The sequence below is a fragment of the Zootermopsis nevadensis genome, unplaced genomic scaffold, assembly GCF_977971745.1.
Source record: "Zootermopsis nevadensis isolate Lab colony 2312 unplaced genomic scaffold, Znev_1.0 Znev_ptg000003l, whole genome shotgun sequence".
NCBI classification, from domain to species: domain Eukaryota; kingdom Metazoa; phylum Arthropoda; class Insecta; order Blattodea; family Termopsidae; genus Zootermopsis; species Zootermopsis nevadensis.
Genome location: NW_028259135.1, coordinates 8494299 through 8776336, shown reverse-complemented (window position 1 = coordinate 8776336; position 282038 = coordinate 8494299). Strand labels below are relative to the sequence as shown.

Sequence of the window (282038 nt, the reverse complement as noted above, 5' to 3'; positions counted from 1 at the left end):
GGTCGAGTGCCTATTCGATTATTAAGCATTTTATCACCGAGCTAATCGATTAATGTGCCCAGTCACACATCAACAGCAATGAACATTCAAATCGTAGTCGTAAGTAGAATTAAACAAATAAATTATTGATGGCCGACTTCTCGGATGTTGCATTAGTTTGGTAGAAATTGGTTGAAATTTCATAGGTGGTGGTTTCTGCTTCCTGCATCACTTGAATGATCCTGATGCCACAGACAGTAAGCACCTCTGAAACGTCGGTGTTCATTATACAACACCCAGAAGACAGTAGCACTCTTCATTCTGAATGAAACTGAATTCGTCCAGACTTCCGATGACAAATTTAATCAAAACACGAACCGATTCCACGTAAAGGTGTTACCATGGCAACCTAACAGAGGCGACGTGCACATGGCCTGTGCCCGCGGGGTCAACGCGCTGTCGGACGGCGGAGTGCCTGCACCCTCGGCAAACGAGGTCGTCATCTCCTGGAAGGGGGCGTAATCCCCCTGCGACGACATTGATTATTCGCCGCCCCAACGATCACGACAAACGAGGAGTAACCACGGGGTGGGGGGGCATGGAGGTAGGTCTCTACTAACATTCAATAAATTATATATTGCATTTACGTGTTTCCTATGATTTTCAGAATGAAAGCGACAATTTCCCTAACAGCATTAATCGATTGATCGTTGTCATGGAGACGCGTTGTGCTCTAAAGCCACGTAACCAGTCCCTTTCCCCGACAGCCGAGTTTCGACTGTCTCAGGGTCTGCAAGGCGTCGAACCGACGCTCCTGAGCGTCCTCCAGTGACGCTAGGGGACGACGGCAAGCGCCACCTACGATTATTCAACCCCAAACATCGTGGAGGCAGCCGTCCAGTTGCAGGGGGAAATGACGTAGAGATCCAAACGATCCAATCACCTTTTTGCTCTAATTGGAGATCGACATGCAGTGGATGTCAAGACACGACGACGGAACTCAAAAAGAATTTGGCAGTGTCGCCAACCAATCGGAAGGTAATACGAAATGACTCCACGGAACACAAACCTTCTTGAGAAAATAACAGTCGCTCAACCAGTCAAGATATTCCTCCGCCTCCGCTTTATGGAACCCGAAGGTTAATTTATTTGCTCGCGACAAGCCGCCACTGAATCCTATCTTGAGCTAGATGAAGCCAATCCACACCACATTTCTTTTAGATCCATTTTAATATTATCCACCAAAGTGATTTCTTAATTTCAGATTTTCGGATTAACCTGTTGCATGCACATCTTATCTCCCTTATGTGGGCTTTATGCCCCGACGACAACAACAACAATAATAAATCTCGAACCCAGGACCGGAGATTTTCCTTCGTCCGCAAGGCAATCTTCGGGACAGAACGCTGAAATTAGCATTAATAACTGTCCCCTTATTAACACAAGCAGTTGAGAAGACGTCAATAAACACACCGAAGTCGCAGTTATCGGTTAACTCTCCTACTACTTAATCGGGGGGTCCCCGAGCTCGGATCCCAGCCTTTCCTCAGTTCCTATGTTGACGTCACGCTTCTAACCCACAGCAACAAGGGCTCAAGTCGATATAAATTACGTTTGCCATCGGCTCTTCTTATTGAGCGCTAAAGATACATTAAATTACGCCTACAAATAAGCGGCTGGTAAATCACGCTTAGACATTTTCGTATTCCGTCATACGCAGGTTTTACTGCAACAACAACAACAACAAGAATATACCAAAATCAACTCGCCAAGTTGTTTAAAAGATTATGAATTAAATTATTTAAGGCCGATACGTTTTCATCACAGATGTTATTGATGGCATCAAATAATTACGGTTTAATTGTCCTGATTATAACGCCAACAAAACATGAAACCACTGAATAATGAGTTGGAAAGGAAATTAATTAACCAGTCGTGGTCTAATTTCCGGCACTACATGTGCATTTACCTGAAAGGACCGTGGAAAAAACACGAAAAAACTTCACAGAGGATAATCGGCGGGACTTCTGGACTATAAAGCACGAAAAGATAACCAGTTCACTGTCACAAATGTTAGCCAGATGTTGAGACTTAAGTAAGAAAAAAGAACACACAGACTCGGCGACATGCTGCGTACATCTGGGATGAAGCGTCCTGGGTTTCCGTTCGACGTTTGTAGCTCCATTAGCCCTTTAAAACCCTGGTGGTAACTATATGTACCACTTCCTTGAACGGTCTATAATTCTGCATTTTATATTTATGAGTCCCACGCGATTCTCAGAACAAACAGCGATTATTTCTTAATCAGCGTTAACCAGTAATGGTGAAGTGTGGAGTTTTCTTCGCGGTACGGACTGGTTTCTTAAATGGTCCGTAATTTGCATGCGCCTCGGCTTCAAGGCGTTACTCTCGTTTCACAACACACCACTGCACTTACCCGCGGTGCAGATCGTACATTTCGCAGACACCATACACACACTTTCGGAGCGCGCGGCTGGCGGAGCCCTACTGAGATCTGACTGGGGTGAGCGTCTGAGCGTCACACCACAGGGGGAACTGACCGCTGTTGCCACATCCTCCACGCAACTGTCACTAACAGCCAGCGTCTCCCACTCACTTCACTGACAGCCACTGTCATCTGGCCTTAATCGACCCGTCGGTACGTCAACAGAAGGTTACTCCACGGAGAAGGGCCATTCTTCAGTTGGTCTAGAAATTCGCCACTTTTATGGTTCGTTACCCTGCTTAAACGGACCCGCCATTAGATCCCAACCTGAGCCAGCTGAAGCTAATCAGACACCTCTTTATTTTTAAGGGTTTCCGACAGAACGTGCTTAGACGCTGAAACGTCTGAGCTCCTGAAAAAAGTCGTTAAATAAACTTTAAATTCATACAATAGAACTTGCTAATGCCCCCCATGCGTACTACAAGCCCACTCACGTCTTCCTATTCCTTCATTTGGCCCCCTAATGGGACTAAAATTATGAAGGTCCTGATTCATCGTCCTGCCAGTGCTAATTATTATTATTATTTATTATTGACTTCAAAAATTCAGTCTGTTTTTTCCCCTTACTGTGAGTTACCAAGTTTCACGACAGCACCAAAAACTATGGCAGACCGGAAACTCCTTCCACGTCTACGGATTATGCCTCACTGCCTGGTCCAACGCAGAAACACTTATGAAACTGGCGGGAATCCTTGAACAGCGATTAGCCCGTCCGTCGCAAGGCCTCTGCCTACACAGGAGAACACACGCCCATGCCTCGAGTGGGATACGAACCATGATCCCCGCGCAGACACTGTCATCGGCCTGCCTCCGAGCACAATAAAGAAGCGACCGCTACTTTGTGATGCTCGACGGGTTTGGGCAGGTCCAGGTGCAGCGTCCCGTTTGACAAGTCGTCAGGAACCACGGACTATGCAGCGATGACGCGCAGTTCTACCACACTTCCAAAGAATGGAAGGAGAAAAATACGTAATTAGTAGCTTTAAAAATTGTAGCTGCTCACCACCAGATATTGTTACGATAATCATATGAAGGCAGATGGGGTGGGTAGGACACGTAGAATGAATGAGGCAGATGAGAAATGCGTCTCTGACTTCTATCGGAAGGGTAATATTAAAATGGATCTTTGGGAAAGAGTGTTGAGGGCTGTGGGCTGCATTCAGCTGGCTGAGGATGGGGACCGGTGGCGGGCTCTTGCGGACAAGGCAATGAACTTTCGGGTTCCAAGAGGGAGGGGGGGATTTACTGAGTAGCTTAGCGACTAAGAGATTCTCTGCTACTCTGAGTTAAGAAATGGGAGGGGTGTGAAAGGAGACGGTCGTTATTTATGCTTATCCTTTGAAGCAGAAAAATTACACAAATTTTTAAAATTGTAGTTCGTACCACAAATAAAACACAAGTGTCTCTATGATGATACTTGGTTCAGGCTGTTAGGGAAACGAATGTTTCCTCCCAGAACCATACGAAAACCATAAATACACTTTGCAGAGTCACTGAATGCGGGCGGTACGAGTAGTTATTGGGGCAACGCCACGCGATCTGCAAACCACAAGACGGGATGTGCCATAATTACGTTTCCTTTCTGCGTTCTACCGCACATTTCCGACGTGCGCCTTATCAGGCCTAATGAAAACATCGAAATAACTGATTCAGTAAGAAGGCGCACACAGTTGTGACGTGTTTATGTTAATTTTATTCACACAACGCATTGGTCTGGAGCAGATATCCACTACAGTTTACACAAGAACTTGCGCTGTAGTCAGAACCGGGCAAAATCTTATCTTTCGTTATTAGAATTCGTTCATTATCGATAGCTTCATATGCCTGTGTTATTATAGGGCTAGGATCTTTGTTCGATACATATACTACATAACGGTTGACGTAACACGTGGGTCTGTGCAAGGAGATGAATAAAACAATGGCCGGATTCAGCACATCTGTCTTTCTGCCACCACTTCGCTTCGTCTCATTTGTTTGTCAGTTCTTCACAAGGGCACGCCTTTTTGTCTCCCACATGGCGTCAATAATTCCATACAAATTAAACCCCACGGCAGCGACATGCATCTCCCACTTCAGCAATCGACTCCGCATAATTTTCACAGCAAACAACGATTATTTTCTAAAATCAGCATCAACCAGCTGATTGTTATCTTGGAGATGGGACGTGTTCAATTTTAGGTAAAAACAAAATTTTTAAACAGTATTTATATTTACGAACTTCCGGCTTTAGTAGGTTAGAAAACTAGAAGTAAATCATGCCACACGGGTTCAACATCCTGGGAGCAACTGAATAAAACCACAACTGCGGCTGCAAACAATTTGGGGGCCATACCAAAGGGCGGTGGTCCGCAGAAAGGAATGCTGGGTCCATGGAAACGCAAGGTCGCGAAGCGAACCCACGTGCGCTTCGGAGCGTGGGCAACGCGCCCCCAGCCTCGCTGTCCTCACCACCTGACTTCGCCCACGTGTAGGAAAACATTTAAACCCGGTGAAGGCTGATGTAAGTGCGTTCCATTGCCAACTCTCTGATTTTGGAACCTCCGCTAACATTACGGTCCGCAAGTGGAATGCATCCTAAGCTGGTTCAATGCTGTTAATAATCGACTGGTCCCGTTTTAATATTATCCCACATCTACGTCCCGAAGATTCAAGAGAGGGCTTTCTAAAATATTTCCTTGTCAAAATATGTAAGCGTTTCTTGCTTCATCCTTCGAAGCAAGAAGATCGTCTTAAGTAATGTTTAAGAAATCGGTCCGTACCGCAAAGAAAACACCACACTTTACCATTACGAAGATCAACTGGTTAACAGCTGTTTAAGGAAATAATCGCCATTCGACAAGCGTCGTAAAATTACGAAACAGGCACAAAGGACAGGTCTAGACCTGCTCTAGGAGCCTCATTCGCACCTCTCGCCCGAGTCATAATAACCGTGAATGCCGCGGACGTTGTGACCGGTCAAGCCAACCCCATCCGCTGCTACATCACGCCCAGCGAGCAACCGTGATTACAACGCCACATTCCTCCCGCGAATAAAAGTTCTCAAACAGAAATTCTCAGTGGCTACACTCAGTCTGAAACCCTTTTAAGTACAGTGGTAACTATATGTACCACCTACTTTAAAATTCTATAACTCTGCATTTCTCCCATAGTGTCTTATACGATCCTCATAATGAACAGTGATTTCCCTAACGAGCATTAGCTAATTAGATCGTTGTCATGGAGGCAGGCAGACATTTTATACAACATCATGAACTTTCCTCCACAAAATCGAGAATGTCATCTTCTTTTCTAAGAATTCGTATATTAGAGGTTCATCGAGAGATTATTATTAACCCCCTTGCAAGAAGAAATAAAACCACTATCTGCCTGCAAGTGAACAACTAAATATTCTGTAGGTCAAAGAAATCGTTCGTCTTACAATTCATGATATTTTGACTTTGTTGTGGCCTTCGACAAAGATACATGCAGCCAATGTGTGCCACAGTAATGAAAAGATTGCAAATCCCTGATCTGGAGACTCGGTATATTGAAGGAATTCGAGGACACGTTTTGTCCCTTTGAGGATAAATCAAAGCATACGCACTGTACACTGCTAATGTCATGCCCTTACTAATTAGTGCTTTTTCTAAATTCACACACAAAAAGTGTCTTGGAAACCACAGCAAGAACATGAAGAAGGAACATCTTTGCAGCATTGTTACATCTTCAGTCTCTCTAGTTCACAACCAAATTATGTCATCTTCTACAAAACATGTGACAGATTTGTTCTGTGTTTCTCTGCTACAGTGGTGGGCTCATCTGATAAACCTAGATGTTCCATAAAAGACAACAACACTTTCATGCGAAACACAATGCATTCTTCTACACACCAAAGGACAAAATATGGGCAATTTGTCTACTAACACGAAATTCTGAACACATAATACTGAACTCATTCTGCTGTTTCCATATATCAAATCCAGTAGCAAATAAAACTGAAAGTGGTATATATATTAAATAAATAAAACAATGGTTCTCGTACCATGAATTCACAGGACTGAAAGACAATTAAATGGTGCAGAAACATATGACACCTTGATACTTTTAAATTAATCAATGTATCGAGGTCTGGGGCACTTGCAATTCTTCCTATTGACAAAATGTTCTGCATCAAACAAAGTGGCATAAAGGTCAGAACTGAGACTTCCTATTCAAAGAAAACTAAATTCATTAAGCCCATGGAAAGTCACTATAATATCTGACCTACCCTGATTCTAACAACTCGTCTACTAGAAACATCAACTGTTGACAAAACACACGTGATTCTGTGTAAATGAAATGCGAAAATAAAAACTAATGTGAAGAAATTCCTGAAATAAAACTCAATGAACTGTACACATTCTGCTATAATAATAAATTAAATTGTGCTAAGACGCTTTCTTCCACGTTGTTTCATAATTCATAACTATCGTACCATTAGATATTTTACCCAAAACAGTTAAAATGTCGTTAAAAAGCATGGACTGGTTATTGGCTACTTACCGAACGTCAGATTAAGTTTCAAGATACCGGTCTTATATAGGTGTTTTAATCCATAATTGGCATTGTCTGTCTTTTCGGAAGAAATCTGTTGTATTTGTAAAAATATTAAAAATCTCACATTACAATTATTACACAGCAGTACTCTCAATTCGTGTAATGACACGGTTACTTCGGCCACAGAATTCAAATCAAATGTCAACAGAAGCACGTGACATTAATGTCACAAACAAAATGCTGATTTCTCGGAATACATGAAATATAGTTAGGACTATTTCCCTTCTAAATTAAATAAATCCACTATTTCACTCTTTCGGCGACAATTTAAATAGCTCGCATTATAAACAAATTTCAAATTCACAAATTATAATTCTACATAACATTTAGAATACACTCAACGGCGTCCATTTCCCGATAATTTATACCGAGAAGAAACAATCAAACGACAAACTTTTAATCTGAAAACACAGTCTTATTTCCATTCGTAACTAGTCATATATTATAAAATAAATGTAATTATAAAAATACATAAACATGATTCTTTTTTATATTATTTTATAATATCCACTAAAGGCAATAGTAATAATATATTTTATATGAAACCAAATAGAAGCGTTGCCTAACATAGTAGTATTGATGATGGCGAATGAAGACGTCACGACTTGTTCACCAATCACATTTAAATACACCAGGTCCGATATGCAAGTTCAGTCTTGTGTATGTGTTGTCTTATGGGGAGGTAGGGAGTTTCTCTATTGCTTGCCCAGTTGTTGGTGAATAATGGCTCCAAGCATCGGTGTAAATCTGCGAGTTACGGGACACTGCAGTCAAGGAGGTAGAAAGTACATGGAAGACATGTTTTCTGTGGCGTATCAACAGACGGAAGACGAAAAAGATCTCGAATATGCTTTCTTCGGAATCTTCGACGGTCATGGCGGGCGAGAAGCTGCAACGTTTGCAAAAGAGCATCTTATGGATTACATCGTAAATCAGAAGGGTTTTTGGTCTGATAAAGATGAAGACATTCTAAGGGCTATACGAGATGGATTTCTACAAACCCATCTTTCCATGTGGGGACAACTAGGTGAGTAGCAGTATGAAGTAGATGGCAGTGTTTAGGTTATGTAAGACATTGATATGTTTGGAAATCCGTATTGACATAGCTAAATTGAAATGGTAATAATATTGTATGACAAACTTTTTAAATTTTCAGAGAGTTGGCCGAAGACAGTATCTGGTCTACCTAGTACATCTGGGACTACAGCAAGTGTAGCTTTTATTAGGAAAGGCAAAATATATATAGGTCATGTTGGCGATTCTTCCATTGTCTTAGGTTACCAGGATGAAGGTTGGTTGAAAACATGTATGAAATTACAATTTTTATTTCCAATCGTATGGACAGGTTGAATTAATACAATTGAATTAGCAGGTCTGGTAACGGTAGAAGTTTCCAAAGTGTGTTATACATTTGTTAGATTTTGATTTTGTATGTCATGGACCAGTAAAAGTTGGTAATTTCATTATGAATGCTTACATTTTTATCACCTGGTGAAGGAACATATGCTATGTTATTTATAGTACCAAAGTATGGTCACTGAAAATATAAAATAAAGTACAACTTAACAGAATTACTTGCCATGGTTGTAGATTGTGAAAAATGAAGAAGGAAATTCAGATTTTTATTTTCATTTCATACTAACTGTGGATGTCTAGAAAATTGTAATTATATTTTCTGTCACAACTCAGGTGAGACCATGTGGAAAGGACAGCCTTTAACTAGGGACCATAAGCCAGAAAGTGCAGATGAGGCAGCGAGAATTGTGCAGTCTGGTGGGAAGGTGGTGAGCAAGTCAGGGGTACCAAGAGTTGTCTGGAATCGACCCCGTCTTGGTCACAGAGGCCCTGTACGAAGGTCTACCCACATTGATGAGATTCCTTTTCTAGCTGTTGCCCGTTCACTTGGTAAGATGTGATATTCTGTCACCCAGTATTGCTAAAATCAGACCATTGAATGTGATAGGCTTCTGGAAAGGTTGAATAAATAATGATGTTCTTGCAGGTGACCTGTGGAGCTATAATTCAGAACTAGATCAGTTCATAGTATCTCCAGAACCAGACGTTGGCATAATTACAGTGGAAGTTGGTCGTCATCGCTGCCTCATCTTTGGTACTGACGGACTGTGGAACATGCTTAGCCCAAATGCCGCGGTGGCCACCGTGCAGGAAGCCGAGTGGCGCAATGAGAAGCATGTTCTGCAGCAGCACAATACAGCATACGTACGTCTCATTCGCCATAATGCAGCAAGTTGGTACACCTGTGTGAAGCTACTGTGCTGCTGTTTTAAATTAATTTGTTTTGCAAGATAATATGTCCTTTAAGATTCAGTGTTTCTAACTTACTTTTGACAAATTTTGGACCTCGTTAGTTTGAATTTCATTTGACAGCACAGTTTGTAACCATCAGTGGTTAAAAAATTCTGAATCAGATCAGACTTCAAAATGTCTTCCCTTGCAGTCCACAGCAGACACCAGTGGCTGTCATGACATTCTGTGTATAACTAACTTAGTAACAACTGGTTATGTATAAATGTAACTATAAAGTTCTTGCCTAATTTTAACAATTTTTTAGGGATCCAGCATGCATAGTTGTACACTGTGGAGTGTCATATCTACCATTAAATTCTGTGCTTTGGTTTGGCGGCAGCTTGTTATATCACCGTAACTGTGTTACAGCAGCCGCAAGTGTGGATCAATCCATCTAAAAGTTTGGTGGATCGTGCACTTGATCGTTGGTCTGCAACACGGCTGCGAGCAGACAACACCAGTGTGGTAACACTCATGCTTGACCCACCAGGTCCTCCTCGTGCTCAAGTAAGGGACCATTGTATAGGGTAATTAAGCTTGAGTTTACATGCTATTACTTGTCTATGAGAGACTTACATATACTTTCTGATATGTGCAGGTTTTGTTGAGTCAGAAGCAGCAGCATCAGCCACAAGTGCCTTATCCGCAGTGGACGCCGCACACTGTCACTGCTCCCTCTCAGGCCAGTAGTAAGAAGACTGAACCAGATGTCAGTCCACAACAGAGTGGATCATCTTGTTCTAAGTATATGCAGGACTATGATCCCACAGGAGGAGTGGCAATATTCACTCGTTATCCTGTTGCCACATTTGCAGGGGAGAGCCCAGACAGCAGCAGTGGGCAGATCTGCAAAGTGGGAGGCATGTTGCACCAGGAGGCCAAGACTCAGAACTCCCCTGCATCAGTACAGATCAATGAGGTTTCCTCAAGTAACCTGGATGATGTGCCATTGAAACCAGCTGCCTTGGTTAGACAATGTGCTTTCAACTTCGGGAGTGAGAACACTAGATGCAGTGTGGGCGGAAAACGCCGGCATAGCTCAGTAGCCAAACTGTTAAATCAAGGAACTGACGAAGATGTTGGTTCTGGCTATGAACCGTGTCCGAAACGTCGCACGAGGTCAGAAGACAAGCGGCTTTCTGCCCCTCCCACAGACTACGAGCCGAACACAAGTGACGTTGAAAATGAGAGGGTGGCATGGCCTGGACAGTGGCGTGAGGAACACGAGGTAAGGACCGACTCAGAGAAGAAGGTGCTGCAAAGGCCGTCAGCAGGCGGCGGGAATCACAGGCTGCCGACCTTCCTAACGTCACGGTCAAAGGGCACAACACGCATGTTACGCTCTGATACAGCTGCTGCGCTGCCAATTCGCACCTTAAGGTCCCGTAACATCAATATTGAACAGTCTAATGTGAAATCTGTGAAGAAAACATCACACACAAGCCCACTTCCAGCGAGGCTGAATATGGACCAAAGCTCCTCCAGCAGACAGCATAGACGGACTTGCTGGGGGAGCATCGTGACATCCAGGATGAATACTCGCAGTCGAAAGTGAACCGTGTCTCCACACCAAAATGAATAGTAGGAAAGGAACAACTGAAGTGAGATGTTGGTGATCAGTTATAATTAGTATAAGAATAATATAGAAGGTGGCTGGTTATTTGTTTGAAAGTGTATACACTGTAGTGTCATGTTCCCTGTCTTCCTTCAGTTGTACCTTGCCCCATCGCTTGTTTTAACCCTTCTATTTTAGTTGTATTTGAATGTTCTGACAGAACATACATGCATTGAAGATCATAAATTCACAGTCAGTTTGAGTTTAGATTTCCTTTAGCTAAATCTCTTTTAATTACAGTTCGTTTTATACGTGATCTATAACTTTTATGTCGTATGTGCATTTTATGAGCTGAGCCTTGATTTGTAGTATGTATGATATGAAGTTACCATAGTCTGAAGTATTTTTAAGGTGTGTGTGTGTGGGTGTGGTTTTCATACTAAAGTGCAGTGTAACTTTGACTCTGATGTAAATTATTGAGGTAGTCAGTCAGTCCCATAATGCTGATAATTTTAATTTTGTATCGTCTGCTGGGTGCCCATATCTGGGTTTGTAGAGCTCTGCTAAGTCATTATTGAGATTCCTGATAAACAGCGATCACATTTTGTTCACATTACATTCTTGTTGATACTAACTTTTGCACTTTATGACGTACATTTTACTGCATAGCAGTTAATGCTTTAGAAACCTGGTCTCACTTGCTGAAGGCATATCTCTGCATAATGTGTTTGAAGTTTTGTGGGTCTCAGGGCTGTTTTTAAATTTAGTTTTCTGGATTATTTAACATTATAGAGGACTTAATATATGGTTGTGTTGTTTTGCATTTTGTATGCAAGTTTTACAAATTAGGCTGTACAATGTGCAGATTGCTTTGAAATATTTATATTTTATAGTGTAATATTGTCTCCAGTCAGTTGTTAGTTGACATATTTTTGGGCACTTACATGAACCTCATAATGAAGCCGATGATCTAATGATTGCAACAGAAAGTTAAATAGTAACGAAAGAAATTCTGTGTTAAATTAACACAGCTATGAAATAAACTTATTGTCAATCAATAACTGTCCTAATGGTACTTTCACATCACCTTCCCTCATTTATTGATGGCACCTTGGTAGGGCGTAATGAATTTTAACAAAAGGTAACGCATAGTTAAAGTACTTCATACAGACAAACTTACACCTTTTGCTTACATGATTTTTGTACATGGTGCCGTCATGTGCGTGTGTGTATAGACACTTTTATTTTTTTAAAAGTCATATCTGCATTTCTTGACAGTGAAGGATGATGTATTTTGTTAGGCATTTGTAAAGGTAAAAGTTGATTTGCTTTAGCTTAACATAAGTGCCCACTAACATGGAGTGCCACTTTAGGTATTCGAACTTGCCAGTAAACCAGCAGACTACAAAATGAGACTTTTGTGCACATTATTCAACTCTGAGTCACATATTAAGATTGATACAAAAATAATCTGTGCTATATATAAGAACCATGGTACTGTACCCTGTGTCTAGCTGTGGAGATAGCAAGGCAGTTAATTGCTAAAATTCATATGTATGCTATAATATTCATGTTTTCTTTCTAAACTAGCTTTGTGTTTGGTGACGTTTTAGGTTCTTATGGTGACAACTTTGAAGATAACTTGTTTTCTGGGATTTTGCAACATGTAGCCTGGTAGAATCTGACTGACATTACAAGGTGCTTACTGCCTGCACCATACTGATTTTGGAGGCAGTAAGCACCTCCGAAATGTCAAGTCAGTTTCTAGTAAATTATCTGTTCATCTTTATCTTTGGTTAGCTTCAGAATTGTAATACTTTACAGTTTTACTGGCAGGAGGTTGTACTGCTGCAGTAGATGGATCAGTGGCTGCCGAGGGGGGCGTGTCAGCTGCTGTAAACAGCTTCTTTTAAAACTACACTACTTACAGAAAACTTTGAAAATGAAGTACCATATTTGTTTAAATGCTGTGTACAAACAAATAAAAGATGTATATCATTTTGAAATAATTAAGGTCAAATATGACTTTATTGGCTAGTTATAGCATGAAATATCCGTGATGTGAATGTAATATTATTTATTCATAGCCTTGTGTGTTGGTATTTGCCTTCTAGGAATAGAAAATATTTTGGAAACATGAAAATGGCATGTTTATTTCTTAGCACAGACTGATACTCAGAAGTATACGTGTTTGGATACAGACTGGAGTTATTCATGTAAAATTAAGGTTTGATGCCTTCATGTGGGCTTGAGCTTAGAGAAGAGATATTTAAATGTTTGCTGGTCCCAGAAAGAATTTTGGAGCACAAGTTTGTAAGAAATGCCAGATGGCAAAATGTTTGAGTGCTGCTGTCATTAAGCAGATTTTGAAAGTAGTAATATGAATAATGAAAAAAGAAAATACTGGAAAATGGGACGGTGATAAAGGAAGAAACGTGAGGGATGGACGATACAAACTTCATTACAGAAGTAAAACTTACAGTCAGTGTACCATCATGAGTTTTTAATACCTTCTGTGTAATTAAGGGCTTACGTTTGCGGTAGCGTGTGGTTATGGTGTAGAGCTGATTTTATTAACCAAGTTCTGGAATATTCTGAGAGCTGTATTTCCTGAATCAGTTGTGTTGCTAGAGTTTGTAGCTACAACTTTGTTGGTCTGCTGTGCCAGTGTCAATTGAGAAAACCGCAGAGTGCATTAAGCTGATGATAGTAATAATTATTACGCTTTACAAAGTCATTTGAGTGTGCCCCGCTTGTGATTGCTGAATTCTTTTGTACCAAAGGTTGGTGTTATTATTGTAATATACATATCAATAGTGTATTTTTAAAGTGTGTGACATATTTTTGTAAACTTGATGAAAATTAATGTGAGGCTATGGAGTCATGGGGCTCTGATGTGCATGTAGCAGTTTTTCATTGGGCAGCAGCATGATGCCCTTATGTGATAGTTGGAACTTAAAACAGATTGTTTATTCTCTGCAACAAGGGCACAAGTTGTGATTTTGTCTCTACCTGAACTGTGGGTGTAAAAATGATTGGTACTTATGCATGGAGGTCTGGAAGTTAATGCATTGTTTTGTTGCACCACATAGAGCTAGTGACTGCTTCGCATTTTAGAAGTGCTAATTTTGCTGGAGGGTAGGCTTGTTTTGCATTCACAATAGTTCACTAGCCTACTACAATTTTCAGTTTATAATACATTATTTAGAAGTACCATTAACTCCTGTAGTCATGCCATGTGGCCTGGAAAAATGTATTGAATAGCTTAAAGCAACAGGACTATGACCAATGTGGTCAGGCTTAGAGTTTCAACATAAGCAATGTAAGGTTGTGTTTTGGATATTGCTTATAAACATTTGATTGTAGAAAGAAAAACTGACAGTCCCTCAGCTAGTCAAAAATTATAAATGTTTTATGGAACCCAAAGATTCATTATATTCAGTAGAGCCTGTCATGGTCCCTTTCTGCACCGTATTTACGAAAGATCCATTTTAATATCAACTGCCTCTTTGTGCTACATGCCTTGTCCATCACATTCTCATTGATTTCATTATGGTGAAGAGAAATTAATGATAGGTGAGCCAAGAGGGAAAGAATGGAAAACAGGTGACAAAGTTTTGATTTGTGACTTTCACAAGAGATCAATTTGGATGACACAGGGAATTTGAAGACTGCTACATCATGTTCATCAGTATTGGTTGTACAGAGTACTGATATTCCTGTGCAGTAATGCTTAATGTTTCAATGCAATATGTATATAAAAACTAACTTTTTTACACAAATCTGAGCTGACCAAATTCTTTTAGCTTTCTATTCATGCCTTCAGTTTCCTCAAAAGACATTTACGAGTGTGGATCAGGTATGTCTTGCACTGCGAAGGATCTGAACTCCTACCCATATGATATTCAGAAATAATTTCCTCAAATCTATTATAAAATTTAAGTAAACTATTTTATTTCCATTAAGTGAGACTAATTCTGCAAGGAAACTTTTTACTCTCAGGTTACCGAGGTTCAGGTTTTTCTGAAATTCTCTAGTTTGGAAGGTACACGCTGAAGTAATGTCGAACTAGTTTGATCAGAACCCTCTTACATCTGGTAACCCTAAAACTAGCTAGTTTCTCGCAATAATGCATTAACTTCAAGACTGGTTTTGGAACAGTTGGATGTAATCCCTGTTTGGCTATAACAGATGCCACAATCCCAAAGCAGATATTGTGTGCAATGATTCTCAAGTAGCAAGGGTTGTTAACAATGCAACAAGTATGATGACTGACCAGGAAAATACAAAGCCAGTCCTTAATGTGTTACCACCATTTACAGTTTACAAACGTAATGGCTGTTATCAGAATAAAGTCAAATATTTGGTTATATTATTCCCCAATTTCTCCAGCAACACATTTTTGTGTGTCTGTACCTGCATTTGACTTGCCATAATAGATGGTAACTGAACTTCAGTGATACCTTCAACCAATGGAAAAGTGGTAACTACATTTCTAAAAGCATAATGATGAACATATTTTAAATGTGATCTCTATAGTTGAAGTTCTGGTTCCTAGCCTTTGGATCATTCTCTGTCTGTGTATGAATATTGTTAAAAGAAATGCGTTTTTAAGGAAACCTATGGTTCAGTTACGGTAAATGAGATGAACTGTGTAATGTTTAAAGTAAACATGAAATATTCCAGAAACTTGTTAACTGAAATGCCCAAGATGTATCATGTGAAGATGACTGTCTTCTTTGACGTTGTGTCGTGTAGTCTGGTAGAAGTTTACAGCTTTTCAGAGGTGCTTGCTGCTTCCATTATCGTGCCCTTACCAGACTACATTGTGAACATCACAGGAGACAAGTCATCTTCAATATTGCTGGTGTGACAACCAGAAATCAGACCCTGAATTTTAGATTTGTAACATGATATTTATGTGATGCTTTTGCGATAAAAGGAGGGACTGTTTGATTTCCGTGTCTTAATTTTTATCTGGAATATGAAGTGAGGTACTTGTATACAGATTGACATGAATATCATAAAACACATTTACGTGCTAACAAAGAAATGGATATGAACTAAATATAAATAATAAACAGCAGCACAGATTATCGACAGAAGTGCGCGTCAAGGAGCATGTTACACAACCAGAATTTTCAAGCAAGGCATACTTTAATTTTACCACTTTGCATGGTTGTAAAACAAAGTCTGTTACTTTAAGGGAAGACCATCTATTGCAAGTGTTTGTATAAGGAGTGTTTGGGAAAGAATCTGGAATCCAAAATGTATCATAATGGTTACAGCTAACCAATATTGTGGAGAAACATTTAGTAGGGAAATTATATGAAGGACTGGTGGAGTAGATGATATTAAGATAGATTTGTGAGATGTGTGATGTGAAATGGGTTAAGCTGGCTCACGATCATATCCTGTGAGCTTTAGTATTAGCATTGCTGATGCTTCTGTCAATAGTGATATCACTTCTGTGATGCTGAGCAAGCAGCAAACTTCTGACTTTTACTCAGAGGTCAGCCAGGACACCAGCTACCCTGATATGTTTTTCATGGTTTTTCTCAGTCCCTCTAGGTGAATGCTGTGATAGTACCACTGTGTAACAGTTGTATGGAAAATTTTAGAATAGAATTGTAGAATGAGATTTATTCTTTCTGGGATACTAAGTAATTTCAAAAATACTAAAATCAACACGTGCTAGGAGTGTGATCATGTCATCATGCCAGATTCAAATTTAAAAAAAAGCATGTTACTGTGTTGCATGTTTGTATGTTGACTGCAAGAGCAGGTGGCAGTGCATTGAGGTGGTTAGACTAGTTCCTACATGAACCCAGACTGTTGTGTGCTTGACAATCATATGGCAACATCATTCAGTTTTATCTTCTATTTACAGAAGCAAATTTCTTTCCTTTCTGAGGTGGGATATGCATAAAAGATCACTTTGTCACATACATATATATATATAATTTATGTACATCTTTGCATTGAACAACATTTTGATATTGCTATTTATTACTTATGAAATAAAGTGTACAGCTGGTTGAAGTTTCTTTAATTTTAATGTTCTGTTATTCAGGCCTGTGGGATCTTCGTGTCCTGCTCCCTGCGTGTTCCCAGCCCTGTAACTACATAAGTTCCAAGTCTTGATTGAACCTAACCTTCATATTCGGGATGCCCTATTTTGAAATCACAGCCCAGAGACCAGTTATCCAAACAGGTGTTTCATAGCTTTTCTTAGTCACATCTGTCAAAGTCTGGGGTAGTACCCTGAAATTGTGCCGTGAACGATTATTCCTGCATCTTTTCCAATTCATTAACCATCCTGTCATTCTATGCACATAGTTCGAGCTGACATAGCCATTAAATAATCCATAAGAGAAATAAAACATTTGGTGAAGCTAATACATTTTAGAAGTGAACAAAATTCAAATTCTGGTATTATATTAATGGATATAAATCTGTCTGGTTTTTACCTCTGGGAGATGAAGCATAAAGTGATCTATCACTACATGAAATAACACAAACCTAGTATAGTGCTTCATGAGTTACCGATGTCAAAACTAATAAAAAAGAAACATTTTGTAGTCAATTTTTTTACTTCATATTTTACAAAAATATTGCTTCACAAAATTATACCATGAAAATAGCTAATAAATCCTTCAGAAATGTCTGGTTCAGATATTATGGAACAATGATAAATAATAATTGCATTTACAAATAAGTTAAAAGAAGTTTTAAATTAAATTAATGCTTGCTACTGTGCAGTTCAGAATGTTGTGTCTTCCTGTCTCCTACCTAAAAACATTAAAACAAAAATATACAAAACTATAATTTACTGTTATTCTGTACGGGTGTGAAGCCCAGTCTGTCGCACTGAGGAAAGAATACAGACTGAAACTGAGTACAATATTTGGACCTAAGAGAGGTTAAGAGACAAAGAATTCAGAGAAAACTGCATAATGAGCTCCAGTTTGTACTCGCGGCCAAAAATGATTAGGGTGATTAAATCATGGAGGATGAGGTGGTGAGGCATGTAATATGTGTGGGTAGAAAATATTAAAAGTTGGGTTAATAGCGAAAAAAATAAACCGCTCAGAAAAAACATGTATATGGACGCATAATATTAAAATGAATCTCAGGGGAATAAGTTGGGAGAGTGCAGACTCGATTCATCTAGCTTAGAATGAAGACTGGTGGTAGGTTCTTGAGGACATGGTAATTAAACTTGTGTGTGCCATAAACTGTGAGGAATGTCTTCACTAGCTAAGCACAGCTTCTCAACAAGGACTTTGGTCTACAAAGTTAGTTAAAAATATAATTTTACAGACACAAAATAATTTTACATCTCAACACTAATTCACAGTCAAAATCACCATCAGTCAAAATGATCAAAAATCACCAGGCAGGACAGATACCAATAGGCACAGACATACACAAATTTCTTATTTATTACACAGATTAATAGCCATACTGCTGTGACACCGCACATTCTTATCTAAACATTTGCCTGAAATGGCTACAGTAAACGTCAAAATCACATAACTCTAAAGCGAAGACTTTCATAACCACATATAGAAATTAATGTTTATTATCTTGAAACTTTTATCATGACCAACAATACAAGAAGAAAATAGACATAATTCCAAATACAGTTTAGGCCTAAAGACAGATACATAAAGTATATACAATTACAATATAAAACAAGATAGTGTTTCATTACTGCCCTGGGCCAGACAGTGATTTGTCCATGAATTTCTTCTTGGCAAAGCACAGCCACCATTTTGATGGCTTACCATCATCTGTCCCAAACACCTTTTCACACACCCGCACGCCTGTCTCCTGCCTGATCTGTTGCAAGTACTGTCTCATCAGATCTGAAACACAGCAGCAACACATTATTATACCCTTGGAAGCTAGTTCTTACAACACACGAAGAAGTGGGATGAGGCACACTGCACGGACGGTGCAATTCATACATTTTCACAATTTATTCTTTGCAGTTCTGAATTGCTCATTAATCGTGAGAATACATAAAATTCTGAGACAGACAGACAGACCCTAACCCAACTCTTCAACATCAGAAGAGAAGATAAGGAAAGCACTCACCAGCTTCTGTGGAATTGATGGGTTTCGCGTAAACCGAGTTGAGCGGAAATCCAGGTTCACCAGGAATGTCAAACTTGGATATAGCCAATGTGTACATCTCATGCATGCCTTGGTTCTTGGTGCTGCATTTCTGCAATTTCTTCAGACACTCCGTGATGTACAGCGTAATATATATCAGTACCCTGTCTGCTTCACTCTGCCACAGAACAAGGCACCATGCCCATATTTCCTTTATACACACATGTGCACACACACAGGCTATATACATAGTGTACATATATATGCATATATATGTACACATGGTTGTTTTTTCTATGAAATGCATATAGTTTACAAAATGTCCAGTTTGTGAATACACGAATTTCCAAGGCTACAAATTACTAACCAATAGAGATATTAAAAAACATTAAAACACAGGAATTAAGCTTATCTCAGCAAGTTTTTATTTCAAAATTTCCACATAGGCTCCCTTAGTGATGCTGTACTTTCAGCGGTAACAGAAAGTGGACAGAATTATATCATTCTCTGTTCAACTGTGTTCACGGATACTGCTAGGCTGTCAGTTTCAGTTTCCAGATATTATTACTTTTATATATACAGTAGATTCCGGTTAATTGGGACACATCATTAAGCGACTGCCCCAACTGTGCGAAGTTCCATGCAAAGAGTTAAAATGGTTTGTTCTTTAAGATTTGTCCCAAATAAACAGCTGCCCAGAATAACCGATGGCCCAATTAACCAGAATCTACTGTAATTACCATGTCCATTAAATTCTTACCTTTATTTCATATGTTCTAAAGAATACATTAGCCTTAAAGAAATATAAAGCTTCATCAATTATATCAATATCCTTCGTAAATGTTGGAGCAGGGCCTCTGAATTGAGTTCTGAAGGGAAGAATGGCCATATTTCCGACCATCTGGTTATATTCCAGAAAGCATGAGTGGTACGCCTACAAAACAAAAAAGGTCTGATTGTCATCAACAGATATAGATGAATCTGGAACACCCTACAAAGGGTGCAAACAGACTATTATATATCACATTTAGAAAATACAAGTACATAATAGTTACAGAAAATTTCCCACAAATAAAATACACTAATGGACCAAATCATAAACACTATCATATCAGTAACAGTTGCTTATCAATTCTGAATTATATGTAAAGAGGCAGCTACAATTTATTACAAACAAAATAAGTTTGTTACTAAATCTATGTCAACAGGGAATTGCTGTATGTATAGAATAATAAATACTTATATACAACCTATATAATAAAATATACGATGACAGCCAAACATGTGCCGATACAGAAATATATACAGATTTACAGACACATGGATACTGTCAAATGAAGACATTTATCATACTGTGGAAAACTACAACTGTGGCAATCCTGCAGCTAAAGAAGTTGTCAATTTATGAAACGATGTAGAAAGTTTCCAGACTTAATTGGTTTCCACGTTTAATTCATAACTTATGGACACATAACCTAACCACACCCATAAATATGCGTTCGAATAAAATAATAAACAGTATGTATGACTTACAGGCATTACAATGTATATGCTGTAGACACTAATAATAAATTTTCTAAACAAAAGGCTTTTAAACCGAATAAAGTCCTAATTAACCACAAACGACACAAAATTATAAACCTAAACCACAACCCATAACACCACAGATAATGCAGTTCCCGCTCACTGGAATCTCATAATACGTGTCGATTATGCCCTTCATCACAGTTGATCAGAAATTTGGTTCACTTTATACATCTGTGATCAGTAGTTTGGACACGTATTTCGGTAAAAATATTAATTGTATGATATTTTATTTCCAATGGTAAAAGGTTACTTTTAAATGGAAGTATATTGTAAAAACTTATATGAAGATCAGAATCGATGGAATTGGTCAACTAGCGCTTGAGACTTTGGTTTTCTATGAACACTGTAGCTCATTGTAAGTTATTTTCGATTTTTACCAGAGGTCTTCTTTACTCTATTTCAAAATGGCAGCGTCAGCAGTGTTTGCGGAGGATGAGTTAGGAAGAAAATGGGACAGGTGTTTAACAGACGTCGTGTTAAAGACGGGTAAATGTGTTTATTTAATTGAACTGGATTAACTGTGAATGGTTAGTTGAAAAACAAGATGTCATCCGTTGTCGGTTAATACTCAGCGTTTCACAGCATTGGCATCAAGTATTCATAGAATAAAGTGTATAATTAATTTCAAGGCATATTTTGCCAGCCCTTACTGTTATTTGACTTCATTATGTACTTGTCATTAATGTCAATAACTTCAGAAATCGGAATAACAGTATTTTGTAATTTAATTCCCCACAGTTTTCCTGTTGGTTTCATGAAGATGGTGTGACCACAGAAATACTGTTATACCGATTTATACATGCATAATTATACAATAAACTGTTATGGCAAAACACGTGTTCTGTGATGTTACAGTTTACAATATTATTTACTGATGTTGCAGTTTACAATATTATTTACTGAATGAAGAATATTGCCATCTCTTTTAACATTTTATGTATTTTATTAGGAGGAGGAATTCTTATTGGTGCAGTTGTAACAACCATATTTTTTAAACGTAAGTATATGACACATTTCAGCTGGGTACCTGAGACCTTATATGTAGATTTGTATGTTCCTGGCTCACAGTAAATGAATTAGACAAGCTATATGCAAGGTTATGCTGTATACTGGAAATATTTTTTATCCTCAGAAGTCTACCTCCTAGAAATCTAGTTGCCGTTATGTGATTTGGAAGTGTCATTAATTTTGAAAATTCTATTTTTTGTAGGAAGAAGTTGGCCTATATTTCTTGGAGCAGGTTTTGGAATAGGAAAGGCATATAGAAATTGTGAACTTGATTTGAATAGTACGCTATCCGATTCTACTTCAAAACAGAGCAAGGTACAGTGATTGACATTTAAACAATGAACATAGTAAGGGAAAATGCTAATAAAGTGGATTGAAAGGAAGGAATAATTGTCAGAGTAAGGTGCATTGATAACATTAATTATTTTATTCATGTCATGGAATCATGAATTATATCTTCATTCACAAATGTTTGTTCCTTTCTCATCGGTTTCATTTGCTGAATTACAGAGTATTCTGATATTACAATGCCCATTGTTTGTGTCTGCAGTTTGTTTATATTGATTGCTTATATTTCTAGGCAAATAAATGATCATGGAAGTGACCTTCGCCATTATCATCCAAGAAGTCTCTGCAAAATAAATTTCTTGTCCAGATGACTTTGTTGGCGAAACATAGCCCTGTGTAGTGCTTCAGTTAATAAGTAGAAATGGAACTGTATAAAATTTGTATTTTTCATTTTGGTACTTTTTACTGTTTCCTGTTGCATATTTGAAATCACATTGTAAAGAGAGCCTTGGGCCTTTTGCTATTGTAAATACATGCTTTAAACCTTAAAGCCATCTCATGATGTACAGTTGAATGCAACGTAGAGACTCTTCCAGTTGCAGGTCGTTTCCTGCTTTCATAGTCCACTGGCTATGTAGCGAACATGTTCTGCCTGTGACTGTAGGCTTTTTTTAGCTGTTTTGACCAGGTCTCCAATAGTTTGTGGATGGAGTTGCATTAAGTGTGAGGTATCCATGACACTGATTATCTTTGTTTAGTTTGCCAGTGAATGATGATGTGAAATGCATGTTCAGTGAGAAAAACATCCATGGGTGTATTTATTTCTTACTTTCTTATTGATGAAGATTCTTTGCATATTTCCATACTTCATTGACCTTTATGTTCTTTATGGAAATTAGGTGATGCAAAGCAAATAACATCATTTATGTGTAGGAAATGATCTACCATTCTTTCAGACAATTATAAAACCATCTGTGCTACATAAATATATAGGTACTCCATCAGTAACAATTGACACAAGTTCCCAGAGTCCATTCGCAGAAGGTTACTGTATCAAGATTTAAGAAGCATCTTCTCTGCTCATAGAAAGCTTTCTGTCTGTTAAATTATCACAGAAAACATGTTGACATTCATCTTCTAAGCAGAAAGGCCATGTGGACCTGTAGGTTAGATATCATTTCAGAGCAATATACTGCCTCAACCTTTGAAGGTATTATCACAGTATTTGCCTCGGACTGAAGAAACTAAAAAACTCAGAATAACTGATTTCTCAGCTGCGAGATTTTGTATAACATCAGTTCCACAATGCTTTGCTGATGTGGGCCTTGGAGAATAATGTAGCATATGAAGATTTCCGTCTTCTGGGTTGTTGCGCTGTGTAGTCTGGTCGATGTTAACCAACGTTTCAGAGGTCATACTGCCTCCGTCATCGCCCTGACACAGCGCAACAACCCAGAAGACGGAAATCTTCATACTCACCGCTGTGAAAACCTCAAATCTTACAATGTAGCATATACTAGAATCAGAGGTAAAGGAAACAAAAATTACTATTTCAGTGTTGTTTTGTAAATGGTTTTCCTCGTGTATGCAGCAGGATGGCTTCTGGAGGCCCTCCTAGTGTTGACATCCTGCTGCCGTATTCCTGAGTGTTCATCCTTTTCCTCTTAAGGTACAGTTTGGCTGCACGCGACAGAATTGTGAGACCGAGACTGGTCGCTTCCTGTCTGCTCTCTGTACAATCGTATGAAGTACAATTACGAGCGCGAGACAAAGACAGGCGACAGAGACAAAGCACAGGAGACTGCTCTCGGACCAGTAGTGTCTCGCGACGGGCTCAGGCAGCACGTGTGTTGTTGAGTAAAATAATGGCAGAAATTAAATTTACTGGTGACCAAGATGAGCAATTGGTAGTGTTAGTAGCAGAAAACCGACCACTGACCACCGACAGAAAGATCCTTCTTCGCGTCTGGTTTTGAATATTGAACTCATATGTTTTCTTTGTTTCTTTCGCAACAAATAACACAGCAACACATCTTCTTCTTCGAGTAACCTTTTTAGAAGCATTTTTGTACTCATTTTTCACAATATGTGCACGTATGTCTCAACAAAACAAAGAAAACAAACACTTTGCCGCATGTCTCGGTCGTCACCTCAAAAGTGTGTGGCGACAAGCTGCGATGTGTCCGTCTCCCGTCTCTTGTCGCGTGCAGCCAAATTGTACCTTTAATACGTTTACAGGACAGTGTGGTATAACTTGTGAAGGAACATGCAGTGAGCACTGCTCATTCTTGCTGACATGAATTTTTCTTCCTCTGTTGTTACTTGACAGGTGAATTGTTAGGGAATGATGCAGACACCTGTAAACCTTCCTGTGGCACAGTTCCTGTTTGTGCCAATATGCTTGTCAATCGGCATATTGCCTGCAGTAGTGCAGCTGAAGTATGTTCAGAACCTTTAGGACCTACGAGTTCTTTCTTTGAAGTCAGCATGGTCATGATTGAGGATTTATGTAGCCACACCTTGCTCTCAAAATATGAGGGATTTATGTACATTAGGCTATTAAATCTTAGTTATAAATCTTGGTACTGGAACTTTGAATATGTTCACCTATTCATTTTAACTTCCACCCTGCTTCCCAAATTAAATTCAGGGTATGTTCCTGTGTGTATTCAATATTAATGGTTCTCTATGAAACAATAATACTTCTGCAATGACGACATGACTCTTGGCTGACAAAGAAGAGGGATGTCCTGGAGTGATATTGTGACGCACGTGTAACCCAGAAAGGTAGAGAATGAATGCACTAATGGAAAAGATTATAAATTGTTATTTATAAAGGGAAATTTTATTATATAGTTTATTAAAATTTCATTTGCACCTTGTAAACATGCAAAACAAATTTCTAGCAATGGTCTAAGATAACAACTAAACAGATTCCTGTACAACCATGTATAAACTGCATCATCTTCAGATATTTCTTGTATTCATACACATGTACAAAATCACTGACAAACTTCTGCTCAATTTAAAGAATGTGATGTGCGTAAGTTAACCCAGGTTGTTATTATTTTTAATGTCTATTTTAGACAGCCTGTCTGATAGGTCCAACTTTGCATACAGTATATCCCAAGACTTTCCTTGTACAACTGTGCAACCATCAATGAAGCAACTTCTAGCCTGATGGGTTGTAATGTCTGCAGCTGTAGTCAGCACAACCGCATGCACCCTGTATTTATAATGCTGTGTCACTGGCAGTTCTGTTTCGTTATTTGTTATGATACTGGATTTTTTTTTTGCAAAGATCAAGATGATAACATTCATATAAATGTTTAATTATGTATAAAGTGAAGGCATAGACTATAAAGGATTTTATATTAAGTAGTGGTCCTGAAGCAAAAATGTACTCTACTATCATCCAACTTTATAAAACTGTTTACCTATCAATCTACCTTGAACACACTTAAACATAAAATGATATAATTCGTGCTGTTGTCCAACATTACAATTTAAAGATATTTTACTTAAACAAACAGATTATGTTGTAATATTTCGTTTATACAGTTCACTAAGAAATGCTAAAAAGTGTTCATATTACCCATGAAAGACATTTTATTAATTTTAATGGTCTCCCCTGCACAGTTCATCAGCTTGGTCATATTAAAGAGACTGATCAATACAATATAGGTGCTATATTAAACACTATGATGTCCCTAGTGTATGGAATGAAATGGTGTAATGTCTAAAATTGTGACATCTCATTTTCAGGAAAATTGGAAATATCTTCTACAAAACTAAGTTGTTTAATGAAATATCAAACTCTATCTCCATATACTGACACCATCTATTAACTCACTTCAGTCTGGTAGTCAGCTTTGAGCTGAAATGTTCTTTTTCTTCAAGTCTTATAGTTTAGTTTTATGTTAAACATGGCCCGTGCTCACGTACATACCAGTCTCTACCTCACTAGTTTATATATATTCAAACCTTTTTAAATACTGTAAAATGTAATATTTTAATTGTCCTTTACTGTAAACTAATAATATAAACAGTGGAGTTTTGTACATCTGAAATATCAAGATTCTATTTGCAGTGGCTCAAATAAACAAATATCACTATTTACATAGAACTGATATAGATGATGCATTAACATTCTTTCTCACATTTACGAAGAAAGTGATTTTGTTATTGTGGTAAAAATTCTTTTAAATTGTAAAAGATTATTCTATTCACAGTTTAGACATTTATCTTCCATACACTTCAGTTTAGACATAGCATTCTCATGATCTACATATAATTACTTGTATTTCAGTATTATCAGGCATGTCCACAGCTCTTTGGAGTGCTTGTTAAAATCACTGTCCATCCATATATATATATATATATATATATATATATATATATATATATATATATATATATATATATATATATATATGAAAGAACCAACTTTGATACTGGAGAATTTTACAAAACTGTCATGCCATTAAATTTTAAATTATATTATCCTTCATTCTATCAGTTTTTCTATCATCTTCCATATTCTGTAACCTGTTGTTTCAGAATAGGATCAAAGGGGCACACAAAGTCCTATTCCTGTCCCCATGACACTAAATTTTACTGCTACTACTATCCTCACAATCCACCAATCACAACATTGGCATAACCTAACCTAACTTACAGTGCACTCACTGTACTTACAAATCACAGCTGATGTGGCAGTTACTCACCTTACAGATCACAAATTTCTTGGTAGTTTAGATTGTTCTAACTCCACTGCAAATTTAACCCACAAAGTTTGTATGAAGAGTGCTACACGCTACATAATATATTAGATCTTTCTCTTTGCAGTTCATGATAGCACTTTTAAAAATTTTCAAACTTTACAAATTCCAGAAAATGTAAATATTCCTAAAACCTACATAATAGTCTGCTTCATAACGCAGATTAGAAGGAGTATGAATTATTTTCAGTGCATGAATATTATAATGCACTATCATTACCTAAAAGCCTTGTTTACAAGTTTACACGTGAACCACATGAAATAAGGCGTTACTATGGACATTTCAACAGCTGAGGAAATGTTGACCGTGCAGAATAACACAAGGTTACATAAATAACAACAGACAAGTACTTCTAAACTAAAGCTACTGGACCATGTATGGTTGAATTTACAAGCTGCATATTTTCAAAATGAGTTAACCTTAATACAGAACCAATTTAAAATTAAAAGAAAAGAAAAAGTTTGTTTATTGACAGAAGTGTATATATTTGTTGGCCCAGGACAGGGTCCGGTGGAGGGCTTTGGTTAATTCAGTGACAAACCTTCTGGTTCAGTAAGCCATCTAGTTAGTGTACATATTTGAATACACTGAACAATGCTTTGAAATGTACACCTGAAAAATAGACACCATGCGTTGTGTGAGGTACGTATGTCGCTGCACACAGCATCTCAGGAACTGACCTCATTTCCAAATGATTGGTTTCCATTACACTGATAGATTATTTATTAGTTTTTAAGATTAGTGGTCTAATTGTTAGAAAACTAATCTAGTATTCAAAACATCCTGTGTTTGAACCATTTAAAAATTAATAAAATCTCTCAGTATAATGACAACCAGTCATCTAAACAATACAAAAGAGTCAAATCCCAGAATATCAAATGAACCTCAGACAATGGACAATGTCAACATAATATTTGTATACTGATAGAACTCTTCATTTGTTTTCTGAAAGGATAAGGAATGTGTCTAGGTATCGGCAACATATTCAATATGTTGCATGTTAAAAAGCTTGGTAGAATCTGACCAGTGTTTCAGAGGTACTGATTGCCATGATCATGATGGTGGCAGGCATAGGGTAGGGCCACCAAAGCCGCGGTGAGCATGGCAAAGCCAATAGTCTTGCGAAGGTCCAATGAGTCGATGTTGACAGCTGTGATACTAGTTGTAGTTGCATCTGTGTAGAGGAGCCTGGTGCACAAAGGTTGCTGAACTTGCCCACAGTAAAGCCATCAAAACCAGTAGATATCTCATTCCAGCAGGTGTGCGAAGACAGGTCAAGCCATGGTCTACGTTAATCATGTAGCGTAGCCTGTGCCAGTGAATTTCTACCAGACTACACAGTGCAACAACACACCAGACAACAGTCATCTTCATGTCACATGACCACCATACATGGTCTCAGTTTTATAACTAACACCTAAATACAACTACAAATATTACAATATATACAAAATGATCACTTAATAAATCTCAGATATACCTTCTGTTTTTAGCACTTTACAAGTGATACTTCACTGCACACTCAATAAATGGATTGTCTTTAAAATGTTTTCTGATAATCAGAACTGCATAATAAAAAAGAATAAAAATGTCTACAATTAAAAATGTACATTTCTGTACATATTTCTTTCTACTAACAGTGACTAGAATAAAGCTAAATATATATTTAAAAACACAAAAACAAATTTTTCCATAATCATTAAAATATGGGTAATGGTATGGAAAAAGCATTCCAAAAACCACAATTTGCATATGCATACATATTCACATTCTCAACCGGTTAAAAACAGAGGTACGAATGAACAAAATAATTAAATATGGGGAACGAACACACACGCATGGTATGTTATTTACGAGAAACTGCATTAAAGTCTTTGCAATAAAATTTTCTTTCTTGTAACTTGTGTTAATAAATTATTTGGTATATTAATCACTATACATACAAAGACTGTAAATTATGACACTTTCTTCTACCAAAAGTAGAAATTTCAAGTGCCAGGAATTTCTTTCCAAAGTGTTACAGTTCTCAGAATCGAAATACTAAACTATAGCAGAGGAGAAAACAAACTGGTATAACAACTGAGGGCCAAGTGACAGTCCATCTTGAACTGTACTCGACCGATGACACAGCATAAAGTTGAGCTTCTCGTGAGTTGATGCAAGGTAATATTACTAATATTATTACTACTGTTATTACTACCCGCATGCAGCAGAGATCAATTTACCACACCAATACATCTGATGAAGTAATTAATTTATATTCAAACTTTCTTAAATTTGAGAGTCTCACAGCAACGATATCAAATGCAGTCTTCGAGTTGTGATGGTATGTCATCTTGTACATCCAGGTATAAATTCTACCCCAAAGATGGAAAAGATAAATTCTCCAAAATGCTGGTAACAACCTATGACGCTGTGCAGCGTCACAACTCAGAAGACCATGATGAATATATTCAAACATTACTAAAATTCTGTCACGGTGAGGATTTAAATTTTAACGTAACATATTTCTGATACTCTGAGGCTGTTAATATTACCCTGCAGCTCAGAAACTGTAACTGTTCTCTGATAAGTGTGTTTACCAGAAGACTCCATGATTTTGTAACAGTATATATAAAATACATTTTGGCTGTGGTTAGCACACAATAACACTGTTACACTTTTCAAAAATTTACTTATCCTTATTCACACAGGAAGTCTGTACATTCAATAATGAAACACCACAAATAAATTAAACAAAGTGGGGCATTAATTTGGTTATGATACTGTTACATTATTTTGGGGTAAAATCTGGCCAATAACTGATGTAGTAATGGTGCGTTGTGCCTTCAAACAAGCGATCCAACCAGTTGGGAAGCCCATCAAGCAAGTTTCCTTGGAAAAGAACATTGCTGTACTTGTCAGTGGCAGACGCCTGCAAGAAGGTGCAACATCAAAGTATTCACCGAAGAAAAGAAGATTTCAGTATACAGGATTCACACTAGAGTTAATATTCTTAAGCATACACATTATCAGAAAAACTGAAATGTTGGAGACAGCATAATAACGTAACTAATACCTAATTATTTCTTTTTGGTCACTGACTTCTGCAGTGAATTTTACAAAGACTTTACAATCATAAATATTTGTCACAATTTATTTAGATTAATTTAATTCACAACTGGAAAGTGATTTGAATACATCCCACTTATCACCTTCCAGCATCATACTTACATTATCCAAAAGATGACTTCCTTGTTCGACATCCGACGTGTTACTATCATCTGATTCACTTGTGTCAAAACCCATGAAAGCGCCATTTGTTCCGTCAACTGTATTACTAAAACGCTTTGTCATCTTCACCATCCGCTTAAAAACAAAGCAATATTTTATATCTTAATTGCGTCATGTTTGTGTTTATTAATACAATAATTCTTTATTTACCGTCTTTACACAAACTTAAAAATGTTGTTAAAATTACTTAAAATTATAACATTTTTTCATTAGATACAGATCTTGTTACATTTTACATTTGATGACATGTTTCGATGTTATCTCATCATCATCAGGTCTATCAATTAAAATCTGTTGCACTTCTTGCTCTGCGTATATTGATTTGTTTTATTTGTTTGATTTTTTAAGTTCCTTCCATTAAATTTGAAGGCTGTGCCCGGATGCTTTAAATCTGTAAAATTTAATTTTAATTTTCAAATCGTGATTTTGGATAATGACATAGGAAATAGAATAATTTACTAATTTACGTAATAACTCTTTAAATTAGTAAATTATTCTATTTCCTATGTCATTATCCAAAATCACGATTTGAAAATTAAAATTAAATTTTACAGATTTAAAGCATCCGGGCACAGCCTTCAAATTTAATGGAAGGAACTTAAAAAATCAAACAAATAAAACAAATCAATATACGCAGAGCAAGAAGTGCAACAGATTTTAATTGATAGACCTGATGATGATGAAATAACATCGAAACATGTCGTCAAATGTAAAATGTAACAAGATCTGTATCTAATGAAAAAATGTTATAATTTTAAGTAATTTTAACAACATTTTTAAGTTTGTGTAAAGACGGTAAATAAAAAATTAAAGCAATATTTATAAAACAGCAAAAACTCAATACAACTAATTTCATTCCAGCACAAAATGACTTTGTCAATCACAGGAACTACAAAACCTTAACAAAATACAGGGCAAAATGTACATCAATTAATGACTAATCATTAAATTTGAAGACCCACTTTCTGCAAACAATCTTTGTCGATTAACTTGGTTTATGATCTGTCATTATTCACATCAGTCACAAAAAAGAAATGTAACAAAAAGAGGAAAAGAGAGATAAACAACCAAGAACAAGGTACAATCTGTCCCCAATAGACATCTGAAGAATACAGTCCTCCTCAGCAAAGCAAAGATTGTGTGCTCACGATCTACAGCACACGAAACATGGGAAGTGCATAATTACAATAATATTAATCAAAGAGTTTAACTCGCATTGAACCAGACATGTAAATGGACTCGGAACTCTCATTTTAACACAGCTTAGAATAAAGTTCAAAACTGACCTCTCATCACCCCTCGTTTAAAACAGAACGTACCTTGGATGCTTTACCCTTGATACATTCTGGATGCTTAGCATGATACATACAGAAATATCTGCGATGTCCATTCAATGACAGAACAGTGCCAATGCAATTACGAGGATTGATATTCAGATCTCTTGGTTCAGGCAAACTTAGTGTTAGTAGGCACTTGTACCAATCCAATCCACGTTCCAGAGCCATGTGGCCAAACATAAGCGTCTTATTCCTGCCAACATAAACATTTAGTAAGGAAACTGGCTATAAGTATTTCACAATTAACTCCTTCTAACATCGAGGCAGACTCAACAACACATTTTGTTCCACTTAGTGCATTGTCAATTTCAATTCAAAATAATTTCACTATGATTCTTTTCTGAAGACACCGCCACCTATCAGTGGCCATATGGACTATTTGAAGTTTGCTGTTAAAGAACTACAAATCACAGATAAAATCTAATGTTACAAGGCAAGCCAGAAACGAAGAGGTTTTTGCAAGAAATGATTTGTGGATTGCATATAGCATATTTTTGGGCTTGATTTCAAGAAGTAATGTTCAAACAGAGAGAAATTAATGCAACTGAGACATCAGTGCCCACCATTTTTGTGCTGAAGGATGTAAGACCCTGGAAGATACAAGTCTGTAGCGGAAATAAACTAAAAACACAAAGTTAAAATTCCAAGATACTATACAGATAGTTGTACTTGCATACTTTAATCATTCAATAAATTCATTTAAACTCTATATTTCTTTATATATAAAAATAATGAAATTATAATCTTTAATACGTACTTTCGGTAAGGCCACACAATTCTGTGGAATTCTGGTAACAGTTTACTCTTTGACTGAGCATCCACCAGTACAATAATCGATCGACAGCCCGGTTTCAACATTCGGACCATGCCATTGAATGTCTCCGCACGCAGTTCGTGTAAAAGACGTATTTGCGGTGCTGCTGCCTTTGTCTTTCTGTTGTTATTACATACAAATCCATCACTTTGTCCAATGTCATTGGATGTCATACTTTCATCTTTAACATTCTGTCCGTTAGCATACTGCTGCTTCTTTATGTTTTCTTCCTCCATTCGTCTGGGGAGAAACAAACACTGAATGTTTCAGAGCTTAATTTCAGTCTTCCTCATCATATAACCTACAACTCAAAACTTAGTGTGAAGAAGACAGACATACATCACTCTTCCCATAATTTCATACACTCTGTTTTAAAAAACTTTTTGAATTAAAAGTGTCGTCCACGTATCCTAAAGTGATACATCTCCCACCCACCTCAATATATTTGACTTGGTCACACTACTAATATGGTGATGAGTGCAAATGATGAGTCACAGAAGTAACTTACTGTCGAACGCGTATGTCTCCAAAGATAAACCTTTGCCACTTACACAATATAGGATAAAATGTAGCCAGCAGCAATAATGAATAAAACTGTAGCTACAACAGACAAAACAGGTAACAGCTGGTCCTTCGTAATGCTGTCTTTGAAGAAGTCGGCAGTCTGGAGAAGTTTTGTAAGAATTTTTGACACGATTCCCTGAGCATGTTCATCAATGAGATCCTGAAAGAAAAACAATAAAACTATATCCTCAAATTCTGGCACAAAAATCTGAAAGACAAAGTTCTGTAAGAAAAATAAGGTCTGATACTGTTTAAATCATAGTGACTGGCTACAGGCTGGATGAACTGGGTTTGCACCCTGACAGGGACAGAGGATTTTCCTCTGGCCGCTGCGTCAAGACCAGGTCTGGGGCCCGACCTGCATCCTGTCCAATGGGTACCAGGGGTCCTTTCCCTGGGAGTAAAGCGCGGCCAGGGTGTGCTGCTGACCACTCACCCCCTTCTAGCGCCGAGGCTGAGAATGAGCAGGAGCTATACTTCTTCTCCCCTATGGCTTTAGTTTACTGCTTAAATCAATGTAATGAACACTACCTTTATAACAGCTTCACATGATAGGGCCCCTGATGCATGTAGTAACCGCTGAATTGTGGACTCCAGACGGTCCCTGGTCTCATTCCACTCATGGCTCTTTGCACCATTCCAAGTATGTGGCAGCCACTCATATTTGATGTGATTACTGTCTCGTCTCCAGATTATCACAACGTGCAAAAGAGGTTCTGCTGGACTTCCCTCGCCTATTGCAACGCAACAGATCACAGATGACATTTGCATAAATCTTCATAAAGATGTGCTCTCCATTCAATTACAGTGAAATAAAATAACATTTACACAGCCATTTAAAAGACCAACAAAACATTAATATCAGCCAACTGCCAAGTTTTCTTCTGGCTAGCTGACATGTATATACAAACTTGTTGCCATTGTGAAAGTTTGCAGGTCTTCTAGACAGCACAATAATCACGTCTAACACCAGATCACAAGGGACGGGAAAACAAACACGACCTCGTTTGCAACAATAAGTCCGAGTGCTATTATGCTGTGTAAAAGTTGGAAATATATTAACATACCATTAGCCAGTGCACTGACGAATTCCATTTGTCTCTCTTGGAAAACATATGTGAAGCGAACTCTCTCAGCACTGTAGGGTGCTTCCTGCGCAAACTCACGTAGAGCCTGGCGTGGCTCATCGTGATATGGCGTGTTCTCTGAAACCAGCACCACACACAGACGTTTACGAGGGGGAGCCCATTCTGGTGGGCACAATGCATCAAACATACCCTGTAGACAAAACATAATAATTTAATGACACTATATATATATATATGAAGTCTGAAGTAATTTGAGTATGTGTATACGCATCCACAGAAAAAAAACAGCAATTTTTGTAGTGATGGTCCTCAAGTAAAATCCTGTGTGATGGTAAGAAGAAAAACCCTAAATGAGATACAAATGTACCACTCACCTGAGAAGACAGCCTTGGTAAGACAAGGTACTTGTTACTATCAATGACGTCCTGCATCGTTTTGACCGGAATATCAGCCATACTCAAGCTTGCTACAGATCGATTAACATTCTCATTAAAAAGGAGAAGGGTTTCAATATCCAGAGGAACTTTAAATTTCTTCCGAATATTCTCTATATTTGGAGAATTCAGGTGAACAAAACTGAAAACCAAAAAAATGATGTTTATCTGAATAACATGAAGTAATTTGATATTCAAACTGTTTATGAGCTTTAATGCAGGTCTGCATTGGTCTGACTTTTTAATGTCCATATTTCCCTCAAAAGACTGATATCATTCGGCAATATACAGAACAAATAATCAATAACATGTAACCTTATCCTCAAACTATTCTGAAAAACATTCCCTTCTAATTGAGCTGTTTCAAAATTAATACTAAATATTATATATAACATTTTTTTTCATCCTTCCATGAGCTTGCATTTGTGATTTCATTATTAAGAGACATTCAACATCAACAGATACGTAAATGAGGTGTCCCACTAAATGCCACAAAATACACCAAATCATTATATAATAACTTTAAAAAAGGTAACACTGCTAAGAGTACTGAAAACACCGAGGTCCTTGATATAACTGACAATGGTATTTTATGCAATATTTCACTGTTAAACTGATGAACCTCGGCACTTCCGAGGTTACAGAGGCCAGCCAGCGTTATTGAGCAAACTGCTAACAATAACGACTGAACTACATTCAAGATACTAACCCAAAGGCTACCCTGTCCTTGTAGTAGAAAGCCATGAGCAGGTATCGCAACCTGATGGTCTTGTGACGTTCAAATATGAGCGCTCGAACACGGTTATCTATCCAGCCATTCAAAAATGCATTCACATTGTCATCTGAAACTGGCTGGACCAACTTGTATGGAAATCTAGACCTCACAAAATCTAAGGAAAAGAAAATTTGTTAGCAACATGCTGTTTTCATACACTCTCCTCCTGCACAGTCCCAATCCTGAATATGGGTTTGTAAAAAGTAAAGTGGGCCAAGTCCAAAGAATAGACAATTTTAGTTACATGAACAGGAGGGCCGCAGCTTCAGTTTTCTTCACAGGTCTTCTCTAAACCAAACTAAGGCAAGAAAAAGACAACGACACCATCTGTTTAACTACATTTAAGGCACTGGATTTAACTTTATAAAGCAACTTGTATTGAAACAAGGTACGGTAGACATGACCCTCTTTAGTTCTGAGTGACCCATACGTACACTTTTAATTCTTTAAATTTCATTACTTCATGCCAATTCAAGTATAAAAATATTCAAAACAATGTCGCTTTGCATAATGCTGTTTCACTTTTATGTAACTGAAAAATTAATACTATATTTGGTACAAATGTGCTGATGCCTCAATTCACACTACTGAACAAGTAGAATATCATGTATTTGGAACTCTTTATAACAAATCAGTCAGTCTTGTAACAGTACATAAGCTGACTCTTTGATTTAACTTTTTTAGAATGTATCTGATATTAACCGAGTTATAACAGTACACTTAGATGGCTTGGAGAAAAATGAAAGAACAAGATTAGGAAACACAGTAAACGCTTTCCCATTAAAACTTACAGGATCTCATCAAAGGTACCGACATAAGAACTAAAACGTTTATACACATATTTATTCGTAAATAAAATGTAGACGTGTCTGTGCATTATGAAGCGATTAAATCATTAGAAGAATTACGCACAATAAAAATAACCTTACCTACAACTTTCTGTACACTGTACAATGTCTCTTTGTAAACATTTGCTTTTCCATCAATGAGTAAAATCAAACATGGGAGAGAATGCACACCAATTTTTCGAGCCAGTAATGGTTCTTTTTCTGCATGAACTGTTGCTATACCAACTCCAACTGGTTCCAACTCCTCTATGATGTGGCGCCAGATTGGTTCAACTTGCAAACACGCGAAGCACCAATCCGAATAAAACAAAATCAGATATGGAACTTCATAGCTCTTTGGGACAAGCTTGTTCTCATATGCTCTGCAATACAAGAACCAAACATCACAAGCATATAAAGTTATACAATCAGTAGCTACGAAGCCATGTCAGAGACCAATGTATAATTACACAGTAATGTACAGGACACCTAAAAAACATGATGTATTAATCATAACATGAGGTTTTACACGTTACCTTGTATTGTCAGGTTAGTGAATTGCAGGATGCTTTGATGGGCTGGATATGCAGCTAAAATATTGGGGTGCAAATTAATACATGCTGAATAGGAGAATGTCGGCTTGAAGTGACGAGAAGGAGATGTGACGATAACATTCAGATTAATCTTATGGAAAGAGGTAGTCATGAAGAAAGGTGGATGGAAGTGGCCTGTGGCTTGATGTTAATGATATTAAACCTTGAAATTCTATTATCAGAGAGTTAGTTATTTGTAATTTATAAAAAGGAATGAAATGGCACTGAATACAAGTTTACACCAAAGATTCTAAATCTCTGCAATGATGAACACTACAAATGCATATCGCTGTACATTTTAAAACAAACTATAATAAGTCAGATACATCTACATACGTATTAAAAGCAGAATATTTACCTCGTTGTAACTCTTAATTTATGGAAAAAGCTGATGTCACGGTCATGGAAACGAAATTTGTATCCACCCGCCTGCGTCCCAAATAATTCCTCCAATGGATCAAACCTTTGATACTGATTATAATCTCGTTTCTTGTGTAACTGTGAAACTTCTTCCACTGCGATACCAAAATTATCAAAATGTTTTCGACGCTCAGGATCTGTCAACAACTGGGAAGAAATGGAAAATTAAACAGGACTTCAGAACAAGTACAAGAAGGTCACTTTCATTTTGAGAACATATATTAATAAAACTATAAATCCTGCCGTCAAAAACAACCATATCAACCTGAAACCGAAAACCAGTGTTGGAACATTCACCTGTGCACTACATTTTTACCAACACGGCATATTTGTGTAACAAACACTGAAATATCACAGAAAGAATCAGACTTGTTCTACAGACAGTCTAGTTGTTTCAGTGGCACACCACATACATACAATACGCATTGTGTTGGGCCATACATAACTGGCATGTCACAGCATTTAAGGATGACTATGCTCCATGTAGTTAATTAAGCATTTACTTTAATCCCTATTATACAGCCAACAATGTATATATGCACCTACTATAGCACATTGCTGTACTGACTGTTGCAGCCGAGTGGTCAGCTCTCTTACTTTATGTATGGGAAATCATGGGCTCAAAACTCTGCCTGCAGACCAGCTATACTGACAGAGGTCTTTCATAGTTATCTACAGTACTTCCAGGTAAATACCAGAGCAATGCTTTAAATTAGGCCCTGACAATTTCCATCAACATCCTTTCTAATTCATTATACTTTGTCATACAGTCCAGTCATTAATACATCATAAATCAATATAAGTAAGGTAAATGTATCTTTACATTTGCTGCTTTTAATTTAATCTATCTCTTTGAAAGGAGCAGTGATAAACAAAATAAATGACACAAGAGGTCAGCTTACTCCTGCTACAACATAGTTCAGACCAGCTGTTCTGTTCGAATGTAACACAGACAACAGCGTAACAGCCAATTCTACAGCAAAACCTTTCATACTGTGTATTACTTGAAAGTATTATTTAATTAAACCCTCACACATAACAACCAAGTTCTTACCTCATAAGCTTGCTTAATTTCCACAAACCTATTTTCAGCTGCTGGATCATTGTTTTTATCAGGATGCCTAGAATGAGAGAAAACTACAAAAACCATTCAGCTTCTTTAAGTGCATTTATAACACAAGAACAATTTGAACTTTTATCATCCTGGAATGTGGATTTCAACCTCCTCCTACTACACTGCATAGAACGTTCCACAGGCGATGCACTACACAAAATAACTTGCGCTTACATTTCAACAAACTGTCAGTACATTTTATTCACAGATGATAACTGAATTATTCCAGTAGATTCTTGCAAGTAAATCCATGACAGGTTGGCCACCAATATACCCAAAGTATTAAGATATGAAAGCAATACAACTGTAAAGGTTAGGTTGATGAATATTACAGAAGAATCTAAATATATACTGTAAGCTATACTTTACAGACATAAACTTTCAGAACAGACAATTATAATGTATCATATGATAATTTCTGGGAGTTTCACAATGCCTGTGGGCTGTACACTGAAAATTACTGTCAAATAATCCATCTATGAAATAACTAAAAGTTTAATATTAACATCATACGTGACTTGTAGGACACAGATAAGAACAGAGGATAATATATTTACATCCCCCAAATCTTTCACAGCACCAAGCAAAGAACGTGAAACATGTGATAATACAAATACAAATAAAAATAATAATTAATACATAAATACGAACACATAACTCTAACATCCACCTGCAGATAAAAATTTCAATACATTAGCATTGTAAGTCAAAGAAATCTTTCTAAACAGCAGCAAATGCTGAATTAAACACTTTAAAATCATGATTTAATCTTCTGATGTTACATAAAAGAGTACTGAATTACATGATGCCAGCTTTTAGCACATGGAGGTTATCCTTATGTATTTGTCTGCACTATGTATGTCAGAATTTGAAACTTTTCCAAGTTGTACACAGTGAATGACAATAATGTGAGTAAACGTTCTCTAGCAAATGGTAAATTACTTCAATTTCTACATGTCATTATTCCAATGACTATCCTCTGGAATGCTAAATGCTTTTTGCTCCCTGTTGGAATTTCATCGCAGTATACTAACATATGACATAATGGAATGAGAATATGCAAAGTAAATTAATTTTGAATTGTCTACTGTCATATGTGATACCATGGCAAAGCAAACGAACATAGTAGGGGATAATACATTCAATGGAATCTAAATTAATAAATGCTCTTAAAATACAGGGTTACTAGAACATTCAAATTATATGAAACTGTGAGCACTTACCATTCCTTTGCCAACTGTTTATAAGCTTTTCGAATCTCCAGTACAGTAGCCGACTTTTGAACCCCTAGTATTTTATAAGGATCACCTAATCCTTGGGCACCGATACACACCAGAATAAGGCAAAGTATGTGTCTGTGCCATCTCATTTCTTAGCAATCCTTTACGAAATCCAGATTACGAAAATGTAGTATAAATACAGAAAAAATGTTGACAAACGAAGTAAAACAGATCTTAATATTGATCTACTCCTCCATGTTATATTTGGTCACGGCCATGCCACGATGATCCTAAATACCACAGAACATATTTCTCTCCTAATATCCAAAGAATCAAAGGAGTACTAATCATTATTGTAGAATTATTTTAATAATGCTTAGGATTTTAATATCCTTTTTTATATAACTGTTCCCTCTCACTTGATTCATATAAACTTATTGTCGCGGACGGAGAAAAAGAATTTATAATATACACATTAGTACATCGTTAATTAAGGGTTAAAGCAGGATGTCTAAGTAATGGATAATCATACTGGAAGACAACGAAGTCATGAATTTTACAATAACCCTGCTTAAAGTAAATTCTATAGTCCGTGAACTACATCTGTGGAATTGGTTTATTCTGTGCTGAGGACTGTCGTAGAGTTTAGGTACCAGCATGGTAGAAGAAATACAAAATAAACTTCAATTAGAAGTTGATAAGTATAAAGCTGTTCAGAAAGGTGAGAATACAGCAAGGATCGTATTTAGTGACATAACATTATAGGTTTCTTATATATAAGTACGGAGTTGAATGCATAGAGCTCATGTAATTACACACAGACCAAATTTATGTTCATTGCATTGTTGCTTCTAAAATTTGTATGGAGATACGGAAATCCATCTAGAATTATTGTAAGAATTTATAAAATGTGTGGGTATTGGATTGTTTCAGACTACCACAAAGCTCTTGCACAGCGCCAGCAACTGGACGGACAATTAAACGAGAATACTGCAGTCAAACAGGTATGTGGTAATCTCCATGTAAGAGTAATTTTTGAGAAACTAATGCTTGGTCAGTTCGGAAAATGCCTGCATGAAACATTGTGTTCATAAAGACGTGCAGAAGTGTGTGGTATCCCACTGAAAACGGGTAGACAATGACTGAATGACACTTCATTTTCATGACAGGAATTGGACTTGCTTCGTAAAGATGCAGAAGTGTTCAAGCTGATAGGGCCAGTGCTAGTGAAACAAGATCTGGAAGAAGCAAAGCAGAATGTTTCCAAACGAATGGACTACATCCGCAGTGAACTGTGAGTTCAACTGTAGTAATGTTTCAAATATGCAGAATGCATGTTCCTTGTACTAATTAGAGAGCAGAGTTAACTTCTTGCATTTGATGACCAAATACAAGTTATAGGGAAAATTAATTTCTATCCCTGTTCTAAAACCCTATCATGAAACTGTATCCTAAAACCAATATACATTTAGTGTTTTCAAGTCCTCAGAATTTGGATATCAGTGATTTGTGGGGATGTAATTATTATTTACCAATGAGGAAATGATGTAAATGTAATGGTGATAATTTCCTTGTGACAGAAAATTTGACAGTGGAACCGAGGTTCTGGAGAATATGACGTAAATATGTCACTGTAATGTAATAGTTCTTATATAAGATAAGTACTTTTGATATTCTAAAACGTTTTTACCAGCACAAAATTATCTAGTCTACGACGCACTTCATCTACAAGTGATTCACAGCTCAGCTCAGCTCTTTCCGCAAGAAGCAAAACGGATTGTTGTTAATGTAACACAACAGTGCCGAGTAAACAGTTTGTTTCATAGGTAACATAACAATGCACGAAGGAGTTCATATAAAAGCAGACCATTGTTGTCAGTCCATATTTACACATTGTTGATATGGATCTTTCACATTTTCGTTACACCTTTTTGCCGAATGACCCTTCCGTATAGACGTATTTACGTCAAAAAGATATACTCACTGATAACTCACAAAAATTCTAAGACAGGGTATAGGTTCCCCACATGATATATGTATGTTCAATAATCAAGAAAATTATGAAGATAGAGTTTTACTTTATTCATAACTATAATAATATGTAAAGTATCCACTGTCACGTGCTGGCTTCATCTGTTCCAGTTTGTCTGTGCTGTAACATTTTCCATTGTACTGTGATTGCTTACCAAAATTATCAAGGGTTTTAAAAATGAAAAAGTTTAATAAATGTGCAAGAATACATTGGAAGAAATGAGTCTCACCCCAAAGATATGATATACATTAAATATAACTCATAGTATGGATGCAGATTACAAGTTACTTATTTGCACTCTCTGTGTGCAGGAAACGAATAGATGACATGATTACAGGGCTGGACAAGAAGCAGGATGCACATCGCGAAGCCATCAATAAACTGCAGCAGCAGTTCCAGCTGATGCAAATGAAGAAGGCATAAAGCCCTTGTTTTGTTATTACTTCATCTCTTTCTGTCAGTCTGATTATTTTTAAACGAGTCTTGAACTGCTGTACTTCCGAATACAAGCTGTATCTATTTAATAAAATTTAAAGTTATAACAAAACTCGGCTCTCACAGCATTTGAGTCCTGCTAGAACCAGATATTGCTTCTGTCCAACAAATAAGCATTGCGACCGAAACAAACGTCATCACCTTCTGGTGACAAGACTTAAAATGTAGCCTCTGCAAAGCAAGTTGCATGTTGAATCCTTCGACAAAGGGAATGAGTTCCTGAAATGTTAACCCAATGTCACATTCGGGAGTCCTGTAAGAAGTGGTCTCTCATATGAAGGAAAGATTTGGAACTAGGAGGGATGGTGTCAGGAGACTGGAGTAAACTGCATAGTGAAGGGAGTATCGTAATTTTTACGCATCAAGTATTATTAGGAAGATAAAATCAAGGAGGATGAGATGGGTGGGGCATGCAGAGCACATGGGTAAATTAGAAATGCATACAAAAGTTTGGTCAGAGAACTGGAAGTGACAACTTTGAAGACCTGTGTACAGATGTAAGGATTATATTAAATTTATAATTATGTTAGGGGGTACACTGGCCAAGGATAGGGACTAGTGGTGGGCTTTTGTGAACACGTTTATGAAATTTCAGGTTCCGTAACAGGTTGGGAATCTCTTGGCTAGCTGAGTGACTGTTGTAGTGTCTAACAAGTCACTTATATACTTACAGACAAAAGGTACTTGCTGCAGTAGGTAGTATTATTTTTAAATTTGAAACTTTAAATTTTCAAAATATTGTTGCTGTTTCATATGTGCAAGATGGGGAATGTTCTACTTGATAATATTTCTAGTTCTGCGAGTACACAACATGTGTACTGTAATAACCTCTCTGAGATTAAAGCTGTATGAATTAGTCACAGAAATGAAAACAGATATAATGTGCTTGAATATTTATTCCATATACCCATAAATATTTATCCTGTAAGTTGCTTCATGTGATATATGATCAGTAAAATTCCTGTGACGAATGTGAAACCAGTATGGATTTGTGGACTGTCTATCTGTCATAATACATATGGGACATATAGAGAAAATAGTGTTGGCATTTACCAGTTTACCGACTTTGTGGAACTATGAACATCTTGAAAAAACTGTGGGCAGAAGTTGGGATCAAATACAGGTTTTCAGATTCAGTTGTAGTTATACCTTTATTATGAACATATATTTGAAGTACATGTGGAGGTATATAGATGCCACTTTCTTCTGTCAAAGGAATACAAAATATAAAAATGCAATACTTATGCAAAATATCTGGTCTGTTTACATAATTGTGAGAAACTTTATTTATATCAGGGCACAATGTATACACATTTTCTCCTATGATTATCCTCATTATATAAGATATTTTGAACCCATTTTTAAGTATTAACCCATGATAAATTACTTATGAAATACAGCTAGCAAATTTTTCCTTGATATCTTCATCTTGGGCCAATCCTCTACGCGCTCCACGATATTCTGCTCTTGACAAAGTTCCTCTGCCCCTCTGCTTTCCTCCTGCCTCTACCACAATGGTGATCAATCTTTTCTTAGCATCAGCAGCTCCAACAGAAAAGTGCTTTTGGCATCTATAGAATTATTTTGCCATTCTTTCCAACTGTTTGGACCTGGCACGAATTTATCAAGTAGCTCCTCCCACAAAACAGTGAAAGCATTGTGAACTATTTGGTTGACTGCCGATAATCTCCATCATTCACAATGTTGCCTGAGTCCAGAATGAAAGCCTGTTGTTAAAAACCTGGAGGAAAACAAAAAAATTAACACTGCAGTACAGTTTTATTTTTAATTTTATTGAGAAAAGTACCTTGTTATTAAATAAAATACTAGAATTTACGTTTCAAATGATCCCTAAATAATAACAGAAACAATGCAGGATATTCAAACCACTTCTTCATAATATATAAGTTTAAAACCATGATGCACTGTTAACAATGAGTAATTATAATCTTTTTTCAAACTAATAAAATAACACAAAAAGGAGACTGGCTGTTTTTTATCAACCTGTATAATTTTTCATAAAGCTGGGAATATGCCACCTGTTCAAAAGAGCAGAGGGTACACCCTATTCATCTGGGAGCAGAAGGTATATAGTTTTTACCACAATCAACTACAACACTAGTAAAAATCATACCTCGGAAGTCTCTTTTTCCAAGCACCATTACCAGAAATCTTCCTCATTCTGCTCCCTCTCTCTCACAGATGAGGGCAGTGAAGATACTTTCGATATCAATGCCAATACAACTGTTGACGTGGCACTGCTGTCAACTCTTTAACTGCTTCATCTCAATCACCAGAAGAGTGTTGTTTACCCCAACTAGAGTGTAGAGGCTGAAGATGATTTATTTTTTGAAATGGAAGGGAGTAAAAAGAAATGTGTGCCATACCTTTAATTATTGACACAATTTGAAAAAGAAATTACACAAATTCGAAGTATTGTCCAATAGGGAAATAACAAAAGTTTCGTATCACATGTGAAATTGCATAGGGTTACTGACGATAAAACCACATACACATAAAGCAATTTCCGACACAGCTTAGAGCATGGCAACTTCGAAACCAAACTACTTACGTACATTTTCGGAAGATCTTCCACGCCCATAAACATCTGCAAATTTCACGTTTCCTGGCGGAAAATCAGCAACAGCACCATTCTTCCTTGGCCTCAACTACAGCCATTTTAAGTGATGTAACACATTCATCACAATACGAACTTAAACCAATGGTATCTTGCTATGCGGATGTCGACCACTCACACCAACTTCTATTCCGGTTCCTATGAACCTACTGCGCTTGCAGGAACACCAACATTATACGTACTAGTACCAATTCCGGTTAGTATACGGTGCTGCTAAACGTAATAGCAATTTATCTGAGAATGTTTTTAATGCTGGTCATCTGTATTTGAGATTTGAATTGAATTTATGAAGACTGTTTAGTGCACAGAAATTGCAGTTGATGTCGAAATCGTAGTGAATTTATATATTTATTCCTGGTCACACACTAAGCCCAAAGCAACTTGAAACAGAAAAAACTTCCGAGAATATGTAACTTATCAAATTATTCAAAATCCCATGAATTAACCAGATTCTAATCATAATCTCGTTTTCAAATTTTACGAAACAATGCGATACGCACAATTGGTTATGGGTCCTGCCGGATGTGGAAAGGTATACTTAACCTCCATGCAATATACCTTGTGAATGGGTATCAGTAATGACAATAGTACATTCTAGTCAGAAAATACAAACTCAAATATTTGCTGTTATGCAACACAGGTCTGATATGTGCTTCACTGTAATTAATTGTTACCATTTACACAATTCTGCCCGATTTTATGTATCCTTCATGAGTTAATCTTCACAATAAATCTCAATAATTTTGTCAAGACATTCATTCTGTAACACATTTCCTTTACATAAACATGACACTATCATGTATACAGTGAAGCTTTCACAGCAACTGAAGTTGATGAAGGATTCTTGGGTTACTAGCTGCGTCAGGTTTCTGAATGGTGAATAAACCATATCTTCTGCCAACGTTCAGTGGACAATGTCTGCTCACATCCTCAGGGCTGCTTGGTAACCAGTCCGAACCTTTGTTATGCGCTCGTGGCTTGTAACCTGGTAGTCTTTCAGTATTTGTATTTAATGATTTAGTTTGAATACAAAATCCTGTAAAAGGCTTTGGACCATTTCTGGATTTTGATATGGAAGATGAAATGAAAATAGGAGACAATAAAACCATCAATGTTTTTCAGTCCACATACTGTTCTACAATAGTCAAGCAAGCTGCAGATGACAGGAAGACTATTGATGTTGTGAACCTTGATCCAGCAGCTGAATATTTTGATTATCAACCATTGGTTGATATAAGGGAACTGATTCACTTGGATGATGCAATGGACGATGCTGATCTCAAATTTGGACCCAATGGTGGCCTGGTGTTTTGTATGGAGTGAGTATATTTCTGTATAAACAGATAATACAGTGCAGAGTATTTTGGCCAGCAACTAAATACAGATTTCATTGGTTACCATGGGTTTTTCACATTATACAAAACAATTACTTTCGCAAATTTTACATATTTTTTAAGGAGCTACACTAATTGTAGTGCTAGTGTCACACCTAAACTGCATTTCCACATTGCTGTTTTGGTACTATTGATGGTTTAGGAAATACAGCTATGTTCATTCTTTCCTGAATCACTGCAGAAATTACTGTTACATGAGTCATGAGAGGGAGTTCGGTGTGAAGTTAGAAATGTGGAGCAAACAAATGCCGAATTGTCTTAAGACATGAGGTTCTCACAGTGGTGATATCAACTGTGTCCTTGTGAAGGATGTGGTAGATAACAAAGACAGGCTGAGATTATGGGAACAACAGAATTTGCTTGGCCTCATGTCTTCTCATGTGCTGTGGTTTGAATGATGCTGAACCTTCAGTCAGTTTTAATTCAGTTCAAAGCTTGACAGGTACCTGATGGAGAATTCTGGCTGGCTGGAGGAGCAACTTGGTGATGTGGACGATGACTACGTTCTGTTCGACTGCCCGGGTCAAATAGAGCTGTACACGCACATGACAGTCATGCGCCAGCTTGTGGAACTGCTCCAGCAGCGTTGGAACTTCCGTGTATGCGGGGTGTTTCTGGTGGACTCCCAGTTCATGGTGGATGGAGCAAAGTTCTTGTCAGGAACAATGGCAGCTCTCAGTGTCATGGTAAATCTGGAGCTTCCTCATATCAACATTCTCACGAAGATGGACTTGCTCAGTAAGAGTGCACGAAACCAGCTTGACAGGTTGGTTACATTGTAGTAAACAACTATTACATACATACATTGTGTATATCCTAATTGTGTTCAACATGGAATTGTACAAAAAAGCCAAGGAAGATATCGTAAATATATTTCAATCGTATCTCTATGGTGCAGAATAATTTTGTATAGTACTTTTACCTGCTTTTAAGGTACTTGGAGCCTGACCCACATACCCTACTGGGAGATGTGCAGACCAGATCCAAATGGAGTGAAAAGTATCGCCACCTAACAGAAGCTATTGGTCGTCTCATAGAAGACTACAGTCTTGTGAGGTTCTACCCTCTTAATATTAAGGACGAAGAGAACGTTGCTGACCTCATGCTTATGATTAACAACATGATCCAGTATGGAGAGGAAGCTGATGTCAAGATGTGCGACTTTGATTATGAAGATAGAGAAGATAAGAATGGATTAAATGGATTGCATGAATCTTAAGAGATTTGGTGACAAACAATGACTGCTGTCTACCATAAACACATTAAAACAATTCATGTGAAGGTCAAAACCACATTATTTAATCTTCAGTTCTCTCTTGCAGTGAAAAAGTATTATGTACACGTTCCAAGTGATTAAAGGGAACATAAACACAAGACACCACATGTATAAAGGAATTGATTGTATTAAATATATGTACAGATCACTGATGTTATGCTCTTCAATCAAAAGACATGTCGTGCAGTAGCATTGTCTGGCGGAGTAACCTCAGAGGAGCACCAGAATCCTGACAGATGAAACAAGTCATCAGTCCTATGAATTGTGTGCATCCCACACGCGCTCATAATATCCCCCTACTCTATGTGACAACTGCAACAATCCAAGAATTTTGCTTCTTATGAATAAACTAATTGGCATTCATAAATGCAACCGTCTGAGTTGTCTTTAGAAAGACTGTTTAGATACTTGGACTTACCTGCACTTGCTTTGCCCCATCACTTCTTATGCGTCTGCTCTGCAGCCGCTGAGACCCGTTTTTCTTGCACTTGTTTCTGTTGTGTCAGGAAATTATAGAACGACTCTCGTTCCTTCTCCTCTTCAATCTCTGCAGCAACACAAAGAAACGTTTAAATGTATATGTAATACTAGTTCAATAAACAGAAAGGAGTAAATAAATAATTGCATGTAAAATGTATACCAACACATTAATAACCATGCAGTGACCTACCTTTCTCCGTGAGATGCGGCACATTCTCCTCTCCCTCCTCATCATCGCTGCTCTCATTGGCAGGATGCTTTAGGTACACATCTGCCAGTTCCTGCCCTATTGGCACTGCTGTCACCAGCGAAACAGGCTTCCCCTCCTCCTCCAGTACTGGCTGCACCATCTCGTCGACTTGCTTCTCCTTCCTGAGTCGTTCCCACTCTACTCGGTAGTCTCTGTCACAACAAACCACATCAACACTCGCTGCCACAGCACAGTATACAGTGTTTTTTAACAATTTATTGTTATTCAGCTGGTAAACAGGATTTTACCTTGATCCACTATAACCCAAATTACACCTGCCCAAGATTCACTTTAACTCAGGGTGTCCACAAGCCAAACCATGTGTTTGAAATATGGCAATGCTGTATTGTGGACACACTGGGTTATCATCCCATGAAAACCTTTTTTCAACCATCATGATGCTCACCTCTCATACTCATCAGCTGCATCCTGAACCAGTGAGAAGAACTCGGGCACTCCGGTGCCAGTAAGAGCAGACACACCAACACACCGCAAGTTGCTGTAGAACTCGTCCAGGGCGAGTGACATGGACCGTGTCAGGTTTGAGATGTAAGAAGTTTCTGACTCCAGGGCTTCTTGGAATGCTTCAAAGTCACGCATCCACTCCACTGCATAGCTGTGCTCAACGACATCCACCTGCACGTTAAGTAACATGCAGAGTGCACAGTTAGTGAGGGAGAGGCACGGCTTTGATACTGTTCTGAAGGCCCTAGCATAATTCGTATGAAATCAAAAACATTAGAAAGTGGCCTCTCACCTTGTTCATGACTACGATGAATGGAAGCTTGGTCTTATACAGAATGGAGCAGGCATAAAGCATGTTAGACATGAAAGTGACAGGATTCACGCTGCGTATGGTGTCCATTACATACACCACAACAGTGGGGAATGTGGATGCTAAGGCTTCAGTGATAATGTTTCCAGAGGCAGACCAGGTGAACACCTCGATCTGGCCTGGAGTGTCGATCACAGTTAGCTCATGTGTAGAGGAGGCCTTTTCCAGGAGGGAGATTACTTTGTCAAACTTGGTGGAAAAAAGGTTCAAGGATGTGACAATGGCTCCGTTTGGACCAAGACCATATTGCTTCATCACCTCCTTATAGTTCACAGTGTCTCGTATATCTGAAACATGGAAGAATTCATGCGCGATGCATGTGGGCCAAAAATCGAATATGAAAGGGCTTGAAAAACCTGGGTGGGAACAAAATTAATGACAGCTGGTTTATTAACAGGATTATCATACTTCCTATTGTATAAGACATGCAATGGTTTTGGAAGGAGAAATTAAAAATTATTATTCTAAAATACTGATCCATAAGGCACACTGTGATTTTAGTGTAATTAAAAAAAAGTATGCCACAAAATACAGTAAATTAATTTCAACTCACCTATATTTGCTGGGTATGGGACCTCTAAACATGCTGGGTCCAGATTAATTGTATACGGCGGGTTTGCTTGTCCATGCAGATGTGATACCAGCCTCTGCACAAAAGTAGTCTTCCCAGAACCAGCCATACCCAACACAATGAGACAGATGGGGCGCCGTACATTTTTCGTAGCCTCAGCATCTGACGGACCCTCTTCAGTCATCTCTTGACAGGCAGACATGTTCTGCACAGAAAAGTATTATTAGAGAGCATGTGTGTTTAAAAAGATACAATATTTAGCTGCCAGTACAATGTTTTCATTAAGAATTTAATACATATTAAGTTGATCAATAGCATCCATGCTGTGAAGCCAAATCACCATTGCCACAAAACCCTGTTATTAGCCCCTACCCTGCAGTTCCTAATACTCAACTAATTAATTGCAAGATACACATTATATAGCACACCTCTAAGCTGTATAAAACAAATGGTAACCACCTTTCAAAGAAAAAGAAACTGCAAACACTTGGAACAACACACAAGTTGATTAATTCTGTTCAAATTACAATCACAAAATATTACATTAATTTAAAAGGAAACAAAATTAAAGGTAAGAAAAGGTGTTTCTGAATAATTTCACTAGGAATTATAACAGTCCTTTTTTGCTTAAATAGAATGGACTGTAATGTATAACTGGCTCAAAATATATTTCGTAATTTTGTAGTACAGTACACTACTGGGGATATGATCAATGGAAGAATGGGCAAAAAGGAAAATTACGGCATTGAGGCAATTAGGGACAGTCCACATTATATTTTGTGCATGTATTTTAGAAATGTGTAGGCTGATTTAACAGAACTTTAGAATTATGTAGGATTTTAAGATTTCACAGCAGAGTCTGGTAGAAGTTTACTTTTACCAGACTACACAACATATCAACCCAGAAGACAGCCACCTTCATCTACAGAATTATCTCTGCATGTGAAACTGGGTGTACTCTTTTAAGTTCCACAACCAAGTAAGGAAAATCATAACAATGGGGAATACAATGGGACAGCATTTCAACTATTTATAGCCTCCAAGAACACAGGATTCAATTTGCAGAGTACTGAATAACATTCTAATTGAATTTGACATACTTACAGAACTTCTGCTAGCATAATTTACATTTCATATGCGTCAATAAATGCAAGAAACTAGTATAGCTAATAAAATGAACGTATACAAAACCAGTAGTAAAGTCTGTGCAAGTTAACATCTGTCTGATGCATTTCATAATCAGAATGGTCTGAAAACAGATACTTTATGACCAATGTTTGGTCTTTGCTTGTGAATATTAAGTAATGTCACATCCTACAATTCGAATTTACGATTTATGGGCAATATACTCATTCCACATCAATATATCGATTTAGACATTCAAGCCAACTCCAACAATTTTTGCATAGTTGAATGAGAGAGAATATAAAATGTAACTTTTTATAGTATGGTTAATAGTAGTATAGTATATGAATTAGAAAGGCCAGGATTATACATGATACAAGCACATACAGCCGACACTTTGACGTTAGATTCTTCCAGGTCCAGTAACTGTAATAACACTTCATGTTCAGATGCAGATATACGTTCTCATAATATTCTATAATTCTTCGAGAATACGTTATTTTCATACCTTATTTTCTTCCTTTAATTTCACCAAATTCAACGAAATATATATTAGTCGTCACGCAACTGTACAACGTGCACCATATACCATTAAGCAGTAGGAAAGTTTGTTATTAGTACGTAAGCTGTCATTAGCGCCACACTCGTTATTCCCAGGTTAGACAACATCAGTAATATGTAACCAACCGATAAAATACGTTTTAAAGTAGCAAATAATGAAGAAACGTCAATATAGTTCTTGAAACGCTGATAGTCGCTATACTATCCAAGATATGCTTCGCCTTTTATTGTAATGTAACGTTTAAAACCTTGTAAACATGAGCCCCACGTTATAAAACAGAGCCACATAAAACCACACCTTCCTGCCCCAAATTTCCTATGATCTGTTTTAATAGTATCTTCCGATTTACATCAAAATCTTTCAACTGGTTACTTCCTTCAGGCTTTTTAACAAATATTTTGTACAGATTTCAGATCTCCCCTCTAAATGATACACAACACACCCACTCAAAATACTTGGTTAGATCATGTTATAAGTATCACAACTCATAAACCTCCTCATGATGTAATTCCTTCATCCGTCATAGGTCCAAATATTCTCCTTAGCACCCTGTTCCCAAACACCCATATTGTGCATTATTTTCTTTATGAAAAATTCAAGTTTCACATCTACTGGAAACACAAGGGTAGGATCAAACTTTTATCATTTTCACATAGCAAATGGGAAGACAAAAAATTCTGAATTGCATGGTAACAAATGCATAGTCACACACTCAAAATATATAGACAACTGTCTTTTGTAATGTTGTGCCAAGTCTCATAGAAACTTACAGATGTGTCACATCTCCATACTTAATCCATCACAAGGGGGACTTATTCCCTTGAATATAAAGGCAGTAACCACCTCTAAAACATTGGTCAATTTCTAGAAGACATGGTGCAACATCCCAAAAGACAATCATCTTCATACTCACTGCCTTAAGAACCTGAAATCTTACCAATCCTGCATTAGCCTCCTCAAAACCCCCAGAAACAGAGTCTTGCAACAATTTACAACACTAGAGCAGGGCGCTCCTTTCGGAGCTCCTAGGGGGGGTTGGTCAAGTTTGTAAAACGCAACCAATCTTGTGTAAGAATATAAACTAAACCCCCCAAATTGATGGTTTAAACAATTGACCAACACCTCTTCTAGGGGGTTGGTTACGTTTTGAAATCTTATGTAACACGTTAAAATAACTCCCCTTCGGGGGTCAAGTGTTTAAAACGCAACCAACCCCCCCCTTCGGAAGGGTTAGTTTAGTGTCTCATTCAAGTGTTTTAACCCTTGAGTAAGAAACTAAACAACCCCCCGAATGGTGGTTAAAATACTTAACCAACACTCTTTCGGGGGTTTGGTCAAGTGTTTAAAATCTTGAATAAGGCACTAAACTAATCCCCCCCTTCGGGGGGTTAGTTTATGTCTCATTCAAGTGTTTTAACTCTTGAGTAAGAAACTAAACTAAGCCCCCCGAATGGTGCATAAAACAACTGACCAACCCCCCTTCGAGGGGTTGGTCATTTGTTTAATACGCAACCAACCCTTCCCCCAGGGGATTGCGTTTTAAAATTTTGTGTAAGACTCTAAACTAAGTCCCCCGAATGGGGTGAGTTGCATTTTAAAATCTTGAGTAAGGCACTAAACTACCCCCTTTCGGGGGGTTAGTTTAGTTTCTTATTGGTTGAATATTATTATTAGTATCAGATTACCTTGTTGGTGTTGGCAACGTTTTCTTTCACTTTCCTTCATTTCTTAAATAGTTTTATGTCGCTGTTTGGAGGCGATGTGCTGCTTCTGGAGCAGTGATAATGCGACTGGCTTGATAGTTTTTGATTTCTTTGTTGTGAAGCGTTATTTGTTTACTCGGCATTGTTGTGTTCCACAACAATGCCGATTTTATTTATAGTAGACATTGTTGATGACGTCATTTTTTTTTTTGACGACGACTAATCACAAATTTTTATAGTAGAAAATGCAAAATGAAATTGTAAAGGAGAAAAATTCAGTATGAACCCTCCAGATGGAGTAATGACCCGGCACACTATATGAGAGAAGACCAAACAACGCAAAATGCTGGTCTCACACATTTATGAGTCTAAGAAACAAGTAAAAGATGGAACTGCCATCTACTGGTTAAACCATTCCAAATTATAAGATGGTTGTCTTCTGGATTGTTGCATGTTGCTTGATACAAGATTACCACTGATGTGATGAACTGAAAAATCACTTTATACCTAAATTCTTCTTACAGAATGAACAAAATTAAATAGACAAGTAAATTAAATTAATGGCATCATGTACCATAACCTTGTTTACTTCAATGTAATAAAAAAACCTCATACTGTTAAAAATTAATTTATTCAGGTCCAGGAGAATTATGCACCAAGAAAAATACAAATTAATACAATTAAATATACCAGCAACTTTTCATCAACAGCACGACAAAGAACTCTTTGCAAAATGAAAAAAATTATGTTCACACAATCACTTAACTAAAGATAATGAATGAGAAACAACATCCATAAACAGGCTGTTATTTTGACTGTGACTTGTTCAGCACACAACATTCCACTTCGACAGTGCAGAATTTGTGACAATGTTTAACAAAGATTTGTGCAACAAATAATTAATAATTTCAGTTCTACATAAATAAACTCCCGTGCTTGTGACTGTTAATGCTACCACACAACAAAACTACAGTGCTCCATCATATTACCCAACCCACACAGCAGATGCCAGAAGTTCTATCATATAAATGCACATATTGGGAATTTATTTGGGATTAAAATTAGTTCACAGGGCACATCAAACCTCCTGAGACAATATGACTCCCACAAACAATAAGGAGCTGATTCATTCCAAATTTCCAAGTTCACAGAGTCCATTCATTAGTTTGCACCTGCTGGTATTCTAAAACATTCTCCTCAGTATTCAAAATGCTGTGGTGAAAGTGATCGGCAGGTCTTTACCTTTGACCCAGGCAGAATAAATTCATGAGAAACATTGTATGTCTTCAATTCACAGTGCTACTTGAGACCTTTAGTCAGAAGGCCGTTTTTCACTATGCTTCTTTGTGAACTCCTCAGCATTTTTAACAAACTTCTTCCTGTCTTTAAGATATTCTTCTGCTAGATCAGCCCGCAATGGATGTTCTGGTTCAGGATCATTGACTAGTGCCACTAAGGCTTGTATGACTGGGGAATAAAAACCAGAAACAATTAGAATAATTCACATAACATACAACAGCAAGAAAATGGGATGATATTACAAACTTTTAAAAATACCTTGGTCTGTCTTGGTTGCTGGCTTCCAATTCTCTGCACTGATTATTGGTAAACAAACTTGTCCCTTTTCATCAATGTTGGGATGGTAAATTTTAGTTTTAAAGTTTATCTTTGGCGGTTTAAATGGGTACTCGGCAGGGAAGTTTATCTCAATCCGAAAGGCACCTTTATTATAAGGTGGGTTATCCTGAAAACACCAAAAAAGTAGTAGTATTACTCCATTCATCACACACCAAAAATAACAAACGAAAATAAACTGATCATTACTTACTGGAACAATAAGACCTTGCCATGTCAAAATGTTTGACTCGTCTACCTGAATATCTCGGAATGATTTCATCCCCGAGGTACGGATATCAGCAAGTTCCTGTAAGATAAAATGCCTCACTATGGATTAGAGGAACTTCAACTTAAACAATACATTATTCATATTTATCAAGATAGTTTACAGTACATCATACTTTAATGCTTAATTTACGAACATAAGAATCACGTGTGAGTGGTATGCATCACCATTTCTACCATTTTTCATCTATTTGGAATGTCATGGGTACCATGAAATCAGAAAAGGAAAACATGCATTTGCCCATTCTCACGCTATCATTACATATACATTATTTCTCATACGCATTTTTGCAACAGAACACAACTGACACATTAAAGGCAATATTAATATATGAAAATGCATTTCAAATATCTTCACATACCTTCTGCAACCTTCGGGTCGCTGCCATTATTACAACTCTGCGATTTTCGGAAACTCTATGTACAACTAAAATCAACATCAACTCCCATCCTACAACATTTATTAAATGATGCTGAAATAAGCAGATTACGATTACGTGAATATATTATATAGAATAAACTATAAAACTGGGATTTATATAGTTACAAAATAAACAATCAATTTGATTATATTTCAGGTTTAAAACAATGGCTGACATGAACCACTATAGGGGACATAGAACGGATAACCTAAAAGTTAATTAGTACATAGCTGCGTTCGTCACATATGTTAATAAAATATGTATTTACTAGTGTATTAAATTAAGACATTACGACAGCCTCTTATAAGTGAAGAATATTGTACCCAATACACTTGTTACATTATTAAAAAAATTTCATTCTTTCCTGCCATATAAATCACTCAATAATGACGTCACCATTTCACACCTATTTTAATATTATCGCTCAGTTCGCCCAACACATCAGGTTCTCCGACTAACATTTTTCATCTCTACGGTGTGTGCCACATGACTTGGGCAATGGAAAACTTTATTTCCATTAATGGAATAACATATGCAGGGAATACTACAAATTATGGGCATAAGTCTTGGTCTCTCAAACACTGGGGCCACAGTTTATAATCACACTCGTGGCTCGGAGTTTTTCCTTATTGTGTTGTACTATGTATTTTGAGGGTCCACAATGGGCTGACTCCTCAGTAGTCCTACCAAATGTTTATGGTTTCAAAAGCTGGCAGAAAACTAATGCGCTATACTGCTTATGTAACAATAGGCTGCAGGACAAATTATGAAGATCCTTTTTTGCATTTTTCTCCAGCTTCATGTTACTTCCTCCACAAACCAACTGATACTGACCATACAGAATGGGCTGGTAACAAAATTTTTACAAGAGTTATGTAATTATAAATTAAGCAAAACACTATAGGAATGATGGTTTGATAGATGAAGTATGTACATTGAACAGTATGGTAGAGAGTGGAATGGGGTCTGACAAAATTAAGTGGAATGTTATGTTCAACCAACATAATATGGTCAAAAGTTAGGTTGGCACATATCAGTGGGAAGTTTTACAAGGATAACAACACACCATTGCAATTTACTTTATTGTGATATGTTCCAGCAGGATCAATATAAAGCAAACTCTATGGACGGCTGCCTCCAGTTTATAAATTTGTTTCATAAAATAATGACAATAATTTACAGTATGTACAAGAGAACATGGAAACACAGTCCAGCTTATCTTAAAACATAGCACCAAAAGCATTCCCAAGAACCAGTATTAACAATAAAACCTTACTTGTTGGATTTTGGGCACATCATGAAGAATTCCCTCACTTTATACATACACCAATCTCATTTACAAGGAAGAGGCAGTATGCAGAAGAAATAGTTTATCTGAAGAAAAAATTCAATGGAAAGAATAAATTATAGGTCAAGATGAATGCCTCTTATTCATTACTGATAAAGAATGTGAGATTTTTTAATTATATAAAGTTTCTTTAGCTTAGGTAGGGACACAGCTAATGAGATTACTGACTGGATATTTATTACTCTATAATTACTACAAAGTTCTTGTGGATGAAGATGTCTGTGAGAAATGATCAAGCAGAAAAAATCTCAGGAGAGAGGCTTGAACAACATAAGCCATTATGAAACATTATGTATGTTACCTTATTTTAGAAATCACATGTATGAAACAGATGTCACTGTTAAACATCCTCTAGCACACAGCACAAGTGAAGGAATTCTCACAGACCCACGCCACTTTCAACACAACTATTACTTACATGCAGAAATCCAGACAATCCACAACCTAAAACCCATCATTCTGAGCATACTTCTTCTGCTAATCTTACTAGTGACAGAAAAACAGGTGTAGCGACAGGTATACACACAATCAACAACGTTCACCTCTTGGTAGGTAATTAAAACTCTCACAGCCGTATCATAATCGTGTTGTGCGAATACACAAGAGCAGCACCTCAGGCAGAACACTGAGCATCATGGCCCCTGGCTACTGTCTGTCACCAGGATTTATGGCAGTTTCACTGAGACAGTACTTCAGAACCAAACCATAAAGTAAAGTCTTTGTTAAACAAAATTGATGACCGCTAAAATGAGTACAATCAACTTTGAAATGCTCTGGAACATTCTAAATTTTCAGTGGCCAGTATCCGTCTCCAGTGACATATCATTGGCTGTCAAGTACTCTACAAGGAATACCCTTCATGAGCAACTGAGGTTTCAAGCCCAACAACGATATTAAATGGTTTTTCAAAGTTTCAATGTATTATTACATATATCACTTTGACCAAATTCATATAACATCAACAGAATTCAAGACTGTTAGTAAGCAATATAAATGATCACCAGAGTTTACAATGTCTACAGGAAAGAGTTTCTGTCTGTCTTTCATGGAAGCCAGAAGCTCATTATAGTTTCCCAAGAGACCACCAGTAGGCCCTATACCTCTATGCCTCAAGTGCATCTAAGGGCTTTCCTTTCCTGACATGTCAGAATGGTTTATAATGTGCATCTGCCTTGTTAAGTTCCTACCAATTTGGCACCACACACAGCTTAATTAGATTTACATACTTAAAACAATTTGTTTCACAGGGTACTCAGAAAGAATGATGCTCATGCTATAGAAAAACGACACACATACACCGAACGTGACACATCCCTGCATGCACAAATAGGAAAAGGTCACAAAACAGAACATAACAGAAATCTATAATTCTTTTGTTTTGTATCACACAACTTTTATCTAAAGATTGGTAACCATGCTGAGAGCATCATTGGACAATGTACTGGTAGGTTTCAAGTTCTTGGACACAAGGGGCAGGCATCATCACATTACCAGAGGTGAATCCCCATGAGCAACACAGCTGTATTACAGGCTATGCGGCTTTTGCTTATGCATAACATAAATCTCTCATTTCATCCTAAACATATAGTTTGGAAAATTTTCCTGTGTGGTATATATTTAAGATGATGTTTAATACAATCTTACAAACACAATTCTGCAAAAACTAAGGCTCAAATTAAATGACCAAACTACAAAAATGAAGCTGCAATTCTAGGTACAAAACTTTACAAATAAAATACTAAGAACAAAGAATATCAACAACTTCTCAACATCACAATTAAAGAATGAGTGTGCAACTGTTTTATAAACAACTCAAAAAGGTTACCATGTTTTGTTTCCATTACTTGCTGTATTATCACATTATGTTATACTTCTAATGGACAGGCAAAATCTCACTGCAAAGTGCTTTGCTCTGTATCTTAAAAAATTTCTAAATCATGTAAGATACAGAACATATGTCTGGCAAGAGAGTGCATAAGGGCACTCATATCTTGAAAAGTTAGTGTGACACAATGAAATGACCATAAAGTGGTGACTGCTGCCAGGAAGCTGTCCCGAAGTCTATCAAAAGAGAGGAAGAATTACAGTATACACATAATCAACCAACAACTGTAGAACACAACTTCAAGCCTTTAACATTAGTCGGAAGAAAATCATTACTGATTACATATTTTCTGGAAGCACGTGTATTTTTAATCCTGATCTTATGCAAATAGGATATTTAATCCAAAATACTACAGGCAGGCCAACTGGACATAATTATGGACCTGACCATTTTGTGATATGCTACTGTGGCACGCGGCCAGCTGGACAGCTCTATTGTGTACATGAAGACCGGCAATCTTACGCAATTACATCTACAGTGAAACCTCGATGCATCGTTTTCGGCGGGGGTGGGAAATAAAAACGATGAATGTGGGAAAACGATAGATGCGGGAAAGCATTACAAATTTTAAAAAAACAATGTTTCTCTTTCAAAGTTACTTCTTTTTACCAAAAAAATCTTTAGTGGACAACTGGTTTGTCGAAACTTTACGTTTTAGACCAAACAGAGCACTTTCCACGTTCAAAATGTTTTCCTCGTCACGTTCACTAATATTAAGCGCATAAAAGAACGACTTCACTTTCGCCAATGCAGCGTGTGCTTCGGCAAAACTCGGCAAAGCTTCGGGCTCGCATTCGTCGTCTTCCTCTTCCTCTTCCTCACCACTCCAACCCCCTTTGCGGACAATAACAGGAAGAATGGAAATACTATTACTGCCGAACTCAACGAAACGTAGCTGTAGAAGACCCTGAACCGCTGGAAACGAGATGAACCAGAAGAATGAAAAGTGCCGCCAGCCTTTCCTTTGTACTTGTAATAAAAGCATTTGTGAAGAAATTCACACTGCACATGCCATCTGGCATCGCTGGAACGAAATATGAGTGCACCCTAATTAAAATCGTAAAATTTCTGACAATGAGCACTGCCATTCACTCCAACTATCACCCCTGCACCGCTGACCCTCATTCCAAAAGAATGTGCTGGTTGGGCGATATAACAGGTTACCGCTACTGTGTATTCCAAAAACATTGTGCGTCTTTCGGTATTAATTTATCTCAAAACCCAGCATTTTAATTTCTCAGAAACGATCATTGTGGGAAAATTGTGGGCCGGGACTAAGATTTTTGAACGATCGATGCGATAAAACGATAGTTCGAGGAACGACAGAAGCGGGAAAATGTAACATTATTTTATATGGGATGTATTCGGGACCGAACAAAACGGACGATGCATCCGGGAACGATGGATAGAGGTTTCACTGTACTTCATCCACTGTAGGAAAATAAAATTCTGTTTTGCAGAGAGAAAAGAAATTAGGATTAATAAAGTATCAAATCTTGGACTCTTTGCATGCATTTTCAAACTTCCTTTGCAAAATAAATCTGCTGTCATAAATGTAATAACAACTGATTAAAAAAGACCAACTTTACCTAAATACGTCAGCATTCCAGGTCTGTGAACACACAGGTATGCTTTAACATGTCTCTGTGTAAAGTCAGTATGGGGCGAAAACACTGTAATAAAATGCTGCCAACAGAGCAAGCCATAACTACCAGATGCACACACTGGTTCAGAAATAAATTGTGTAAGAAACAATGTAACTGTCACAACAAAGTTCTGAGCTGGCAACCTTGAGACTGTGTTCTTTCATATTCGAGCAACAAGGCATTATCTTGAGCACGTTCACAGCTCTTCAAAGAAGGCGACACGAGCCTTCGTCGAGCCGGACTTAACCTGAGAACAAAACAAACACATGAACTTGTCAGTCTGTCCTTACGTATTCACTATGATGGAGAATCAGGAGTAGTCTGATGTGGCAGGGTTTAGTGGCAAACATTTATGAATACAGAATGTTTCATAAAAGACAGGAAATTTATTGACCAACTGAGCAACTACAAGCATCTAAGAAAGTGTGATGTTAATACATTCGGAACTCACCTTGCGCAGTGTCGAGTATTTGGTCTCACCAAGACGCACCTGCTCCTCATGCAGCTGATCCAGTTCACTCTGCTTCTCCCCCACTTTGAGCACCTCAATCTCGGAGCGCAGTTCGCGCAGCTGGTCTTGTAGATGCTTGCTCTTTTCAAGATACTCCACCCTAAAAAAAGTTTCTTTCCATCATCCGCCACTCATTTCCATCTTTTACTTTATGTCACTGAAAATATTACAGTAAATGTGAGGATAAAACCCAGAGCTTCCTGACCACTAATAGGGTTCAAAATTACAGATGCAGTAAATTAGCCTGTGTGTATGACAGTCAAAAGTCTAGAATAGCTCCCTGAAATCCAAATTTCCCTCTTCTTTGGTTCACTGTGTGCCCTTTGCAAAATTAAAGAACAGTATTAAACTTGTATATTTGTAAGTCTGCACCCTTGATACAATTCATTGTTATACTTAATATGGTCACATTTTATTGTTGCAGATGAAAATACTTGCATCCCCCAGTCAGAACCCCCACCTCATCCAACCAAATAAATGCCACTGGTCCCAAGCAACTCTGATGTCACTCGCACTGCCCACAAAGATCAAAGTTCTGATAGAAAGACAGCCGTCCATAACTATTAACACAGCTTATGAGACAGCATTCACAAAATTAAAATATAAAGGCAAAAAACTGAGGAAATTCAACGGAATTGCTAACGATATGTATATCTCCCGGCTTGTTCTGTGTTCTCTGTACAAAATGGATCCATAATGATGAGACAGCATTTGTCTAACTGTATGTCAATCCACCAGTATCATTTAACAGACTGTAGATTAGAAGTTTAACGAAACACAGTAACCTGATATTCTTGTCCAGTTTTAATCAAAATTTAAATGTGCCGACAAATTTTGGCAAAACAATACAATATCTCAAATTTCGGGCATTCACAAGCTATTCCGTGTGGACAGACAAGCAGGTAGCAAAGGAAAGAAGCAACTCTTTAAATTTTTTAGTTACAAACACGCTTACAAACGTGCAAGCACAAAATATGTGCACTCCACTGGAATACTGCTTACCGTTCTTTCTCAATCTCGAGTGACAATTGTTCCACATCCCCATCAATGATGAGGTCGTACGCTGTGAGGTCAGCTGGCAGAGGTTCGGAGTCCAGCTGCAGAGAGCGCAGATCAGCCTGCAGTTCAGATGGCAGTACTTGACCAGATTGGTACAGATTTGGCACAGGCTGAGAAACAGAACAATACAACATAACACAATGAAGGCTATTTCAAGGAGCAGATCAAATTAAAAAAATGCTTGGTATCATTCAGATTAATGTTTCTCATTTTTTTTACCTAAAAACTTAACTCAATGGAGCAGTCCTATTGAGAAGGTAACATGTTCAGCTGGTAAAGAAATTCCCTTCTTTTTATGGAAATCGAAGGCACATTAAAATATTTTGAGCCAGATGAATCCAGTCCACATCCCTTCAGGATTCATTCGCATACAAAAAATAGGCAAAGTTTTGTGCATTTTAATCTCAAAGGTTCTTCAAGAGTAGCAAGCATTCCCCAAATTCAGTATCTTCTTAACTTCCTTGTGAATGCAATTATAATTTGTTACTATAATTCCTAAGTATTTTAACTTTGCCACATTTTCAAGGGATTTGTTAGCTATCTTTATACAATGAATTTGTCCTTCCGTCTGGTAATGGAACATGTACACATATTTAGTTTTCTCTGCATCTATTTCCAAACCTCCTTAATTCCTAGTATCTAACACAGCTTCTGTGTTTACCTTTATGGTATTTAGTTTTCAACAATAAGGCTACTCACTGTGATATTATTGTACGCATTGCGAGACAGGAACTCAAGTAGCTTCTCCTTGGCCTGCTTCTCGGCCAGCCTTGCCTTCAGCAGTTCATTTTTGAGTCTGTCAGCCTCTGCTGCTCTCCTTTCTGACTCATCCACTAGGCGGGCAGTCAGCAATTCTGCTTCTCGCGTCTTGCGTTCAAGGTGCACCTTCTCCTCCTCTGTCTGTTGAAACAACAGATGATAACCATTTCACTGTCACAGAAGGAATAGTTACACAGATGCTGTACAGATATCTGACGCCTTCAGAACAACAGCAAGCAAATATTCCATAATGCACAACACACTGACATAATAGTTTTCACTGACAGTGACAAGATAAAGAGCAATGTAGATAACAGTCCAAAAGTAAAATAATTTATTTCCTACACTATTCCCTTTATAATCTGGGAACAGAATATGATGCCTAAAGACAGTGTGTGGCATAACTGTCACCTCTAGTGGGATATCAGTTTAAGAGTAAATAATGAGCTGTATTTTTTAGTAGTGATACTGGATAGCTAGGGTTTGACTCTATAAAAGGGTCGGAACATGTCTACGACACCTATGGGGCACATCAAGCCCCTCCAATTGGCACAAGAGACTTTTCATGGGAGAGAGTAAACACTCAATGGTTAAGAAAGCATAGAGCTTTATTTTACTCATTCACTACCTTCATGACTCCAAGTCTTAGCCGGGTTATTTCTTGCTCTGCTTCAGCAGCCTTCTGGCTCAAAAGCATGGCTTCCTCTTCTGCAACTCGGGATTTTTCCGCTAGCAGGTCAGCCGTTTCTTCAGACCGTTGCTGCAGAGCAACACACAGCAGGTTTATTATTTTGTTGCAAGGGAACAGATTGGAAATACTGTCTGAAGTCTTAACTTGTAATCCAAACTCTTCTGAAGCATATTTCATTAAGCACAATGCACCCTTCTGGAACATAGACTAAAGTATGCAACTTGCAAAAAAGTTGGTATATTATGCAAGATAGTGAAATTTTCAGACTAACACAACTGCAGGAGTATCACCAGCTGACACCATTGAAAGACTACAGTGAAATGTAAAACATGCAAGAAAGGAGAATAATAAACGAGACTGTTTCTCATGGTTTTGAAAATCACAGAAGAAATGTTCTAGTTTAGCTAACAGCCCATCCCTCACTGTTAACATCCACACAAGTGACAGTAAGTTAATGTTCCTTCTGTTTGCAAGTATAACTGATTTCTGTGCAAAAAGAACAAGATACACTACCAGAGCTTCGTTGGCCAATCTCATCTCCTCCTGATACTGCATCAGCCGCTGCTCCAAGGCTGCCTTCTCTCGTTCAGCAGCCTCTCGTAACTGCTTCTCTCTCGCCAGCTTATTCCGTTCTATCTGACGCCTTTCATGGGTAAACAAGTGAGAAAACATGGGTTAAAGAAAGTTTTAACTCTTAACATACAGTAATCCAAAAACATTCAAAAGTTTGGCTGCTGAAGTGGCAGAGAGTAATATGTAACATCACCTATAGCATAACTCCACAAAGAATTCAAACTCATTATCACATTATAGCATTGGAATGAGCAACTAAAAATATCCGTAAGACAGGGATATAAGTGAGAGAACCATGAAGTAAAGTTTCTCAGCATTAATGAACACATGCCATGATAAAAGAGTAATGAGACAGGATATCCTCACTGCCAGACAGCATTCTAGCAACCAAAAATCCTACTAATGGCTATAAAACAGGATGATCAGATAAGGTGCATTGTCATTTATCATTATTGTTACATTACAGAATCAAGCATAACGATGTCAAAAGAAGATGGATCAAGAAATTAATCAGGTATTAGCAACAGTCATAAAATCTGAAGGGAAGTGACCAAATAAGCATAAACAAGAGAATATTAAAATTAATTCTAAAGAAAAAGGGAATACAGATGTGAACTGGGCAAAAGTGTACGAGGTTAGGGTCCGGTAGCAAGCTTCTGTGAACTCGATGAAAAGCCTTCACATTGCTCAAAAGCTGGGTATTCTTTCACCAGCTGAGAGATTAACATCTTTTGAAAAAGTACTTTGCTCTTTACAGTTGATGTTCATGCAGAAGTGTTTTAATATAATACTGTAACAACTGTGGCAATTAAATTTTTTTTTTATAGAAAATGCTGTCTAAAATCTGGGTACAGTTTATATTCCAGTAAATACATTTTACTTCCAGCCCTTCTAGAACAGGAGCTGCAGAAGCAGGAACACATATCCTCACATACACAGCCTTTAGCATGAAGAACTTCCAACTATGTTAACAATGTCTGAATCAAACTGCACTTCACTTCTTTCACCTGGACTTTTCTTCCTTGGCCTGTGCTTTCATCTGCTGCACCTCCATGGAGTCTGTCTTGCGTCTCCTCATGAACAAGTCATGGTTCCCAATGCAGAGGTCCAGGATCTGTAATAGGTCAGTACAGATCTATGGAACATCTCTTACTGATAAGGGGGATCTGAAATCTACAAGTAGATGTGCATATAGTGATCATTACTGGAATTAACATTTCCAGTTTCTTTTGTCAACTCAATGAAGAAGCAAATCTCTTAAACGCAAATTAATTTTAATTTTCCCATTAAGTCTGCATTTAAATTTAAACTCAATTTCAAACTCGTGTTTTAAACCTGTTTCATTGCCAAGAAATGCAAGTTCAAATATCGTAAAACTGCATATTCTGAACAAAAGGAAGTACAACATTTTTAAGTCCAAATATCTAGGATTTCATAAAATACAAATGACTTACACTTCTGATTCATTTATAAGGTCTTCTGTCACCAGCGTGTCCAGGCCATTATACAGCTAGCTATTTTTTATTTTCGTATAATTATTTTACAAGACTTTTGGTATTTATAACACTATCACAATAAAAATATGGACAGGTACCCACCAGCTTGTTCATACGAACTTTCTGCGAGAAGAACACAAAGTTTGGTGATGACTTCTCCACTGGTTTGATGATGAACTTCTTATCATCAAAGCTGATGTGTCGGATCTCAGACCAGGTAAAGGTTGTTTTTGGCGTCAGTTTGTTTTCCTTCTCATAGATGTTGAGCCCAAGAGCTGTGACACCCAGCCACAGTTCTGTGTCCTTCTTATTCTGAAACACACATTAATGTGACCTCCACAATGAACAGCATTCCCTCCACATGTCTACAAACTGCAGGAGATGCTGATACACATATAACCCAAGAACACCACTCACAGTCTGACCCTAATGACAAATATCCTCATATATCGTATTCTGATTGTGACACTGCATAGTCTTGCAGGTGATTACCAATGCTACAGGGAACCTGCTGCTTCTGTCTTCTACTAGCCAAGGACTTTCATGGTTTTCCTCAGCCCAAAATCTATGATAGTACCTTCAACAGACCATAAGTGCCTGCTTTAAAATCCTTATTTACTCACCAGAATCAGAAAATCACTAGGCTGAAATGCTGTGGACTGGTACACAAGAAGTCCCCACATTGAATTTCAGCCAGGAAATTACTCTCCAAATAAATGCTGAGAAAATACTGTGGAACACGCATCACCTACCTCCTGTCACCATCACCATGACAATCTTTCCATCTCATATAATGATGTAAAACCTAATCCGCTGGAAGGTTTGTTAAACAACATATAAATCGATCAGAAAGACTTTAAGCTAATGCTCAGAAGGATTCAAAATCCTGGAAGAACTATTGGGACCTAAGTCCCATATTATATATTGTGATAGCTTCATGTCACAGACTTAAATTTACTCTGAAGAAAAATGGACGATGGCAGTTAAATGATAAGTTATTGTTTTCTCAAGGGTTCCATTACTTAATAAAAACACAGTTCTCTGGATGAGATGTTCAAACACTAGTAAATTGTGCTCAGTACTAACGGTGAGAGTGACTGGATAATCTACAAATTTCACAATCAATGTGAAATTTGATAACAGATTTGATCACAGATGAAGCTGAAAGTGTTAATGTTTGCAGCCTAAATTCAATCCAAATTAATTCCTGCCACTGAAAACAATTAACAAATAACACAATGTTTACTTATGCCAGCCCATTGACGATAACGGCAGACGAGTACGGATAACTGGTTTTATAATCTGCAAGGCACTGGCTGCTGTTGCATGCACTGCATTGTCTATATTCTTATACCTCTTCTGTGAGGAGACCAGAGTCAGTCACATAAGTTACATATCTGGTACGGAGTACTCACATTGATGGGGAAATAGTTGACACCGTACATGTCCAGATCTTGCGCAATCTTCAGGTACTCCATCTCGGCCTCATCCCGTGACATGCCCCGATGATCTGCATACCAGATCTTGATGCGGTCCTCCCACATCTCGGGCGTCATCTGATACTGGTCTATCACTCGCTGTGGCAGCAAGTCTTCACTTGCTAGCATTCCAGGCTTGTACATCGATTCATCATAGTCACCATACTACATGACAGAGGAATTAATATGCTGTTGTAGCTTCTTATTTCAATGACACGTTTCAGGCCACATTTAGTACGAGGCTCGTCCACAAAGTAAGTTTCCCTGGGGCCGTTTACAGAAACAAAACACAATTTCATGTAAACATTTATTGCAACAGATACAGCAAGTGTCCAGCTATTTTTCAACATATTCGCCACCGAAATTGAGACATTTGTCATACCGTGGGACCAACTTTTGAATACCTGTGTCGTAGAAGTCTGCCGCCTGGGATTGGAACCACTGTGTGACAACCATCTCCGCCTCTCTGTCATTCTCAAAACGCTGACGCTGACCGGACAGGAATTTCTTGAGGTGTAGGAAAAGATGGAAATCACTGGGAGTGAGGTCCGGGCTGTAGGGTGAATGATTAAACACCTCCCAGCTGAACTCCTGCAGGAGACTTCCTGTCCGTCGAGCCGTGTGCGGCCTAGCGTTATCACTGACCGCACTTCACAGTCGGTGGGAGCTGGAATAAGAATCTCCATCTTCAACAGCTGCAACGATGCTACTGTGAGAACGCGGGAAGTGCCGTTAGTGCATGCGCCATGCTACGTCATTGCTCTATCACGTACGCACAGTCGCTTCGCGCAATATAAGGTTTTCTAGCTGTGGGACGAGTGAGAAACTTACTTTGTGGACGCGCCTCGTATTATTACGAAGCAGCGTGTTCAATTGTGTGATGCTCATTTTGCATTTAGCAAGTTTCAGCATAATGTTAGCATTACTGTGTGAGTCAGCAAAATGAACTATGATTTCATAGCATGAATTACATGAATTGCTTTCAAAACCTTGAATTATTCGCATCCATCTACATTGTGCGAGTTTGGTTAAGCAAGTTCTATGTACATTTTGGAGATTAGAACAGAATGGCATGTAAAGAAGGAAATGCAAAATAATCTGTTTAGAAATATAAATGTTTTATATTTACCAAATTACTAGTATACTTAAACCCCTGTAATCTACTTTAAAATCTAAAACATGACATAATACCCTATTTAAATGGCTAAGGACCAAGAATATTTAAAATCCAGCAAGAAGAATAAAAATGGACAAATAAGTTTAACATCACAGAGAAATGCTTTTGTTAACAGGTCTAGTAAATTCATGCAAAACTAAAATTCAATGACACATTACAGCAAGATATAGAGCAGAATGGTTAAAATGACAAAAATTTCTTCCTTTTAGAAAATCTGTAATTCTACTAAAATGTGCTCATAGTGTGGTGTAAGACACTACCATCCCTGTAATTGGCAACAAATAATATTACTGATAAGAACCCAAACAACAAACCTAAAAGTTCGTGACGATGGTGAATTATTTGAATAAAAATTATGAAGAACCAGAAAATCAGGATTAGTTTTATTCATGATTGTAAAACATATACAAGAAAAATTTAAGGAACCCCATTAAAATAACTTTTATATAAACATCTGTAGCATTATGCAGAACAAATGTAATTCACAAACGTAAAATATCTTGTAGCTGGCCCATGTTATCTGTAATTTCATGCATTTGTCCATAACATCTTCTACCACAGTGAACAAAAACAACAGAAACAGCTCTGACCTTAGCTTGCACTGCATATGAGGCCAGTAAAACTGATGCTTCTGGAGGGCAGTATATGTCCATAGACAGAATAGCTTGCTTCACTTGCAGGAAAAACAAATGTTGTGTGACTTCCTGAACTAGCTCCTCAGCAACATCCTCTGGGTAGAATTTGCCAAGAAACATGAAAGAGGTTGTAGGCTGTTGTGAGATTCCCTGATCCTGGACTGGAATAACATAATTTTTAATTACAACTCTGCGCGTTAAGGTGATAATTTTATCCATATATTCCGCATTAAGTACCTTTTTTGTCCAGTTTTAGCCATGAAATAAATCCCTTGGAGTCTTCATACTGCAATCCAAAATACCAAGTCTCTCTGAGTCCTATTGTGCGGCATACCAAGTCAAACAGACCTCTTCCCGTCGCTCTCCACTGTAAAGGGATGTACGAGCCATGTATTCAACTACTATCGTTCATTCTATCAATTCAGCAAACTAAAATCATTTACGTTCAGCTAACCTCCAAATTAAACTCCAATTCAGCATCCAATGTATACACTTTGACGGGAAAGGATTTTCCCAATTTCTTACGCCTAAATGGAGGCATTTTATCCTTCATTTTCGTCTAAAATCATTACAAAACAAAACGAAAAACTCCGAAAACTGTATCCTCGTAGAATAAGTAGCAAACTGCATGACTAACACTATAAAACATGATTATTACAAACTCATCTTTCAACAACACCCCAGCAAAGCCAAAATCAACACAGATATGTTACAGCAATGGCGCACGAAACTTTAGTTGTAGTAATCTCATCTGTGGTGTATAAATGCTAAGTTGGTAATTCGTGTTTACAAACATGGCAACTTAGTGAGTGACAGGTACTGAATATTTTCGTGCCATCATTTAACTGCGTGTTTAAAGGTTGCAATGGCTGAAAGAGCGGCACACCTAACAGCTACTTCGCATACAAAACCTTCGATATTCGAAGTTGTTGCCCAGGATTCACTGACAGTAACATTTCATCCGGCCTTAAAGCGTGTTGCTATGGTAATATAAATCAGCTGATTCATACACCACGAAGATTATTTGAGTGATATAATGGCCAAAGAATTATATGGGTGTCTTTTTGTAAGGCCTCGCACTTGAGGAAATATAACTTGTCCTGCAAATGCATTAATTTTTTCAATAGTGTTGATAAAGTATACTCATCTTGTTAATTCATGTTGTACACGTAGTTTACTCCAGGTTTTCTATTTCAGTTCTTGGCATCATGTAACCCTGAGAAATATGGGTGGCTTATCGGTTGGTTTGAGGAAGTCTACTTTGCATTTAACACCATACTTCAGTACTGTTATTTAAAGTGTCATGGTAAGAAATGGAGTCTTAATTCGGATAGGTCATCTGAACTTACATTAATGGATGTCTGCCCATATTTTGCACTTACCAAAGACTGTTAAGTTTAAATTTATTTGAGTCGGAGAAGGATAACACAGGATAACTTATCCTTCTTGTGATTTTTTCAACAAAAATTAAAGGAGGCAAAGTCCTGCCTTCTCTGGAATTTCCTTCTGCCATTATGTCTTCAGGCATTTGCTTTGATAACATGGAATCAGATTTCAGATTGTAGTCATCCCACCACCGTGAAAGCCTGGGGTCTTCTGTACTTGGGACCGAGTAAGCTGTGTAGTATAAGAACCAAACAGTGGTCTTGTGGTATCTGAAGATAAAAAAGTCACACCTTTTGCCATGTCTGGTGTTATTATTGTGACTGATGTATGACCACTGAGCATGGACCACCCTCACAGATAGCTTATTCAATACCATGACTTTCTACAGGTTGGACAGCCAAGGTTTAATTCCAAGCAAGGGCAGGACATTTTTCTTTCTAACACTTCATTCTGATTAGCCATGAGACCTCCTATATGATAGGTGGCCAGGCCTCAGTTGCTGGGTATAAAGTGGCCAGAGCATAAAGTTGGTCACTCACCTCCATCCAATGCTGACGTTAATGTAAGGGGCTATACCCCCATACACGGTGCTTCATTAAGCAGTACAACTTTACCTCACCTTCCTGTATTCATTTAAGAACTCCATGGGAACAGAATAGGTTGGCAGTACTTGGGTTAGAACAATAATGGCTCAAGAAACAATGAAAATGGTCAGAGTTATCTCCAGAATACAAAGCAGATACAGTACTCTGTGTTATTTACTTCAGTTCTGGTATGTCATACTCTGAGATTAATATTTGTCTGGTGCTTCCCAATTAAGGTGCCTCATTTGCAGAGGCATTCTATGGCTTACAACGCGTGCCATTACGTGGCATCTCGCTGCACTGCCCTCGGCTGCCACCCCACGAGGAGGCCGTCTCTTTGCTGTGTCTGTGTGTAGTTCCATACCTTCGAACCAAGCTGGAGGACAAAGTGACACAGTACCAACTACAGGGGACATCTGAGGGCTGGGTGCGACTCCATTCAGTTCTGCATTCGGTGTGGGAGGGTTGTGTGCTGGGGAACTACCTCTGCTACATGAATGGGAGCACTGCAAGCCATTCACCACTCCTCCACCTGGCTGGTGTCACACTGCAGTACACACCTGAACAGACACATGAGTCCAAGTATGGTTTGTTCCTAGACTACACCATAGAAGTAAGGGCTTGTGTACTTCTGATGGTAACATTGCTTTATGTGTAGGTTCCCGCTTCTGTCGGCAAAATTCGTGGGCTACCTGCTGATGCACACATTGGAGTTTGGAGCGTTTTTCCTTCAGTTCCTGCAGTGGTGGCATTCAGAGGACAAGCTGCGCACCAGTCTCACTGCCCTACCTGTCCCTCCCCCTTGTAAGGTAAATCTGTTTTATTTTATGTGGTCTGTATGTTATCACCTTATGTTTATTTGACTGCTTTTATGATTTTGCTTTCACATTAAAATCACAAGATTAACCGGATTGGAGTGGCTCTGAATAGAGCTGAGTGATGATGATGCCGATCTCCAGTTTCAAAATAACGGGAAATTGTTTGAACAGTTCAGGGCTTCATAATCACTTGTGGAGTGCCTTATACACAGGAATTACATGAAGTCATATAATTTGGATCTGCATGAGCTGACATTCTTACCTCTCTGTGCAGGTGTCAGCCGAGGCAAGGCAATATGGCAGAGTGTGTCCAATATGTCTCCAAAACTGGAAGATTGAAACTGTACTGTCTGTATCTGGGTAAGTTGGTCCCTGAATTAATATTTTAATTAACCTTTTCACTATGTGCATTCATAAATAGACAAAGTATGTATTGTTATATATTATTTGCACAAAAATTGTATGATGTAAGTGTGCAGGTTATATGTGTCCTTCCATATTTCTTATCTCCTGAATTCATTTAGATGAAATTTGTTATGGTGGTTTCCACTAAAAGCTGTTGAGCAAATCTAATTTTGATCCAGTACAATCTGAGCTTTGCATAAAACTCAAGCCAAGTGTTTTATTTAAAAAAATGGTACATGACTTACAATATGGATCTCTTCAAGATCTACAAATTAAATTTTGTTTTAAACACTTTTCAATGTTATTAAAATTGAATTAAATACAGTGAAAGATGATTTAATTCTCTGCAGAATGCTGAGCTTTGTAACAGTAAATTTATATCTGCAATAAATGAATGTAAAGGACTGTAAGGTATGCAAAATCACAGGGAACACAGTGAAAAGTGGAATTCTGTTGTAGGTTATGATGCCATATAATCTTGCAGATGGTTACCAACATTTCAGAGGAGGATTCTGCCTCCACTTTCAAGATGTAGATACTTTGAAGACTACACGGAGTAATAAGCCAGAAGACCGCAATCTACAAAGAACCTCTAGTCCGAGTTCAAATACACCTTTCTGCTTTTATGTGTTTCTTCACAGGTTTGTGTTCTGCTACCGCTGCATTGTGCAGTACATCCGGGACAACCATTGCTGTCCAGTGACCAAATATCCTGCAGATGTAGGAGACCTAATCCGAATCTACTCCAGCCACTCCTGACACTTGGGGTGGACAGTAGTGTAATCTATCACAGTGTACTTTATAAAGCGCAAGGGAACTTATGGGACTGTTCTTACTTCTTGGATTGTCTTTCATTGATTCTGGAGAAGACTTATTTAAAATTATACAGTGAAGGAATGTAAATAATAAGAAAGTATTAACATCAATTGCTTGTTCTGACCCTTGGTCAAGAAGCATCAGAATGTAACAGTGTCAAAATCAGAGTAATATGAACCATATTTCAGTTTCTGGTGTCTTGCGTGATCTTAATTTAATTTCATATACACATCTATTCAGAGGTCCAGTTTGGAGTTATCACATCATTCTAAAGACAGAGTATTTAGTGATGGCAGTATCTGAACATGTAGTGACCTATCATGTGGGAGACATTTTGCAGGCTGTAGTTGTGGCGGGTGCCTCAGATTTTGGAAATTCCCGCCAAATGTCGTGGCTGAGTGATCAGAGCTTCCGCTGCATATTCAGATGATCTCAGGCTTGTATCTCAGTCCAGAGATCAGATATTATGACTGATAATTTCAATAAGTAATTTTTTTAATGCAAGAGGAATGGGTTATAAAGAAACCAAATCAAAGTAACCAACCCATTTTCTTCAGGTCGCATGAAGTAATGAATCCAGGAATGAAGAGTCTCTGCAACTACTGTCTTCTTTATTATGTGCAGGATATTACAAAGTCATACAGATACAGACAAGCCTCTATAATTAACAAATATTGGCAACAGACATTCTTCTCAATTGGAATGTCTACTCATATTTGCTACAAGTGAAAAGTCCAGTTTTAGTCTGTATTGCCTGTTGCAGTGGCAGATGGTGAGGATAACAAAGGGATAAATGGGAAGCAAGGCAAAATGTATGGAGAAGTGACCACAGGCACAAACTAACTGGTGTCAATTACAACACAAGGAAATTAAAAGATAAGGCCACCACATGCCTCCCTTTTCACATGATAAAGATTATGAATATAAAACAATCAAACATCCAAAACAGTTAAACATATTGTTTTAAATTATATTTAATAAAGTCTACATATTACACAAAGGAACTACTAAATTATGTTCAGATTCCACAATATGTACTCCAGTGGAGTAGCAAATAGAACATAACATGTTTTCTGACAACTTTTTAAGTAAGAATCAAACTTGTGTATTCTCTACAACATAGGCTGTGATTCTAAACACCGTGGTCCTGAAGCATTAACCTAAACAAAGCATTGGTCATTTCCGTTGTTGCAGATAGCAGTTGATGCTCATCAGTTGAGCCGGTTTGGCTCGTCGCCACCTTGCACCCCAACAGTCTGGTTTGTAAATCTGATGCTCACATCCCGAACGAACATATTGGGTGTAAGGAAATCTGCCAGAGTGTTGACACCGTCACGAGGCATGCGATCAAATGGGTAACCCATGGACCGCTTATCAGGGTACAGTTTGTCCCTGATACCGCAGAAAATAGCAGCATCAGCGCATGAACCTTCTGTAGACTGGTTTATCTGCAAACCAATGAGCAAGAGTTATGTGAAATGTCCTTGCACACAGTACAGTTATTTTTGCAACTATAGATGCTGCATTATTAAACAGATCTGATATTTTTCTCAACTTCTTCTTTGCCATCATCATCACTGCTTTCTATCTTATTTACTTCTTTAACCTTTATCTTACTGACGTTCCTTGTCTGGGACGTAAGTTGTGTACTCAGCCCTAGGAACGGTCCTTGTGCGGAACGCAAATCTTGCAACACTCTAAGTAGACTTGGCTATGTCTTTTGGCCTGTTTTAGAGGCTGCAAACATTGATTCACTTTCTCTAGGGTTTTCACAAGGTCAGCCTGAGCTATAACCATAAACAGCAATAAACATTGTTATTGTTAAGTGGGTTTCGGCTTCATTTTCAGACCCTCTATTCAAAACTTCTCACATTCCTCGGCATGATGGGTGAAAAGAATGTGTATCCTCTGAAGTAGGGGAAACAAATTTTTCTGTGTGGTCATTAGTTCACAACCATGGCTTCTACCATGTCAAATGAGCTTCCAAAGAAGAAAGTAAAGTTACTAAGGCCTATTTAGGCAATGAAGATATTAACTGCATTTTTAAAAAAAAACTATGTATTCTGTGTTCTATCCGAATAAATATGGCTTTTATTTCGTCAATTTATCATGTTTACTTTAGATAATATTAAAGTTTTCCGTAGAGCATGCACAAAAGTTTAAAAACCTGCAAAAAAACTCCGTAGGGCTGCTACCGCTTTGCCATTTAAATCCCGTCGTTTAAAGGTTAACCATATCTACCTTTCAACATTCTAGCCAGGTTGCTAGATGGCAAAATAAACTAACGTGGTTGTTGCTTGGGTACCAATGTGCATTTTGTTTTTGAGGTGATTTAAATTATGAAATCACAATAATTTCCACTGATGAATGTGAGTTCTTTGACAGGAAATGTAAAATAATTCATACGACCACTGACAGATGGCAGCAGAAGTCTTTGCACAAGAGCAAAAAAATCTTTATGAAATTGCATGTCAAGTTAAACATGACACTGTACCTAATGGAGTAAAATGCGTTATCAAGGGCACCTTGAGACTGAACTAGAAAGGGCTAAGAATACAGAATATTCCACAGAAATTGCTGGAACATGTACAATACAACTTCACAGCATGCAGAGTTCTCAAGGCTGTGGACTTACCTTATCATCATCAAAATTGGAGATCATCACAAAAATCTCACAGGGCATGCCTTCTGGGGTACCCTTGGGGAGAAGCATGTGCTGTGGCCAGCCGCATCCACAGAAATTGAACTGTTCCAGTGAAACACCCCCACCTGGTCTGTTTCTCTGCAGCTCTCGGAATGTTCTCTCAAATGGTATTGTCAGTGAAGAATCAGTTGACTTCCTTTCGATGGTGTTTGACTTGGGCTTCACTGCATAATATCAGTGTGGTATCACATTACAATAATATTCAGTAAGAAATTCATGCCTATTAGTCATGTATGCACCCAGTTTGAAATACAATATATACACATCACTCTATATGGAATTATGCTTTTGTCTTGGCCCATGGGTCTATGTTAGTGTTTGTTGGCACTTTATAAAAAATTAGTCTTTGTTTTTAAAAGTAAAACACAAAGCATGAAACTTCTGTGACAGCCCTGGATGGACCCAGTGTTTTATTTTGAACAGGGATATTGACAATTTTCTCATAATAGTAACATCCAGAATGGCTTTGGGGGTCTGCCCCAACACTCTGTCCAACAGCCCTACTGAGCCCAATAATTTTGAAATTCCTTGTCGTATAAAGTTCTGCATTCCCAAAGTGCGAGGATAGCTCAGTCAGTATAGCAAATACGCTACAGGCTGAACAACCCACGCTAAGTCCCAAACAATTTTTTCTCTGTCGCAATGTCCAGACCAGGTCTGGGGACCACCCAGCATCCTATCCAGTGGGCATGGGGCTCATCTGTGGGGTTAAAGTGGCCAAAGAATAAAGCTCAATCACTGTCCTCCATCTGGTGCTGAGATTAAGAATGCATGGAATTATACCTCCACTCTCGCACACGTCTTTATGGTATGGTGCTTCATCAGGCACCACAAATGATTGTACCTTGACCTTTACTCCAGTTCAGTTACTTTTTCTGTCTTAGGTACAAATATTTTCATGGGCAGTTTGTTTCTTAATACTTTCAAATTAAAAGTAAGAGACTTCACTAAACAACTCTTACAGTTACTGTCCACTCAAACACTTTCTAACTTACATGTGACAGTGAATTTGTCCTGTTCAATGAACAGAAGCCTCTGGTTCCGGAAAAGCATGTTGACACCTCGCTCGTCAAACTTGGGTGCCAAGAAAATCCTCACTGTGCCCACCTTCGGGCTGTTCGTGCTGTTCTCGACCTGCAACCAATGGCACAGCAGTCTCCCTTCCATGAGTCTGTTACATATTTCTAGGAATGGGTGGTCACATCCTCATATAATCACATACCTGGATCTTGTACGTGAAATCTGTATGCTGGAGGTGAGTGAACCGTGCAAACACATTGCCACGTGGAGTAAAGTCAATACCCCGGGAAAGATCCACATCATCTTTCTTCCAATACGTTCTGAGCTCATTTTTTGGCGCACCAGGTGTCTCTACATCCACAGAACGAATAGTGATTCCATTGTATACAAGCTGCAAGATGAGAGGTTCATTAAGGGTGATAATTAATAGTAGTATGTCTAGAAATGTGTTTGGTTCAACAGTAACAAATTGTGGAATACAGACCAAAGAGAAACAGTAGAAGCAGCACCACAACAAACACTAGTAAGCCAGGCATTATTAAAAAAGAGAAACAGAAAAACAATTCTGTAATCTCATCTTGTCTCACATTTTCCTAATATAAATGTTATGATTAGGGAACCTGTGAAATTGTAATTAGATGTTACTGGCAGCAGAGACCAAAAGTGACTGAAATGTGACACCCACTTTACGTTTCATCTGCTTTGGGTTTGTTGAGGTTACACGTTTCTCAAAAAAGTCAGATTACCATCTTCTGGCCGACATGCAACAAGTTATTTTGATGTAATGTTACTGATGTTGGTAATATAGCTGGATTTTAAAATTGATCCATTTTTTACATCAATGTCTTGCCCTCATGAAAATGAGTAAAAAAATGTATATACTGACACATGGATTGAATATTAACATACTAGATTATCAAAAACAGGCTACAGTGCTATACAGCTTCATGAAATAATTAAAAATGAACTGGGATGTGTATGAGAGGGAAGAATGCAGGCTGGTGGCGTACTGTACTGTGCTCTTGGAAGCTTCCACTCTCCTGAACAAGTGATCAAGTGCCACTACAGGGGTCATGAACTGTAGCAGGGCCTCCATAACTCACCTTGTTTGTCTCATAGCGAGGCAGCGTTGACTTATGTTCTTGGAACATGTCATCCACAAAAGAATGCAAGCGGTAGAAGATGGGATCCCTCATGGCTGTTGCAGGGTCACCAATCGCACTGAATGTTTCCTGCAAGACAACACCAGCCATTGTGTTTAAAAAAAAGATGTTCTCTTCTGCTCTGTACACTTGATCTGTTTTGAGAATTTAACAGTGACAAATTTAATGTATTCGTTCTTTGATTTCTGAGAATTGTGTTGCATATGACAATTTAATAAGCCCCATTAAAGCAACTTAATTCTGAAAGTTAGTAATGTAAAGAAAAATTACATGGTACAAGCAACGGCTCAGACTCTGTCGTCTTCTAGGCTCCAGGCTAAAGACTGAGAGCGTTCGTGAGAGGAAGGCGCTGAAGACAGAACCAACAGAAGGATGGAGGAACCTGAACAAGGTGCTTCATAATTTGTAATGTTCACAAAATACTGTTATGGTGATCAAATCAAGGAGAATGACATGGGCAGGGCATATAGCATGCATGAACGAGATGAAATTAGCTTACAAAACTTCAATTGAAAACCTGAAAGAGAAGGCACCACTAGAGATATCTGGGCCTAGAAATAGGCCATGAGGGTCTGGAATCAATTTGTCTCACTCGGCAAAGGTCTTGTGCTAAGCGCTTCTGAATGCAATAATAAACGTTTGACTTACATAAAAGGAAGGAAATTTCTTGATGAACTGAAAGAATATTGAGTTCTCAAGGACGAAGCTCCATGCACATATAAGTAATGAGCAGTCAGATTTTTTTAATTACGGGAATTGCAGGGAATGAACTCCATGAAACAAAAAACCTTCTTTAAAAGCTAACAGTTGCTCATCTGTTCAACTAATTACCTGCCAAAGGTTCAGTAATATGTTCACAAGAGCCTGCCCTTCGATCTTGTTCTGAAACAATCCAGTCCACACCCTAATATCCTATCTGTTCCTTAAAGATAAATTTTAATGTCATTCTGAATATTTAGTCTCCCTCATAATCATCAAAGTTTTGCCACAGACACAAACTGTTCAGATTTTTCTACCTGATACTCTTCTTTAACCTCAACGTTATTTAGCTTTTGAGATTAAACCTTTCCACATCAAAATTTGCGTTTGTTTTTCACTTACTAGTACTATCTACCTAACTTCTGCAACCACCTGATGTGTGTTTGTACCTCTCCAATTCTAGTCCACTAATATTCAGGAATTCCATGGTTTCTGACCGTCTCATACTGGCACACATCTAAGTACATGTTATGGACAGAAGATATTTACAAGATGGGTGCATAATCCAGGTCACAGAGGGCAATTTTACCAGATTTCTCCCATCAGGGTCATGGCAGAGCGATATTAGAAGATGTCCCATGTTGTGCAGATCTCCGTACACATTCATGTTTGGCGACAGGATACTTGCTTCCATCAGGTTGCCCAGAATGTCAATGCCTTTCTCCTCAGTTAGCAACTCGCGGTTTCCGTTCGGCTAAAACAGAGCCAATTGTCAGCTGAAATCACTGCATGTGAGATACTACAGGTTCGCTTGTATTTATGCTTATATAATGCAGAATATGTGTCAGTCATACTGTAACCAGTAAAAATGTGAGCACATAAAGCTTCAGTACATTGTGATTGCACCCAACTAATGTTTTTATAGTTCAGACTGTACACAAGACACAACTTCTTCAAGCTGCTTTCTCCCATTCAGGATGCAAAGCAGAAACAAAAACAGCAGTGTTCTCAGATTCATCACTAATTTGCTGGTTAACCAAAATGAATAGAAGAAAGTGGCTGTTGACAATTATTTAAGGACTGCTTGCCCCTACCATCAATATACTGCCTTGATGAATGGCATCATAGAAGCGATCCCTCCAGCGTTCACAGTCTGCTATGTCCACCTGGAGCTGATCAACTTCTCGGTTCACATCCTGTACAGCAGATTATACCTTTATACCACATTGTCTTGATGAAAACAAATACCTGATCTGGGGTATAACTTTTAGTATTCAAAGAGCAAAGAGCCCATTCAATCTCAACCAAAATTCAAGATCCAAGCTATGTATTTTCAAAATGCCGCTGGCTATTGTAGTAACAGCAAAATATATTATTTTATCAACTCCATCAACATCAACATTAACTTCAACATATATTAGTTAAACAACAAAATGATTCATTGCACTTTAACATGAATGATTCAGTATTCAAGACAACATATCACTCACGCTGATAGTAGCATTGGAATGGCGTGGAGGCCAGATTCTACTTGCTACGAGACTGTCCAGCTTAGAAAAGTAGCCCTCTGCTATGGGTTCTCGCCAGTTGAGGAAACGTTTAACACGGGCCAAACTGTTGCACAGCCGTTCAAAGTTGTACCTGATGAGGGAGAAGCATCATCTGACAAAATGCATGCACACAGCCAGCTCTGTGACTGGATGATACAATCATATCTACTACTTAGGAGGTCTAATGTGAAGACGGTCTGGTTCTTACATTTCAGTTTAGAACGTTATCCACTCAGAACGGCTCTTGACACATATAGGAAGAAAAGTACAGTTGTAAATGACTGAATAAAAGAAAGACGCACAAAGAAACAAAAGCTGGGCACAATCAATCAAGCCACAGGCCAGCCATAGTAAGGTTTTATTTTAATTCATATGATTCTGCAATCATCACCTTGCAATGATCTGCTGGTGCATGTAGTAGAAGAGCTCCCCACGCCGGTCCTTGTCCACGAGACTGCGAGGCCCACTGAAAGGGTAAACCAGATGCCAGTGCCAGTGGTGCAGGTTGATGCCCATGTCCTCACGGAAGTATGCCAGGCGGTGTTCTATGTCTAGGTCTGACGCTGTGTAGTCCACTGGGATCTCCAGTGGTTGCTGTTGAGATTATTAAATTCAATAACTTCTTATTTGGAGCAAATATAAGATGTGGGTAGGTGATGACAGTAAGTATGAAGTCAATTAGATATAAAAAACCCAAAGGTTCAACACTATTAATATTGAACCTTACCACTGCACAGGCACGCCATGTCCCATCTCCCTTGTCAAATATGGAAGGTACAGTAAAAATGAAAAACTTAGTTAAATCTATCTGCAGCTTATAAATACATACCCTGGAGCCAGAAGGGAAGATCTCAGACTCCTGCCTTGCCCGGTTGAAGATTGCCCCATCCATAAACTTGTCAGGAAATGACTCGAATAGTGGAGGTATCTGCAGGTTACGGGTGTCAGGGCGGTGCAGAATGGCCACTGACAGGGCATAATTAAATAGATATGGGTTCACACGCTCACGGCATGCTGCACTCATTGACACCAGATCATCAATGTTCCGCATTCCTGTAACATTTAGAAATGACTTACTGGCTTTGTGATATATTATTTTGTCTGGGGTGAATGAGGCTGCATCCCATTTGCCTTGTGTCTCCTAGCATAACACCTAAGAATTTAATAAATGAATTCTCACAGGACATGGATTCTGTAAGTTCCTCTTCACATCAAAATTATGTTTATATGTTTGACATTCAGACAATCTATGGTCATAACTAAAACATTTTATTTATTCTTCTTTGATGTTCTACATAATACTAAGAGAATTCAGTGTGACGAACAAGAGTGAAGCTAACTCCTGGGCAATGAGACTTCAACTGCATAATGAAGCAGAAATTCAGTTTTTATGCAATGTTCAAAAACTGTAGAACTATTTAGTAAATCTCTAACTAAAACTAACTAGATGGCTTATGGACCCGAAGGTTATCACCGAATTAACCAAAGACCTCTACCGGACCCTGTCCTAGGCCAACAAAATCCAGTCTCTTTCAACTCCTATCTCCGATAAATCCCACCTGAGATTCTCCTCCCATCTACGTCTAGGTTGCCCCAGCAGTCTCTTCCCCTCAGGCTTCCCGACCAATACCCAGTGAAAACCTCTTTCCCCATCCATGTGCGCTACATGCCCCGCCCATCTCAGTCTTCTTGACTTAATCACCCTGACAATATTGGGGAGGAGCACAAATTTTTAAGCTCATCATTACGCAGCTTTCTCAGTAAGTTAAAATGCTCCTACCCATCAGGATTTCGATGAGACGGCCTGCAGCTTTCCGGTGTAATGGGATGAACAGAGAGAAGTTCTGGTCGCGGGCCAGAGTCTGGGGAATGGATAGGTCAGGCAGAGCAATAGTTTTCACTTGAACATGCTGATCGGCCTCTCCTGCACCAAGCCTGTTCACCAGGCCTGCATCTGCGTTGATTCGGTTGTCCTGCAAACCAACAGTAGTAGATTCCATATATCATGAGAACTGTTTGACTCACTGCACTAGCTGCCTAGGATTATGAAGATGCAATACAAATTAAAACTTACTAATTATTAGTTAGGAAGAGTCCACTTTAATGATAAACTATGGTAGTATTTACCTTGGCGGACTAGTGGATAGTGTGATCGCCACTGGACCTAAAGTTCGCGGGTTCAAACCCGGCTGAGGTTGATGGATTCTTAAGGGTGATAAATATTCACAGCACGACTTACTTCGGAGGGGAAGTAAAGCCCATGGTCCCATGCCGTAGATTTACTGCATGTAAAAGAACCTCGCGAGCATGATATGAGATGTTTCATAAGCAAAATTCAGTAGCCATTTCTCACCCAAGTCTCTCCTGATTCACTACTAGATTGCTCTAGCAGACAAATCAGGATTGAGTGGAAATTGTGCAGAGGCAGTGGGCTTGTCACTCAGTACTCACAGATGCACCCTTCAAAGACAAAGAAACCTCCTACAAGGGAGGAGGCCAAGGCTGGATTTTGGCATCAGTTCTTGCTTGTAGCATGTATCACCAATACTAAAACATATGAACTCTACTCACCAAGAGAGCTGGAGGAACATCAAAAGCAACATTGTTGTTGTCTCCCTTGGGCATGAAGATTGGCTCAGTCGGCCGATCGAACATGAGCAGGAGATCCTGCGGTTGTGCTGGTCTCGACATCGTGGACGTTTTGTCACTACGATCAAAGCAGATTTATTACTCAAGATCAGCATATTATGCAATAACACACACAATAGATTTTTCACTCTATTAAAGGATATTTAATACAATACTAGAGCAGATGACAATGGTATTATGGTTTGACACCATTTGGACTAATACGTGGACACCAACACTTCAGAGAAACATACTGAATTTCTGAAGATGGAGGCAGTATGTTGCTCTGAAACATTGGTATCTTTGTACAAGTCTACATGGTGTCACAACCCAGAAGAAAAACACTGTCATTTACACTGCCATGATAACCTTGATACCATAATAGTGGAATAATCTCTCAGGAAAATGGCTGCCAACAGCAACAGCCCTTAAATGAATAATTAAGTAGCTTATTTGCAAAGTTAGTGCCGAGTAGGAGCTATACCTTCTCTCCCCCCAAACTCCTACATGGCGCATAGTGGGACAGGTTTACTTTTTACTTTACTTTATAACTACAACATTTCAGTTAGCTGATTGTAGTAATGTTCTACTGAAGGAATTCCATAAGTAGAATAGAGATTTTGATTCTCATGTTGATAAGTATGAAAATGGTTGTCTTTTGAGATGTACCATGTCGTCTGGCAGATACAGACCGTTGTTTCAGAGAACCTTACTGCCTCCATCGTCAAGGCCAGAGATGGTAAGCTCGTTTGAAACATCAGTCAATGTCTACCGGGCTACACAGTGCAACATGCCAGAAGACATTCCTATGAATATACATTTATATCATCTTCTGTGAGTTAATAATATCCTATTCACATACATATAATGAAAAGCAACTCTTATGATCCCAATGCCAACAAATCTTCCTACTCCAAAACGTCTGTTAAATTTTGGGAAACTGTTGAAACCAACTTCAGTTTGGACATCACCCAAATACGATCATCACTTTATTTCAAAGTTTTTATGATTTTTCTTGCTTTCTTAACCCTTTCAATGCCGATCTAGATAAATCACCTTTCAACTTACTGACCTCTACTGCCTTGAATACAGTTAAGATGTGACATCATCACTGAAATCTGTCAACTTCTTGACTTTCCATAAATTTAATTTATAACTCATATCTATGTAAAAAAAATCAGTATTAAAGAAGTTAAACATTATAATGTCATAGATCCTGATGTGATAAATAATGTGTAAAGAACAGCTGTTAGCAACAAGCACTCACCTGTGACAACTGCAAAGAACTGAAGCTGTTGACGTGCATGGGACAGTCTTTATGCTCTGTTCATGAAGTAGTTTTTAGGATGTGGTGCCACCACAGGAAAAAACAACACCTTCCTTGTTTGTTCAACAGTACTGTGGTCTGGGGTTCCCACAGCTTTTCTACAGACAGGAAGTTGATGTTGTAACAGTTTGTAGCTTCTATAATTTGACTGCTAAATCAGTTAATATGCCAGGTCATTGCTCCTGAGACATAACGCATAAGTTGGCATCTTAAAATTCAAGACATCATTCCTTCCCTAACACTTTGATTCATTGGTGATATCACTCAAGGAACAACATATACTGAGTTGTCACAAGTCCTTTGCAAGGCTCAAGTATATTCACAATGGAGCTCACCTGTTCATACAGATTATAGCAATGGGTGTTTTCTTAATGTTTTGACGTGTGTAGCTATTGCCTGGCATAGAATATTCAAATAAATGGTAGTGGAAACTAAAACTGCATGAAAACATAATTATTTGAGATAAGAGGTTCTAACAGGGGTGAAGATGTTCTTATGGATTGTAACACTATGTGAAATTATAGGTATAAATCAATGTTTTGGAATATGGAAGGTGAACTCCTCTGTCTAAAAATGCCCCAGAACATTTACTTTTCTTGTGTAAACACTCTTTAAATGTTGCTCAATCCATCATGGATATCAAGTACATCATGTAAAGAGGCCTACAATTAGGCGAAAGTAAGAAGTCATGGATATTTACACATATGAAGAAAAATATTATGCAAGACAGAAGTAGCATTTCTTCATGTATAAATACAATGAATGTCAAATAAACATGATTTCACCCTCAAGGTTAGCAGAAAGACAGAAGTCTCCAGAACAAATAAATTGCTGCAACTGGAACTCATCAAGGTGAGCTAACGGACGAAAGACATCAGAAAATTGTGAACCAGAAACACATAACTTCTGCATGGCAGACATAATTAATCTTATTTAATTCAGCTCAGATGAAATTGCTTCAAATTTTGATTCAAAAGTTACACATCATATAGGCTTGTTATTTTGTTAATATGATACTGTTACCACCTACCAACACATCATATACAAGATGTGCGTTTATGAAGTCAAATAAGTAGGGATGTCACATTTGCCTTTATGAATGAGAAAGACTTGTTCAGGAACACCATCATAATTCTGTATTCTTTTGTATCAACAATTACGTCTAGTAACTTAACTTAAGTTACCAAAGCAAGATGATTTTTTTAAAGTACTGAATGTGGTATGTCAATAGCAACCAGCAGGAAGTGGTTATGAGACCTGGCATCCTGTTTTATGTAATTTATATCTATTATTGGGTTATGTTAACACTCACCTTGAGCTGAAGTTTTGGTTGGGCACTTCCCATCACCACAAGCCACTTCCCTTTTACACAACTTTACTTTTTGTTGAAGAAAGAATGTTTAGACATGAAAGTAACATAAAGCACTGGCCCCCACAGCACTCCCAAATAGTTTATAGTACATCCACACAGGTGCACTCCAATGAATTATACTGTGATTGTGGGCCCAAGTAAACATGACAGACTTCAAACCTGAATCTGAACTTTCCTCTCAAAACCTCAACTTCAGTTGTACCAATGTGTTGCATTCAAAAAATTCCAATCTAACCTACTCATTTAGAGTTGGTAATTGACACTCGATTAAAAGTACACTCAACTGGGTATGGTGAAGTATCTCATGAGACAAACCATGTAAAACCATTCAGTCACTACAGGAATCTTCCCATATCTACACTTTGCATCAGTTAGAAAATGAAATAGGGTGGGGGGGAGTCAAATCCAGCATTATCTGCAAATCAGTGATGCATAATTTTAAATGTTTAGTTACTTAACAATATGGTTTTAGACAGGACCTATCCACTAGAAAACCACATAGAATTGGTATCACTGTGGGAACATAAAAACTACACCTTTATCTGTTCCACATTAGGCAGCCTTCTTGAGGTATCCCCCGCCCAAGTATACATATGACAATGATCCACTGTCGTTTACAAGAAACAACAATCCCAGGTAAAGAGTGACCTGCCTTCATACAAAGAAATTTACCTTGTAATCTCACCCACTATGAAACTATATCAATACAGGACCACAGCATCCGAGTTGGAGAAATAAGAGCATGGAATGGTTTCTGTAAAATATCAGCTGAAGAAGACAAATCTCAAGCTATGAAACATTACTGACACAGAGGAAGTGCAAAACTTGACTTCTTGCTCTGCACTGTTGGTTAGCATAATGCAATCCTCTTCACAAAGGTAGTTTTTGACTGGACCTGGAAGGGATTTTAAGAGCGCAATTAAATGAAAACACCAACTTCTTGACACAAGTCTTTATTATTGCTGATCTGGCCACAATTACTGCAACCAACAACTGTACGCATACAAACACTATTACCAAGTGATCAGCACAACTGCTTCATATTCTGGAGGTCCCAGGTTCAAATCTCAGCCCGCACACCAGCTATATTGAGTTTTTCATAGTTCTCCTCAGTTCACACAGGTCATGACCACTTCCTTCCACATCCACTCCAATTCATTGTGAATTATCATTCTACACTCAGCATTGTTAAATGAACTATAATTAAATATAAAACTACTGAACAAATCTTGAGATTCTAGAATAATGCCCATGCATCTACCAGAGGGTACACTTCTCAAAACCTGTTGCAGTCTCAGTTAAAGGTTCACGCACGGCTGACTTTTGTAACATATTCCATATTTAGATTACAGACTGAGGCGTTTCATAACTTGAACTCGAAGTGGATGATTCATACAAACAGCAATCACAAGAGAAAATATAAATGCATACAAAATGTTGCCAAAAATTATATTTCAAAGCATATCTAAACAGCCCAACCCACAGACACCTAATACCTCCATTATAAATGTACAATTCTTTTGGCACACTTGTGTGTGTTCGTCTACAAGCATAGCATTGCTCAACAGATTTCGCCTGTTTTTTAACCTAAAAACAGTACAGCTGTTTATGCTCCCTTGTCATAGAATGAATTGTATTCTGTTACAGGTAAAAGGTCACCTAAAAGAATAAAGTTCAGCTTGATTCCATCTCTTTTTTGCAGGTTTGCTGCAATTGTTCCAGAACCTCAGAAATCTATAATGGCAAAAATCTTTCAATTCCATAAAGATGGAAGAAATGGCCATTTGGAGAACAAGAATGAATTTCTGCAACAGATCACCTGCACACCTCATCATGCAACTCACAAAGACTTGTACAAGGAATTAATAATGAAATTTTTTTATACTTTCATCAGTCCATGGTTTGAGATATTTCACGCTTTACTAACATAAATCACAAATTCTTAATTTAGTAGGAATACTATTCAACTTCTTTCTCAATTATGTCAGAAATGTTCCTTTTCGGATACATTTCAGGAAGAACAGTACAAAACAAAAGAACACTTAAGCAAACTGTTATGATTAATTTCTGTTTATTAATGGCAATTTTACATTTGTTTCCATTCAAAATACTTTGAACTTCTGAAAATGAAAAAGTCAGGTTTGTTCTATGTAATAACATCCTGGAATTGGGTACTTATAAGATTACATCGCTGTGTTCTCAAAATGATTGTCAACATCCTTCTAAAACACAGTAGCTGAAATGTCCCTAAGTTCCTGCAAAATTAGTGTTATCTGACACTGCAATTACTCACAGTGCCATGTACTAACTAGAATATTCAGTAACATGCAAATGTTACGAAGAATAGCTGAAATTATCGATAGAATTCAGCAAGCAAGATGCAAAAAATGTGTATTTTTTTTTCAAACTAAATCTACATTAAACAAGCAGACCTAATGCATGGTACCGACTTATGTTCTGAGCAATTTAAGAGATGCTGCAATTCACACAATGTGGAATGCAAGTAGGAAGCAGCAGAGCAACACAGATCGCTGGAAATCATTCCTTCTCTTCTCGTATTTTTAATTACAATGAACATAATTGACGCATTTCAATTAGACCCTATGAAGCCCAAGTTTTGTTACTGTATTCACAAGAATCTGTCACTCAACTACAGTATTGTAATTCAAACTTCAAACCATCTAATATTCAAATTATAATTTGTATTTCCATCCATTACCACTTCACATTTGATTATTATGTACAGACAATTTAGTGAATTAGGTCACCTTCTGTATGTTCATCACTGTGAAGTATTAGGTTCAAATACATTGAATTATATGAAATTAATAAAAATTATCTGTCATAGCCTACGCCCGGTAGAAACCGTTCTTATTACTAGCGCTGCTTGTCATACAACTGGAGTTTTGGTGGTGCGTCCCTTCAATGCTTTAGTATAAGGCTACCCATGGTAAAAGAAAACAAGACAGTCATTGTACCCTATAGTGAGGCAGATAAATCCAATCCACAACATCAAACTCTACTTCTTTAAGCTCCTCCCATCTATGCCTAGGTCTCCCAGATCACATCTTCCCTTCTCATTTTCCTTCCTACAATTCTGTACATTTTTTAATTGTACCATGCTTCATTTTTTACAGATATTTTCAAAACTAAATTAGACACTTTGGGATATGAAGACAGCATATCTGTAAAGGAAGAGGAAGAAATGTCACATGACAGGAAGCTGTGGACATTCACATCAACAAAATCGCAATTAAAACTTCACAAATGCAGGAAATGCTTGTCAGTATTCATTATTTAAGAAACTCCACCGCCTTTAAAAAGCAATGAACACTAAGATGCAGACTAAACTTTGCATATGTACAGTTTTGATGGTTATGGGACATGCCCCTTATATTAAGAATATTGGTAATTATCTGAAGGCCAATACAAACCCAAGAGGCAAAATTACGCGACATTGGAAGACATTAGAAACACTCCCACCTATATTGTTAGCGCAATAAAAGTGATTACAGTCGGGGGGCATGTGATCTACATGAGGAAATCACGAAACAACAACAAAGAATTTTTTAGGGGAAAATGTGTTGGCCACTTCAAAAACTGTAAAGATGATTTGACATCAACATAAAAATGGTACTGAAGGAAAACTACCGAATGCAAATTCCACCACGCCAGGTCAGCTGTAGACCGCCAGATCCGCCTTCGTAAATATAAAACATGTAGAAAAAATTGTACTTATACAAATATTTTGTAGAACTCATTTTATAACTGTAAAAACTTGGGTAGCAAATTAATACAGGATGTTTGTAAGGAATGTGATGAAAAAAAAGCACTTACTGGACAAGGGAACACTTTCCAACACGCTTCTCCATGTGATGATGTAGACCCTTTAGATGATGCATCTGTTCCATTCTTACCTTGTTTCACTTCCGTTTACCTCAGACACATGCAAATTTTTGCAGCCATTCTGTCATGTCGTTCAGGTCCACATGCACTTTATGTATCAGCAGACACCTATCTTGTTAAGCATTGATTTTTTAGATTTATGCTTTAGACTGTAAAAAACTTGACACCCTGACAGCCTCAAAATGAATCCCCAACAACACAAAGCCTGGAAATTGCTTAAACACTTTCTACTCACCATTCTCCTGATATCGCAATAAAGAAACAGATGGCACAATCACCAACGACAAAGAGACCATGCAAAACTGACTTATGTTACAGACCTCGAAACATGCAACAGCTAGTCTGTATAAGCGGGCAGGGCTTCAGAAACCATATGACCAAGTTACACCAATACAATGTCAGTTTCCATCTTGATTTGCGCATGAAAAAATAATGGCAGGGTAGGAAGAAGGCTTCAGAGCTGTAATTTGTGCTAAGCTTTAATGCAATGCAGACTACATCTTCAGCCTTGAAGATGGAAGCAGTACACTCCTCCAAAACGATGGTCTTTACCTACAAGATCACAGTATCACAACACAACAAACAAATTTCATACTCTCCATCCTACATAAGAAACGAGCAAATGTAATTTGTAGTAACCATGAGAGAACATCTTTATACGATAAGACCCTGAAGGAGAGTGCTGATCACATATGGGTCCTTTGCCACCCATAGCACACTCCACCAACTGAACCAGGGGAGAGAGATGCAGAGCCCACTCTTGCACTAAACACGTGCCACACATGTGGCACAAGAAACAAAAACATCAACAGTATAAAAAATCCCCAATAACTATAAAAAGATCCTGAAATGTATGTATGGTAAAACGCATTTAATGTTTACTGACTGTATGTTGCAGCTTACAAGCAGTCCGCCCAGCAGTATGTCACTGCAGCATACCACTAAACTGTAAACCGTGGAGTTGAAATCCAGCCATCAGCCCCATAGAATCAGGATTTAAATTCAATACTCCCACATGACAAAGTTTTTGATATTTTAGATGGCAAAATAACAGTTTTTTCAAGAAGTTATCAGCATGGATCAACTGCAGATCTGGCAATGATGACACGTACTCCTGTTCTTCAAGTGTACAACAAATCTTCTGACTTACAAACGTAAACAGTGCTACCACAACTCATGGAGAGAACAATACTTTCCAAATCATAAACTCTAGGCATAAAATACTGCCTACATAAATTTACAAACACTTTAAAACTGATCAAACACCCCCCCACCCCTCCAAGTTTCAACAGTTTCTTGATTAGTAAGTACCTGCTTTGGTGTCCCGTTGCGTAAACCCAAGATGTAACAAAATAATCCAAGTTCATTCAAATGCTTAGTAAATGAACTTTAACAGAACAATTACAGTTCACCATTAACAGTAATGAAAATCCAGTTTAAATGAAGAAAGTGTGGCTCTGAATGTTGTACATAGTGATGACTGTCTTTCTGTGATTGATAACTGATAACACACCCTGTTCCTTACTTTCTGCTGCAAGAAAAGAAGGGAAAGTCTAAAGGTCAAGCTTCGTACTTCACACATGTAGACATTGCAAAAACGCTCATGCCAACAAAGTGCTACTCGCATTGCTCTCCCTTGTACATTCCAATACGAAATATTCTGCGCTATCCAAATCTAATCCCTCAATCTGATGTGCAACCAGTAATTTCTAGGCAAAAATTCAGAGAAAAGATGTGCATACTGTTTGGATAATTATAGTAACAGATAAACAACCTCACTCAACAATTTCAAAATCATATTCAAATTCTCAGCCATAAATGGTCATAGGTTTTTGCAAGCCCTGTGTACCAAATCAAGCAAGAAGGCAGGCTAGACGTTAGTCTACGTGACATGCATTTTTTCAGTGGACACTCCTGTATCATACAAGTGTGGGTTCTATACACAAACCCTTTCCCCCCACCCCATCTAACATATAAAAATAAATGTGAAGACATACCTCCATCCCTAAATGGTGGTCCTACTTCCATCCAGTCATGCAAGTCAGAGCATCGTCCTGCGTCAACGTATCCAACAGAAAGGTGCCTATTGCAAAAGAATCCTCACAAGTTCCTACAGTCTGTATGAATCCAACATCAAATTTTCAGAATCCTGGCTTCTTTATCCCACGATTATCCATTGTTCTGGTTGTCCAAAATTCCTTGAATGCACTACAGTTTTATCCTTTCCTAAGATGCACGTAAATCCAATGGGGAAAAGCCGCCCAGAATCCTGAAATAGTTGGGATCAACTCCAAATGGCGTTACTGCCAATCAATAAGTGTCTTTGAGACCTTGTAGGCAGATCAACACAAATCCAACAGCAAAGTTGTCCAGAATCCTGGCCAGTGCCTCCTCCCCGAGATCCAGAATATTTGAGTGTAAAGTTTTATTAACAATTAGCTTTATCCTCCTAACCATAAGATATGCAATGATCTGACAAAAAATTATCCCGAATCCTGGCTTCATTTCCCTCGTGAATCCATGTGATCCAACTCCTGACGTCAAGGAAATCCATTTTGAATGCATGGAAAAGAAATCCAAATTCCAATTCATCCTGTTATCCCTTTTCTCCAATCCAACGAAGAAATCCAATAAAAATTCGAACTAATTGAAATTCGAATTATATTTATATATTTTGGTCCCTTTTCCATCCAACGTGGCAGGAAATCCTTTGATCCAAATGAATCCAAGGACGTTCCATATCCATGCAAAAAATTGGTTCTCCTATCATCCATCCTTATCCTCCTCTTGAATCCAAGTGATTACTAAGATATCATCCTTTAATGGGAAACGTTGCCACATCCGTTTACAATTGCTATCCAAACGGTGTAAAAAAAGAGAAGAAAAAAAACATTAGAACAATCTTCAATATTTGAGTATGGAGTGAGAGGAAGGCCGAAGCCTTGCACCACTCCTTTACATAAATTTAAAACTTATGACAGAAAGAATACATACATTCCGTGCCCATTACAAATTCTTATAAAATTTGGCCTATTAGTTAAACAAAGATAATCTGATGTATTCACTAGTGAGTCTCTGATGTTTTGTCTCTAGGAATGCTTACTGTACTCAATGTGGATGTCACTTCAATTCTGAAACTGTTCCCTAGCCCCACAACTCAAAATGCAAATTGACCCAAATATGAACTGTGGTAGTCTTACACCAATCATCTCTCTATCCACAGCTACATCTCTTCATCATTTTCATCTCGGTGGAACACCAACGGGCAACAGCAGAAGTTCAGTTGTAGGAGCGAGATCGCGACCTTGATCGCGAACGGGAGAAGCTGCGTCGAACCGGGGAGTAAGTGGGAGAGCCACGTCGCCGCGGAGAGTAGCTGCGACTGCGAGACCGGCCTCCCCCTCCACTCCCTCGACCGCCACTGCCACTACCGCCATAGTCCTCCTTAACCCGGATGTATGATACTTCACCCTGCAAACATGAAGGGCCACCACTTACAAACAAATATATCTTTGTTCCTACAGTTTTACTATACACACCTATAGATAAATTAAATATGCTTCCATTTTCAGCCCTGATGATGGAGGCAGAATGTTCCTCCAAAATGCTGGTACCTTCCTGAAAGTCCACACAGTGTGACGACCCAGAAGACCACCAATGTCATACGAAAAGTCTTATCCATTAAAAACAGCTTTTGCAAGCTGAAAGCAAGTGCAAGAAGTGGACAAGTAAAGCTGTAAGCTCTCACTTTATACTTGCCTCATGGGAACGAAATCTGGAATCATCCAACTTCTTTACAGCATACTTCATATCTTCATAGCGCAAGAATTCGACAACACCAGTGCCATCTTTGAAAACATCAGCAAAACAAACATCACCAGCCTCACGCATGTGGTCTTTCAAATCTTGCCAACTTCCTGATGGTGGTAATCCTGAACAAATTTGTACCATACACAGTTTATTTATATAGCACACAAAATAAAAGGCGGCCAGAAGCCCCTTTAGGATTTATACCACATAATCAGAACAATCAGCAGTTTTCTACCATGTCCTCATCACGTCTTAGAGTGAACAAAGTGCAAACATACCATTGTCATATCTCTCTCAGCATTCACTCTGATAACAGGTATGCTCACACATACATGAGATGTAACTAGGCTTTAGGTGAACTCTCTACTACTCATACCTATATATACACATGATACATGCACCACAAAATGAATTATGACAATCTTATAATGTCAGAATTATGAATCTACTTTTGTATTAAACTTCAATGAATGTCACTATAAGTAATACCAAAGAACGGTGTCTATTGCTTATGGGAATGTAAAGTCCACTACACTAAACTCAACCCTTGCGTGCTGTCCAGATATTACCTGTCACAAGAACTCTGTACTGGGAACGCCTCGCTGGAGGTCCCCTGCCCCTGCCACCTCTGTCACCTCCTCCACCACCACCACCACCACGATTGCTTCCTCTGAAGCCACCTGGTCCTCCACCTCGAGGAAACTCCACGCGCAGTCGATAGCCATCGTAATCATAACCATCACGAGCATGAACAGCATCCTCTGCATCCCTGTAAAAACAGAATCTCAAAGAATGTACTGAGCAGTCTTACCACTCTAACAATGTAACTGCAGTGAAAACTGTGTAATTATGGATGGCGTTAAGGATTTTGGTAATTTTGCTGTCACAGCCTCTCTTAAATTATGTGTCACACCCAAAACTGAATTCCATGCCTGTGTTGACACTCCTTGATAAGGAAAGTCATAAAAAGTTCACTGCCACCCCAAAAGAGCCTGCAAGAAGATATAATCATGAAAGAGATGAATCACTGCCACGTCCTACAATATCATTTACCATCACCATAAAACCTTAACACTGGACATTATGCAAAGTCAGATAAATTCATTTCATATGCTTCCATCTACTTTCATGGTATTTCATGTACATTTATCTTCATGAAGCACCTACCATATGTGAAATCTTTGGCAGAAATGACTGTTAACCAAGTATTTCTGGCAGACAGAATTTGACAGTTTCTGCAACAGTACAAGGGCCACAGACAGTTACATGAATCTTTAACACATTGTGCAATGCAAGGAATTTATGAAATTATATTTGGAACTTCGGTTCTCCACTACCTTACATGATAACTAAGTTACTGTAAAAGGTTCTTATTGTGAAAACTCTATCTATGGAGGAACAAGTGTAACTTGGATCATATACTAACTGTGCATTACGAATAAATGTAATACACCCATTTAACAAGTAAAATGTTTTTAAACAAAAATAACCACAACGCAAACTATTATTCGAAAATAAATCGGTATGTGGGATATCATACATTTAACCACTGCACGAAACCAAAAAATTGAAGCTTTGTTACGTAACGGGAAAACTACACTAAGATGAAGTAACTTTATTTATTACCTTGGATCCTCAAATTCAACAAATGCAAAAGGTGGGCCTCGTCTATTCTTCAAGTCTACAAATGTAACTTTCCCAAATTTGTAAAATAAGTCTTGGATATCCTTCGTTCTGATATCTGGTGGAAGATTTCCGACATAAATCCTACACTCATTTCGTCCATACGACATATCGCTTTTATTTTCAGATCCTTCCACTTTGAAAAAGTAATTCTTGGAAAGAACCCACGAACACACAACTTCCGTACAAAATGGTGTCAAATTCCGTTCCCGGCGTCCTACGTTGGTATTATCTATGCCGGTGTCCATATATATTGCGCGATACCAACGTAACGAAACTGATTCTCTAAATATGACAATTTAGATCTCAAGTGACTAGATTATGGTGTAGACGTAATGTCAGTCGTCAACATAATTTCAAATATGTTGGTATTACGTGTGAGCACAATGGTATGAGTAGAGTAGAGTTTATTTACATTACATAGATCCTTCTTAGGACTCAACCAAAGGATGTAGAACTTGTTAATGTTCTTTGTCCTTTTTTTATTTCTGGGAACCGTAATTTCATAAAATGACATCTCACTGTAAGTACCTTGTTGATTTCAAGGTAGATGACTATTTGTCTGAAGATGCCTTAGGTTGCTGCAAAAACATGTACGAATAGTTATTTTACAATGTTACTGTTTTCTTTCTTCCAAATTGTTGCAGAGTTTGTAGATACAAGAAGCAAATGACTACCACATTCTGTGTAATCATCATTTGTAACAGGAAAGTCTGAAGATGAAATGATATAGCTACTTTATTTTCTTAAGTAGCATTATATTACCTATTTACTGTGAAGTTTGATTTAAGTTTACATCACGAACTAATATCTCATTTTATGATACTCAACAAAATTTAAAGTTAATGCAAATGACAAATAGTACTCTTTCTTTAGTACAAAAAATTAATAGTTGATACAGTGAAAACATTCAGATCTCTTCATTTGTCTCTGTTTCTGCCCATCGTCTTCTGAACCCCATGCTGAAGCAATCGTGTGTTTGTGTTGATTTCTCTCAAAATATCTATTCTGAATTATTTTACATAATTTGTGTTCCTTTTTCCCTTTACACTTTACATTTGTTTTAATGGAAAATTTATTTCAAATAAAGTTACTGTAGCTCTAATTGTTACCTTTCAGTTAAGAGGAATAAATGTTTAATGGATTTTCAATTTAAAAATGTCTAGAAATTTGTGCAATTCAGCTAGAGACAAAAACAGCTAACTTAGTTATATTAAGCCTGTACAGAGCTCCATCAGGTAATTTTCAACAATTTCTAAGGGGACTAGATGCTACTCTAAAGTATCTGTATAATCCAAAAACTGAATTTTTAATCTGTGGCGACATGAATGTAGATTGTCTAAATGAAAACTGCTGGAAAAAACATTTAAACTCATTACTAGCAACATATAACTTGATACATACTGTAAATTTTGCAACAAGAATTCAAAATGACTTAAGAACAGCATTTTCAAACTAATTCTGCTGTACACAGTGTCAACACAAGGAATAAAAATAAGCTTCATAGACCAATTGCCAATCTCTCATGTTTTCAGAAGAGTGCATATTATGCAGGGATCAAAATTTTCAACAGTCTACCATCAAATCTCACATGTCTTGTAAATAAAAAGGCACAATTTAAACTAGCATTAAAAAGATACTTAATTACACACTCCTTTTACTCTGTCGATGAATTTGTAATGTTTACAAGTAAGTCATAATTTATCTATTGTATATAATGGGTGGGTTTATTTGTAACTTATCTCTACTTTATGTGAATCCTTTGTTTGTATTTGTGACATTTATATAATAGTATGACTTGTATTTGAATAACATGTATTGTATTATTATGACTTATTCTACATCCTATTGTCATCTGACTAACTTATGGATCCATGGAATGTAATAAAGATGTATGTATGTATGTTGAATTTACCCAAAAGATTAATCCATATGACACTACAGAGTGGAAGTAAGCAAAGTAAACTAGCTTTAAAGTATCTATTGTCATGAGTATGATTGTTCTCAAGGCAAAGCATGCAGAGCTTAATTTGGGAATAATACACTCAATGTGTTTCTTCCAATCTAAGGTATTGTCAACTTGTAAGCCAAGGAATTTGTTTGTTTCAACTTTCGCAATTAATTTTTCTTCTAAACCCATATTTCACCTAGGATATTTCTTGTTCTTATTAACAAATTTTATGGTTTGTTTTTTCAAAATTTTGTGCCAGTTTGTTAGCTGTAAACCATTTGTTTGTGTTGGCAAAGACATCATTCATGATATTTTCAACTAACATAACTTTGTAAGACTTGAGGTTCTCACAGCGGTGAGTATGAAGATATCCGTCTTCTGGGTTATTGCGCTGTGTAGTCTGGTCGATGTTAACCAATGTTTCAGAGGTCATACTGCCTCCGTCATCAGGGCGATGAATATGCCAATAGGGTGTGAGGAGCTGGATTTATAGGCCGGGAAGTGAAAGGTATAGCCTGCCCCGAGCCAATGGGAGCAGGTATGGGAGTGGACCAATGGTAGCACGTGGGCGAGAGTGGGAGAGAAAGTAGAGAGAGGAAGGTGAGTTTGGTTGTATGGATCAGGGCCCTGAAAAGGGCCGAGTCAGTGGTCTGGTTGGTTCTGGCGGCGCACTCTTGCTCGCTCTCGGAGTGTGTGAATAAGAGGCTTCCAGGACTGGCTCAGGTGAAGTCCATCTTCCCTGTTAAAGTTATCGGGATGTAGTTCGATCTCGATGGCTTCCCTGATTAACCGATCATGTAGCCGGTTTTTGAGGAGAGGATAGAAGTGTCCTCTAGCTTTCTCAAAAATTTTATAAAATGTTGTCAGCAGTGAAGTAGCTCTGTAATTAGAGATGCAGGATTTCTCACCGTTTTTATATAGTGGTTTTTACTTTTGAATATTTAAGTCTTTCAGGAAACATTCCTACAGCCATTGAATGATTACGAAGATAACGTAATGGAATACTTATATAATCTACACAAGATTTAAGTACTTTAGATGAAATTCCATCATAACCACATGAATTCTTTTACTTGAGAGAAGTTATTATACTTTTAATTTAATTTGGTGTGGTAGGAATTAGATTAATATTTGGAAATGAATTAGGAATTGCCTTAGCCAAGAACTTCATTGCATCCTCGGTTTTTGGGGTTATGGTATCACTGCTGTTCATTCTTTCTACAGTTGTTAAAAAGTAGGTATTAAAATAGTTAGCTATAAGTTTAGGATCATTTACTCTGTTATTATTTATCATTAATGGTGGGCTTTCAATGTCTCTCGATTGTTTGCCAGTTTCCTTTTTTTTTTTACAATTTTCCAAACAGTTTTTACTTTGTTTTCAGACTCTATCAATTTATTGTAATGCATGCGATTAGCTTCTTTAATGACTTGAAGTAAAATTTTGCAATATTGTCTATAGTGTTGCTTCAGTAGTGGGTTCTTAATGGACCTGCTATTTAGGTAAAGAGCTCGCTTATATTTGCATGTTTTGATGCCTTTAGTTATCCATACATTGGTTTCAGACAATTTTTTCCTTGTTTTAGTAGGAAAACTTTTTTCAAATATGCTTAAAAAGATGTTTAGAAAAGAATTGAATTTTGAATCCCACTAAGTAATAATTCCCAATCTTTACTGCTCAGGTGTTGTATAAATTCATTTAAAGTGACTTCATTTATCACTCTAGTTACCTTCTTATCATTGCAAAAGTTAGAAATAAGGTTTATGTTTTTTATAACTAATAGCTGAGCACAAATATTATGTGATTGATCAGGCATAATCGAAGACGCTATTGAATGTATCATAATTGAAGACAATGGAGTGGACAGCAGCAGCAGTAGTGATGAATTGAGTGATGTCAGAAAAGGAAGGCCTATCAGGAATGGAAGAATTGGAAGAGGACCGAAGAGTTGTGAAGATAAAATTATCTACTACTCTCTGCAGTGCAGAGCATTTGTTGCAATGGAAACTCAATGGTAATACACATACCTACTCATGGCTGGTTGACGGAATTCAGCGTATCAGATTGTACAGCGTCGATCGATAAAAATGATAATAGTAAATTTTGGGGGGGAAAAGAAGCGGGCATTATATAATTTAGGAGGGTTCACCGTACCATCTGTACTGTCTTTCTGTAACAAAGAATTTTCTTTGCTATATGGATATTTGTATGGATCTGAAATGACTATGGTAGATGGTTGAGCTGGTTTTATTTGCTACACAATATAATACAATTTCATGTGACGGGTGTAGTTGTTCAAACTCCTGTAAAGTCTTAAAAAAAAGGTTGTAACTTGTGTACATCAAGCCGCAGACAGAAGACACTTATAACAGGTTCTACTGTATGTATCCAATCCAGGAGGCTGCCCCCATCACAGAACTTCTCAACATGGCTCTCCACTGCACAGTTGAAAGTAAATGTAAAGGAGTCCCACTATGCGCCATGTAGGCACTTGGGGGGGGGGGGGAAATATAGCTCCTACTCATTATTATCCTTGGCACTAGAGGGGGGTGAGTGGTCAGCATCACACCCCAGCTGCACTTTACCCCCGGGAAAGGACCCTGGTAGTACACAACAAATTTACAAACTGCATCATAGGGTACACAGGAATTTCAAAGCCACCTGTCAGTACAGTGCAAGAGCCACAGAGTGGGAACCAGGGAGGCAAGGCTATACAGTACAAGTATTACCAATTTACAAAATAATAATTACATCATGACTAGCAAACATTTCGAATATATTTTTTTGTGTTCAACTACAATACATGTTTTGTTCCCACACTATGGCCTTTGGGGGTAAAGTAGGTGGTGGTCAAGCTGTCTACAGCATGACAGGAACTGTCACAAAGCTCATTATTTAAACACAAAAAGGCAAATGTCTCTGACTTATGTTTCCATCTGTCATCAAATTCCACTCATCTGAAATTTTTCCTGCAGATCCATAATTTGTTATTAAAATACAGAAACTGAAGTTATAAATCTCACTCTTACGTTTTCAAGCCAAATGCCAATAGAACAGCCTGCACTCTGAAGTTGTTCAAGTGGAGGCAGCAGTGACAACAGGTTTTGGGCACTTCACCTCAGTTCCTTGCTGCTTACAGCTGTCCATACCCCCTCCACTAATAACTGACAGTGGTAAAGGTTTTGGTGGATCCATATCTACCAAAAAGCCATTGGTACTGCCCGTTCCAATAACCTGCTGGCGCTTGAGTAGTGCCGACGCATTGTGCAGCAGCGAGAAGCAGCTGCTGCAGACACGAACTGGATCATACAGCTGCTCATTTGGCAGAGGCACAGTGTTCTCCGAACAGTCGGCACAAAAGATCTTCCCACAGTTCCTGCATCAAAGAACATTATTACTGCTCGAAATGTAATTATAATATTCTTGGTTTTACCAGGAAACTTTACTGTGCAAACATCAAACTGCATTTTGAACCAAAATCCAAATGTTTTGCCCGTTCTAAATGAGAAAGCCAAAGAAAGAAATACTCTCATTACATGTTGAAACAGAGGTGTGCCTGATATCCTCAAAACCATGTAATTTTATCAAATAAATGCATATTAACAAAATGCTTGGTAGATATTGACTGATTGATCACCCCGATGAAGAGATGCAGTGACCTCTGTAACATCAGTCAGTGCCTACTGGATAACATGATAAAATTCGCAGAATATTTATACTTGTCGCCATGAGAACCTGAAATCACACTGTATCCTGATTTATTCTGAAATTATACGTAGTACTGATATGAAATTCACTTATGAGCACTATGAGAGAACAAAGTTACATGAGATCTCATGAATAGGGAATACAGCAGAATGATCTGGCTCAGGATAGGACAAGCAGTGGGACCTTTTGAATAAAGTAATGAACATTCTGAGTACCATACAAGTTGGGAAACTTCACTTCAGAGCTGTAATATCTATAAAACGGCACCTGCAGTGATGCTTTCGTCTGCCGAGCCAGAACTCGGTGTCGCAGCCCATGCACCGATTAACGGCGTGGTCTGGCACCCACAGGGTTGGGCCCGTCTCACGCTCCTCCACAGCTTCCCATGACACATCAGAGGGGAGAGACTCTCCAGCTGAAGGCTGCTCCCCACTGCACACTGACTCCGGCAGCGAACCCTGTCACACAGTTCGGAAATCGGTGAGCGACAAGTGGGCAAGTCATCACCAGCACAAGATAAGCTGTTCTCTTTACCAAGCTACATTCAGAAGAACTGAATCAAGCGGCAGATATGAGCTACATACACAGCGTGTGATAAATGGCAGTCTTTTGTGGTGACAGTGTTGAACCTTGAGGTTAAAGAATAACAATCAATTTATTGATCAGCTCATCAACTAACTACTGAAGCCATCAATTCATCACACTTAATACAAAGCTTGACACACACTACATGACTGATAACCTAAATTAATTTATCATTAAAAACTTAACATAAAAAAAACTAAAATGAACATAAAGTAAATGCTTTAAGATGCTCTGTTATCAACATCACTTACATCATCGTCAGGTCTCTCAGCATTGGTGTGGTTGCAATGGTGACACACCTGCTGAATCAGTGCTAGTCTTGTTGTGTACAGCTCCCGCTGTAAAGCATCCTCTTTGGCCTATGGCAACAAAGCAGCACAAATACAAACATGCCTCTGCCAACTTAACCTAACCTAACCATCACTTTCAAAGAAATACACAGACTTCTGGATTTAGTAATGCAAAAACTAAATTTTAATTCAGCTCAAAAACATGAACTTAAAGAGGTACTCCAATTGAACACACTTTTGCTATGTTCTACATTTCACTAGGCCTTATGTTTATTTATTATACACAGCCATATCACTATTTACACGGTTCTTGCCTTAACAATAACATGGCTACACGATCAGTGACAGGCAACATGTCGGATGACAGCATGCAGCTGATTAGACACTGTCTCTCAAATGTTCACATAACATAAAGTACAAATACTGGGTCAACAATTTATGAGGCTGTGGTCGTGCTTGCATTGCGTGGTCAGCCAGCGCTCTGTTGATGTCGGCGGGAGTCGTGTGTGTTCTTCCGGTGGGTGACCGGCGAATCAGTTTCAGTGCCGCTAGTAACAGCGAACTACGAATATTTCTCGTCACTAATACATGTTATTACATTAATTGTTCTTACCTTAAATCACAAAAGATGTTCAAAGTGACTTCCTTGTGCTTGCAGGCAAGCTTCACATCTCGTTAACATGTTTCGAAATACTCGAAGAAGCTCTTCTTGGGAAATTGCCGAAATCAATTGTCGAATATTTTCTTTAAGTGCTTCTGCAGTGTGCGGATTGTTTACATAAACTTTTTTCTTCAGCATGCCCCACAGGAGGCCATTGATCGATAACTTGTTCACCAAGCACTTCTCTTAATGCTAACATCGACCGATCAGCTGTGTGAGCTGTAGCATTGTCTTGCATGAAGAAACCGTAATTCTTTTCTTCATGGGTCATTTCTTGGAAAAAGGGTCTAACTATTAAATTTACATAACGTTCACAATTTACCTGCACACTGCAGAAGCACTTAAAGAAAATATTCGACAATTGATTTCGGCAATTTCCCAAGAAGAGCTTCGTCGAGTATTTCGAAACATGTTAACGAGATGTGAAGTCGCCTGCAAGCACAAGTAAATCACTTTGAACATCTTTTGTGATTTAAGGTAAGAACAATTAATGTAATAACATGTATTAGTGACGAGAAATATTTGTAGTTCGCTGTTACTAGCGGCACTGAAACTGATTCGCCGGTCACCCACCGGGAGAACGCGCACGACTTCCTCCGACATCAACAGAGCGCCGGCCAACCACGCAATGCAAGCACAACCGCAGCCTGATAAATTGTAGACCCAGTATATAAACATTTTACATTAATAAATGTGTTTTATTGTATATCACCTAGTTCTCATGGAAAATTAGCTTTACACGCTTTTCATAAGCACATCCACTGCATAGTCAGAAGTTACATATCGTTCCACTGAATTAACATATTCAGATAAAAGTGGCAGACCTTAATGACATCTGTAATTTGTCATGGAACAGCTTTTTTGCATGATGACATGACAACATCTTCGCTGCCACGAGACTCTCAAATCTCATACAAATACCAACCTGATGAAGGGAAGTGTAGGATGAACATGGATAAACATTACAAGAGAAAGCCTGCACTAAAACTCTTAAATTTTACACATACCATAACTCATTATGAAAATATTTTGAAACTAATCTGTACAAAAACATGAAATCATGAAAGCAATGCTAGAACATATTTCTGTACAGTATGAGGCATTACTCACCCTGTGTTCTGCAATTATTTGCTGGAGACGCAATTGAACATCACTGTGCAGTGGTGCTAAACCATCAAGGTCATCTGGGCGGTGACTGGTAACACCAGAGTGGTGGTGCCGTGGTGCCCTCTCATCGTTGGGTGTGGCAGGATATCCAGAGCTTGGGGTGCGGGAATACAGTGGTGGAGTGGAGTATCGGGACGTCTTCCCGCTGGTGGAGCTACTGGCACTCCCATCTGCCAGGAATCGTCGGCTAGTGGCACAAACCCTGCACACGTCACCCCCTGGGAGCTCTACTGTCGGGCTCCCTAGAACCCGACTAGCAACTAGGATGGGCTGAACGACACCATTCTCTTCATCAGTAAACATGGTACCATCCAATGCTTTAATAACTCCATTACATCCGTTTACATCACCAGCCACCAGTGTGTCCGTAGAGCTGTCCACAGACTGAGGCACAGATGCCACGCTCGCAATTGTCGTCACAGCACAGATGGTCATCTCTGATCTGGATTCAGTCGTAGTGTCCTCATTGTCATCATCCTCTGAATCATCAGCAAGCCGTGGATCCCCAATACCCTCAGCAGACAAACTGTTGTAGTTGGAAAGCGAGGAGAAGGTTTCAACATGATGTGAACTGCTCTGCAGGAGAGATGTTTCTGCTGGTGACATGAAGTGATCTGCTGACTCATCCACTGATTCCTCATCATCATGTGTGGCCAATTTCAGAGTACCAAACTTGCTATGAGTGAAACAGAAGCCATCATCACATATCTAAAAGCTATGATACACAATGCAAAGCTACCATCAGCTGCCGCACAGTGCTCAAAACAAAGAGGATGCATACATACGTGTCTAGAGCGATACTAGGATCACTGGAACGCCGATGCATCTGAGTTGCGTGATCAGCTGCGGCTAGCAAGTCATCATAGGAACGAGTCTTGCCAACTGGAGCAGAAGATGAGGCAGGCCCACTGTGGTGCGCTGAACCATGGTCACCATTCAGAGCGGCACCCGAACCATGCTGCGTTGCTGCCGCACCACCGACGGGTGACAGAGGTTGGCTAGTCTCCACTGCACCTAGGTATACCTCACTCCATAGCACGAGGTCCCGCACATTGCAGGAAGGCCACAACACCTGTGCACAAGTTGATACCATAGCTTATAACTTAAGTGGCAGTCTTCATAACTCACACATGGGCTCGTATATGATCTGGCTATACCCGTAAAAAGTTATTTTGGTATTACTAACGCTGGGCTATCACTGTTAGACATACATCACTCCACACCGTGGTATGACTGAAAAACCTGAACATAGGATAAAACATCCTGAAAAGCAATGTTGATGTTTATCTGTAAATCTAAAATGAAGGCTGCTCAGGAAACTTCACACATTGAACAAACAGCAGATCCCAAAAGACAAAGAAAATGGAGTCTTAGAGGTAAATGAAGAAAAATGAACAGGCCAATAAAGAAAATAAATTACAACAGTAAGAAAACAATGAAGCAAGACTGAGAAAAGCACCGTCAAGGTCATGCCGTAACAATACGACTCACCACATCTCGTGAAGTGCAGTACAGGTGGTTCCTGAAGTTGGGAGCCTTGAGGAACTTCCACACTGAGAAAGTCCTCTCAGCAACCTTCAGACTTGTGCGTTCTTGCGTTGAATTGCACAGGAACGTTCCAAACAAGTTTGAGTATGTGTGTTGTGCTAACTTCACCTGTAAATCACAAACAATCGCCATAAAATTCCTTTGAATGTGTCAAGAGGAATGGGGTGCATAGGAATCACTTGGAATGGCTCAACTGACCAGGTATGCCTGTGAGAACTCAAAACTGCAGGGAAACTGGTGCAGCAACTGATGTACGCAGTCCAGCCACTGGAGGAACACAGGACAGCGCTCACTGGGGTCAGCCTTCCCCACTGCATGCCCACACCGATCAGCAAACTTGTGGCCAAAGTCAAGCCACTCCCGCTCACACAGCACTTGGAAACCCTGCAAAAAGGAAACAAAGAGACATTTCAGTCTGACATTACCCAGTTACAGTGAGGAACATAACGTTTAATGAATGTCTTAAGGTTTGTGACAGCGGCTGTCCCTTTATACCAACATGTTGAACATCACTTCCCTCCACCTAGTCTTTCATCTCCAAAACTATCATCTTTATGATGCTACTGACATCCATTCATAACACACCATACCAATGCGTCTTTTGTCTAACCAATTTTTCTTTCAGATCTTCCTTATTGTCTGGTTACTTAAAAATCAGATAATTTGTTTAGAAGCCACTACAGCCCCACTAAACTGACTTCTCCTACACTCACCAGTATCACACTAATGCCAGTAGAACAACCTTGCTGTGTGGACAAAGGCCAAAAACATAACTGGAAGCATCTGCCACCAACAGTACTTACGTCAATCGTACGGTAGTACGGGTCCAGTAACAGCTCTGCAAGGGCCACAATCTGAGGTGTGCGGTCCCAGCCATCTGAACAGTGGACCAGGACTGGCCGCTCTTCATGTTCTATCGCAGACGCTACTGTCACAGCAGCCCGCAGTAAGCCAGACATATGATGAAGCCAGTGAGTCCCTTCCAGTTGACTGAACCACCTGTAACAGAGCCACTTCTGCAAACCCCACAAGCAATTTCACTGAAAACTGGTTCGTGCTTCTGATCTGAATAATGATGTGGGGCTGTGAAGTAAACCAACAGACCACATTTGGCATTCAAAGATTTCCAACTTAGGCATTAAAAACAAACATTAAAATTGTCACATTATCACAAATAGATCATTACTATTGTGGTTTCTCAAACAGTGCTGTCAGTAGTTCAGATTATACAGTCAAATGATTAATAAATAATAAAATGAAAAGTATATGGAAGGAAGAGATCATGGAATGTTTAAGTTACTATCCCAGAATGTGCACAGAGGGATTGCAAAAAAACACAAACAATATCAGGACAGTATGAAGCAGGAGTGCTAACCACTTGGCCACAATGTTCTGTACAACACTGCTATTAGGAAAAGTTTATTACTGCTTATACTTACTTTGAAGGTGGGAGCATCATGATATTTGATGGCCATTATATTAAACATGACACATTATTAGTCAAGATAAAGAACACCACAAATTGATTTGTTTGTGCTTGCAATTACTGTGTAAAATATGTCTTCTATTTACTGAAATATATCTATACATTCAGGTATTTATGTAAAGTAATAATTCAACCTGTCCAATTCAGGCCAACAGGTTCGTAGAAGTCTGCACAGGGCGAGAACTCACTTTGAGATGTCTGCAGCAGAGGAACATAATTGTCGTACAGACTGGAAACTGCTGCGGATTGAATGAATGTTTGCCAGGTTCATGAACTGGATCTCACAGCTCGGGTAGTACTCGGGGCACTCGCAGCCACCACCACGGGCACGGTTAGCCACGGCCGTCGTGTACGAACGCGCGTCCATGATCAGCACCTTCTACAAAAAGGTGAAAGTCATAACCACACCAACTGGAATGCTGGCTACCTCAAATAAAAATTCTATGCTAACCGACTTGGTTGTATGACATTCAATTCTTTTAAAAAGAGCAGTTTCTTTACAAAGTTGTGATATTCAGCAGAACATATTCTCAAACTTTCACGCAGACAAGTCATTAAACTGCTTAATTATCAATTTAATATCTATGATGTACAGTGGGAAGCAGGAATCACCGTCACTTATCAGAATGCGACTCACAAACCTTGCAGCTGTTTCCATCAATATCACTTTCAGCCGCCTTATTATTGATTGTGCCACGGTCCACAACGGTGCAGCGCCCATGATCATACGCGCATGCATGTGCAATGGCCTTTAGCAAGTTTTCATCTGCAGCGGACCTCCAGCCAAGCCATCCCACTTCTGGTTGACTGCAGCGAGCAATCACAGCCCCATTGCCAGTATGCCTGAAAAAACAAAAACAATACTTCCCCTGCATTTTGTACTCTACAGCAAGGCAAAATAAATTCTAAGGGATGAAAATCTGGATTCCTGGACTGGATGTGCAACTGTCCCTTACTCAGAAAACCCTGAACCATGGTGCTCTGTAACTTTGCTTACCTCCACACAACGGCAGGCACTCGCTGTGCACTCCTATAATGGGCAGCAGTCTCTAGGGTCTCATCTGTGATGCATGCTGGGACAAGCAACAGTCGCGGATAAGAGGCACACAGCCGATAGTCCACATTGGCCTGCACATTAAATATATGTACTTGTAACAGCCTGTTTCTTGTTACACCGAATCTCTTCCGACATGATTCTACATACTGTTTAATTTGTCAATTATTATATACGATATAATATAAAATGTTCAAAAATGTAATAACATTGTGGCCATAAGTCATAGTTTTTTGGGTATGAAAGTAAGCAAATTAAATCATTTATGGAGATCATTCCCATGAACCTTCATTCAAAACAAAGTCACTCTGAAAATGGTTTACAGATCTTGATATAATTTCGAAATTCTTTTCATAGTTCCAATTTCTCTCAGTAACTGAACCCCCCAATAAAATTATTACTGTCTTTTTCAATGCTCTCAAAACACCAGGGCCAAACTGCACACAAGGTGTATGTAAATGTCATTCCACTTGGCCTATTATAAACTGTATGTACACTTTTAAACATTTACATTTTGACACTCAGAAGCCTCAGAACTCCAGATCACTTGAAGATGAAGAAATGTGCTACCACCTGACGAGTCGTTAAAAGTGGTACCACATATTGGAGAAACAAACACTGGAGAATAAACTGAGACTTGAAGCTCTGACAGCAACTGAACGTGATGCAATGTTCTTGGGTGATCAGCCACATCAAATGGAAACAGTCTTTCTTCCCGCAATTCCCAGATGGAGACAGAGAAGGTCCCTTAAACACGAGTCTTTTACTCTGAATTAATGCAACTGATGCACGAGACTTTATGTAACATTACGGAAGTTGCGAATACAAACTGAAAATTCTGATTTGTTAAAACAGTGAGTCTTAGTATCATGATGCTTGGGTGTATAAAAAAAGACAGTTATATGTTGAAATTACAATACAATAATTAGGAAAATGCAGTCATTAAATGTACACAAAATTTATTGGGACCACATATTTTGAACTTGAACAGAAAAAAGCCTTATTGCTATAGCAAACAGAAGTGAAATTCCTAAAGTGGGTGGCAACTGCTATTTGTCCACACATTCAGGTTACTAAAGAGACAAAAACAATACACATCAGACTTGCAGTCATAACAGACAGCACACTTGCCTGTGAAATGCGCCAGGCACCACGCACATCAAACCTGAGGCGTTCCACCTCTGCATGGAAGGACGAGATGCCTGTCGGGGCATCTCTGCTGCCCCCAAGACGCGCAGCAACTTCTTCACCCCCCTCCTCACTTGACCAAGCCATAAATGCAAAAGCAAATAAGTCTTCAATGCTGGCGGGAGCCATTGTTGCCTTGTGAATTCGATGAAACCAATCAAGACAGTGCTCATTTGTGGTAAATGTGCATCTATAAAATAATGTACATAGCAATTTATTACCACATTCTTGCATAATGAATAGTGAACTGTATCTTGTTGAGAGGAACACAAAGACTGCTAAATCTGCTTCTCTTTGAACAAAGGAATGCAGGAACGAGATGTAGGAATTTGGAGCCACTTACAGGTACAGAGGTGTTGGCTCAGTGCAGAACTGGAATAAAATTGAGTCATACATAAATAAATACAAGAAAACTGTACAAAATTCAGCTAAACATTCAATGACCATGTCTCATGTCTTACATGTGGTCCAGATGCCTGCATGTCACACTTATATATAGCCAAACTGTAACAACGTAGCTGACGTCTGGCCGGCAGCCCAGCCGTCCAAAGTTGTAAATTCCCTATTCCCAGATTATCAATCATTTCTAGCCTTGACAGAGACTAGACACCTTTGTCATCTAAATGAAATAAGAGATCAAACTTCAGTACTCATTGTAAAACAGCGAAAATAACGTGCTACTTCTCCTGACCTGAGTAAGCGCGCATCCTTGCAGCCAATGTGTAGACAGAAGATGTCCTTAACTTCTATGACCTCTATCAATCCCAAGGGTATACTGTAGTATGTATCTTTCAGCAGCAGATGGAGCCGGTAGTTGGAAAGAGCCAGGATGCCGTCAACAGTACGCCCAAGGAACTCAACACCTTCACCACACACAGGTACAAATGGCACTGACAGATGAACATCCTCAGCCTGAAGAGTTCGTTTCGGAAATAGTTCACATGCTCGAACATGACATATCGACTGCAGGCTAGATGGCTGCTCAGAACTGCCATCCATTCTGACATGTATAGCTGACCTGTAAACAGTCCAAGCTAGTTAAAGTCAACTGTCATACCCTCTCCTCTTAACCCTACGTCACCTTGACACCAAAAAACTATTGATTCATTTTTCATTATGTAACAGTGAACCTCAATGTTTCACTAGCTGACATCCTGTTAAATCAGACTATACCATAATGAAGTTGCACTGACTATCTGTTACTATTACCAAACTAAACCTACTACAAGTTATCCGGGGTGAATCAAGATGCTCATCTGTAATCTCTATTAGAAGATAACGTTCTTTATTATAATTTCACTAATCTGCATGGGTGCTGACAATGCATTTATCCATACACTAATCGCTTGGGGTATCATATCACGTTCAAGGGCATACTTGTCACAAACACTGCCCAAAAGACTGAGGACTTAATACAGAATGCTGCATCAAGACTTAATTGTAGAATTAAAAAATGCAAGAACAATTAAATCGTGCACAATATGCGATCAATACACCATGGAGAACACTAAAAATAACGATAGAAAAGAATGACGTTCTGTAAAACACAGATGAATTTAATTTTAAAACAAATAATTTACATGTGTCATGTGTAGGATATTTCTTCAAATAAAGAATATATAGTTTGTAAAACAACTTGCTAGAAGCAATAAACCATCACGATTTCCTAAGACACGCCTACTCTTCATAGAAAACTTATAAACGCACATCCTCACAACATCTCTTGACCATGTACGTCGATAGAAGAATGCTGTTTTTCTAATGTTATAAACAAGTTAAATCTTTTTGCACAGTAAACCGAAGTGTGAAAATGCATTTCAAGGATTTGCCGATGGCCTACATATTGTGAAACGTCAAAATCACTTAATCTATGCATCAGTAACAAACTTACTAACTTCCAAATAAAATATAACAATTTCTTTTTCACTATTAATTGTACATATTTTTTTAAAACTGTACAAACGTATTATTGTAAATTATAGGAAAATCACATTCTCCGATTTCTCACAGCTGATTCGGAATAGAAAGTTGTTGTAATGGCGGACTAACATGACGTCAGCTGATTATGGCGACCTTCTGGCCCTCTGGAGGGAAAACAGAACAACATCGGACTTTTGGCTCGTTTCCAAAAATAAGGAGGCGTGCCCGTAACGTTTATAGCACGACTGGGGTTTATTTTTCATTTTAATGCAATTTATTGCGAGATTTTAATATGTACATTTTATAGCAACGACTCTCAGTTTCGATCAGCCTAGGTTGTGCAATTGCGTAGTAAAAACCTATTTGCTTCAGATAATTTTAATCCCCCCAATAATCTTGTAAAAATCCTTCATAAGTATTAGAATAAGAAAGATTCTCTTCTGCAACTGTAAAGCTAGACGTCAGATTGCAGCAGGTTTAGTCGTTATGTTTATGGGAATTAATATCGATGGGAAGAATCGAATACATGAAAACAATCGATCGTCTTCAAACACTCGAATGCAGTCACTGATTATAACTTTGACGCCTAACTTCACATTAATCACACGATGTTTATAAATGCACAAAAATTATAAATTGTGTACAATGGTATTAAATTCAAGATATTTTATTAATATTATTGTGCATAAATAAATGCATAGCACAAATACTTACAATGTACAATATAAGAATTCAAACATACCAAATTGTAAACTTATGTCTGTTCCAATCATCTTGAAATTTTTGAGAAGTTACAGAAAACTGTCTATCATCTGGAATGTTGCACCGTGTAGTCCCGTAGTTACTTTTGCACCTCTGAAACGTCGGTAAATTTCTACGAGACTGCACTGCGCAAAATCCCAGAAAATACCCAACTTAAGAAATCAGTAAAGTTGCCATAAGCTACTTCAAGCTATTGCCCGGCATTCATGAGAGGTAGCGAAGGACAGCCATGAGAAACGTTAAAGACAAGGCTGGGCTTCGAATCAGTGACAAACAGAACATGAGACATTGTTCGTACCCCATTTGACACCACGCCGTGTCGTAGTTCCCAAACCTTGCCTTTCTGTCTGACTCTAGCAACAGCGCAAGGAAACAAGACACGTGTGTTGAAGGCGATCACTGCTTGCAAGTCGAAATTCTCCGATGCTGCTTTCCACCTGCGCAGAGCACCAAGAGCGAATTCAATAAACTTACATAGCCATAATGAGCACTCTCAAATCATGTGGAACAATCCAGATCCCATCGTCAACATGGTCCATCCTTTTCATGTAAACATCTGAGCTGAAAGCTTTTCAAGACTGATTCTTCCCTGAGGAGTTACTGTTGTACTATTTATCAGTATTACTCCTGTTATCATTAGGCCTATTATTACTGTCACAAAAACAACTTCTAGGCCTAATGCTACTAATACTACTGGTAGCATTACAATTACTTTAACAACTTATAAACGCTAACGAGTTACTTCTTTGTTTCTGATACTGTACATGTTCGTATTCGAAGGAACAGAATCGTGGGAAAGTTGATGAAACGCTGGTTGGGTGTGTGAAATGCTACAAGAGTCTATCTGTCCCAATAGTAGGTCACATATAGGCATACTTATTGCCCAGTAATAACCAGATTTAAATCTAGAACACAAGGGCTTCTAATAAAGCCCAATAAATCTACGCATGCCTACTAGAATTGATGTAAAATGAAAGAATGTGAACTGGTTTGAATCGGTTAAAACGAAAAGCTTTCGTGAGCTTGCAGATGAATGTAGTCGCAACAGTTGATAAAATGACATAAAACTCATTTCTGTTACACCCACATAAACCGTAGGTTAAAATAAAATCTTAATCTGGCTCTGAAATCACACATCTTTCGAACAAGTTCAGCTTTATTACACAACAATGATACAACGAACTTTCTGGAGACAAATTTGTTGCCCACCTAATTCACTACCAGCTTCTAAAGAAGGACATTACTTTATGGGGTTAGTTAGTCAGGTATTTAGTTAGTTAATTAGTTAGTTAATTTAGTTGCTTCGGGGGTTTGAACCGAGAGATTTGCAACATGAACATAAGACAATGCTTTTTCCAGACATTGGTAGGAAGTTTTATGAGGTTGTAATGAAACTGTAGAATTTTATTAATATTTTTTTACGTTTATAGACTCTCAGTCTCATTTTTTGGCCACTTGGTTTGCAGTGATACTCAGTGGTCTGATTCTGTAAGTGCAGAAGAAATACAGCTTGAAATTTACTCACTAGTAAACATATATAAGCCTACATTCATATAAATGATTTTATATTATATTATGGAACCTGTAGTTCATGTATTTATGATGCAAAACATCAAACATTTAATGTTCATTAATTTTATTAAACTTGTGTTACAGAAATGTTATGTTCAAGGGGTTGTGTGATGGTACACCTGTATTTTTTCAGCCATCTTGCCCTGCTCGTTCGCTCAGTAACGTCACGCATGACGTATGTGGCTACAGTGTCGGATAGTAAATTAGAACACAACATTCTCTTACTCAAAATAATATTCCCTTAATAATGAAACAAAGTCCTAGTGTAGTGTTATTTAACTAATAAAATTACAAAACCGGCTACTTATTTTGTATTCTTCAAATCCCTATGCATATTTATTTGGCCATGAAGGTGTATAGAGGACGTGGAGGAAAACTATACACATTATATTGCAGTTTAAACGCTGAGTTGTGTAGTCATGACCAGAATACGATCGACTTACACGCAGTCAAATATATGTTTATCCCGTCTTCTTCCTGATCTGTTTTTGTAAATTTCACAGGTCACGCAGCATCGAATATCAAGGTGATTGTTAACTACAAATTTCTAACAATATGAAATGGTTATAGCCTTCTCTAAGATATTAAGCTGCGATCCGGATTATAGGGAATGAGGAAAACCACTAAACGCTTCAATCAGAATGGCCGATCTGTAAGACGAGACTGGAATATGGGACCGAACGCATAAGAAACAAGGTATATTTTTCTTAGCACCTCGATTTCAAATATTTATAATTAGGTGTCTTTAATTAAAGCAAAGACCAAACATTAGACCCATACAAAACAATTGGTAAACCAATTGCGTTATACGAATAGGCTACGTCTTCCCATTTTTCGATCTCTGCCCTATATGCCTGCTATGTTTGTAAATATGAGTGAATATACCGTTATCATTGTTATAAAACTATAGAAAATAAATTATTGAATCCCAAATTATTTATATATATTCATAGGCTTGTCCACTTGTCTCTCTTAAGCCCCCAATTTTCCAAAACTTCGTCTTTAAAACCTCTGTTCGTCACTAAGAGTGAGACCAAATGTATCGAAGCAGTAATTATGTTGTAACTTTAGGTTTATCAGTTTTTAAATCTGAAGCAAATGGAAATTCGTGCAATATGTAGGGAGTCTTGTTTGTTTAATTTTGATCTTTTAATGCCTCGAGTTGATTGCTATTCACATTCCGCCACTGAACTAGCGTTTGATGACAGAGACATCTTCTGCAAGATCTGTAAGTAATTCGACTGAAGCGCGGGGGCAGCAGAGAGTCGTCGAACGTCAACAGGTGTGGGTGTGCAGGTACGTTGCTCTCCGTAGAATTTTCTGTGCAGGGTTGCGGTCACTATGGAAGCTGAATTTTCTAGGCGGCTTGAAGTTTTATAAATGTTGTAAAAATTTGCGAATTTCTGCAGTTAAAATTTAGACTTAAATTTATTTTGCATAAAAGCTGTTCATTATGGTTGTTAAAATTTATAGGCATTTTCGCGGTATTTTTTTGAGACCACGACATTGAGTTCATTAGGTATTGCAAAAAAGAAAATGTTTAATTTATTTATCCAGATTTACTATTCTGTTGACCAGAAACTGTATAATTCTTATTTACGAGCTTTATAAATGAAAATGAAGCTGATAGTAAATTTTTTTCGACATGGCGCCAACAGTGACATTTTGGCGGTATTTTATGACGAGAAAAATCATCGATTATTTTAAGTGTTATAAAGTTAACAACTTATTAATTATTTCGTAGCTGATTATTTACTAAATTGTCGATTGAAACATAATATGACGTTGATAAAATATATATATATATTAATATTTTTGGGGCTGTAAATTAACACGAACATGACGTCAGAGCACGACTTTTGACATATCGATACCAAATCTTTGAAGTACATAGACTTTTAGCGGTATTTTATATCGATACAACATGTCGATTATTGTAAGTGTTATAAAGTTAACAACTTATTAATTATTTCGTAGCTGATTATTTACTAAATTGTAGATTTAAAGATAATATATTGCTGATAATATGTTGTTGAGATATTTTTGGAGCTGTATAAATTAATACATACGTGACGTCAGAGCACAACTGTGGATGTATCGATACCGAACATTTAATATAAATGTGTAGCCATTTTTGGTTTAATGATTGTTATATTTTCGCGCCGACAAGAACATTGAAACTAATCCCAATGATGATTTGCATCAATAATGAAAGTGTTTTGACGTGTTAGTGGATTTCGAAGTGTTACAGTTGAAATTTTTGACCCTATATTGTTAAATTCATACTAGTGAGTTACAATCTAAATTCAATGCATTCGTTGCAAATTTGTAGACATGTTCAATATTTTATAACCTAAAATCATGTGGATTATTTAATATAGTATAGTTTTTTACATGTCAGTGACAAGACGTTAGATGTTTTCAGTGGATTTTCCCTCTAGATTCCAATCTATACTGACGAATATTCTTCAAGGTTTTGCTCAGTCCTTCCCAGAGTATCTTGAAGCAGATACTACAGCATCCCTCGCTCATCATTTCATATCATTGTACATTATTCCTCTCATGCACCCATCATAAATTCTTACTAGAATTCAAGCTGTTGTCGGTATTACAAAATTATTTTCCAGCTCTGTTGAAGGTCTAATGTTGATACTTCTTTCAGAGCTGCTTCTTTCAGTATATTGAATACAATTTCTCTATAGGGTTGTGTAAAATTTTATTGCTAATAATCCCATTTTTCGAGTTCAAAAAGGAGATAACCAGGAAAAAACAAAGAAGCTGATATTTCCGTATTTGTGGCCGACGTTTTTCTGATATATCATGCTGCTTTTTAAATCTATATTTGACCACAGACAGACAGACACGATACGAGTGAAGAACACGAAAATGCTGCTGGCAAAATTAATCATGAAAGGCATACAGTATAGACAGAAGAATGTTAATTTACGCAATTATTAAATTTCTACGTAATTTACAAATTTTAAAAGTATTTAAACATGCTCGATGGTATGGGATTTTATAACAATGACGTCACAAATTTTAACTTTGCAAATGACATCAGAGTTTGATACAGAAATTATGTTATGGCAGTTACCACATATGATCTGTACAAATTACCAATCTACCTGCATGACTAACACACTAACAAAGACACAACACCTCTTCCTTCTATTTATGGGTGGGTTTTCTTCTCTGTGCATGGCCGGCAAACACTAACTTAACACGATTTGTACAGTCATATGTGCCCACTGCCATTTTATCCTCCTTCCTAACAGCACTCGACAGTAAGTGCAGTTGTGATACTAAATATGCCGATACAATTTATGAATTTCGGACTGATAACGCGGCTCGTCGAAAATAAACAAAAACTTTTAAGCTTTACGTCTCAGAAATTTCGTGATTGTAATTACTGGGCTATTATTAAAAACAATTATTATTAGCAGCAGCAGACCACGAGATGAATATGACGTCACAGCAAGTTCATAAAACGTCTAACTCTAGGCCCTGCCTGAAGAATTGTACATTAAAATATATTTGATTAGGCCTTCGTGTTTCAATTTCTGCCCGAATCTTTTTCCACTTGGTTAATATTTATTAAAATAAACGTGAAATGAAATGAAATTAACTGTTCACGTTTGTAGCCATGACTGACCAAACGAGACCAACTCAGACTAAACAAGAAACTAGTCTACAATAAAATGATAATATTAATGGACAACCATGTTCCCCCCCGAAGATGGAGACGGTATATTCCCCGAAATGATATCTACGTACAGGTCCATAAGACATCTTTACCATCGGTTCGTCCTTGTCTGGCGTCTTGTTATCATTAATTTCGCGTGGGTTTCTTCAGTAACTCCTACCAGTACGTGCCAAATGCCATCAAAGTCCCGGGACAGCGCTGCTTCTCTGTAGCCGGACTAACTGTGTCGTCCCTCACACCGTTTATCAGTTCTTCCTCCACAATCTTCGCATTCCGTTCCCAGCTGCACGGCGCCAGAAGGCCACTCGAAAGCAAGTCTTTTTCTACGTACGCAATTAAAATTTAGCAAATTCATACTCATCACACACAAAAAGAGAAGGATGCTGGCTTTTAATCGTGGAGTCCCGGGTTCAGTTTCGGGTGACTTAGCAAGAATCGTTGCACACGAAATGTTTGTTTTGTTTCATCGCGTGTTCACCCGTGTGTCGAAATTTTGATGTCCACTGCTGTGCCGACGTTTAGGTACGCACTAGTGTGCGAAAGAATATGCACTATTGTGCCGACGTTTAGAAATGCACTAATGTGCTCAGTTTAGAATGTGCACTACTGTGCCGACGTTTAGATATGCACTAGTGTGTAAAAGGATGTGCACTACTGTGCCGACGTTTAGATATGCACTAGTGTGCAAAATGATGTGCACTACTGTTTCGACGTTTAGATATGCACTAGTGTGCAAAATGATGTGCACTACTGTTCCGACGTTTAGATATGCACTAATGTGCTCACTTTAGAATGTGCACTACTGTGCCGACGTTTAGATATGCACTAATGTGCTAGTTTAGAATGTGCACTACTGTGCCGACGTTTAGATAATGCACTAGTGTGCAAACAGATGTGCACTACTGTGTCGACGTTTAGATAATACACTAGTGTGCAAAAGGATGTGCACTACTGTGCCGACGTTTAGATATGCAGCAAAAGGATGTGCACTATTGTGCCGACGTTTAGATAATGCACTAGTGTGCTAGTTTAGAATGTGCACTACTGTGCCGACGTTTAGATAATGCACTAGTGTGCTAGTTTAGAATGTGCACTACTGTGCCGACGTTTAGATAATGCACTAGTGTGCAAACAGATGTGCACTACTGTGCCGACGTTTAGATAATGCACTAGTGTGCAAACAGATGTGCACTTCTGTGCCGACGTTTAGATAATACACTAGTGTGCAAAAAGATGTGCACTACTGTGCCGACGTTTAGATATGCAGCAAAAGGATGTGCACTATTATGCCGACGTTTAGATAATGCACTAGTGTGCAAAAAGATGTGTACTACTGTGCCGACGTTTAGATATGCAGCAAAAGGATGTGCACTATTGTGCCGACGTTTAGATATGCACTCGTCCGCCCAGGTTAGGCATTCCTACCCTAGCTAGATGACCAGGACATTGCGACTTTCTTGATTTTTCTATCCTGTGGCCAAAGAAACGGTTTTATGTGCAAATTAAAGAAGAAGTGTCGTCAATTTCCAGTACAAAGTTATTTTATAAAGGATTTACTGCCCCTTAATCTGTAGAGTTCTGTCTCTAAGAGGCCCAGTTACACGGTCATACTGAACAGCTTACAACACGGCTGTTAACTGATGAAATATTACGTTTTATGGCTTTATATTTGGACGGATTTTAATATCTTATTATATTCCAGCATAATCCAGTGGAATGTCAAACAAAATATCTGAAACGGAGTGTTTATTAGATTAAGTAAAATTTGATGACGATATGTTCACGGATGAGCGAATTTTAAATGTGACAGGCAGGTTGGCAATGCGTGGTTAGGGAGTGCCTATTTTGTGCGTGTGCGCGTTTGTAAAGACTCTCTGAGTATATGTGAGACAGTGTTTTGTGCAATTTCCATGGATTTTTTCACCGGCCGGAGCGTTCCAGACTTCGAACCAGGGACCACGGCAAGAGGAGCAACGCGCAAAGAGTAACGTTAAGAAACCAAACCAGTGTCGGCCGAACCCCTAGTGGTTGAGGACCCATCCGCTGGAGGATGGGCTGGGTGCTAGCGGCAAATCTTGTACGCCATAGCATCGGCACGGTCTTATCAGGTTAGCCCGGACCCAGGCTGGCCAACGATAACCACGTCGGTCCGTGCCAGGCAACTTGTGTTTGACGCGGCGCCCGCAACGACCAAGGGCATGTTTGGCTAAGGTCAAGTTGGCAACCCTGTGCACTTTACATTTTTTTTTATAGTTTGTAAGCGTCCTCCCTGCCCTCCCCGATAGGTGCCCATGTTAGGTCGCGTGAACTTAGCTTTTGTGTCCATGGCGCAATGGACGTTCACTTAGAAGGGTTTGATATTTCTGTGTGTTTTTTTTATCACAGGGTGCACAACTTGACAGGTTCGGTCGGCACAACCAATGAAATCAGTGCGAGAAGGAGAGAGACAGACAAAAAGAACTTTTGCATTCTCTTCCTGTTAATAACTCGCATTGTTGGGACAAAGATTCAGTCTAATGTAAAATAAAAAGTGATTTTGTTGTTATCGGTCTTTCACTTCATTGTTGAAAGAACCGTCTGAATCTATTAAGATATAAGGATTTTTATGAGGTAAAAAGTTATAATTGTCTCTTGTGTATTTTATTGTTTTTCCAGGCTGTTAAGTGAGCTCAAGATTCAACATTAGAGAATGATACGTTATGTTTTAACAATAAAGAAACGCATTATGCGCGCGAATAATAAAAATTATTTTACACGTTTTTAATTGTCGATAACGGGTGTCAGTGACGTAACAGTTTGAATTTCACGTGCCAGTAAACATCGTCGTAGTTAGGATTTTACTTATTCAGAAACTGTGCTGACTCAGAAACACATTCGCTTTCGGCTGGCGTCACCTTCCGTGAAGCCGAGTTGACTCTGGACTTGACAATGACGACGAGTTCTTTGCTAGAAACAGCACAGGAAGTGCACGGGGATAGTTAGAGGCTGATCTGCGCACGTCGCGTTTCATTTTTTAATTCAGCGGAGTGTCGTTCCGACAAGTTAAGAGTCGCATTTTGAACAGACGAAATCACCAGCTTTATTTTGCGACGAGTTCGTGCTTGAAAATGGCGTTTTTAACCTTATTCGGACTTTTATGTTTTCATTCCTTGTACTAGGACGCTTATAATTGGGAATATTTTAAGTTTCATTGAGCTGTACTTGTGTAAAATATGGACAGCTGCAATGTACAAGTGGTATTCTCAATTATACGCTTTCCATTGTTAAGGATATGAATCAATAATTGTGAAGATCTGCAACTGAAATGAGAAGAATATGAACTTCTATAACAACACAGGTAAGTTTTGTGCATCGTCTTAAATACTTCCAATTTGCGGCTTTTTTTTTGCTGTTCTTACAGAGGCTCGTTTTTTCGTTTGTTTTGATTGTTTCAGGTCCCGCTCACGTCCTGTGCCTCAACGTGGCGAGCGGGTGAAACAAAGAACGGTGCATTCCCGAAATTGATGTCATTGTTACGTTGACTTCAAAATACTATCTTTTATATTAACTTTTGAGTCTGTTGCATGTGTGTGATTATAATTCCTAATGCGGATATTCAAATTTATTTTTAGATTTTTAAATCTAATTTTATAACAATGCCGATTAGTTGCTCCGTGTCCGTGAAGCGCAAAAACTACCTCAGTAAATAAACGAAAATAAATCCTAAGCGCGCTGTTTCTTCCCGGGTCCCGGCAGAAGCCGCGTTGATCGCCGCCAAACGCCAACAGGGACTGCCGGTAAAATTATGCGCGCGGCATTGGCAGCCGTGTGTAAGTAACATCGTGTTACGTCCGTAGTTGTCGACCTTTGTGGGGGGGCTCGCGGGATACTTGAGATACCAATTTATTTGCGGCACAATAGAATTAGAATATAAATATACATTTTATAATAAAACTTCATTTTTTGAGCGATTAACATTTGTTGCATAAAAATATAAAATCTTCGTAAAACAAAAACGTTAAAGTTTAATTAATAAAATATACTCAGTTACAGATAACAATACAATATCAGTTTTACTTGATATCTATTTGGCGTATTTAGTCTTTTATAATCATTCTTTAATTCAAAACTTTATAATGCACTTGGCAATGACTAGCGGCGGTTGTTGATTTTTATGCAAATATTATGTACACATGAAACGTGGCATAACAGCATTTTAATTCACGACATTTTTTCTTTCGGGTAAAAGCATAGCAAACGTCTTTCCAAACACGCACCAATCACTTAAGTAAAAAGGGCCTTGAAACAGAATCGAGTGAATTTAAACTGACAGTGCTGACGTTCGTGAGTGTCTTATGTTACGTTTTTGTAAGTGCTCCGAAGTACTGAAGACACGCACGTAAACATAAATTTATTTGCATGTGGCCCTTAAAATGTAAACATCTCGACAAGATTTTATGTAAGTCTTCTAATCGAATTTTAATACAGGGCACGTAGTTTGGGCGCTATTATTTGCGGACGGACATGACAAAAAGTAGCAGGCTCTCTTCAAAGATCCCATTTGGAAAATTTTTAGGTGCATAAAATTTACAAAAGTGCTGAAACAAAATATGATTTGACATATTCCAGGGAAAGTGTAAAGTTATACTTGAAACAGAAATGTGTTTGTAAATTCAGCAATTTTAAATTAGGAATTAAGGGAATGCGTCGTTCTTTGGCCAAACAGGATAATTTACTGAAATCCTTTTTTAAATATGGAATTTTTAACTGGTTACCAGATTCTCCTTCCACAGCCTTTCCTGAGTTATCAATATTCACGTATTCCTAAAGTTATGTTACATGTCACTGCAATCGTAGCCAGTAACTAATTAATTTTCGTATGAAATACATCTGATGTGCAGTGTTCTGTGTCATTTTTTCAAAATTTTATTTTTTCCTGTTTCAAATTTATGGATTTTTTATTTTTATTTTTTATTTTTGGAGTTTTGTGTTATGTGTAGCATTCACTGTCCTGAAACTTTCTCAATCTTGTAATTTTATCAGATAGTTCATGGTAAGAGTCTTTATCACTGACCCAAAACACGATCATATAAACAATTACATAATTTTACTTCCTTGCATCATTGAGGCAGCGTCAATTATTATAATGTCCTCTAACAGAGTGGCAGTCACATGTGATTTGATGATAAATAACTCAGCATTTTGCCAGTTTAATATATTTAACGCTAAGTTAACCTGATCACGTATTAAAAATTGTATAAATAGAGGGCTAGATGTGTACCATAAAGTGTCTGCAATCTAGTGCCATTATGTTCCAGGCAAATCATCTGGACAAACCTTGAACCAGTCGAAGTGTGATTTTGGCGAGTTCTGAATACGGCATTCTTCCCTTATTTAATCTCTCTTTTTCAGTTGCATATGCTATGTAGCATCAGATGGTACGATGATTGCAAATGGTAATCCGTTGCTGCCTGCATCATCAAGGCCATGAGATGTTTCAGAGTTCCTTACTGCCTCCATCATCAGGGCGTTGAGCTCATAAACGTCGGTAAACTTCTGCCAGACTACACAGCTCATCACCTTGATGATGGAGGCAGGAAGGACCTCTGAAACGTGTGTAAGTTTGTTCCTGATTACACTACGTGACGCAACAACCCAGAAGACATCCATCTTGAGATATTGTTAATTTGTTTGCCATAGATGATCCATTCTAGAAAGTAAGAACGAGTTGTTATGCAGTGTATGACAGTGAACACTATTTGCTGTTGTGAAAGAAACATCCCTTGCACCTCGACTGAAAACAATTGACGCTAGCAGTGTGACCTGCATAAAGTTTATATAATAACAGTGCTATTGGGTTTCAAAATCCGCAAGAATTGTACTGAATTGCAACCATCAATAAATAGTTTAATATTGGTTTTGTAACTTTGTGATCATCCTGCACATGCCTTTCCCGTTTCACTTGGTACGCGTATAGATGTCTCTACCAGTCTGTTTGGTGGCCGTAATTCTGTTTGCAGTCGATGTTATAGTCCACGGTTTATAAACAAGAATATACGCGTTTTAATTCACAGAGTTAAAAGTTGTGCTGCGGATTCTTTTGTTTTTTCATCTGTGATGAAGGAAGGTCATGTTGTTCATAACCTGTATGTGAATGAGTGTAGTGATAATTTTTGCGTGTGATTTAGTCATGTATACTCTGGTACATGTTTCCGTAGAATTATAGAGGATTCGAAGGTTAATTATGAGTTCCAAGAAAGTTTCTTACTTTTATAACCCTGATGTTGGGAACTTCCATTATGGCCCGGGACATCCAATGAAACCACATAGATTGGCAGTTATCCATAGTCTTGTTCTCAATTATGGTTTGTATAAGAAAATGCAGATATATAGACCATATCGAGCAAGTGCTCATGATATGTGCAGATTCCACTCTGACGAATATATCGAATTTCTTCAGCGAGTGACTCCCCAGAATTTGCAGGGCTTCACGAAGTACTTAAGTCATTTCAACGTCGGTGATGACTGTCCCGTGTTTGAAGGTTTGTTTGACTTCTGCTCAATGTACACAGGAGCGTCTTTGGAAGGGGCCATGAAACTGAACAATAATTGTTGCGATATAGCTATAAATTGGTCAGGTGGTTTACATCATGCGAAGAAGTTCGAAGCATCAGGATTCTGTTATGTGAATGACATAGTGATTGCAGTTCTAGAGTTGCTAAAGTACCATGCTCGGGTGTTATACATCGATATAGACGTTCATCATGGGGATGGCGTTCAGGAAGCATTCTACCTCACCGATCGAGTCATGACAGTGTCGTTCCACAAATATGGAAACTACTTTTTCCCTGGGACAGGTGATATGTACGAAGTTGGTGCGGAAAGTGGACGCTACTATTCTGTCAATGTTCCCCTGAAGGAAGGCATTGATGATGTGAGCTATGTGCAAGTATTCAAACCTGTAATCTCCAGTGTGATGGAATTCTACCAACCAACAGCAATTGTGCTGCAGTGTGGGGCAGATTCACTTGCCAATGACAGATTAGGTTGCTTCAGTCTCAGCACAAAGGGACATGGGGAGTGTGTGAAGTTTGTGCGTGACTTGAATGTGCCTCTCCTGGCTGTGGGCGGCGGAGGGTACACTCTTCGTAACGTAGCCCGCTGCTGGACATATGAGACTTCTCTGTTGGTAGATGAGGCTATAAGCAATGAACTTCCATACACTGAATATTTGGAGTATTTTGCCCCTGATTTCACACTGCACCCAGATGTTGTCTCACGCCAGGACAATGCCAACAGCAAGCAGTACCTTGAGACTATCACGAAACATGTGTACGACAACCTCAAGATGTGTCAGCACTCTCCCAGTGTTCAGATGCACGATGTTCCTGGCGATGCATTTCCCTCCCAAGATGGTGGTGGCCACGATGAGACAGACCCTGACGTTCGGGTGAGTCAGGCAGATGAGGATCGACGCGTTGAGCCAACCAATGAGTTCTATGATGGAGATAAGGACCAGGATAAGGTTGGGGACGAGGCCTCTTGAAGCATGTCAGCCGTGGTGATTGGTACTGCAAGGAATGTGTTGATATCTACGCAAGTGAAGTGTGAGCTGCCAAAGGCTGTCGGCATCAAATTTAAAATTTGGCACCTTCCAACAAAATACAAATTCAGTTTTCATGCATTTTTATGCTCTGTACATTTATGTAGAATGCTCTGATTAACGTACAGGATGGAGTGTTTCCTCACATCGCAGAAGATGCATTGGACAATTAGCGTTATCCTCGATACTTCAACCAACGTATCTCCTTTTGGTAAACATGTAGCAAGATAGACAAAAACACTTGAAATGTGAAATGGCAGCCTGGTTATTTGAAGAGCCATTTTTAACACATGATTTTAGTTATTTATTTTAACAATAATTTGCAATATAAACTTCATTAATATCTGTGCTAGAAGAAAGTACCCACTACAGGCATACTGAGCTAACTTTCATTCCAACATAAAAGAACACAACTAGCATTGCTTAATGTAATCGCAATGATTTAAAGATCATACAGGATACACCTCTGAAATAACTTGAATGCCTCTATAACAGTATTCTTTATTTACATGTTAATTGCTATGTTTGTAACCATTCACATGATGTAATATTTAAATGTGGCTGAATGTTAATGTACATATTGAATAACATTCATTTTTATTATCCAGTCATAAAATGTAAATCACAATCAGTTGCTATTACACAAAGCTATGAAAGTTAACAAAATTAAAAGTGAACACCAGTAATCCATTGTATCAATATTTTTTTTTAGAATGGGCTGTTTCTGAGAAAATAAATTTAAATTTGGAATTGTGTCTAATTGGTAAAGGAAATTAGCAGTAAATATATTGCACTTCATACAATAGTCTTGTTTATTGTTTACAAAGCTAATCAGTAACTGATATATGCCATTCTATCATTGCATTCTGTTGTTTTAAGTTTTCAAGCCCAGAGTAATTAGTAACATGATAAGGGATGGGTACATTTTAGGAAGCAGGAGAAACTTAATATTGTGGGGTTTCCTTTTACCTGCACTTTGCTACACTGAAAGTAGGTGGGAAATTAAAATTATCATCAATGCACATCATATTATTCTTACTTTGATTTCATTAAATTTTCACCATACTGAAATTTTTCAAATAAATGTTGTAAATATTAATGATCCGTGTACTTCTTTTTTCAAACAGCCCATTTTTGAGGAAATTGATGGTCTGATTTGATACATACATGATGTAGGCTTAAATAAATGTTTGATAAGAACTAGCAGCTTTCAGCATAAGTATCTCAATACCAGGCACAACTGAAGTCCATAGTTTCAGAGCTGAAGCATATACATGGACCTAAATAAAGTTCAATTGAATCAGTTCCCCCCCCCCCCTTTTATTAACATTTATCGGTCGTGTCAAGGCTTGGGCAGAGTCCAGCTGGCCGTACATTGCAGCACCATAACACTAAACCATTAGTTCTGAGGTGTAAGTGTGGCCAGCAGCCTCACAGCACGGGGTTCAACTAGTTGTCATGACAACAAAGATTGATGTACAAGGTGGGATAGAACAAGTACTTGTAAGTCACGAAGGTTACCCCAACTCCAACACAAGACTGTACCACACCACATAAGCTGATAGGGGTGCAAAGATCGGGGGCAGTGGCACCCTTCCTTACGATCTGCATACATGCCACACTTGGCTCCTCTGAAAGATGGTCTGTGGGGGCACCATTTTGAATTCAATGTTAAAAAGAGCTGTTCACTGCTTCACAAATCAACAAGATGAAATTTTTGTCCGTGTTTAATCGCACTGCTTCCTCGTTTGAATGTGTAGGACTGTAATGGAAACTAGATGCATAAGTATACAGATAATTGGACACATCTTGTAAACTGGAATTGTGTACTGGGTTTCAACTGTGTTAAAAATTTGTGAAAAAATAAAACTGACTTTTGGTGTAATCTTCACAATGTTGGAACAATTTTTATTGTTATAGCTGTAAAGAATTGGAAGGATACACCATTCTGTCCACGCTAAATAAAACAAACAACCTTAAAATGCATGTTCACATAAAAAGAAATGTACGCGATTCTGTCTCAGTCTATTCCACAGAACACAGATGAGTGTGATTACAACACAAATCTGCGTAGATCACATCTTGTACAAAAGATACATCATTTGATTTGTACAGTACATTGTATGAGAGATGTAGTTAGTTACCTTCCTAATTTCTCTTAAGTATTCGGTTTCTAACTTGATGTACTGTGGATTACAAAGGAAAACATTCCATTTATGACTTGATCTGACTAGTGGACAAAGTGTAAGGCCCAAGACCTAACCTGTAAGTCCCATCCACTGACCTGCAGATAGCCATACCCTTGGGCCACTTCCATAAATTTTTTTAAAATAATGTAAATAACAATATTAGTTCTGTGATAACATTTCAAGCACTATTTGTTGGTACAACAGGAGTTTCTTTTAAAGTACACCTTGACTGTTTATTATAGCACAGCAATAAATAGCTTTGTATAGGAACATCTGAAAACATGTTTGTTTTGTTCTACATGAAACAGCCACCTAGACACAAACACATTAACACATATCTGCGAGTGACTCATTTGTGGGCTGCAGTTCCATACAATTTCCACATGTGCATTTCAGCATAACTGTATGTCAAGTATAAAACAAGTAGAATGCATTGTTAGTCCTTTGCAGATGATTAAAATATATCACAACCATCTCCAGATGTCAGATGTAAATCAACAGAAAACAGGCAAGGCTCTTAACAATTATCATAGGTAATAGAAAATTATCATGTAGCTGCCTTCTATTAGCAAATAAAATAGACATATTTACACTTTCTTTAATAGAATGTGCTTAAACAGGATACAAAATTGTTGCTAAAACTGGCAAAAAATTATTTTCAAAATGTACTTGACATTCAGCTAGTGCTGATTAAAAACCACACAGGCTGGTAATTATGAATAACTTTTGAATGGTTACGGGAAGCAGGTGTGGATGAGAGAGTGCCTGAACAAAAACCTTTATCACTTCCAGGAGAAGAAAAGCTTCTAATTCTCAAAGTGCTGTTTCCTTTCTCACAATCAAAAATATTTCAACTCACTATAGACCACTTGTGTTAGTATTTTATCTGGAACTGCAACTGAATCTTCCTTTCACCAATAAAATCTTGCTTACCCAGTTACAAGTATTACAAGATGGGGAATCCACTATAGAGACATGCCTCGACAAACAAACAAACACAACATGGAGACACAAACCTCTAATAAATACAATGGCGCTACTAAGTGACATAAACCTAAACTAAAACTGACAAGTTTGCTGCTTTCTAATGTATGAGCAGGGTGACCAACTGCAGCTGTTCCAACTGTTTGTATACTGTATACATTCTGACATTTGTACCTCAAAATACACAAAACAACTTCATTCACAATTTTTTCTTCAGATCTATCTAAAATCTTCCTATAAATTTTAGTTTGTTTACCACACCCATGTAGTGTATACTGAAAAAGACAATGCCACTTTAGCCCTTTGGACAAACCTTTTCAACTGGTTTGCAGCATCATGCTATTCTCACAAAAAATAACATGATATATCCTCTCCTAAGTTCTACCTAATTTAGTACCAAAGCTCCGCATAATTGTACTTTCATTAAATTCTGTAACATCACTACATGTAGTGACTAGAAAACTGACTTGCCTTTGTTCATGCAGAGCACATTATTTATGCTATTTGCGTAAGGAAGAAGATTCTGAACAATGCCTATAAAAAAAGGCGTACGGAAGAATGCGGGATAATGATTACGTACCGTTTTAACTGTATGGGCCATGACATCATATCGTTACAGCAATTTCCTTGCATTGACACTGCAAAGGAAACCTTCTATGTCATAATCAGATCTAAAACGTACAAGTCTTTTATGAGAAGCATTTACATTTCAACGGAAGAACAAAAGTGGAAGCTCTTGTGTGGGCAATCCATTACATGTCCGGTTCTGCAAAACAAGGGGCAATTGTCTTGCTACTCCTCCTCCATCAGCATCAATGTATTTTGATAAGACAGACAAGCCATACATTAAATTGCCATTTGTTCCAACTACCACAATAACACTCATAATTTTCCTCTTTTTACATTCTCTTTGCTATAAAGGTACTGTTTGACCCATTAATGCCACAAGTACAGCTGAAAAAGTAATGTTAACAATAGTCAAGTTTATATTTACAGCATAAGTTTACCTGTGACAGTATTTGAAATCTACCTACTTTCTGAACGTTATGTGTAATTTTCATATGGATTACTGTTGCACATGCTAACAAAATTCAAAGCTCTCTCTATAACATACCTACGTGTCCTCTCATCACAACTCAAACTTTTGAATTACAGTAAAGAGTAATTTATATTCTCAGCCCCTCACGGACTATTCACGAAATTTACTGAAGTTGAAATTACAGGTAATTCTTAGTTCACATCTTTGTCAAGAAAATCATTAACATTCTCTCACAAGACAAGAAGTACTACAGCACAACATGCAGTAATGTGTGAATCTTCCTGTTCACTGATGACTTCTGAGAATATGAACACTATTCAAAAGCTGATTTACAGAAATACAACCTTAATTCTTAAGCTGAAATGAAATAACTTTGTGTTAATTGCACGTAGCCTATCTGCATTAACTGCCTTCCTTGCGTGAGGAGGAGAATCAGCAATTTTTGAATCACAGACGAAACAAATCAGAAAAGTAGCAGATGGTCACCCCAAACACGGATTCAAAACACGTGCACCTCGGAATGTCACGGTTTATACCGCACAATTGTGATGACAAGCGGTGCCCTCAAAATGACTAGAACTTCGCTAATGGTACAGGCAATATTGATTGTTTCCTCGCAAAACTTTATTATTTAGTCTATCATAATTCTGTTTTGACTGGAAGAAGGAAGCTCAAAAGGCTGGAAGCCATAAGTGCGACCCAGCACATCAACGCTACGTGATTGTCCCAGTTTGTTTGAATGTAACCCAACAACAAAACATTACAATAGCAGCACAGACATTCTCAACCCTGTCTTTATTATGAACTGCAAAAATAATACTGAAGCCTACACAAACCACTTTGACGTGGCATAATGACTGTAAGATGCTTGCTTTGCAAACAAGGCAAAGTTCTTACGACTGTCTTAAATTGTTTCTTCTGATGAAACAGTTCATTAAAGCAAAATGTAATCAGGAACTAATAAGGTACAAGATAATTGACTTTGCTGATGCTCTTCTGTACCCCTGCGCCCTCACCAACCTGATCAGCTCAGTCGTGTGCGCTTCATGATCGCGGTGGGGCGTCTGCGACGGGCAAACACGCGTACGGCTCCATATAGCATCAAGCTGAACCAATAAAACTGTGGCAATAAGAGTACACTGACACCGAGCTTGCATCCAATTGGCAGTGACCACAGGGCCTGCAAAGAAATGCGTTCAGCATTACTCGAGCTTTCTCAGTTACACGTGGTAATATTGTTAGGAATACAAACCAACCATGTGCATACTTAAATATCCCACATAATTATATTACATGTAGAATGTCTTCAACTTTATACAATGCAGATAGTGCACATTTTCACTGTTAGTAATTTTCATATAATTATTCGTTAATTCTGCCCTTTATTACAGAAACCCCAAATATGAACAGTTTCAACAGTTGTTACTAGAAAAGATATGCTTCAACAACTCCATACTCCAATTACTTACACTCCTAAATAAATATAAAAATACCCTAAGTACATGTTCATATATTAAGAATTAACACTGTATATGATTTAGTTTCAATGCATTTTATTTGATATACCAATATCAAGTATGTTCAAAATAGTATCACCTTTTATCACAAATATGTGTGTTTGTAATAAACACGTATCTTGAACATTGAACTGCGAGACTACTGATAAGTATGTTAGGTTGAAACATGCAGCTGATAATGTAAGTTGTGTGCACAGTTTGTTCGTGATATCACTGCTGTTATGAATGACATTTTTATACAGAGAAACACAACAGGATGTTTCACTATAATAGGTCTGTCCGTCAGGAAACGCGGGGTCACGCTCCAAAGCTTCAGTATGATAACTGATCGATCTGGCATAAGTTAATGAATACTGAGGGATAAAAAAAGTCATGGAAAATTTTTACTTAAATCACAATAACTGCGGCATTCTAGCACACAATATACACAATGAAATACATCACAATATACAGAAGCTAACCATAAATTGAGAAAACCTGTATATAAAAAAAGTCACATGACACAAACAACTTATTCTATCAGGAAGATAGGTATAAATATGCATCATCCCATCTGCATCTGTAGGAAAACAGATGAACTGTCACAGCTCAAAGGCAAATGTACTCGTCAGATTTTAATGTTGGCCTTTTGAACTAAATTTTGAAGAAAATAAAAAAGCAGGAAGAAGAAAATGTTTCACTCCAACACAGATATGAAAAACCTCAGCTTTTTTTCTTTTCTCCTTTCTGGTCAACAGGACAAGAGTATTATGTCAAAACTACTGACTGTGAAAGCAATCCTCACCTCCCAATATGACAATCCAACAAGCTGGCTGTACAGGTAGAAGACGTAGGGGAACATCACCACACGACAGAAGAAAAATGTGACTAGCATCACCAGGCCATTGATGATATACAGTTGTGATGATTTCATCTGAAACATTGCCACAGCACATAAGACATTCTATCGATGAGGAAACATACACTGAAATCACTACAATGGAGACTCACTTTCAACTTGCTGAGGATTCCACGGAATGAAACGAATGGGGTGCTCAACTCCATGAGGTATACAAACCCAAACACACAGTCACCCAAACCGCCCCGTAGGTACTGCAACAGAAACCAGTCAATGTCGTCTTCTCAGGTGATCAACCGTACGTGTATGGAATGAGTTTGCATTGCTTTTGAGAATGTTTCTGCTTCCATCATCAGACTGATGGTAGGGCAAAAGAAAGCCTCTTGTACTGATATCGCAGATCAGCTGAGAAGACTTCTCTGCATTTAGCTTCAAGTCTTATAAATAAGTCACAATATTCACACATCAGTCTGTGGCACTTCATCTGCACTCACCACTATGACTAACAATCCAAAGGAACCGATGAATAGGTGATGAAGCACAATGACTGGCTGTTTGGTGAGGTAATCCTTGAGACGAGCCAAGCGACAACCGCGATCATTCACGTCATGGCTTCTGTGCACTCGGTACATGGACCAGATGTCGTAAAAGAAGTAAGCGGCACCAAACCAGGCATATGCTTCCGACAGGAAATGCGAGGAGCGAAGGAAGTTGCGAGTACATGACCAGATGCAGACAATTGTGCCCGTCACACAGGACAGCAATGCCTGCACGGCTGATACAGTCCTGAAACATGGAGCACCTTTGTGCTCGGCTCACGCGCACTCACTGACAAGAAAGCAACCACTCCACTGCTTTTATTTTCCAGTAGACAAAATTACAAGTGAACAAGAGTTGAAAAGCACAGAGCCAACTCCAATGCTTATGTCCTAAAAACAATGTTTCTGGTAACAGCATTTTACTGAACTTGACAATACAGGATATATCAAAGATATTTTCTTCTTCATTAGCATCTTAAATCAATAACATAACAATAAACAATACAAGTTTTAGATGAAAGGGAAATCAGTGTCCTTACATTTCCCCAACATCCTGAAGATTAAATACCAACTCCATACTACACAGAACTTAATGTAAACCACTTAACACCCTGTTTCTGTAAGATAAATTTTAATAGTATTCTGCAATCTATGCCTACACCTCCATTCCTCTGACATTTTCTAACCAAAATGTCACATTTATCATGCTGGCTACATGTCTTGCCAATCTCCCTTCTTGTAGCAGTCACTGAAACAATATTTCTTAAGGAATGCAAATTAAGAATTTGGATCAGGCCAATTCTGTCGTCAAACTTAATGTGATTCAGTGACTCACATATGAAACATGTCAATCAAACTTCTTTGCAGTGAGGGAGAGAAATATTACTCCTAAAGAGATATAAGTTTATGACGAAAACAAAAAATATGTGTAGTAAGTAAACCCATCACACATAAGGTCTAGTGTATGGCCTGGCAGTTTAGCTTATGTTAACAACTCAAGAAGTAGTAGCAACTAAATTTCTAGGCCTACAAATTGACAATAACTTAAATTGGAAAACACATATTCAATACATAGTCCTTAAACTAAGCTCAGCATGCTTTGCTGAGGATTGTCACATGAAAGTGGAAAGTTTAAAATTAGTCTACTTTGCTTACTTCCATTTGATCATGTCATATGAAATTATTTTCTGGGGAAACTCAACATACACCAAAAAAGTATTTTGCATTCAAAAGAAAATCATTACAATACTAGGCACTAAAAGAACCTCATGTAGGAGATTATTTCAGGAATTTAATATTCTTCCACTAGCCAGTGAATTCTTGCTCTCATTATTATCATTTGTAGTGAATAACATCGAAAAATTTCAAACAAATTCAAATATCTATAATATAAGAACTAGATACAGATACAACCTTCATATGCCAAATTCTAACCTCAGTAAATATCTAAAGGGAGTTTACTATTCTGGGATTAAATTATTAAATAATCTTCCACCTACCACTACAAAAAGTCTGAATCACAATACAATCCTATCTATATTTGATGCTGGTCAGATTGCATTGGGTCAGCTTAGGTTGCTTTAGGGCGGGCAGAAACATTTTGTACAAAATGACAAGTGTTTTTTTTATATGTGTGCACACCTGAACATGTGATCATGTTCCTGTTCATGGCAAGAGCAGCACCAATGCATTTACAATTTAATTATGTTATGTTTACATGGAGTGTTATGAGTAGTTTTCTTGTTCTATATTTGTACTACAAACAAGTATTGTATTTGTGCTATGACCTGTTCTACATCCTTGGCTTAGGCCTATCAAGCATCTATGGAATGTAAATAAATTCTATTCCATTCTAAGCAAGATAACTTGATTATGGTGTGTCACGAAATGAATCTAAAATGCTGAGTGGGGAATGGACGGGAAGCTGCCATTTCTGAAGCTTAAGGAAACTTCAAAAATACGATATGAAAAATATGAGATGTTCACATACTCACTTGTTAGATATATCCATGACTTCTGCCAGTGTGAGTTCATACTTCTTTTGGAACATATGACCCACTGACGTGCTTAAAGCAACGTGATTGAGGAGGTCAAACAGTGACACAAAAAATATTAAACCCAAAAGAGACAGCCAGGCTCCACGGGTCAATGAGATGCGATCTTCAGGTCCCAAAAGTAACACAGACCCGGTTGCCATTCCAATTGAACCAAACACCGACATCAAAAGCAGAGAAGCAGACGTAACCATTGAACTTCGACGCTGAAACGGAAGGACACCCACCTGTTATAAAATCTGACGGGTTGGCTTAATTACGCTGTCGATATTAACTCTGCCGGCCGCTTACCTCGCTGCCCTTTCCGAGGTAGGGAATGCGCCCCATGTTTCAAAGAGCCTGTAGTGTTTGGTTATATTGATTAGACCATTATGCGAATGAATTCTAAAAGCAATTATAACTTATTCTCTGCTTCCAACCATTTTGCACTCCTATGATAAACAAAAAAGTAAACGGTCATCACGTAACAGGAAAATTCCGAGCAACCAACTCCCCACACCTCATAACATACCACTCCAGCTACATCACGCATACTCGACGACCTCCATCAGGGATTTCCAGTCGCGTTATCTGCAATGTACATACAGATGTGCAACTTTAACCGATGAGTACTTTACAAACGGAGAGTGTACTGTGCCGTTATCTCTTACCCATTCGTGTACATACAGAACTATATAGGTTGGTGATGTAAACGGTAGGTCAATCGGTAAGAATGTTAACTACTTACCTACCGGCAGTATGATCATGTACTTTCTTGCTCCAGTTCTTCTATTCTTTACCTAAAAATGGTTTCCGCATCAGCGCGTCTCTCTCGTCGAAGGCAGCTGCTTCCACTGGCCTTTGGTTCTTCAAGTCTTCTTCTTGAGATGTACCCCAACCTCAAAAATAGATTTCCCCTAGGTTTTGCCCGGGCATCCTGTGTTACTGAATCGGCTCTGCCACAAACCCAGACCATCCCTTACCCCTCTCTTCTGACCCAGCCCTTATTTTTTCGTATTCCCTGTATGAAGCCTCCCTGTTGGACTGGACCATCTAATCATTCCAAGGCAATGAATACTTCTAAAAATTTGGTATGGCAAAAGAACTTGATCTTTGGAGTAAACTGATTAAGTCTCACTTCACTTGTGCCCATCAGCAACATCAGAGTTCTTTCACACATTTTATTACTATCAACCTAATATTCCTTTTCTGAAGCCTAGATGGCCATTGTAAATTACATCATATGTAGAAAATCATGTGTATATCTATATTCATATAAGCTGAGGCTGGGAAATCTTTCAAAAATGTATGTGGACACAGCTGAATGATTATATTTATTGTCAAGTACTGAATTATTAAAACATTTAAAAACAATCCACTGAATATATTTGTTTTGAACTTTGTATCTGAACAATGCATAATTCCACTCGTTTCATTTCTTCTGTAAGTGATCCACATTCCATGGACAATAAGTATCCTGAAGACAATATAAATACACACTGCATCCTTCTGCTGTGGTTAAGACATTTATGGTTCAGTAAACACAAGTCTAGTAAATGTGTGACAGAGAAATTTCAGAAATTTCCTTTCCAAACAAATGAGTTCACTGGTTGCAACGTACACTCCAGTGTGATAACAAATGATGCGCTAGCTTCTGATAAAGAGTAATAAACAAAATAAACTGCAGTGGTATTTTGATTAATGAACAACATAGTGCCAACTGATGCTTCTACACACTTTCAATTGCCACTCTGTTCTATATACCTCACTGCAGTGATACCAATGCTGGTCTCCTGAGCTGTAACATCCTGTGAACTTGTAGGTAAATACCAACACTGCAGAGGAGATGGATACACAATGTTACTCCAAAATATTGGTATGCACTTACAAGTCCACCGCAGAAATCCAACATCAGCAAAGTATGGTTAAGTAAAGTATAATAAATATAGACCATGGTATAACAGCTCTAGTGTCACACAGACCACTAAATGAGACTTTCTACTATAACTCTACAACTTGTGATTTACTAATCCATCTGTAAACCTGCAAAGTGCCTACTGAACAGTGCTACAGAAAAACCTGCCAAGAAGGAGTTTAGAATGTTTTATGAATTTATTATACAGCATACAAAAAAATGCACTTGTATTTACTTAAATATTCAATGTACTGAATGTTGAAATTGATTTTCAGTGTCAAACTGCACACCAATGTGAATGACGTTCATGATCGTTCTCCCCGTCCTCTCCCACCTCCGGGACCTCCTCCAGGGCCACCCTGCCAGCTGCCACCTCCTCGGCCACGTCCACCACGACCCCGTCCACGTGCAGCTGTAAGGAGTCACAAGGGATCAATATTCGTGTCCACAACATTATATTAACGACAAATATTCAATGTGCTACAAAATTAAAGTTCATATTTGACTACAAAGCAAACTTCATATATGAACAACTTGGAGCCACATTTACTATGATTTAAAAAAATACACTATTATCAGACAGCTGAAACGTTATGAAGTGATGACGGTATCCACACATTTATAAGGTTCGGTTACATTACGTGATAGAAATCAACAATAACTCTGTCACTCTCAAGCAGTTGCAATACAAAAGCTGCGTAATTATTATTTAACCTTGAGCTCGAAGAATTGCTGACTTCCCTCTACCGGCTCCACCAGTCCCTTTGTTGCCTTGACGTTTGAACATAGGGGCATTCTTCAACATATCTGGCAAAATAAGAAATCTGATTTTCGATCCACGAATGTACACGTTTTCTAGCTGTGCTACTCTTCCATCCCGGTATGTAACAGTGATATTTATCATCTGACAGTTCATGTTATCCTCCGCCTCAATCAGTTTCCCTCTATACACTTCGCCGGTGTTTGTTTCGCACGTTACGATGTGCCCTTCGGCTTCGTGTAGAACTTTAATCGGCACCCCAATAGACATCTTAATATACCGTAAACCTCTCCTTCGAACTGAAACACAGACGCTTTCAACACATCTCCTTTGCACCTTCAGGTTTCAGTATGACCAATATACATTAGTAATTTGAATAGAGTAGAATAGAACATACCCCACTACTACGGAAAGTAAATTTTCGTTTCATTATTTACTTTAATTTACTTTGTTTCTGGTTATATACTCGCCATAAAAATATTCCTAAGTGTTAGAGTTTTTCAATAATTATTCAAACAAACTATTTCCATGTTGGCGTAACTGCATTCGTGCGCTACGTGATGCTTTAAAATTTTCAAGGAGTTCGGAAAGGAAGATAATTAATAAAACACAATGTTTAAGTGTCAAAGAATTTAGTAGATTATAGTTAAGAAGTTATTAAGGGGTTTATTTGTTTGTGTATAATACAATAAAATAAGCCAATATTACGAAGTCCTTATATTTTCAAAACATAAACTACTGAATCGACATATAATAGGATGCTATGGAAGTCTCGAAATACGCTGAAAAAAGTAGGATTATTATCTAAATGTTTCTATACACATTGTAGTAAGTTAGCGGATGTTACTTAACAATTTTAAAATACGTAATTTGTTGTAGATGCTCAGCCTAGGCTGGAATTGCACCTCATACATCATCGTCAGCGTTTTAATTGGGATTGTGGAGTTTCATGTGTCTTGATGGTTCTGCCACCAACACAACGAGAACATCTGCTTATTAATTTCAGTGAAGTCTGTAAGGCAGAGGGTTTTAACAAAAGGTATAATTATAACGCAAAGTAATTTACATCTAGTTGGCAGTCTACTTGAAAAGTGGGAAGTAGTTTGAGGTTCTCTGTTTCAGTTAGTCGTAGCTTGCTTAATGTGAGATCATTGTCCAATGCTTTGTATTTTGCATATTTTGCTTGTAGCTTAACACTTAAGAATGCTTTAAGTGAGGTGGAATGCCATCCCACTTCTTGTCAGAGCCAACCTCGTATTTTTGTAATTGCTTGGTATTAGGTCAAACAAGTGTAACTGTGGCTTTACTTTCTGGTGACACATAATGATGATGAAACAGAGCACTGCAATATGAGATTCAGTGTTCAACTCATGGTACTGAAGCTGTCCATTACACCTGTGTTGTGACACGTAGTCTTGTAGACCATGTACACTTCAGCCATAAAGATGGAGGTAGTATGTCTCATTGAAATATTGATATCCACCTACAAACCTGCATGATGTAGCAACCTAGATCACCACAAGCAGCAGAATACTAATTGTACTGTTGATTAAAAGATTCTCTGATTCACACTATTTTATTTTTTTAGAGGAAGATTATGAAATCTTAAACTTACATATCTTATTTGGAAGATTTTTAAATTAGTTCATAAAAATTATATTTGTTACCGTAATGTAAAGTTATATCAGAATCATTCAAACTGTATTTTATTTAAAGGTTCAAATTCAAAGTTTCAAAAACCTTGTATTTGAAATCATCACACTTTTTTTTCGCCCCACTGTTTCAATCATTGATCTTTATGCTTTAAATCATGGAGACTTGAGGGTTTCACATTGACTGAAAGTGATATGGATGATCAATTGCATCAGATCAGAGCAGAAGTCCATTTCAGATGCCCATAATGCTGCGACATTATTGATGGTTGATCATGTATTCCTTTCCACAGGAAGTGAAAATAATTAATACTACTATGTGATATTTTAACCAGCTAGGCAACAATAGAAATTAATTTGCAATTCTCTATTGTATTAACTGCAACAGCCTTTTTTTTTATGTAGACATTCTAATTTTTTTTAGTTGGTAACGTAGAGAACCATTTAGTTTCTGCCCTGTTCTTGTGTTGCTGTTTAGTATAAAAACAGAGCTGATAAATTTGAGGTTTGTGTTATGAGCACAGGAAATGCTATACATTTTTATACAATTTTCAAATGATATTATATCAACTATAGAAGCTAAGGTGGAGTGCATTCTAGGAAAGGAAATCAAATGTAAATGAGAGGCTCAGGAGTCACTTGAAGCCTGATCATGTTTTGTCTGCGCAGCACCTGGACCATTGACCTGTGCTACTTGTTGAAGCGATATGGTGTGAGCCACCTCTATTGCACAGTTACCCTGGGGATCCACCCTGGCTATCGAGGACAGTCCTTCTACAATAAAATTTTGCAGAAGGTTCGTTTGATTCAAGGTGTCACCTGTAAGCATGTCTCACTTCCTGTTATTATGACTATCACACTTTACTTTGTATGGATGTGAAATGTGGTCTCTTACTGTGAGGGAAGAACATAAATTTTGAAACAAATTACTGAGAGAAATTTCATCTGAAGGAGGGTAAGGAAGGCGGGGAAGTTAGGATACTACATAATGGGGCACTCAGTGGTTTATACAGAATCCCTAGGACTATTATTGTAGAATCTGGGAGACTGCGATGGGCTGGGTGTGGGTTGTCTGATCACTGCGTCCCTCCCTGTTTTTTCTCTTTCCTCTGTGGTACATCTTACCTAACCTCCTTTAACTGTCTCCATCTTGGGAATTTTCCTTACATTGTCACATTCAGAACCTTGTTTGGAATTCTGTCCTCATTTTTAAGGCATAAGCTGAACTTTACATAGTCCTAAAAAAATAGTTGGTAATATCTGAGAAGAACCCATACAGCCATATTTAATTTATATTCTCATTTGTTTAACTTTAGATTGTAGCCTATTTTTCATTTCTTTTTCTAAATTTTCCTTTTATGTATTTACAAATATATTACCATCTGTTGGATTCTGTGTTATGCAAGAAGTGTAATATCCTAGACCAGTTCTTTCACTGGTGTGCACTTTCATATATACATGCAGGATGAGGAAAGGGTGACTAAGCGTTTCCTGGAGGCGGCAGAGAGAGGCATCCTGGTCCGCAAAGCATCACTCACGTGTGAAGACTTGGTTCATCACCTCTCAGAATCAGGGCCTGTTATCCTGCTCACAAATGCTTCACTCTTGCATTGTGACATTTGTAAGGTTAACAAATTCACATCAGAACTGCGAGGCTGCTTGCCATGGGGCACCACTTACACTGGTATGTAGGATGACAAGCTGATCAGCATTAGCATTCAACTGCTATGAAATGAATCATCTGTAACTGTGTTACTGGACACTGTTCAGCTGATGCCATCAGTTCCTTGTACTATGAGTAAGAACCAATGTGGCATGTCCGTCTCAACCCAAATGGTCAATACAGATAACAAGTGACGGAGCACCCCAGTACAGGTGTAACAGCAGCCTGAACAATGTTAATATTGCAGGTCACTACATTGTGCTGTGTGGATACAACTTGTCCAATGAGAAGTTCTTGTTTCGTAATCCGACGTTCAGAAACAGTGAGTATAAAAGTTGTTCCTGGGGTCTGTTTCATAGATGGCAGTCTACTGTGAACATGTAATGAACCTTCTGGTTCCAAAAGAGACAGAGAATTTCTTGACTAGCTGTGTGACTATTCGCTTCACAAGGCATTAGGCAAATTATGTGGATTCAAGAGTTTTGAGGTATGCCACAGTTGCCATAAATTATTTTTCTAAAATCATTTAATCACATTTTGTTTTACACATTTTTTATTTGCAAAGAAAGCCATACCCCTATTTCTTAATTAAAATTGAAGTACAGAGATTTCTTTTTGTAATGTTGGATACAGCAAAGGGTATGGACTCGAGAAAGTTTGTAGTGTGCTCTTGTTTCCAGCTTCATTACCTGAAAGTTGTATTTCAGGGGTTTGTGCAATGTCCTTTGCAATGCTAGATGAAGCAAGATGCAGTTATGGGACCGATGAGGATGCCATATTAATATACTCCAGAAGCTGGACTTGAGGAAACCAATGCACACAGCAGACACCTTAATTCCACAAGCAATTTCTGTGCCTTATTACAATACAGGAGTGGGGATCAGCAAATTTGTTTATTTTTGTATATATGAGAAATAAAACATTTTTCTTTTTTGGACAGCACAGTTTTATGTTATGTTATAAATAACACAAAATGGTGAAGGTTGTTCAGACAACTGTACAGCATTCATTTTGCATTGGTGTGTCTAATAAACAAATTCTTGTCAAAAATAAGAAACATGAACAAATTTAACAATTCACATTTCTTGCATTTTTCCATTGTATTTCAATACCTTATTTTCACTTTTTGTTTTAACCTGATTCCATAATTAAAAATCAAGAGAGATGAGTGATGCACATAGTAGAGTAGTGAACATATATACTGTAACACTTAAATGGTCTAGATCAAGATACTGGCAGTTCTAAAACTAACTTGTGACAGAGTCCGACAGTCGCATTATGTAACGCTGGCAAGATGATGGCTGGCCAGATCCTGTCACATTGTAGAACAAGAGTCCTACCACCCACAACACATCTACGCTACATCGTTCACAGCTTGCTACAGTTAAAGTCAGCCGAGTACGTAACCCGACAGTCTGAAAATTCTACACCCCCCCCCCCCCCTTAACTTTTAAAATGCAGCTTATAGTTAACGTTCTGGTTGGGCGTTGGACAGTAACAGTGTGCTTGCTGATCAGTGCCACTTCCATCTGACAATACTTCACTCGCACGTGTGTGTGTGTGTCTGTAAGCGCAAACGTACAAGAGAAAGAAGCGCTGCCAGGGTTCACGAGGCAGAGACAATGTTTAATAAAAGTAAGATGGGAACACAATACAGAAGGTTACGTTGCTGCCCGCCTTCATGCCGCAGCCATAGAGCAGCTTGGTCCGTGTAACCTGCAAACAAAGATAATTGCACAAATGTGTGGCCTGGGATTCAAATACATGCTGTTTTCTCAGTATAAATTGCTCTTATATGTAAAATTTCAGATCTTCATTTGATCTATAAGTTTCTTAGAAAGGCGTGATGGTTGGATAGACACTTCTGGATTATATGAAGATATTCTTACAAATCTTGTAAGGGTAGCTACATCATGAGCTGGGCATGCACATACTTCGACAAGGAAACAAAAAAAAAATATATATATATACAATTTTGGCAGAGAAACATCTTGCAAATTAAGTCATCAAGAATGTGGGAGCAGGAGGAGGATTATTATTTGTAGGTTATGTAAAGATGCTGTACTTCAGTTGTGGAGGTGATTTATTTGCAAGAGGGAATGATGTGCACAAAAATGGAAAGGTTAAAGTGGTCATGGCACATGCCATTACCTAGACATCTCCTTTCCTTCAAAATGTTTGCTCGTCTGTTTTTTCTGCATCAGCTGAGAGTGCATCCCTCAGGGCTTCCACACAGCTCTTAGGGATCAACGTACCTGTAACAGAGGAGCCTGTGATTAAGATAAAACAGAACAAGGACCTGGGAAATAAAGTTAACTTGTAATGTTGAACAGGATGATGACACCTTGATCCAGTCATGAAGCTGCATTTCATTTGTGTGGGAAAGTAAACAGACACACCGCTCGGAACAGTCTCCTCGAGCACCAGATCAAAAAGTCTTTTGTGCCCTCAATGTTTCTAAATTGTATACATGATACTGACTTAACAAATTATATTTGTGCATTTGAACAGAACAGTAATTCATTCTTGAGAAGTTTCCCTGATGAAACTATGGGCTTGCCTCCACGTTCACTTGACATGACACCCCTCAACTGTCATCTCTGGGACTATGTCACGGATTTGGCACACATTCCTCTACTGCAGTCCTTAGAGGAATCACCAATGGTGTAATATGTGCCACTCAGGAAACGTCAACAACAGGAGTACAGGACAAAATTGCTTTTGAATGGGTTGTGCATGGTGTGACTTTTTTAATTACAAATTACTGTACTTACCAACTATCTTCACGCCTTCTCCAGTACGAAGACGAACCACCTGCATTTTTGAGTTGTGTCCTGTCTTTGCCGCTAATACATTCTCCACTCTTGCCCAAACACTTAATACTGAGCCTGCCAACACATTGTACGTTCGCCGACGCAGGCCTACTTCACAGTCCATACCCATCGTAACATTCTTACAGTTGCCGCGCCTGTGAACAAGCAGGTTCTATTTAGCCCCAACAGCAACCGAACAGCTGAACACTAAACGCTATATCAGCAGTTCTTATTGTATACTGACCAGTAAGCATGGGAACAAGTAGTGACAGAGGAATCGTACTGTTGGGTCCAATGCGACTCCGCTTCATCAGTCGATACCTTCTTGTATTTCTTCTCCAGCTCACCTAATGTTTCTTGTCTCAACTGTAACATACAGATACTTCTACCTGGTAAGGGTTAAAGGCAGTGAGCTTATCAATGAGAATGCAAATTAAAATAAACACAATCACCTGTCATGAATGTTAAAAGTAAACCTTAACATTGGATAGCCATTAATGTACTACCTGTAGTCCTGTGTTGGGCCTGTAGATGGTGTAGAACTGGTCCTTTTTATTCTTCTCTGCATCTTTCTTTCCCTTGGCACTTTCGACAGCCACTGCGAGGATTGCAGTCTGCTTTCCATTACGGATCTAGCAGCAAAAGGAACCAACTTATAATACATAAAGCTAGACATCTCAAAGGATATGAGTTTTATAAGACTTGAGAAGAATTAGATTAATCAACTGTTTGTTTCAGAGCCAGAACAGATCAGTAGACCTAGATCATGATTATGGTAGTAGCGGTGGTGGTGATTGTGATAGCCATGGGGGTTTTCCAGACAAAGGGGGAAAAAAGAATTGGTTGGACATGCAACTATAAACAATAATGTATGATCAAAAAACTTTCATGGCAAACTGAATTAATAAAATCCTCTTGGGCTATCAGCCATATCAAATGGCTAAAACTCACCGACGTTTCAGGAAACGGACCATCTCTGTCTTCATCATCAGGGCATCTGATATGGCTGTCAAAGCCAATCGTCCCATATTTATACCTGCCCTGGGTCCGTGTTCGGACAAGACCAAGCAAAGTATGCATATAACACCGCCAACCAGCCTCCAGCCTCCTACTGGCTCGTGGTCAGATCTGAACATAGGCCCAGGGTAGGTACACATATTGGGGGGCAGAAATGGTCCCTGAAATGTCAGCGAGTTTTAACCATTTGAAACAGGCGTTAGCCTGAGAGGATTTTTCAAACATAATGCTTCAGCCATGAGCCATCAGAGTGAAAGCAAGTTATTTTAAAAGAACATGCTCCAGATTGAAACACAGTACCACAGAGAACCAATCTAAGTGTTATAGTATTATACCAAGCCCCTACTCTCACCTGGTGAGACAGGTAGAAGCCCTCCCTTGAGCCTGTCAACTGTCCCCAATGGTCCATGGCTTCCTGCCAGCTCATTCCCCTCTCCACATGAACTATGTGCAGTTCTGTGGTAGCCACACCTGTTGCATGTTTCCTCAGGAACGTGTACATTTTCACACGCTTCACATTCTCACCTGCAGTGCCCAAGTCTGCCGAACACACAGAGTAAAAAGTTACTATATTATACTTCTGGCATACCTTAAAACTTGTGCACGTGAATTTACAAAACAGTAATCACTACCACATGCAGCTCATGGCCTACTATTATTTACCAAGGATGCCCATGTCAAAACGGCCAGACTTCTTGGCCTGTGTGATGATGGCATTTAGCGTGTCAGTGAAGTACTTGAACAGCCTGTTCTGCAGGTCCACTGGCATGCCCAGGATCCTGACAACAAAATTCAATATTATTATGCAGTAAAATAAAATCCTCTCGGGCTATGCAGTGTCATGGCAAGCAGACAGACAGCTGTACTCCCCATCAGACTCACCTGTTCAGGAACTTGCTCATGTTATTGTAGTCCTTGTCCAGCATCAGTACACCTGGCATGTTCTCGCTGTTACATATCAGCCCCACGCCAACCAGCGCATCTGCTACATCTGAAACGGTCGTAGGTATATGAAAAACTTGTCATTCAATTCAAGCTATTTTATCATTGGTCGAGGACCTGGCTCTGCAGGCTGTTCATACTTGCTTACTGAATACACTTTCAGGTATCCCCCATATCTGAAGACCCTCTCCTTTACCTGCAACCTGACATCACATGCTATGATAAGGTGCCTGTCTAACATAAGTCAAAACTCAAGTCATGTGGAGGCAAAGTTGTGTTTTGAATTTTTAAGTGTTGTTTCTGATAAGACTACTCAAGATATGGAAGACTCTAAACCATGACTGACTGACCTTTGAAGAAGTCACCCTTATAATCCTGTGGTGGTGGGACAAGGGGGGCCTCATAGCCCATAATGGTCTTCATTGTGGCTTCAAGAGCAGCTCTTCCATACTTGTTATCAATGTTAAACCTTGATAAGTCCCTCGTCTCTGTCGCTCGACGGTCTCCATGCGTCAGTGCCCCCTGTGGACAGATTCAAATATCTCCGCAATACTGGTCTACCCTCATTAATGCTTTAGTTGATATCAATAGAATACAGTAAAACCTCACATTTATTTTCCTGGAATGTACAGTTTATTGCATTTTTTAATTACTTTCTCAGTCCCATTAATTTTCCTTCAATGGGCTTTTCCCCCAAAGAAAGTATGTCATTTCATCTGAATTTCCCACATTTTACATAATTTCTTTGTGACCAGCCAACTTTTCTTTTCAAATGTTGGCTACTCTGATGAGTCAGTCACCATCTTGCAAGTACCATTTAATACTGCTTTCAAATTAGCTGTTTTATTTGAATTACAGTGTTTGATAAGGAACAATGGCAAAAAACCATTTCCTTGATGACCCCATGGAACTTGTATTTCCTTAGTGAAAAAGTCATAATTGAAAAGATGCAAATCAACGCAAAATACTGCCATTTATTTATTCTGTACAAAACTTTCATAATGCTGTAAAACTGATTTTAACTTGCATCATGATATTGTATATTTTTTGTGTCTGGGAATTATATATTCTTAAGATGTTCATACATTGCCTTCTGATTTAACTCCATTATGAACTGAGCATTTCAATAAAGACGTAAGTTGAAGGTACACACTAAGCTTCTTTCCTGCAATTTATAAATTTTTAAACAATCCCCCCAAAAATGTAAATAAATGCTATAAAAATATATATCTCCTTATAAAAATTTGTGATTAGTCGTTGTCATCAATAAATTACGTCATCAACAATGTCAACTATAAACAAACTCGGCATTGTTGTGTTCCACAACAATGCCGAGTAAACAAATAACGCTTCACTACCGAGCCAGTCGCATTATCACTGCTCCAGAAGAAGCACGTGGAATCGCATTATTGATAATTTTCTGACAGTTGTCCTAAAACATCAGGAAAGTGAAACAAGACGTTATCAAGTATTTGAAGTACCTATTGCAACAAGGTAAAGTGATACTCATTCGATATATTATGATTATGATCGATTTTGAGACGAAGATTTGCAAGGGTGGGGCTGGACGTAAAAAGTTGACTGAACAAGAACAGTTGGCCTCTGAACAGCGACGTAAAGAAGTACTACATCAGACCTATTTAAGAAATAAAGAAGAGCGAAAGAATACTTACAATGATAGACGAGACCATATTAACGACACACGTAGAAAAACTTATTCCCTAAGAACAGAGGAACGAAAAAAACAAGACGCTGAAAAAGAAGGGGGGTTAGTTTAGTTTCTTACACAAGGTTGGTTGCGTTTTACAAACTTGACCAACCCGCCCGAGGAGCTCCGAAAGGAGCGCTCTGCTCTAGTAGCAAGAAATTACTTGAGGACAAATAAAGGTTCTCAAGACATATTGGGTTGTGAGGACTGCAAAAACTCTGATGCATTACACAACTTACCAAACTCTCCAGCCTTTTAGCAACAATGGATGCAAATCGCCGCTCGCCTGCGAGATCGGAGATCAGAAAGATGTACTCAGGGGCATTCACCTGGTTACTTCGGTGGGTTCGCCCTGCAATACCAACAGTCAGTGATCAGAAAGTGTGCTCATTCAAAACTTGTATTTGTCAAAATTCACAAAAAGACAGGGAAATGTTTAAGGCAGGAACTAAAAAGTGGCAAGAAAGTGATGTACCAAACTGCTGGATTGCTCGATCAGCACTCCAAGGCAACTCTAGTGTGATGTGCACTCTACGTCTCTGGTTGCGGGCACGTCGGTCACTCTGCAGAGAGATTCCACTGGATGCAGCCTCGGAGATAATGGCCACATCCTTCTCACCATCCATAAACCTCTGTTTCTCTGCACAGATAATATTTCATTAGCGTAATTCCTTGCCATAATCGGTCAACACACATCAAGAAATCCCACACTGTCAAACAGAAGCCGAAGATTTATCTCCACTGTCATAAAAGACACCAGACTCATAACACATCTTTAAAGGAAATTTCTTATATGTCACAACTTCTGAACTTCAAAGCCAGAGTTTTCCTTACATCCTCTGTATGCTGAATTTAATTACCTACTTACAGAACAGGAAGAGTTACAATTATGAAGACCTCATCACATAGGTTCCTCCAACTCCTTTTTAGTCCACACTCCTCAGCACTTTGTTTCAAATTCAATTGTTCAGATTCAAAAACTAAGCGCTGCACTATGCAGAACAATGACAAGACAGAATTACATATATCTAACTGGATACTGTTCTTCAAGTGCCTGAGCACTGCAGGTCCCAACTTTTCGTTGGCTTGATCTATAGACATTCGGTAGGATCCTTGGACGAGGGATCAGTCCGTCGCAAAGCCTCTACCTGCACACAGGACAGTGCAACACAGAAAAACACGGACAAGCATCCATAGATTGAGTGGGATTCAAACCCACGGTCCCAGCGACCAACCGGTACAAGACCCATGCCTCCAAGTGCGGCCACTGCGGACCCTGCACATATATCTAAAGTTTCTTTAATTTTGATAAAACCCAATACTTTGATCACAAAGACTGAATGAATTTCCAGGGCATATTCTGCTCTGAAAGTAATAATGAATATAATGTTTATTTCTTATTGCTGTCCACAATGACTTGTGTCTAACAGACTTTGAAGGATCTGAGATATGTTCTATGGACAAATGACTGACCTACATTCTACATTAATATTAACAGGTGGCAGGTATGAATGACTTGACAATGTCAACAAATCAAACACTGAGTAACGCACATACAATGGTAAAATAAGTAGTAATTTGATTTTCATGTAAAGAAATGACAGTATAAGCCTCACATATCATATGCACATTTTACTATAAAGGCTTACCTGTTAAATTCAACGTCTCCAGAGGAACGTCGACTTCCGAACGGGATTCATACTGGATGCCGTCCTCAGTCTGGACCACTCTGCCCTTTCTACCAGTCATCTGTTCAATATGAAAATTTACCAATTGAAATTAAAAGTAAAAATACTGTGAAAGGATTCCATGACATTTTGGAATTAAATTTTATGATCTGTAATTATTTCACCCAAGGTTCAAGTTCCATATTATTGGCTCATAACTAACCAAGCATCTTCAGGTTTTCAAATGAGGTTTAAAAATATAACTCAAGATCAAGATCCAGAATTAAAATAAATGTAATCACACTTTTTTTATTTTGTCCTTCATTGTAACCAGAAGGAACCAAACAAAAGTTATAAGTCTCCATATAGATATATGATTTGAATATTATGAAGAATGTCAATGTAGGTCATCTGGGTTGTTGGGCATGTTTATCAACACTTTGGAAGAATATATGGAGGCAGTACATTCCTACAGAATGAGGACAACCACCTAGAATATCATGCAGAATCAACCCAGCGGACCAAAATTAATAACTTCACTTGTAATAGAACCTAAAATCTCAGAAATACAATCAGCAAAACAACCATTTTAATATCATAAATGCTGTGTGACCTGTGATGTGTTGAAAATTTCTCCCCACGGCATAACAGAAAAAATCCTACATGATGCCTTCATAATTCCTGTGGTAACCAGCAATAAATATTTCCCACGAGACAAATCTCTGCCGCTGTCCTTTCTTTCATTAGACGTCGGTGCTCATCATTTTCCTTCCTACTGTACTGACCAAATACACGAGGACTAATCAAACTACACATAAAATAAATCCTCATTACATTCCAGACTTCTGAATTCTGTTGAATTCCGTACCAGAACAGAAACGCACCTCAGCCACATTCTCAGGTCCACCAAGCTCATCAATGAGCTGATCAAGCGTGTTCGATGGCAGTTTATCCCCAAGTTCTTCTATGTGCTGAAGGAGCTCCTCCTTCATCTTGCACGCCCGCTCAATGGCATCACGAGGAGGAGGCGGGGGCGCTCTCTCACCACCACTACTGTTTCCATTACCGTTACGCTTCCCTTTGCGAGAGGCTTTACGTGCCAGAAGGGAATTAATTTTATCCTGCGTTGACTGACCCTTCTTTGATGACTTGTGCTTCTTTCCCTTTTTCTTGCGCCTGTCCCATGGATCTGCAGACACAAATATATGAGCAAAGTACTAATGTAAGAGCACCCACGTCTTAGTAAAAATGTTCTGAGAACGATGAAAATGGCTCATGTAAAATTTATCGCCCTTATCTTCAACATGCACCCAGAGTATATGTGCAATCTCCTTCCTTCCTCAACAATGCGCTTGTATTTTCATAACAAATATTATATTAACATGCAGTTTTCAAAATATCAGTTTGTTTCTTCCTCTCACAGTACTCATAAAAGTTCTGCTTAAGACAAATACAAAGTTCAGAATTACAAGTTTTAACCTTTAGATGCACTGGCAATGTATGAGAATAAATATATGCAAACTAAATATGATGAGCCATTACTAATACACACTTCTTAACTGCTACAGCTGTTTTTGTAAAACTCATAATTTAAAAAATATATTCTAAGGCATTTACATTACAATTTTCCAAATTTCCCGCATAATGACAGAATTTACATCACGTTCATGGAATCAGAGGTACCTTAACTCCATCACCAAAATAAAACAGCTCCGCTACCTGCATCTGAGTCACTGTCCGAGTAGAAAGGATTGAAATCGGAGCTAGCATTGCTGTCTTCTGAAGGACTGTCGCTTTCTGCAGAATCAGAGCCAGACAGTTTGAATTCTGACCCAGAACTGCTGCCGTCCTTTTCCGACTCAGAGTCCGACTCTTCTGAAGAAGACATCTTGACCCTCTTCGATGCTCGCTGAGCTGCCTGTCGAACTGAAAAGCAGTGACAAGTACCATTACACAACTGCATATATCACCAGTAATACACTAAGCTTTGCTGCTCAGAATATAGCGGAATGAATTTACATCGTTCAGAACAGTCACGGCAATGAACTTTCAACTTCCAGATAATGTGGGGCACTTCTTTATTCCCCGAGTTATTACCAGCTTCTCTGTGGGGCATGCAGAAAGACAATGCATAGTGGTGTGGTTGCATTGCTTCCCAGTGTAATGGGTCCTGTCTGCACTTATTTCTAACAGTACAGGACATCACAGCTGGAACAGGTCTCACATTGCAACACTCTCTTCACTTTCTCTCCAGTTAAAGTCCTTTGTCCACCAGCCGCTCTTGTCAAAGCATGATCTGTAGTAACAGGCCTTGATGTAAAATTTGCTTTCAGCTGTATTAAAGTTTTTTGAGGAATTGTCTAGAAATGAAATGTTCAGTTCTCAGTTCAAGTAGAAAGCAGTGACATGTTCTTTCTCTTGAATCTATATCTTAATTGTCACTTACCAGTGTGTGTTAACCATTTCCAGTTCCTTTTGAATGTATCTTATGTTCCCTTTGTTACTTATCATTTGAAAGGTGCTTCGCCAAACAGCTTTGTAAACTTATGACATTTTAACATTGTATCATGTTTACAAGATTTCCCTTTCAAGTACGCTTATCCACCATGAAAATAGCAAATTTTTCAAACTCTTATACTTGTTAAGCCAAACGTATTCACCCGTACAATGGTATATGCATTATACAGATATGTTTTAAGGAAAAAATATTAATTAATATTAAGTTATAATTTATTAATATACATTCCTTCAAACTCACCTATGATACAAAATTAAATATTCATAAAGTCTGATGGAAGACTCGCTGTACCTGGTTTCCGTTTGCCACTTGAACCTCCCGCCTCCCCATCAGCATCACCATTGTTACTGATTTTTCCTAAATCAGACTTGCGAGGAGGATCCAACCCAAGGAGCCGGTGAATTCTGTTGCGATCTGGAGCAGGGAAATGCTTTTCCACTAGTGCCTGCAGGACACCTCTGCCAACATAAAAACAAATAATATCATTACGATATACTGTACTTGCCCTTTCGAACCACACCAAAAGACACTTATGTATTTCACTGTTTTCAATTAAGATCATTCCTACAGAGCATAATCCAAAGTTTCCTTACTGTAAAACCAGCAGAATGCCAGAACACAAAACTAATAACAGAAGTTATCAACTTACTTGTATATTATTTACAAATGTTAATAGAACTGAACAAAGAATGATAAGCTTGCTGTAAGGAAATGAATCTCAAAATGAAACCACTGTTAAGTATGTCAATCTACGTATGACATATAAAAATCCTCAGTCATCAAATGTGTCACCCTATTACAAAGGACATTCGACATATCAACAAAACATTTCTGTGATCACATTTCTTCTTTCGGGTCTGTACCCATGCAAATGCCGCACGGGTTTTCTTTATAACTCACTTTGCAGTGGACACAAAGTCAGAGAGCTCCCCATCATCTCGCTCTAGCTGTTCCAGGGTACGTGCCTCGCCTGTTGACTGCAAACCGATCACTACGCACTTTCCACATTTCACAGCCTCCCTGTAAACACATCGATTCATTAGCAGAAAGATGGCAAGTGACAGACTCTTGCCAGTTTTTTACAGTTTTGCAGCTGAATGTTCTGACAAGTCTAGGTAATAGGTATAAATATGTTAAACCAACATCACCATGTGGTAGCAACTTATCAACTATACAGTGACAGACAGGTAAGTCTAAAACTTGAAGATGCCTGACTTGTATTTACCAGTAAACCATGAAAGTATCATATGAATTCAGAAGTTACTGATACAAAATTTAATAATTGGAGATATAATGTTCAGGACTTCCAGTTTCAGGTTAAAAAAATTCCACCTTGTAATGGAGTCGTATCAGAACAGTATTTTACCTTGCAGTAACAACAGCGTGGTTCACTTTTGCTGCAATACACAGGTACTTAAAGAAGCGTTGATGTGAGGACCAGAACTGCCCCCACATTGTCTTCTTCATGCGGTTCTCTGCATCCACCAGTTCAGCAGCTTCCTGGAACTTCTGCATGGCCTCAACCCACTGAACAAAGAGAAGTCAATCAGTGGGCAGCAGAAACATATTCACGATAGTATGGAACCGAAGTCTGCAAAGCTCAAGGTGATGCAATTGTCTTAAAAACAGCACAATCTAACAAGCATTGTCTTATATCTTTATCTGATTATATTACAATATGTGCCACATGTCAAGACCTTCGTAGTGTCAAATGATGGAAGGTAAGATGCTTGATTTCAGTGATGCCATTTTCGTAAAGAAAATAATGAAAAACTCAGTTCAAAATATAAACCACATACTTCCAGAAATAAAGTAAGGTATTGATGTCTTATGGTTATGGACATTTGCAAACACTGTTAAACAAAAAATTATCTGGCCTCATTGATCAACCAGTTATTAGTCTGTACTAGTCCGAACACATACGAAGATCACATGCACGGTTTCAAAAATTGACTTACCAACTTGACTGACTCATCGTACACTTTAACAAATTCTTTTGATAATCCCACTTCTTCTATTTTAAAGGCAACACCATGAAAACTCAACTGCCTTGCAATGTACATCCCTCGAAGCTTCATGTCCATAGCAACGATCTCCATGGCACCCACACCTCTGCAAAACATACATTCACGTTTCACTTCCAGGCACCACACTTCAGTCTTTTTCTGATGACTTATTGTTCCTGTCATCAGAAACAGTGTATCAGTGCAGATAAATGGAAAAGTTTCAGGCATGAGTAATCCAGCAGTAGCATCTTTCCTCATTTCACTAACTAGGTACTCCATCTTAACCAGCCCTGGAGGCAACAGAACTCAACACTTACTTTATGGCACTGCTGGGAGATCATGTTCTTCGGGGCTTAAGAACGATGATACGAAGGGAAACCTTCACTTAGAAACAAAAGCAAAATGCTCTAAAGTGACTGTGTTGTTTGTTGTGTATGAAGAATTTGTCATGAAGCAAAAGGGGTGTCCCGCACTATCTTATTCACCATTTAAAGCAGGAAAATTTTTTCATTGTTTGCCACTCCGCACTGCATGGTGAGCCACATACAAGTTATAAACAAAGAAACAATAATTTTCTTCCCAACTATGATGGCCCTGATACTCTCACAGGTGCAATGCAAATGGATGCTTGTAATTTTTGCTAATGTTCAAACTGGCAGGTCAATGCAGGGTCACGTAACAGTATTCATAAGTGTTTTGAATTCCAAAGTGGATCCTTTCAAAAGGAACAGGCTAAGCTAGATCATTAAATATAACACAGTACTAACATAGACTTATCACTTTTTGAACAATCTTCACACAACATTGAACTTTTAATCGATTTTACTTCCTAAGCATTTTCTCTTGTACAGTCACATCTTGTGACTCATAACTTGGTGCAAGAAGAACATTATAAATCATAAATGTTTGTTTACAGAGCACAGCCTTTTATGCATGTGAATTTTTAAGCTTAAACTAATGCACAACACCTATTAATGTATATCCCTGTTATTTAGTAACACAAAAAATAACCTGAAACTTGATTTACTTACTGTTCACCCTAGAGTCCTAAAAATACGTATCATGTCATGTCCCTGCACAGGGTGTTAAAACCAACCTCTTTTCCACAGCAGAGATGAAATCTGCAAACTCGGAGAAAGGCGTGCCTTCACCCCAGATGCCCAGGCGCGTCATGTAAGCCATATTGCGAGGCTCTGAAGCACCGGTAGCAGATGCATAAACTACTCTACACTTCGGCAGCTTGTTCTGTAACTCCAACACAGTCAGACCCGTCTTCGTGGGCTTTGAAGAGCCCACAGGGCACAGGTTCTTGGCTCTGTGACACTCGTCAAACACAACTGGTCCATCGAAATCTTCCCCACACCACTGCAGTAGCTGCTTCAGCCGCGTCTTGTACTTCCCACCTGACTGCGTAGATTCTCCAATTAACGCAGAGTAAGTTGAGAAAATCACACCTTTCTTCACATTTCCATTGACAGCTGAAGAAATTTTGGCATACTTGAACTGTGGATCAGAGATATTAAATTACATGTCATAATGTGTCAATGTCATGTAACTATGATGAATAGTAACTCAGTCCTGAAGAGAAAGCAGTACTACACTCAGTGCTTCAGAATACATCAAAGGTAGAGCACTGCATGCATCCGAGCGGGGACTGCACTCACAGGGACATCGTACAAGTCCATTTCACACAGAGGTAAAAAAAATTATAAACCTCTGTACCCATTCAATAGCAGCGGGTCCAGAACCAGTCTAGACCCGGCAGCCATAAGAAAAATCTCTGCCCTTCAGGAATCGAAGCCCATTCGTCAAGCCCACTGTCTAGACACTATAATGAGTTGTTCTAACACACACATAAAGGCAAAGAAAGGTGTTCACCACTGTAATAATGAATATCTCTGCTGGTAATTTGCACTGACTCAAACAAACAAACACAAAACAACAGCATTCAATAATAAACATAAGCACTGGCCTGTGTGGTGACCATGACTGTATGTGGGTGTTACCTTGTTGAGAGGGTGAACTTCTATCTTTGAGGCCCCAATGTCACGTAGGTCTCTCTCAGCGTCGTACTTCAGGTCATTGGACACGGATACCCAGATTGCTCTCTTGCGCCCCTTCAGATAATTCTCAAATATCACACCAGCAATTGTTCGTCCCTTCCCGACACCAGCACCGTCACCTGGCACCAACAAACAAACAAGCCACAGGATCACAAACAAACATATCCTAACTCAAATTTCAACTTCCTCTAACCACAGAGAAGTGTGCATTAGTACTAAACTCAACGCCCTGATGACGGAGGCAGTGTGACCTCTGAAACATTGACCAGACTACACAGCGCAACAACCCAGAAGACAGAAATCTTCATGCTCACCGCTGTGGAAATCTCAAATCTTACACAGTACTAAACTCGACAAAGCAGAGTCATTCTCAACAAGCTGCCAGTTGTTCAAATAGTCAAGAAATTCCACATCTTTCATGAAACTTGAAGGTTCATAACCATGTTAACCACTAGTGGATCCTATCTGAGCCTGATCAATCCATTCTTCTACATCATCACACCCTATTCTTTGATTCTTTTTCGATATCATTCTTCCATCTACACCCAGTTTTCTAAATTTATCACATTCTCATTTTTTGAGACTGCAATGTATTTTAACTTTCAAAGTACTACGACCAGAAAATAATAAATCAGGCATATTTCATATTTAATACTGAACTTAAAATCTGTAACATAAGGCCATACACTGCTTTTCTTCCAACATTTCACAATCCCTGGTACAAAATGAATCAAACCTCTCACGTGCTATTTAATTATCTGCAACATACTGAATCGCACTGGCTAGTTACTCACCAATGAGGAAGCCAGCACGACTCCCATCAGGTAGGAAGTGCTCATGCTGCTGAGAAGCATATGTGATGGCCTCCAACTGCAGGGCAGACAATGCTCCCGTTGTCATCGTTTCCTCAGGCAGCGACATCTTGTACCACACGTCCGTGGGGGCGACACTTGACAGCGATGCAGTCTCCACCACTGGATCAGGGTGCTTCTTACCTAGTTTCACTGCCCAACAGTTCAACAGATCAGCTGATACTCAAAAGCAGAGGACAGTTCACTGATCAGTAAAGTTACACCTATACTGAAATGCCACCGAGATATGCAAGAATGATTATGTGAAACGGAGCACGTCAATTCGCCTGCATCTGTGTGTGACAAATGCCACAGCTGATGATCTGATCTGATACAGGTGTAAAGGTCTCAATATCTGATTGGAAGCACAGAAGATGCGAATGAAGAGGCAAAAGAGCGGGAGGAAGAGAATACTCACATTTGCTCGGCATGTAGTCAGCGTACGTCTCGGCCACACCCATGTCTTCATCATCTACTTCTTCCTCTTCCTGCACAGTAGATAAAGGGTTAAGCTGTGGAAACACAATACCAATATTAAGATATGTGACACAATTCTCACACAAACTGTGTTACTAGCGGACACCAGGCAATTTCCTGAACCTTTTCCAACCAACAGCTATGGCCAAGCAGAGAGATTGATACCAAAATGGCATGGCCCAAAGTTGACCAGCACATAGCCCACATGTATAACTGCAGGAGACATACCTTACTTTCATCATTCATCCACAACTGTGACACCGTCTTTCCCGAGAGGCCACCAGCCCAGCCCTGATGCATGGCTGCATTCATTCCAGATTGACCAAGAAGGTGGTTGAGTAATGCCCCATTCTGACCCAGAAGAAAAGGGTTCATGGCAGCCATGTGACCCAGATTCATGTTCATATTCATGGGGTTGAAGGCACCCATGTCCAGTGCTGAAATTAAATGAAAAATTTTGATAAAACCTCCCATTAATCTTACAACTGCAAGTTTCTTTAATAATTAGATATCTATATTCACCCATGAACCATGTTTTCAAACACACACTACAGAAATGCTCGCCAAATAGGACACAGAATTCACCAAAGAACCAAAATGTGTGTCACTTCTTCTCTGCAGATAAGAAACTCAGATTTGTCATGAAGCTCAAATAGAACCAGGAAGAGGTTACACGCACTCTGCTGGAACAACTGGGCAGGATTCAGGGTGTGCTGTGGCATCCCTGCCATTCCGGGAAAGAAGCCCATCGCTCCCATACCTCCCAGTCCTCCCATTCCACCGAACATACCCTGCGGTGGGAAAGGAAATGGAGTCTGTCCAGATCCGCCGACTCGGACCTTCTCATAGCCAAGAGTTGAGTTGCCTTTGGTGACCAAGCCTCCTGGGATCTTGCTAGGAAGGTTCGATGCTGCATTTGTACCGGCTGCTGAAGTGAAATATACTTCATGTTATGAAAAATAAAAAAATACCAGTGAAAGGTCATGGGTTTTAATCCCAGGGAAATTCTTTGAACACTGTTCTACATTTTGAACCTTGTGAACAGCAAACTGGAGACAAGATTAGAAAAGGAATATTATTAACAAGGTGCTTGAACATACTTTTGAGCATCTCATCAGTAAAATTTCTCTCAGACTTAAATGGTAGATCCTGTAAATGGAATATTGGGTATTTTGTGGCTTTTCTGCATCAGAAATGTCTCCATTTCTATCTTTGGTTATCTTTTTCTTGCCAGTATTTAAACAGGAAATTATTGGTCAATAAAGGTTTAGTTATTTTAAGCTTCAGAGACTGCCAACAATATTGCTGGAATTCTGGGTAATACCATCATGAGGAATTATAGGTAGATGCCAATATTTCACAGGAAAATACATCTCCATTGAAACAGTGTCCACCTACAAGTCCAAATGCACTACTACCTAGAAGACTGACATCAAAATCTTCACTGCTGTGGGAACCTCAGATCACATATAATGGCAATATTATTGTGACGTGTTGCGGTTGGCATTGTTGAACTGTTTAATAACAATGTCAATAATAATACAACAATGCATGAATACAACGTCATTAAACAGTTCAACAATGCCAACCGCAACACGTCACACTACCCCCTCCTTAAAGCTGCTCGTCCTGAGCAGCACCCGAATACGGCGCCAACCTGTCCAGGTGGACTACTATCATCCGGGCCCGGGTATGCCGCTGAATCCGATAAACCACGTCGTTGATTCTGGTCACCACCCTGTAGGGCCCCTCCCAAGATGTTTGTAGCTTCGGAGACTTCCCTTTTGTCCGGGTAGGACGATACAACCACACGCAATCTCCCTCCTGGAAGCCAGCCGAGTTTTTGGGAAGGAGCTACGCCTGCCGTGCGACCTTATGTTCGGGTCTCCTCCAGATAGGGAGAAGTCGACAACCGATTATGCGGCGGATCTCGAGGAACGACTCTATGACGCGCATAACCATGCCCGCCAGCATCTGAAGATGGCCAGCGACCGGATGAAGGCACGCTATGATCGCCTGGCAAACTTGGCTGGCTTCCAGGAGGGAGATCGCGTGTGGTTGTATCGTCCTACCCGGACAAAAGGGAAGTCTCCGAAGCTACAAACATCTTGGGAGGGCCCCTACAGGGTAGTGACCAGAATCAACAACATGGTTTATCGGATTCAGCGGCATACCCGGGCCCGGATGATAGTAGTCCACCTGGACAGGTTGGCGCCGTATTCGGGTGCTGCTCGGGACGAGCAGCTTTAAGGAGGGGGTAGTGTGACGTGTTGCGGTTGGCATTGTTGAACTGTTTAATGACATTGTTGTATTCATGCATTGTTGTATTATTATTGACATTGTTATTAAACAGTTCAACAATGTCAACAGCAACATGTCACACTATGTTATTTCAACAGCTAATACAAAATTTAACACACAACAAGGCTTGAAGTTTCTGCTTTTTCTGGTATGTGAACATTCACAATCAGTGCACTATGCAGAGTCTTATTGATAACATTTCAGTGAAATACAGTATGTAAATAGATGAATGTCGCAAAATTAAACACTTAACACTTTCAATGCTGCAGACAGAAGAACATGTCATGTCGCACGTGTGTGCAGCAGAAACTGTTTTATCACTTCAGCAAGGTTCCTCTCATACACTTTACAGATGCACCAAGACACCTTTCTCATCACATGATCAATAGAGCAGACCATGGTACATTGCTCCATGTCCTATAATTTAGCAATAAACTACACTAGTTACCACTTGTGTCTTCCATCTTCACTTTTCCATCTTTTGGTTCTTCTTTCAATGTGCTGATGGATGCTGCAGTTGCTAGGTCCTTCCCACCTCCTGGAATCATTCATAAAGTTCACTCAAAACCATCAACTAAGGTGAATCCATAATTTAAACAATAACTCTAGGTTTACACACCTGGAACTTCTATCTTATCAGGATCCTCATCATCATCAAAATCACTCCCTGATTCTGGGGAACTCTCTTCTTTGTCACTGACATCAGTGTAGTTCACCTTTCTGGTTACCTACAATACAAATTACCTTCTCAATCTCAAACCACAGCAAAACTACCAAGAAATCATCCTTTGGAAGGGTTGCCATTCTTCAAATTTTAATTAAAATATAAAAGTATACCATTTCGAAAAAATAACATTGCCTCATATGCAGAAACAAGAGCCCTTGCATATACATGTTTCTCCTGTCAAGTTACTCTACACATTACTCTTTTTTTGTCTTTTTGTTTCTCTGGTGCAAGACAAAGGCAGTATGCTTAATCAATACAAAACTGTGTAAATAACTACGTGGTTTCTGCTGCCATTGTATACCATAAATTTTATTACTTTCAGTGTTCAAGCCAATGTTCTATGATCGTAAAAACATGACAAACAGTGTCTGTGGGATACCTCCATTCCATTTCCCACAATCATAAAAATTACATATCTTATGTATGATGATTTTCTCCACAATACTCAAATGCAATATCAGATTCATTAGTTGCTAATGATTCATTAACATCTATTACGATATACTGCACTAAAACAATCGATTAATACGTACCGATCTTTTAGGACGAGGCATTTTATGACCGCGCGGACTCTTTTCCTCTTTTATTTGCTGCTTGCTCCCGCCATCTTGATTTACATCCCAGAATTCACAGCCGCTAGATGTGACAGCTTGTAGATGCTCCGATTGAATTCAATTGATTTGAAATATTAAGTACAAAGTAAACTCTGAGGACATTTTTATTGGAGTACAAAATTGAACTATTCAAGAAACATCTATACACCTACGAAAATTAAATCTACAATTATTGATAAATATGTATGAAAATAAGTAACTTCAGATTCAAATTCCATTAAATGTTAATTAGTTATAACATTGTAACTAGATGTCGGGACCAAACTCCAAGGCATGTAATACTGCTTGACATCGAAATGTATATAGTGAATCAATGGCCGCTTTCCTGGTTATAGGCGGCCAATCATATTCTAACAATTTACGGCATAGGGTGAAGATGTGTGTTACAACGTGTCTTATTTAATAATAATTTTGAAATGTTTAAAAAATAGAGCATCGCGTAATGGAATTGTATCCGTTTAATCATTATTATTAATATATTTATTTTCAAGTTGAATGGTTATCACAGCTGGGAATTATCAGTTATCAACATTCGAATCATGGATTGTCAACGCTAGCGAGCCAATAAATTATCTTTTGTTGCTTTGTTCTCGCAGAAGTTTATTCCTTGATCATGGTTCGAGGTGAGGATGACTTTCTTTCATCCTCGCATAAATTTCATGAAGTTATTGTTGTGTAAATTTGGAACATGTTGAATTCCAAATGATGTGCGCTCTTTTCAGAATTATCGAAGATTGTGTGTGGAAACTCTCAGATTCATTAACGAACTCAGTGACGCCAAGTCGTTGAGTAGCTGACTTGCTCGTATAATTTAAAATATAGCTGCCTTATATGTGACTCAAAGGTCCATTACTGTGTTCACAAGAGCCTGCCATTAATCCTTATCTTGTGCCAGATTAATCCAGTTCACAACTTCATACTATATCCTTTACACCTACTTTAATTTTCTCATTCAGCATTAGGTCTTCCAAGTAATCTCTTCCCTTCAGGGTTTTTTTACAATTTTGTATGCATTTTACAGCACTTGTATGTGTGTTCCATGCCTGCTCATCTCATCCTTGAGTTGATCATCTTAATAATATATGGTGAAGAGTACAAAATACGAAAATCCTTATGCTGTTTTCTCCATCCTCATATTTTCGTTGTTTAAGTAAAAATGTGTTCAGCACTGTGTTTTCAAACACCTTCAATCCTTGTTCTCCTCATGCCATCCAAGTTCACATAAGTTGCTGTACTGTGAAAAAATTTGCTTGTTTTTTTATGAACTGTTACACCTTCCTTCTATGTGTTTCATTTAGTGAGGTATCACAAGCAGTACATGAATTTAATTTAATGGTAGGAAGCATCCCCCATATTAAATCTGCTGTTAATGTTGTTATTGATGCAGTATGTGTTTGTTACTGTCATTTCCAAATATTGATCTTTGCAATATTTTCAAAGGACTTGTTAGCTACCCTGTATGGTGACAGGAACTTGGCCACAAATATACATTTCTCTTTGTTTTGTTCTATACCATTGGCCTTTCTAGTGTCTGCTAGAGCTGTTTTGATTTTCTGTATTGCAGTTGTATTCTCTCCCAGTGAATTAACATTGTCAGCAAAGAACTGAAGCCTATGTGTCCCTTTTATTTCCAGTTTCTCAGTTTTTTTTATATTCTTGATGGCACATTGTAGAGCAACATTAGAAAGAAATGGTGGTAATGCACCTCCTTTTTTCAGACCATTCTAAATCGAAAATGCTTCAAACAAAGTTTACTTATCCAGAATATATTACAGCTTTTATTTAAACACTTTAAATTAGCCCAATTAATTTCATCAGTAACACTGATTATGATATCTAGTAAAATGTTGAATGTGTCTTTCAGGCAGAAGAAAATATAACAAAGGTCGAATGAAACCAATTACTGAGGCTCTAGAAGATGCATCTAGTGGTGTTCCTAAAAAGAAGGACTCCAAACTTTCAAAAGAATTTCAGGGTAAACTATCCCATGCAAGTCCTCAAATCAGAACTCCATCAATTACAAAATTTTTCTCGTCACAAGGATATCCTGATCGTAAGCAAAAAATCAAGACAAAATTGGGTGAGAATGTTGCAAGAGAAACGCCTGCCTCGTCTGTGGGTAGTCTGACCAGAATGCCATGTGCTGATCCTGCAGACTCTGCCGGAGCTGATGGTGAGTCAGGTTTTTTGTCTGTTGTAGTCCTGCAGGTGAAATTTAGAGATGAAAGTTGGTACTCTTGATGATGGCATTGGCACTGTTTCTTAAAATTATTTTTACCAGGGGATATTGTGTATAACATTCAGGTAAACATTGTATGTTACCATCAAAAGAAATTATTCAGTTGATAAAGAAATTTGCATGAGGGAAGTTTGTGGTAGCAGCAGGGTTGCAGGGTGGTGAATGATTTTTGAGCATGAAATGAACCAATGAGTTTAGTGTTAGAAGCTTCAGTTTTGTGTGATTGCAGGTCTTGAATCTGTATTTTCTTTTAAGCATGTGTTTGAATTCCTTATTTATCACAGGCTGTTCTGTGGATTGCCTGCCATCTTTATACTGTTTTCTCTGTGCAGATGGTGAAGAGAAATTTGTACCGCAGCCAGTTGGCTGCAGCCCTCACAAGATACAGTTGTGTAAAGACATCACGTCTCTCTCTCCTTCAAGTGCTCTCTCACAGCTGTGTATCTCTCTGTCTCCAAAGCGGGCAGTAAAGTCTCGGCGAAGGTAAGTACACGTCCACTTTGGAAGTGCCATGTATTGCAGACAGAAGCAGGCCTCCTGCGATCAAAGTTTGATAAAAACTGCAGAATAATTGTCAGGGAACAAGGTTCATTAGTGGCTTGCCTGCATTTCACCATTTACATGTACTCGGTAGCAGTGTAACTGAATGTTGTGGTTGCTCAAGGTGATGGACTTAATTATTCTACAACTTCAGAACTTTCGTGAACATGAAATTATAATCAGATAGGTTATTGATTTTGCCGTGAAAACTTGAAACTGTTGCCTGCCTGGTATTCGGCATCTCTTAACAGCCACTTACAATGTGCAGGCTGAACCCAAGCCAGACGCTGAACCAGCAGTATGCACCAAAGATTGTCCCAAAGCTGAATTGTTGCAATGGTGTTTCTGTCGCGTCTGGCAACCACAAATTGACGGAGTATTTCCCGGTACGGCGGAGTGTACGCAAGACAAAGACGACAGTGCTAGAGGAGCAACAGCGTGATCTAGAGGAAGCAATCTTGTCTCAGAGGGAGGATGGACTTGAGGTTGTATGTACACAGTTTGTTCACACTTTCTCAGCTATGTTTGCTGTGTGGTGTTTGATAAAACATTTCAGTAAAGCGGGGAAAGTTTGGAATGCAGTTGTCCTTTATTTGCTTATTAGATTATTTAGTGACACTTTTCATCTGCATTGAATGTAGGGTCAAATGAACTGATCATTATGAATTTTGAATTAGGAACACTGAACAGTAAAGCAGTTGTGGTCTATTTTAAAGCACTACCTCAACATATGCCTGAAGTTCAAAGGAAATACATGAAAAAAATATCAGGGTGACAAGTCTTGACACTGAGATTTGAACCTTGTGTGACCTCCCAGGTATATAGCAACATTACTGACTAGTGCGTGGTAGCGTTTGTTTACGCAGCTGTTGGATGTCTCAGGAGGTGTTTACTGAGAACAGATGGTAATGGAGTAGACCCATTTGTTGCAGGTCCACAACTTTGAGGGAAAGGGGCGTGGTATTGTAACAACAAGACTCTTCTCTAAAGGAGAGTTTGTGGTGGAGTATGCAGGAGAGTTAATTGACATATGCGAAGCAAAGGAGCGGGAGAAGAGATATGCCCAAGATCAGAACACGGGCTGCTATATGTACTATTTTAACTACCGGAACAATCAATACTGGTGAGTTCGATGTGCGTTCCTTGCAGGCAAAATTTTGGGTAAGTTCAGCTCTCAAAAATTTTATTTCTCATCCGATAGGACTGTTGGATCATGCATTTATTTTTTTCTGTTATGGAATTATCATGTAATGGTGTGAATACGTTTCAGTATGACTGGAAATTTTCTAGATGTTATCACCTGGTGTTTCGCTGTTCACCAACTTTTTTAAAAGCATTTGTGACCGATTTGTAATGAATTCAAACAAATAAGAAATATAGACTGTATAATTTGACAGTAGTACATTATATTGGATTATAGGAACACAGTTAAAGCTTAAATGTGCATGTTTTACTATTATTTACTAGTGTAATATCCTCTTAAGATTCATCAGGATATTTGGAATAGTAAAAGTATATTTGATTTGCCCCTCCTGCAGTTTACAGTACTGAAGCTCCCCAAACTTGTGCTTTTGACATTTATTAGTGATGTGTTCTGATCCAGGAGGATTAGGTAGGTAGGCTATGCAGCATGCATGGGACATTATATGGAAAAGAAATAAAATCATACATGTTCATCAGAGTTAAGAAAGGTGATATTGACTGCAGTGTGTAGTCATCAAATCTATTGTGCTACAGTAAGACCATTTTGAAGCTGGACCTGGGTTACGCATCCGCTGTGATCCTGTCTGCATCTCTTCATTTGCCTTTGTCTTGTTTCAGTGTGGATGCTACAGCAGAATCTGGTCGTCTGGGACGGTTGGTGAACCACAGTAGGAGTGGTAACCTCATCACCAAGACAGTGCCCATTGCGAACCAACCTCATCTGGTGCTGATTGCGAAGGACGACATCCCCGCAGGTGAAGAAGTGATGTATGACTATGGGGATCGCAGCAAGGAGTCCATACGCTACCACCCCTGGCTTGCATCATAATGCCTATGTGTATATGATGGTACCTTCAGTATTGAACTTGACGTATGTCATTTTGCTTCATCTTGGCAGGGATTTGAAGTAATATGACGTGTAGCTGAGTAACAACTGAGCGCAGACGTACGTTGAATGATTGTTCAGTCTCATGTAGTTGAATGGTATTTGATAGTAACTTTTGGAAGTTCTGAGGTCTATCACTGAAGGTTAAATTTGTGCTCAACGAACATTGAAAAGTTCTATGAATTTTTATTGCATTTTGGTCTGATCAATAAGAAGAGATACATTTTGTTTGAAAGTTGACTGGTGTAGAATTGAAGTTTTTGTTAAAGGATAGATTTGTATGGGAGTTCATATCACTGCCACCATTATTGAAATGGCAGTTTTGTAAATGATCATTCTTTAGCATTGTCTATATCGTCTGTTGCGGTAGGTTTAGTTAGGAAAACTTGATACGTTGTCAAGATAAAAGATCTCTGATGATGCATTTGTTGCCGAAATATGTTCCGGAGTCTTAGGATTAGAGGGAGTTGTGTATTTATTAGGTATCTACATATATGTATTTTATACATCCGATAGTATGTTTTGATTTGTGTAAATGGGTCATAGGGTGGTTGATCTGCTGTCTGTCAGCTCTCTTCTGGGGTTATGACGTGATGTGCACAGCAGAAGATGCATTCATATTGCAGACAGCTTCTGATACTAGGTGAAACTGACTTAAAATCACGCATATTTCCATTATCACATGCTGCCATTCAGCTTTAGTGTATGTAGTTACCATTTTGTTATGTATGAACGTTTAAATTATAATCAAATGAGGACACACATGCTGCTTTAATCCAAGGCACATTGTCTTATTTTCTTTCATAATATTGTGTAAAGCAGGTTACATAAACTGTATTACTATTATGTGAAACTACATTGTCACTTTACAGACTGCTGTTTATTATTCTACTGTATGAACGTGTCTTATTCTGTGAAGATTTGCATTATTAACATATGAAAGCATCTGTAACTGACAAAACCTCATTTTTGGTATGTGGACCTAAAGTTTTTTATATACCCCTCTACTTATTTATTCTCTTGAAACTGAATTCTTAGTCCTGAGGCAGTTTATCCAGACTGAAATTTTCATGACTTTCCTGAGTGCTGTAAGAAAATGCTGGTATAGTGCCTTAAATTATGCCATGACTAATTCCTTCCACATCCTTTCCAATTCATCATTCACGGCCAGGAGGCAGTTGAGAAAGCATTATTAAATAAACTAAGGCAGTTCACTTAATATGTTAGGAAAGGTATGCATAACATAACAATTATGGTGTGATGACCAGGATGAGACCGTCGGCCTTTGAAAACGGTACCAGTGTCATCAGAGTTTTCTGGTGTCAGTGGCCTGTGTGTGGGTACAGTGTGTGATGCCCATCGGGGTACATAATGACATGAAGGATTCTGCCACATGGTGGTAAGACTGGCTGAAAATTCTTCACATGGGTAGTTTCATAGCTGGAGGTTCCCCACACACAAGCGTAGTTAGGTCTTATAAAGCGCCCATTATTGTCAAATTTAATGAAAGTCTCTCAAGTCATTCTCGTGTTAATACAGACACAAAGCTAGTAAGTGCATTTTTGCAACTTGTATTGTGAACACGCATAAATATGTTTGCTAAAGCAAATGACAATACGTTTAAGAGGTTACTGATTTCCTGTGACTTGGGATTGGAGTCTGCATTGAGCTGTCAACTCATTTCTGTTGATAAAGCCAGGAGGACATAGTGTTACATATTTCGTCCACTATTTCAGTACCATTTCTGGCCATTTGCATTGTTATAGAATAATAATTTCCAGAATGTGGTAATCTGCTATGGAAACTAGTTTTAATCCATAATTCCTTGTTTGTCATTTTCTCCCCTGTAGTTTGCACGAACATTCATTGGTGCTTCTACCAGAATTTTAAGTTTTGTGTCTATCCTATGTGAAATACAAGTAGCATTCAGCTGACAATGTGTGCAGTTCAGCTCACATGAATACATGACACATTGCATCATATCAGTGGAGCAGCTTTGTTAATGTGCTATAATTTTATACACATTTTTAACAGCCATATGTAAGCTGTTTTCCCCCGAGTTTTTGTGTAATGCATTGTAGACTGTAGTGAATAAACTCATGACTTACGTTGAAAAGAAGTGTTGTTGCATGTTCCCTCTTTCCAGCATTACATTTTTCTCTGATACTATGTTGGTATCTTGGATGAATGAGTGCTGGTGAAAGTGCAGTTTGAAAAACTTCTTTTCGTGTTCATTTCTTTGCTTCACACAGTTTTAGTTGTGTTTTTCTCATCTGTTACACTTGTATCAGTCACTTGTACTTGTTTGGAAGTGCATTACAACATACATACAGCAGTGTAAAGATAAAACAAGCATTTGGGCATTTGTTTAAACTATAATTGGATGTTTGTTCATGGTTAAATTAGGAGATGAAACACCTCAAGTTTTCTTTCTGAGGCACTACATACAAGGCAATAATTTTTGTAATCTTCCATAGCGGAGTATTGCTTCATACTTTATTGCTGTGTAATAGTCTGAGAACTGTACATACAGATACACAAGTCAAGATGACTGCAGTAGTACTACTATAAAAAGTACATTTTGTGTATAAACAGTTTTAGCCTCGAATTTTGTGAAGCTCATGAGAGCATGTGGCGACGTTGAAGCTGAACAGGACGAACATGCTCAAAGTTGTAAAAGAACATTTTGGTGTACTGAATTCCTTCATTTAAAAAGGCATGTAGTTCTTGCTCTTGCATATCTTTTATTATAGCTTTTCACACACAAACATCTAGTGAGGATGAAAATGGCTATTCTGTGGTTTGTGCCATGTAGTCTGATCGAATGGATACCAGACCACATGGCACAACAACCACGAAGGTAGCCATTTGCGTACTTCATGCTCGAAACTGAGTTTGGTGAGATATTTATATGTTTCTGCCAAGTTTCAAGTCATGTGCTTGAATTTTCTGTCAGCTCCTGTCCATTGGAACTATTCAGACATAATACCAATTCCATTCTAGAAGGAAATTCATAGATTTATAGTATGCCTTATATAGTAACCGTGATTTTAACCTTCGTATATTAAGAAAGTACTTTTGTAGCAGTTACGTTATGTACCTTTTCTAATAGCTATGGTGTTGAGCCATCGATCGAACCGATTGTTACCGAACACAGTACGAAGAACCACGATTTTTGGAATATATAAAGTAAAGATATAACCGCTTTTATTTAATGTTTTATGAGTAATAACTGGTTCAGAAAATTAAATATACAATTAACATCTTCGGTATTTTGATATTGTAGTGTAGTGTTTAACATAACCGGAAATCGAAAGGTTAGCGGAAGAGAAATCTATAACTCCAATTTTAAGGTAAATCAAGTTACAGATGTATATCTTTTATAGCTTCGTGCACTCAATAATGAAACATCAAATTGGATACTTTGATTGCAAGACACCACGAAAAACTTGGGAGTATAGTATGATTCCGTAATGGTAATTGTATTCCTGTAATACTTGACGCTAACGTCAAAATATCACTGGGCTTTCTCCTTTCAAAATGTAGCCACAAAATGAGCTCATTTTGACAGCTTTATGTCTCTTTTCTGTGCTTCTAGACTAACATCCCATGAGCAGTACCATAAAAGCTACATTTTCTGACTCCATTAAATTGAACATAAATTGGTACAGTAATTCAGAATTCTAATTCATAACCACGTAGTGCATGGATTGGATTCTTCAGAATGCCTGGTGTTTCAAGGTGCTGCAGTGTGTTTCAGACTATAGTTTTAACATTGTATCACCCGTCGCTTGCTTTGCGCTAAATATTTATTTGTTTTGGTTTGCAACTTAAATACATTTTAGTTTTCCAAAGTTATGTCATTGACTTGCATGCTATTAGGCCTACCACTGTGGTAAAGAAGGCCACTGCGCATGGAAAAGAATAAGAAGAAGTGAAGCTGCAGTACATTGCATGATGGGTTGATAGAAGACTCTGGTAGAAGACTCTGGGCACTAGCCAATAAGATCGCTGGAGATTGGTTTCAATGAAGAGGATTTGCCCGCAAAGAGTTAATGGTTGTGGAAAAATAGTGTTTCATAGGTAGAACCGGCGTAGTTCGTTAAAGGCATTTTGCAAGTGCTACAACGATTTAATTCGCTAAGCTTGAGAAGTATTTTATAGTCTAAGGTAAGGAATACCTTTTTTCCGTTTATTTAATACAAATTATCAACCTTTACATTTCCCTCTTACCCCAGTTTGTAAATCGTGGTTGGCTGCTGTCTTATTTATTATTTCACTGCCATCTGTGGCTCACGTATGGGACTGGGTGGATTTTCCCATGTTTTTCAATTTCTGTATAATGTGCTTGGCAATTCGGCGCACACAGCCGTCAGATGGAAGTGGATGTGACAGCTACAGTTCGGGTTGGGAGAGGTAACCTCGTCAGGTTTGCAGTTTTTTTTATTAGCTGTGATGAATTTCAGACTGTAATAGCATGATTTAGGTGCTGTTTGTTACGTTGCATGAATCAAAGGATTTTCCGTTGATAAATTTCACGTTTTTTTTGTGCTAGCACTTCGTATTGTTGCAGGTCAAATAAGATGTCAGAACGCAAAGCCGTAATTAAAAATGCTGACATGTCCGAGGATATGCAGCAGGATGCTGTGGATTGTGCAACACAGGCCCTGGAGAAATACAACATAGAGAAGGTATGTCAGGCAGTACATTGAAGTGGTGTAGTGGGTTTGTACTGGACTGCCCATTTATGATTACAATTTTTTCAGGACATTGCAGCATATATAAAAAAGGAATTTGACAAGAAGTACAATCCAACATGGCATTGCATTGTGGGACGTAATTTTGGGAGCTACGTTACCCATGAGACCAGGCACTTTATCTACTTCTACCTGGGTCAGGTGGCTATCCTCCTCTTCAAGAGCGGCTAGATGGCGTGCTGTCCGTCCCAAATACACAAATCTCATTGCCATGCGAGGGGGGTGGGGGTTGGGAGGGGGGAGAAGAGCAATCATACTATTCAAATTTGATCACTCTAATCTGACTTTGCTGCCCACATGTAGTTAATGTCTTGAAAAATCACAATTTTTAAGAAGCCAAACCAATTTCCAGAAGAGGAAAAGGCATAATGTTTGATTTTGTTGCCCTAATTTGATTTGGACTAAATTATGTTAAACTTATTTGCTCTGGCGCAAGGGAAGGACTCTTACCTTTGGGGAATGTTACAGTATTGATATTGTTTTGGTATTCTTCAGTTGTAAAAGGTTATATCTACTTTGAGATTTTGTTAGTTAGGGGAATGAATGAATGAATGCTCTGGACAGTGTACTTGAGGAATCTACTCATCATTGCTGTTTAAACGATTTGTGCAGCTTTGTTCCGATATTGTGTTCATTAGGGATGCTGTAGGCTGTAAATTTAAGCAGCCATTTAATTTATCATTATGTCAAAAAAAGTCACTTCTGTTCTGTTTTCATTGCCCTAGTACAGTGATAAATGTAAAATTGTTCATGTGTGCATATATTTGTGTGTGTGCGCGCGTGTCTGTGTGTGTGTATGTGTGAGTGTAAAATTCTGAAAAGGCCCAATGTAAGTATTATTTTGTTTTCTGTAACTTACACAACCGCAACTTATTTTATGTGTTTTATGTCCGTTCTTGTGTCAAATAAATTGCTGTTACATTTCATGTGAATTCTGCTTCTGGAAAGTTCTGTAGACAATGCTGAGTCTTGTCTCTTTGATGAAGTATTAATTGTTGGTGAAAAATATGAAATGCTGTGGAGCGGGAGACGGTTGAGGTTTTGAGTGACGAGGCTTCAGCATTTGCTTAGCAGATTCTGTTTCACCATGAGATGGTGGTTGTCTCAAATTAAAACTTAATGCTTGCCAAAATGGGGCCCCGTGCAAAAAGTATATTTAAAGAGAGAAAAAGGAAATAAAAATTTTATTTGCACAACACCTGACTAGACATTTGATATCACAAGTTGTGCGCCCAGTATCACTTTTCTAAACGTAATGTTGTATAACAATGTTTTCCTGGTTGCTATTTTGTCATTGATTTGGTGCTGTGTAGAGAAATTATTTACTCGTTTCAGAGGCGTTTATTCAGTCTTGCTCAGATGTAAAGAAACTTCTTCTGTAATGTGTATTATAATTATTATATTAACATAGAGACGACAGGCATTAAACTGATATATCACAAGTTTGAAAGGACGTCTGATCTTTTGACGGTTTCCCTGCCCCTCCTCATCCTCACTCCTAGTAATCATAAGGATGAGACATCTCATTTGACAAGCTTCGCTGATCACGCGGCTTGTAGCTGAGGTGCTCACTTCCATTGTTTGTATAGAACACTGCTATACCAAAATTGCTCTTTTTAGTGCACAGATCTGGAACTCTGAACATCTCTTCCATTGGAGATGTGGGTAGAACGGTTCTGATGTGAAGTGAGACATTTAATGCTAAACTTGATGGTACAAGGGTCAATTTTGCCTTGTAAGGTAATCATATTAAGAAACATGTTACTACTCAAGACTGCTGGAAGAAGTCCCATTGACTGGCCCCCTTCATACCGCCCTGAAGCTGTTATGTTCCCCCTACATTTCCCTCCAGCCCAGTCTAGCCATTCTGCTCACAATATTTAGTACCAATGTGCTTCAGGCGGGGGGGGATCCTCATGTGCCATCATCTCTATTGCTCATGGGACTTTCTTCTGCAACCTCTAAATGTCTGTTGTTTTGATGTGTTCCCATGTCTGCGCCAAATTCCTTGGGTTATATGACTGCATATATGAAATATTAATTTTATGTAAATAGAATTAATTTGTTTGTGAATTTTCTGCTTGTGGAATTATGGATATTCACATCTTAGGTTCAATGCATTAAATTCCTGTTAATGTAATGACGTGTTGGAAAACATCCAACTGGCAGCAGAAAGAATGCACGGTATGGGGATTACGTATCCTTTGGTAAGTTTTTGTAGTGGTCCAACAGGTTTCATCTGTACAACTGTTATAGAGGTGTACTGGATGCATGGTCATTTAGTTTTTAGTGCTTCAGACAAAGAAAATGCACATAGCTTGAATCCAGTGCTGTAGTGGTACATGTGAATGCATAATAAGTGATTGACACAAATGCTTTAATCAGAAATAACGTCACTTTGTATGACCAAGCTCAGAAGTTGTGGGCATGTGACAAGTGTCTGAAATTTTGCCGCCATAGTCGGTCTCTTTGGTTTTGTGTAACAGAAGAAAATGGTGACTTATTTCTCCATTTAAAAGTTTTGTATCCCACTAACATGTTCAGGGAATTTTAAAATTTAGTGAACAGCAACACACAAAGCTACTCTGTTGAACTTTTCCTTAACAGTTGATGGGACTATCAAAAGCGCCCCCAGTACATAATTAATGTTGGAATATTTAAAACTGCCCTACAACTGAATTTTGTGAACGTGGCACAGATATGTGTGGTAAGTGATATGCTTCGCACATGAGAATTTTGTAAGCTGAATTCAAAATAGGAATCTTAATAGGCAACCTCCCAGAAATTAGCCAACATACTGTTTTTTTCCTTCCCAGATTTGGTGGCCATCTTACCAACACCTTGTTCAAAATATATTTCTGAGACATATTTTCAAGTTCTGCTAGAAGGTTACAACATTGAAGTAGCTCACCTCCCTTTAGCAGATGATAATATACAAATGTTTTCTCTTGTACGTGAGATTGTAGGTGTTAAAAAATGCACAGATTGTTAGGTACAAACATTTTATTGGAGCATCACAGTGACTGATGATGAGGCTACTCACATTCACACATGACTGGTGATCTTTGTGTTCCACTTAAATTATGTATTTCCGTAATTATTGTCTACATAATAGTTCAAGTATGAGATCAGGTACTATGAACAAAGCTTGAATCCTGAGTGTATAGCCACAATACCAAATGAAATATTCTCATAGTTGACCTGACAAAATCCTGCATCCTCTATCATGGCTTTGAAATCTTCCTGAAAAGAAAAGAAAAGAAAAGGTTAGAAGCAGACAGTTACTTTCATACAAGTGACAATGTAATGTCCTCTCACCTGATTGGGAAACCGGCGTATGCTCTCGACCAGGTACTGATACGGCTTCCATTGTCCAGCAATGATCTGTCCCATGACTGGAATCACTTGGAATGAGTACTGATCATACATCCTACAACAAGAAAGTATGGTCATTGACCTTATTCAGGTTGTCTCAGATTGAATATGGACTGAGAGACCAGACATTCTGACAGGCTTTGTGTGACCTTACTAGTTCCTCCAGGCAAATGTTGGGATAGTACCTTAATCAGACCATGACAGCCTCCTTTCCAATTTACTATCATCTGATGCAATATATTTTGAGCTACCAAGTTTAATTAAATGAGCCACAAATAAAACAATTTTTTTATATTGCTCAGAATCTTTTGTTCTGTTGTCAGTTCTTTCATTGAATGCACTGATACATTTTGAGGCATGAGTAGGAAGGTGGTAAGGAGGATATCTTCCTGTGTGGGTTCAATATAGGGAAGGTATCAGGATGGCTGTATTGAAGTCTGGTTTCCACAGCAACCAAACCAATGTTATTTGTATGTAAAGGATGATGTGAGGCTCAAGATGCCTACAAAGGTGTTAAATAATGTGAGCATCAGCTTATGGAAGGAGATTCTCAACTTGCCTCCACATCATTAATCAATAACATGAGCCAGGGTTGTGGCAACCTGGCAAGGACAAATCAATATTAGAGGCAGTCACATTCTTTGGAAACGAAAAAAACAGTGGGTGGGGAATTCTTAATATAAAAGACAGAGCGATATGGTACCACTCGGTACCAATCTAAGATCCAATTTGTATCAAATAACATACATAATCAAACCCTGAAACCTGACAAGGACCGCGGCATAACTTGATGCCTAGGGCGTGTACAAATTTATTTACACCAATGAAATAGGAATGTAAGCCTTTGACGTATATGGTAACTGTATTCGTAATTCAGTATTACGCGAACTGTTTTGCATACGATCGTTTATGTGGTTTCTGTACAGTGTTCTTTATTTTGCGAATACTTTTCATTCACGTTCGTTGGCATGACTGCAGTGTGCTTATCGTTACAAGTTAGCTTATATGCCGGATCAGAATTCGATGTTTGCCTAATCGGAATAATTTCACTCATAGTCTGTACATAACCGAAGTGCGACATGAATTTGTAGCGCTTATAAGTCAGTATTGTAACGGTTAACTTCATTAAATGATGGCCTACGCCAAGTACGATTCGTTTGTAACCGCAAATAAACCTCAAATTTTGGAAGGTGTTTTGTGTTGGGGCGGGATAAAATCCAAATCAAGAAATGGATAAAGTCGCTCATATTACTTATCTCGTGCTGCAGGCCATTTTGTCCCTTAAGAGTTTATGCATTATGGTTAAAGTTGTGGTTAGAAAACTATAAATGATCAGAATAGGTTATGTTGCTCACATTCTTCCGATTTGTTTGTTACGGCTGCTTAGCAATCACTATTATGTATTATCTTGCCGTGGCCAATCTTAAAACGATACACACCTTATAATAGAATGAAATTAAAATATGAGGAAAGTAGACAGCATGGGAACAAATAGCCTGGTAGTTAGTATTCTAGCCTAGTATTCAAAAGACCTGGGTGAATCCTGACTTCTGTCAGCAATAATGTAAGTAATAGGATAAGAAAATGCCAGTACAGTGCCAAAAATCGGCTGAAGAGCCAACTGCTGAAGCATCATACATATCAAATACACCTCAGACAACACACAATGCTATTCTACCATGTGGCACTGCACAGTCTGAGCTGTGGACAGTGTTGTTAAGTAAATAAAATGTATAATAACTGAAATTCTGTGTTCATGTGCTATTGGTATGTCTTGATAGTGCATATTCCTCTTAGTCCAGTCTAGTTGCATGTCTCACTGTTTTGCATCATGATTAGTGTTTATATCTGGCACAAACTGACATCCATGTTAAAAGGATTTATTTCAGATACATAATTCTTACTTCTTGGCAGTGTCTAGAAAGTGTTTAGCATCTTGACTAGACTAAAAGTGGCATATTAGTATGTTGTACTGCAAAAACTTCACGAAACATCATATACTGTGTGCCTGTCAGTGTGGACGGAATTCAGAAAATTCCGGAAGGTAAATCTGAGAAAAGAATATTACCTGAGCAAAGAGAATGAGATATCAGTCTTGTTAGTCCGTCACTGAGGAAGTTCAGAAAAGAACTGAATCGACTACAATAATGCCACATACTTTTCTCCTGCAACAGTTAGTGCATGTATCCATGAAGTCTTATACTAACGATAGTTCAGTGGCATGAGGACATTGTTTGTGTAGCTGATAATGGCCTTGGATGTTTAACTTTGCCTCCTCAAATCTTCAAAAATTTAGTATACATTTCTATAATGAAAACAAGATATTTGCACTGATTAAATTAAATCCGTGGCATAACAGCTCCAGAGAGCCAAAGCCGACTAGTTTGACTGCTGGCCTCACGTTCACATGCCTAAGCAGAGGTGAACGATCATCCAACCAGATATAGGGTGACGTGTGGTCAGCACAACGAACCCCTAGCCATTGCTAGCTTTCCCGACTGGATTACGCTACTCATTGTAGCTCCCCAATTTCCTCACGATGCTGGGTTGGCACCAGTCCCATACACTGGTCAAAATCTCATGAGAAAATTTCTTCTCCCCCGAGACCCGAACCAGCGCGCATTCCGTATCGCCGGTCCGAAGCATGATGCCTCAGACTGCGCGGCTACGGCGCGGGACATTTGCACTGATTATGACAGAAAATAATGTCTTCGCAAGGCATATGTGTTTATATAATTTATAATTTACACTCCTCCTTTTACTCAATATAGCCATTATTCTCATTTCATCATAGTTTCTGAATGTGGCAATATTATCCCATTTGGATACAAAAATGCCATTTTCCCCCCACATTAGGAAGTATTCTCACCACTGTAGCATCTCGTTGTTCAGTTGGCTGAACTCAAGGCACATGAAACGCCCTCCTGGTTTCAGCACTCTGTATGCCTCCTCCAATACTCTGTCTATGTGTGTCACATTTCTGATGCCAAAGGCTATTGTATATGCAGTGAACGAAGCATCATCTATTGGAAGCTTTTCTGCATCAGCTTGAAGCCAATCAATTTGTTTACTACTAAAGCCCAACTTCTCAGCCCGTGATTGGCCCACATCGAGCATGGCTTCATTTATGTCGCACACTGTAACTCTGCCACTCATCTTTCCTGCTATGTGCATATATTTCAGGAACCTGAATGCAATGTCACCTGCAATCAAAGGGCCTGAATTCAGAATAATGAGCAGATGTAGCACCTCACACCTTGCTATTGACAATTTAGTGGTCCTGGTGTTAGGTGTCATCTCCTTCAGAGCATCCAGGGTTGCATCTATCCACCTTTGATGAAGCTTGCATTCTGCATATATGAATAATGCCAGGCTCCTGCTGAGCACCCTCTGCCAGCCATAATTCTCACAGTCAACCAATCAGCATTAGGAGAACCACCATCTGAGCTTCCAAATATCCTCACTCCATATCACAGTTAAAGTTTGAGTACATTTAAATTTGAGGAACATCACAATTCAGAGTTGTTTAAATGAAGGTCAGATGTGATGATATCTTGTAAAATAACTACAAGTACGATTAATGTGCAAACTTCTGAGGTTTTGTCTGTCAAATCTCAAGTATTAGAAGTCAGTACTACTATATATATGGCAGAATGTTAAGATAGGTTATCAACTTTCATAGTTATTAATTTGTGTTATTTGCAAATTTTTCCTGAAAGATGGAATAAATTAAGAGAAGATGACATTTTCTTCCTGAAACTTATTTTCTGCAGTTTTCTTAAGTTATCTAGATAAATTTCTATCCACGGTGCAACCGCACACAACTAAATATGAATTTTATGACCCTCTAAAGTTACCTGTGCCTCCTGCAACATCTAACAAAAGTGTATCTGCCGTAGGACCCAGTCTCTGAATGAAGATGTCTTTCCAAACGCGATGAACACCAAAACTCATTGCATCATTCATAAGATCATACTTGCTGGCCACTGTCTCAAAAACAGAATGAACTGAAACACGTGAAACAGACTGTCTTTAAAGAATAGTGCAGTTCGGCCTAATCCAATAAATAAAAGTTATAATAACCACTGCTGTAAAAAATTGATACTAAAAAGGGCCTATCTTCATTACCAAGCAACTTAGGTTATGTTTGTGTTGCTTTACTCATCAAAGGGAAGATTAAACAAGGGATGCAATCGAACCTCTGTTTATCAGCTTTCCAGCAATAAAGAGTATTCATGATTTGCTTGAGATGATGAGATGTTACTTCCTGGGCTAAAGCATTCCTCTATGATACTTTAAAATTAATTGGAGTTCACGTGGGTTTTGGCCTAGTAATGAACTCAGGAGAAGGATTTGACCTTGTTTGATACTTTAATAATTTGCAATTTCCTTAAACTAGCATGGCATAAAGAATACCCCACCCAATATTACAGCATAGATTAACAGCTAATGCACGGTAAATTCTATTGCTGTTACAAAGAAAAATCGAAATCATACCCTTCTCCGCTTTCTCAGTTTCTTTTACTGTTTCAAATCCAAAGTGAGTTTCTTTTGATGCATTTCCTTCGTGTTTCATTTCATAAAGCCTTTTTGAAACTGTGTGAAAACCTATTCCATAATTAGATATTATTCTTCTCTTGACTTCCAATAGCTTTTTAGCCAGCGCCATTTGTTTATTCCTATTATTTTGACGTTGGTATCACTGTTAACACTAGTGGTGAGAAACTGACCATACTAAGATCATACAGTTTGTGCTTCAGTCTCCCAAAAAAAGACAAATGTTTAAGAAAATTGTATATGTGAGACATGTTGGCAGATTTGTGGTAACCAGAAATATGCATCTCGCAACTGGAAAGCTGAAGAAATCATGATGGGAATCGCCAATCCTGTGAAAATGTCGAAAATGTAATGAGTGTATTCATATACTACAACAATTTTAACATTATATAAAAGAAAGAGATGTGCACTGAATGGAATTTACATAGTCTTAATAAGTTTAAGCGTCTTCTATGAACAAATTGTTTCTTACGTCAGTACATCTTATTACCGACATTAGAAACGTAAAATTTAAGATCAGAGCGATTTCTAACGCCGGTACAGGCTGGAAACAATTATTGGTTTCTGCTTCATGCAATAGGTGGCAGGGCATGCCATTTTCCTTCACGCTTTGGACACGAAATAGCAGTACCATCCAGAAGATGGCAGGATAATTTTGTTCTACAAAATAAGCGCTGGGTTGTGGTTGCATGTTCATACGTATTATTCTGCAGTCAAGCCAAATCTACAATTACCGACAGGCCTGCTATTTTGAGACAGGTTCCACGACATGACAGGAGTGCACAGCGTTATTGCCATTTCTCCCGGAGAAAGGCAAGCGACGAAGCCTGGGGGCATGTAGAAACCCATGCTCTTTGCGGGAAACGAAACAACAGGAGTTTTTTCTTCCTCCAGACTTCGTTTACACGAACATTGTGGTCGAGTGGTTCGCAATCCTTAGTATTTCAAAGGTGTGTGAGTCGAATCTCTTGGCCCGGAGACCGGATGCCTTGACTGAGGTATTTCTGGTTTTCTCAGTCCCTACAGCCAAATATTACCTTGAATTAGGCATCTGCCGCACCCTTTCGAATTCATTATTTATTACTCATCCTAGCATTTGATGCTCGAGTTCTGAACTGTTGAAAGCGTCCTTAAATAAACCAAGAATAAATTAAACTGACGCCAAGATAAGTTATAAATTATCTTAGCACTGTGTTGATGTGTTTATCTGTAGTTCTTTTTGCAACCGTTCCTTACAAAAGTGAGGAATCATTGTGGGTGATTCCAGGTAGAGTGTATTTTGTTATTGTTGAATTTTCCGTTTTCATCCTAGCAGATAGCAGCAATTACACTTCCCAGTGTTGACGACAGGGACCGTTCGTAATACTCGTCATCCTGTTTGGTTTTCCAGCTGAGCGCCATTGTTATCTTGGTCGTGTGGATTTTATAAATTACTGCAGAACTTTTCACCTTCGTTTTGGCTCGTCAGTGACGGACTGTTGGAGGGGGTATTCATATTATTTGAAGAAATGTTTCGTTGTGCTGTTAATATGATGGATCAATAACGGCGCTACCGAATATATGCAACAGGGCGAAGACAAGCGAATACAAACTTTATGAGCAGCAAGGTGGAGCATTACTTGGCGGTGGGAGAGCCGGGGAGTAGTGTTATGTCGGCTTCCCTAAACAGGTCGAAACTGATAGCAGATCATAACACTTACAGTTTGGCAGTTAATCGCCTTGTTCGCCTGGCTTTAGGCGTGTTTATATACGAAGAATCAGTTACAGATTGCATTTTCGCTAACTGGTGATGATGAAATTTGATTGGTTGCTATAAACTCTCGTTTCCCTGTCACAAACTGAAAATTAATTTCCTTTGTGAGTTTATCGGCTGCCTTGTGTGGACGTGAAATTTAGTGTCTCACGCGGTTTATGTGGTGGGGTGGTGGATGGCGTATGAAAACGAAAAGATGGGAAGATTTTTTGGACCGACAAAGACATTAAGTAAAATTACATAGCAGGGGGCTACACAGTTGGCTGGTCTTATTGAATTTTTAGGTTGAGTGAACGACGTAGGATGAATTTGAGAAGAAATTGAACGGCTGTGGAGGGCAATGTAGAAAAGAATGCGCCCTTGGAAAAATATGTTGTTTTCTGAAATTGGCTGTCGTTCGTCGAGCGGTCGACCGCTCACTGTGATAGGTGTCGGCTTCCTTTAAAATTACGATCCGCCACTGGCAGCGGGGCCGCGGCTCGCGAGCATTGCGCTGTGCTGTCACTCGGCCAGATTCAGACCTGCAGAAGCGATGGCGTAGGTCAGTACGTGCTGGTGGCGAAACGAAACGCCTCGAATCAATAACCACTGTTGTAATGGTTATGATATCTGTTCCACAGGTTGGGAAGAGGTTCGTGTCGGCCTCACTTCTCTTTACCCAAACAAATTCATCAGCAGCTAAAGGTAGCTGACGTCTGGTTTACTGATGTTTCGGAGGTGGTCGCTGCTTCCACTATCAGGGTCCTGATTATGATATCTTCGAAACGACGGTACATTTCTACCTGGAAACACGGGGCAACAGACCGGAAGACTCCCATCTTCATAATCGCCGTCGTCTGCCTGGTTCTTCCTCAGCAACTCCCTGTCTCTTTGCGACTTTGCGCCGACTGCATAGGATGGAAGGCGCACTGGGTGGGTAATGTGCGCCTCTTTGCCCGTTCACGATTATCGTGCCAAGAACTTCTCAGTGGGCTTGGAGAATTATCGAGCGAATTAAATTGTTTTCACTTTAGCCCGCATTATTTCACTTAATTTCACATTTCTACAATTTAATTTACTTTACTTTTCACCAAATTAGGCCAGTATCGGCCGACTGCTTGGCATTTCTTCGTGTGACATTTCCATTTCTCGCAGAAAGTTGTTCTTATCAGTTTCGTATGATTTTCATTATAAACAGCGTTAACCAGTTGATCTTTCAAATGGTGAAGCGCTGTGTTTTCTTCGCGGTACGGACCGAATGCTTAAATGTTATTCTGACGAGCTTCGTGTCTCAAACGGTTAACGACGCTGTTTGTAGGGCGCCGTGAGATGGGAGCCGGCCAGCCAGCGAGCGAGCGAGCCGTGCCGTGCCGTGTGTAGGCGCGCCGGTCCGGGCAGTAGCGTCGAACCGATCCGTGCCGTCCCGCTGCTCGCGCTCCGCAGTCAGTTGGAGTCGAACTGTAGCTATGTGAGGCGTAATGCCCGACACTCCAGCCACTTCCAGCCCGCCGGGACCATCCGCCACGACGGCGGGACCCAGGCCTGGGGGCGGTGCCGCCCCCGGCGGAGGCGGCGGGAAGGGTGTCAAGTCCCAGGTGAAACCGTTCACGCGAGAATCCCTGGAGCGGATGGAGAAGAAGACGGTGCAGCTGATTAAGGAATACGGATTTCAGCCGCGCAGGAAGCTGAGCGTGGAGGACGGCTCCGTGTTGCCCGGGAAGTTTGAGCCGTTCCCCGGCCGACTCTACGGACGCCCCTTGGAGGAGATCGACAACTTCATCTACGACGAGGTATGCACGCCGATACACGAGTGGCTTAGGCGAAGAAGCGTCGCGAACCTGACGTCGGCGTCGTCCTCACACGACGAAGGCGCGTCGCTTAATTTGAAGTGCTCCACCCGGTTTCTTCAGGAGGGTATCGCGTAATCGTCGAGTAGTTTGTATTTGGAAGGTTCTGGGTTCGTATCCCGGTCCGGAGGTTTTTTCAGTGCACGGGTAGACACGAAGAGGCTTTTCCCCCCTTTACCAACAATTATTTATGAAGCACGGAGGCCCCCCCCCAAAAAAAGAAACACTGCCAAGACAGGTTAGGTATTCCACGGTATTCGAGCTACGGACTTTCGCGGGTGAAGACGGCAGCAGCGAGTTCAGTTCAAATGTCGGCTGTCATGGCGTATGTGCGTCGTAAAATAATTACAGCGGCGAAGAATACTCGCTCGTTCGCCGTGAAACATCGAGCGCTGTTCGGCCTGTGATCTCGGGCAGAACACAGACCAATTAAAAGGCTGTAATTTTAATTTCATTTAAATACTTGTCGTCCGCATTTATTCAGCTGCAGGAAATAACCTAAATTCTGTCAGGGGTACCAACAGGAACGAGTGATCGTCCGGAATTAGAGCTGAGACGATTTTGAGCGCTTTCTCTCCTTCCTGATCAGCGCAGAGCGAAGAGAAATTTGTTCTCGTGTTATTTGACTTTACTCAGGAACTGGAGATTTATTCTATCTTTGTAGTAGACTACTGTAATGTTTTCTTGTATCGTTCCCGATGAAGAATGATTTGGAAGCGAAACGTGTTGCTTTGCTCGCGTAATAATGAAAGGCTGTTATCCTAGGAGGACTTGGTTCTGTCGCCGTGGTCGTCAGAGCAAGGCGCACTGGGCCCAAGTTTCCGTTTCGTATGTTGGATGAACAACAAGTCCTAGCCGTAGGAGAGGGGATAATATTAAAAATAATATTAATTAAGAATACAGAAACAGGTGGCAGGCTCTTGTGATCATGGTAATTAAATAATGTAGGGAATTTTTTGATTAGCTGGGCGTACTTTTAGCGTCGCAAGAAAGACTTTTCTCCATGGAGTTAGTTTTATATTAAAGGAAAAATGAGGGAACATGAGAAAAATAATAAAATCTACTCAAGTCGCGGACCCCCTGTTGAAAAACAATGTTTTACGCAGTTAACGGAACACATGGACGCGAAACGTTTGCATCGGCCGAATTACGAAAAGGCCGCAGTCCCGTATCGACCTTTTGACCTCGTGAGGACTCAGAAACAGGAGCTCATTTGTTTTGATTTGTAACGAAGCGTCAACTCACGCAGGTCGGTCGCTGTTGCTCGGGTAACCAAAACATTTGGCGTAGGGACGGGACAGCAGGCGTGCACCTGAGGGGAAGAGCCCGCTGGGGAGACCTAGACGTAGATGGGAGGATAAAGTCAGGCGGGATCTATGGGAGATAGGAGTTGAAGGAGATAGGGTCCGGTGGAGGGCTTTGGTTAATTCGGTGATGAACCTTCGGGTTCGGTAAGCCATCTAGTTAGTTAGTTTAACTCGGGCGGTACTTCAAAGACAAGTAGTTTGGAAATGAGCACTTTTTGGAGCGCACTGACGTTCCAAAGGTCGTTTTTATACCACACGATGGTTATAACAAAACTATAGGAACATGATTTATTTTGCGTGACCTTGTAATAATGTGTTTCGTCGGCGTTCCAGTTTTTGTGTACCTACCGATTTGTTCTGCAAGATGCAGACGCTGAACCCGAAAGCCGACCGACCTCTGGCCGCTCCGTGTCGTACTAGAGCGGCCATTAATCCTGTCCTTCTGTCCGAAACACAATCAGTTTGCTTTACGGGTTGCATTGTTCTGGCGTACGTGCGAGCAGACCCTCGTCGTACAAAGGCGGGCGATGAAAGGGCGCAGCCTACCGGAAAGACGAGCAAATCGAGGGGGGTGGGGCTGATCGTGACAATGACGCAAAACCCTGACACTTGCTTCGGCAGTCAGTGGCATGTCCTGCGTCAGGGCGACCGTGGCCACGGATCTCGAAGTACCAGATGTCAGGTCGCTGTGAAATGAGACGTGAGCTTCTAACTGAGGTCAAGGTGTCGGTGTTGGGAAATAACGCCGTGTAGGTACACGCCAACGTTTCGGTATAACATAATGTCTCCATCTTCAGGGCTGAAGTGTCTTCATATTGACCCACGCCTCGCGGTCATGTCGCTTCAGAGTAGAAATTAATTTCCTTCGCAACTTTTACCGTTTCATTAGTTGGTAATTTCAGCTTCATCTGCTGGCAACACTGATGAGACCGGGTGCACGTAATTTTGCGGGATCAGTGCGCTCCTTCCGGGCAGTCGGGGAGGGGGGGAGTTGTGACAATGGTTACTGGAGAAGAAATGGAATGTTTAAAAAGGCGAGCTTTGTTCTGCGTCGGTGGACTTGATGTTCTTTGTGCGGTTCCTGGTTCTCGAGGCGATGAGTGCGAATGACGATCCTGCCTTCCAGCATCTTGCGCTGCGTTTCGGATGTGTTTCCTGCTTCCATCACCAGGGCAATGATCTATGAAACATCGCTAAATTTGTGCCAGACCGCACAAAGCAGGATCTGCGGAATGCAGTCATTTGAAGTTTATTTATTGCAGCGAAGTTGGACGATTTCAGTCTTAAATGCCACAAAAATTTCTCGGGTCGGCGTTCGAGACGCTTTGAAGTCGCATTTCGGGAATTTTCTGCCCGCCCCGCGCAAGTTCCACGAAACAGCCAGCGGTGAAATGTTGCAAATGCCCGGCGACTTGTTTGTGTTGCTTTACGACGCACAATGTAAGCTTGTAATTTTGGTGAGACATCTGTGGGCGTTTTTATTAACTTCTATTTTCGTATCGGGTCGACGGATGCCTTGGCTGGCGGACGGACGCCCTATCCTACGGCCGCCACGCGACGCGACGCCCGCTTGAAATGGGATACGCTGTATTTATAGGGGGCCTACGCCCGCCTCACTGATGATTCTGATCAAATTTCGTGCGTGGTTCGTAGCACAATTTGTTCAGTTTCGTCGCGAATTTGGGAAAGCAAAGCAAAGCAAAGCGAGTGTCCCTGCTCCGGGTGAGATTTAAGATTCTCACGGCGACGAGAATGAAGACGACTACCGGGTACGTCGTATCCGTGTAGTCTGGTAGGAATTATCGCCCTCATGATGGAGGCAGTAAGCACTTGTGAAACTTCAGTAATTTTTTGTTGTTGTCATTATTTCACCAGGCCTAAAATCAAATATTTTCTACTCCAGTGACGTGAGGTGTAACAAGGGCTTATGTGGCGCTCAGAACACGTGGCATCACGCAGGGTTCCGAAGGTCAGGCTGCTTCTACTTACTTAACTCGGTCCAGTGACTGATATCTCAAAAGAGGTCAGACGAGACGAGACTCGCGTTCGACCCCAAAACCCGAATTTCTCGCCTCCATGACTGCGTGGCGCCATTGACAGAGCGCCGCCCCCTCTCTCTCTGACCGACGTGCGTCAGCCCTGACTTTACGACTCGGATCGAACTTCCATGCACGCGCGGTGAAATGGTGTGTTGCGAGGTCAAGTCGCTGTCGGAATCGACCATGCAACTTGCTGATTGGATTCAGCCAGCCCGTGCGTTCTGTGGACATTGAGATTTGAGGCTGTCACATCGACGAGAAGGAAGACGGGTCATTGCGCCGTGTAGTCCGGTAGATACTGACCGACGTTTCAGAGTAGCTTACTGCTTCATCGTCCTGATGATGGAGGCGCTCAGCGTCGGTAAGATTCTGCCAGACTACCTGTAATTTTTGGTGCGATGACGTAACGAGGACATCCATAATTTGTAGTCTTCGCCGTTTATTGTTAGTATGGTAAAATCAAAGGGCCGGGGGGGGGGGTGATGTTTCCGGGACTGGTGATCGTGGTGCTGCTGATGATTGGTGCAGAAGAGATGAATCCGGGCCCGCCAGAGGAACAAACGAAGGCCAATCAGATTTTGGCGCGTCTAAAATTCGGGAGAAAGACGCCAGGGCGATTAAGGGGGAGCTGGAGTCGATCAAACAAGAAATTCCCGCCCATCTACACCTAGGTCTGTAGGTTTTCTGACTGAAATTTTGTGCGCATTTCTCGTTTCCGTCGTTTCAGCCCTTCACGTGGTCGCTGTTCACGCGTCACGACGCTCGTCGGCGTGTCTCCCCTCAGCGCTTGTTTGAAAGCTCCATGTGTTAAGACGGCGACTTGCAATGAATTGTTAGGCGTGGAGGCATAACTCCACCCATCGGAAAACTTGAAGGTGGCGATCGGTGTTACTCCCGGGGGACAGAGGTCTCTCTGCTCTGTATAACCCCAGACCCGGGTTGGATGCGGTGGCGAATACGCTTAGCGGGAGTCGAACCTCGGTCGTCTGGTCCTGAGCCTGTCTCAGTTCTGGCCGAATTAACACAACCTTTGAAGCAAAGTGGTAACTATATGTACCGCTTCCTTTATGAGCAATCGGTAACAGCTCTTTTCTGTTGGGTTTGTTTCTTATGACAGCTTCAACCAATCGAGACGCGTTCTTCTGGGATGTCGCGCCGTGTAGTTTGGTAGAAGTTTACCTACGTTTCAGAGGTACTTACCGCCACCATCATCAGGGCTATGATAAATAAACGCATAAGTAAAACTCTGCATCCCAATGGACTTATAATAATGTGTTTGTTATGAAAATCCGCGATTTGATGTTTCTTTCTACATGTACAACGCCGAAGCTGTTTTTGCGGAGACTTCACCGGTTCCGGGGGCAAGAGCAGCCGAACCGCCTCCTTACGAGCCAAGACGTGCCGTGCACTTTTATCACGAGGACAGCCGCAATCGAACGCGCATGCGCACGACCTCCATCTCGTCCGAATGCCCACGTACTATATAGTTGGTGCTGCGGCACTGCCCCCTCCCCTCCCCCTCCCCTCCCCTCCCCTACCTGTGGCTCTTGTCGTCAAACTTCCGACTTCGTTCTTCACATTGATTTTGTTGATAGAAATCCCAAGTTAATCCGCAGTCTCTGCTGCGTCCCGACCCAGAACCGCGCGTCTGCGATGGTCCTCGGCCTTAAGACTTCGTGCCACCCGAGGGCTTAGGGACAGGCGGTTAAGCAACAACGTGAAGTGCACTGTTAACCCATTACTTGAGTAGCCTCCTCCCTGCAGGTGTGAAATTAAAGTTCCTGCGAAGAAATGATAAAATTTTCAAACTTTTGTAGCCTGTGAACCTTTGAAGCTGTCTTCCGAATGTTGCGCCGTGTAAGCATCGCCCTGATAATGGAAGCAGAAACCTCCTGTGAAAGTATATCAAATCTAAAAGTTGGTCCGGAGATAAGGATTAGCTCTATCTATTGGGCCTAACAGAGTAGGTACCTGAAGACGGAAATAGAGAACCATCTCCGAAACGTCGTTTTCTATTTTATTATTTTACTAGACGACGAAAAATATCCGAGGAAATTTTTATTCAAACTCCTCTGAAAGGTCGGTCAGAATCTAGCAAATAGACAACCCGGAAGACAGCAACTTCACACTCGTCTGACCTATGAGGCTCGTGTTCTTTGTTGTGAGGCGTCGGCGTGTGAGGAGGTGTAAGCCACGTCACGCCTGATAACACGTATTCCGCTTAGTTTCAGTCAAGTCACGTGAGGCGCTTATGCGACACTCGCTGTGAGTCGCGTACGCGCGGCCAGATTGAGCGACTGTTAATTATACAGATAGGCCGGGCGGGCAGCGCGCGTTAATGGTGACCCACTTTACGGCACTTCGCTTAACGAGCCAGCGAACGGGGAGAAGAGAGGAGGGGACAGAGGAGAGGAGATAAGAGAAGAAAATAAATAATGCGAGCAGGAGTTAGTCGGTGTGCGGTATCAAAAGGAACAGGGGAACAGACATCAGAAATGAAGGACATCGAATAAAACAGAACGAAGAACCGATTTAGTCCCTCGTTCTCGTTGATTGTGCTGCAACAGTGAAAATCGAGGTGAAAATTCCTGAATGAAATAATACATTTTAATATTATCATGTCGTTTTTTCACGAGTGCCTAAATACGGCCTGTCCCATCACTGCAAAACATCTGATGGATTACAGTGGAATATGTTCTTTGTTACCTTGTGCGAAATTACGGCATTTTAGGTGCAATTTTCGTCACGGGGAAACAGAAGGCAAGAGGCGAACAGACGCACGTAAAGGCCAGCAGCGAGCGGGCTCCAACACGCCACTGCTCAGGTCTATGAAGGAACGGAACTCGGATTGTTTATTATTTAACGACGCTGTGAGATGCTAAAGCTACATGCAGTGGAATGACAGAACGAAGGTTTAGGGAAAGTTGTGGAGCGCCTGCTTGTAGATCACACGCACCACACTTGTGCTGGAGAAGTCGCCGCTAGCGTTGGGGTTCCGCGTTCCTTGAAAGACGTTGGTTTATTTAACGACGCCTTCAGCGGCTCAGACTGTGTAGCATCGGAAGATGGGAAGACGAATGAGTAATGAATAGGAAATGGTTCGGAGTGAAGCGATTGAATGGCACTTGCCCTGACATTTGGCTGCACTGATTGAGGAAAAACACGAAAACCTGAAGTCAAAGAGGCCGGTGAAGATCTGGAGCGTTGCGCCGTGTAGTCTGGTGGAAGTTTTCCGACGTTTCAGAGGTACTCGCTGCCTCCATCATCAGGGCGAGACCTGGCGACCGGGCCGGGGTTTGAACCCGTGACCTCCTAGTTAAGCAACGCGAGTGGGGGGTCCGTGCATGCCGTTCTGAAATAGTCATGCTTAGTTCGCGAAGTACCAGGACGCCGTAACGCGGACCGAGATATTTTGGCAAGGGCTCAAGAAGGCGGTGGGAACCCCCGACCCCACTTGGAGCTTGACACTTCGCCATGGGAAGACAGACCGCAGGCTGGCCTTGGACCGTGGCGTGGGGGAAGGGGGCAAAGCGCTCCCTACCGTTGAACTGAAGGACTGATTGATTTGTCCAAAAAGTAATTACGTTACGTTTTCGCTTGTCCCTTCGTTTCACATGATTTATTTGCTTTTAACCTGCGTTATTCTTCCTTCAGGTTAAGACACCAAGTGGCAGGCTGTCACACTGCAGTTCGTAGATACAGGATTACTCATAAGTCGTTTCACCAAGGTTGACCGTATCGCGTTAACGAAAGATTTCTTTTATCGCTAAACGCGATTAAAACACAAGAAAGCAAAAGCGATTTTCAGTGCTTGCCAAGGAAGTAATCCTCCTTCCAAGGGCATTTCAGTTTTATGAACGCAGAACTTCTGGTGCACCCTCGATCAATCTGATTCAGAGGATGTCCTCCTGTTGGTCAGCGAGGTTGTTTCATTGAATTTGATGAGTATTGTACCCACGCGCCAGGTCGGGCTCCATCTAGATCGCATTAATCAATCATAGGCAACGTTTGCTAATGGCGAAGACAGTTCGTAATTATTCCAGTGGCTGAAATGCAGGTTTCCGCCGCTGGCACAGAGAGGCGCTTTAAGATTAATGACGCAATCAGAGCGTCAGGAGCTGACAACTGGATAAACGGATTGATTTACGAAAAGAGAAATTCCTGTGACGAGGAACCGACATTAACAAGTTGGTCGTTGTCATGGAGACGCATTCCATTTCACTTTCGGTACAGACTGAAATTTTAAGCAGTGTTTGGACGAGCTTTGGCTTCAGAGGGTTAACTAATTGGAAGAGATCGTGCGACACTCGGTACATGGCTGACGGGTCGTGATATAAAGCTCAGAGCGCATGTCTGTCAATTAAGTGACGGCGCTGTGACCGGTAATTGGACGACGAGATCTGATGGCCAGCCGATACTGCGGGGAAACCCGTGTTTGCGGCAAGGTTTCTACGTGTCTCACATCACCTGTCACTTCCGCGATATCAGGATCATCATCGACTGTAGCTTTAATGATCTGAAGCTATCATTTATCACTCCGTTTGGTTTTGCGTCAAACAGAATGTTATTATTATTATTATTATTTAGTGTTCTGTCTGACGACAGGTCCATATGAACAGGATCCTTCCATCCTTTTCTCGGACTGGGACCTGTTCATATACGTTCTTGGCAGATGATCCAGAAGTGGTTTGCCATTGCCTTCTTCTGTGTGTGAATGGAGTAATTGTTGGGATGCCACGGAGAAACCGGGGAAGACCCCGGAGGAAAACTCCGTGTTGCCTAGACCACGGCCTTGCCCAACACAAGTTATAAATTCGGGCACCGCCGGGAATCGAACCCGAGACCCCAGGATTACAAGGCCAGCGTTCTAACCGCTACAAACAGAATGTACGGCATGTAAAAGAGTCCTGAAAGAATTCAGCGGCCATGTTGCTCACCCAAGTCTCTCCTGATTCTCTGCTAGATGGCTCTAGTAGACAAAAATCAGGATCGAGTGAAAATTGTGCAGAGGCAGTGGGCTTATTGTCTCTCACCACTCACTCAAATGCACACTTTAAAAGGCCAAAGAAACCTCCCACATGGGAGGAGACCACGGTTCGGCTTTGGGCTGGTGCGCCATAGTGCTAGCCAATGAGTCTTACAGCAAGTGATTCAAGATGAAACTCCGTCTGGAATTTAATCATTGAACTTCAAGCCCCTCTCTCAAGAAGTCCAGCAATTTGGCACGCTTACAGTTTTTCTCAGGTCCCTACATCGCAGCCAGCCGATCACCGAACTGCAAGTGTGGGACGAAGTTTACGACTTCACATTTTATTTGAATTGTTTGTGCGTTCACGGTAGGAAATACCGCGTGCAGTTGAATCGAGTTCGCAGCTTCGTGGATCCTGAGACATTCTCCTCGCGTGCCATCGCATTTCAATGGAGCCCTGAAGACAGCAGAATGCGATGAGGACGAAGCGCCGCGAAATTCCGAGCGTGGTGAACGCGGACATCCGTTGGCCGTCGTCGGTTCACCTTTGACATTTGCCGCCACTGACACAGAGAGACGCGTGTCAGACTGCAGGGGGGGGGGGGGTATCCCACTCTTGACGTGAAAACTTGATGGTTGCTAAGCTGGCGGCTTCATCCATTTTGTATACTCAAAGTCAATCACCCTGAGAACAATCTCTGACTTGGTCCTCGATGTGACCTCCATCCAAGACGTCTGTTCACTCAAATCGTGGTAATTGAAATCGAATTTCGTTGAAATAATGCCCGGTGTGTAGAAAATTCGAATGAGGCCAGTGGAAAAATATGGTGCCGCGTTGCCAGACGCGGACGGAAGTCGGAAGAAGTGACAGCGAAGCACGGAGGAAAACGCGCGTGTGAGGAGATGACCGCATTTGGGAGCGGATGGAAAAATCGCGTGGAATGGGGAGAGCCAAATGAGAAGACCAAGGAGGTGATGGAAGCGGCTCTTCCGTAGTCGTCGGGTGGTGATGGCCACCCCTGAACAGCGCGTCTCGGCTGCACGCGAGGGAGCACTTTGAGCTCGTCGCGAGATTTCCCTTCATTTGTTTTTCGGTGGAATTCGTGTGCTGACGTCACAGCTCAGAAGCGCAGAACCCGAATGAACTCAAAATGTGGAAACATTTTATCGATTCATTGATTCTTTCGTTGTTCAACGACGTCTCTCCGACCAGAGTGAAAATAGGTTGAGAGTTTTTTGAGATCACGGCGTTGAGAAGAGAATCTTTGGCTTGGGAGGTACGAAGTGGCAAGAAACCCGAAAAAACCAGCCGATCATTTTAAATCTTCGCTAGATGTTATTGTGGCGATCAGAACAAGGAGGATGGGATGGGCGGGGCACGTAGCGCGCACGGGCAGATGGGAAACGCGTACAACATTTTATCCGGAAAACCTGAAGGGTCCGCGTTGGAGATCATGGCGTAGTTAGGAGGATAATACTAAAATGTAACTCAAGGAAAGAGTTTTTGAGGGCGTGGTGTGGATTCAGCTGGCTCGGGATAAGATCGGGAAGTAGGCAGGGAATTTATTGATCAGCTTAGCAACCATCAACTTCATAAAAAGTATTCGGATTCATGTTCACGCTTTCATACACTGTTTATTTTAGATCTATTTTAATATTATCCTCGCATCATGAGTATTAAAATGTGTCTGGGAGTTGATCAGTGAGGCAGGAACAGACCATACCGTCTAATCCATGAATGAATTATTTTGTTTCGGAAGAGAGTGTACTCGCATCGTTTGAATGCTTTAAGCTGAAAATCGTCTAAATGATAGTCTGTCCGTACCGCGAAGACACTTTACCATTACAAAGATCAAATGGTTAACGCTGATTAAATAAATAATCGCTGATGAGAATAATCTGATTAATATTTACGAATTCAGTCCGTACCGCGAAGAAAACACAACACTTCGCCATTACAGAGATCAGTCGCTTATGGAATAACGAAACACATAAATACGCTGTCTGTGTGTGTGTGTGGGGGGGGGGGTTATGCGGGGTTAATGAATGTTACAGCAGATGGCACTTATAGTTACCGCCCTGCTTTGAAGGGTTAAACGAAAGGTCGTAGCCTGTTGCCCCTTTTACTGTACAAGGGTAATGAACGCTTATTTTAGTCGGAAAAAGATTTCCTCTTGCAGCTTCACGTAATCCTACAAAAGAAACTTTAATGAGTTCGTCAGGCCAGAGAGAGAGAGAGAGTGGTCGGCGCGTGTCCTGACTGATCCCCGTCGTGTTTGAAGGAGCAGCGGAAGAAGACGCCGTCGTGGCGTATGTTAATGTACCGCTGGAGGGTCTGAGTAAACCCGCGGTGTGCGTGCTTAGTGCCTGAGTATCTGGTGACGGCTCAAGGCCACCGAGTTGGTTTACGGGGAATAAAACCGTGTCACGGGGAGGTCACGCCATTTCCGTCACAGCTGCTGCAAACTTCGTTGTAGACTCGGCCGTCGCCGGCGATCTGATACCCGCGCGTCTGGTTCCTGCAGCCTCGTTGGAAGTTCGTCCGCAAAACCGGAGAATGGCTTTCGATGACGTTTCGCACTAAAATTTCTCACGTTAAATTAAATTTTGACCAATGTCCGACCCCTGGACACGCCACGTAACAAGAAACTCAAATAGAACTTAATTGACACTGTTTAATCGTGCTGAATTCGGTGCACGACATAGAAACGTCAAACTTTCTGGAATGCTTTGACCTGCCTTCATGTCCACGAAGAGAACGTTGCTTTATCACCCCGTCACGAGGATTTATAAGCCTGTGAGAAATATTGTGAGACTTTAGGTTCTCACGGCAAGAAGTATGAAGCTGTGCCGTGCAGTCAGGTAGAACTTTTCCAACGTCTCATTCGCCCTGATGATGGAGGCAGCAAAGTCCTCTGAAACGTTAGTAAACTTCTATGAAACTGCAGGATGCCGCTGCAACCCAGCCTATGTGTGCGTTTCATTTAATTACTCGCTGTCAACTACATCGGTTTTGCGTCAAATGAGAGGGTTATGATGAATGATGAACGGAGGGGATGTGGAAGGAACGGTCGTTGCACATTTAGGGACTGAGGGGAACCACGAAGTGCATGCCGTGATGGCTGGTCGAACCGGGGACCACCGCAAATCACACTGCGCATGCGCGTAACTTTGAGCAGCTGAAAGGGCGGTTCATTAAGTGGAATCGTTGTGACGTAACAAACAAGTTATTAGTCGCTCCGCCGACCGCCACCGGTCAGCTCTTTGAGCGAGGGGGCGCTGTTACGATCTGCCTCGTCGTAATTTATGAAAAGGAAATTGAAAGTAAAAATATCTTCACTGAAACTGGAGCCAGACTCCCACCAAAGGCCACCATAACCTCACAGGCATTTCTTGCTACTAGAGTCGCCACCGTCAGAACTTAATTTCATTTTTTTCTGCGTCACCCGATCGGCGCATTTGTCCAGTCAAGCGTGCGATTCAAATCTCAGTGGTAACTATATGTACCAGGTGCTTCCGCAGTCAGTAACTCTTCATTTTGTACTTATGGTTTATTTTGATTCTCGTTTCAAACAGCGACTATTACCTTAAACAGCGTTAACCAACTGATCTTCGTAATGGTGAAGTGTCGTGTTTTCTTCGCGGTGCGGACTGGATTCTTTTAACTTAGTGCTTTAAAGGGTTGATGTGTTTTTCATGTCGAACAGCTGATCATTTCTTGGCGTATTCTTCACAGCTCTAATGACAAAATCCGCGTTGTAGCAGAAAGGACAGGGTCGCCCATATGTGGAGCAGAGTACTACCTGAGAAGCTTGCAGTCGCTCAGCTAGTCCTATCCTTCTCCCCCTCATGCATGCTACATGTCTGCCTACCGCATTCTCGACCTCTTGCCCTCCCCTGCACCTTGGAAGGCGTCACTTCGAATCATGTCGCGCGCCTACGAGTTGCGGGTAACATATATATCCCTGTGACTGCAACACGCCGCCCGATCAATATAGGTTGCAGTGATAGGTGCAGCTTCGTATTCAAGAGCTCCCCGTTCGATTCCCAACGCGTAGAGAGCAGCAGCAATGATCTTCCTCAGGTGCTCGAGATAATCACTGGTATATTACTTTACTGTAGGCCACGATTACTTCACTTCATTTTAAGTATTTTCGAATTCACATTTCGTAATCGTTCGGTCGTTTTCGTGTTGGACTTAAAACAGGCAGAAACAGCAAACAAGTGGGCGCGATGCCCCTTGTGCGAGGACCACAGGTTCTGCGCCCCCTCCCGCCGTGTTATACCTCAAAGCACCGGGGGGGGGGGGGGGGGCCCTCCACGCCACCGATGACCGCCCCTTTGTCACCGACTGCCGTAGGTCACAGAAGCAGCAACGGGTTGCCGAAGTTAAGGGGTCGCAGCGGATTGGAACAGAATCACCAGCGCAAACAGCTGACTGATGCACTCCAAGGAACAGAGTCGTTGAGAAGCTCACAGTCGCTAAGCTGACAGTAAATTGTCCTCTTTCATTGAACCCAAAGGTTTGTCACCGTGTTTGAAGCGGCCGTCCAGTCTTCATACTCACTTCAGCTTCATTAATATTCCTTTTAATATTATCCCCCGTCTGCCAAGTGATCACTTTGCTTTAGAGTTTCCAACCGCGCATTTCTCATGTGCCCCATTCGTGCTACACGCCCCGCCGCCCTCACCTTAAGACTTTATTAGTGGCGCGTAAAACCAAGCGTAAGGCGACGTGCGGTGCCAATGCACGGGCCGTGGCCAACTTTAAATCAGCTCACACGGAGAAAGCGTGCGCTGAGATATTTGTCTTTTTGGCTCAAAGTGTTTGCCGTCAATGAAAGCTCGCACGGGCTAATAAAGTAAGAACACTTCATCTGTTGACTTCAAAGCGATTGCTTTGGCCCTTACTCTCTTTTCCATTGGCCAACTTCCTTTGTCGCCAGAGCTCAGTCGATGTCTGGCTGCGTGTGTGTTTTTTCTCTGTTTTTCAGTCACAGCAGCCGCCCCCTCCCCCAACGCAATAGTTTATGTGGGCACAATCGATCGCTTGTATCGACTTCGTCGTCTGTTTACGGTTCATCAACGTTTTTACATCTCGGTCCGTCCTCTGAAGCAAATCACTCAGCCGCTGTCATTTATCTACGTCGGTGGTTACCCGCGCCATGGGAACGGCGTAAACACCTGACCCCGTCGGACATCAGCCAGCCACTCTTTCTGTACGCCCTCGCGGGTCAGATGCGACCAGTAAATAAATTATAACTTTGGATTTGTTGCCGTAAAACACGTGCTTCATCCCTCCTCACTTGAACAGCCTGTCACTTTGTTCAGTGTTGGTACCACTGCATAACAGGATCATCGCCGGTCACTTCCGGCGTTTGAATCCCTCACCTGTAAAATCGCCGGAGTAGCAACGTCGCTCTTTTCGCAGTGCGTGAATGTTCCTTTGTCTTCTACGGGAACTTACAAACGTCGTCTTCTTAGTCTATTCGGAAAAGTTTTACCATAACTTTGGGCAATGCAGTCCTAAATCTTCTTTACTGCCGGAAAGTCACACTTGGTATGTCCTAGGACCTGCCAATCCACGGCCCGTTAAAAAGTCTAGTTTGGCCTGCGGCGTTGTGGGGTAAAGCAGTATTATTCATTTATTTAGTGTTCTGTCTGACGACATCCTTTTCTCGGACTGGGACCTGTTCATATACGTTCTTGGCAGATGATCCAGAAGTGGTTTGCCATTGCCTTCTTCTGTGTGTGAATGGAGTAATTGTTGGGATGCCACGGAGGAAAACTCCGTGTTGCCTAGACCACGGCCTTGTCCAACACAAGTTATAAATTCGGGCACCGCCAGGAATCGAACCCGAGACCCCAGGATTACAAAAGCAGTGGCGGAGGTTAATGTGTTCCAGGGTATGGAGTGTTATCCGTCACTAAACCAGGGAAGCGAGGTTTTTTATTTTTCGTTTTGCAAAGTGTTAGTCAGGATCGGTTAACAAATGCAATCAAGAACAACTTCAATGCAGACGCGTATTAATACCAACGAAAACGACTCAGTGTCGATTTGCTAGCGTCGCGTCGCGTTCCGAGGCTCCGAATTATTGTGTCAGGGTCAGATTAGGTTAGGTTAGGTTGGGTTGGACTAGGTTACGTTAAGTAAGGTTAGGTTAGGTGTAATGTAAGATAACTAAATGATGCCTGCGGAGAAACGTGCCTCGGCCGTCTTTAAATCCCATGCAAATCCATCATGGCGGCTGCTACAGAGCTAAGGCACTTTGATTCGCGCAGTTGATAACTTTATTATCAGCTGATTTACGAAGATCGCGTTTGTGCGTCGTATTCCAATACGCATTGCGCCTCTGTCTTGTTTCGACGGGCTCCGGGCTCCTGGTGGTTCACGCGTGTCGCGTTACGTGTCGTGCAGTGAAGTGTATTGGAGCCTTACCTCCATAAAACCGTTGAACACTGTACCAATCAAATGAGTCTGAGGAACTTGACGCCAGAATGTTTGTTGACATATAACAAGGGCAGATCGATACTTCTTTACTACTTGACTTCATTGGACGCGTTGGTTTGTTGTGGTCCGCCACTCTTCGTCGAATCTCATGAAATAAAAAAACAACATTTGAGGAGCATAAAACAAAATCTAAGCGACTAGCGTGAAGTTTTTCCTCCATAAATTGTGTGTCATTTTATGTCGCCAGTGTCACCTTCGAAACGCGAAATCTTTCTTAAATCTGTATCGTCTACGGAGTGGCCACCTTCTTTGTAGTTTGTAGATTTTTGCCTAATAACTACGCTTTTTAGCGGCTCAGTCAGTGTAGTGAGTAGCTACGGGCTGGACGACCGGGGTTCGATCCCCGACGGGGGCAGAGGACTTTTCCTCTAGCCTCTGTGTTTAGACAGGCTCTGGGGCCCACCCCACCCCTGTCCAATGGGTACCGGGGTCCTTTCCCTGGGCGTAATGCTGACCACTCACCCCATCTAGTTCCGAGATCAGAAACGAATAGGAGCTATAACTTTACTCCCCCCAAGCGCCTACGTGGGGTGTAGTGGGCCAGCTTTGCTTTTTTACATTACCGACTATGTAGAGTCGAATGAGAGAATGATGGTGAATTGGAAAGGGTGTGTAAGGAAGCGGTCGTGGTCTAAATTAAGGTACTGTCCTGGCATTTGCCTTGAAGGACTGAGGAAAACCACGAAGAAATCCCGTCAGGATTGCCGGTCTTCGGGCCGAGATTTGTGCCCGGGACCTCCCGAATACGAAGCGGGAGTGCTAACCACTCAACCACGACGTTCGGTGGTGAAGACGCCATTTCTGGTTTGTGCTGCTAGGAATTTCCTGGATTCGTATCTCGGGCCGAAGATCGGATGTCCTGACGGAGACTTTTCGTGGTTTCTGTCAGTCCCTCCAGCCGAATGTCTAGATAGTGTATTAATTTAGGCCACGGCCGCTTCCTTCCACACCCTTTCCTAACTCATCAGTCTTTCTGTCATTTCCACGCTCTGTTGTATGACGTACAACTACGACGTCTTCAAATGAATCGTAAACAAATAAACAGAAAACGTGCAGAGACGCTCGCGATTTCGGGGTGAGGGGCCCCGGGGGGGGGGGGGGCGCACAGAAAATACGTAAACTGCTGACGCCGGACGATCTGATGTCCTGGTTAACGCAGGAAAAGTAGTGGTACGTGCGCATTCCTTAATTCCCTGTTCATTCGTAAGAAAGGACGAAAGTAGAGTTGTCAGTGCTGCCAACTTGGCTTGCGAAGTCCATGCCGGGTTTCGTATCAGTATATCCTCAGGCTCTCCTGTCAAGGACAGTGCATGCCATGTTTGTAATTCATAATGTTTTGCGGTAATTTATAATGTATTTGTGGTAGAACTGGATCCACTGATTATGGCCGCTGACCTTGTAGGGAGTGCCCAGTATGCGGACCAATCAATGAAGGAAGGAGTTTCGGTCGGTCGGTCGGTCAGTACAGTCTCTGTCAGTGCAGAAGTGTAAAAGCCTGATATTGTTCCCTTGTGACTGTGCTGTGTTAACAACATGCCACCACGCTGGAATCTCCTTTCTGGTCATTGACAACGCCTCGTAACACAACACTCGGAAGGACGAAATGAAAGCCTGGCTATTGGAAAGAAACATCCCGTTTTGTGACGTGTTCAAAGCTCAACTGTACGATTTAATCAAATTAAATAAGTCACAGCACAAATATTATGTGATTGGGCACGCGTGACCACTAAGCCAAGTTTCGGCATGCTTACGTCATGTTACGAACGACTCGGTTAATTTTTGGTACTGTGCAATACGTTTGATGAAGTTACGACAGGTTAGGTTAGGTTAAATTAGGTATGTTTAGTGGATTTTGTTAGATTAGGAAAATTTTTGAAAACATTTGTTACGTTTCGACACTTATGGCCACAGTTCGTCACGCTGTTAGAGTACGTCACGCTTTGGCACGCTTGGTCACGTTTGTTCACGCTTTGTAAATTTTCGTCACGTTTCGACACATATGATCCCTTGTCACGAGGTCAAAGCAGGTCACGCCTGGTCACGCTTTGTCACGTATATTACAGTTCCAGATTAGGGGAAATAAGACGGCTTTGTGATTTTTGCACCCCTGTATATGGACACCCTGTATAGTGCAGACGTTGTGGTCGCGTTGCAGACCTTCTGCGTGGTGTCGAAGCGGTTCCGCAAGAACTACATCCACCGCTTCACCGCCAGCAAGTCGTTCTTCGTGTTTTCGCCGTGGAACGCCGTACGTCGTACCTGCATTTTCCTGTCGACGAACCAGTACTTCGACTACGTGGTCATGACCACCATCCTGCTCAACTGCGTCTTCCTGGGCATGACGGACACCGTGGAGGAGGCCGAGTGAGTACCAGCCACGCGCTGCTGACAGTTGCCTGTCTGGTTGCACCCAGCACGGATTTCCGCTGGTCACGCGGTCTATCATTACAAATCAGCTGGGAAGAAGATGTCACGTGGGATGTCTAGGCGTAGATCTCAGGATAATATTAAAAAGCATCTTAAATAACTACAGTCTTAATTAGTGGATTGGACTCGTGTGGTTCTGAATGGGCGCCAGGGACGAGCTTTTGTGGAAGCGGTAAGGAACCGTCAGATTCTATTAAATGGATGGAATTTCTGAACCAGCTGAGCAACTGTCAGGTGTAGGTAATGAGTTATGCGGGGTCGTTCTGAAATGATAGTGGCGTAATCCGACGTTTCGGAGATTGGAATTCAATACTTATCCCGATAGTCTACCATTTTGTTTTAAATATTTAATTGCATTCATAAAACAAAATACAAACCTTGTTTTTACTTTTCGGTGTTAAACATGTGATTAGCCGAGCAATGAAATTAATTTGTACGGACAAGAAATATCGCGTTCCGTTTGTGTTTTGTTTGCAGGTATATGTTCCTCGCCATCTATACGGCAGAGATGATAATCAAGTCGATTGCCAAGGGCTTCATTCTGAACAAGTACACGTACCTGAGGAATCCCTGGAACTGGCTTGACTTCGTCGTAATCACGTCAGGGTACGCCACCATCGGCATGGACGTCGGCAACTTGGCAGGCCTGCGGACCTTCCGCGTGCTGCGAGCCCTTAAGACTGTTTCCATCATGCCAGGTATGACAGACAGACATTTAATGGACGCGGAAGGAAGCGGTCGTGGCCTACTTTAATTCCATGTGGTAATATTTGCCTGGAGGGACTGAGAAAAACTACGGAGAGCCTCAGTCAGGGGAGGAGGCCTCCTGGCCGATGATTGAACGGGAATGCGAAGGAAATTGCCAGTCGCTTGTTTCGCCGGTCTGCATAAAGAGACCCGATTCCGAACCAAAATATTGTGTGGATTTCGTGTTTCCCACTTTTGATGCATACCGTTCTATCTGAGAACAGTTTATACGTTTTTAATTGAGTGAGACACCGGTATATTTTATACTCGACGTTTCGGGAGCTGGCCGTCGTGCTCCCGTCATAAGATGATTGGCCGTTGTTACTTTTTAATTTAATTTAAATGGCGAAATAAGGAATTAAACCCGGTACATTTTGAATACTGGCTTAGTATTCAAAAGGTATTGAGTTCGATTCCTGTAATATGTAGTGCCATATATATTTGCAATGTAATAAATCACGCGCGACACCGTTACTCCCGAAACGTCGCGTGTGTGCTCAGCGCGACGTAACGTCCGTGCCTGTCCCCGCAGGCCTCAAGACCATCATCAACGCGCTGCTCCACTCGTTCAGGCAGTTGGCCGAAGTGATGACGCTCACCATCTTCTGCCTCATGGTCTTCGCCCTTTTCGCCCTCCAGGTATACATGGGCGAGCTGAGAAACAAGTGCGTGAGGCGACCGCTCGACCGCAACGCCACGCAGCTCGAGTGGGCGCAGTGAGTATAATATTAAAATGGATCTTGAAGGCGGAAGATTTGATTCAGCTTGGTCAGAATGGGAGTCTGTGATGTCCTTGTTGCAGGTGGGTGCGTGACGAGGACAACTGGCTGAAGACCGAGGGGGCGGAGGAACCGGTGATTTGTGGCAATGTCACGGGGGCAAGGTCAGTGTGACAGCTCATCTGACAGAATGCGTCCAGTGAGTGTCTGTGAACCGAATTAATTAAATGGACCGCCTGTGGAATGATTCTGACGGGCAGGGAGAGCCAACGCAAAGTGCCCTGAGCGCCTGTATGTAGAGCACACACAACACACCAGTGCTGGAGAAGTTGCCGCTATCGATGGCGTTCCTTGTTTCTCGAAAGAAAGGAAATGAATTTATCCTGAACGAATGAGTGTGTACTTCCGACTAAAGTTAAAATCTGTGAGTCTGATTAACATTTGTCTTGGTATCACGAACATTATTTGACTTACACATTTCAGGCACTGCCCGACGGAGTTCTTCTGCCTGCAGGTGGGCGAGAATCCGAACCACGGCTACACCAACTTCGATAACTTCATGTGGTCCATGCTGACAACGTTCCAGCTCATCACCCTCGACTATTGGGAGAACGTGTACAACATGGTGAGTCCGGCCGCGTGGCGAACGCTACTGGGGGCAGTGGAGGTTTATTTAACGACGCTTTTCGACTGAAGAAGTCATATAACTCCATAAAACATGGGAGCATGATCGTGATTGTTAATTTGGAAGCGGGCATCTGTCTGAAAACATCCGGCAATCGCTCGAGGTCTTCGCCCTCGCGTTTACCGTTCTCTCTGTGTGTTGCAGGTGCTGTCATCTTGCGGCCCAATCAGCGTAGTTTTTTTTACGGTCGTCGTGTTTTTTGGTTCCTTTTACTTAATCAACCTGATGTTGGCTGTGGTAGCCTTAAGCTACGAAGAAGAGGCAGAGATCACCCAGGAGGTGAGAAATGCTACACAGGCCTGCAAACTTGACAATCTCATAGTTCCTTCAGTGTTATAGCGCGTGTTGTTAAACATGGAGTTCACAGAATGTCGTTGAAATATCATAATTATAAACAGACAATTAATTATATTTTAAAATTTGGTTAGTAAAAGAACGAATATCAAAAGGCAGGGGGTGATTTGGATTTTTTATTCGCTGTTAATTCCGTTCTGTAGAGTATTAATGTTCTTTCTATTGACAGACACTTATATTATTCCTTATGTTTTATATTAACCTTCAAGTTAATTCGGTATTGAATGGCACCTTAAATTTATTTTAATATATTGTACATTTCGCATACACGGGGGGCCGGGCTTGGAAAATGATAGAGGATAGATTATTAAAGCCATGCTACCTGGGCAGGGACGATCATACTCGGAAAATTAGGACTAGGAAACAAAGAACGGATGTAGGCAAATATTCCTTTGTAAATAGGACCATAAGAAGCTGGAACCAATTACCTCCAGGCGTGCTAGAGTCTTTCCCCTGTAAATTAGGCACCTTTAGAAAGAGGGTCAGAAAAGTAGTTACAAGCTAAGGGTTATTAAGTTGGGAATAAATGGTGATAAGTGAAGTGAAGTGTCTTAGTCTCCAAGTGATGAAGGGCTGTAGTTCTTTGGGATAAAATTTTCATGTACTGAGAGCGGACTTTATATTCCACTCTTAAGTATTGTGATTAATTAGTGGATGTGTGTTTTTTTATTGTGTCAGATGTTTTATTTTGAGTGTGGTATGTTGTATTGTTGTGTCTCATTGTATTGTTGTGTGAGTGCATCAGTTCATGACGTTTGTAATACATTACAGTTATTGTCTTATGTCTAGGTGGTATTAAGTTCTTTTTTTTAAGTTAAGTACTTGAGGTTGGATGGTTTTGTAATTTATGAGTTGGTTGATTTTGAGTGGGATGTGTTGTTTTTGTTGTGTCCTTTTTTATTGTTTTGTTCTGTCTCTGTGTTGATGTATCTCATTGTATGTTGTGTCTTATGGTTTTTGTTGTGTCCTTTGTTTATTGTTTTGTTGTGTCTCATTGTGTTGATGTATCCCATTGTTTGTGTGTCATATTGTTTTTGTTGTGTCCTTTTGTTTATTGTTTTGTTCTGTCTCTGTGTTGATGTATCTCATTGTTTATTGTGTCTTATTGTTTTTGTTGTGTCCTTTGTTTATTGTTTTGTTGTGTCTCATTGTGTTGATGTATCCCATTGTTTGGGTGTCATATTGTTTTTGTTGTGTCCTTTTGTTTATTGTTTTGTTCTGTCTCTGTGTTGATGTATCTCATTGTTTATTGTGTCTTATTGTTTTTGTTGTGTCCTTTTGTTTATTGTTTTGTTCTGTCTCATTGTGTTGATGTATCTCATTGTTCTGTTCTGTCTCATTGTTTTGTATGTTATTGTAGGACACTGCCACCGGGTATAAACCCATTTGCAGTCAATAATAAATAATAATAATAATAATTTAATTTATTTGAGGCTGCAGCCGACTCTCCTGTTCTCCAGTAATAATGTTTATTATCATCGTCAACATCATTGGGCGCCCTCGGTGGTCTAGTGATTAGCGTCACTGCACCCAAGGTTCGCGTGTTCAAACCCGGCCGAGGTCGATGGATTTTTAAGGGTGATAAAACTTCCTTCGGAGAGGAAGTAGATTTACGGCATGTAAAAGAGCCCTGAAAGAGTTCAGCGGCCATGTTGCTCACCCACGTCTCTCCTGATTCTCTGCTAGATGGCTCTAGTAGACAAAAATCAGCATCGAGTGGAAATTGTGCCGAGGCAGTTTGTCAAATCCTTGTAGTTGATGACGAGGGTCGCTGTCGGCGTAGGCGAGGCGTGAGCAGACCGATTCCCTGCACCTGGTGACGTGTTTCAGGAACGGAGGAAGGACCTCACGGACCACAGAGACGACTCCACATTCAGCTTCGACCCATCGACGATCAACGTCAAACAGCTGGACAGAAACAAACGCAAGAGGGTCGACTCCAGGAAGGGGGTGTTGCTGGCGTCTTACAGCAGGAAGAAGACTCGACGGCGGAAACGTGGGCGGGGCGGAGGGGACAACAACAGCAACGGGGGGCAGCAGGGGTGTAGCAGGTCACTCACGCCGAGTCCCCGGCACAGCAGTGGTGCCGCCTGTCACGAACAGCGGCCACAGTCCCTGACCCTCATGCCTCCGCCCCCATCAAAGGGCCCAGCAACTCCCCAGCCACTCGCCGCCGACACTCTCCGCCCAGCAGATGCTTTGGGTGAGTACCAGAGAACGCGACTCAAGGCGACAGTCGGGCGTTGCCGTCGAAGGCGCTGCATTAATTGATTCTCGACATTGCCAGGACCTCCGCACCGAGGGCAGCTGTTGGCCAGCCGTCACCCCAGCGGAAATGGTGACAGCAATAACCGGGAGTCCTCGCTCGATGACTCTGGAGTGGTGGACGATCACGAGGAGGGAGACGTGACCTCGGAAGATGTAGCTCAGATCCCAAATGTGGTTCAAGTGAGTTCTGCTTGGTCTGAAGTGTGTTCTTTCGTAAGTGCGCGTGTGTTTTTAGTGCACTCCAGACCAGGAGTCGGAAAAGATGCAATTGAAAATCTTGTTCTCATTACTTCCGCGTTCCTTTAGTGAGTTTTGCGTTTCTAGTGCTTATTGAACGTTCCTTACGACCACACGCGTTACTTTATAAAAAAATTGTGCTTTTAACACGTATATTGAGTTTCCTGCACATTTGATTGAGTAACAAACAGAGCCAATAACTTAAATTCTCGAATCCATCTGCGAAATCATTTTGGTTTCATAAAATTAAAGGAAATTGCAGGTGGAAATAAATCACTGAATTGTAGAATTACTAACTTCACTGTACATTTATGTAATCTAAGGAGTAAAATATGTGAAAAGTAAATAAAATAAGGTTTTAGAACATTGTACTTGTAGTTGTGTTAAATACAGATTCCGGTTGTCAACTCCGCAAGGATCTGGTAATTTAGGAGAAGCCGAATCCGGTGTTTTCTGCCTCACCCAGTGCCTGCAACTGTGCCCCATGCTTCTGTTACAGAGGGTGGAGCCCGTCACAGTTGCCTTAAGCTCGAAAGAGATCCGCATCATCAAGTGCAATGGGGTCAGTCCGGGCGAAGGAACGCAGAAACACGTGTACACGCTTCCTGCCGACTGTCTCTCGCACATCGTTGTGCTGGGTACGCAAGTTCGTATAACAACACAATTTATGTTAAACTGGTTCTTTTATAGGATCTAATAGGATTAGAGAAAGTGGAGTTTTACCTCCATTCTGTCACACGTGAGCAGAGAGACATCTGTGACAAGGATGTGGCACCTCACAGCGAGAACTGCGTGATTTGTGGAGACATCTGGTGGTGTTGGGAGAGCAGAGTCAATGAAATTGTAATAGGTCAGACATGCAGCTTGAATCAGGACATAAAAAATGCATACAGAGATTTGGATTGGAAATCTCCACTTGGAAGACCTAGAGGAAGATGTAGTTTTGTAAGATATGAAGCTTTCACGAGGACGAAGATTTTCTTCATTGCGCCACTTACGCGGATGGTAGCCCGAGAAGGATTTAGTTTGATGGTTGTGTGATGTGTGCGTGTAGTCGGTAGTTGAGTTTCCTGTTTCAGATGACCTGCCAGACAGGAACTGTGAGAAGTGCACTCAGTGCTGCGTGGACTACGACGGGTGGTTGAGGTTCCAGAGCGGCCTGTACAAGGTGGTGCGTGACCCACTGTTTGATCTGCTCATCACTCTGTGCATCATCCTGAACACAATGTTCCTGGCGATGGAACACCACGGTATGAGTGAGTCAGTACGACAGGCTCTGGACATAGGCAATAAAGTAAGAGCCACATTAAACTTGTACGACACTCAGCATGGCTCCATGTAGATGTCATTCTTTTGCTTCACTCTGCAGTGTCATTATTCTAGAACTGACAGTGATCCCTTAAGTTCAGCAGCCACACATTTCACCCGTAGACCTAGAGCTAGCCGCAGTCTCCCCGTTTGCATCTATGACTTGTTCGGTGACACCCCCAAAATGAAATGTGCCCGTGACAAAATCCAGCACCTGTCATCATTTTGATCCTTTAGTCCTGCGCCCTTGAAGGGATTTCCGAGTTGCAAGCAGCCACGAGATACATTTCACTGTTTCTGGTGAAGGGATGAGCCCAATTACAGCTTCGTTTGGTCTCAACTCTGGTAGTGACCTGTGCCGTTTAATGTATTTAAACATTTGCCTCTGTCTGTACATTCTGATGACGCTGTGATTGAACGTAGACCCTCGTGGATGTGAAATCCTTTGATTCATGAAGCTAATGATATACCTCATGTGCTGACCAAGGTATCATCCAACCATTGCATGAGTATAATAATGGTCTATCAACTGCACATGTTATGTAGTAGTAATTGATCGATAGCGGAAATAATCGTGGGGTACGGTTGGTACTGCTACAGTATGACACTGTGCTGTTAAATTCTGAGATTAATTTCAGTATCTTAATTCTGTTATTATTTTAAACTACTCTAAGTTATGCGTTTGTCGAGAATACTAGCTTTATTTTTCCAAACTTTTTTTTATAAAATTGGTGTTTTACAAAGTAACACTGTCAGAAACAGATGGTTACTGCTTTAAATTCAAGTGATACAACATAAATAAATATAAATTTTGACCACTCTAGTTGATGCTGTTTGCTGAAATAACCTGTAACTGGCTTCATCACTGACTGGTGATATGTTCTTTCACTGGTTGGTGATTGCCATATAAAAATAGAAAATATTTTTAATTTTGTTTTGTTTTGTTTTTCTTTAAAATCTATTCAATTTCAGGCCTGTGAAGTAGCAAAATAATAGTTGAATAGCAGCGTATTAGGAACCATCTGTATCCTGATGATGCCTTTTAGGCTACGTTTGTTCTTCGTTGATTTAGTTCACATTTCACTGCTCCCTTTAATGCATTCTGTGAATCTCGTCATGCAACTTGATACATGAAACTTTATTTCTGAAATAAATGACGCAGAAATTGCCAAACTGACCTAAGTTATAAACAACAGCGCGCACACACACACACACACACAAATACAATGTTATAATTGTTCCATCAGCACTTTCCCACATTTGTTTCTAATATTCTATGTTGCACACATTTTTAAATTTTACGTATCCATCATTAGTGCATGCCATCCCATACATTAGACAGTTTCTAAGAAGAAATGTTAGTATTTAAGAAATTACTAACATAGTTTAAATCAAAAGCTAGGAAGAATGTGAATGTGACACGCTCGTGTTTGTTGTAGGTGTTCACATCAATCTTCACATTGGAGTGCTTCCTTAAAATTCTGGCACTCAGCAAAGAGTATTTTGCTTGTGGCTGGAATATTTTTGATCTTATTATTGTGTCTGCAAGTTTGTTGGACCTGTCTTTTGAGCTAATGGATAGCCTGGTGGTTCTCCGTTGTTTGCGTCTGGTAAGTACGAACTTGTCAATCTGTTGTTAATATTTGATGTCAGCATTTCTGTGTCTGTGACATTCAAATCTGTAAATATATGATGTCTAAGATGCGTGATCTGAGCATGCGAGAAGTAAGAAGTACAGATTTAATTTGTGTTACCTAGTGCATAAAATATGTTAAATGAGAACCATGAAATATGTTTATAATCATTAAAATAATTAAATTTCTTTGTAATTTAACAGTGCCCTCCATGTTTATCAAGATATCCATATTTAGTGTAGTGAATAAATAAATTTGTCCCTGCTTCATGTTCTGAGTGAAGTTTTTAGGTATTTGGTATCCAACAATCTTCTGTCACATCATCGTGCCTGTGCACGTGTAGACAAGTGTGTGCTATTGTAGTGTCTCGATTTAATGATCCCTCGCCCCACTTGCGTATGATGTAGCAGGACCTAGCTCAAACAGAAAAATGTAGTGCCATTGTCAGATTTTCACGTGAACTCCAAACTTGGAAGCTTGGAATTGCTGTCAGAGCACATTCCAGTAAAACAGTGGTGGAAACATTCATCACTTGATTCACTATAAAACAGAGCAACTGGGAGTGAATCTGGCACACACGTGGCTGTTGGCCAGTGCTGTTTCGAGGTAGACGTCACTGAACATTGATTGGAGGGATTATCAGCTCATGATGTTGTCAGTATAGGGTGCCTCCTTGGCAAATGGAAGTGACAGATTTTCTGAGTCAGTTAGTAAATTTGTACAAGAAAATGTCATCTTTATGTCTGTCTATTTAAGGGTTTGGTCTATAAAATCAGTTGCTTGTCTGATCACATGTTGTTGCGTTCCAGTTGCGGGTTCTGAAGTTGGCTCGGTCCTGGACTACAATGAAGGTTCTACTCAGCATCATTATTTCCACAATTGGCGCACTTGGAAACCTCACTTTTGTACTTGTTATTGTCATCTACATCTTCGCCGTGATTGGAATGCAACTTTTTTCTAAGGACTACACTGCAGAGACATTCTATCCTGATCCGATTCCAAGGTAACGTGACATTCCAAGTTCACGCTTTGCATATGGTCTTGCCCTGCAGTGAACGCTAAAACATCAATTTTGTCTTGCAGATGGAATTTCAATGATTTCTTCCATTCCTTTATGATGGTGTTTCGGATATTGTGCGGTGAGTGGATTGAGCCACTGTGGGATTGTATGAGAGCTGAAAAGAATGCGGTAAGCATGCGCTAATGTCTGCAGATTCGGGTCTTCAGCTGTGTAGTAAAACATTCTTTTGTGAAACAGAAATGTGACTTTGTGAATGGGTGAATGGTAATTATACACATGCTCATGTGATCAGGCAATAAGTCGTATAAGGACAAATGTTGTCGTTCAGTTGTACTGCTCCCCCCAGATTACATGCATGTGTACTTAATTGACGATTTTCAACTCTAGGTAAAGAGTATGAACTTGCAAGAATGCTTAAATATGTTACAATAAGTATTGAATCAACTGAGAAGTTTTTATACAAAAGTTATAGCCGCTGATGATTCCAATAATTTGTTAACATTTCTTCCTACATTTCTCTTGAGAAAATGGCCCTGAAATGTTGAAGTTGGCTGACTGCATGTATGCATGACGAAACACAGTCTCATTGTGTTTCGTGTTTAAATGTCATGTGAATGTCGTATCAGCAATTCCGGCCGACTGACCGGCTTTGCTCTGTGTGTCGTACTGATGTGATCAAGCTGATGTCTCCACAGGGTGCTGAAACATGTTTTGCGATCTTCCTGCCAGCTTTGGTTATGGGGAATTTCATGGTCCTGAACCTCTTCTTGGCCTTGTTGCTCAACAGCTTCAATTCTGAGGAGCTGAAATCAAAGAAAGAGGTAAGAGAACTGGGACTGCAGTGTGTCCCCTTCCAGCAGCTGGGGTGAGTACAGTTGTGGTAAGGGAAACACAAACCAAGTTATTTCACATTAAGAGTGTTGCAGTTGTTGTAGGGAACATTTCATTCTTGCTTTCTTTAAGGAAATAAATACTGACTTTTCTAATTTCAAATTGATACAGGATACAATGAACAGAGAATACAGTATACGATAATTCCAGAATGTTTCATCCACATTTTTTGGTCTTTGTGTCATTTGTTTGGCCTTCTTTGTCTACAGACATATTGACAACTTTTTACTTCCACAAGCACACGTCTGTTTTGCCTTGTGCTCAATTATGTTTTTGTCTGCAGATATTTCATCAGATATATTTCTTTATATCCATTATACTTACTTTATACACAGATTGTTTGTATTTTGAGGTTGTGGACTGGAATATATCTCACAATATTAACAGGAAAGAAATGAATAATTGTTAACTACTGTAATAATGTCTATGATACAATAGAACTACATTTGTTACTATAGAAACTGTAATTTTTTAAATTATAAAGCTGACCCTGAAAAGATTAAAATTGTGACATGTGTATTAACATAGATACCAATGAACTGTACCCCTGTACAGGACATGAAAATATGTAAGTATGTACAGAATCATTCTTCCTCTTCATGTTTTCTGTTTCACATTGAGACGCCGTGCTGTAACTCCGTGGTTAAAGCATTGCTATCTCACTGTGAGGGAGAAGGAATTCATCTGCAGTAGCAAAGCAGTAAATAAAATTCAGGTGTTGAAATAAAACCTATAGCAATTCTAAACTTATACATATTCTTGGATATTTTTTATTTTCTGTTGGCTAAAATCCAAGATGATTTAGAAGCTAACCCCGCTTCTGCTGGGTCCAGTAGATGGAGATATTCTCAATTCAGACTGGACATGAAGAATTCTGATACGTCTCAAGCTGCTTCTGATTTTCTAGCCAGTTGATGATGATGATGATGCAGAAGTTGCTGAATATGTGGCTCAGCTGCAGCGGCACATGGAGTCCGCAGTCGCACTGTGGCACAAGTGCTGGTGTCGGCAGTCCAGAATATCAGTCGCGCCCCCTCCACCAATTCCTTTGTTCCAGCGTTGTCAATTCCCCCCCCCACACCTTTCTGATGCTCCCACCCATGGCCAGGTCCCAGAAGACACCGGCACACCCCTCGTACTGCACTGTCTCTGCGAGGTACAGGGTTCTCGACAGTTTAGCTTGACACGCGTGCCACTAACAGTTTGATGTGCGTCCCAGTAATAAAGGACATGCTGCTAGACCCTGAGAGTGTGATGGTAGCAACAGGCCAGTCGTACTGCATAGTGTCCGTGTGCCTACTTGCATGCAGTTTTTCCACAGTCAGCTTTTGAGCAACCGCTGCAACTAACAATTAACATCATTAACAGTTTACATTGAAATTTAATTTTGAAATTTCCCTGAGTTGATTTCTCACATAGAGAAAAGAGTGACGAGTAACATATTTAGACCGAGGGAGAAGACCACTTGTGAGACCTAGGCATGGGATGCTAATATTAAAATGGGTCTTAAATAGTTATGATTTTGTGGGCTTCGGTCATCTCTCTCTGAGTATGGACCAGCGTGAATATTATAATTAACTTTCGTTTATAAAAGGTGAAGAATCTGTTGGCTAGCTGAGTGAATTTATTCCTCATGAAGCACTTTGCTCCATGTAGAAAGGTAATTTAATGAGTCAGTGGTATATAACCATCTCTGTCTTGTAGTTTTCAAGTGAGATGAGAAAGAACATTTTACAATGAGTTAAATTTTCGCTTTATTATGGAATTAATTTGCTTTCAAGTACATAAGCATTTTTTACTCTCTGGCATAGGTCTGTGACCTCATAAAGCCTGATTCTGTGTTGCAGAACGAGTAATTTTAGTGTGTCCAAATGTCCAAATGCACATCCTGTGTGAATGTCCGTAACACCTTTCTCATGTCTCCCAGGAAGTGGGGGAAGAGTCAAAGCTGGCACGTAGTTTTGAACGGCTACGTTCCATTGTGAGGAAGAAGCGTCAAGGCAGAGAGAAGACGGAAAATGAGCAGAACATGCGGTTAGAAGAAATGGTTCGGGAAGTGATGACGCGGCACGCAGCGAGGGAGTGTTATAATGCTTCTAATATTTGTGAAACAGTGATTGGACAAACAGTTGATGACAAACATCACACGGCATTGGGTCAGGAGACAGAGAACCTGCAATATTCACAACAGGCAGAGGGTGTGGGTTACATTCCTGCTGGTCAGGAAGTGGAGGAGAACAGGAACAGTCAGTTAGAACACGGCCGACTCTCTCCAACATTCCCGCGGGTAGTGAACAGTATAGTGATGGGAGAACTGGAGGAACGGATGTACTCAGTGAGTTGTCATGAGGCCTTGAATAAGCACGCAGAGGACAAACGGTATTCTCTTGTGCTACTGAAGTCAGTGCTGAACAACGTTCATGAGTCCAAAGATGACAAGCACTGTTCGGCGTCTAATCAAGGCACCATGAAGAAAGATGTATCATCATACCAGGAGGACAACATTCTGAGGCCTTTGGTAGACAGGCAGTTGTCTGTCACTACTCATCATACAGAAAGCAAAGGTGAGATTTTCACTCTCCAATTTCAAGCTGTGTGGCCACTTGTTCAGGATAGTAACTTTTAATCAATATTTTATTTATCTGTCAGCCTTATCATTTATAACAATTCCCTAAAATTTCCACACATTTATATTTGCCTGTGAATGGAATGGGGGTTATAGTATCCACATTTTCAAAGAGAGGACTGTCTGTGTTCTAAATGTCAGACTGCTGAGTAACTGCTCAAGCAATGTTTTTCAGATGAGTCCAATGCTGAGGAGAGTTTGGAGCTGGAGACACTGGATAAGCCCCCAGGAGAAACAGAGACAATGTTACCTAGCGTAGAAAAGCACATCAGTGGCTCCAAACAGCCCTGGCAAGCCCTCGCTTCATACGTTGATGAGCTGACTGTTGGGGGGCGGAGGGATTCTCAGGGCCATTATGTGGATGGAATGGGCAGCTTCCCAGGATTTGGCCGCAATAAGTCTGTTAAAGCGCCACAGGACTGCTTTCCACAGCATTGCTACCAACGGTAAGCAACGTCATCACTGTGGCTTAACAGCTGATGTGGTGAGGAATAAGTGAGTAGCTCCACTCACGCTGGATAGGGTCCTCTTCCCTGTCCTCTGAGTAGCCAGTCTTAATGCCTGCCTTGGCCTGTCACATCATGTCATGTCTTTCATATTTACAGGTGTATGTGCTGTGACCGCTACTTGGACACACCCTGTGGCCAGCGCTGGACTCACATTCGTACACAGGTCCTCTCTGTGGTAGACACCCCAGTGTTCGAATGGTTTATTCTTGTCCTGATCTTTGCGTCAAGCATCACTCTCTGCTTTGAAGATATCTACCTGGATGAGAACATTGTGCTCAAAAAAGTTCTTTACTGGACCAATTTGGGATTCTGTGCCCTCTTTAGTATAGAGATGATGCTCAAGTGGCTGGCGCTCGGCTTTTGGAGGTACTTCACCAGCTTCTGGACAATCCTCGACTTCATCATCGTGTTTGTAAGTTACAGAAGAACTTTAGATGAGATCACAGTGAGGACTGACAGAAACAGAAAGCAAAGAGAAATGCTGATAACTGTTCTTATTGTTTCTCTAAGTATTCTGGAGTTTGAAGTATGCATGAATAGATAAATATAGTATTTGACTCATTTGAGTGTAAATGTTTTAAATAATTGCTGTCTTCTGGTGTTTAGAAATGCCGCTTCTCACTCAATTGTAACTCTTATTTGCAGCTGAGAAATTAGTCTTTCCAAAAGAAAGCTTCATCCATCAATTTGAATGTATTTTCAATACATTGGTGTGCTCAGACATGATCTTGCACACATATTATAAATACAATTGCTTTGATTATAATGGTATTAATACTTTAGTGTAAGGAGAAAGGAATAACTATGTCTGTAACTGCTCACCAAGCACATGGGGGGCATGGAGGCAGAGATCATATAGTCTAGAGCTGAGCACTGTGCTATATGTGTTTTGTCTAGGTCTCCATATTTAGTCTGCTTATCGAGGAGAATGAGAACTTGAAGGTCCTGCGGTCCCTTCGGACTCTCCGAGCCTTGCGACCTCTTAGAGCCATTTCCAGATGGCAGGGCATGAGGGTGAGTCTGCACGGCACTGCAGATAATTCATTTACATTTCCTCACCCTCCAGTTCTCTTTCGGAATTCTGCGCCATGCAGTGGGCTGTCCACTGTCTGCATGTACTTTAGCAGTCAACCTTACCTCTCAATTATCCCTTTCAAAACTGCAGTGTAAATATGGCTAATAAATCCTTAAGAAATGTGTGAAAGATCAGATATTTTGAAATGGCTGTAAACAAATTGAAATTGCTTTCACAGAGAAGAGCATATTAAATTCAGGAAATGCATGCTTCCGTGCAGTTCAGAATATTTTGTCTTCCTGTGTAGTATATGTATTTTAAAATTAATTTATAATTTTACCTGTTCTTTTGATTGAATATACTGAGGACAATATTTGGATCTGAGATGGAAGACAGTGCAGGAGGCTGGAGAAATGCATAATGAGGATCTTCATAATTCAATTTTAAAGTGTTCTGATGATGGTGGATTACACTTAAAATTATTCATAGTCTGGACTTTTTCCATCACCCTTGTTTAAAAGAAGAAACCCTGACTAGCTCTATCTGACGGACCCAACTGATTAGGTACCTCTCGCCTGAAAACGGAAACAGAGCCAGTTTCCGAAACATTGTGGTTTCTTCTTTTAAACAAGGACGAAGGAAAAGGAGCTTGATAGTTTGTAGCCTTCGCCAGATTTTGTTATGATAATCAAATCAGAGAATATGTGATGAGCAGGCCATGTAATACATATGGGAGAGCTGGAAAATGCTAACAGAGTTTTGATTCAAAAACTTGGGAGGAAGACCACTTAAAAAATTTATGTGTGGAAGAGAGGACAATATTAAAATGCATCTTGAGGGATTAGATGGCATGAATGATTTTTATGTATGTGTGGTGGTTTTAAATTGAGATTGATGTAATTCCAACTGAAAACTGTTTAATAATCTAGAATAATGTCATTTCTGTTTTCAGCCAAGAGAAATATAGAAAGAGTATTCTAGAAACTGGGCTTGTGTGATCTTGTATGACCACAGTGTGCTCCGTGTTTCAGATAGTCGTGAATGCACTCATGTATGCTATCCCCTCCATCTTCAATGTGCTCCTCGTGTGTCTCGTCTTCTGGCTTATCTTCTCCATCATGGGTGTCCAGTTCTTTGGCGGAAAGTTTTTTAAGTGTGTGGATGCGGATGGCAACCTTCTGCCTGTCGCTGTAAGTACTCTCACTGCACCTTGCTCTATGCAGCAGAATGTACTAAGTTTAAAAGTGCCCAGGTGCGCTCAATGTAGTGGGACGAAGGGAATTTATATTACCTGGTCTGATAAGGGACTGTAAATGTCTAATACTGCCGTCCTTCAAGATGCTCCAATTTAAGAGCAGTCCAGATATAGGCATCTCGTATGGCCTTTATGGTGATAAACTTTTGTGTTCTTTACATGATGACAAAACTGATTGCTCAGGAAAGACACTGTATCAAGAACTATCAAATTTATTATTTATATAGCATTCTAAGAATGCATAAAATAAATTTTCACAAGCTACCAGGTATAAAAAGTTTAGCATCTGAGACACTTCTTATGGCATGTGCAGGGACACTGTCCTCATATTGTTCAAACCATGTACACATGTTGAAAACATGACACTGTAATACCTTCCATGTTAATTTTCCAGGATGTGGACGGTGTGGATGAATGTGAACATAAAAATTATTCGTGGGTGAATTCTAAAATAACATTTGATAATGTCGGAAATGCTTATTTGGCATTGTTTCAAGTGGTGAGTATGCACATTTTATCAAAATTGGTACCTCTGTTAACAAAGTCATAATGTATAATGTTGTATTTATTTAATATGACATGAATTACACATTACAGGAAATAGTTTTTAAGCTGTAAGTTTTGCATTGTGTGATTACATGCACGGAATGTGAACAGTTACAAATACAAGACATTAAAAGGATTTTGTGAACCATTTAGGCACTAGAAAAGTTCAATGCGGACCACATTTGGACTCTGTTCTGATATGTATAAAATGGAGGTGACCAGAATTCAGTAGATCATACAGTGTGGTGTCTCGAAGATACAGCAGGTCTACTCCACTCTGATTCATGATCATGATACCCCCCTCCTCCCTCAGACCATGAATTAAAAAAGTGTCTTCACACAGGCTACATTTGAGGGTTGGATGGAAGTGATGGCTGACGCAGTAGATGCACGAGGGGTGAACCTTCAGCCTCAGAGAGAAGCAAATCTCTACGCTTACTTGTACTTTGTTGTCTTCATCGTGTGTGGCTCCTTCTTCACACTTAACCTCTTCATTGGTGTTATCATTGACAACTTCAACATGCTCAAGAAAAAGGTTTGTGTGCTGCTTTTCATTTATTTTCGTGAAGCTTCAAATTTCTTTCTTTTCTGAACTGCAGTATCTATTTTCTGAGACGTTTTGTGTATGTGCACTTTATCTTTATTGTCAGTTCTTCCATTCTTGAGGTTTTCTTTGTTACTTTCAAAATATATTAAGTTTATCTAATATTTTTGATTTTACATTTTCTGTCTTTATTTTATTTTTTAAAATATTTGAATTATCCTTAATTTTTTCATTATCTGTTGTGTTATATCTTATGGCTCATTTCCTGTGCACGGCCTTTTTTTTACATGTTTTCACACCCCATTTAAACACCTTGAAAATAAGAGATGACGAATTCAAGTGAGTCTCCACTTTGTAATTTTTTTTACTCTTTTATGAATTTTGTGGTTCCCAGATTGGCAACAAGTCAACAAGGCAACATGTTTTATGACAAGTCTGTACCATGTGGTGACTACAAGCAAACATTTGTGAATTTTTGTATTGTAGGGCAGACAAAAGCTACATGTCGAAGCTTAAGGTTTGTGTGCTTGCAGTATGAGGGTGGCGTACTGGAGATGTTCCTCACAGAGAGTCAGAAGCACTATTACACAGCAATGAAGAAGCTGGGCAGAAAGAAGCCTCAGAAGGTGATCAAACGACCCATGAACCAAGTGCTGGCGATGTTCTACGACCTCTCAAATTCCAGAAGGTTTGGTCGTGTCTAAAGTTGCTACATTATTTTCCTCATTCCCCACATATGAGTACCAACTTTTAAAGAATATCTCTTTCCTGGTACCATAAAATTTTATATTCTTCTTATTTTGATGTCTTTTCAATGTCTGCGTAGAAGAAAACTTCATATTTAATTATAAAGAGCGAGTCTAAATAACCATGATAGCAGCTGTCTGTCCATGCAATTGATAGCCCCATACTACCTTGTTGCAGGTTTGAAATTGCGATCTTTGTCTTGATATTCCTCAACATGCTGACAATGGGCATTGAGCATTACAACCAGCCGCACGCCGTGTTCTTCGTACTTGAAGTGAGCAATGCATTCTTCACTACAGTCTTTGGCTTAGGTAAGTCTGTAGCTAACTTGGATACGTGATCCACAAATGTGGACACCTAATCACCAAAGGTGAGTTAACAGAGGCCGGTGACAAGTATAAAATTATTTGTATTAAGCACACTGTTATTCGTTTGTTGAAAGGATTTTCAAATGGGTAGTAGATTTAAGTTGAATTTCTGGAGCCCTAACTGTAAGTTAGCTAAAACTTATCTTTGTATTTTGAGTCCTTCCAAGTGCCAGATCTGTTGTGAAACCCTTCTTAAGGACTGAGACTGTAATAAAAAAGTGCTGCCTGGTCCGGCCTGTCGCACGTATCTTGGGTAGTCATTTGTGAGTACGCAGCAACATAAATAGAAAATAAAATATTCTGCTACCACATTCATCTGGAAGACTGTGATTAGCCTGATATATATAACGTGCTTGGGGAAGAAAGAATTACAAAAAATTTTATTGTGAAAAGAGTTCATATGAAAGACCAAGAATTATATTAAAATTGATCCCAGTTGCAGCGATGCACCCAGTCTCAGAATAGGATGTAGTGGTAATCGTGTATGATTGCAGAGGCAATTGTGAAGATCGTCGGATTGAGGTACCACTACTTCACAGTGCCATGGAACCTTTTTGACTTCCTGTTGGTTGTAGCATCCATCCTTGGAATCTTGATGGAGGACATTATGATTGACTTCCCAGTATCGCCTACTCTCCTCAGGGTTGTGCGCGTCTTCCGTATCGGACGCATCCTACGCCTCATAAAGGTGAGCTTGTAATCCAGATTTTTGTCAGAATTTTTGCATTGCTCATGACAAGATGCAGAAATCTAATTCCTGTATTGTCTTCACTATCAAGAGAAGAGTGTATCTGAGTGCAAGCTCAAGTCTGCAAGTCTGAGGTGAGCTCAAGCCCTAATCTTGCAATGTTTGCAAGCTCCAAGCTCAAACATGTGACTTGATCTTGAAATAAATCTTAAATCTGTGTAGCCAATTAAAATTATTTCATAAAATGAATAAATGGTGTAAATACAAAGTACATATATTTAGAGGAGCTAGAAATTAGTTATACATTTATTCTTAACTTGTTCTGTGTTGCGTGGTACAGGCTGCAAAAGGAATCAGGAAGCTGCTGTTTGCACTGGTGGTGTCACTGCCAGCTCTCTTCAACATTGGTGCACTCTTGGCTCTCATCACTTTCATATATGCTATCATTGGCATGTCGGTGTTTGGGCACGTCAGGCAGCAGGGCGCACTGGACGACATGGTCAACTTTGAGACGTTCGGACGCAGCATGCAACTCTTGTTCAGGTGTGTGCCATCAGGCCAGTATATTTCTGCAGCAAACTTAACTATGTGGTAGTAGAACCTATGTCTTTACTGAAGTTTAGAATTCATGACAATCTTCAGCCAGTTCCATCTATCTCCAGACATCACAGTCTTTTCGCTAGGATCCATTTTAATGTTATCCACCATCTCATTTTTAATCTCAGATACTGTTGCTTTCGAAGTGAGTTCCCTAAAAACCGTTGTATGTTGTTCAAGCTGACTGTCACAATCTTGTACACTTCACTGTCCTACCAACATTAGGTTATCTGTAAGACTCATAGTTTTCCTCATCATGTGACATGAATTTCACAGAGCTACATCCTTGTACTCCTCACATCACGACATACAAGCAGACCATTGTGATTCCCAGTACACATGTACTCTGTCTTCACACTGCAGGCTCATGACATCAGCTGGGTGGAATGACGTGTTGGAATCACTGATGATCCAACCTCCAAACTGTAACCCAACATACAATAACCAACCAAATGGTGACTGTGGTTCCCCACTGTTGGCAATCACATACTTCACCAGTTTCATCATCATCAGCTACATGATTGTGATCAACATGTACATTGCCATCATCCTGGAGAACTTTAATCAGGCGCACCAAGAGGAAGAGATCGGTATCGTGGAAGATGACCTTGAGATGTTCTACATTCGCTGGTCAAAGTAAGAACTCTGGCAGTACTCAGTGAATCAGAGCAAGATCTATTCTGTTTGGCTTGTTACAGATTCCTGCAGAATTGATAACTAGGAGTACAAGAGTTTGGACAGGGATCAAGTTCTACTGATAGGGAACTGTGTAGGTCCAACATTGGTTTGTGGTAGTATGGTGACATACTGGAATCAGGAAGCCACAGCAGATCATGACAGACTGTTGTTGAGTCATGACCCACAAGTATGCAACTAAATGGAATTTCCACTGTGCAGGTATGACCCACATGCGACACAGTTCATTCGCTTCACGCAGCTGTCAGACTTCATTGCCAGCCTTGATCCTCCTCTGGGAATCCCGAAGCCCAATATTGTAGCCCTCGTGAGCTTCAATCTTCCCATTGCCCGTGGAAACAAGATCCATTGCTTGGACATCTTACACTCGCTCGTCAAGTACGTACTGGGACACGTTGAGGAAACCGAAGACTTCAGGAAGGTGTGTATTCACACATTTGCTGTAAGGCTTGTATATTTATAGGTTGACCGTCATTTGGAGAGGATTTGGTAGGGAGCAGTGTTACTGTGTATGTAGAAAGAAACATGAATCAGCATCATTGGATGCATTTCTTAGGATGTCAGGTCACTGTGACATTTGCAGAAGAGTCATATCAGCTGTGTTTGCAGCTCCAAGACCAAATGGATATCAAGTTCAAGAAACAGTTCCCTACCAGGAAAGAACTCGAGATAGTGTCATCTACACGCATTTGGAAACGCCAGGACAAAGCTGCGAGAACCATCCAGACAGCATTCAGAGAGTACATCAGGTGAGCCATCAAATCACAGAAATTTTGATGAGTGAAGGAAATAAATTTTGCAAATTATGTAGTACCTAAAGTCCTGTGTGACTTAAATTACTGTGATGGTTTTTTGTGGTCTGTACGAACAAATATTTCTCAGATAAATTGCCACTCCAGAAAATAATTGTGACAGTGAGACTTGAGGTTCTTGCAGGTGATCTTTTGTGTTGTGATACTATGTGGACTGCTATGTGGATATTGGTGTATGACAGGAACATACTGCCTCCACCTTCAATAATGTGTTCCTCCAAAATGTTAAGGACCCACCTGCAAGTCAACATAGTGACAGCAATCCACAAGATTACCACAGACAGCTGGGATACTGAATTAAAATTATACTTTGCATGAAGCCAGCTTATCAATGCATATGCAGAAATGTACTTTGTGCAGTAACGTACTAGGTCCAGGTAAACAGTACGCTTCTTACAGCTTCATAGTTGGGCAGAAAAAGGCCATAGACTTTACTAAATAATATAAACTAGCAGAGTGCCTGCAGTGTTACTGTGGAGAAATCTGACAAATGTTTACATTTCTTATCAGTCCTCCTTGCGTGATGAAAATTGATGAGTACAATAAACAATCAAGGAATAAATAGTTAATAATGAATTACTGGAACTTTTGCATAAGTCACATTTGTATAATTTGAGTCTCGCACAACCTGGCAAGTGACTGTAGACCCATACAGCCCCCAAGTAAGAAGTAATTGGCTCTCCCTGCATTCTAGTACAAATCTTATTTTAAATGAAGTTAGAAGGAAGACAGTGTCAATAAGGTTGCTCTGCTTCACGAACAGGTTGAAACGAGAGAGGGAGAGGGAGCCACTGGACTTGGAGGATGAGATGACACAAACGTCAAGTCCAGGTGGTGGATGGCAGAGCCGTCTGTCAGCATTCCTCCATGTTCATCGTGGCAGCCGGGCTTCATCTCGCAAATCCTCGCGTGCTTCAGACGCCAGCGAACTGTCAGAACTAGGGGGAGCGTGGCTGAATTTGCCACTGCTATTCTTGTCAGGAGCCCACCAAAGCCAGACAGAGGACCCAGAGGTGCCCGCTCAAGTCACTGACAATGGAAATGTGTGTATCATGGTGAGTGAACCGTCACCCGACACGGGACCCGTTTTCGCAGACGAAGCAAAACCGAACAGTAGCCTAGTCCTGCCAGTTGGTGTGAAGGACAAGTTGCAAGAACCATTGCACAGTGGTGATGTGAGCATTTTAGTTACACAAGCCTCGCCAGATGCAACCACTGAGGAACAAAGACCTGACGATACCAGTGGGGATAGCATTAATGCCTTTCAGACGGGTAACAGAACCCAGGAGTCTGACAAGGGTAGGACCATGATGAGCTTAGAAACAACTTTATCATCAGTGACGGCCGCTGCAGCCTTGGACAGGCATCCACTGGGACTGCTGCGACCAGTAGGGACTGTGCTTTCCTTGTTTCCTATGCCGCTGGGGAATGGCAAAGACACCGGTGCGGTTCCACGGAAACCACCGTCTGAAGCTATCACAGGTCCTGTGGACATGCACCCAGTTCGTGTAAGACCAGGCACTGGACTCTCTTTGCCCCCCTCAGAGACTTGCACCAGCAGAACCATGGCCAAATCATCACCTGAACGGCGACGTGCTAGACTTCGGAGAAGACGATCAAGCGATGCCACATTGGTACATGTTTTGGTTCACAGGGAGTCTGAAGAATCAGCTGATGACAAAGGAAGCTGATGGGTCATGGATTAGATCATCAATTGTTCTGCAACTCTCTTCTGTGAAACGAAGGGATAGCTGCTGATCCTTGTGATCTGCATTTTGTTGAACCCTGCACACACATGCCCAAAAGTTTCACATGCGAAAATAAATGCAATAATGTTAGTAATAGGTCTAAAATTCGGATGTGCGATTTTGTGTGTGCGCGTGTCAGGGCTTTAATTGCACCATTCCCTGGGTGCATGTGTTACAGGTAGAGGTGCACTGCACCTGTGAAGTGGACCAATACTGTTATGAATGCAATCAGAGAGGTAAGTTATGGCTGTGTCAAGATAAACCTTTATATGTGGCATCATACATACATTCGCGTGGTGTTAGTCAATTACGGCAGGTATAAACTTATAGTCAATTTACCAGATTGATTCCTTTCATCTCTTAAATCTCAATTTGTACAATCAAAAGGATCCCATTTTACTTAGCTTCAACTGCATCACTCAAAAGCACGGGGCCCAGGATCTTAGTTTGCGCAAGACATATCCATAGTTGTCAACAGAAATGTCCCGTAGTTTGTTACTCATCCAACAAATGTTGTAGGCAGATGTTCCTTACAACTTGTCACCATGGGGCCCGTGATTTTAGTGGCGACGGTAGAATCTAGACTTCACAGACAGATGTTACTGTATTTTTTATTACTGCTCAAATCTTTCCTTTCATATATACTTCATGTTTTAACTTTATCTACTTCTTATCAGTCTATTGCTAAATTTATGAACATGGAACCAGGGATTAATAAAGAAACCTAAGACTTACACTTCTCCTTGTTATGAGCATATAAACATTTAGCTATGCAAACTGATCATGTGTCTGCCAAAATTATTTTGATGTTGGTACAAAATGTAAATATACTTTACTCATTTTGTTCTTCAATAAATTTATAGAAAGATGTCAGATTGATCCTGGCATATGAGCCCTCAAAATGCTTTCCGTGACTTATTTTGCCCACCATCAGCATTGACAATATCGTTATTATATTGTATAAATTTGATTAAGATCAAAGGCCTATATAGTTATAAAGTTTTTACTATAGCATATCTCGTGCTAGTTACATAGCACTGTTGTGGAATTGTGCTGTGATGTTTCACGACGTCTGGAGCAGTGCTATTACTGTCTTGACAGTATCTTAGGAATCTAGTGAGAAGATAGAGGAACATTTCTGTTCACAATAAAACTGATATATTATTTTAGACATTAAAACAACTTATACACTTAACAGAGGATTCATCCAAATAGTTTTAATTCTAATGTATGCAATTTGATTCAGTTTCTCCTATCTTCTGACTTGACTTCTAGAGTTCAAGGTTATGTGCAAAGTTTCTAACCTAGTCTGCTGAAGCATTTAAATAAAGAACATAAATCTGAAGTAATTATGAATTTCTTCACTTAGACCTGTCTGACACAGATTGAAGTGCAACAGAACACTATCCTGACGCAATCCACAGACCACAGGGTCCACCAATACAGAACATCAATGTGCTACCTTGTCAGTGTGTTTGACCCTTTGGAAAGTATGAAGTTCATTGTAGGCCGGTTGATACTTTTCTGCTGAGTGGTGTCAATTAAGTTGTAATATCTGTACTTAATTTTCAACCAGCACATCATTAATAAGATATCTGGCACTTTTTATCTTTCATTAACTCAGAGAAATCCATTTCTATGCTAAATGTGAAAACTCATAATTTACTTTGCATTCAGAGAAGTTAATTTTGACATTTAGAAATCTCATTATGAAAGAGTGCAGAAAGTGAACTATTCACTTTTAAGAACACGTAATCAGCAGAAGGTAGTATGGTAGACATAATTTTCATAAAATATGTCTAATGATATTTCTGTCTGCTGGGAAGTATAAACCTGAAATCTTAAATAATCTACATACTTGTTGCAGCATATCTGGTGTTTTGAACTTGGCCTACTGTACTGGTGCAAGGAATTCTTTCCTCACACTAACTGGATTGACAACATTAGCAACAAGTAAGAGTAAGATAGGAGACACTTTCAGTGTTGGCTTAAACTCTTTTGTGTCATGACTCAGACTTTTTATAGTGGGGGTCAAGATTACTGAATAGCTTAAATCCAGTATAGTGAACTCCTTTTTGATATTTACTGGGGTTAGTGGTGGGATCTAGCTAGGCAGTGAACAGTAACAGTAAATTCAATCACACTACTTAAAATATCAAGCAAATAAAGGTGGCAAGAGATTTTTGAATAATAGCAATTAAATCTTCTCTAATAAAATAAAAAGAAACCAAAGAATTAAAAAAGAAACAAAAGCCATGCTATGTGACACAGACAAGCAAAAACAATTCACTGGTAGTACCTGACGACATTAATTTTTAAGACATATTAACATTAATTGAACGCTGAAAATATAAAGAGCGGCTCTGCTTACATTAAGGTTATTGCAGCTGGCAAGCCTCATCTGCGCTAGTTTGTGAGGCTGGGGTAAGGTTTGTTGTACTACCAAATGGACTCATCATTGTTGAAACTGCTCGTTTCAACTTGCTAGGATTTTTATTGAAACTAGAGGCTCGGCCCACTTTCATTTTCGTCCTAGAAGCAAATCTGGAACATATTAAAGCAACAGTTGGCATACATTACAGAAGATCACTATTGTAATGTTCAGATATGAACATATATAACATATATACTTAGTGTACTATATATACGAGGAAATAACGAGAAAGGAAAGTTCTCACAGTTAGTGTGAAAGGCCAAGATCAAGCTGTGCCGCGTCATGTGACGGTCGTGTTCGGCCTGGAAGAGCGGAGGTAGGGCCTTGAAGAAGCTCACACAACAGAATCAATGGACGAAGACCACGAATATTTGTCTTCGCCGTGCTTAAAGTTACCAACACACACAATACAGTGCGTTCAGGGAAGAGAATGCTTGAAAGATCGACGCGTATATGGAAGGATAATATTAAAATGTATATTAAAGAAATAGAGTGTAGGATCAATTCAAGTGGCTGAGCGACGAGTGACGTGTTCTTCTGAACGCTATTTCAGCCTGTGAGTTCTGTAAAGGCTGAGTAATTTATACACTAGCTGAGCAACTGTTAGTTTCTCAAGAAAGATTCTGCTGTGCTGATGTAGATGGCGTGTCTTTGTAGACGAACCGCCTCTACTAAAGCCTTGACTCGTGGCTTTGTTGCGCAGAGCACTCTTTAGGCTCAGTGATGTACCAGACATGTACGAGGTGCGATCGGAAAGTTTCAAGACTGTGTCAATAGAGGGTGAACTGGATGTAGTACGAGCTTCTGCCGCTAGGGGGTGCGGCCTACATTCATAGTGAATCAGTGTGCCAGCCGGCATCATCGAATTAGCATTTGTTTCTTAGTTACGGGCGTTTTGGTAGTGCATTACACCGACCCTCCTGCGATTTCGGAATGGCGGATTTTCATGAACAAATCAAATTTTGCCAAAGACTCGCCAAAACGGCTAAGGAAACCTATGAAATGCTAAAGCAAGCATTTGGGGAGTCCGCAATGGGGCGTGCACAAACTTTTGTGTGGCATTCACGTTTTAAAAATGGCCGAACCTCTGTCGATGATGACGAGCGTTCTGGACGACCATCTTCGAGCACAACGCCCGAAAATGTTACGAAGATTCGGCAGGCCATTCACGAAGATCGACGTCGTACCATCAACGACAGTTGGCATACATTACAGAAGATCACTATTGTAATGTTCAGATATGAACATATATAACATATATACTTAGTGTACTATATATACTTACATGAAAGCCAGGAGTCTTTTATAAGCTCTACATGTCTGATGAAAATTAAAGAGAGCTAAGAAAACAGCTCACACATTACAGATGGCATCAGCCTCTTTTCAGATACAAGTAAAATTGTTAACGTTGAGCTATTTCAGCCAGGAAAATGTCTGAAAAATGAGGTGAATGTAAATTACATATCTGAAACTTACTTCAATGCTTTACTCAGAGTCCCAAGTGTCAGTTCACTGGTGTCAATGTCCAATTGGTGAGAGTCCAGCGAAGTGAGGAAATTCTCCTGCAACAAGAACCCACATCAATGCAGCCTCACAACATACTGTGCCCGAGGCATTTGAAAACTGCAGTTCATGTCCATGTGCCTGTCATGATGTGACAGAGAGGAACACCCAAACTAACTTTTACTCAGTAGTCCCCACTTAAAATGGTTTCCCACCTCACCTAACCTAAAATCATTTGGTCCCAAAATTATCACCCTAAGAATAATGTATTCGCATGGTCTTTAAAACAAAAAGGGCAATTTTAAAGACATGTCAAATATCTTACTCATTTTATAAGTTTTTGTCAGATTATAGAAATGAAGATAATGACAAACTTAAAAATTTATACTCCTCCCCCAGTATCGTCAGGGTGATTAAGTCGAAAAGAATGAGATGGGCGGGGCATGTAGCGCGCATGGATGGGACTAGAGGTGTGCACCGGGTATTGGTTGGAAAGCCTGAGGGGAAGAGACCCCTGGGGAGGCGTAGATGGGAGGATAATGTCAGGCGGGATCTATTGGAGTTGAAGGAGACTGGATTTTGTTGGCCCAGGACAGGGTCCGGTGGAGGGCTTCGGTTAATTCAGTGATGAACCTTCGGATTCTCTAAGCCATCTAGTAAAGTTAAGTTATATAAATGAAGAGAAACAACATAGATGCTCAAATAAATGAAACATATTGCAAACAATTAGCAGCACTCAGTAGTGCTCATTAGAGCAATAGAAGTCAGATGGAATTGGTGGTGACTTTCTGACCACCTTCATCCGTCTACCTGAAGCTGGTAGCAAGGTTACATACAGTGAACACCAGTGCTGAATCTCGTGATGCTGCACAAAAGTATACTGACTTGTGTATTATATACAGCTGTATGCGTAATTACAAAAACCAACATAAAATGTTATGCAATGTCAGCTACGAAGAAAATGGAAATCATTAAGGTGGACACTCAATCATATGACATGAAGATAGAATTACAGAGCTTGTATGTACTAATATGAATGGATCTGAAAACATGTCATTGCTGGTAACTGGAAAGCCAAGGAGCCTCAGGTACGTGATGTCCCTGCCATGTCCTAATGGACAGAAAGGAGGTGGGATTTTCACTTATGTGAGGTAAGGGATAATACAAAGAGAATATCACGTCATCACTAAAACTGTACTCACTGCATCTGCTTTGCAGACTGTGTTAGCCATTTGGCGACACAGGATCCTGAGAAAGGAAAGTTTGTCTGTCTCTTCATCTGCCAAAGTAAATGAGTACAACTTCTCTTTCATTTCCTGGTTACTTTGGCACATCAATGCAAACACATTATGGCAATCTGCAAAGATGAAACGCACACCAGGACTCTCAGTTCATGAGAAAAATGCAAGTCTCCACTTCAGAATCATACACTTCAAAACTCCATTGAAATGGATAACATCAGAAGCCACCATCATTAACTCCTTTCACCAGAAAGCCTGCACCAATAGCGCTTTAACAAAACACAAGGAATTCTCTGGCAATAAGCACATCCCTATTATGGATATTGATCACCATCACAATCCAAACCACCTAAGCCAGATCACATCCACACAATGTACATCACCAGAATTCATCGTTTCACAACCAATCAGGCATATATCAGGGAGAATGCCTTAAGACTTTAAACCACTTTGCTGTGTGTGACAAAAATATTACATATTATTTAAAATCAATTTTCATAAGTGCAAAATCATTTGTAATCACTGTATGTATGCATACTCACATTTTTCAAACCTCAAAAGTGAAGCAAGAACATAAACATTTCAAGTTTGATTTTAGATGACACAATCTTCACTAAGTAACCACTTACCTTCTCATTCCTTGATGTCAATCACTCGCTTGATATTGGACAAGGCAACAAGGCGAATATGTTTAAATGGCTTCCCGTTACTCAGCTTCGTAGAACGCAAGGTCCTTGTGGTGTTAGGAATTTTCAAAGAGTTGAATGCCTTTGAGCGTTTTTTGCATACCTACAGATAATAAAAAATTTGACATTACAACAAAATATGTATGATCTGAATCTTTCACGGTGATTAAGTATAATAAATTGTTCTCGGGCTACCAGCCATGTAAGGTGGCTGAATGAAGAGAGCACCAGCGTTTCGAGAAGCATCTTCGTTAGCATCCTCCAACATTTGTTTATGCACTTCATAGATACGAGGAAGATTTCCAAAGATGATCTTCAGTTCTGTGTTGTTCAGTAACTGGCCTTCTGATTCGCTCAAGTCTTCCAAAGGTTGCTTAAACATCTGCCCACCAAATAAGCAGAACTACAGCACCTGCTCTACATCACAGCTTGAAAGACTTCTTTATTTATTAGTGGTTTATTTAATGACACTTAAATATCTCAAACAAAACAGCAGTAAAAAATATGGTGATTAACAAGTACAAAATGGGAAAAGACTATGGAAGTAATCGGTCACTACCTTAGCACATGCCTGGACAACTGACAACCACAAATATAAAATTCTTGTCCTTAGGTTTTCACGGCTGGAGTACAATGTATAACTGGCTTGTATGTCAGCCATTAAAAAATCATTAAAAATTAATTCTGAATTCCAATTACACACACACACAACTTTATACATGCTACAACATTTCAAGCACTTACCATGTTAATTATCCGATGATACACAGATGGAAAGACAAAGAAAGTGAAATTATTTTATTCAACACATCATCAAAAACTTGAACACACTGCAAAAGACACGATCTATATGTTAATTCCATCTCATACTTCGATAAAGCGATATTAAAAGAAATTAACCTTACCAACTCATCCTTCTTCCTAAAGCCTGTGAAGCAGATAACGAGACCAGACATGGCCAGGTTGTATAATGGCCGCCTATTCCTTGGTAAACCCACCCTCTTCTCCGCATACTGCTGAAGAGCTGTTGGACCAAGGATTCTGACAAAGAAAGCAGAAATTAGCAACTAATATAATGCGTTCATGCTGCAAACCTTCAATTAAATAAATGAAATATGATCTCCAGTAACATGGTTTCATATCAGTGCCCTTCAGATCCATGTAGAAATAACCCAAAAGTTATTTCAGAAGTACAGAACAGCAACGTCCCCTGAGGCCCTGACCCAAAGACCACTGAGATAACTTCCTACAGACCCTGCTGGAAGATCCTCAGGGAGGCATTTCCCTGATCTCAACCCTCCCCACATGAGCAAGGAAACATGTCAGCAAGAATTCTGTGATGTACATGGAAAATAACAGAAAGTATACGTAATGTAGATGTAGCGACCGCATTGTTTCACTTTGTCCAACACTTTGTTCCCGCATTTAACACAAACCTCAAACACAATAAATGTACAAAAGTATAAAGAGTTTAAGTGGTGTAAAAATTGTAAATATGTGTAACAGTGTGAAGAAAATTAATTGGAAGACGTCTGTAGAAGTAGTAAATAGCAGTACAATTTGGTATCTAATTTTACATACATTTTATATTAAATTATAAGAAATCCAAATACATATGGGGTTAAAACATCATAATTCAATTTATAAAAGAATAGTCACACATATATGGTAAAGTGATCACCTGGATAATAACCATGGCTCTATAGTATGAACTATCAATCTAGACCCCATGCAAAAATATTTGAAAGAAGCAGTGACGCCAACTGAGCTGGTATCTTATCTTAGAAACAGGTGTAGGAATCTGAAGATTGCTGTCTTCTGAGTTGTAACATCATGCTGTCTGGTAGAAGTTTAAAAATGTTTCAGAGGTCCCTACTGCTTCCATCGTCAGGGTGATGAGTCACCACTCATCGCCCTGCTAAGGAAGGAAGGTTAGGAGGAACTAAACTCTGTTGTACATCAAGTGTTGTTAAATGTCATTTGAACAGAGAAAGTGTGCACAGACTAGATCACCTGCTGACACTACGGGCTTAATGAAAGGTGCGTGCTAGTGAAAGGCCTTACATATCTGATGTAATCTACAGCTTATATTCATACCATTATAAAAAAACCTGTAATTCTAAAAATATTATAATTAAAATTCTGTAATGCACCGTGACAAAACATCATGGCTAGTAAGACAACCCTGTACACAGACTATAACAATACAATTTTAACCTGTTACAAAAGACAAATTTTGTGGGGATGAATAAGAAACACAGGTTGTGATCTAGTTGAAGGATCTAGGCATTCCAGAACCTACACAAGTTCTCTACCCTAGGCTTTTAAGATTAATAAAAATGTTCTGACACAAAGATGTTCCAATTCATAAAACCATTCAGACCTAACCTCATTACACACCACAGAATTCAGAATCTAATTACTGTTACAAGTCCTAACAAACAATACGACCTAATCCCAAATTTAACGAGTTCTAATAATTCTGACATACTAAATGTGACATTCAGAATCTACAAACACAAAGTACTACTTTTATGTTAACACCACTATGATTTAACTTTAAACAATTGTAAATAAAGTGATCCTAAAGGATGGCTGAGAATTTTATCTAAGAACATGGGCTCACTCCACACTTATCAAGGACTATGAACTGCCAACAAATACTACTAATGACTAGTGATACGTTCCGAAGCCTTTACAATGCTATATACACGATCATATTTCAGCCACTGTCATTGCTTATGTGAAATTTGTATAAAAAGAAATTCATGCTGTAACCATTACCAACGTTTGTAGGACACAAACCTTTGTTCTGAACGATGGATGACATCATACACAGGGCCACTGAAATCTTCCATAACAAAGACTGTATCCCATGAGCCATCATTTATAAATTCTGCTCCAGTTGCAGAAGATACAATGGGTACATCAAAAACCTTAAAAAAATAATGGAAAAAATTATATTGTGCAAGTATAAGAGACATTAGCCAGCTGTTAATATTTTAAAACCTTGCACACCGTGCAGTGTATTGATATAAAAAATCATGCATACAAAACAAAACTTCGTTTTGACCACTCGAGGTCGAAATGCATTTGGCACAAAGTGTTATTTAATGTGTAAACAGTTTGGTTTGTATGCATGATTTTATGTCTTAATATTTTGTTCTGAAATTCAATAGTTGATCTCTCCAAGTATGTAATGTAATCACCACTGTGACATTCTCACACACAGTTGGTACAAAACGTTTTAGCCAGTGGAGCTGGCGGCCAGGCTTACCGCGTGCCACATGGCAAGGGAAGGCTAATTGTTTTGTCCGTCAATCCGAGAAGGCCCTTTGTGCACAATGTTTCTTTAACAGTACTGTCAGTAGCAAATAACAAGTAGACTAGTGTTAAGTGAGAGAAGTGGGTTTTGTTAATTATTCCACGAACACTTTAAAATCAGATTCTTTGATGTAAGAACACACACATTAAATGTTTATAAATGTATACAATTATATGAAGAAAGAAGCTCCGGAGGCAGGAGAAGGGCGTAACTGGCTGCTTCAAGTGAAGAGCGTAAAAGGCAACAAAAGTTTCCGAAAGGACAGTTAGAAGAATTTTTTGAGAACAGAAAATGCATGAAGTGCAAGGAACTTCATTCAGCACACCTGGCAAAAAACACACACACTGCTAAAATGTGTAACAGACATGTATGATTTTGTTAAGTGTGTCATTCAGCCCACAATTCATGAATTTTATGTGGAAGAGAAAACATCACAAACTATCCCTAATCTACTTCTGAAACTGATGGACAGGATAAATTTCAAAGGCAGCAGCACTAACATTAGATGAATTGTGAAGGAACTTGGATTTTGATGGGAGAAAACAAGAAAAAATATGGTAGTCTTGATCAAGAAACATAATGTAACATGTATGCGAATGGGCACATTGCATTTGCTTGTTGCAAATATTGCAACATTTACAACATTTAGGACAGATAACATTAAACATCGCTGCGAGCAGCGTTTCAATTAAACTGTAGAACAGTGTTTGTGAACATGTAGCCAAACTATTAAGACAGTTTTACGAATGAGAAGGTTTAATAGAAGAGATGTCTGAAAGCATAATAATAACAATGGAATGATGAGCAGTAACACTAGCAGCAACAGTGAATCTGTGTAATGTCAGGGTAAAAGTAGAATTAGAATATGATATGTAGTAATTATTATTACTATCATCATCAAACAATTTCTTACAAACTGCTTTTAAAGATTATCACCACCTACTACGGAAGCATACATCAGGTCCAGTTTTCTTTGTAAAAACTATGTTTCCTAGACGCAGATGACAAAAAACATTGTACAACTTACTAGCTCCTAGCATTCCGTTTGAATGTTTCACCAGCAAAAAACTATTGTGGCCACTACAGTGAGAAGGGGTGGAGGGTTGAATACTAATTACTAACCCTATATACATAATCGAATGTTATAGATATAAAATATAATTACCTGAGCTGCTTCGAAAATTCTTGAATCATCACCAAGTTCTCCAACAAGGCAAATTCGAGACCGAACTGTTGCCAAAGTAGGTGAACCTGAAAGCATTTGGTGGCCGTAGAAAAACACCAGCGTTGACATAACCTTAAATGCAAACTTCATAAATTCTTAATAACACTATTCCTGAAGTCAGTTACATTATAAAAAGGTGTATCAAAATAAACACATCACTTACACCTACTTTCATTACATCCTGTGTTATTGTTAATAATACTTGTCATTTCGGGCTCGGCGAGACAAACGTATGTCTCATCCATCTTGATTGCTACTACTTTTGAAACAATATGTAAATCAATTCAAATTATTGTTAATATTCCTAAAACTGTTCCCAAGATACTGTTACCATTAAACAAGTTAACATACTTTCTTTTATCCTTACGAAGGAGGACATTCCTCTTTTTCTTATGAGTGTTGGAAAATTATTCATTCATGTGACAATGAATTTACTTATTTGGAGAGACTACAAAGGTTGAAGATCAGCTAAACATTTGGAAGCACCCGCCTCCATTGTGTTATAGCCCTATGAAGTATAGATGGCAGGCGAAGAATGTTGCCTGTAGTTACCGATCCGCATGCTGGTAGTTGTAGTAGATTGGTATAATCCAAGTTATGATTCTATCTAATGCATGCAAGTAGACGTGCTTGTGGTGCGAAAGGTAAAATGAGATTACGCACTGGTGGTGCAGCTGTTGGTGATGTGACGCTAGATTATCTTCCACAGTCTACATGAATTAACTCACGAAAGGTTAAAAATAAAAGTAACTAACTAGATGGCTTAAGGTACTGATTTTTAGCTTACTTGAATTAACGTTAAAATAAGTTGCATGAATGGAATCAAGCTTATTTTGAATAACCTTCGCTACAGCATTATCAAAACGTCACTATAAAATGATCATACGTGACGTCATGCGCAACAAAATTCAATTTTCGTCCTCCATATGGCGAGATGTTACTTTTCCGGTTAGGAGTGTGGTTAGGGTGTATTGTGTTGTATTTTACAGAGGCTTCTATTAGCTGTGTTAGAGGTAACTCCAATATAGTATCGTCATATATATATATATTTATTTAACATTTTTGTTTAAAATGCAGTGTTCCTCACATTACAAAGAATAATATTTAGGAATTTAATATTTTCCGGCTTTACTTTACCGTAATACTGTATTTTTCAGATGTGTCTGTAAATAGCTGTTAAAACTATGTATATAATGTATTGAATTTGTATTAAAACATATTCTTCATCCTTGTCTTAGGCCTATGAAGGATGAAGTTTTATGTTTTTCAGTGCAAATTTGCAAAGTTTTATTTTTTGTACTTTAAAGGTTCAGGATACGACAAATTTTAGTGCACCATCAGGTATCTTCTTATATGCATTAGTTTCATTGAGATATACCTGTTTGGAGATACAAATATTTTTCTGTGTTAATACCACTATGAAGTGTAGAAAGATCTACATCCCACAAGTTTTAGTATTATATATCCTCAAAACAGCTGGATTATTGTGCGCAGTATTTTGCAGTTTTAGTTTGGTCATAGCAGTCTATGAATAAACCAGTTTTCATTAAAATAAAAAATTTAGCTCACTGTGTTGTTGAATTGACAGTGGTGCTGCACCAGATGCTTACTATCCATTGCCATTGATTTTCCACAAACCAGGAATGCATGTTCCTCAGATTGACTTGCCCGTGGTTTGTGAAGGAACCATCTTCAGTAAACAGAACAATTCAGAGCTTAAAGTATTATTATTCTGCAACTGATAAAGGCTTGATTTCCTTCTGTGGGAAAGGACCTACAGGACCAAAGTGCACACACTGGAGGAACTCTTTCACCAGACTATGGATGCTGCTATGTGGTACATACAAGAACACCTGAATTGATTCAGCAGGCAGCAAACTCTTGTTTGGCATGAGCAAGGCTGTGCATTGAAAACTATGGTTGACAGGTTGAACAGTTCTAAGATATTTTCTGATAAATATTCTTCTTTATTTTTTAAAACATTCACTTTGAAATTGCCATAACTCTTAAATGGTTGGGAATAAGACCATTTTTTACTCAAAATTACTTCCAGAATCACCTCCTATGTATAGCATACTGTTTGTGAAACATATATTTTAATATTTACATGTTTGAAATGTGTGCTAACCTTATTATGTAAATAAAATCAGCTACAGGCTGGAGAAGAAATGATGTGGGCCACAGGGAAAATTTCAGTTGATCACATGTGCATTACTGATTTAGACATTGGAAGCCTGTATAAGAGCCAGAGAGAGAGGTTAAGTGGGAAAGTGAAAGGCCTGTTTCACTTCGTGGGAGCTAGCCTGAATTTATTCACCACAGTCATTTACTTAGTTTTAAGAAAATATGTTAGTATCCGCATACGCATAGAACTTATCCTCATATACCACAGAGAATGAAGGATTCAACCATATGCAGCTGAATATGTGTAGAAAAAGATCGGGACTATTACTGCTCCAAAATAGTGTTTCAGGACTTTCTTATGCAATGTGAAAATTGAAATTATGTAATTTATATTAGTTACTGATCTGGCGTTTCTTTCAAGATGAGCTTTGAAGAGCACGATACAGAAGATCTTCAGCCACGGACTGCACCATGTCGTTCCTCATCATTTCAGGTACCAACATTTTAATTTCTTTGTAATAAACACAATTAAATATTTATAAAGTAATAGGATAAGATGTTGCAGAAGTTGTTATTAAAATTTTGAAGCTGTTCTTATGTTTTGTGTCAATGTTATCAGTTAGTGAATTACTGTACTGTACTGTACTGTTAATCTCTACTGTGATGAGTACATTTTGGGATTCAAGGGTTGCTTGTTAGATTATTACAGAATACTGCATTGTCTTAATGCATTCACTGTTCACATGGACGTAATGTCAGTTTAGTGGTAAGGCTTCATTTAAAGACAATCTGGTGTAATGTTAATTCATATTAGTTTTGTGGAGCATTTAAAAGAACAGCATATACCCAAATAGGCAGACTGAGCTACCAGTTCTTTCTGTGTCTCTGTTTATTAGTTAACTGATTGTATTTTTATAATCTGTTAAGATGTTACATTGTAACAAAAGACATTTTGAAGATTTATGAACACATTTGTCTTTTGTGTAAGTGCATTAAGTGTGGATATCTTTCACATTTAAAATGTAACAAAAATATTACAATGAATTTACCAAATATGAATGCCTTTGGGTCATATAGTAGTAAATATAGGGGAAAATTAGATACAGCCCCAAAAGATATTAAGCTCAAAGTGTACAATAATTTGATTGAACATACAGCATAAAAGGTGGAATAAAATTATAATTTTAAAGTCCCAGAGAAAGAGGTCCTTTTAATTCATCGTGACAAAAGTGGGAAGATAATATCCTTAAAGACCTTAAGAGAACTGAATTGAACTAAAGATAGGGTTTGTTGGTTGGCTTTGAGAATCTGATGAACCTTCAGGTTCTATGAAGGCAGAGATTTCTTGATTTGTTGTGTGTCGTAATATCTCCAGCTGCTACGTGGATCTGAAGGGGTAACCTAAATTCCAAATGTGGCACAAAATAACGAAGTGGAAATTAATTTATCTAACAACATGTACTGAAATTAAATAGTATACAAATGCAGTAGACAGGAATGCCGGGAAACACAAAAACAAATAAAACAAAACCCCAAGGCCAGTGCCAAGTCCACCACATGGGGCAATACCCCCAAATCCGACATGGAATAAAGAAAATGCCATCTTATTTGTCAGTGTTAGTGATGTAATATTTCATGTCTGAACTTCTTATTAAGGATGCTTCAGGTTTGTACTGAATGTGCAATTTTCTGAATTGACGTTGACAATTTCATTAATAATAATATAACATTTATAATTATGCAATGAATACTCTTTAATTTATGTAATTCTTTCATTATTCATTTAGATTATGAATTCATGTCTGACAAATGCTCACATTTTTCTAGATCCTTGAGGTGTTGCATCTTGCTTTGTTAGAGTGAACATTTTTTAGTTGGAATTTAGGAGTCTTTTCATCATAAATGGGATCAGAATTTTTCAGTGAAGCAATAATGTAATGTTAAATCAGTTGCTGCTTTCAACAAGCAGAAAGAAGTGTGATTTAGGAGTTTTATTTACCCGTTTATATAATCAATTGGGCCTACTACAATTTACATAATTTATTCTTCTTACACATGGATTTTTTTTTTTTGCAAAGTTGTTTACTTTGTGTGGTGTTTTATTTTTAGCCTTGCATTGCACCGTCGGTGCCAGAGGTTTCCCTTATATTCAACAGCGGCTCGTCAGTAAATACCGGAACTTCAGCAACTGCTGCACGTGGTTTACATCATGAGACCAGTGCAACAGAAAGGAGGAATGTGAAGTCTGTAAGCAATGCCGGATACCATGAAGTTTTGAAGTATGGAACCTACCCATCTTCTCACCATGAAGGAAATAAATTGCCCCACTGTTCAAGTCATAAACCTGATGAGATTTTAGGAGCAGTCAAGTTAGATAATATTAATTGCCCAAGTACAGCTGTGCTCAGAGATAATAGGAATGTAGAAAGTGAAGTGATTACAAATTCTAAGAGAACATTTTTGCCAAGAACATTTTCAAATAGGTGCAATTCCTTTGATAAGAACATTGATGGTACACAGCAGAATTACTGTGCTCATGATAGTTCTGTAACTAACAGAAAACCTGACAGACTTGCATACCAACAAAATGGATCCCAAAACAGCCATGAAAGTAAAAAATCCATGTCTTTAAAAAACAACCAAAATAATGATGGTGACAGAAGTGTATGGAATGAGAACAATGGTTACAGAAACTTTTATGGCTCTGCATACCATTCCAAGCCTGGAGTGGAGAAATGTAGAATGGAAAAAAGTTATTATAAAAGATATCAGAAGAAGAATTATCCACAAAGAAAATTTCCTTCGGACACAGAGAATGAAGGAAGAAGTAGTTTGTGTTGCCACAAAGAAGCATCCTCGCCTCTGAATTATGCTCATCAGCAAATGACTTGTGTTAGTCCTGACCCATCATGCATTCCTGAAGAAAGAACTGCAGTTGATTATTTGAGATCCAGACAAGATTCTGTGGCAAATGATCAGACATCTGTTGTTATCCCTCTATCGCCCAGCACTTTGTTCTCCCGTGAACAAGAAAAAGACAGAGACACCAAAACATCATCTGATCCAGTTTTTAGGCACAAAAATGACTTCAATTCACTTTTTCTTGCCGACCAACCTACAAATCGTAATTTAGAAACTAGAATTGATGCCACAAACCATATTCAATCTGTGAACTTCAGGGATACTTCAGAGGGCGTTGATACTTTTAAGGTACAGTCGGCAAATATGAAGGAGGCAGGAAGTCATGATGATAGTTCTATGTTTGATTTATACAATCTTGTTCGTTCACAAAATGAGCAATTAAAACACTTACAGACCCAAGTTGACAGACTGTTGCTAATGAGAGATAGAAATAGCACCATGTCCACTACTGCTTGTTGCTGCCCACCATTTACTTGTGCTGGCATCCAGTCAGCAAAGCAGAACATCACAGTGGTCAATGCATCAACACAGACAATGGTTACTGATAGTCGGTGTGACATTGCTGTGAACACGGACTCTAGGCCAGTAGTTTCAGTTGCAGTTATGACATCGTTCGCTGACACTGCTGACTCAAAACAGTCGCAAAAGATGGAGAGGATGACAAGACTGAGGTTAGACAACAGATGAGTTTACATTCATGAGTACCATATTTATAAAAATTCCATGCACACATTTCTTCTAAAATATTTGCATAAAAGACCAGATGCATATTGTATTTGAGGATTTAAATTTCATAACATGGAATTAATAAACGAGGGAATATACAGTATGCAGCTGTATACTTGGTAACATCATTTTCCCAAGCCACTGTAGGCGATGTAAAAAATTTGATCTTCAGAAACCTTTTAGCCTTGTAGCAGGAATTAAGGAGTAAAGATGTCTTCTTACTGGTTGTCAGTCTGTGCCTGTTATTTTATTTCTTCATCCACAACAGGTTTTTGGTGCTATTAGGGTCAGCCATAATTGTTTTGTCTGCATTAGTTTACTTGGCATCTGAATTCTGCTTGTTACTTCTTCTTCTATGCCTCTCTGGTCCATATTCAGTCCATGGCCTCCTCAATTCTCCTCTTCCATTCGGTCCTCTGTTAGGTCCGTCTGTCCGAGGCTTTGATCGAGGTTTCGAAACATCTTCCTTTTTACGGTGCAAGGTTGTTAGCCTTGCGACCAACCCCCAACCTGGAGGACCAGGGTACCTGTCTTAGTTTGACCTCTCCCCCTCGACCAATCTGGCTAGGGAGGCCCTACCAGTAGCTATGCTACCGCCAGCATAGCTCTTGGGATCACTGAGGTAATCAAGCCCCACCACCACGACAAGGTGCAGGTACCATTAAGTGGGGGGCTTGTTACAGATCAGTTTATGAAGTAAGATGGCAAAGCAGGATTTACAGGTTGTTGGCATTTGATGTGCACTGCTCGTACCGTGTGTATTGTGGAGAACTGCTATTTTGAACAGTGTTACTGGGGGGAGCATGTCTTACTAACCTCCCCTCTTGGTTTTCCTTCTGGAAGTTGCCAAAATTGCCAAAAGAAATGATAAAGACAAATATAGATGTTGGAAATTAATGAAATAAAAGAAGTGTGAAAGAAATTGAGGCATTTGTTAAAAGTAAAACAAAATGTGAATTGTGCCATGGCAAGAAAACTTCAAGTGAATGAAATTTCCATCTCAGAGTTGGGGACGCAGGGAGGGTGGGGTTGGGGGCGGAGTGGTGTTCACTAGTTGAATGTTTTTATTAATTTTTCATGTTATTGCTTTTTTATTACTTATAACATGTGTGTGGATTTCTACAGTTGGAATATCCACATTTATGTAATTTATCTTTTTTTCTTTGCTAATAGTATTAGTTTCATTCAATAATTTTGTCTTAAAATGCTATATAATATTTGGAGTGTGCATCTTATTCAGGGATGTGTGGTATTTGGATAAGTATGGTAATATCAGTACCAGTTAAGGAAAAGAGTGAAACATTTGTTATGTTTCATGACAAAACTGCCACCCCAGATTTTATACCACAGAAACTTCTGCACTTGATATTAGACGATTATATGACTTAGAAGTGTATGAAATATGATATTTGAGGTTTTTAATGCTTTTAAAATGTGGTTTGTCTGGGTAATGGTGCTAAGTAGTCTTAAAGGTGGTTATCAACTTTGAGGAATGTATTACCACTCTTTTTTTGGTAAATTCTGTCAAGATTGGGTGATAAATAATCTCAAAGCTATTATTATCCCTTCACCAAGTCATTTTTAATTCTATTAATAATTATAAAAATATGAAAGCATCAAATTGTCTCCTAGTCCAGATCTGAGGGATAAAAATGAGTTTTGTTTAATTATTTGAAGGTGGAAGTGTTGCGTTCTTCTAAAATGGTGGTAACCCAGCTTTAAGTGTACACATTGTCAGAACCGAGATGACCACAATTCACAGGATAGAAGATGATCAACTAGAAAAGATAAAAGGAAAAGATACTTAAACTATGATGTGTTATCATGTTATGCCTTCTTCAGTCTATTAGCAACCAATTAGTTGCCTACACCAGTTTATCTTTTGTCATCAGTTTTCCTGTACTCCCTGACTGGTAAATGAGCAGTAGGTTTTACGTCATCTAAGTACATTTCTTTTTACTCTTTTGTTTTATGTCATCATTTACACTCTTGCCTTCAAGGAACAGAGAGCAACTCGCTCCCTGAGGTTCTTCAGGGTTTTCTTTACCTGAGTAGGTTCTATTTGTTAATATAGATGTCGGTGTGCATTATTTTTGACACTGAATATTCTAGAGAGTTGCATATGTAGCTGATGCTGGTTCATGGTGCTATATTGGAGTTGATTATAATGCTTAACAGTAGACTTGTATTGCCACAGACTTTGGCAGTTGGTGGTTAATGGTGCTGGTTATTTACCAGGAGATTTCCTTTGAAATTAAATAGGGAATTTATGTTCTGAGGCTTGCATGGATGCAGTGCAAGGGGTGACAGTATGTAGAAGGGTGTTTTATTGGGGTTTGACCATATGCCGATAAAGCATTATTTTATGAATTGAGAAACAAAGAGATTCTGATAAGTATGCCTAATGGTACATGGCACCATTTGTTGTGAACGAATTATTGTGACATTCCAGTACTGATTGCCTGTGTTGTCCAGAACGTGCTCCAGAAAACAGTGATGAGACAGTATGTTTCAACAGCATTGATCTGCCTGCAGTTCAAGAACACGCCCCTAGCCCCATGTCATCCATACATGTTGACATGCATGACTATGAGGATGATGATGATGATGATGGTGATGCTGCTACTGAAATGTAAGTACGTGGGTTATGGTCTTATGGGTTGTGATGCTATGTGGTCTTTATTTTGGATCGAGAAAAATGAAAATGTGTAAATTCATCTGCAAGAAACTGCTGATATTCTTCGCCAGCGCTCATATGTTATGGTTCTTGTTATTTATTGTACATAACCTCTTTAATAAGTCAGCATTAAAATACTTTCAGAATAATGGACCACAAAGTATGAACTAAACAACAGTGAAATTACAAGAAAACCTTTGTGGGGGACAGGCCACGTGAATTCGGAACAGGAATCTGACATTGAAGACTGTCTCTGATATGTTGGACTTCTGTTCCAAATTGAGAAGAGTTTATTGGATTTAGTTGCTGCAGAGGTTTGAAGTCTTATAACACAGTGGGATACGTTTCAGGTTTTTGCAGTAATTTAAATCTTTCTAGGCGAGTGGGCCAGTGGCACTTGTCTCTGGGATTTATTCCGTTAGCTGTTGTCTGATGATGCTTTATAGAGTTTAACAGGTTTATTTACCTCTGTTTCTTATTGCTGTGTGTTAAGTTATTCATACGAACATTCCATAAATTCTAGTCAGAATCTTGTTTCTCATAAATGGAAAAAAATACATAACAATATAGGCTTTATTCGGATATATGTGAAATAAAAGTAAATTTAGTGGACGTACTCTGCTCATAATGTTGACATGCTTTTGCAGCGCTCAGCCGTTTCCATGCAGCAAGGAAGGTCACATCCAGCAGAAGAAAAATGAAGAAGTGAACAGAATAGGATGGACCTTCTACAATAATGTTGTTGTAAGTGATTTAAATCTTGAAAGAGGATTCTGTTTCTTTTACTTATTAAATTTGTAAATACGTAATGTATTCAGCCATACTTCATTGTTATTAGCGGTCTTCACATTTGAACTACAAAGTTCAAATCTCAGGCAGGAGACCATGCATTCAATTTCTTCATCAGTCCCTCCACCCAAATTCTGTGATTGGCTCTCAAAATTGGTCATTTGCACATCCTTTCATTGGAAGCTTCCGAGTTAGGCTGCTTGGTGCAGAACCCTACTTACAGTATTAAACGAAATCTTGTAGGTTACATGTGCGTGAATGTAATATGTAGATTATATAGTCATTCACACAACATGATTCCAATTCAGTGTTTGTAATGTTTTGAAATGTGAAAGTGTTTGCAGTCGTAGCCTTTTGGTTACTGTAAAGAAAAAAGTGCTGCAGTTGAGGAGGTAGTCGTGGGTGCAGAGAGTGATGAAGGATGGCAGGGGGCAGTACAGAGAAAGCTTGTGAAATGCAGCACTTTCTGCTATGATCCTACCTCTCTTCAGAGGAAATATTGAAACACGAAGACAGTAACATTTAACCAGGCTTGTAAATAAACATTTAACATGATGTACTGAGATTTCAGGTTCCCATGGTATTGAATATGAAGATAGCTGCCTTCTGGGTTGTTGTGCCATGTATTCTGGTAGAAGTTTACTGGCATTTCGCAGGTGCTAATTGCCTCCATGATGGAGGCAGTAGGCACCTGTGAAACATCAGTAAATCTTTACCAGACTGAATAGTGCAACGTCCCAGTAGACAGTTATCTTCAAGCATTGAATGTATGTGTTGTACTGTTCCTCATGTTTCATTAAGATTAAAATTAATAAATTATGCTTTGATAAGTATTTTGTGAAAAATATGTTTTAGTATTTACATGTTGAAATAACATAAAAGTTCTCTGTAATAATCTCGGTTTCAATGATGAAGAAATCCCTAATAGTTGCTTTTTAAGAGTTACGTGGTTGATTTTCAGCATATATTTGCATTTTGTGTGTTAGAATGGGGAAGAGATGGACAATGGTGGCAGAGGTGGGACATTATAGTAACTAACTGGAGAAACAGTTGCAAAAAGTGCATAAAATGGGGTAAATTAATTATATATACAATAAATACCCTAAGGTGAATTGAATGCCTTAGAAGTGTATTTGTGTTTGTAATACAGCATCAAGAAAATTATCAGTACTTTACTCAGCTGATGTTTTTATTTCAAACCAGCAGAGTGCCCACAATGTTGCTGCATTTATTATCAGTCTTTATTGCCATAAAGCTGATAATAGTCTTGATCATTCAATATATATCGAATATTGAACCATATCACTCCTTATCTCCATAACTCTTTTAGCAGTAGTGTGGATTGATTAATTTTTTTGACACTATATTATTCTAGGGCCAGGTGAATAAGTTATTGAAAGACTTGCCTCAAGATAGTGAAGAATGCAACAGATGTGATGCTGAGCAAGATAATCAGAAGTTATGTGAATGTCAAGAGGATGTAAAAAATGCTACAATGGACCAACTCAGAAAAATGGGCATTAGTTTTCACAATTCTTGTGGGAATGGTGCTCCTGCTGAAGTTGGAAGGTAGAATATAATATTTAAGGTTTTCACTGGAGTGGAGATTTGGATTGTGGTCTTGTGGCAAATGATGCTGTATAGTCTTGTATATGTTTACTGATGTTATATTGAAGACAGGAGCAGTAGGTTCTTCTGAAATGGTGGTAATCACCTACATGCTACACAGTGTGATAACCCAGAAGGTCAGAAGTTGCGAAATCCACTAAATGGTACAAGGAAGGAAAATTATATTACTAAATATTAAAAAACCAATAAAGATAATGTAACAATTTATTTACTCCTGATCTTCCAACATATCTACATATATAATATTTTGCTGCCAAATTATTTATCTTTCACAAGCATAATTAGGGAGGAGACCATTTGTGAGACTTACAAATAAATGGTGTTAACGTATCACAGGGATATCAGTTGTGAGGATTTGAAATGGATCGATTGCCTCGGAATATTGTCCTTTACCTTTACATAGTGATGAACCTCGTGTTCCACAAAATCAAGAAATTTCTTGAGTAGCTGAGTGATAGTTAACAACATCATTAGTAGGTTAATTATGTAGGCATATTGCCAACTTTGTTTTGTGAAACTGATCACTCAAAATGCAAGCTTGATTGCCAGTCTCTATTTCAGTATATGAAGCTGGTTGAGGAATGTGATATATTTTACAAAGTTGACATTTTTATTAACTTTTTGTTATTGTTGTTGTGATATTTCACTATTTTATATTTTGAGTGCTCTACATTCCTCACTTAAGCAGCCCATCTACTTACGAGTCTGACTTGCGAGTCTGGCTCGGCGAGCTTGACTCATGAGCCGGGCTCGGATATATTTCACCACACATGGATAGCAGACTCTGCTCGTGACACCCCGCCCACAAACGAGTTTGGCTCAATGGAACCCGAGCTGAGCCGGACTCGCAAGTCAGACTTGTACGTGGATGGGCCGCTTTAATCATTGTGTGGTTGTGACTTGCAGGGAACAGCAGTATGATTCAGTGCACTTGCCTCGCCTTGGTGTTATGCCCATTACTTCTGAAAGTAGTGAGTCAGACACCAGCATCCACATTAATGCTTTGGCCCTCAAATACCTCAAGAATGATGATCGAGGTAACTAAGATATTGTGTCTTTGTGTATAAGTGACATATTTTATTCCAATGTTTCAGTTCAACAGTAGGAATTCAGGTCAGTTTATTCTCATTCTTGAAACACAAAAATACATTAAATATGCCCTTTTACAATGTTCTTGAACCAACATGTAGTCCATTCACTAGTATGACCATGAACAAATTTGCAGTAATTGTGAGGACTGGTGTAAAATATTGCAATAGAAATGTAAAAGAATATTTAAAAGTAATAATATACAGAAGAATATTGTCATGTAATCAGTGATCACACAATGGGTTTTTTGTTTAAGAACATGATTCATTACATTTGATTATTTATTGGACTAATGTCTGTTGCTTCATGGATCGTAGCCCTCGTTATTAGGATGCAAATGTTATCTTCTACTTTGTAACACTTTTTTTTGCAGTCTCCTGATGCTGGTCAGTAACTGCTCAGCCCTGTCACTTAGTTGGCACTTCACACTCCAGTTATTAGGTTCACACAAGCATTGTTTCCACTCAACACTTTTCTCACTCTTAGCAGCCCAGTATTTATAGAATCTGTACTACAGAATCCCAAATGTTCTATATCACAGCAAAAGCTGTCCCACCTTTCACTAGAATGTTTAGTATACATAAAGTTGTGAGGGGGGGCTTGTGACAATATTAAAAACTTGCAGTTCATCTTCAATCACATAATTTTGCAAACAAAACAAATTTAAATTATTTGCACAAGAAACAAACCATTCTGTGATATTTTGTTCCTGTACAGCAGATGTTAGAAGTGTGTGACATATAAGAGGTCTGCGTGGGCCAGTCCTCTGCCTGATAGCACTGATATTGTTTAGGTCTGGGCTGCATTCGGGCCTGGTTTAAATGATAGCGATGAAACATTATATAGAACATTTCATATTTTGTCGAGCCGTTCTGCTTTCCACAGAGAAAAATTATTCATACTTGCACTCATCTTATGCTTGTGATGCAGTAAAGCTCAGATCCCACGGACTTGATTCTCATGAGAATTTTCGTAGCTGCCCCGTCCCACAAACTGTTCAAGATAATACCTCACAGACTTGTCATCCAATAACTTTGTACCATTCCTCAAACACCAGAATAACCTCAGATGTTATTAGGGCAACATTAAATAGTTTATTCAGTTATTACTGGCATTTGTGTATTAAAAGAAATGTGTTTTACAGACATCAAACTTTTATGTTATTCTGTTCTGGGTTTTTTCGTACACTTTCAATCAGTTTTAACTTAAAAGATAGGCTCCATATTGACCAGACACACTTCATTCCCATTACTGCATATGATAAACTTGTGGTTGCAACTGGGACCAAAATTAAAAAGAAAGAGATGAGTTTCCAAAAATAAATAGTGACATTGGCAGAACTGTGTGCTTCATGTGTTTCTAGGCAAAGGAGCTGACAGAATGCAAGATTTAACATTCTACAATGTTGCGATGAAAACCACAAATTTGTCTCTCGGAACATTGAAGTACCTCGAGCGATATCATTTGCTACCATCTGAAGGTATTGTTCAGTACGTCATAGGACCATTTACATTTTTTTCTGAATAGAATATAATGCAGTTAGGGATATGTGAAAAGTTCATAATTCCAAAGATATTGTAAATGTGTCATATTGTGATTCATAATATTAAAAATATATATTAAAAATTTACCGTCAATCACAATTATAATTGTGATTGACGGTAAATTTTTAATATATATTTTTAATATCATAATTCCAACTGGTTAAAGGGCTATTGTATGAATTTTGTATATAACATTTATGTGATTATGTAAGCTATTCTTTATTAGCCATGCATTAAGGCTTATGCAGATTCCAGTTGGATGTGTGGTAAACTTTAACCCTGAACGTAAAATTCATCTGGCAGCCACATTATGCATGGATTTAAATCCTGTATTCATGTACAATAAAGGTTCTCATGCATTCTTTGCATAATCATTGACCATGCCACTTGGGGACACCCAGGATCCAGATCTTCATTTTACCCTCAACATCGCACCACTCGTAACTGAAGCCACTTTTGTAACACTGTTTATTGTCTGCTGTCCCTCAGATTCTTAATTGCTGCCAATTTGATTATCACTGTCACTAGATTCTGCTTATGAAAGATTGGCATAATATTGTCATCACTTGTCATTTTATTCTGTCCATATTGTATACTAGGGGAATTATGAAAGTTGAGGTTCAGATTAACAATTTCTGAGTATGAATTCTTGCAGTTATTAAACTGGTTGAAATGCCTTTCTTTTTGAATTGAGTATAAGTGTTAGCAAGATAAATATGCTGTTACAGAACTGTAGAATACATACTAATTTTATTAAAATTATTGCAGTATAATGTTAACAAGAAATATTCTTAATTGTTTCATGTTTGGTTCAGGACGAAACCTTTCTTTTCCTAGGTGTTTAATTGCCTATAATGAGTATTCATGATATTTTTCAAGCATTGTGAATTCTCGTAATAATGAACTTCTGCTGTGAAGATTGCTGTCTTCTGGGTTATTGCGCCGTGTAGTCTGGTAGATCGCCTTGATTTTTTTTTTCGTATCCAGTACACACCATTCAGCATGGTGTGCATTGGTGGTTAGCAGGATTCACAAGCCATCAGTACATGGGTTTGACCGGGACCGTTACATTTAACGCTCCTGCTGTGACCCCCTTTTTGCGAGATGATGATGAAAGTGGAGTAATTGTTGGGATGCCACGGAGAAACCAGGGAAACCCTGGAGGAAAACTCCGTGATGCCTGGACCACTGCCTTGCCCAACACAAGTTGTAAATCTGAGCACTGCCGGGAATCGAACCTGGGACCCCAGTATTACAAGCCCAGCGTTCTAACCGCTAGACCACCGTGGTGGTCATCGCCTTGATGACGGAGGCAGTATGACATCTGAAATGTTGGTGGAAATCTACAAGACTACACGACGCAATAACCCTGAAGACGGCAATCTTCAGACTTACCGCTGTGAAAACCTCAAATCCTACAACTTCTGCTGTATTTGTTATCAGTATATTCAGTACACTTTTTAATGGATTATTATTTTCCTGTTTGTGTGTATAACACTGAGAAAATGTGCATGCATTTAAGAAACTGACAGGAATATTTTCATGTCTGTTAATGGTGTCAAGTAAGTGGTTGTGTAGAAGTGATATTTGCGACAAATAATGAAGATTGCTGTCTCCTGGGTTGTTGCGCCGTGTAGTATCTGTTTCTTCACGAGGGTAACAAGTCTGTATGTTACAATGGAATTGTGTGGACAAGAGAAAGTTTCTTTCATTAAAAACCATCATGTAAAGGATTAATTTTTTATCTTGTATCTTACTGAATAAGTAGTTTTAATGTGTTTATATTCCTGCTGCATAAATTTTAATAATTGACCAAACACACTTCATACATAGAGTTTATTAATTTTAACTTGTTGGATATTGCGGCACATTAAAAAATATTTATTTTCTTTTACAATTGTAGGTGAAGCTAGCGGAGGCGTTGCACAGATCAAGAATGATATAAGATTTGGCCATGAGCCAGAAAAAGGAGGTGTAAGGCAGACTGGACGTGGCATTGGTGTTGGAGGTGAAGCCAAAGTAAAAATTCCATATCATCAGCCTGCTAGCTCTACAGACAAGATACTTGACATTACAGCACTAAAAAAACAACCAAAGTTACTGTAGTTTAGTTTCTTATGATCTTTAAGTCAGGCCAGTGTATTTATGTATGCGTATTTTAATGTGTTTATGTTTATTTGACATGTTTGTGTAACCAAACTTCAGCATGCAGTAAAATGTTGTTAATTCAGAGTAATTGGAGCTAAAGAACACAGGCTTTAAATTCAGTCACTTGGAATTGTCGATTTATATCAAGAACTTTTATTATAAATATTTTCTATTCATGCAAGTTATCATGAGAGTTACCTTCGCACTTGCCACTCGATCCGCCCAACCACGTCTAGGTTCAGCGAGCGGGCAGGCATTCTTCTGACTGTAAGTAAACATTGGTGGAGTATACTTTTATTACTAGTGATATCCCTCTCGTTACTCAATGTGAATTACCTTGTTAAACCTGATTTTGTTGGTGATGACCATTGACGAAGTGTATCTTTGCGTACAATACTGTGAGCAAGTTGTGGAATGATTGGAGCAGAGCAAATATTTCTTGCCGTTGTTTGTCATCAGTCTTTCGACTGGTTTACTCGTACAGAAATCATCTTTCTTCCCAATTCTCCTCCCTGTTCATTCTTTCTATGGCTACTGAGATAACCTGCCCATGCAATGTGCATGCATGAATGAAGGATACAGTTGTTTACAATTTTTCAGCAGTTGTCCAGTATAAGTTTTTTTAATTGGAACCATTCACAGTTGACCACGGAAAAGCGAAGAATTCCTAACGATTCACAACAGAAAATTTACCGGCCTGGTTTATAGCTGTCGATTTTATATTTTTGTATCGTGTTTTTGGACTGTTTAGAGAAATATACTATAGCAGGGGTGCTTGGCATATGGCATGCAGGCCTAATATGGCCCACTGCATCTCTTCATGTGGCTCCTTTAATGTCATTAAGCAACTTATACTAGGGCCATATTTAGGGTATGGGAGAACAGGGTGAACATCCCAGGCCTCACAGTTTTGTATCATGGTATCTGTTTAATTTTGTGTTTTGAATCAATTTGATTTTGTTAAGCAGTGAGTTCATTATTTGATAGAAGAATAGTCGCTAAATGCAGGTGGCTAAGACCCCTCAGTGTTTTGGTAGGATAGTTACTTCAAAGAAGCATGTGACTGTGTCACTTGGCAAATATGACCAATTCTGTCACTTTTAGTTTGGGGAAGGGGAATTTACTTACCAGTTTTTCCAACAGATTTGTTCTACTTACCAAGTGTCGATGCTAATCGTTTTCACCGGAACATAAAGTGTCAGTCAGACAATATCACCAAGACGTGTTTATTACAGAATTGAGCATGTTCCTGTGGGGGATTTGTAAACCTCATCGAGAGGCATGACAATCTGTTTTTTTTTTTCATGTCCAGTACACACCATTCAGCATGGTGTGCATTGTTGGTTAGCAGGATTCACATCCCCATCAGTACATGGGTTCGATCGGGACCGCGACATTTAACGCTCCTGCTGTGACCCCTTTTCGCAAAGTGATGATGAACGTGGAATAATTGTTGGGATGCCACGGAGAAACCGGGGAAACCCAGAGGAAAACTCCGTGATGCCTGGACAACGGCCTTGCCCAACACAAGTTGTAGATCTGAGCACCGCCAGGAATCGAACCCGGGACCCCAGTATTACAAGCCCAGCGTTCTAACCACTAGACCACCATGGCGGTTATGACAATCTGTGAATGAATGCGAGTGATAGGAGAATGAATCTTCGGCTTGATTGGTGGGTGATATGGCTCCCATTGGTGCCATTGACACAGCTTAATTTGTGAAAGACAACTACACAATGCATGGCTGACACCCAAATTCTTGAGGCAAGAGGAGGCTGAAGCTTCTGATTGTTGAAAGAATAAGTGGTAGTCAAGTGTCAGTATTTCTGTTATTGCCCATACTAGAGTCTTGCCTTTATTAGCTTAAAGTGTAAAGCATAAATGTGCTTAGCATATGTTGATTGCAGTTACCTTGATTCTAAAGTTTACAGTAAAGTCACTAAACTCATTAATTATCTTCATCAGAATATCAGGGGACTAAGAAACAAAAGTGTTGAATTAATACAGTTTCTTTAAAATGGATGGCATAAACGTTCATATATTGTGTCTAAGCAAACATCACATGGCAGAAGTTATGCTCCACCTCACGTTACATGGTTATTTGTCAGGTTTCAGGTTCTGCAGACAAAAACCTAGAGGACAGGTGTCTGTGTGTATTTTGGTAAGAAAGATTCAACAAAATTTATATTTCATATCTTTGTAAAGAATAGGATTTGCATATGCGAGTTTGCTCCTATGCAATTTCATACCTGACGCTTTAAACTTAAACAGGAATAATTTAATCTCTGCGGAGGTACCAGGGTTATTTTTTCTACGTGATTTTCTATAGGTCGGCGTCTTATATGAATGCAACTATCACATAACAGCAGAGATGACTACACATCAATCACATGAAAGAATCGCAGTCAATCGCGGGGACCAACGAATTGCCGATTGTGTGTAAAATATATTTTTTTAAATTCCCTTTTATTTTATTTACGTTATTTCAGAGCGTTAAATGTAATGCCAATGTTTGGGTGTTGGGAACGCATGTCATTGCCTTCCCATTGATTTACATTATAAAAGAGTTTCAATTTACGCCGGTTCGTCCAGGAACGCATCCCCGGCGTAAATCGAGGGCTACCTGTATTTGGATGAACTGTTGTGAACTTCATTGATCAGATAATGAGCCCTGAGATGTCCCTAAATGATAGTTAGAAATATGGAATTTGTAAGTAGAGGTGTGTATATGAACATTTGAAAAAGATAAATAAACGGCTGAGACACTGATTTGCCGAACTAGTACAGCATATTTTATAATTTGAAGAAAATATGTTTGGTTTGAGTATTATTATGTGAGAAAGCTTGCCTTTGACATAGTCTAAAAAAACTAGCTGAAACATCAGTTGAATTGTAAAAAAAAACACTGTGAAGAAATGGTTCTGTTCATTCATGAAGAGAAATCCGACATACAGTTGCACAAGCAGAAAATTTCATAAAGAAAATATTCCAGTTTTCTCTTTAAAAAAAGGCTTATGTCGTTGCCGTCGTTACATATTCGGGGCAATTGTTATTATAGTCGTGATGGGGAAACTTTCTCACACCACGAATTTAGTAATTGTGTTTGAATGTTTGTATAAAGTCAAGGTTGAGTATTATTTGCGTGGGCGGGTGTCCATTTGTAAAATGGCGATGTCTTTGTCACGTGCTACCTCTTGACCAATCACCGTTTCTAAGTTGTTTGAATCGGCATCTGTTGAAGTTCAAATGGCAATGCATTTTAGTAAAAGATGTCAAATGAATTACGTCATTGCGAAATGTTCTGAGTTAACCAGTCGTCCTTTAGAACTAGATCCACCGATTATGGACGCTGATCTTGTAGGGAGTGCCCAGTATGCGGACCACTCAATGAAGGAAGGAAGGAGTTTCCGTCGGTCAGTACAACAGTGTAAAAGCCTGGTAACTGTCGTCTTGTGACTGTGCTGTGTTATCAACATGCCACCTGTTCGTTGCAATTTCCTTTCTGGTAACTGATAACGCCTCGTATCACAGCACTCAGACAGACAAACCACCGACGTCTTAATCAAAGATGGACGAAATGAAAGCCTGGCTACTGGATAGAAACATCCCATTTTGTGACAACGTGTTGAAAGCTCAACTGTATGATTTAATCAAATCAAATCTTACATAATCAAATTAAATAAGTCAAACCACAAATATTATGTGATTGATCAGATTTTAGCAGACAAACAACGTACTGTGCTGAGACTTACGTCGTAAAATCCAGATTTAAACCCCATTGAACTTATTTGGGCAGATGTAAAATAATGGGTTGCAAGGAAGAACACAAGCTTTTAATGTAAATTATCTGGAGCTTCCATGGTGACTAAGTATAATGAATTCTTCTTGGGCTCCCAGCCATCTACATTAAAAGCTTTTACTTTCAGTAACAACAGTTTTTTACCCGGTGGTCTTACATAGTCAATTATTTATTTTGTTAAACTGAATGTAAGTACATAGGCTAAGGGTTTGTTCGGATGTTAAAATATTATTTTAATTTCTATAGTTAATTCATCACACTGACATCTAGAAGGCAATTTGTACATCATTAATAGATATGTCAATTATTTTAAACCAGGTGGTGATACAGTGGCTAAAGTGTACACAGTTGGCTAGACTGTAGGCTGTAACTCATCTGCCATTGGCCATTGTAGACTGAGTGTTGGGCTTTAAATAAAATTATTGTACAAAGTGTTACATGCTATGAACGGACATGATATTATTTTCTCTCGTTTTCAACATTCATATCACATCGACAGATCCTGAGTTCAGTTACTGGCTAAGAACCCTCACTCGGTCATCAAATGTAAAAAAAAAATTTAGGGGGAGGGATATAGCTCCTACTCATTCGTAACCTCATCACTAGACGGGGATGAGAGGTCAGTGTCACGTCCCGGCCGCGCTTTACCCACGGGAAATGACCCCGGAACCCATCAGATGTGAGACGGTTATCTCCAGAGCCGGTCTGGGCGCAGAGGCTAGAAGAAAAATCCCATGCCCCTGTCCGAGATCGAAGCCCGGTCGTTCAGTCTGTACTGTACTCCGATAGATGGCGTTAATGACGAACTTCTTAAATAGTATTCAGTTCCACCGCTAGATGCCGTGGAATAAGAACTTCTTTCGTTTTAGGATGTTTTTTTAACTTCTAAACGTAATATTTATGTGCCGATATGTTTCTGAACGATTTTGAGACCGAAAAATTGTTACTTTAGTATGAGTTACACAAAACTCGGTATAAATTAAATTTATAATGTAGTAATGTTGATTGAATAAGACTGCATCCGTAAGTGAAACGTTATGCTTTTAAACACACGTCCGTATGTATTGGATTTCATGCGCTGTCACAGTTGAGGTTTACTTAACCAAAATATGAAATATGATGATCGAAAGATATGAAGCATTGATTCAATTCTTTCCCCTTTGTGGTTCGCCACGTTGGGTAATCTGATTTCATTGTTCTACTGAGACCAGTGTATTACAGAAGCTCAGTTTCAATGTTTAATTACTTAATCAGGGTTATTTCCATGTCCTGGCCGTTTTACTGAGGAGGTCAGAGCAGTGTCGAAAGGGCAGAGAAAACTTGGACACTTGGCCTGTGTGTCTGTTCGAATGTTCCAAAATGCAACGCAAATGGGATTTTAGTTGAACATTTATTTGTGCATGTAGTAAACGAGTATCAGAAACATGGATAAAATTCACTATAGAACAAATGCATTTTATGTCTGTATGTTATCTCTCATCAGTTCTAGGCAGTTTTTGTTTGCATGTAGTTTCTTGAAAGAGAGCTATAGAAAATTCCACGACCTGTTTTTTCATGTTCTGATCACCATACGGAGATGTCATTATAAAGTTTAATACATCGTGTATGGAATTGTTACATTTTTATTTGTCCCCAGATTTGAACACCCATTTATCTCATTAAATCAAAGGGAATCTAACTCTGTGCTCCTTTGGGTAGCCGAGACAGTCGGCTGGAAAAGAAATCCTTGCCCTTCTATTGGTGTCTGCACGTGCCTGACACATAAATGTTAATAGACGGATGTTCAGTCCTTTGTAGCACGTAATTTCCGGAGTGACACATAATTTTGTGCACGACCCAGAAGTGCGTGGAAGGAGTGAGTGTTTTGGATGACCAACTGCCCTGAACGTGTTCCTAGTTTCACCTGCCACTGATATCCGTAATGAAAACAATATTTTAGTATAATGACAATTGGTTTCTCCATTCGGGCCTCTATCCAAAACCAAAACTGCCACGTGTTTATGAAACACTGGACAGTAGCCGATGCGAGCGAGTGTGGCATAAGGAAATAACTGTGGGCTTCTTCACCGATCAGTTTTATCCGACTTGTCAGAAACCTGACCTAAAAATGTCGTCCACTGGACCTCGAAAACCTGATCCATTAAGCGGTACTAGTGTTACATTTAAAATATTTTTATCTTGGATTGTGTTCGACCTGGGACCTACATTTTCTGTCGCGTTGGTATGAAAGGAATATTATCTCGCCGGAGGATTGCGTCACAGTGACACTGACTTCATTTTATGAGTGAGATGCAGTTTATCTCACGAGATGTTCCTCCGCAGGTATTGAAGCAAAGAGTTGAAGACGTGACGCTGCCAGGAGGCGAGAAAGTGGACGTGATTGTGTCGGAATGGATGGGCTTCTATCTGTTGCACGAGGGGATGCTGGACTCGGTGCTCCATGCCCGAGACGTCCACCTCAAGGCTGGCGGCAAGCTGTTCCCAGAAAAGGCAGAACTCTGGTGTGCCCCCTGCAGCTTGCCTCGACTTGTACGACCTCTCATCCGCGGAACTGAATTCGGTATCGGGAAAGTGTCTGTTGCCCGCGCGTAGCGTCTGGTTTTCTTGTCTGTTCCCGAGCGCCGTGGAGTTGTCCACCGCACGCTCTGATCCGCCCACGCACTGGAGGCAGACGGTGATCCTGCTCCCGCGCGAGGTCCCCGTGGAAGAGGGAACTCCTTTCGCCTGGGAGCTGCGACTGGACAGGAGCGTTGCCAACTGTCGACAGTACGACGTAAAGTTCTCTGAGCTGGACCCGGGGGAGGTGAATCACCCTGTGCCCTGCGCGTGTCACCTTTATGCAACAAAAGGAGGAGGAGGACATTTCTGGAGAAGAGTTACGACTCTGATGAAAGCTGCCTCGGTAAATACGAGATTCTGATGAGATTTGGTATCATAAATTGTTCGCTGAATTCTACTCTGGTTTCTGTCGATGCAAAATAATGACATCCACGTCACTTCGAATCAATTTTCCGAAGTCTGATCAGTCTTTTAGAAATTGGTTCGTGTCGTGAAATGTAGACGTCATTAAAGACTCTTGAGTGTTCGTTTGCCGCGCATGTGACGTCACGTGACAGATTTTGCTTTTGTGTTTTGCAGCGCGTCACCCGGACGTCGTGACGCTGGCTGTGAACTGCGATCCAGACTGCGGAGGAAATGTCTTCTGGCCACGCGGCAGTCGTGAGTCTCGTTTCCAGCTTGCATTTGCGCTTTGTACGTAAACTTTATTTCGTAGGAGAGTTGATGGCACGGCTGTAAAATAAAGAAAGGAAATTAATTGTGCAACCGGAAGCTTCATAAATGTGATTTCCCAACAACTTTCCCCGCGATGCCTCGAGGAGCGCCGACAGAACGATTTCCCAGAACCGCGTCCTGAGATTTATTTTAAGATTCCTCAATTTCAAATCTCAGCCTGGAGACTGCTTATCCTGACTGATCGTTTCCGTGGTTTTCCTCGGTCACAGCAACCAAGTTCCGGCGTTACGTGTTAAATTATACGACGACCGCTTCCTTCCTTGTCCTTACCAATTTATTAAGTCAATACTTGGTCGAAGCTACTGACAGCGTCGTTTTATAAATGCATTATGAGAAGAAGCCGTCTTCTGGGACGTTTCAGAGGTGCTTTCTGTCTCTGTATCAGGGCGGTGCATCTGAAACGTCGGGGTATTTCTGCCAGATTTCGCGGGACAACGTCTCAGAAGACAGTCAGCTTCATTCTCGCAGCCGCGAGAACTTGAAACCCCAAATAAATAATAAAAATCACTCCGGAGTGCTTCGATCTGGAATCGAAGTCATTCCTCTAAGAATCTTTTTTATTTCGACGTAAGAAACCGTGCAGTTGGCAGAGCCGTGTACTTCCGTCGCTTTTGCGCGCGTTTATTGTTTTCGAGTTTGTATCTCATCGCCAGGGGGCACGCCCGCCCGGCAGAGCCTGCCATCTGGCGTCCGTGTAGCTTTCAAGGCAAATTGCCTGTTCTGCTTTATCCCCGAGTCCCAGTTCCGGCGCCACCTGTCTCGTCCGTTGATGTCTTTATTTTCCGGAGAGTAATAACAGCCTTCAGACGAAGGTGGCCTTGGACCCGATCGTCCAGTGAACTGAACGAGACGCCAGACGCGTGTGTTCAGCTCAACCAACCCCTAATTCAAAGATCTCGAGACGATTGAAACCCGTGACTGGAATCTCTTTTCAGTTCCATGTTCACTGCCCGTCTGTGGTTTCCTTGGTTACAGAACCATTTTGTTTTCCGCTTTAGATAGGGGCTTGCAATAAACTACTTTTAAGACACAGAAATAGATGGAAGGGAAAGGGTAAAATTTACCCAGTGCACTCCGGTGGCTTCGCCTCAAGGGGCAGAGACCCCGGAGCCCATTCCACAGGTGAATTTTTTTTTAAATAATGAAATCGATCTTCAAGAAGAGTGAATAATGAATTGGCGTAGAGTGGAAGGCGCTGATCGGACGTTTATCTGGACGGAGACAAAGGGGAACCTACGAAAACTCTCTGTTAGGATAGTCAGTGTCCACGCCGAGATCTGAACTAGGGCCTCCAGTCCAGCCGCTCAGAGAGTTTGGCTGGCAAATCCGCATCGACACTCGCACTATAGCATAATTTCGACATTAATTTTAAAACTGTCCTCGTATCTACGTCCAGGTCTCGAAAGTTGTCTCTTTCCATCAGGTTTTTCCGCGGATGGACACGCCTTCCCACCTTCCAGGGGTCGCAGCTTTCTTCAGAACAGGGCGAATACGAGACGTAGGTTCAGATGGCAGACGTAGACAGGATTAATCTGGCTCCGGATGACGTCTTCTCGTCTGCGATTAAAAAAGTTTTTGTTCGCGCCACGAAGCCTCAACAAGTTCGCCTTTTCTTCGCTGGTGCGTTGAATGTCCCGCGCATTCCTAGTTCCGTTTGAGGTCTCGCCGCTGTGACCAGTAAGCGTGACCGCGGCCCTCGCTTTATTCTCCTTTCTTCGCCTCTCCTTTTGTTTTGTTCTTCGTTCTAGCGTAGGAGGGGGTACGAGTCGCTTGCGTCCTTCTTGCAGAAACAAGTTACGTTTTGTTTGCATTTGCGTTTGACTGTGTTTGTGACTTGTTAGCATTTTTATTCTGATGCGTTTTCTTTGTACGTTACATTGGATTGTCCTTTTTGATTCATCAAATTCGTATCTCGTTTTAATTCGCGCGCTGTCAATAATTCTCATACCAACTTTACCCATTGTTACCGGGCGGCCGTTACAGCGCACTTAAACTGCGGTCAGTGGGCTTCAGGGCGAGGGTCGCCTGAAACAACCCACAATTCCTCGTAAGCGACAGCGCTGAGTCCTTTGTTCGTGTGAGCCGGCCGGCGTCTTGTCTGCACTGCACGAGGCGTTGCATTTTACAGATTCAGTCTTCCAGCAACGCAGACCTCGTCTGCGGCCACTTGGATTGTCGTAAACACCAGAGACCTGCGTTTTCTAGAACGCTGTGATAACCTTTGCCTTTGAAAGGAGAACTCAGATTCCGCAACACTCGGGTGGATATCCACGCCAGTTTTCTCTAGAACTACAAGACCGACATTTTTAAATTTTACAAACGGTTGTATTAGAAACGTCTTTCTGAATTTAAACTCCTGGGACCTTTTTGTTGTTAACGTATTAATTTGAACATTTGTTAATGCGCGTGCTCGTATGTTTCGTTATTTTTTTCTCAGGTCAAGCCCCCGTTTGGTGGCGGTTGGCTTTCTTTTTAAATTTTTTTAAAGATAATCACGTGAAACGAAACGTTTAGATCCCTGCAGCAGCTTTATCTCGGTCAGACCTAGTTCGGTTGCGGCGCCGCCCGGTCATTCATCACGCCCCCTCTCCCTCTTCTTTGTGCGCGAGGCAGCAGATAATTGGTGGACGATGAAGTGTCACGTGACAACTACAACAATGTGAAAACAGATATTATTGCATGAACTAAAAATCGTGTTTTCTTGCCTCTCACGGCCTCGTTTTTTTTGTGAAAGTTCAAAGTAGTGTTTTGGGTTTTGACAAGTGTGCGAGCTAATTAAATTTAATGAAAATGTTGGAGCCATTTTCGAAAAAAATAAAAATTTGTAACCTAAAATGAGTGCGTCTTGTCTGCCAGCCAGGTCCTCAAGCACTGAATATATTTTAACCAAACTTGGCACAGAGAGGTAAACTTTCAAGCCCCAGAACTGGTCCGGGCTATTTCAATTTTGGTTCCAATCAAGATGCTGTCTTCTGGGACGCTGCACCGTGCTGCCTCCATCGTCAGACACCACCCTGACGTTGAAGGCACTAAGCACCTCTGAAACGTCGATCAGCATCACCCCAGAAGACGGCCATTTTCATGCTCGTCTCCGTAAGACCCTGGCGTCTCCCCTGGCTTTTACGGAAGTTTCAGTCAAATCATAACGTTGGAAGTCGTTACCTGGAGTATAACCCCTTGTCGGCTGTCCGCAGCTGCTCTTTTGTCTTCTCCTGTGGACAATCTGTGCCGTAGTGACGCCATTTCTTGAGGCAGGTTAGTTTAGCGGTTGCGGGTGAGTGCCCTGAAATAGACGCAGTGGCCTCTCGGGTCTTTAGACCGCGACTGTGATTGATTCAGCATCGTTAAATAGCTGGGTTCGTGTTCGATGATTAAGTCAAGGAGGGTGAGATGAGCGGGGTGCGTTGGGAATGCCAGAAAGTCATTACAAATTGGGAAGATAATATTAAAATGGTTGTTAAGGACGTTCCATCGGGCTCAGTGGTGGCCTTTCGTGGACAGGTAAGCGACCGGAAAGAAACTCCTGTCGATTGAGTTGTTGCGACATCACAGGGCGCCGCGGATGGCCTCGTGACGTCTTCGTCTCTTCACTTCCGCTTGACGAAGCAGCCATTGTTTCGCCACAGTCGTTTTAACATTCACGGCCGACAATAGTCCACTTACACCTCAGCTGGAAGGCTGTGGCATATAAACTCTACAATTTGCGTTGTCATGCCCCGTGTTTATTTTCGCTCAGTCCAGGGCGCAGAACAGTCGCTTCCACGTGTTGACACGTGCGGACCTGTCACATTTCGTTCGTCGAATGCAGTCGGAATGTGTCGTAAGTCACGCACGCGCAATATTTCCTCTTGCAAGATTCATTGTCGAAGGCCCGTGTCACGTGGTTTGCAGTTCTTGGAACACTTCCCCGACGACGAAGGGGAAGTGCTTCATACCGCGTTCTCGATGTCTTAATCAGTTACCTGTTCTTCTGGAACCGAAAATTAGCCCTTCCCCTCTCCGCGTGACCGAGAACCATCAAAACATCAGCCGATTTTATGATTATTGTTGGAGTGCAAAGACAGATGGCTCTGCTCGTCCCTTCCATTTGAAATTCCGTGTCACGTGATCGGGCAAATGCACTAATTGCTTCTTGTACGTACGCGGTTATGAGAGTTGATTCTGTCTCCGCAAGGACAGAACGTAAGAGTGAGGGAATTTCTAGAGCAGCTGAGTTACTGTCAGCTTCTGGAGGACGGGGACCTCGCTGCCAGCAGTGACTGTACACGCCCGCATCCTTCGGCTTCCTGTTCTCGGTAACAGATTTTATGATCTGGTCCTTGTGTTCGTAAATATGGTCATTGTTTTGACACCATGGGAAAATTATCCTCGTGGAGTGGCTTCATGAAGCACTAATGCAACAAAGTCTGAAACGAACAGATTTCAGCGGACTGCGTTGTTGTTTTTATTGAAGATCCAATTTAATTTAAAATTTGTTTTCCGTCGTCGTTAACGAGGCACGAAACCACCAATGGTAAGAATAAAGTTTTCTTTCAAACGCGATCGAACTTTTAGAACGACACTGACCCAGTTTGGCCAAATTCGTTCGGCTCTTAGCCAGAACATCGTTTCAACTTGCTTTACCATCGCAAGAGAAATTAAATCGTCCTGATTGTCCGCGTCTTCCTGTGTGCGATAATAGATCACTGAATTATGGATTTCTTGTTGAGGCCACAACATGGCGGCCGTGCGAAAAAATCTTGTCTCTGTTTGGCGCGAGGAGCATTAAATTTGGTCTGCAATTCTACAGAATGGCACGAAGTGTCGCTTGCACGTGAGGTAAAGGCACATCTGCCCCCTGCGTCGTGCAGAAGAGACCCACTGGGTGGGCTTTGGCGGGGAGAAAAATCCCGGCCGCTCGGCCCGTGCCGTGACATCGCACGAAACACGGAAGGTCTCCTTGACGACGGTGGACGTGTCCAGCAGCTGGACATTTTGGCTGAAGACCAGAGACCGGACGTCAAGAACGTCACGGCCGAGTGCCTGACACTTTCGCTTTGTACACGGGTGGTCCTCGGTTCAGATCTTGTCTGGTTATGCTGAGATTTCTCGGTGTTTTCTTCAGTACTTCTAGGCAAATACCAGGATTGATACTTCACGTGGGCGCTTAAAAGCCTTGATGAAGTGTGTTCCTGTAGGCAGCATGACACATGACGCATCGGGACTGGAATTTTTGGCTCAGAAAATATTCTGAGGCTTCGTAACACTGTGAACCAATGCCAGCGAAGACAGGCAGCGGTGTTCGAACGGGACTGCCCTCCAATTCAGGAGTGTCTGGTTCTCGAGTGCATTGTACTGCTCTGGATATTGGCGCCGGGTGGAGACATCTGTGAGCGGGTGGCCCAAAACGCGCAGCGGCGAGCTGGGTGGTCCGCCGTGTGTGGCTTCCCGACAGGTGGGCCTCAGCCAACGCGGAACACCGCAGTTACGGTTCCAACTTTCCGTTCCTCGGGAAATGCCTCGTCGCTGGGATTTCATTACGTGATCGTGCCAGATGAGATGGGTCGGGGATGTAGCACGTACGGGGAGCTGAAGTCTGGTCCTAAAACCCGAAGAGAAGACATCTTTTGGGTGACGTGGGCTTAGATCGAAAGATGATATTAAAATGTGAAGGCGTGATTCCACCGGCTCAGGACAGGGCACCCGTTAACTAATCGTAGGATCCCGCTGAACGACTGTCAGCTTCGCAAGAAGGTCTTTGCTGGAAAGATCCTGACTTCATTTGACACGCCCTCTTGTACACGGTGGGGAAATTAACTGGCCAGGATCGGTGCTGACTGCAGTCCGAATACAAAGAGAGGCCAATCCAGTCACTCACTAGTCGAGATTCGAAGTGGAAACCTCTCAAGCACAAGCCGTGAGCGACAGCGGGTAGCAGCCTTGTCTTGGTGGGAGGTCCACGTCCTGGTAAGTGGGTTGCGAGACAGACCGGAAGTCGTACGCGCTCTGCTCTGTCGTGCGGTCAACGATCAAAACAAATGAGGCAGCCCAGATGCTGGATGGACCTTCAGAGAGCGACGTGATTATGTCATCAGTAATCCTCTTAATTGCGAATTACGCGTTGTGTATTATTATACAATTCCATTTATTCACCACCTGCTTCTATGTGCCTTGCCCCTCAGGTACATAGTGCACAGGTGCGCCAAACCTTGATTTTCTGAGGCTTATTACAACGAAGTTTCTGGAGAACACATTTTTAGTACGTGAAAATGCCGTATTAGCGTGTTCCTGCACATGCGCGCTCTTCCCAGAATGCAGTTCGCTAAGGCTTTTGAAATGGCGCTAAATCTGCAGTTGCACCAGTAATTAACAATATATTCGCATTCCACATGCGCAGTGTCTTGATCTGCGTGAATTTGCGTTTTCCTACTGTTTTTTTTTCCTTTTGTGTTTTGATTATTCAACGACGTATGTTGGGTGCCGTGTGGATGCAAGCGAGACTGGAGGTGTAGCTGTGTAGTGCATTCTTAACCTCAACATTAGACGAGGTGAGTGGTTAACTCAATTCTCTGACCATTTTACCCACAAAATGAACTCCAGTGTGAATTATAATATTATTACTATTTGCTGCTGTCAATTCCCCCCCCAATTCGTGACCATTCTTTCAGCTTATTTACGTGTTCCCATTTGTAACTTTAATTAGGGACTTTTCCCCTTAGGGTACAGTTTGTCCACAAAAAGAGGCAGGTTGACCTCCTGTTAGGATTTTTTGTTTTTTCATTTGTTTGCTTGTATCAAACTTTAGGCCGAAATACCTGGAAGTGGTTGTTCTGCTTGTCAGAAACTTAGCGCAGAAAGGGCATAAGTCAGTGAGGGAAAAATTATTTTTCTTGTTTGTGCAGACGTAAATTGAAGATGGTTTTATCGGATTCTTTAGGTTTATGATCAGTGCAGAGAGGTCGGTGGGAATTGTGTCATTCCGTCACGCGCGGCTGACGTGAGTCATAACGCAAAGAGACATTGTAAAACAACAGTTGTATTTATTACAATAATACAGAGAACCGTAACACTACAGTGTGCAGTGGGAGAGAGAAAACGTCGCTCTGGACAGAGCGTGGCAAGATGGCTGCGGGCTGTTGAACTCAGCGACGTAACTTTTGTGGCTTGATGATCCTTGTCTTATTAATTGTGCCCACAGAGACTGGAAAGGCATATTTTTTTAATTTTTTTTCAACAGCCAGCAAACAAACTCTCAAAATCCAATGCACATTTACACCAAGAAGTTTTCATATACACTTCAGTACATAATAAATTAAATACATTACCTCTTTAAAAATAAGTAAGAGAGAGACGAGCTGTTTCGGATCGACGTAGATCGCTTCATGCATGGGCATATGAGCTCCCTCCGTTCTCACGTACTTGCTAAGTATTAAGTCCTCGTGTGAACTGTACAGCCACACAACAAGTTCTTTGGCGTCGCTAAAGGCCACTCCTGTCCACTGTTTTGTCTCTTAAAGCTTACTCCGAGTTGTGATTGCTTGAACACCCTGTATCAGACGGGGGCTCCACGTGGCGAGCGCGACCTGTTCCTGAGTTGCGTTTGAATACTGAAGGTGGACGAGAGGTAGATGCGGTGCCCTACGCGTCCAGCCTGCGAAATCAAATTATATTTTATTATTTAGTGTTCTGTCTGAGGACAGGTCCATATGAACAGGATCCTTCCATCCTTTTCTCGGACTGGGACCTGTTCATATACGTTCTTGGCAGATGATCCAGAAGTGGTTTGCCATTGCCTTCTTCTGTGTGTGAATGGAGTAATTGTTGGGATGCCACGGAGAAACCGGGGAAGCCCCCGGAGGAAAACTCCGTGTTGCCTAGACCACGGCCTTGCCCAACACAAGTTATAAATTCGGGCACCACCGGGAATCGAACCCGAGACCCCAGGATTACAAGGCCAGCGTGGCTCCCGAAATCAAATTACACCAATTAAAGGCAAAACCTGCAGGTTCATCAATTATGCAGCATAAAATCTGAAATCGTGATGATGGGATGCACCTGGTCCCTGAATGAAATGTCTGATGGCGAGAGAGGAATTTATTGATGTTGGTTGCCATGGAAGTTTCAGATCATGCAAATCAATAGATTTATTGATGGCCTTGAAGTTGATGAGCAAAACTGAATGCGGCCCCACGGATGAAAACCCCTGCTCTTGTGGATGTTCTGTCTGTCCGTCTGTCCATAGCACTTCTGTATTTTATTTAGTATTTCGTTCATATAAGGCCTGGAGCATAAATTAGCATAATGTTACTTCCATGTGAATAGCGTTAAAGTGTCGTGGCAATTAAAATATAATCTTAGGTACGCGTTTTAAATTGAAGCAGTAATGCGAGGGCCACACCCCGAGATGATGTCACGTGCAATTAAATTAATGCAAGATGGCGTGTTAGCGTAAACATGAAAGTGGCATCCTCAATAAAACTTGACCACCCCCAAAAACTTTTCCCACTCAAAATTTTAGTATTTTGCAAAAGATTTTGTTTGTGAATATTTATCTGTAGTTGACTTCATGTGCAGTATCAGTCAGATAATCTGATAATGAATTGGAAGGGGCACGGAAACCGGGACCTCCGGGATACGAAGCAGGCGTGCCAACCACTTGGCCACGATGTTCAGTGCCTGCATGATTGTCTTCACACCTGAAAATCGCCTTCCTCCCCATTTGAAGGCGTCGTCGCCCTACCTGTGTCAGGTGACGACGGCCCACCGCGCGAGTGACGCCATCAGCTGGACCGCGACTAGGCTGACCGCGAGGGTGGGTGCCCCGCTGGGCGTGGGCGGCTCTCGGTTGTCGGGGGGCTCCGCGTGAAAGCAGAGGCGCGCCATGTTGGTGCGGATGCGCGGGCAGTCGTAGTCCTCGTGGCCGTCACAGACGCAAGAGTTGAGCTTCGCCGCCTTCTCCTGCCTGCGCAGGATGGAGATGCTGTTGTTGCATCGGTGGGTGCACTTCTTGCCCTGGAACATCGCGCGACAGTAGCGGTTGTAGTAGTCGAGGGCCGTGGAGCACAGAGCGTCGGCGGAGCAGATCCACTGCGCGGTCCGACAGCTGACAATCGTCTCGTTGCGCGTGGCGACCAGCACGTGCGGGCGACAGACCTCGACCTTGTGCTTCGTCTCCTCACACAACTCGTCGGCGCAGGCGCACGTCATGAGGTCTTGGCCCTCCTCGGTGGAGGTCAGCGCGATGAGCGCCAACTGGCACGACTCGGGGCACGAAGTCCAGGCCCCGTGAAGCACGCCCGAGCATCCGACGATGTAGTTCTGAAGGGCCATGCCGCATCCCGTCCGGTACGCGCACTTGAGGCGGGCCTCCTCGCACGACGACGATGTCACCTCGCGGAGCACACAGCAGACCGCCATCGCCAGCAGAGCGAACATCGCCTGCAACAGAACGCATACCGCCGTGGTGATAAACCCGTGCTTGGCTTCCGAGCTGCAGGTGACGCCCTCCCCGGGAAGAGAACTAGGGACACATTTTCCCGGGACCCTCCCTCGTTTTTTCTCTTCCTGGTCTCACGGAATATGCCTTCCGAGTTTTGTGTACGTCGGAACCGTTCTCGAGCCACTCCTGTTACGCGGACCTCAGATCCGATGTAGCGAGCTTTCTATACGAGCCACACGTCGCCATGGGAACAAGGAGCCACTTTGTGAACGCAGCGGACTCTTTCATCTGCAGTACTCGAAGGGGAAAATTTTATTTCGAAGGTTCAGAACCGAAAGATAGGAGCTGCAGTTGCCCGGTCTCTAAGTACGCTTAATTTCGTCCTTAACTCAGTCTTAATGTGCTGTATGCTGTCGTTATCGACAGCATTAACTCCGATGAATTTCCCAAGGATTTACGTCACATCCGGTCGCTTAGTGAAAAGTGTAACCTAACTTCCGGTTCGGTTCCATGTCAAGAATAACTCTGCCCCCGCAGACTTCTCCTTCCGTCTGTTTTGCATCATCGTGTCTGGTTGGGCGGGTCCCTCACGCGGCGGATGGCCTCCACAGAGTACAGCCGACAAAGGGTGGTGCATTTCGAGAGGCGAGGTTTTCTTACCGAACTCCCCGAGATTTGTCTTCGGTAGGCTAATACAATTTTGTTAACCTGTACTCATTTTCCCTCGCCACCCCTCCACACTCGTCTGTCGCCGTCCTGACCAAGCGACACATCGTAAAACCCTCGGTACTAAGGTACGGGCTTCGACTCTTGGCTTGTCTCAGAGTCTGTGGGTAGAGACCGTTTTCTGATGGAAAGTAAAATTTATATTACATCAAAATAAAATGCTTATTGGATGAAGAATTCTGATATTTTTAATTTAATGAAATTTTTCGAGTTAATTAGCCTTCGAGGGCAAAGTGTTAATCCCTTTCCACCTGCTATAACACTGAATTACTCTGCATTTTGCATGCACAGGGAATTTACGTTTGATTCTCGTAAGAAACAACAATTATTTCCCTATCGGGCACGGATTGAAATTTTAAATATTATTTACACAAGCTTCGCGCTTCAAATGGATGATGTGAAGACCCGAAGAAGATAAGGCACAACATTTGACCTGCAAGTCTATAAATACGCAAGGCTCAAATTTCTGTTTTGGCCTTGGTGTTTATTTATTACGGACACTAGCGTTCTGCTGTTAAGAAGCCGCTTTCACTGTAGAATTTCCCACGAATTTCGTTTAATGCTCACCGCACCGAAACATCCTCGAAATAAAAGTGGTCTCAGATCTACCAATTAACATTCATTTCTGTTTTGTCTTCGCAAAGAAGAAGATCTTTGATTTAACCAAAACTAACGTTTGGCGTTGATCAAAATCCTTTGAGGTGTCTCAACAACTGAATCGTGCGGACGGACACAACTCCTCACTTACGCAAAGAACACATAAAATAGCGAGACATCGATTCGAAACAGCCTGCAATGAAAGAACAGGTTCAAGGACATTGTTCACGTTTTACATTGTTGGCATGAATATTTAATTCGTTGCTGACACACGAGCTGATGATGGCGCTAATATCATTATTTTGTAACACTCACGAATAATCTCGCAATCAGATCGCGTCCGGTTTTGAAACACACCCAAGAGCCACGGCTGGTGGCTGGTAAACAACCCGAAGGCTGTTCATAGCCGCGTTCACAACAGCCCGCCTACAGTACAGTCCACACCTAAAATCTATTTTAATGCGCTCATTCAAATACGCCTAGGTATTCCGATCAAAATTTCTTATGCATTTGTCATTTCCCCCACTGGCCTACGCGCTACATTTTTCTGCTTGTAACTTTGTTCACGCCATAGAATTTTGAGACGAAAACATTGTTATATCACGATAACGCCTGAAATACCCCTGACACGGGATGAAGCCCTCTCCCTGCGGAGGTCACGTGGCAAGGGAGAAGCAGCAGCAGGTGCTGCGTCTCAGAAGGGAACAGATCACAGAACTACTACGCATTGGTAGCTGCTGCTATCGGCCCTTTAAAGCATGGTGGTTATTATAAGCACCACCCTGTCTTGACAAGTCTTCATTTTGCCCACGGAAAAGTTTTTGTCTCTCGCAATGAACGCCGACTGTTTCCTCAAACAGCATTGTCCAAATTGGTTTTTGTAATGGTGAAATGTGTTTTCTCTGCGGTAGGGACTGAATGTTTAAAATATAATTTAGACGTGCTTCTGCTTCAAAGGGCCGAGTAACTAAGCCAAATATCGGCAAATTATTTAAAGGAATCAAGAGTTCGTATTGTCCCAAGAGGCGTTAATAGGTTATGTCGAAACTATAATTGTCCAGCGAATGCAATTAATATTCGAGTACGTTCGCATTTGAAAAATATACATTTTCTCTTCATCAGAATTTATAAGAAGCCAGCTGTTAACACTCACTCACTAGTTTCACTTATAAATTAACTTGATATAATAAATAGTATCTTCAACAATGCGTCACTGCCTAAAACGAAACGTGGGTTCGTTGTTGTGCGTCAGCGTCCTCACCTTAGCCGCTGACCGCGGAGAATCTCACATGGTTCCTTCCACACTTGGCCTCACCAACCTAAACACACAGCCGGCCTCTTCGCTGCTCACAGCGGAATTAAGTTGTGAAGCATCAAGATGACAGCCAACCCGTCGCTCCGCCCCTGGACCGATCGGGACCCCCACCACGGGGCGTGCCACGTTGCCACGTCTCGCATTCCGCGCTCACACACGCACAAGGAAGTCACCTGTTTGTGTTTATACAAGCCAGAGCGATGTAGTTCGGGCGATAAAAGATACGAATCATATTAAAGCACTCGGGACCGCGCGTTCAAATGTTTGCTTAACGCCAGCTTGTTTGTTTTGCCACGGAGCTGAGAGTTTGTTTTTGTTAGTTGCTAGTTCTTAAACAAACCACTTACTTCTTCTTCTTCTCCTCCTCTCCCGGCTCTTCGTCGCACTTAAACTGAGGCGAGAAAAAGTGGCTTCTGTATTCGTGAACTGCTAATTACGCGAACACGATAATTACATCCATTTAATGATGCGAAAATTGTAAATCCCAACTTCGCTTCGCTTCTCTTTGACGTACGATAATAGATACCATTTGAAAATGCAGTCCGTACCGCAAAGAAAACGCAACACGTCTCAGTGGCAACAATCCACTGGAAGGAACTGCATAAAATTGGACTCTATGGAGCAGGAAGTTCAACTTTTGAAAATGTTTGATCAATTTCGAAGCAGAATTGGAGGCCGCCGTGTGCGTGGCCTATTTAAGAGACATCGTCATTAAAAACAAATAAAAAATGTTACGAGGGCGAAAGACGAGACCTCGGATAAACCAGGCGGTTACAACTGTTGAGGCCGAAGCTGTGAGCAACCGACAGCTTCCTTAAATTACGCACAGAGATCGAAACATGCGAGTCTGCTTAAGAATCAGTTGGTGTGAACAAATTTTTTTTTTTTGTACACAATGTTTCGGGGCCTGTTTCTGCCTCCATCATCAGGGATTGATAGTCACATCAGTCACTGGCCGTGAAAACTTGCGGTTTCGCACAGTGTTCGGCGCGTTATTCAACTCCTCGCGACCAGTGAATTTGCGGACTGTATATTTTCCGTGATTTTCTTCAGACACAAGCCGTGTCAGAGTCTACTTGCTGATCGGATGATACAGCATTATGACGCCGCTGTGGGGATTATGACTCTTTACAACGAACGGGCGGTCTCCGCCCCGCCAAACCGTTGTCATAGTAACGAAGGAACTCGTGAACAGTTGAAGCGTGAAGCCGCCAGGTTCGCTAATGAAGTCGGTAGTTGCATCCCGGCCCGGTAGGGGGCACAGATTTCTGCTCTGGTGCGCATTGAGAGGCTTTCGGGTTTACAGCACGAAGCCATGGCTTGCCAAACTGCAGGTCACCTCTTCGCATCCTACATCTGACCATTTAACAAGCAAACAAATACGAAGCCGTCCAAGACATTTGGTGGCTGTGCCGTCGGGGACTGGGAAAATCGACAGCCGACTCCGTGTTTGCGCATAGCGGAAGGGGCGTCACATCCGTTTTAATATTATCCTGACACACGCTCCCAAGTCTTCCGAGTGACCTCTTTCCTTCAGGTCATCAGTTGTTGGCAGTTTATGGTCGTGATGGACACCCCTCGTCCCGTGGAAGTGCGAGGGCTTTGTCAGTGATTTTCGGATTTGAATTCTGGGGGTGCCAGTTCTCAGGTAAGAGGGTCAGCTCTTTGTGTCACTGGCATTGACGGGAGCCGTGAGAAGAAAGCCTGCCAGTTGCTGCCGCACACTGAAATATTATTTCAGTCTTTTGTGCGTGGCCTTCACTGATTTGGTAGGAAATGCTGTGATTTGTCTTCGTCAGACTCGGAGTTACTGTCGTATCCCTGGCAGGGAATCGGGCCCTTGACTCCCCGCGTCAGGATACGAACTGAAGATGTGCCGAGCGGATGCGATCTTGTCTGGTGGCCTTGGAGCTCGTGGGTAGGGCAGCGTTTAAGAGTGAAAGCCCAAGAACAATCTTCAGTCGTCTAAATGGATTACTTTATTAATTAATAATAATAATGAAGAAGGTGGTTATGCCGAAACGCCGGATCCTTGACTGCCACGGCCAAATCGTGAAGACAGCGTGACTGCCTCCGATAAAGTGTGAAAGCGATGTCCCCCCGATACTCGTTTTCGAAGTGCATTTAAAGGCCTCGGCAAATGGAGTTTTCGTCTTTTGCCACTTCACAGATCCACTGCCTCCACACTTACGAATTCCATTAGGTCGAGCGTGAACAGACACACACCAGCAGGGATGGTCTGGCTGCTGCAGCGGTCACAGAATTACCCGGCCACAAGGTTCCCACAGTGGAGGCTACATACATTCTCCAAGATCCCTATCGAAACAATATCCGAAGGGACCCTCAACATGTGGTCCGCAGTTCGGATGCGACAGTTCATTTTATGCAATTTGTAAGAGAACTCAAAAAATTCCTTCCGGTCTTCTGTGTAGTACGGCGAATTGGCAGAGACAGGCCTTGTTATGCATCACAGTCTAATGATTTCAGAGAAACTGTCATATGCTGCAACTTCTCTTCAAGCAGAGTAAGGCAGGTCATCTGTCTATTCATTGTACAGAAATTCCATATCTAAAATAAGAATAGGAAACAATTTGTCACCTGGATATCAAGTTACCAAAGGGTTACGTCAGGGATGCTGTACATCACTCACATTATTTGAAATTTAGGATTTTTACTTGGAGACGGAGTAATATTCCAATCTCCGAAACGTCGTTTTAATTGGTTATTGGTCTTGGACGATGGATAAAGTCCAAAGAATAGTTTGCTTCAACATCTTAAGAGAGACTCGAACCCTGGAAATTTTCTTGGGTCGTTCTTTTATCGCTGCTAATTTCCTGTCAACATAAACCATTCTTCTTGTCTGGAGTCGAACCCAGTGTCGAGGCCTTCGTTTCCGTAATCTCCTCTTGGAGGCAAAAAAACTCTGATCCTGGCGCCGTTGTTTTGTCTCGCTTAGATTCGGAGTTAAAGGAAGCGCCCTTGAAGGAAATCGAACTCAGGACACTTTTCCCAGTCTTCTGATCTTCCAGTGTTCTCTCATTTGTCTTATGGAATAATCGCGCCAGGTTTCTTCTTCACAATTCTCAAGCGAACGAGTAAAGAAATGTCAACCATCAATTTCGATTTCCACAGTATTTACTGAGGATGAAATACGACAGTTTCTTACAAATTCATCTTCTGGGTCTCAGACAGTTTTCGTGCTTGTGACCTTAGTCAGTCAAATCATTTCCGAGGAAAAAGACAGAATTTGCCTTAGCGCCATTCGTCCCTAGTGGTCGCTATCCGAACAACAGAAAACATCTTCCCCGGGATTCGAACGAAGGAAACATTTTCTCTGACCCAGGGGCGATGGGCTCTACAGCACTCGGACCCCTTAAAAATCATCTTTAAAATTAATCAAGTATACTGAAGCCGGGCGTTATTTTTAAATAAGGGCAATTGGAAATGCAGTTTTATCTTCGTATCTCTTCCGAATATTTTTAAATTTATTCTCTTCTTATAGGAAAAGTACTTATTATTAATTATCGACTTTTTAAATTTATGATTCAATGTAACCTAATTACAAGTTATATTAATTCTTTTTGTATTTTTTAACTACCAACAACGTGTAAATATGGACCGACAACAATGGTTATGTTACCTAAGAAAGTAATTGTTGCGTCATCTGTTTACTCGACATTGTTGTGTTACATTGTTGCCGTCAGCAATAATGGTCAGCTTTTATATGAACTCATGCGTGCATTGTTATGTTACCTAAGAAACTAATTGTTGCGTCATCTGTTTACTCGGCATTGTTGCATTAGTATATATTGCCGTCAACAATCCGCTTTCGTCATTCCTGAAAGAGCTTTGCTGTGAGTCGTTTGTGGAACAAGTGCGTCGTAGAGTAGACAATTTTGTGCCGTTAAAATCGTTTTAGAAAATCACAGGTACTTATCTTATATAAGAATTATTAAGAAATATTTGAAACTGCCCGTGGACGTCGTGGTCTCGTACAATTAAACAAAGTTTTAGGTAAGGGATTCTAATTTAATATTATTATTATTTGCAATTGTATTTGTAATTGTCTATGGTTTAGTGAGGGTTGGTGTGCAATCGTTAAACATTCACATGCCAGCAACTCGATATGGAAGATCTCGTTGAATCTAGAGGACTCTACTTCTGTAATGTTGCCTACCGGAGGAATTCTGTAGCCACCTTCGTCCTTAAGGCAGAATAGCAGCTGCTGGTTGTATCTATGTCGTGTTATTGGCAACGCCCGATCGTCTGATTTTATTTGTGCTGTCACGAATACTAAACAATTTGAGGTAGAACTGTTTTCTACAGCACGAGTTTGTTGTACTTCAAATACCTTCTGCATTTATGGTAAATATTTCAACTTTCCAGCAATACGAAAAAATCTCTTGAATTAATTTCGGAACTCTTTAAATCGGAAGACGGTCTAAAAAATATTTTAGAACTGCAAATAATCACTGCTCGCAATGCAACCCATAAATACAGAATGCAGCGTTAAATTTGCTAAAGCTGATGGTTCATGCACGAAGTGTCGTGAAAACTAAGAAGTTTTCCTTGAGTTCAGTGCGTAACAGTAGCGAAAGTCGCTTGATGCTTTTCAGTTTTAAACGATGAGGAACCAACTGGCAAGCATGAAACCTTCATATTAACTGCTGGCATCGAAGTGAAGGAACGTAAATTCTGTTTCTCGGAATAAAATCGTAGAAGGTCAATGCACGTGATCCTTCTTTGATAAAAAGCCCGGAAAAACTTTTTGATGGATCCGAGACATGATTTATTTAGACAAGACACATTTGAAATTTAATTGGGTAACGACTATTTTGATAAGGAAATCACAGAAGTTTTACTTGGCGCTAGTAGGAAGTTGGGGATGCGGTTTTACGAGCTTTTCCTCAGTTGTAAGGCAAATACAAGGGCACAATTTAAAAGGAGGGTGGCCCGCCACTCCCAAATCATTGAGACCTTCAGCTGACGTGAGCGACCTCTGGGTTCAAATTCCATACAACTCTCCAACCAAAATCCTTTCCAAGAAGGACGAGTTGCCTCACGCGATATGTACCTCTCATCAGCAGCAACAGACCGTCAAGGCTTTCGCCGCGACCAAACTCTCGTTTCAGTTATGAGGCTCTGTTTACCATTTCCAGCAATGCGTTCCTTACGCAGGAATGGTGTTTTCCTAAGAGAGACTTGGGTCTGTGACCTAAGATCCTGTAATTTCCTCTCCGAAACGAAAGAATTTTGCACTGGCGTCGTTCTCTTAACGCGGATGTTTTCCTGTCAACATAAACTATTCTTCTTGTCAGGAGTCGAACCCAGTGTCGAGGCCTTCTTCTCTCTGATCCTGGCGCCGTTGTTCTGTCTCGCTTAGATTCGGAGTTAAAGGAAGCGCCCTTGAAGGAAATCGAACTCAGGACACTTTTCCCAGTCTTCTGACCTTCCAGTGTTCTCTCATTTGTCTTATGGAATAATCGCGCCAGGTTTCTTCTTCACAATTCTCAAGCGAACGAGTAAAGAAATGTCAACCATCAATTTCGATTTCCACAGTTTTTACTGAGGATGAAATACGACAGTTTCTTAAAAATTCATCTTCTGGGTCTCAGACAGTTTTCGTGCTTGTGACCTTAGTCAGTCAAATCATTTCCGAGGAAAAAGACAGAATTTGCCTTAGCGCCATTCTTCCCTAGTGGTCGCTATCCGAACAACAGAAAACATCTTCCCCGGGATTCGAACGGGGGAAACATTTTCTCCGACCCAGGGGCGATGGGCTCAACAGCGCTCGGGCCCCTCAAAAATAATCTTTTCAATTGTAAATTTTTAAATAAGGGCAATTGGAAATGCAGTTTCTTCTTCGTTTCTCTTCCGAATATTTTGAAATTTATTCTCTTCTTATAGGAAAAGTACTTATTATTAATTATCGACTTTTTATATTTATGGCTGAATGTAACCAAATTATAAGTTAGAGTAATTTTTTTCAACTACCAACAATGTGTAAATATGGACCGACAATGTTCAGCCTTTACGTGAACACCTGCGTGCATAACAATGCAAGAAAGAGCATTGGAATTTCCAAACCACACCTGCAACAATCTTGGCTGAGCATGACGTAAGGATCTTTTCTAGTTTCTTAAACATGCCGTATAATAGCCTGAATGAACCGTATTGAACTCCATTCCTTTACCTAAGAAACTAATTGTTGCGTCATCTGTTTACTCGGCATTGTTGCATTAGTATTTTTTTTTTGCTTTCGTCATTCCTGAAAGAGCTTTGCTGTGAGTCGTTTGTGGAACAAGTGCGTCGTAGAGTAGACAATTTTGTGCCGTTAAAATCGTTTTAGATAATCACAAGTGCTTATCTTATATAAGAATTATTAAGAAATCTTTGAAACTGCCCGTGGACGTCGTGGTCTCGTACAATTAAACAAAGTTTTAGGTAAGGGATTCTAATTTAATATTATTATTATTTGCAATTGTATTTGTAATTGTCTATGGTTTAGTGAGTGTTGGTGTGCAATCGTTAAACATTCACATGCCAGCAACTCGATATGGTAGATCTCGTTGAATCTAGAGGACTCTACTTCTGTAATGTTGCCTACCGGAGGAATTCTGTAGCCACCTTCGTCCTTAAGGTAGAATAGCAGCTGCTGGTTGTATCTATGTCGTGTTATTGGCAACGCCCGATCGTCTGATTTTATTTGTGCTGTCACGAATACTAAACAATTTGAGGTAGAACTGTTTTCTACAGCACGAGTTTGTTGTACTTCAAATACCTTTTGCTTTTATGGTAAATATTTCAAATTTGCAGCAACACGAAAAAATCTCTTGAATTAATTTCGGAACTCTTTAAATCGGAAGACGGTCTTGCATTTATGATTGACTGCAATCTAATTATAAGTTATATTAATTCTCTTTGTATTTTTTAACTACCAACAATGTGTAAATATGGACCGACAACAATGGTTGTTACCTAATAAAACTAATTGTTGCGTCATCTGTTTACTCGGCATTGTTGCATTAGTATATATTGGCATCAACAATCCGCTTTCGTCATTCTGTTAAGAGCTGAGCTGTGAGTCGTTTGTGGAACAAGTGCGTCGTAGAGTAGACAATTTTGTGGTGTTAGAAACGTTTTAGAAAATCACAGGTACTTATCTTATATAAGAATTATTACATTACATTTTATTTCATTATATAATCGAGACGTATTTACGTCAGATTCTCCGAAAAGGTCCGTGGTTCGACTGTCAACCAATATTTCTTGACATTCCTAATCACTCGTAGCTTACATGAAACCGGTGTATTTTAGGCCTAAAAGTTAAATGTTTCCGTATTTTGCAGAGTAGCAAGTTTGCATCGCAACAAACTTTCTACGTACAAAAGAAACAACGCAGAATCACGAAAACTTGTAGGCTATAGTAAAACCTCTACAATATATTTCTTAAAGTACGACATTTAATGGCGGCTTTCTTTTGACGTAAGTACGTCTTTACGGAAGGGTCATTCGGCAAAAAAACCTAACGAAGGTGTGTAAGATCCATATCAACAATGTGTAAATATGGACCGACAACAATGGTTATGTTACCTAAGAAACTAATTGTTGCGTCATCTGTTTACTAGGCATTGTTGTTACCTAAGAAACTAATTGTTGCGTTATCTGTTTACTAGGCATTGTTGTGTTTCATTACTGCCGTCAACAATCCGCTTTCGTCATTGCGTTAAGAGCTGAGCTGTGAGTCGCTTGTTTAAGACGTGCGTCGTAGAGTAGACAATTTTGTGCTGTTAAAAAGACCTTTTAGTTTTGATTAAATTGTTCATTGTCAACCCACGTCTTTTTGTCGAGCAATGCAGACAATAAAGAGTGGTAAGTGGAAGTGGATGTTTAAATTTCTTTTAATTTGCTTGTGTTTAAAATGGATGTAATTATGTAATGGGAATACCGAGATAAATATCGCAACTGCAACTGTCTACTAACAAGCCAGTGTTACTTAAAAAAGTGTTTTCGGAATTTAGTTCCTAAGAATGAATTCTTATTTGTGATTTAACATTACGTAGAAATGTCTTTGAATATCACAACTTTATAACAAACTAGAGACGTAGGTTGCAGTGATTAACATCTTTTTTGTCTGGAGGTATTAGAAACTATGCTTGGGAGCCCTAATTTCAGACGTTTAGGCTATCGGCTACAAAACTTAATATGCTAAAGAATAAGCACTACATTTGCTAAGTTCAAATATTTAGAAGCAATAACAAATAATCAAAATTGTATTCATGAATAAATTAGGGACAGATTGCATTCTGAGATCGTCTGCTACCACGAAGTTCAGAATCTTTTGTGCTCCCATAATTTGTGTACTAGATTAAAGATGATCTACACAAAAAATACAGCTCTACTAATTGCGGTGGTTGGATGTGGTAAAAGAGCAGTGCTTTTTTAATATAGTATTGACAGTAGAGATTCATTAAAAGAAAGGAATTTCTTGAGCAGACGAGTGTCCATTTATCGATGAAGACCAAAATATGATGCGCACTTTCACGATCTTACTAATGGTGTGATTTGTGCTGTTGCAGTTACGTTCTTACAAGACAACAAAGACAGAGATCTGACACGGCTGGTAAACGAGGAGGATAAAGTAGAAGTTGTTGTCCTTTTCCTGGCCATAACGTTAATGATTTTATGTATTTTCATGGTAGGTACAATATCACTCTATCTGACTGAACATGTCAGACTAAAGTCCTGAGGTGTAAGAGTATACACAAAAGAATGGTGCGGTTTCAAAACTTAATAAAAACTTTATCTCTCACCTTACACGGGCACAACATACACCGTCAGCGGCGACAACTGTCCGCGTTAATTACAGTCCTTCAATGTGTGCACCCTGGGTCACACGACACATCCACACGGCAAACAAACTCGTCCGATCCAGCGCTGTGGATTGAGAAGCACTCGTACATTCCTGTCGAAATGTCCAGTTGTAGAATGTAATCGTCATAATTGGTATTCAGTTGGGGTAACAATCAGCTTTCCAACATGTCCAAAAATGAAAGCGCACCGTTCTTTTGTGTAAGTGGCAAGTAGAAAGAATTACGTAATGAGTTACTTGGCAGTTCGTAAACTTTTAGATTAGCCCAGTCAAGTGGAGCATTTAGTTGCCACGAAGGAAAGAAAGAAGGGCCATGCAGTTTTCTTTGGATGATAATGAAAGTGAGAACTTTGTAAATACACAGAAATAAAAATTAGCGACAATATAATCATGTGAAGTGGAGTAATCTCACTCCTCAAGATTCAGTGATGTGTCTTGGTCATCATGATAAATCTGGAGTGAATTTCATGTGTCAGCTAACCGACATTTTTAGAGGTGCTTGCTACTTCTGTCACCAGGGAAAAGGATCAAAACTGATGTGTCAATTAACGTCCTAGGAGACATTCATATTCATATTTGTTGCTGTGAGAACCTAAAATCTCACCAATGTCAGGGGTGACCATGCACCAGATATTTAAGCAGTTTCTTAGAGATTAGACAAGCACTAGTCCAATCAGAGGGCGATAATCTTTGTATCAAAATGAATTGCACAAATATTTTGACAAAGAATATTCATTTTGGTACCACTGATCCAAAATAAGATATGCATTTATAGGAAGTGTATTTTTTGAGGGCTGGTGTACACACATGATCAATACATTTTTAAAACAAAACAGAATAAATGCTTCAAATACAAATTTGTTGGTTGCTTCTGTTTATCAATATCTGAATGTCGTGTCCCTCTGTTTCATTTTGACACATGTTTAAAGTCACGAGTTGCCAACACTACTGGCTCAGCACTCAACTTTACAGGTCTCTTGTGACGAAATGTTGGCACTCCTGTTTCATATTGAGGAAGTTCAGTGCTGAAAGCTCGGCCTGCATATTTTTGTTTTGCCAAATTCATTGAAGACCTTTCCATAAATAACACGTGTAAATGTTATTTCCTCTTGGTTGCAGTTCCTTATACAACAGATAAAAACGATATACAATGTGACTGTCGCGGCCATAATTGAACTTCGTGAGACAGTGAGATGGTGGCTTCCTGAAGTGGATGTGGGGTCGGTAAGTCTGGAGCTCTTTGCTATCATCATTTTTCGGGGTGTAAATCTCAAACTTAGTCAAAATTAATACTTTTGAAACAATCAGATGCACACAGCAAGCAATATTTAAATTGCCGTACTTTTTTATGGGTGCTGTAATTATCATATTTATTGAAGATTTTTACACCGGTAGCAGAGTATTGTCACATAAGCCTGTAAATGTTATTTTCTCACGGTACTACGACCCCCTCAGGGGGTTGCTAGTCCCCCATCGGGCGCCTCCCCAGGTTGAGGATAGGCAAATGCTGTTGTAGCTGGCAAGTGTTTGCTTAGCACTCCTGCTTCATATTTAGGGAGTCCTAGATTCACATCTGTGCCCAGAGACCGAATATCCTGACATTTTCAAACTGGAAAAGTAAATAAAAAATATGTACTTAAAGGATTATATTTTATTTCATTGGTTTTAGTATTTGAAATTAAAGTAAATCCTTTGAAGGCTTTATAAAGTCATGTTCATGTAGACCTGCTATTATTACTTTTGATACAGGTTCAACTATTTTAAGATAGGTCCCAGGGATGAATTTCTACTAAAAGGGCAATGAATGTCAGATTCTGTAGATGCAGGGAATTTATTGTCCACATGAGCACCTAACAACAATTCATGTCCCTTCGCCACGCATTTAATGAAACTGAAAATTAATGACCTGCATAAAGTACACTCATCAGGTAGTATATGAATGATACACCATGCAGGATGAGATGGGCAGGACATACAGCACACACAGGAGAGATTATAAATGCTCTGTAGAGGGAAGAACACTCATGAGACAGCACAGACGAGAGGGAAAGATTAAAACATCTTGTATGTGATGTGTGGGTATGGACTGGACTGATTTCAGAATAACTGTTACTTTTCTAATGTGTATGAGGAGTTTTGTAACTTTGTCAATTTGACAAGCAGACACTGACTAATTTGCCTGTCATATCCTCTCTTTCCAGTGTTCGCAGCCTCACCCAACAACACTGAGATGCTTTAAACAGCTGAAAATTCTAGGGGAAGGAGGTAAGTATAAATTTCTATTAGCACTTGCCTATCTCTGCTGATAAATAAAGGCCTGATGTTCTGTAATCCTCTAGATCAATGGGCAAAATAGTAGAAGTAGAAGCACCAACAGCTGTTACTGTAATCAGACATGTGATTATGGTCAGTGGATATCTAACCACAACATTTACAAACTCTAAACCAAATCTTTATTAACAATGTTTGAGCAAAATGAAGCATCAGAAATACAAGACGTCATGGTGTGGTTGAGAACAGTTGGAAACAACTCAAAATTCTTTTGTGCTTACATTAAATCAAAATACACTTTTTGCCAACAATACCATTCTCTTTCTCATTGCTGAATATTTTCTTGAATGTTGTCTGTGTCTTTATCTTGGTACAGATAAAGACCCACAAATTCATTATGTTAGTACACAATCACATAAATGTTTGATATTCTCAAAGGTTTATAAACAATAATGATCTTTATAAAGGGACAGTCTACAAATACCTGAGACCACTATTGAGCAGAAAGAAACAAGAATCATAACCGTGTACCGTTACAGGTTTTGGAAAAGTTTTCATGATGAGGAAGAACTGCGGCGTGGATAAAGATAAGGTATATGCGATGAAAGTCATGGATATACCCATTGACGGCAACTCAGCATATTACCAAACAGAGTTAAAAGTCCATAAACTCTGCCACAGATTTCCATTCTTGGTAGAAGTCTATTACGCCATGAAGACAACGTCCAAGATCTTTCTCGCACTTGGTGAGTACATAAAAAACAATTTCCAGCGTTTCACCTCATTTTTCTAGTTTCGGAATTTCTTAGTTTCTCTTTTTAATTCAATGGTCACTGCCAGCACCTGCAACAGAGGGAACGTTCTTCGTGTCATTCAATATTTTTAGGACCACATTCAGGGTGCCTTCAGGTTTGAGTTAGTTATTACTTTAGACAGACAGACAGACAGTATGTATGATATGGCAAATCCTCCTGCTGAGCGAGGTGGTCTGCTGTACTGAGTGTACGTACATCAGTTTGAATGATTCCAGTAAACACGTGTTGCGTGCTGTGGTGTTGACACACTGTCCTATCATCTTTGCTCAGAACTGATAGCTGTATACAGTACCTATAGTGTACATAGCTGTAAAATAAGTTTAAATTACAATTTGTAGAACGGGTAGCACCCACCATGTCGACCGGAGGAAGAAAGGTCAGCATGTTATTTATTTATTCCTCAAACACCGAGTGCAGTGTCCTGCATGGGCTGTGGGTTTTGTCTCGCAACAGGACCGTCTACAGATTGTGTTTCATCCCTCACTGAGGAACAAATCTGCTGCTTCTTTGTAAACAATCTTTCAGTTTCCAGTCTTCTGCAGAGGATCACATTGCAGTAACTCCATTGTCAAATTCAACAGATAACGCAGTAGCACTCACTGACCCCTAGTATCATTAAGTGTCCTTACAGTAACAATAATGCATTATTATTTTTCCAGACTATTATCCTGGTGGAGACTTGCGCAAATTGCTCTGCCTGATCAATTATTTTACGGAGGCTGAGGCAAGACTGTACCTAGCGGAGATAATCCTGGCTGTGGAATACCTGCATCAAGTAAGCAAACTTCCCTTCACTTGTCTGAAATAAACTACCTAAGTGGCTATGTGGCCGCAACAGTTTTTGATTGCATTCAGTACTTTATTTCTGCTCTGCATACATCATGTAATTTTTCTTTCTGTGGGAAACAACAATAACAGTACATATGGCATTTTAATTAAATTGATAACTAACTAGATGGCTTACCGAACCCGAAGGTTCATTACCGAATCAACCAAAGCCCTCCACCGGACCCTGTCTCCTTCAACTCCTATCTCCCATAGATCCCGCCTGAATTTATCCTCCCATCTACGTCTAGATCTCCCCAGCGTCCTCTTCTACTCAGGCTTTCCAAAAATACCCGGTGCACACCTCTCGCCCCATCCATGCGCTCCACATGCCCAGCCCATCTCATTCTTCTCGACTTAATTACCCTGACAATACTGGGGGAGGAGTACAGATTTTTAAGCTCGTCATTAAAGTGATATCTAGCAGGAAACAAAATTGTAATACTAATCTTTCTACCACGTTTAGAATGCAACATGTCCCATCTTTTATGAAACTGTGCAAAAACTCGTTAATTTCTTCCTTTCAGATCAATGTCATACACCGTGACTTGAAACCAGAAAATATCCTAATTGATGCACGCGGCCACATCGCAGTCTGTGATTATGGGCAGTGCGAAATCTTCGACGACACAGAGGTAAATTTAAATCTGCCTTATCTTTACCTGCAGGGTCACATAGGCTACATGGACCAGTGTCTGTCTGGCACTACTGCTTATTTCAGAGCAATTCCAAATGGAGAAAGTGTAATAAAATATGTCACAAGTTCTTTCAATTTGACGGGATGAACTCAGAACTAATACCTGTAGCTCTATTAGAGTTTCATAAATTGTTGCTGTTATGAAATTCAGAAACCATTAACATATACCAGATATGAAATATAATACATACGTACATACTTTGAGGTTTAAAGAAGGGGCAGTATTGGATGCTTAGGGGGATGAAGCAAGGGGCTAGTCTAAGATATAAAAAATTAGAAAATTTTGTTCAAACAAGAGCTACTTTAGATTTTTCAGCCTCAATGAAAAAATGTGTACTTATGATGGGGAAATTATGGAGTTTACTTACAATGGGATGGACATACAGTGAGAGAAGAAATGCTACATAATACAGGTGGGAGAAACTCCTGCACTTTGCTAGCTTGGAAAAGAGGGGAGCGGATGGGAATACAGTATTAAGACAAGAGGGGTCTTACAGATATAGGTTATGAGGGCAGGAGTTGCTGGAATTGTCTAATTTTCATGTCTTCAGTCTAAAGCCAAGCTCAGAGCTTTGTTCCAGGTACCAAACAGTTAATTTCTAGTTGCTTCCTGTCTCATATTTCTGTCACGGTTATTTAAAATGATTTTTCCATCAACAGGACAAAATTGCCCAAGGGATATGCGGTAAACCCCAATACATGGCCCCGGAAATGTTGCGAGGCAGTGGATACAGCTTTGTGAGTATCTCATACCCTGATAGTCGGAGAACAACGAGTCATTGTTTTATGTTAAGTATGAATAATGTAAACTAGTAAGGCAATGCATTATAATCATCTGAGGGTTTGGAGCCACAAAAGAACCTGCAGGCAGGAGATGAACACAGTTCCTTCCTCAATTTCTCTCATTCTGGAGACTCTCGTGAAATTTTTCAACAGTGGGAAGAAGTGAAAATGACTGATTGCAGCCATTCCCTCTTTTTGAACTGTTACAGGAAGTCGACTGGTGGAGTGTTGGCGTAATCGCATACGAGATGTTGGTAGGCCGCTGGCCCTTTGAAATCCATGGCAGTGACACCGATGAAATGGTGCTCAAGTAAGTATTCAATGACCCAGCATATGCGTTCACTGCGAACATCACTTCAATTTGAACTGTTACATCCAGATCACTTTGAGGCTAACACATTACTGCCTCTTTCAATGTCAGGAGAGCAGGGGCACACATTTTAATCGCAAGGAAACAAAATGCAAGTACAAACATTACGAAAGCAAGTTTGTGCAGGACATCGATAAAATGTGAGGCGTCTGTAATCTAAAGGTTTGCAAAAGCCAGGAAGTAACATATTTTGACAAGTACAATTTTCCTTGACTCTTGTATGACCTGCGTCAGAGTTCTCCATGCAAATTAGATATAACCAAGCAGTTTAATGGAGCTGTCACAGGCATTAGAAATACTAATTCTTATGGCATGTTTAATAAGAATGTTTTAAATTGTAAATACAATGGACCTGTCTTTCACAGTAAAATCCTACAGAACATCGTACGCTTTCCCATAAGCTTGTCGCCAGATGCGGAAGACCTTGTCCGGAAACTCCTGCAAACGAACCCATCTCAGAGACTTGGCAAACAGTACACCAGGGATCATCAATTTTTGATTTGAGGATTCACATGAAGTAGAGATAAGTTACAAATAAAACGAAAACATACAAAATAAATGAGCCACATTCACATACACAGGAAAAGAAACCAAATTCATAACCAAATTATTTAAAGAAAATAAAATAAAAACAGCCTTCAAAACAAAAAACACAATAAAAAACATCCTCAAACAAAAACCAATAATAAACATAAACAATCAATATAACTTACCAGGTATATATAAATTGAAATGCAAGAATTGTCCACTAATATATATAGGTCAAACCGGTCGTACTTTCACACACAGATACAAAGAACACATAGCAGCCATAAAACACAATAAAGATAGTTCTGCGTACTCTAAACACATTCTCAATACAGGACATGCTTACAACACAATTGATGAAACAATGGACATAGTAAAAATAGTAAAAAAAAACAAAAGACACAGAGATACAATAGAAAAATATCACATATATCAAACTTATAAACAAAACATATGCCTTAATGATAATAACATTTTGCTTAACAACCCCATTTTTAATGCACTCCAGTACCTTGACCCCAACCCTGACAAACCACCTTTCACCCACTAACACCGCAGTCAATAACCAACCTCGCTCCGATACGATGTACTTCTGATCTCTCCTCTTACAACTTCGATATTACTTCTCTGGTAAGTTTATACGTTTACTTTCATTTATTTATTTTGTTTTCTATATTCAATTTCATTAATGGTTTGAATCCTTTAATTCACAGACCAATATACGCAGCATTAACATCACTCCGACAATACGATTGCATCAATGATATATAACACAACAACAAATGTTGATACAATATGAAAAACGAAGAAATTATAAGAAAATTAGAAAATTAGTAATTGAATTAAGAGTTTATAACATACAACTGATGACGGGTCTATGAAACCCGAAACATGTCGAGAATGTTCCATATGTAAATCGAGTACTCGATACGGAACAAAGGATAATATTTTAACCATTTAATTATCTTATATTACTTTATTGTGATTGACGGACAATTTTAATATATTTTAATACTATTTTTAAATTCTGGAAGTCGAAAGCTACGCGGTTAAATTGAAGTAGGAGCACCAATCTCGTGTGTTCCTGGTTTTCCTCAGCATGTCCATGAGTTCAAATAGAGCACAGCCACCTTCCTCATCCTCCTGCAATGTCTGTAGCGCTCGATCAGAAAAGTGTTTTGTTTGAAGGTCGCTTTCTACTTGCGCCCTTTTTACTGAGAGTGGATTGCGAAGTAAAAGCATTTACGAATAAGGTGCAGTGGCAACCAATCTTTCTCTTTCTCTATCCGTCAAATGCTCTTTCACGGGCGAGTGTTTTGAATTGGCTGATGGATAATTGTGTGTCAGAGCTGAAACTTAACAATATTGGGGGAGTGAATGTTTTTGTTTTAATGCTTATGTTTAATAAAATATACTATATTATTTTCATTACACTTGTGGCGAACGTTTGTCGAACAAATTCCAAAATATGCTTGTTGCGGGTAAGGAATTGGCCTGTAAACCCATAATGGCGCGTGTTGTGCTTGCATGTGCTACGTAACAGCGGCATTGAAGGGGAAGGGGCGAGCATGATGTCATAGCCTTACCTCTTTACCCACCTTCAAGCTACTTCAAAATTCGTATCGACACTGACTGGTCTTCAGCTCGTGTATTTCTTGGGACAAGTTTTCCGATGGCAGAATTTGACCTGACAACTTCGGTGACCCATGCGTGAATTAGTGGACATAAAAATGTGATTTAAAGAATCAGGGTCTGGTTTAAATTGGATGAGAACAATCCGCAGAGGCGGGCTGCTGTGAATCTTCGATTAAATAAATTGCAGATGGCTTCTAAGCCAGCTGAGCCACCACCAGCTTCTCAAGGAGAATTCTATTACGTCAATTCAATAATACGTTCAGTAGATGAGCGATATAAGTCTCCATTGTGACATGGATTAGACCCAGAAAGAGATAACAATTATGATTTCCATCTCAGTCTCCTTGAAAAGAGAGATCAGCCAACTTCAGAGGCATTAAACTTCCATTCTCTACGCCAGAACTGCGAAACATGCGTCCCTCAAGTCCCCCGAAAACATTTTCCCTGGTCCAGGGGTGACGGGGTCAACAGCCCCGAAGCCTTGAAAAATTATTTTTAAAATTAATCAAGTAAAATAAAACCCGACGTTATTTTTCAATAAGGGCAATGAAATTGAAATTCCTTCTTATGCCTTTTCTCATTATTTTGAAATTTATTTCCTTCTGATAAGGAACACATTTAATATTAATTATCGACTTTATATATTTATAACTGAATGTAACCAAATTATAAGTTAGAGTAATTTTTTTTCAACTACCAACAATGTGTAAATATGGACCGACAATGTTTAGCCTTTACGTGAACACCTGCGTGCATAACAATGCAAGAAGGAGCATTCGAATTTCCAAACCACACCTGCAACAATCTTGGCTGAGCATGACGTAAGGATCTTTTCTCGTTTCTTAAACATGCCGTATAATAGCCTGAATGAACCGTATTGAACTCCATTCCTTTATCTAATAATCTAATTGTTGCGTCATCTGTTTATTCGGCATTGTTGTTACCTAGGAGAACGTATAATATCCATATCAACAATGTGTCAATATAGACCGACAACAATGGTTGTTACCTAAGAAAGTAATTGTTGCGTCATCTGTTTACTCGGCATTGTTGTGTTACATTGTTGCCGTCAGCAATAATGGTCAGCTTTTATATGAACTCATGCGTGCATTGTTATGTTACCTAAGAAACTAATTGTTGCTTCATCTGTTTATTCAGCATTGTTGCATTAGTATATATTGCCGTCAACAATCCGCTTTCGTCATTGCTGAAAGAGCTGAGCTGTGAATCACTTGTAGCAGAAGTGCATCGTGGAGTAGACAATTTTGTGCTGTTAAAAACGTTTAAGAATACCACAGGTACTTATCTTATATAAGAATTATTAAGAAATCTGTGAAACTGCCCGTGGACGTCGTGGTCTCGTACAATTGAACAAAGTTTGAGGTAAGGGATTCCTATTTATTATTAAGTTACTAAATAAAGTGTAGTAGTCACATTGTGGACCTTGCACAGAAAGAAAGACTTTCCATTTCTAGCTGTTGTAGACGGGGGCGACAGGATCTGCTCAAGATAAGTTTATTGAAAAGGATTCCAATTATATTCTAAATAGAGAAGGCCCGCCGAGGTCAGGACGCCCGAACATTGACGGGGCAAGGGGTCGCGTTCCTAGGGGTTTATCGTGTCCTCTAGATGGATCCCG

General features: G+C 39.8%; 27 protein-coding genes, 2 long non-coding RNA genes and 1 pseudogene across 72 annotated transcripts in view; 14 read left to right on the top strand and 16 right to left on the bottom strand.

Moving 5' to 3' along the window:
* LOC110830805 (cytospin-A) overlaps positions 1–7410 on the bottom strand; it is a 35821-nt gene extending 28411 nt beyond the window's left edge. For 2 of the 6 annotated variants that reach the window (XM_087342365.1, XM_087342370.1), the window contains exon 1: positions 7007–7410. The gene's annotated coding sequence lies outside the window, so the exon portion shown is untranslated. Of the gene's footprint in view, positions 1–1948; positions 2383–2416; positions 2539–3062; positions 3085–7006 lie in introns of those variants that run through there. The other 4 variants (XM_087342368.1, XM_087342371.1, XM_087342369.1 and 1 more) reach the window with 3 other exon arrangements.
* Positions 7411–7687: 277 nt separating this feature from the next.
* Positions 7688–16974, top strand: Pp2C1 (protein phosphatase 2C). Of its 2 annotated transcripts, none has more exons than XM_022066072.2 (6): positions 7688–8087; positions 8217–8351; positions 8750–8965; positions 9063–9280; positions 9740–9874; positions 9966–16974. In XM_022066072.2, exons 1-6 carry the CDS (start codon positions 7784–7786, stop codon positions 10920–10922), a joined length of 1965 nt encoding a protein of 654 aa, XP_021921764.1. In that variant the 5' UTR covers positions 7688–7783; the 3' UTR covers positions 10923–16974. The 2 variants fall into 2 exon arrangements, with proteins under 2 accessions (XP_021921764.1, XP_021921763.1); XM_022066071.2 differs by having other exon boundaries at positions 7689–8087; positions 9737–9874.
* Positions 16975–18207: 1233 nt separating this feature from the next.
* Positions 18208–20736, bottom strand: LOC110830791 (actin-related protein 2/3 complex subunit 3). The gene is made up of 4 exons (XM_022066073.2): positions 20577–20736; positions 19804–19977; positions 19026–19221; positions 18208–18793 (listed from the first exon to the last, which is right to left on the bottom strand). Exons 1-4 carry the CDS (start codon positions 20580–20582, stop codon positions 18636–18638), a joined length of 534 nt encoding a protein of 177 aa, XP_021921765.1. The 5' UTR covers positions 20583–20736; the 3' UTR covers positions 18208–18635.
* Positions 20737–20779: 43 nt separating this feature from the next.
* Positions 20780–23481, top strand: LOC110830792 (MICOS complex subunit Mic10-like). Of its 2 annotated transcripts, XM_022066075.2 has the most exons (5): positions 20780–20831; positions 21011–21116; positions 21580–21627; positions 21841–21953; positions 22219–23481. In XM_022066075.2, the coding sequence occupies exons 2-5, from the start codon at positions 21035–21037 to the stop codon at positions 22228–22230; spliced, it is 255 nt and encodes an 84-aa protein (XP_021921767.1). In that variant the 5' UTR covers positions 20780–20831; positions 21011–21034; the 3' UTR covers positions 22231–23481. The 2 variants fall into 2 exon arrangements, with proteins under 2 accessions (XP_021921767.1, XP_021921766.1); XM_022066074.2 differs by lacking the exon at positions 20780–20831 and having other exon boundaries at positions 20832–21116.
* Positions 23482–24749: 1268 nt separating this feature from the next.
* On the bottom strand, positions 24750–40953 carry l(3)80Fg (dnaJ homolog subfamily C member 16 l(3)80Fg). 3 transcript variants are annotated; one of them, XM_087342355.1, is made up of 14 exons: positions 40857–40953; positions 39170–39327; positions 37887–37953; positions 36771–36979; positions 35922–36202; positions 34927–35107; positions 34158–34359; positions 33763–33973; positions 33227–33429; positions 32683–32855; positions 32075–32371; positions 31300–31510; positions 29921–30055; positions 24750–29621 (listed from the first exon to the last, which is right to left on the bottom strand). In XM_087342355.1, the coding sequence occupies exons 2-14, from the start codon at positions 39313–39315 to the stop codon at positions 29481–29483; spliced, it is 2457 nt and encodes an 818-aa protein (XP_087198481.1). In that variant the 5' UTR covers positions 39316–39327; positions 40857–40953; the 3' UTR covers positions 24750–29480. The 3 variants fall into 3 exon arrangements, 2 of the variants coding, with proteins under 2 accessions (XP_087198481.1, XP_021921742.1); XM_022066050.2 differs by lacking the exon at positions 40857–40953 and having other exon boundaries at positions 39170–39519; XR_002543381.2 differs by lacking the exon at positions 40857–40953 and having other exon boundaries at positions 29480–29621; positions 31350–31510; positions 39170–39605.
* Pfdn6 (prefoldin 6) lies at positions 39731–41745 on the top strand. Its single transcript, XM_022066060.1, has 4 exons — positions 39731–39887; positions 40100–40170; positions 40336–40460; positions 41510–41745. The coding sequence occupies exons 1-4, from the start codon at positions 39824–39826 to the stop codon at positions 41619–41621; spliced, it is 372 nt and encodes a 123-aa protein (XP_021921752.1). The 5' UTR covers positions 39731–39823; the 3' UTR covers positions 41622–41745.
* Positions 41746–42825: 1080 nt separating this feature from the next.
* LOC110830779 (GPN-loop GTPase 1) lies at positions 42826–52613 on the bottom strand. 14 transcript variants are annotated; one of them, XR_015533530.1, is made up of 9 exons: positions 50633–50759; positions 49120–49342; positions 48489–48853; positions 48138–48367; positions 47672–47883; positions 47420–47548; positions 44266–45662; positions 43828–44024; positions 42826–43434 (listed from the first exon to the last, which is right to left on the bottom strand). XR_015533530.1 is itself a non-coding variant. In XM_087342359.1 (7 exons), exons 1-6 carry the CDS (start codon positions 50645–50647, stop codon positions 47439–47441), a joined length of 1155 nt encoding a protein of 384 aa, XP_087198485.1. In that variant the 5' UTR covers positions 50648–50760; the 3' UTR covers positions 42826–43434; positions 47420–47438. The 14 variants fall into 14 exon arrangements, 7 of the variants coding, with proteins under 7 accessions (XP_087198485.1, XP_021921745.1, XP_021921743.1 ...); XR_015533531.1 differs by having other exon boundaries at positions 43828–44010; XR_015533528.1 differs by having other exon boundaries at positions 44270–45662.
* On the top strand, positions 44427–47153 carry LOC110830780 (GPN-loop GTPase 3). 3 transcript variants are annotated; one of them, XM_022066058.2, is made up of 4 exons: positions 44427–44527; positions 45454–45650; positions 46168–46491; positions 46659–47153. In XM_022066058.2, the coding sequence occupies exons 1-4, from the start codon at positions 44429–44431 to the stop codon at positions 46942–46944; spliced, it is 906 nt and encodes a 301-aa protein (XP_021921750.1). In that variant the 5' UTR covers positions 44427–44428; the 3' UTR covers positions 46945–47153. The 3 variants fall into 3 exon arrangements, with proteins under 3 accessions (XP_021921750.1, XP_021921751.1, XP_087198486.1); XM_022066059.2 differs by lacking the exon at positions 44427–44527 and adding an exon at positions 44722–44863; XM_087342360.1 differs by lacking the exon at positions 44427–44527 and having other exon boundaries at positions 45403–45650.
* A 526-nt stretch (positions 52614–53139) lies between the features above and the next one.
* On the bottom strand, positions 53140–54944 carry LOC110830817 (ubiquitin conjugating enzyme 10). Its single transcript, XM_022066125.2, has 4 exons — positions 54792–54944; positions 54356–54451; positions 54085–54271; positions 53140–53994 (listed from the first exon to the last, which is right to left on the bottom strand). The coding sequence occupies exons 1-4, from the start codon at positions 54867–54869 to the stop codon at positions 53840–53842; spliced, it is 516 nt and encodes a 171-aa protein (XP_021921817.2). The 5' UTR covers positions 54870–54944; the 3' UTR covers positions 53140–53839.
* Positions 54945–55916: 972 nt separating this feature from the next.
* On the bottom strand, positions 55917–68838 carry Mer (ezrin/radixin/moesin family protein merlin). Its single transcript, XM_087342350.1, has 12 exons — positions 68564–68838; positions 68347–68476; positions 68065–68270; positions 66235–66462; positions 64922–65131; positions 64331–64437; positions 63264–63393; positions 62688–62819; positions 62000–62200; positions 61244–61410; positions 60182–60341; positions 55917–59977 (listed from the first exon to the last, which is right to left on the bottom strand). The coding sequence occupies exons 1-12, from the start codon at positions 68660–68662 to the stop codon at positions 59927–59929; spliced, it is 1821 nt and encodes a 606-aa protein (XP_087198476.1). The 5' UTR covers positions 68663–68838; the 3' UTR covers positions 55917–59926.
* A 41-nt stretch (positions 68839–68879) lies between these two features.
* On the top strand, positions 68880–74221 carry Pex12 (peroxisomal biogenesis factor 12). 2 transcript variants are annotated; one of them, XM_022066121.2, is made up of 6 exons: positions 68880–69094; positions 69307–69415; positions 70316–70661; positions 70738–70888; positions 71172–71257; positions 71944–74221. In XM_022066121.2, exons 1-6 carry the CDS (start codon positions 68975–68977, stop codon positions 72059–72061), a joined length of 930 nt encoding a protein of 309 aa, XP_021921813.1. In that variant the 5' UTR covers positions 68880–68974; the 3' UTR covers positions 72062–74221. The 2 variants fall into 2 exon arrangements, with proteins under 2 accessions (XP_021921813.1, XP_021921815.1); XM_022066123.2 differs by lacking the exon at positions 68880–69094 and adding an exon at positions 69109–69175.
* Positions 72702–83307, bottom strand: PPO2 (Prophenoloxidase 2). Its single transcript, XM_022066119.2, has 13 exons — positions 83150–83307; positions 81826–81961; positions 81035–81227; positions 80084–80307; positions 79646–79848; positions 79195–79345; positions 78799–78900; positions 78294–78458; positions 76946–77074; positions 76045–76233; positions 75818–75956; positions 74754–74986; positions 72702–73566 (listed from the first exon to the last, which is right to left on the bottom strand). Exons 2-13 carry the CDS (start codon positions 81943–81945, stop codon positions 73330–73332), a joined length of 2085 nt encoding a protein of 694 aa, XP_021921811.1. The 5' UTR covers positions 81946–81961; positions 83150–83307; the 3' UTR covers positions 72702–73329.
* Positions 83308–86635: 3328 nt separating this feature from the next.
* Positions 86636–94220, bottom strand: SF2 (splicing factor 2). The gene is made up of 4 exons (XM_022066124.2): positions 93924–94220; positions 92867–93066; positions 92247–92419; positions 86636–91958 (listed from the first exon to the last, which is right to left on the bottom strand). The coding sequence occupies exons 1-4, from the start codon at positions 94088–94090 to the stop codon at positions 91767–91769; spliced, it is 732 nt and encodes a 243-aa protein (XP_021921816.1). The 5' UTR covers positions 94091–94220; the 3' UTR covers positions 86636–91766.
* A 155-nt stretch (positions 94221–94375) lies between these two features.
* On the top strand, positions 94376–98211 carry LOC110830818 (uncharacterized). Its single transcript, XR_002543390.2, has 3 exons — positions 94376–94503; positions 96358–96531; positions 97742–98211. It is a non-coding gene; the product is annotated as an uncharacterized LOC110830818 (long non-coding RNA).
* Positions 98161–109669, bottom strand: LOC110830811 (phosphatidylinositol-3,5-bisphosphate 3-phosphatase MTMR3). 4 transcript variants are annotated; one of them, XM_022066118.2, is made up of 14 exons: positions 109512–109669; positions 108308–108634; positions 107560–107806; positions 106372–106502; positions 106016–106217; positions 105563–105753; positions 104692–104887; positions 104087–104272; positions 103832–103996; positions 103126–103412; positions 102284–103016; positions 100474–100581; positions 99905–100095; positions 98161–99305 (listed from the first exon to the last, which is right to left on the bottom strand). In XM_022066118.2, the coding sequence occupies exons 2-14, from the start codon at positions 108613–108615 to the stop codon at positions 99005–99007; spliced, it is 3246 nt and encodes a 1081-aa protein (XP_021921810.1). In that variant the 5' UTR covers positions 108616–108634; positions 109512–109669; the 3' UTR covers positions 98161–99004. The 4 variants fall into 4 exon arrangements, with proteins under 4 accessions (XP_021921810.1, XP_021921809.1, XP_021921807.1 ...); XM_022066117.2 differs by having other exon boundaries at positions 109508–109668; XM_022066115.2 differs by lacking the exon at positions 109512–109669 and adding an exon at positions 109324–109461 and having other exon boundaries at positions 105563–105750.
* An 11936-nt stretch (positions 109670–121605) lies between these two features.
* On the top strand, positions 121606–125049 carry HDAC3 (histone deacetylase 3). The gene has a single exon (XM_022066086.2). The coding sequence runs from the start codon at positions 121797–121799 to the stop codon at positions 123096–123098; it is 1302 nt and encodes a 433-aa protein (XP_021921778.1). The 5' UTR covers positions 121606–121796; the 3' UTR covers positions 123099–125049.
* On the bottom strand, positions 123641–132930 carry LOC110830800 (TLC domain-containing protein 3A). Of its 2 annotated transcripts, XM_022066088.2 has the most exons (7): positions 132827–132922; positions 132607–132746; positions 132256–132521; positions 130217–130508; positions 129875–129976; positions 129669–129797; positions 123641–128547 (listed from the first exon to the last, which is right to left on the bottom strand). In XM_022066088.2, exons 2-7 carry the CDS (start codon positions 132640–132642, stop codon positions 128392–128394), a joined length of 981 nt encoding a protein of 326 aa, XP_021921780.1. In that variant the 5' UTR covers positions 132643–132746; positions 132827–132922; the 3' UTR covers positions 123641–128391. The 2 variants fall into 2 exon arrangements, with proteins under 2 accessions (XP_021921780.1, XP_087198479.1); XM_087342353.1 differs by lacking the exon at positions 132607–132746 and having other exon boundaries at positions 132827–132930.
* Positions 132931–133609: 679 nt separating this feature from the next.
* On the bottom strand, positions 133610–135323 carry SmD3 (small ribonucleoprotein particle protein SmD3). The gene is made up of 2 exons (XM_022066128.2): positions 134924–135323; positions 133610–134621 (listed from the first exon to the last, which is right to left on the bottom strand). Exons 1-2 carry the CDS (start codon positions 135237–135239, stop codon positions 134515–134517), a joined length of 423 nt encoding a protein of 140 aa, XP_021921820.1. The 5' UTR covers positions 135240–135323; the 3' UTR covers positions 133610–134514.
* Positions 135324–135532: 209 nt separating this feature from the next.
* On the top strand, positions 135533–139223 carry LOC110830819 (protein GUCD1). The gene is made up of 6 exons (XM_022066126.2): positions 135533–135760; positions 135849–136008; positions 137291–137417; positions 138086–138305; positions 138532–138606; positions 138992–139223. Exons 1-6 carry the CDS (start codon positions 135733–135735, stop codon positions 139087–139089), a joined length of 708 nt encoding a protein of 235 aa, XP_021921818.1. The 5' UTR covers positions 135533–135732; the 3' UTR covers positions 139090–139223.
* On the bottom strand, positions 139159–158059 carry sno (Protein strawberry notch). Of its 3 annotated transcripts, none has more exons than XM_022066063.2 (27): positions 157908–158059; positions 157267–157375; positions 157096–157185; positions 155026–155289; positions 154575–154783; positions 154288–154381; positions 153813–154022; positions 152962–153137; positions 152052–152458; positions 150908–151061; positions 150316–150476; positions 149850–149969; positions 149241–149407; positions 148151–148357; positions 147316–147620; positions 146414–146513; positions 145240–145404; positions 145004–145116; positions 143407–143578; positions 142997–143105; positions 142778–142893; positions 142467–142654; positions 141604–141729; positions 141342–141463; positions 141059–141252; positions 140436–140539; positions 139159–140000 (listed from the first exon to the last, which is right to left on the bottom strand). In XM_022066063.2, the coding sequence occupies exons 1-26, from the start codon at positions 157926–157928 to the stop codon at positions 140454–140456; spliced, it is 4185 nt and encodes a 1394-aa protein (XP_021921755.2). In that variant the 5' UTR covers positions 157929–158059; the 3' UTR covers positions 139159–140000; positions 140436–140453. The 3 variants fall into 3 exon arrangements, with proteins under 3 accessions (XP_021921755.2, XP_021921756.2, XP_021921757.2); XM_022066064.2 differs by having other exon boundaries at positions 155026–155274; XM_022066065.2 differs by having other exon boundaries at positions 155026–155271.
* A 251-nt stretch (positions 158060–158310) lies between these two features.
* On the top strand, positions 158311–165110 carry Set8 (SET domain containing 8). 2 transcript variants are annotated; one of them, XM_022066067.2, is made up of 6 exons: positions 158311–158611; positions 159853–160161; positions 160560–160710; positions 161036–161252; positions 161700–161890; positions 162589–165110. In XM_022066067.2, the coding sequence occupies exons 1-6, from the start codon at positions 158602–158604 to the stop codon at positions 162797–162799; spliced, it is 1089 nt and encodes a 362-aa protein (XP_021921759.1). In that variant the 5' UTR covers positions 158311–158601; the 3' UTR covers positions 162800–165110. The 2 variants fall into 2 exon arrangements, with proteins under 2 accessions (XP_021921759.1, XP_021921758.1); XM_022066066.2 differs by having other exon boundaries at positions 161036–161255.
* A 220-nt stretch (positions 165111–165330) lies between these two features.
* Positions 165331–166075, bottom strand: LOC110830789 (uncharacterized). Its single transcript, XR_002543385.2, has 2 exons — positions 165957–166075; positions 165331–165855 (listed from the first exon to the last, which is right to left on the bottom strand). It is a non-coding gene; the product is annotated as an uncharacterized LOC110830789 (long non-coding RNA).
* On the top strand, positions 166046–169063 carry LOC110830788 (dynein light chain 1, cytoplasmic). Of its 3 annotated transcripts, XM_087342342.1 has the most exons (4): positions 166046–166209; positions 166455–166521; positions 167430–167547; positions 167623–169063. In XM_087342342.1, the coding sequence occupies exons 2-4, from the start codon at positions 166466–166468 to the stop codon at positions 167782–167784; spliced, it is 336 nt and encodes a 111-aa protein (XP_087198468.1). In that variant the 5' UTR covers positions 166046–166209; positions 166455–166465; the 3' UTR covers positions 167785–169063. The 3 variants fall into 3 exon arrangements, with proteins under 3 accessions (XP_087198468.1, XP_021921762.1, XP_021921761.1); XM_022066070.2 differs by lacking the exon at positions 166455–166521 and having other exon boundaries at positions 166075–166209; XM_022066069.2 differs by lacking the exons at positions 166046–166209; positions 166455–166521 and adding an exon at positions 166833–167026.
* A 1535-nt stretch (positions 169064–170598) lies between these two features.
* Coq5 (ubiquinone biosynthesis protein COQ3, mitochondrial) lies at positions 170599–175715 on the bottom strand. The gene is made up of 5 exons (XM_022066061.2): positions 175486–175715; positions 174846–174995; positions 173858–174191; positions 170932–171043; positions 170599–170856 (listed from the first exon to the last, which is right to left on the bottom strand). The coding sequence occupies exons 1-5, from the start codon at positions 175655–175657 to the stop codon at positions 170749–170751; spliced, it is 876 nt and encodes a 291-aa protein (XP_021921753.1). The 5' UTR covers positions 175658–175715; the 3' UTR covers positions 170599–170748.
* LOC110830784 (Na channel protein 60E) lies at positions 171747–219741 on the top strand. Of its 4 annotated transcripts, none has more exons than XM_087342344.1 (33): positions 171747–172552; positions 177919–178210; positions 178596–179067; positions 196106–196314; positions 196855–197075; positions 197657–197840; positions 197927–198007; positions 198327–198468; positions 198673–198807; positions 200713–201085; positions 201170–201330; positions 201887–202025; positions 202467–202681; positions 204135–204305; positions 205139–205332; positions 205413–205518; positions 206046–206171; positions 207149–207397; positions 208169–208805; positions 209043–209313; positions 209473–209788; positions 210274–210390; positions 211423–211581; positions 212041–212145; positions 212536–212727; positions 213270–213424; positions 213661–213794; positions 214346–214539; positions 214880–215082; positions 215500–215772; positions 216034–216253; positions 216442–216581; positions 217408–219741. In XM_087342344.1, exons 3-33 carry the CDS (start codon positions 178756–178758, stop codon positions 218333–218335), a joined length of 7062 nt encoding a protein of 2353 aa, XP_087198470.1. In that variant the 5' UTR covers positions 171747–172552; positions 177919–178210; positions 178596–178755; the 3' UTR covers positions 218336–219741. The 4 variants fall into 4 exon arrangements, with proteins under 4 accessions (XP_087198470.1, XP_087198469.1, XP_087198472.1 ...); XM_087342343.1 differs by lacking the exon at positions 171747–172552 and adding an exon at positions 175764–175893; XM_087342346.1 differs by lacking the exons at positions 171747–172552; positions 207149–207397 and adding an exon at positions 175764–175893.
* LOC110830810 (protein ECT2) lies at positions 212194–229149 on the bottom strand. The gene is given in 9 exon segments (XM_087342351.1): positions 212194–220802; positions 220804–220936; positions 222303–222388; positions 223532–223686; positions 224200–224359; positions 225162–225297; positions 227062–227192; positions 228747–228832; positions 228976–229149. Coding segments are annotated over 9 exon segments (1065 nt in total). The 5' UTR covers positions 229052–229149; the 3' UTR covers positions 212194–220700.
* A 232-nt stretch (positions 229150–229381) lies between these two features.
* LOC110830802 (uncharacterized) lies at positions 229382–247238 on the top strand. 4 transcript variants are annotated; one of them, XR_015533525.1, is made up of 10 exons: positions 229382–229574; positions 231352–231423; positions 233040–234523; positions 237031–237210; positions 237903–237999; positions 239420–239613; positions 240580–240710; positions 242126–242242; positions 244210–244721; positions 245767–247238. XR_015533525.1 is itself a non-coding variant. In XM_087342349.1 (9 exons), the coding sequence occupies exons 2-9, from the start codon at positions 231352–231354 to the stop codon at positions 244410–244412; spliced, it is 2478 nt and encodes an 825-aa protein (XP_087198475.1). In that variant the 5' UTR covers positions 229382–229539; the 3' UTR covers positions 244413–247238. The 4 variants fall into 4 exon arrangements, 3 of the variants coding, with proteins under 3 accessions (XP_087198475.1, XP_087198473.1, XP_087198474.1); XM_087342349.1 differs by having other exon boundaries at positions 229382–229539; positions 244210–247238; XM_087342347.1 differs by having other exon boundaries at positions 244210–247238.
* A 2055-nt stretch (positions 247239–249293) lies between these two features.
* On the top strand, positions 249294–251569 carry LOC110830824 (uncharacterized; annotated as a pseudogene). The gene is made up of 2 exons (XR_015533526.1): positions 249294–251155; positions 251392–251569. The product of XR_015533526.1 is annotated as an uncharacterized LOC110830824 (transcript).
* A 6973-nt stretch (positions 251570–258542) lies between these two features.
* Positions 258543–263667, bottom strand: LOC110830822 (growth arrest-specific protein 1-like). Its single transcript, XM_022066130.2, has 3 exons — positions 263550–263667; positions 260267–260964; positions 258543–259177 (listed from the first exon to the last, which is right to left on the bottom strand). Exon 2 carries the CDS (start codon positions 260959–260961, stop codon positions 260272–260274), a length of 690 nt encoding a protein of 229 aa, XP_021921822.1. The 5' UTR covers positions 260962–260964; positions 263550–263667; the 3' UTR covers positions 258543–259177; positions 260267–260271.
* A 6218-nt stretch (positions 263668–269885) lies between these two features.
* Positions 269886–280197, top strand: LOC110830807 (ribosomal protein S6 kinase alpha-4-like). 3 transcript variants are annotated; one of them, XR_015533524.1, is made up of 12 exons: positions 269886–270047; positions 271280–271475; positions 272183–272301; positions 273595–273699; positions 274677–274740; positions 275286–275492; positions 276221–276336; positions 276914–277021; positions 277744–277821; positions 278076–278176; positions 278602–279394; positions 279478–280197. XR_015533524.1 is itself a non-coding variant. In XM_087342340.1 (11 exons), exons 2-11 carry the CDS (start codon positions 271457–271459, stop codon positions 278738–278740), a joined length of 1056 nt encoding a protein of 351 aa, XP_087198466.1. In that variant the 5' UTR covers positions 269886–270047; positions 271280–271456; the 3' UTR covers positions 278741–280197. The 3 variants fall into 3 exon arrangements, 2 of the variants coding, with proteins under 2 accessions (XP_087198466.1, XP_087198467.1); XM_087342340.1 differs by having other exon boundaries at positions 278602–280197; XM_087342341.1 differs by lacking the exon at positions 269886–270047 and adding an exon at positions 270688–270758 and having other exon boundaries at positions 278602–280197.
* Positions 280198–282038: the final 1841 nt, after the last annotated feature.

Excerpts from the sequence above, each read along its gene's own strand:
- Pp2C1 (XM_022066071.2), top strand. The coding sequence starts at position 7,784 with ATGGCTCCAAGCATCGGTGTAAATCTGCGAGTTACGGGACACTGCAGT. Across the intron at positions 8,352-8,749 it reads CTTAGGTTACCAGGATGAAG|GTGAGACCATGTGGAAAGGA; the intron begins GTTGGTTGAAAA and ends GTCACAACTCAG. Across the intron at positions 9,281-9,736 it reads AGCAGCACAATACAGCATAC|CAGCCGCAAGTGTGGATCAA; the intron begins GTACGTCTCATT and ends ACTGTGTTACAG.
- LOC110830791 (XM_022066073.2), bottom strand. Across the intron at positions 19,222-19,803 it reads TTAGAACATATGAAATAAAG|AGTGAAGCAGACAGGGTACT; the intron begins GTAAGAATTTAA and ends GTTCTGTGGCAG. Across the intron at positions 18,794-19,025 it reads CATCAATTCCACAGAAGCTG|ATCTGATGAGACAGTACTTG; the intron begins GTGAGTGCTTTC and ends GCTGTGTTTCAG.
- LOC110830792 (XM_022066075.2), top strand. The coding sequence starts at position 21,035 with ATGGCAGCGTCAGCAGTGTTTGCGGAGGATGAGTTAGGAAGAAAATGG. Across the intron at positions 21,117-21,579 it reads AGACGTCGTGTTAAAGACGG|GAGGAGGAATTCTTATTGGT; the intron begins GTAAATGTGTTT and ends GTATTTTATTAG. Across the intron at positions 21,628-21,840 it reads AACAACCATATTTTTTAAAC|GAAGAAGTTGGCCTATATTT; the intron begins GTAAGTATATGA and ends TATTTTTTGTAG.
- Pfdn6 (XM_022066060.1), top strand. The coding sequence starts at position 39,824 with ATGGTAGAAGAAATACAAAATAAACTTCAATTAGAAGTTGATAAGTAT. Across the intron at positions 39,888-40,099 it reads GTATAAAGCTGTTCAGAAAG|ACTACCACAAAGCTCTTGCA; the intron begins GTGAGAATACAG and ends GGATTGTTTCAG. Across the intron at positions 40,171-40,335 it reads AGAATACTGCAGTCAAACAG|GAATTGGACTTGCTTCGTAA; the intron begins GTATGTGGTAAT and ends TTTTCATGACAG.
- LOC110830780 (XM_022066058.2), top strand. The coding sequence starts at position 44,429 with ATGCGGATGTCGACCACTCACACCAACTTCTATTCCGGTTCCTATGAA. Across the intron at positions 44,528-45,453 it reads ACGTACTAGTACCAATTCCG|TCCACATACTGTTCTACAAT; the intron begins GTTAGTATACGG and ends AATGTTTTTCAG. Across the intron at positions 45,651-46,167 it reads GGCCTGGTGTTTTGTATGGA|GTACCTGATGGAGAATTCTG; the intron begins GTGAGTATATTT and ends AAAGCTTGACAG.
- LOC110830779 (XM_087342359.1), bottom strand. Across the intron at positions 48,854-49,119 it reads CCCATACCCAGCAAATATAG|ATATACGAGACACTGTGAAC; the intron begins GTGAGTTGAAAT and ends TCCATGTTTCAG. Across the intron at positions 48,368-48,488 it reads TCATCGTAGTCATGAACAAG|GTGGATGTCGTTGAGCACAG; the intron begins GTGAGAGGCCAC and ends CTTAACGTGCAG.
- LOC110830817 (XM_022066125.2), bottom strand. The coding sequence starts at position 54,869 with ATGTTGATTTTAGTTGTACATAGAGTTTCCGAAAATCGCAGAGTTGTA. Across the intron at positions 54,452-54,791 it reads CGACCCGAAGGTTGCAGAAG|GAACTTGCTGATATCCGTAC; the intron begins GTATGTGAAGAT and ends TTTATCTTACAG. Across the intron at positions 53,995-54,084 it reads AGCAACCAAGACAGACCAAG|TCATACAAGCCTTAGTGGCA; the intron begins GTATTTTTAAAA and ends TTTATTCCCCAG.
- Mer (XM_087342350.1), bottom strand. The coding sequence starts at position 68,662 with ATGAAGGATAAAATGCCTCCATTTAGGCGTAAGAAATTGGGAAAATCC. Across the intron at positions 63,394-64,330 it reads GCCAAGGAAGAAAAGTCCAG|GCGTCAGATAGAACGGAATA; the intron begins GTGAAAGAAGTG and ends TACCCATGAAAG. Across the intron at positions 62,201-62,687 it reads TAAGACTTGGAGTCATGAAG|ACAGAGGAGGAGAAGGTGCA; the intron begins GTAGTGAATGAG and ends TTGTTTCAACAG.
- Pex12 (XM_022066121.2), top strand. The coding sequence starts at position 68,975 with ATGGCTGAAAGAGCGGCACACCTAACAGCTACTTCGCATACAAAACCT. Across the intron at positions 69,416-70,315 it reads CTGTTATTTAAAGTGTCATG|GTGCCTCATTTGCAGAGGCA; the intron begins GTAAGAAATGGA and ends TTCCCAATTAAG. Across the intron at positions 70,662-70,737 it reads GAACAGACACATGAGTCCAA|GTTCCCGCTTCTGTCGGCAA; the intron begins GTATGGTTTGTT and ends CTTTATGTGTAG.
- PPO2 (XM_022066119.2), bottom strand. The coding sequence starts at position 81,945 with ATGTCGAGACCAGCACAACCGCAGGATCTCCTGCTCATGTTCGATCGG. Across the intron at positions 80,308-81,034 it reads TCTCATCGAAATCCTGATGG|GAATGCGGAACATTGATGAT; the intron begins GTAGGAGCATTT and ends TAAATGTTACAG. Across the intron at positions 79,849-80,083 it reads TCTTCCCTTCTGGCTCCAGG|CAACCACTGGAGATCCCAGT; the intron begins GTATGTATTTAT and ends TAATCTCAACAG.
- SF2 (XM_022066124.2), bottom strand. The coding sequence starts at position 94,090 with ATGTCGTATGGACGAAATGAGTGTAGGATTTATGTCGGAAATCTTCCA. Across the intron at positions 92,420-92,866 it reads GTACAGAGTTCTTGTGACAG|GATTACCACCATCAGGAAGT; the intron begins GTAATATCTGGA and ends AAATTTGTTCAG. Across the intron at positions 91,959-92,246 it reads CCAGATTTCGTTCCCATGAG|GGTGAAGTATCATACATCCG; the intron begins GCAAGTATAAAG and ends TCATGTTTGCAG.
- LOC110830811 (XM_022066114.2), bottom strand. Across the intron at positions 105,754-106,015 it reads TTGATGGAAACAGCTGCAAG|AAGGTGCTGATCATGGACGC; the intron begins GTTTGTGAGTCG and ends ACCTTTTTGTAG. Across the intron at positions 104,273-104,691 it reads CGTACTACCGTACGATTGAC|GGTTTCCAAGTGCTGTGTGA; the intron begins GTAAGTACTGTT and ends TCCTTTTTGCAG.
- HDAC3 (XM_022066086.2), top strand. The coding sequence starts at position 121,797 with ATGAGTTCCAAGAAAGTTTCTTACTTTTATAACCCTGATGTTGGGAAC.
- LOC110830800 (XM_022066088.2), bottom strand. The coding sequence starts at position 132,642 with ATGGGGCGCATTCCCTACCTCGGAAAGGGCAGCGAG. Across the intron at positions 130,509-132,255 it reads GTCATGGATATATCTAACAA|GACTGTATCAGCCGTGCAGG; the intron begins GTGAGTATGTGA and ends TCCATGTTTCAG. Across the intron at positions 128,548-129,668 it reads TTGGATTGTCATATTGGGAG|GCCCTGTGGTCACTGCCAAT; the intron begins GTGAGGATTGCT and ends ATTTCTTTGCAG.
- SmD3 (XM_022066128.2), bottom strand. The coding sequence starts at position 135,239 with ATGTCTATTGGGGTGCCGATTAAAGTTCTACACGAAGCCGAAGGGCAC. Across the intron at positions 134,622-134,923 it reads AGCAATTCTTCGAGCTCAAG|CTGCACGTGGACGGGGTCGT; the intron begins GTTAAATAATAA and ends GACTCCTTACAG.
- LOC110830819 (XM_022066126.2), top strand. The coding sequence starts at position 135,733 with ATGGAAGTCTCGAAATACGCTGAAAAAA. Across the intron at positions 137,418-138,085 it reads ACAATAAAATTTTGCAGAAG|GATGAGGAAAGGGTGACTAA; the intron begins GTTCGTTTGATT and ends ATATACATGCAG. Across the intron at positions 138,306-138,531 it reads ATGGGGCACCACTTACACTG|GTCACTACATTGTGCTGTGT; the intron begins GTATGTAGGATG and ends TTAATATTGCAG.
- sno (XM_022066063.2), bottom strand. The coding sequence starts at position 157,928 with ATGCCTCGTCCTAAAAGATCG. Across the intron at positions 154,382-154,574 it reads GGATGAATGATGAAAGTAAG|CTTAACCCTTTATCTACTGT; the intron begins GTATGTCTCCTG and ends GTGTTTCCACAG. Across the intron at positions 141,730-142,466 it reads GCTTCTACCTGTCTCACCAG|ATCCGTAATGGAAAGCAGAC; the intron begins GTGAGAGTAGGG and ends TTTTGCTGCTAG.
- Set8 (XM_022066066.2), top strand. Across the intron at positions 160,162-160,559 it reads AGACTCTGCCGGAGCTGATG|ATGGTGAAGAGAAATTTGTA; the intron begins GTGAGTCAGGTT and ends TTCTCTGTGCAG. Across the intron at positions 160,711-161,035 it reads GCAGTAAAGTCTCGGCGAAG|GCTGAACCCAAGCCAGACGC; the intron begins GTAAGTACACGT and ends TACAATGTGCAG.
- LOC110830788 (XM_087342342.1), top strand. The coding sequence starts at position 166,466 with ATGAGCAGTACCATAAAAGCTACATTTTCTGACTCCATTAAATTGAAC. Across the intron at positions 166,522-167,429 it reads ATTAAATTGAACATAAATTG|GTCAAATAAGATGTCAGAAC; the intron begins GTACAGTAATTC and ends GTATTGTTGCAG. Across the intron at positions 167,548-167,622 it reads AGAAATACAACATAGAGAAG|GACATTGCAGCATATATAAA; the intron begins GTATGTCAGGCA and ends CAATTTTTTCAG.
- Coq5 (XM_022066061.2), bottom strand. The coding sequence starts at position 175,657 with ATGGCGCTGGCTAAAAAGCTATTGGAAGTCAAGAGAAGAATAATATCT. Across the intron at positions 174,996-175,485 it reads AACTGAGAAAGCGGAGAAGG|TTCATTCTGTTTTTGAGACA; the intron begins GTATGATTTCGA and ends CACGTGTTTCAG. Across the intron at positions 171,044-173,857 it reads AACAACGAGATGCTACAGTG|GATGTATGATCAGTACTCAT; the intron begins GTGAGAATACTT and ends TTCTTGTTGTAG.
- LOC110830784 (XM_087342344.1), top strand. The coding sequence starts at position 178,756 with ATGCCCGACACTCCAGCCACTTCCAGCCCGCCGGGACCATCCGCCACG. Across the intron at positions 215,083-215,499 it reads AGCATGCAACTCTTGTTCAG|GCTCATGACATCAGCTGGGT; the intron begins GTGTGTGCCATC and ends TTCACACTGCAG. Across the intron at positions 216,254-216,441 it reads AAACCGAAGACTTCAGGAAG|CTCCAAGACCAAATGGATAT; the intron begins GTGTGTATTCAC and ends CTGTGTTTGCAG.
- LOC110830802 (XM_087342349.1), top strand. The coding sequence starts at position 231,352 with ATGAGCTTTGAAGAGCACGATACAGAAGATCTTCAGCCACGGACTGCA. Across the intron at positions 237,211-237,902 it reads GGTGATGCTGCTACTGAAAT|CGCTCAGCCGTTTCCATGCA; the intron begins GTAAGTACGTGG and ends ATGCTTTTGCAG. Across the intron at positions 238,000-239,419 it reads CCTTCTACAATAATGTTGTT|GGCCAGGTGAATAAGTTATT; the intron begins GTAAGTGATTTA and ends ATATTATTCTAG.
- LOC110830822 (XM_022066130.2), bottom strand. The coding sequence starts at position 260,961 with ATGTTCGCTCTGCTGGCGATGGCGGTCTGCTGTGTGCTCCGCGAGGTG.
- LOC110830807 (XM_087342340.1), top strand. Across the intron at positions 272,302-273,594 it reads TGATTTTATGTATTTTCATG|TTCCTTATACAACAGATAAA; the intron begins GTAGGTACAATA and ends TCTTGGTTGCAG. Across the intron at positions 274,741-275,285 it reads GAAAATTCTAGGGGAAGGAG|GTTTTGGAAAAGTTTTCATG; the intron begins GTAAGTATAAAT and ends GTACCGTTACAG.